Source organism: Ceratotherium simum, chromosome 11 (assembly GCF_057802395.1).
Source record: "Ceratotherium simum simum isolate JZ-2026a chromosome 11, ASM5780239v1, whole genome shotgun sequence".
Taxonomy (NCBI): domain Eukaryota; kingdom Metazoa; phylum Chordata; class Mammalia; order Perissodactyla; family Rhinocerotidae; genus Ceratotherium; species Ceratotherium simum.
The window spans coordinates 40203496-40491853 of NC_141910.1; the positions used below are offsets into that span (position 1 = coordinate 40203496).

At 39.2% G+C, this 288358-nt stretch overlaps 2 protein-coding genes and 1 pseudogene across 9 annotated transcripts; 2 read left to right on the top strand and 1 right to left on the bottom strand.

Annotated features, from left to right (window-relative positions):
• Positions 1-11156: 11156 nt before the first annotated feature.
• Positions 11157-26162, top strand: COX7A2L (cytochrome c oxidase subunit 7A2 like). Its single transcript, XM_004436716.3, has 3 exons — positions 11157-11300; positions 23903-24034; positions 25287-26162. Exons 1-3 carry the CDS (start codon positions 11229-11231, stop codon positions 25425-25427), a joined length of 345 nt encoding a protein of 114 aa, XP_004436773.1. The 5' UTR covers positions 11157-11228; the 3' UTR covers positions 25428-26162.
• Positions 26163-32614: 6452 nt separating this feature from the next.
• LOC106802868 (uncharacterized) lies at positions 32615-39021 on the top strand (annotated as a pseudogene).
• Positions 39022-45386: 6365 nt separating this feature from the next.
• On the bottom strand, positions 45387-205084 carry EML4 (EMAP like 4). 8 transcript variants are annotated; one of them, XM_087436842.1, is made up of 25 exons: positions 204829-205084; positions 202624-202748; positions 135678-135860; positions 118763-118892; positions 115602-115775; positions 113578-113706; positions 113064-113089; positions 112831-112863; positions 98412-98535; positions 97012-97161; positions 94690-94759; positions 93448-93558; positions 91269-91364; positions 86495-86629; positions 86245-86380; positions 77869-78020; positions 76197-76322; positions 75980-76111; positions 75185-75252; positions 63039-63127; positions 61344-61441; positions 50895-50982; positions 50274-50372; positions 48932-49062; positions 45387-48243 (listed from the first exon to the last, which is right to left on the bottom strand). In XM_087436842.1, the coding sequence occupies exons 2-25, from the start codon at positions 202715-202717 to the stop codon at positions 47770-47772; spliced, it is 3048 nt and encodes a 1015-aa protein (XP_087292968.1). In that variant the 5' UTR covers positions 202718-202748; positions 204829-205084; the 3' UTR covers positions 45387-47769. The 8 variants fall into 8 exon arrangements, with proteins under 8 accessions (XP_087292968.1, XP_014647817.1, XP_087292969.1 ...); XM_014792331.2 differs by lacking the exon at positions 202624-202748; XM_087436843.1 differs by lacking the exon at positions 112831-112863.
• Between the last annotated feature and the right edge of the window lie 83274 nt (positions 205085-288358).

The following is a 288358-nucleotide window of genomic DNA, read 5'->3' on the forward strand; positions in this document are numbered from 1 at the left end:
GTTATGCATATTTTAACACACACACACACACACACAGAGCTTTATGAAGAAGTCAGGTGTGGTGTTCTGTCCACAAAGAAGTGCGATTCTTCTGGTAATAAATACCTACCATATTTGAGTCTTAAACATGTGCCAGGCACCTAAGTAAGCAGTTTATATACAGTCTTGTATTTTCTTCTCTCAACTACCCTGAGGGAGATACTATGATTATCTTCATTGTACATAGCAGGCAACTGAGGCACAAAGAGGTTTAAGTGACTTGCTCAAAGTCTCCAGCTAAGAAGGTATAGCCAGGACTGGAACCCAGGGTGGTTGGCCTCAGAGCCCAATTGTTAGCCCTCATGGTGCGCCCTCTTTCTAGTAAAAGACAAATCCATTGGCCAAGCAGGCCGTAACTCTTGGTAAGAGGTTAAATGCAGATTCTGAAGATGTGTGCACCAGTGGAAGCTTGCGTTTGGGGGACTTGGATAAAATCTCATGCGTTTTGACCATTTCTGGGTTCCCAGTCCCTCCACAGAGGTGTTTGGGGGCAGAGATGATGGTGGTTCCCTGAACTTTTCACAGCACACTATGTCACTACTGCTGCCGTCACTTCTCCCCCACGGCCCCCTCCCTTCTCCGAGAACCCACTGCCTTTTGTCATGAAAAATGTACTATAATGAATCTACGGGCTAATTAATTAAAAAGGAAAAAAAATCCCAATCTTCAAATATGAAATGATTAATTACATAAGCATTAACGCCTCTGCACACCCAGAATGGCACGTCTTCGATTTAAAACTTTTCCAGCACATTATTTTCTGCCGACATGTGTGTTTTCTGGCCATACAAGGCCGATTTCTCATACACCCCAGTCCATTTCACAGCAAATGGCCCCAAATGGTGTTTATCCTGCTCGTTAGGAGCCTGTATCAATTAAGCAGGCCTGGCTGAGCTGCTGTCCAGGCCTGCACCTCCTGGGCTGGCATGTCTCTGCTCTTTGCATCTGCGGACTGGCTGGGACATCCCACATCCCTCCCCACCACTTAGGGGCCCAGCTGCTGCAGAGCCATCCTCTGTGCTTTTCCCAGACCAGGGCAGAGCTCTGACATCAGAGAGTGCTGTTGTGCGCTGCTTGCACTTTATGGATTTTTAAAAGCTTATTGTCTGGCTCAGACACACGGCTCCAAGCTGCTGGCTCACTGGATCTCTCAATTGTTCGTTTTTAACCAGAAAAGCCTTCCCCCGCTCCTACTCCCCTGCTTCCCAGCCTATGCCCTGCTTTAGATGCCTTTGTTCCACCTCACTCATGCCTCCTCTGCCTGACCTTTGCCCCTTGCAAGGGGTGAGGCCAGGGCTTCAGGGCGTGTTCTGCAGGGGTTGCTGCGAGCTTGGGCCACGGGTGGGCAGCAGGGAGGCCTGGGTACTGCCCCTTCCCTGGTGTCTGCTGTCTCTGGGCAGAGGCTACTTCATCCTCAGGGGATTCACCCAGGCCCAAGGATGGCGCTCAGATCCGCTGACGAGAGCTGGTTGTGGAACAACCATCAGCAGCATGTGAAACGTTTCTCAGAGGAGTAAGTCGCCACTTCACAAGCAGAAATGCAATGAACTATTGGACGGAGTGGTTGTCGAGGTCAGGGTGGGAAACCTGACCTGTCATTAGCAATAGAAGAACTTGTTTATGCTTCTGGCTATAAAAATCAAAACAAGACGTTAGAAGCCCACAGAGGCGAAGCTCTACGTGGCTCAGAGATGGAGATATTAATGGTGGGCACATGCTGAGAATGACACTTCCATTTTCCAGAAGCATAAAATGGTATTTTTTCCACTGAAATTGTGAAAAAGAGAAGCTATTATGGTTCAACATTTAGACAGGCATTAAAGCACTTTTCAATACAAGTTGAAATTATTTTTTTCCTCCTGCGGCCTGAATTCATTAGCAAATGAGCTGGATTTCCTTATTTCAGGATTTGGACAAACAGGGAGATTGTTCTTATGTCTTCTTTCTCTTTCCCACCGTGATCCCCTTAAACCTGTGCCATTTAATACCTTAGCCACTAGCTGTATGTGGCTATATAAATTAAAATCAAAATGACATAAAATTAGAAATTAAGTTCTTCAGTTGCACTAGCCACTTTTCAAGTGCTCAGCAGCCATGAGGCTGGCACAGACATAGAACGTTACAATCACCACAGAATGTTCTGTTGGTTTGCTAATCTATCTTTATTATCAAAGCTATCTGTGCATTTTTGGGTAATATCTATTGCATAGCATCTTTGTATCCTATAAGTAATTTAAATAACAAGTCAATGAAACACTTCATAGTTTTTTCCCCTTAAATCTCCTTCGCTCCAAACCCCACCACACGAACACTCACCCGACCACCCAATGCCCCAGCTACATGGCTACATGAGGTGGCTCTTTCTTACGTGGCCCTTCTTAGAAATGAAAAGTTCTCCATGATTTTCTAAATCAGAGGTCTGCAAGATTAGGAGAGGGTATAAATGTCCAACAGCAGCAGACGAGCATCTGGTCATCCCTCAGCCAACTGCCTCACTATGTCAAGGCCACTGCTACTGTCCTCCTTTGGACTGCCCCAGGATCTACCCTAGGTCCTTCTCAGCCTGACTCCACCCATTTTCCCTGGGGATGCCCCTTATTGGTGGGGCAGTGTTAAAGTGGCTAAAAGTTGGCCTGAGCAGCAAGCTCAGGCCATAAGAGCAAAGTTCGATTTGTGCCCACAAGGTGCTGCTAAATGGCTGTGGGCCTCCAGTGGCCACCAACTCAGGTTACACGTGGCTTCATCAAGGGAATTTAACGGAAAGTGACTCCTTCACTACAATATTTACAGTCAATATAAAAGTAGGTTTGGTCTTTCTTGCTTTCTTTTTCATTCTGAAGCACAAAATCCTCACGGAGAGTAGTTGTTCTTCCATCATTTAACTTTCGACTCCTACCGAGCTGCTCACCCTGAAGCTTGCTGGATAAATGGCACTTTTACAACCCACCGGAAATCAAGTACTAGTTGACTGACAGCACTACAACTCTCTTGGAAAAGTCTGTGGCCACCGCTCTCAGTTCTCTAATTTGATCAGCTCCTGGAGTGGGCTTAGCTGGGCATGGACAGCCCCCAGAACTCCTAGAGCTTGAAGGAAGTAAGCCTGCTGGCCTGGTTAGCATTCCTGTAATTAAGACCTTGTCCTGGACACTGAATGCTGGTTGGACAGGCTTTCAGATCAAAAGGTAAGTACCTGGGGCTGGCCGGGTGGCGTAGCGGTTAAGTGCGAAAACTTGGCTTCTGCGGCCTGGGGTTTGCAGGTTCGGATCCCGGGCGCACACCAACACACAGCTTGTCAAGCCATGCTGTGGCGGCATCCCATATAAAGTAGAGGAAGATGGGCACAGATGTTAGCCCAGGGCCAGTCTTCCTCAGCAAAAAGAGGAGGATTGGCATCGGATGTTAGCTCGGGGCTAGTCTTGCTCAAAAAAAAAAAAAAAAAAAAAGGTAAGTACCTCTGTGGAGCCTGGTAAGCTGTCCCAGGGAGGGAAGAATTTAGAGGCCCATGACACCCACGGGCCTCCTGGGCCTTTTCCAGGACTGGCCCTGGGCTTGCTGTGCCCTCTTGTTCATTTCTGGACTGAGGACGCTTTCCCGTACCTGTTTGTGCTGTGGGTAAAGTCTGAAAAGCCCTCTGGATGAGAGCCTTCTGGAAATGCAGTCTCATTAGCCTATTGAAAAGCAGTAATACACTATTGTTTCTGAAAGAATCCTTGCAATTAGAGCAGGCAGAGGAGAAATTATTACGGAACTAAGTTATTAGATCCGTTCCAGGGAACATTTTTTAAAAACCAAGCTCGTTTTCCTGAGAGAAAATTTAATGCAATCGCTCCCTCTTTTAAAACACCTGATGCCACCATTCTCTGCCTTCACCAGCAAGCCAGCTGCCAAAAACAAGGGGACGTCGTGCTGATGTGTCACCGAGAACGTGGCTGACGGGGTGTGCCAGGCAGGACAATGCCAAGAAGCCAAAAACAATGAGAGAAAAAACAATAAAATGAGACCCACCCAGATGGTAAACAGCACCAGAGCTCAACAAACACACACACCCCTTCCAGGCTTCCATAGACAGCAGTTCTGCTGGAGGTGGACAGAAACTGCTGGGGGTCCAGGAAGCCTGGGGCACTACCCAGGGTTATCATCACCACAGTAAGTCTGAGAGCCACCATTTGTTGGGTGTCTGCTCTGTGCCAAGGTTGGGGGAGGGACATATCAGAGAAAAGGATTCATAGGATCTGGCAAAAGCCTACTCTATTCTGTCTGTCCAGTTGCTACAACTATTAGAATAACAGTATTAATGACAGTAACAAACAGTTATTAGTAATAACTGCTTCAACTTAATGAGTGCTGACTATGTTCAAGGCACTCAATCCTCACAAAGTAGATAGTATTCCCATTTTATAGATAAAGAAACTGAGGCACAGTGAAGAATCTTGTGGCAGGTACATAAACCACTAATTAAACCCTGCTACTAATTAGCATCACAGAACTTTCAATTCACTGGGTTAACAAGTCTTCATTGCACAATGATGGAAAAAGGAAAGTGATTTTTATTATTTGGGAGCAGTTATGAGCTTTTTAAACAATACACAACGTTCAAATTCAATTGTTACCTGTGTTACTCATTTTACTAAATCATTTGTTTTGACTGAGTAAATGGAATCGATTTAGAGAGACACTTATTGTAACCTATTCTTTAAATTTGTGGAGATTTTGGCAATGCTTTCAATGTTTCTTTTTAGTGGGTGTGGGAGAGCTGGGAACAGGAAGGAAGGTGGGGTGTTAAAAGGCAAACACAGAAAAGATTCTTCATAAGAAAAGAAAACACGCCCAGAAATGATTGCTCCATAAACAAAACATGAGTGCACACAGCAATTTCATGTTCTCCTTCCACCCACTCGGTTGTTCTTAATGATTCAAGAACAGAACTGCCTGGGCAGATTTACAGGCTTCGCGTTCCTGACATCTGTGCGGAAACACGGCTACGTGTGTTCACGGAGTGCTTGCTTCTGCTCAGGGGAGAAAACACAAACACCTTGATTTGATTTTTACCTTTGCCATGATTTAAATGAAAATAGATGCAGTTATTCTCCAATATGCACCCATGGGCTGTTAGGATATAAGAGTGGGTGCTGGGAAAGAGGACAGGGTAGCCTTGAGGTTTGGGGGTTGAATGAGAAGTGAAGATCACACTTAAACACCAACAGTCATATCTTCTTCCAGCTCTCCCCACTGTTGGAAAGCACAGCTTCAACATAGGCCTCTCACCGGAAGACTTTGGGTGGTTTGCATTGGTGCTTTGGCAAATTCCTCTCCTGGGTCAGAGTCAGGAGCACAGGGGTATGGCTGGGGGTTCCAGGCCCAGGGCCACTTGACTTGGGCTTTCCGAGTTTCTCTGCAGTGGTTTTGGGAACGCTAAACTCTCTCCAGTCTCCTTTCATTTAAGGGGGAGATTTGCCTTCTATTAGACACTTTACCCAGATTTATAACTTCCTCCTACTCTTGCTTCTCAGACTACAATGGTGATAGTCACAGGCCTGTCCATTTCTTGGAAGAAGACTCAGGCTGACCTTCCCAGCCCTCCTCCCCACGTCAGCTGTTCCTGGAATCACCTGGCAGGCTGGGCCCAGGTACTAGTGAACACAGACTAGTACCTTTGCTACCTGATAATGCACTGATAATCCTGTGCTTTAGAACCTTCATCTCACCTCTGAGACTCAGAGTGGGGAAGTAATTTTCCCAAGGTAACTGAGCTTGTCAGCAGGGAGAGCTGGGATTCAAACTCAGGCTGGTCTGGTGTTACAGCCTATGGACATGTCATCCTCTTCAGAAGGTGATCTGAAGTGAGGGCTATGACTTTGGGTTTCTGTGTAGCAGAAACTTATTAAATGCCAAATCTCCGCTGTTTAAGAATCTGAGGCAGAAGGGCCGGCAAGTAAAATTATGGATTTGGCATTTGAAAATGATGTGATTTTTTATCTTAATGCAGATGCTGAAAGGCTGGCTATTATTTTAGTGGGACACTCTACTCCTCTCTTTGGCCTTCAAGCTTTAAAGATAGATTCCACGTCTTTGGGGACTGTTTTCATACTGAATTCCACCTGAAAGCTCTGGTCTGGCTGTCCCACGGCCTTAACTAATATTTACTACTACTGGGGAAAGGAAAAAGCCAGGGGAAAGGGAGAAAGGGGTAGGAGTGGAGGAAATGGAAAGATTTTTAGGTTACAATTTTTATTATAACCAGCTAACTTTACACAAACACAAAACCAATGGGCTTAAAATTCTAATGTTCTATATCATACCATATTAATTTTTGGCTTATATCAGTGACTATGGATCCAATTTTACTATTTTTACTCAATATTATTTCCCATATAGACTTCCATATATTTATATTTTTTCTTTTAACTTTTTCAGCATATATCATCTTATTTAATCCTTGCAATCACCCTGTTAAGTTGAAATTTTTATTCCGTGGCTGAGAGAGATTAAGAAACTAGCATAAGGTCATAAATCTAGTGCAGGGCTGGGATCTGGACATATTGACTTTCAACAGCTATGGAGCACCCCATGTTTTTTGGATAGAGTCAGATTTTTTTTTAAGACAAAAAGTTCAAAAAAACCAAAAAGATATTTTAAGACAAAAATCTAGATTGATATGATCTAGATTTCAGGTTTAAAAGAAAACGATCCATCAACCTTCACCTTCTTGAGGCCCAGGTGTATGATTCTTAATCTTCTTTTACACTTGACTACCGATTTTCATGTCATCAGGGCGCTCATGTAAACAACTACCCAGGATAGTTGCTCATTTCTCACAGCAATGTGTGGAGGTGATGTTCATTCATTTATTCCTTCCTTCCTTCATTCATTCATTTCTCAAACAGCCCTGTGAAGAAGAATCACTATAGTGTTAACTCTAATGGGCAGAATGGACCTCAAGTGACACTTCCTATGCTTAACACTTGGAGGCTGTCACTCAGTAGGCTCCTCTCATCTACACAGGGGGCGATTCAAGAATATTCTAAATTAATTGGTAGTTTGGGGTATAATTAAATTAATTTTATAATTAAATTTTTAAAATTCTAATTTTTATGCCTTTTGGGGTTTTGTATTATTTGTGTATGTGTATATGGGCATACAAAAGTCTTACATGCTCATTGTAAAATATTCCAACACTGCAGACATACATGATGCAGAGAGGTAGAATCTCCAGTAATTAGGAACCAGCCTCTGACCCCAAACTGGAGAAGGCCACTGCTAATCCTTTCATTCTATGTATAGGACAACATGATATATACTGTATTTTTATAGATGATGTTAACGTAAAATTGCACGTGTCTTGTTCTGGATCTCAACTTTTTTCCGTGCATAATTAAGTGTATTTAAAATGATTTAAAATAAATTATGAGTCATCCCTCAGCCTTTCTTAACCAGTGAAATGAAATGTGATGTGTCAAAATTGAGTTAAATCCATAATCTCAGTAGATGTGCTTTTGACTTGCACGAAAAGCAGGCAGGCAAAAGTGAGACAGCTCCACACACCATATTGACATTCAACAACGAGAAGGTCAGAGCAGGGAGCTGATGTCAATATGTTCATCCTGGACTGCAATAAAGCTGTCCTGGCAACTGCAGTCCCAGCTGCCACTTCCCCTCCTTTTGGTGAGAAACGCACCATTCAGATCCTCATCTCCTTTGCTATGGAAAGACAACGCTTTAACAAAGGTTTAATTGTTTTTCACTAATATCAATATAGTCTAGATTTCAGGTTTCAAAGACAAATTTAAAATTTCCGCACCAGATAGGGCTTTATTTAACAAAAAGACTACGAGATGACAGCTGAGATTTCTAATTCTGCCGCATGAAAATTACCGAATAATTGTACGACGGGGTCATCATTCTGAGAATCATAAAGTGCATGCAGCTCTCCATTTTATTTTCCAATATTTTCCTGGGGATGCTTTTCTTGGGCATATCAATAGCAGTTTTAAATGTTGGGAAATGTTTTCCCTCTACCTTCTTTTCTGCCAAGAAGAGGGTTGGCACAAGCCACAGTGAAAAAGGTAACACTGCCCTGTAACATGATACTATTACAGTCCATTTTGCATCAGGGAAACTACCTCAGAATGAGCAAAATCCACGTGCACAAACAGGCGTCCCCAGGTTAGAAACGTTTTTCAGTTGGCAGATTTGGCAGCAGAGAAACAGTCAAATGCGGAAAAGCAGGGCTTCCTAGAGGCCTGTCTCCCGGAGATGCCCTCCCCATGGCAAATCAGCCAGAATAAATGCTCATTACTCATATTTCTGCTCCCAACTGGCGACATCAAAGCCAGGTCGTATACGAGCCCTTCTGAAGGTAGAGAAGGATTGAAGGAATCAAAAAGAGGAGCCCACAATGATCTCTACTACTATAGGACCTACACACTTTAACTGTGCCGGACCCACTGAACGTCAATTTTTAAAAAGTCAATTCTCAGAAAGTTGGAGAATTAAAAAAATTAAGAACTATTTCACAAGAAGGCAGTTCCTATCTATATTCAGTACAACCCAATTTAAAATTTATATTGGTCTTCCATCCACTCCCGGGTGCTTTCAGAGAGCGGCCTGCCAGAGGCCATTAGCACACAGTCCTCACAAATGGAGAAGCAGCAGCATTCTGATTCAGCGGGGGGCAGACTGCCATTTGTGCTGACTCAAGTCACTTGGCAGTTGACAAGCTTCCCTGCACTGTGAATTGTGGTCACTTTTCCTCAGAATAGGATCTAGGGAACAACCCGAAAGGATCATGATATAAAGAAAGATCATGCTTTGATGTTGGGTGGGATATGCAAATAGGAATGAGAATAGGGTGCTTTAGTGCTGTCAGAGTGTGCTGCATTTTATTTGGGAAATGAGACAAAATCTTCCTATGATCAGCCACTCCATGTGACATCCCAACCCACACTCTGCTACTGACATTTTATCTCCCACTGAACAGCCCGCCTGTTGTAACATTTTCAGGATTCTTAATTTATGTCTTGCAGGATCTAAAATCAGATGGTAGGAACTTTAAGAAAATAACCAGTGTTGACAGGCACCTTTATACTTCAAGAAGCTGGTACACCTTAGTGCTGCTAAAAGTTGGGGAATGTTCTCTACCTTCTTCCAATACGTGTCCAGAAGAGTGGGATGGAGATAGGGAGCTGTCCTAAATTAATTTCTCTTTTCAATCTAAACTCTATGAAAGACCTTTCCTTCCACCTAATATTAGCTAGCAAGCTCATTCCCCTTTCTTGCTATGAGTGATTTCAGCATTTTAAAAGTTAATTAATTGATTTAATTAATTTAAATTAGAATGACCAAGAAAAATTAACTAAGATTCTTATATTTGGCCAAGAACTATGGAAAAGTAAAATGACTCAAAGGTAAGATCAGTAACTTAACATTTGTGTAAGCTTTATAACTTACTGAACTGTTGATTCTCAGAAAACTAATGAGGGAAGATATGATGATGATGAGGATTCCTACTTTACAGAAGATACAAATGAGGCTCAGAAAATGGAAATGACTAGTTGCAAATCACTCAGCCTTGAAGAAATTGGGACTAAAACCCAAATCGCATGTTCTTTTCATTATATCACAATGCTGCTTTGTAAAAGCAGCAACTTTGGATCAGCTGAACATATGAATATACCGAAACCTTTTCTCTTCACAGTATTGGCAGTGCTGAACACCTGGGGCTCTTGAGCTTACATCTGCCAAAGTCGGGATGGTGGTGTACACAGTAGGTCTGGAGTACTCAGCCTTCAACTTCCTCTTCTCAGAATGGATTTATATCTATTTATCTATAATGTAGTGCTTAAGGGTACTGAGTTTCGAGCCAGTTGACTAGCTCTGCCACTACCTAATAGCTGACCTGGGCAAGTTACTTAACTTTTGTGGGCCTCATTTTCCTGTACTGTAAGATGGAGATGATAATAGCACCTGCTGCATAGGATTGTTGTAAAGATTAAACGAATTTATTGGAAGAAAACGCTATATAAATGTTACTTAGTATCACCTATCAGTTTACCACAGGCTTTTACAAATGCACTATAAATGCACCTATAATATGTTTGCGAAAACCTCTAGTTAGATGATAAAGCTAAGAAAAGCCTTGCTCCATCCCTGGAGGTAGGAAACCAGTATACTTTTATGCAGTACCTTGCACATAGTGGAGGTTTACAAACATCTTTAAATTGAACTGAAATGAATACTACCGGAACTGAAAGTGGTAGTCCCGGATCTCTCAGGCTCAAGGTCCAAATTTTTCAAGTGTTTGTAGTCCACCTCCCTTTCACTCCCCCACCTCATTTATCTCAAAGGGCAGAGGCCAGGAAAAGGATGAGTAACCAGTTCCCATAAAACTCAGGTAAGAGTAAAAAACAGTTCTGAAAAACTGCAAAATTTACGTCCTGGTGCCTGAAGCTTAGGTCAGTATATATTTCTTCTGCCCAAAGCCCATGAGGCTATCTTTATATTACTGGGGCGAAACCCCTAATAGCCCTCCATACCAAACAGCTCTCAGCAGGTGCTTCCAAATTTTATTTGCTTCCCCCTCCCAGGTTGCAGGAGAAACTCTTGGGCCGACTGAGTAAGAGCGGGGCGCTTCACGTGAGCTGACCCAGCTAGGGAAGAAGAGAAATGAGAGTAGCAGCAAGTTAGGTTCGGTAAAGGAGGAGAGACCGCGACCCAATGACGAGACGGCAGACCGGCAGCACTAGATCTCCTCGCCCGTCGAAGAGTTCTCACCCCGCCCCAGCCCCGATCATCCCGCCCAAAGCCCCACCCAGAGTCCGCCCCACTCGACCCCGGCGAGTCCCTCAGCCTCCGGCCTCGTCCGCCAGGCGCTTGCGCATTTCCTAAGGTGTCTTGGCACTGCCCGAATCTAGTTGTAGGGAAAGAGGGAACCTCGTATGTTCTACAGACCCAGATACAGCGGCTTTTCGCGCTCTCCTAGACTATTTTGGCCTTTCTTGGTCCTGAGAACCCGGCTTTTTGTTCTCTTATATGACTTAAGAGAGTATGTTTTAAGTTAGGCGCTCTCCGGGCAGCCCGTCTCCTGGCGCAGGGTCCTTGGACTGAGTCTTGGGGCGACAGCCGGGAAGGCAGGGTCCTTCTTTTGAGCGGTCGCGCAGGCAGCGGCTGCGGGAAGCCGGAGAGCGGGCAACATGTACTACAAGTTCAGTGGTTTCACGCAGAAGTTGGCGGGAGCGTGGGCTTCCGAGGCCTATAGCCCGCAGGTACGGGTAGCGCCGCGCCGGCTCGGACAGGGGAAGTGGTGGCCCGAGCCTCTGCGCCAGGCAGTCTCGGCGCCGGAGCCGGGCGAGGTTTTTCCCCGTGGTGCGGTTTAGTTCGCCCTGCACCTCCGGCGACTCTACGCACCCGCTTGCCGCGGCTGTGGAGGCTCTACATTCTGTAGCTGCTCCCCGGGTGGGGCTGGCCCGGTACGGAAGTTGGGCCTGACACTCAGCAGGGGTCAAGGTGACCTCCGGGGTCGTTGCTTGTGGGTCGTGGGGTGGCTCGTGCGGTCTGTGGGGCCCAGAATGTAACCCGGCGGAGACCGAATTTCGCCCCTGTCTTTTTTAAAGAATTCCGTTTTCGACCTGTTTAGTGTCCCATTGTCATCCCGCTGCCGCAGCCCAAAAGGCAGCTTCATCCAAGCACGAGATTGGAGAGCTGAGATGACGGCACCGAGGGAAAGCCATGGGGGCAGGAGGGGCTGTATGATCAGAATTAGGAAACTTAACGGGTTCTTTGAGATATCCAGATGAGACTGGGCACTTACATGTAACGAGCTTATGCCGTCCCAACTGTAAAATGGTTGACGGCTGCTCATTATTTGAGTGGTCTGAAAAGTATTCTGATTTAGTCTCTAGCTTGTGGTGTAGAGATTAGGTACTTTAGAGTCCCAGACTCTTAATTTGGGCTCAAGTCCTGGCCTTGCTGCTTTTGTTTTATGATCTTGAGCAAGTTAATTTATTGTGAGCTCAATTTCCTCCAGGGCAGTTTTAGTACAGATTAAATGAGGTGTGTGTCAGCTAACTACCAGTCTTCGGCAGGTGGTTGGTACTGGATAAGTGGTATCTGTTCTCCGGAAGATGAGTCTGAGATACAACTATATTCATTCTTTATCTTCATAGAATGGTGTGGGAAGGGTTGAAAGCAGTTGGAAAACTGGATTGGAATAGTAAGGGGCCCAGGTGGGGTGTAAAGAATGCTCCATTATTGTTACCTCCTCCTCTTTTCTGTGGGATGCTGCAACTTTCCCAAGGGGGAGGAGGTTTAAGAATGATTTCAGTATACGATTAGATGTGCTGTTAACTAGGATAGAGAGGGCAAGAAGAAGGGCAAGTTTTTGGGGGTTGTGGGGTTGGGGAGGAAGGGTCCAGGTTTATAAATGTTGAGTCTGAGATGATATGTCGTGTGTGTGGTAGCAGCTGGATTTGTGAATAAAGAGTTTAATAGATCTGGGTGGTTTCAGCCCATAGGTGGTGGTAGAATCTGTGGTGGGGAGGAGATCATCCAGGGAATATATAGGGAAGAAAGGTGGGAATATGATTAGACTCAGAAACACGAAGGCAGGGTAGAGGAGGAAAATTTATCAAAAGAACAATCCAGGATTAGAAGGGAAACCAGCGTGGTGTCACTGAACCAAATTGGTAACAAGGCGTAAAGAAGGAATTTCAACAGTGGTTTCTTTTACAGATTATAGGAAAATAGCCATTTCTATCATATCTGCTTCTACTGTAAAGAAAGTGTATTTTCAGTGCACAGATCTTGAATGTTACAGTTTGGTGAGTTTGACAAATGCGTGTACTCTGTAACCCACACCCCTATTAATATATGCAACATTACGTTACTCCTAAGAAGTTCCCTCTTACACTTGCCCTGTCAATCCCCGTCCACCTTGCTATTCTGACTTTCATCAATATAAGTAGGTAGTTTTGACTATTTTTGGATTTCATATAAATGGAACCACGCAGTGTTCTTTTGTGTAAGGCTTTTTTTCCTCAGTAATTTTTGGTTCATTCATGTTACATGTATTAGTAGTTCTTTTTATTGCTGTGTAGGATTTCATTGTATGAATACATCACAATTGATCTATTCTGTTGGTGGTTGTAGATGTTCTTTTAATAGAGTTTTCGCATAATCTAGGTTTTGTTACCCAGTAAGGAAAAAGGGAAGTTGCAGACTAAAACTAACACATGTTGAAATTAAATTGGCACTCAGAACAGAGATTACCCTGAGATGCCTTGGGTACAAATAGGGCCTTCAGATTTCTAGCACCTCTTGAATTGTGTTTCTCTTGAGAATTTGAACTTCTTAGTACTTAAGGATTTCTTTTTTTTTTTTTTTTTATAATTTTATTTATTTATGTTTCCCCCAAAGCCCCAGTAGATAGTTGTATGTCATAGTTGCACATCCTTCTAGTTGCTGTATGTGGGACGCGGCCTCAGCATGGCCGGAGAAGCGGTGCGTCAGTGCGCGCCCGGGATCCGAACCCGGGCCGCCAGCAGCGGAGCGCGCACACTTAACCGCTAAGCCACGGGGCCGGCCCAAGGATTTCTTAAGTTATGTTGAAAGAGGTGATATTGTGTAGGCTTTATATGAATTGTAGATTTCAGAGTGATTGTGACAGGCATCTACCAAACCAGGTGTTCTGACTTTGGTAATAAGGAGTACTTCAATTTTTTCTTTCTTGGAAACATTAGCACACTGTAAAACGTAGGTGTTTGTAACTTTCCGTATTATGTACAGTGAATAACCTAAGGTGCGTTGAATAACCTGATATGGAAAAGCTCGTTCTTTAATGATAGTACAGGTAGAGGTTTATAAATCAACTTGATGGCAAGTAATTGTGGGGAGAGCATTTTCCTTACCTTTCTGTGTCAAAAATAAATTGAGGCCAGTAAGCACATGTGTATTGTGTGGTTTTTGGATGGAATGTTCTGTTTATATCTACTAAGTCCATCTGGTCTCATGTGTCATTTAAGACCAATGTTTCCTTATTGATCTTTTGCTTGGATGATCTATCCATTGGTGCAAGTGGAGGGTTAAAGTCCTCTATTGTTAATGTGTTACTATTTCTCCTTTTATGTCTGTTAATTGCTTTATATTTTTAGGTGCTCCTATGTTGGGTGCATAGATATTTACAAGTGTTATGTCCTCTTGTTGGATTGTTCCCTTTATCGTTATGTAGTGCCCTTCTTTGTCTCTTGTTACAGTTTTTGTTTTAAAGTCTATTTTTTCTGATGTAAGTATTGCTACCCCAGCTTTCTTTTCATTGCTATTTACATGGAATATCTTTTTCTATCCCTTCACTTTCAGTTTGTGAGTTTCTTTGGGTCTGAAATGTGTCTCTTCTGTACAGCATATATATGGGTCTTGTTTTTGTTGTTGTTGTTGTTGTTGTTGAGGAAGATGAGCCCTGAACTAACATCTGTTGCCAGTCTTCCTCTTTTTGCTGAGGAAGATTGGCCCTGAGCTAAGATCTGTGCCCATCTTCCTCCATTTTGTATAAGGGACACTGCCACAGCATGGCTTGATGAGCGGTGCGTAGGTCTGTGCCCAGGATCTGAACCTGCAAACCCCGGGCCGCTCAAGTGGAGCATGCAAACTTAACCACTATGCCACCTGGCCAGCCCTGGGTCTTGTTTTTTTATCCAATTAGCCACCCTTTGTCTTTTGTTTGGGGCATTTAGTCTGTTGACATTTAAAGTAGCTATTGATAAGTGTGTACTTATTGCCATTTTGTTACTTTTATTCTGGGTGTGTTAGTAGTTCTTTGTTCCTTTCTTTTTTTGCTCTCTTCCCTTGTGGTTTGATGGCTTTCTTTAGTGTTATGTTTGGGTTCCTTTCTCTTAATTTTTTGTGTATTTATTATAGGTTTCTGGTTTGTGATTACCATGAGGTTCGTATATAATAATCTATGTAAATTGCAATGTATATTAAGTTGATGGTCTCGTTAAGCCTGACCTCTTGCTCTACTCTTTTACTCCCCTTCTCTCACATTTTATGTTTTCGGTATCATATTTAACCTCTTTTTTTGTACATGTGTATCCATTACCCTTTTATCATGGAAATAGATAATTTTAGTACTTTTGTTCTTTTGGCCTTCATATTAGCTTCATAGGTGGTTGATCTGCTACCTTTACTGTATATTTGCCTTTACCAGTGATTTTATTGTTTTTTTGTTTTTTTTGTTTTGATAATTTTCTTATTCCTACTTGTGGTCTTTTCTTTTCCACTTAAATAAGTCCCTTTAGCATTTCTTGTAAGGCTGGTTTCTTGGTGAGAAACTCCTTTAGTTTTTGCTTGTGTGGAAAACTCTTTGTCGCTCCTTCCCTTCTGAATGATAACCTTGCCAGGTAGAGTATTCTTGGCTGTAGGTTTTTTTCTTTCAGCACTTTAAAAATATTGTGCCACTCCCTTCTAGCCAGTAAGGTATCTGCTGAGAAGTCAGCTGATAGCCTTATGGGGTTTCCTTTGTATATTATTTGTTGCCTTTCTCTTGCAGCTTTTAGGATTCTTTTTTTTTTTTTTTTTTAAGATTTTATTTATTTTATTTTTTGCCCCCAAAGTCCCAGTATAGTTGTATGTCACAGCTGCACACCCTTCCAGTTGCTGCATGTGGGACTCGGCCTCAGGATGGACAGAGAAGTGGTGCCTCGATGTGCACCCGGGATCCGAACGCGGGCCGCCAGCATCGCAGCGCGCGCACTCAACCACCAAGCCACAGGGCCGGCCCAGGATTCTCTCTTTAATTCTTGACATTTTAATTATAACGTGCCTTTGGCTTTATCTTGTTTGGTGCTCTCTGTGCTTCCTGTACCTGGATGTCTGTTTCCTTCCTTGGGTTAGGAAAGTTTTCAGCTATTATTTCTTCAAATAGGTTCTTTGCCCCTTTGTCTCTCTCTTCTCCTTCTGGGACATCTATAATACGGATGTTGGTGTACTCGATGTTGTCCCAGAGGTCTCTTATACTGTCCTCATTCTTTTAAATTCTTTTTCTTTTATCTGTTCTACTTGGGTGATTTCCTCTAGTCTTTCATCCAGCTCACTCATCCATTCTTCAGTATCATCTAATCTGCTACTGAGTCCCTCTTGAATTTTTCATTTCCATTATTGTAGTCTTCATTTCTGATTGTTTTTTTTTTATATTTTCCAATTCTTTGTTGAAGTTCTCACTGAATTCATCCATTCTTCTCCCAAGATCAGTGAGCATCCTTATGACTATTTGTACTCTTTATCAGGTTGATTGTTTATCTCTGTTTCATTTAGTTCTTTTTCTGAGGATTTGTCCTATTCCCTTGTTTGGAACATATTCCTTTGTCTCCTCATTTTGCCTCTTTCTCTGTGCTTATATTTATGTATTAGGTAGATCAGCTACATCTGATCTTGGAGAGGTGGACTTATGTAAGAGATGCCTTATGAGGCCCAGCAGTGTGTTTCCCTCTCATCACCAGTTCCAAATGTTCCAAGAGTGTCCCTTGTATGGGCTACATGTGTCCTTCTGTTGTGGCAAGGTTGCTTTTGTTGCAGGTACATGGGGAGGCTAGGCTGTCCCCCTGGCCGGCTGGTTGTAGTGCTCAGCTGTGTGTGGCTGCTATTGTTACTGAACCAGGTTCATTTTTGCCTTCTGCCCAGAAAGCCAGACACCAAGATGATGAGATTGCAGCAGAGAGAGGGTTTAAGCACAAGGCAGCCAAGTAAGGAAAACAGGAGAACAAGTCTCAAATCCGCCTCCCTGAAAATAGGGGCTTGGATATTTATGGGGTAGAGGGTGAGGTTGTCTGAAATGTGGAGATAGATGATTGGAGGTGAGGAGAGATGAGATAATTGATGATCTGCGCAAGTGTAGTCAGACTTCATGCCTCTTCATAGGACACATGTTCACAAAAGGGCAGCATTGGCATGACCTAAGGGTGGAGTTTTTCGCCTCTTGACCTCAAAAGGTCGCTTGTTGGACATCTGCACGGGCCCAGTTGATAGGTTGGTGGTCTTAACCGCCTGAAGTGGACAAGGGTCTCTAATTCCTGCAAAACAGCTCCAACATCCATTACCATGGTGACCCAGGCTTCAAGGAGATGTTATCTAGTGGGAGTCAGACAGTTAACAATGGGCGGGGGAACAACTAAAAGCCACAGTCAGTAATTGCAAGAAGGAAAAAAAACCTTTAGTTCCTAGCTACTTAATGAACAGTGGCTAACTGCCCATTTCACTATGGTCCCTTCAGTCACTTTATAGGGTGTAGGGAGCCCCAGCACAGTTGGCTGCGAGGTCTAATAGCACATTCCTGCTGCAGTTTTTCTGTTAAGTGAGTAGGCCCCCAGTGTGGCTGGTTGCTAGGCTCAGGGGCTTACAATTGCTGTAGGCCTTCTGCCTGCAGGGCTGTTGTCAGCTCTCACAGGAGTACAGGTTGGGGTGGGGCTGGCGCCAGGAGTGGCAGCACACAATTGTTTCGGGGTTTGGAAGGTGGGGCCGATCCCCTATGTGGCTGTTTGAGAAGCACAAGTCTGCTGCAGCTGACAAGCCCCCCTGCCTGCAGGTCCACACACCCCGTCAACACAGTCCTGCCCCGACCCACAGAAGCGGACCCACTAGGCCCACTGCAGAGTGGTCCCACACACTCCACCACCACAGGCCTGCCCCTCACGCATGCCCTGCCCTGCAGAAGTGGCCCCAGGACCCACTTGCTTCGCTGCAGAGGTCCCAAACACCTTGCCTCTGCAGGCCCACAAGTTGCCTAAGGGCTTGCTGTTGGCTGGGGCCAGTCCCTAGGGCAGGCTGCCTGCCTTGGCTGAGCTGGATTAAATTGGTGCTCTAGTGCGTGGGGCTAACAGGCCAGGGAAGAATTCCAAAGGCGTCTGCCAGTGTTGGTGTCAGCACGCCTGTACTAGGTCACAAAAATAGCTGCCACCTGGGGAGGTGGTCCCAGCCTGGGCAGGTCTCACCTCTTGCCGAGATGCACCCAGAGCCTGTCAAGTGAGTCTTTTTTCACCAAAGGACTGTGCACCTTTCTTGTGATTTTTAGGTTGCTTTCTGAAATGGGTGAATTTGTGAGTGGGCCCTTTAAGAGCAGGCTTTTCTTTCCCTTATGTCCAATGGCTTTTCTGGGGGTATTCCTCGTTGTTAATAGCCAGAAAAGCCAGATATTATGACACTTGTCTAGGTTGTGCTGAGTCCAAAAGCTGCTTATTGTGGCAAAGCTCTCCTGCTTAGATCCCTCATTCCTCTAGGGAATTCTTACCTTAAGATTGCTCCAGGCCGTGAAGCGCTGCCGCTAGAATGTGGCTTTTTCCTCTCCAGAAAGGAATTTCTGCCTCTTCCACCCCAGTCAGCACTATCCCTTGTTTTGAGGGTTCTTTTTATCCAGTTTTCGGTTCTCTCAGGAGTAATTGTTCCAAGAGTAGTTGTAAATTTGTTGTGTCTGTGGGAGGAGGTGAGTTCAGAGTCCTCCTCCACAGCCATCTTCCCAGCCTCAGATTGTCCAATAAGCACATGAAAAGATTGCTTAACAGCATTAGGTATCAGGGAAATGCAAATCAAAACCACAATGAGATACCACTTCACACCTGCTAAAATCAAAAAGACTACAGGATGTTGGTGAGAATGTGGAGAAATTGGAACCCTACTACATTGCTGGTGGGAATGTAAAATGGTGCAGCCACTTTGGAAGCAGTTTTGCAGTTTTTTAAAAAGTGAAACATTTTTACCATATGACACAGCAATTCCTCTCTTACTTAAGATGGCAGAGTGGTAGTCTAGCTAGGTAAGGGGAAGTATGAGAGTGAAGGAGGGGAGGGGGGCTGCCAGGGAATTGTTGTGTAGGTAGGTTTGGCTGTGGTAGATGGAGGTAGATCTTGAAGGGCTTAGGATGGTAGGACTTAATTTTGTGAGAAAAGAGTAGGAATTTACAAAGCAACTTGATGCACAAAGTTATGGTAGAGTCTAGTCCAGAGGTTAAAACAAGGGCATGCTTCTTACCTTTAGTTTCCTGGAAGGTTTATGATGGAGGAGCAAGTATCGGGACCAGAGCTATGCTTTGAAAACCAAATCTGACTGGGAGAGACCAGTGCCAGGGATGCCTGTTATACCCATAAAGTAGTTCAGGGTCCTCTGAGTAGGAATGGAGAAAGTGTCAGAGGTCTGAGAGATAAGGACTTGACAACTGATGAGGGAGATATTGAGGATGAGGAAGGGCGACTCCAAGATGACTGGGTAATGGGAGGATGGTGGTGCTTTCCACAGAAACAGAGCTCCTGAGTAGGCTTATGAGAGACAGGGTGAATGTTGGACATGCAGAGTGTGAGGTAGCTGGCAGTTAGAAATGAAGAACTTGAGTCACTGTGGATTGAAACTTGTTTCTAGTCCTAAATCAGAGTGAAAGAGTTCATAGGATTCTATGATTTAAAGATTAAAATTTTTTTGTATAATTCTCTTATTTCTCCATCCTCCTTCCTCCTCCCCAAACCTAAAAGATAGAAGAAAAGGAAAATTTTGGGCCAGTCAACTTTGAGGGGGAAAAAGCCTTGTTTACTTTTCTCTTTAAAAATTTGGAGCAATTATAATAGACTAAGAAGAACTCAACTACTAAACGTGGTTATGGTTGAATGGCTCTTAAGCAATTGTAGAGGTAGTGATTGTGTAAACAGCTAAGAGATTCAGTATTAAAAAGCAAAAACCTGTGATTTCTACTTGGTCTACAGTCCACTTAAGAACACTTTTCACTTCTTGTTGCTCTGGGAAATGTGGGAGGCTCTGCCGTCAAGTCCTGATTTACATGAATTTGGTTCTGAAATATTCAAGTCTGTATTTGTGGTGAAGCTATAGATTTCCTTAGCTTATTTATACATTCTGCAAATATTTCCTGAATATGCTCTCTATTCCAGTGGTTTTTCTAAGTCTTGGGAAAGAAGAACAGTGAACAAAACGTGCCAATAATCCTGCCCTCATGGGGCTTCCGTTGCAGTAGGGAGAGACGCAGAAAAAGGAGCAGATGATAGTCTGTTAGATGGTGGTAAGTGCTGTGGAGAAAAATAAAGCACGAAAGGGGGATAGGTTGTTAGTGTAAGGGAGAAGACATGCAGTTTTAAAAAGAGTAGTAAGGGCGGGTCTCACTGAGAAGGTGACATATGGGCAAAGACCTGAAGGAGGTGAGGGTGCCTGCCAGTCATGTGGATACCTGGAGAAGAGCATTGGAGGCAGAGGGAACATGCCTGGTGTCTGGGAGGTTTAAGGGGCTAGTCCAGTGGGCTGGGGTAGAGAAAGGGGATGATGTAAGTGGGGGTTGAGGGGTGCATCTCATAGGGCCCTGGAAGCCATTATAAGAATTTTAGGTTTTGCTCAGTGAGATAGGAGGCGTTTGGGAGGGATTGAGCTGAGTAGTGACATCCTCTGTTTTAACACAGTCACTGGTAGCTGCATTAAGAGTAGACTGCAGGGCAGCAAGGGTGGAAGCAGGATGACCAGTTAGGAGGCTGTTGTAAAAATCCAGGGGTCTAGACCAGAGTGTGGATTGGTGAAGATGGGTGAGAAGTATTCAGATTCTGAATATATTTTGAAGGTAGAGCCAAAAGGGTTTACAAATGCGTGAGCGAGAGGTATTAAGTATAATTCCAAGGTTTTTGGTCTGAGTACCTGGAAGGAAGGTGTTGTCATTTATTGAGATGGGGAGAAACACATTTGAGGCTCATAATTCTTTTAGGTTGGGGCAACCGCAGCCCTGGAAGAGGCATAGGTGAAGGGATTTGCTCTAGATCCTTTCCGGTAAATACAGCTTCCTGATCAAGTCCACTCTTGAGAACCCTAGTGCTAGTGCTGTCTAGCTACCGTGAAACATTGGAAACATTGACTACTCCTAAATTGTTAGGAGATTAAATGATGGGTAGGTGAAGTACCTTACCACCGTATCCATATCTTTTACCTGTGGGGCCAAGACAGCTGAGTTATTGATAGTGTGGTGTAATAAAAATGTGTGGGTTTGAATCTCATCTTCCTCATGGAATTTCTAAGTTTGTTTTAATCATCTGTAAGATGGGCTCATATCTCATTTACAGGGTTGATGTGAAGACTAAATTTAGTTATGAGGATTGTGTAGGAACCTAAAAAAAATGCTTATAAATGAAAAAAGCGGAGTGTAGGATTTTACACCATGACCATAAAGATTAAAATATGCCTATGAAAAAAGATTGGAGGAGAATATACAATTATAACAATCAATGGGATAAAGTAATGGGATTATAGGTAACTTGAAAATCCTGTATTCTAAACTTGTACAATATTATAATGGAAATATGGAATTATTTTAAACTGTTAAGATGGTTGATACTCCTGTTTTCGGATGATATTGTTCAAAAACTTTGCTGTTGTTTTGAATCACTTGATGGGTGAACAAACACAAAGCAATTAGGTGTAATCCTGTCTAAAAATGCTCTCACGTTAGTCCTGTCAAAACATGAATTTAATTTCAAACCATTTTTGGAGATGCTTGGTAGGAAGGGTTTTTAAATTTTTGCATTCAAGGTGAAATGATCATTAAGGGGAAATACAAAGAGCTCACAGAATGATAAGGGAGTGTCTAAAATTTTCCAATTCAGAGAGAGATGCTTTTTAGCATTATCTCAGTGGTTAAGGCCCCTCTTCCCTTTTCTGACTCCTTCTGAATTTCTGAGTGTGTTATATACCAAATGTAGGCTAACAGCTTACTGACCAAACTTTTTCTTTAAATGGATTGTTGTTTTTAAGCAATAGTTGAGGGGCAGTGGGGGGTGGAGCGGGGTGGGCAGGTAGTGGAATACTTAAAAGCCAGGGCTCTGCACTTTAGAGAGGCTAGTTTTGACACGTCGCTCTTTTTGCTGTGTGATCTCAGGGAAGTTACCCTCTCTGATCCAATTTTTCTCCTCTTTACTGTAAAAAGGGAATGGTAACTTCTCCCTAGGGTTGCTGTTAGGATTAAGTGTGATGATGTGTATGAAATGCTTAACATGATGCTGGGCACACTTCATAAAGGCTCAGTAGATATTAGCCTGCTGTTATTCCGTTAACATTAACATCCGTAATGGCAGAGATTGTATCTGTCTTATTCATTATGTATTTTCAGTACAGAGTAAGTGCTCAATAAAATATGTTGACTGAGTGAATGCAGTACAGAAAAAAGGCCATAATTCACTCCCGTTTACGGGACTGCATCAGAAGAAAGGGAAGCCAAGTTTACTTTAATACCTTTTTGTTGCCCTCTTGATCCTAATACCTGCCTAATGGGAGTAACGTTGAGGTTTTCAATATGTGATCTTTAGAATAGTTCTTGTCAATTATAAGTAAATATAGGAACCAGGAGTCTGATGACTGTATTAATTTGGGCAAAGGATTTCTGTTTTCATCTGTAAAATGGAAGAGGCTGGGCTTGAACTCTGCATTATAACTTTAAAATTTTATTCTTCCTAGTTAGAATTTGAGATAAAAGGATATGATTTTATTGTGTAAAATAGGTAATTCTAAGCTCCTTATTTTAATCTGTAGGTTATTTTGGAGAACCATCTATATATCTGCCACTGTAGGTTTACTCCTTCAGATAGAAAACCAGAGTTCCCTTAGGTTCCTTTTTTTTTTAACAGCATTATTGAGATATAATTCACAAACCATACATTCACTCGTTTAAAGTGTTCAATTCAGTGGTTTTTAGTGTATTCACAGATAATGTACAACCATTACCATGTTAATTTGAGCATTTTCATCACCTCAGAAAGAGATCTATACCTTATAGCTGTCACCCCCTGTTCCCCACCCTTCAGCCCTAAGCAACCACTAATCGACTTTCCGTCTCTGTAGATTTCCCTATTCTGGACTTGCATATGAATGGGATCGTATAATGCGTCGTCTTTTGTGACTAGCTTGTTCTCCTCACTGTTAACGTTTTCAAGGTTCATCCATGTTGTGTCATGTATCAGTGCTTCCTTTTTCTCCCCTCTTAGGTTCTTTTTAAGCCTGTGTGTTTGTCCTTCTTTATCCACGTGGCTGAGGGAGCTGCAAGTAGTAAACCTGTGATAACCCCCACATCTCCTTCAGTTTCTATTTATTGAGTACCTGCTGTCTGCCAGACACTGCTTTAGGCGCATATTTATTATTTCATGCAGTCCTTTCAGCGGTAGATATTTTGTGTATGTGGTACATGTGTACTCGCATACACGTGTCACAGATGAGAACGCTGAGGTTTCCTTTTTATTTTTACTGTATATGTTTTTTAATTTATGGGCTTATTAATGCTGGAAAGTTCCGTTACTCTACTATTATTTTTTTGTTTTCTGGTCCTGAAAGACAAGTCTTACCATTTCAGGCTCTTCAGATTGAAATACTTCTTTACTTTGTATCTGGAAAGTTTCTGAAGTTCACTCTTGGGTTAGAGATTCCGTGTTAGGACTTCATCTCACCCAGAAGAGAAAATGGACAACCAGGTCTCTCTTGAAATCTAACCAAAAGTTTGTACAGATTATAGATCTTTTACTGGTTTGATAAGAAGATAGACACAATAGGTATTTCTGGAAGCTCAGATTGGGCCTTTGTTGTTATTTCCTCCTTTCACCCCCTCCCCCCTCCGCCATTGTAATGGCAGGGAGGTCTTGACAGGATTTGCTCTGGGAAAGTGGACTAGGGTGTTTTGTTGAAAGTTTAAGGACTTGAAAACTTAAAATTAAAGGCCTTGTGATACAGAGTTGGAGAGACTTTCCTTCCCTCTTGTGTGGTTGAATGACTGCCTCCACTATTCCAGACAGCCTGCTCCTTGAAAGGTTTGTTCAGATGCCCAGACATACTTTCAACTTGACATTTTCCTTTTTTCCTACAGGGATTAAAGCCTGTAGTTTCCACAGAAGCACCGCCTATCATATTTGCCACACCAACTAAACTGACTTCTGATTCTGCTCCATATGATTATGCTGGGAGAAACAAAGTTCCAGAGCTGCAGAGGCTGTTCCAGGTGAGAGAAGACAGTCTAGAACTGAGAAGCCCGTAAAATAAATAGGCTTTAAAAAACCTTATGAAACTGAGTCTTAGTCTAGTTTACTGCTCACTTTCCCTCTTTTTCCTTGGATAGAATTCTCTTGATTTTAGTTTGAGCCATAAACTAGTAGAAATTTATGTAGGTAGAAAATGATAAAAGGGGGGAGTGATTAATTTCCTCATCCGCATTTAAGGGTATGCAGGTTTTCAAATTGCATGTATAGTTACCTGATCATCCATTGGATGGAGGAAGTAATAGCATGTATAATGAATAATAACACTGTGAATAATCCGGTATATGTTTGGCTTTGTAACACATGTAGTGACTTTTGGCCATGAGTTTTCTTCTAGTTTTTTTTGCTTGCTTGATATTAAAATTCACTGAGCTGCTGCTAGAAGTGGAGGAAGCTCTCTTGGGTTTGCTGATCAACAGAGAGAAGCCAGAACAGGATTTTAAAATAGTATTAACGTTAATCTGCATACAGATAATTGAAAGGTCAGTGACCCGACTACGTACATCTCAGGCGCCGTGGAAGTTGGCAGTGCCTGTTCAACTGCTTTTGCTGGAAGGTAGCTTCCCCCTCCTCAAAAATATGTCCAGAATCAGGCCCAGCTTGGGCACTTTTGATCAGTTTAATCCCTTTTTATCTGATAAGAAAGGCTTGAGCAGGCATTTGGGGTCTTGAGTTGCAGTAGGGAGGGATTTTGGAGACTGTGCAAAATAAAGGAGTCTCATCATTAAACTGGGGTTTAACAGCTTAGTGGAAAGAAGGCAGTTGAATACAAAATGGACTTGAACCTGTTAATTGACCTACTATGCTCAGACTTTTTCCACTAATGATCAGAAGTCAAACTAAATGTAGAACTAAATGTGGAGCATTTCTTCTGCCTATAGTTCTTTGTTTAGCTGCTGATTACCTTTGCCTTGTAAAAAAATTCACCAGTGCTCCTTTCCTAGTTAAGCAATATATGATAAATTCCTTAGAAATTTGGAATTTGTTGCGTGCATGTTCCTGAGGCTGCATTTTGGATGACTTCGGACTTACAAGCTTTAGCGACATTTGTAAGAAAATATACTGGTATTTCAGTTAGCATTCTAATGGATTAGGGCTTTTCCCACTGCAGTGTGTTGATGGATTAGTTATCAAGTAGAGATGTTTGTTCTTGATTAGCCTAAATTGTGAAATCTTTTTCATATCAACCATTCCTTGTTAATTCTTGCTTTCAAGAAATCCGATGGTGTACCCATACACCTGAAACGGGGCCTGCCTGACCAAATGCTGTACCGGACCACCATGGCGCTGACAGTGGGAGGGACCATCTACTGCCTGATCGCGCTCTACATGGCATCACAGCCCAGAAACAAATGAGTTAGGCTGCAGAGGACTGGTTTGCTTTTTGGCATAAACCCTTGGAATTTTCATTTTTCATTGTAAAGTTTTCCTTTTTTACTTGAATGGTCTACTTAACATTTTGCAAGAAAAATAGGAAGATATTAAGACAGTATTTTGGTTTGTTTATGAAATGCACATGGCCTGTCAGAGCTCATTCGACAGTTAAAACTGTTTAAAGAAATGCTTCTGCTCTCTGAGCTTGGCTCCTGATTTCCCTGGAGGTTCTGGACGAAGGTTGCACACAGGCTCATTAAGAGCAGTCTGTGCTTAGGTCCTTGGGGACTTATGGTGGTGTTTTTGAGCAGGGGTGCTGAAGCCTTTCTGGATTTGGATGTGACTGAGGAAGGAAGACCAAAGCCAAGGCCAGGCACATGAAATGAGGGGTTTGAGTTAGTAGTCACCTTGGGGATTTTTCCATCTTGCAGTAAAATGTTAATAGAAATTATCTGCAGCCTGCCTGTATTCATTGGGTAGTTTGTTTCAAAGGGTTATTTGCCTCATCTCAGATCTTTAATGAAATTTTGTCTGTAATTGTTATGTATTTATTCCACCATGGGAACAGAGAACACCTGTTTAGTGTTGCACTTTAGACCAGTATCTGTTTTATTAATGCAGCTGTGACACAAATTCTCCTTTACCTTTTAAAAATGTTATGGCTTTAAATTATGATTTATTTTGATTATGGAATAAATACATGGATAAAAAACTCAAGTTTGAAGTCTTTTTAAATGACCTTTCAGAATAATTTCAGAACACCAGTGGCATCTTAAACCTGAGTTTAATTTCTTTTTTTTTTAATTAGACACCAGATAATCTTTACAAGACATTTCCTCAAAATCAAGTAATAGGAGGCTAATGGCATATTGATGATTACCATATGGTTTCTTATAAGAAACCTGCTTGTTCCTTAGTGAAATGTGCCTGTAACACACAGTTCATTTAGACATAATTTCCTGTGCTGTCACAATTGGTGGACTTCACATACCCTGTATTAAGGCTGAAAAAAGGTGTAATTTTATTATATATAAAGTGGTGGTCTATATCTTGCCATAGCAAAGAACAGTGACCTCTTACTGAGGATAAAGAATGGTGTTTGAAAACACTCGGTAGCATTCTCATAGGATAGGAAGCCCTTATTTGTCTGTGCAAGTCTAAATTTTATTCTCTGTATTTTCCCCAAGTTTTTATTTTGAAAAATTTCAGACCACAGAACAATTATAAGAATAGTACAGTATACACCTATATATCCATCACTTAGATCACCAGGTATCAATATATTGCCATCTTTGCTTTTTTTTGCTCTCTCACAAACACAGGCACACACAATTAATGTATGTACACACATTTGGTTTTTGCTGAATCGTTTAAGATTAAGCTATGGAATTATGTTAATTCATTCATAAATACTTTAGCCAGTATCGCCTAAGAATAAGGACATTTTCCTTTGTAACCATAATACAGTTGTCACACTCAATTTAACATTGATAATACTACTATCTAATATATAGTCTATATTTAAATTTCCCCAGGTATCCCAATAATATATCCTTTATAGTTGTGTTTCTTAAAATATCAGCTTTACTGCAATATAATTCATATACCATATAATTCATCTATTTAAAGTATACACTTCAGTGGTTTTTACTATATTCAGAGCTGTGCAACCATTGCCACAATCAATTTTAAAACATTTTCATTACCCTAAGAGGAAATCCTATGCATATTAACAGTCACTTGTCTTCCCCACCCTACCTTCTAGCCTTAGGCAATACTAATCTATTTTTTGTCTCTATAGATTTGTCTTTTCTGGACGTTTCATATAAATATAATCATACAATATGTGATCTTTTGTCACTGGCTTCTGTCAGTGAAATGATTTTGAGGCTCATCCATGTTGTGGTATGTATTAATACTTCATTCCTTTTTATGGCTGAATAATATTTCATTGTATAGATATACCACATCTTGCTTATCCCTTTATCAGTTGATGGACATTTGGGTTATTTCCACTTTTTGGCTATTACGAATAATGCTTCTATGAACATTGGTGTACAAGTTTTTGTATGGACATATGTTTTCATTTCTCTTGGGTATATACCTAGGAATGGAATTGCTGGGTCATATGATAATTCCATGTTTAACTTTTTGAGGAAATGCCAGACTGTTTTCAAAGCAGCTGTACCATTTTACATTCTGTTCAGCAGTTATAGTTCATTTTTGTTTTTGTTTTGGGTCTCGGATCCGCTCAGGGATCACACATTGAATTTAGTTGTCATGTCCGTTTAGTCTCTTCTCCAGAACAGTCGCCAGTGTCCTTCATGACATTGACCTATTGAAGAGTTCAGGCCAGTGTTTTGCAGAACATCCTTCAACTTGGAGTTGTCTAATTGTCTCCTTATGATTGGATTCAGGTAAAACATTTTTGTCAGGAATTATTCATCTATGATGTGGTATCCTTATTGTATCAGGTGGTACTTGATGCCAGTCTGTCCCATTATTGGCAACTTGAAGTTAGATAATTTAAGATGTTGTCTGCTAGCTTTTTCCTTTGTAAAGATACTTTTTCCCCTTTGTAATGAATAAGTAATCTTTGGGGTGATATTTGAGACTGGAAATATCCTATCCTCAGCAGTTTTGCACCCGGTGTTAGTGTTCATTGTTGATTCTTTGACTGAATCATTAGTTACTAAGGTGGTTGTAAAAAAGTGATTTTCTATTCTATCATTCCTTCTACATTGTTGCCATTTTTCTTTGAAGATGTGTACCATCCTTTTAAGAAGTTTCAGTGTAATTTTCTCATTCCGTGTAATAACTATCTCTGTCGTTATTCATTTCCTTGCTCAAATTCAGCCCAAATTTGGCTTCTGTTTCCTATTGACATGCCTTTGTCAGTCTTTGAGCATTTCTTTACTTTCTGACACACAAGATGCTTACCATGCTTACCTTGTATTTTCTTCACCCCATTTTCCTCTGTTTACTTTCAGGTATGTTCTATTCATATATATACTGTATTTTCGTTCTCTACCTGTTTTATTTTTGCCTAAATGGTACTATACATTCCTACTACACACGCTTAGTTTGGAGATTGTTTTTTTGCCTCATTTTTCTGTATTGTATTTCAATTTATGAATACACCATAGTTTGTTTAACTAGTCTCCTTCTGATGATTAGTCTTAAAGTTTTTGCTTTTACAAACGCTGCTTTAATGTATAATCTTTTTTACATGTCATTTTACATATTGCTGAATGTATTTGTAGGATAATTTCTAGAAGTGAGATTTAGAAGGCAAAGGGAATGTGCGTTTCCAATTTCAATAGGTATTCCTCACTAAAAGAGATGATGCTGATGTACGTTCCTATCTAGCTGTGATGAGGGATGAGGGTACCCATTGCTTCTCCCCTTTGCCAGCAGAATGCATTATCAAACTTTTCATCTTTGCCAATCTGATAAGTGAAAAATTTCTTTTGTTTAACTTGACTTTTTATTGTAATTAGTGATGTTGAATATCTTTCTTTTATTTAAAATTTATTTTTATCTTTAATTTTTTTAATCTTTTCATTTTTTGTGAACTGTCCATGTACTTTGCCCACTTATGTCCAGGTACGTTTTTTTTGTTTTTTGTTTTTTTGTTTTGTTTTGCGGAGATGAGCTAACATCTGTGCCGGTCTTCCTCTACTTTATATGTGGGTCGCCACCACAGCATGGCTGATGAGTGGTGTCCATGCCTGGGGTCCGAACCTGTGAACCTGGGCCCACAGTGGAGCACGCTGAACTTAACCACTAGGCCACGGGGCTAGCCCCCAGGTACTTTTGATAGTGCCATAAATGTCACTGGTCCATCAGGTTTGACTTCCTCAGGAACAGCTTTTTTTTTTTTTTTTTTTTTTTTGGTGAGGAAGATCAGCCCTGAGCTAACATCCATGCTAACCCTCCTCTTTTTGCTGAGGAAGACTGGCTCTGAGCTAACATCCGCTGCCAATCCTCCTCCTTTTTTACCCCACAGCCGCAGTAGATAGTTGTATGTCATAGTTGTACATCCTTCTAGTTGCTGTATGTGGGATGCGGCCTCAGCATGGCCGGAGAAGCGGTGCGTTGGTGTGCGCCGGGGATCCGAACCTGGGCCGCCAGCAGCGGAGCAGGTGCACTCAACTGCTAAGCCAAGGGGCCAGCCCCCAGCCTCAGGAACAGTCTCTACTGACTCCTGTCTGAGCCAAACTTCTTCTGATTGCAGGTCCCAGAAATTCATTAAAACCAGCCAATGCAGAAGAGATTTTCCAGAACCAAGGTGGAGCTGGGCCTCACAAGGACTAGCTTGGGACCAAGACAGTTGTCCTTTCTGTTGGCTGTGCATTGTTTAATTCTCTGTTTCTGGGGACCAGTTTTCTGTGTTTCTTGTTGCACATGGTAGGAAATGGTTGTCCAGCCACCAGAAACCAGTCCCTGATTCTAGGAGAAAGACAATCATTGGGCCGTTTTGGGTCAGGTGACCCCCTACTGGGCCAGTCAGCTGTTTGGTGCCAGGCTGTTGGGGCGGATGCAGAGAAGGAGATTAGGCTGTCCTGTTCTTGGGTCTTAACTGACAGCTCCGAGCCTTTCGCTGTATTCTCAGAGGATTATTCCTTCTAAGCACTTTACTTTGAACCCTTGCCAGGTTGGTTTGTATACTCCTAGGAGGACCATCCTCCTTGTCAGTGCTGACTGGATGAGATGCTAACAACAGAGGGATGTTCACTCTCCTCACCTCCTCCAGGACATGTGGTTGGTCTTTACAACAGGGTCTGGGCTCACACACCCCTGTGGGTAGGAAAACTCCACGGGATACCCAGGCAAGGATAGTTTCAAGGGAATCAATTTTTAGGTCCTCAGCTTTCATTGCACTTCCTAAAATTGAGCTGCCTGAGAATACACCTGCCTCAAGGGGTCCCTTATAATCTTTTTCCACTCTATGAAAAAACCCCTCACGCATTCTAGTCAGACCGTGATATGTTGGTCTAGAGTGTAAAAACCATCTCTAGGGTGCTGTGGGAATAATTCCAAATACTCGTAATGTTGAGACTGACTTTAATGACTGGGTAACAAATCCTTTTACAAGTTACAAGTTTTCTGAGTCTTTGCTTTTAACATAATTGAAAGAGGAACCAATTGAGTTGTCAGTTGATGATTAAAAATAATTTTGTTAATAGATCACTACGTGACTTCTGTTGTATAACTCAGGAGTTCAAAGAATTCAGAGATGTTGCTATTACAAAGCTTCCATTCCCATCTATTTATTTGTGAAAACAAGGTTTCTCAGTGCTTAATATCTGTAAAAATAAAAAACAGGGATGGAATTGGTAGTAAAACTCTTTAACAGTAAACAGGATTCATCCATGGAAACATGAACCAGTTCCCTCCCTCTAATTGGGATGCATTTCTAGTAAAATTTTGCTTGTATTTAATAATTATCAGTATTTGTATTCTGTCGTTTTGATCAAATATGTACTAACAGTAATTGTAATAATCCTGAAGAAAATATTTTTTAACACTTAGAGTTGATGGTCAGAGGAAATTTAACCCAATTTAAATTTTAATATGTTACAGAGAATTATAAGTGTGATCAATAAGAGACTTTCAAGCCTATATTAGGCTAAAATTTTGGGGGTAAAATTCTAGATGGATGAGTGAAAATGTTCAGAATTCTTTTAGGGTGCAGAAGAGCAAGAAAGTTTGGAAATGGCTGTTTTATAAATGGCCAGCTTTCTTTGGTTTATGTGCTTTTCCTCCCCTTTATGTGTGTGGCTCTGCACAGGCTCCTCGGGCTTGTCTGCTATTGAAGTTCCTGATTCCCAAGTCTTCTTTCAGACTTTTCTTGTGGTTGGAAGTGTTCAAACCTCTCACTTTTTGGCCCGTTAATCTTCAGTAGCTAGAGGTTACACCAGGGTCAATAGTGATTGATTGCTTAGAAATTCTGATACTATCTGTTTCCAGTGATTTAATACATTTATTTGATGTGCACATATCCTGAGTTGGATCTCTCTTTTTTTTTTTTTTTTTTTTAATTTTATTTATTTATTTATTTTTCCACCGAAGCCCCAGTAGATAGTTGTATGTCATAGTTGCACATCCTTCCAGCTGCTGCATGTAGGACGCGGCCCCAGCACGGCCGGAGAAGCGGTGCGTCGGTGCGTGCCCGGGATCCGAACCCAGGCCGCCAGCATCGGAGTGCGAGCACTCAACCGCTAAGCCACGGGGCCAGCCCTGGATCTCTCTTTAATCTAGCACAAAGACTGCCGAAGTTGGGTTGGTTGAGAAGTGGGTCTGTCCTTAGTGCTCCTCTTGTCAGGTTCATTAGCCGTCATCCTTGGTTGTCCAGGGCCTCCTCTGATCCACGTTCATCAAAGAGTTCCACAACTTCTCTGCTTCTTCCAGATATTTAATTAGTGTGCAAAAGCACACACTATTAGGTGCCAGGGACCCCGAGATGAATCAGATACCTTTGCCTTTGTAGGCAAGCACAGCGATTATAGTTAACGAAACTCCTTAAGAATTTTTAGGTCTTTTTTGGGATGTATCTCAGTCTCTTAGAGTTGGTAAACCAGATGGCCAAGAAACTCTCTTGTTATGGAGGAATTCCACTGTTATCTCTCACGGTCCTGATCTGGGAGCTCCGTGTGACTGTTGGGGTTTGATTGCTTAAGATAGGCTGCCCCTGGGTGTGTGTGGCTGGAGGAAGCCTGACTGTGGCTTCTGTTCTGGGAAATTTGTTGCACCTTGGCTGTAGGGGGTTGGCCCCCATGATTGTGGGGGCAGCATCAGCTGCCTCTTGCTCTCATTACATGAATAGAGCAACTGGGGCAGCTCAGCCACCTCCAGAGGTAGGACAGGAGTGGGATGGGTCACTTGCAATCTGTGCCGTCAGCAGCTGTCACTTGCATAAGCTTGAATCAGGAATCCTGACCCTTGTATGGCTCCAGCGTGCACGGAGTGCCGTACTGCAGCAGGATGTGTTGGGGTGGGTGGATTGAGACCAGATGCTGCTTGCTCAGGGTCCAGAGTCTGTTAGAGCTCATTTCTAAGGGAGCTGCTACAAAATACTAATGGGAACGGGGCAAACAGAGTGGCTAGGAATAACATTCTTTAGATAATATTTTTATCCTCAAGTTCTGACACAGGTCTCTTGGGACATGGTGTCTTCCCTTGCCTTGACCTTGTCCATGACACTGAGCTTTGTCGTGGTCACCTGGTTGTACCTCGGGGCTGCAGCACAGGCCCTTCACACTGTCCAACATATACTAGCCAGATTGGAATCTTTGCCAGCTCCAAATATCACATGCCAGTGGAAATCGGCTGAGGCTGCCCTAGGCTGTAAGAAATGGTGGGTTTGCCCCCCAGTCGGGGGAAAAAGGGCCTTGGTATGGCTACAGAGTACAACTGACAAAATTAGGGACCAGGGTTTTCTTTTTTTTTTTAATTTTTATTTATTTATTTATTTTTCCCCAAAGCCCCAGTAGATAGCTGTATGTCATAGTTGCACATCCTTCTAGTTGCTGTATGTGGGATGCAGCCTCAGCATGGCCGGAGAAGCGGTGCGGCGGTGCGTGCCCGGGATCCGAACCCCGGGCCGCCAGCAGTGGAGCGCGCGCACTTAACCACTAAGCCACGGGGCTGGCCCGGGACCAGGGTTTTCAAAAGCAGAAAAGGAGAGGTTGAGACTGCAGGCTGGTACCTGAGGCCTGGTGAAGTGCTGGGAAGTTGGCTCAGAAATAGGGGGGTTTCCTGAGGGCACCTAGCTGCAGGAAGGCCATGCCAGGGCTCCTGTACATTTCAGCACGCCAAAGGGGAGAGACAAGTGGGAAGAGGGCAGGAAGGCAAGAGGCGCTTGGGCCGGGGTCTGCTGGCCCCTGGGCCCACTTGAGGGTCTGGCTGTACAGGCTGACACTTAAGTTGTTGAGAGAGTGGAGCCTGAGTCCAGGACTGTGGAAAAAGCCAAGGAAGGAAGCAGCTTGGTTGCTCAGCTCAGCCCGGGCCCCTCTCCTCAGGGAGGCCCTGGCACAGGTTAGAGAAGTGCCTTGCCACTGGTGAGGGTGTGGGAAAGATGTAGGATGTTCCAGAATTGGTGTGTACCTGTCAGGCTCCAAGCCACCGTCCCCTCCCCCACAGTTCTCCTGCTTAGGCCACGAGCCCTCCATGTTAGACAGCAGAGTAATTTGAAAATTGAGTTGCAGCTGGATGAGTTGATGTCCACTTCAAAGTTCAGTGGTGTTTAATTAAAGCCTTCCAGAGACTAAACCTGCTCACAAGAAATTATTCTGACCAAATAATTAAAGAGAATAAAGGTTAGATTTGTATTTCTGGCTAAGTCTCTGTTGCAATTGGCATCTCCAAAACGTGAATTCCATTAACCTTTCATGAACCAACATTAAATTGCTTTCAATGAGTTGTCATTCTAATTAAAGTAGAGTCACATAGAAAAGCCTTTGTTTATACTTGGTGTCTGTTCCCTTTTCTCCTCTGGAATTATGTCCTCGAAGAAACGGTCATTTGGAAAAACGGTTTATAACTTGATGTGTCTGCCCATCCCTCCCTTAGTCGGGACCTGTTTATTGAGTGTCAGAAAGAATTGCACCAGGGGAAGTAGGCCGCGGCTGCAGTGGGAGGGCTGGGGTAAGTAATCACTGCTGGAGGTGGGTTGAGGTGTGTAATTTGCAAAAATGTGTGCAGTGGCGGTGGGAGATAAGGAATAGTTAACGTAGGCTGGGTAGCCCACCAAGGCCAGGGCAGCGTGGGCAGGCCTCAGGACGTTTTGGGGAGATGAGGTGAGGCACCGTCTTCCCAGGGGGGCCTTGTGGGTCAGGAGGGCGTGTGCTGCCCTTTGAAATACGTGATCTAGCTCTCCCTGAGCCATTATGCCTTGGCTGTGGGTGGCCTTGCTTCTGCCGAGTGATGATGAGAGTCCTCATCTGGGCCTGTCTGCAGCCTCAGTCTCCTGCAAGAGCCAGCACTTCCAGGCTTCTGTCTAGTGGCCACAGCAGGAGGGGTGGAGGAGGACGGTGGGATCCAACATTGTGTCCCTGCTGCAGGACTTACCTATACTTTGTCATCCAGCATATTTTTTCTGTTTATTTTCCTGAGTGATTATGGATGTGATGTGTTATAGCCAAGAAAGAGTCTCTAAGCCTACCCAGGAATCCTCAAGGTGGACCATTCCAGGCTCCCAGAACTCAGGAGGGGAGATCTGCTTTCTTCAGCTGCGGGTGGACAGAGGTCAGAGGTGCTAACTGTACCCTTACTTGTGTTGTCTTGGGAATGTGAATGTGTGGTGAGGAGACTTGCTGGTCTTCGCGCAGCTCCACGCTGTGCTCTGGGCCTAGAAGAGCCTCGCTGTGGTCTGGGATCTGGGCCAGATGCCATTGAAAACAGAAGGAGCAGCCTGACTCCACTTGCCAAGACTGTTGGGCCTCAGGAGCAAGAGCAGCTCGGGCCTGGGGTTTCCTAGTGCTGCCAGCCAGCCTGGCCGCTTCTGAGCTGGGTCTTGCAGCCTTGTTGGCTCTTCTCTTTCCTGATTCCCCAGCTCCTGGCCTGTCTCTGGCTCCCCATAAGTTTTACGTTCTTCCCTTCAGGGCCATCAGGTGCCCTGTTGTCCTTTCCCACGGGCTTTTCCATGAGCAGATCTGGGGTTACCTGAGGATAGGCACCCTGTCTCCCTGTCATACTGGGGACTTGCCCCATCTTCACCATCAGTATCCCTTACAGCACAGACCATTCTGTAATCGCTGTGTGCCAGATTCTGTGTTGGGCATTAGAGACCAGAGAGAGGTGACACCGTCTCTGGCCTCTGGAGCTCACAGAATGATGCGCACAACCAAAGTGCAACAGAACTGTCCAGAGGTAGGGCCAGGGCCCAGGAAAGCGAGGGGACGAGTGGCAGAGACATGGTGAAAGAGGGCACTGTTTAAATTGCATAGTGTGTGCATAGGTGGTTTCCAGCAATATACAGCAGGGAAGGACATTTGGCCTGAAGGACAAGCCGTGCTGATGTGTGAGAGCATCTTGGATGTGCGTGAGAGGAGGTGGGAAGAGGGAAATGGCAGAACCTACGACTTGAGAGGGAGGCTCAGGCCAGCTCACAAGGAACCTTCCTGGGGCTGGGCCAGAGAGAGCTTGGACTCTAGTCAGTAAGCAATAAGTGTATGGTGTATATGTGTGATGGCCACAGAATCCAGTGTTCTTTTGCTTCTTTTGAACCCATGGTGCCAGTATGGAGGACAGATTGGAGAGGGACAAGACTGAAGGCATTCCAATAGTTAAGAGTTAAGAGTGTTCAGCTGAGAGAGAACGAGGGCCTGGGGAGCAGTGGCAGTGGGCATAGAGAGAAAGGAATGAATCCCATGATGTTGAGAAGGCAGAATGAGCAGTTTGACAATTAGTTGGACATCGGAGGTAAGGGTGTCGAAGGCTTTTGGGTGCTCCTGGGATGACTCAGCTTGGCTTCTGGGTGAGTGGGGGTGAGAGAGTGGAGATAAACAGGGCAGGGCATGTTTTGTTGGAAAAACGGGATTGCTTGTGAGACCTCTAAGCAAAGAATTCCAGTAGGCAGTTGGGTCTGGAGATGAGGCAAGGAGTCTGGACTGGAGATATAAATTGGAGAGTTAGCAGAATACAGGGGCAGTGGCAACCATAGGTGTCGGTTGCATCGTTAGGGAGGGTGTGTAAGAGTGAGGAAACAGGATGGGGGAAACATGAATATTTCTAGAGTGGGCGGAGAGGAAGAAAGCCTGTGACGGCTCACAGGGGTATAAGAATAGAAGGAACACAGACATAATGTTGCACAAAAGAAGCCAGACACAAAAGAGAACATACTGTATGATTCCATTTATATGAAAGTCAAAACCAGGCAAAAATAATCTATGGTGATCGAGGTCAGAATAGAGTTACCCTTGGCAGGGAGTACTGTGGGAGGAGGGGGCACAGGCAGAGTGCTGGAGATGTTCCATATCTTCATCTGGGCGGGTGTGTTCATATGTATGCGTATACACAGATACACTAAGATTTGTATACTTTACCGTAAGTTAAACCTAAAAAAAAACTTAAAAAGAAAAAGGAAGGAAGATGGAAGTGAAGGGGAGGAAAAATAGAAGTTGAATAACGTGCATACCTCCTGTGTACAGGGGAGATACTTGGAAAAATGAGTCACTCCCTGAGGTGGCTTAGAATTCAGGCTTAAACACCATCTTAATGGGAGAAGGGGAGAGGGATGTAGGCCTCTTAGGGGAGAGTAAATGATTTTTAGGGAAGATGAATGGGCCCTTGGAAGACTAGATGGGAGGTCTAATAGTTTGTGACAAAGTTTGTGTGGGTGTGGTGTTGACTTCTAGTCTCCTCTCCTGTGATAAGTCAGTGTTCCCTGATTGATGAAACTCCCAGGGAGGAGATTTATGACAACTGCGTTCATTTTGGAGGATCTGTTTTTAGGCAGATAAGGGGAGTTCAGAGACAGCCTGCCCCTGCATCGGCTGTTTCTTGCCTACAGCTCAAAATAATCAATATACGAAAGTGGTATATTTTGGGGTGCCATAGTCTGCTACAGGAAGGAAGAAAAGGGAAGGGAGAAGAGAAGGAAGCAAGCTGGAGCCAGTGGTGTCAGGAGAGGATAGGGTTTTCACAAAAGAGGACGATGACCAGTGTCACTCACACTCAGAGGTGAGGCACTGGGCTGGCTCCGTGGAGCGGCATGGATGTATGGGCTGTGTCCTTGGAGGCTGCCCTGCCAGTCCTCCCATGTTCACTAGTGTGTGTCCCTAGTGCTGTTGAATGAGTGGCATAGAACAGACCCTAACATTGAATCAGAATAGAGGAGGAGCGAAGATCCTCAGGTCAAGGGCATACCTGAGAAATTGCCCATGCTTTGTCCATAGCAACCAGCCGTGCAAATGGCCACGTCTCTGGTTTTCTTAGTACCCTCCCAGATGAATCCCTGTGTATAAGTTCAATGATGTTTAATAAAAAATCTAATTACTATAATTTAATTTAAAAGAACTTCCTTCTATTTTAACGTGAGGGTTTCCCCATGGAAACCACTTCAGCTTTGGCGGCTGTGAATGGCAGCTTTATTAAGGGAGCCATCTGCAGGCTTTCCTAACAATCTGTCGCACTGCTCATCACTTCCAATGCAAACATTGCTTATTGTGATGCGGGCCCCAGCCAGTCATCCAGAGGCGACAGCCTTCCCTGTGCCCTGATGTAGGGACAGCTAATCTCTTTCTTTTGTGCTCCTTGAATGCTGGGCCTTCACAGAGCAGGGACAGGCAGAGCCCATGAGCTCAGCAGATGTCTCTCCCCTGTTGATCTGATGCTCTTGGTGGGCAAGGCCCTTATTCTCTTCTTTCAGACTGAGACCAGGGAGATGGGGTCTTAGGGCAGCACAGATAGTATCTAAACTTACCTGAACCCACCATGGAAATGCCTTTTTCATCGCAGCCCTTAGTTTTTCATGTCAAATTCCTCACTTGCCCCTAAGGAAGAGCTGACCCATCAAGTGGGAATGGGGTTGGTGTGCCAGGGTCCTGTGAGGGCTTGAGTCCTAACACATTCTTCCAAGAGAGAGGGGACTCTTGGCTCAGCTCAGAATTAATTCATCTTCTAAATGGAAATGTCAAACCCTGCCAAACATTCCTGCTAATGATTCTGGTGATGAGATATTCATGGGCAGCAAACAGTAGGCCTCATGAAAATGAATTTCGCCGATGAAGCTGGGGGCCTGTCACTCTCAAGGGAGAAAGCCTGATCACCTAATCTCAATTCTGCAGCAGTTTCACGAGGGCCCTGCTAAAGAGTGGAATTTTTATTTTCTTGTCATTTTATTAATTCTGAATAAGGGGAGGTGGTTCAGCCCAAGCACCTGAGGGAAGGCAGCAGCAGGGTGGCTTCAGGAGGGGGTTTCCAAGAAAGGAAGTGAGTACCAGTGACACTCAAATCAGAAGCGAGAAGCAAGGAGGAGCAAGGCGGGGGTACAGAATGTTCCAGAAAAGGGAGAGGACACTGAAAGGCTGTCTGTCTCCTTCCGTCAGTGCTTATACACCAGCCGATCTCATTGGAGGGGTGTGCCAGCAGGTGACTTCTCAGTGCTCCCAGGTTGTTTCTTGCCCCTGCTGTCCCAGATGCGGAGCTTTACAACCACACCTCAGACAGCACCCCTCCCTTGCCTGGGGTTCCCTCATGCTCACCCTAGAGCTAGGGATATTCCCCCAGACCACCGTGGCAGCAAAGCCGTGGATGGAACAGCTGCAGAGAGCACCCACAGAGAGTGCCGAGGTCCACAATCAGAGATGTTTTATTTGACCTGTAGGTGGAGTACCTCAAGTGCACACAGACAGAAATTGTATTAAAATTTTTTTGTTGTATTAAGGCCTGTTTTCCACATTTCCTTCAAAAGCATAAAGGGAAGGTCAAGTTTCTACATCATTATTATTATTTTAAAATTTATTGAGGTGACTTTTTTTTTTTTATAATTTTATTTATTTTTTTTCCCCCAAAGCCCCAGTAGACAGTTGTATGTCATAGCTGCACATCCTTCTAGTTGCTGTATGTGGGACACGGCCTCAGCGTGGCTGGAGAAGTGGTGCGTCGGTGCGCGCCTGGGATCCGAACCCGGGCCGCCAGCAGCGGAGCGCACGCACCTAACTGCTAAGCCACGGAGCCTGCCCATGGTTTTTAACATTATATAAATTTCAGGTGTACATCATTGTATTTTGACTTCTGTATAGACTGCATCATGTTCACCACCAAAAGTCTCGTTTCCATCCGTCATTGTACACATGTGCCCCTTTACCCCTTTTGCCTTCCCCCAACCCCTTCCCCTCTGGTAACCACCAGTCTGTTCTCTCTATCTGTGTGTGTTTGTATGTTTATCTTCCACGTATGAGTGAAGTCATACAGTAATTGTCTTTCTCTGACTTATTTCGCTTAGCATAATGCCCTCAAGGTCCATCCATGTCGTGGCAAATGGCACAATTTTGTCTTTTTTTTTTTTTTGTGAGGAAGATCAGCCCTGTGCTAACATCTGCCAATCCTCCTCTTTCTTTGCTGAGGAAGACTGGCCCTGGGCTAACATCCGTGCCCATCTTCCTCCACTTTATATGGGACACCGCCACAGCATGGCTTGCCAGGTGGTGCGTCGGTGTGTGCCTGGGATCTGAACCGGCGAACCCCGGGCCGCCACAGCGGAGCATGCGCACTTAACCACTTGCACCACCGGGCCAGCCCCACGATTTTGTCTTTTTTTATGGCTGAGTAGCATTCCGTTGTATATATATTTACCACATCTTCTTTATCCATTCATCTGTTGATGGGCACTTGGGTTGTCATTATTTTTTTTTTTTCTTTTTTCTGAGGAGGATTCGCCCTGAGCTAACATCTGTGCCAGTCTTTCTCTATTTTGTATGTGGGTCACTGCCACAGCATGGTGGTGTAGGTCTGTGTCTGGGATCTGAACCCGTGAACCTGGGCCCCCGAAGTGGAGCACGCTGAAGTTAACCACTACACCACGGGGCCAGCCCCTGTCATTATTTTTTAAGCATTTTCTTTTGAAATAAATATGAACTCATATAGAAAATTTCAAAAATAGTACATAGAATTCAATGAACCCTTCCCTCAGCTTCTCCCAATGGTAACATCTTATATAATATGTAATATTAAGACTAGGAATTTGACGACGATACAATGCAGTAATCCAGGCCATAGACCTTATTCAATTTCCACCAGTTTTGCATGCATTCATGTGTGTGCTTGTGTAGTTCTCTGCAATTTAATCCCATGTATAGGTTCACCTCACCATCACCACAGCCAAGAGAGACTGTTCATCACCACAGAGGAACCCCCTTGTGCTACCCTTTCATAGTGACATTCCCTCCCCTCTGTACCTGTCCCCTGGCAATCACTAATCTGTTCTCTATAGTTTTATTATTTCAAGAATGTTTGTTATATAAATGGAAATATACAGTTGGTAAACTTGCAAGATTGGCTTTTTCACTATGTAAAATGCCCTTGAGCTCCACCTAAGTTTGTACATATCAATGCTTTGTTCCTTTTTATTAAGTAGTGTTCCATTGTATTTTCTACATCATTATTTTTTAAATATCAAAATTTAACCTTTTCATGTATCTTATTATAGAATTTAAGCAATGGATGGGTGGTTTCAAGAGATGACCAATCCAAGATTCCTTAGTAGGAATATTTACTTTTCACATATCAAATCATACACTATTTATAGCATGTAGTTAAAATTTTCTAATTTTGAGAGAACCTGACTTTGCGGTATACCAATTCTAAAATATATAAAAGTCTTGTCTTAAAAAGCTTATGCAAGGCAAAGGAAACCATGAATAAAATGAAAAGACAACCCACGAGCTGGGAGAAGATATTTGCAAATCAAATATTTGACACGGGGTTAATTTCCAAAATATATAAAGAACTCATACAACTCAACAACAACAAAATGAACAACCAAACTCTGCCAAAAAATGTGCAGAGGATACGAACAGACATTTTTCTAAAGAAGATATGCAGATGGCCAGCAGGCACATGAAAAGATGCTCAACATCACTAATAGGGAAATGCAAACCAAAACTACAATGAGATATCACCTCTCACCCGTTAGAATGGCTATCATTAACAAGACAAGAAATAAGTGTTGGAGAGGATGTGGAGACGAGGGAACCCTCACACATGGCTGGTGGGAATGCAAACTGGTGCAGCCACTATGGAAAACAGTATGGAGATTCCTCAAAAAATTAAAAATAGAAATACCATATGATCCAGCTATTCTACTACTGGGTATTTATCCAAAGAACATGAAATCAACAATTCAAAAAGATATATGCACCCCTGTGTTCATTGCAGCATTATTCGTAATAGCCAAGACGTGGAAGCAACCCAAGCGCCCATCAATGGATGAATGAATAAAGACGATGTGGAATACTGCTCAGCCATTAAAAAGGAGAAAATTATGCTATTTGCAACAATGCTGATGGACGTTGAGGGTAGTATGCTGTGTGAAATAAGTCAGATAGAGAAAGACAAATACCATACAATTTCACTCATGTATGGATGATAAAACATGGATAAGGAGAGCAGATTAGTGGTTACCAGAGGAGAAGGGGGTGGGAGGAGGGCAAAAGGGGTAAAGAAGCACGTGTATGTGACAGATAAAAACTGGTCTGCTGGTGGTGAACATGATGCAGACTATATAGAAACTGAAATACAGTGATGTACACCTGAAATTGACACAATGTTGTAAGCCAATATGACCTCAATAAAATTATTTTTTAAAAGTTGTAAAACAGTGTATACAAATTATACTATTTATACGAACAACAACATCAACAAAAATGTCTAAGGCTTGTCTTGACAACCTCTTTAAGTTATATGCTCCATGAGGACAGGGGCTATATCTTTCTCATTGTTGGATTCTCTGCTGAGCCCAGCACAGTTGCTTGCATGAGGCAGGTTCATAACATACCTGATGAACTGGTGACTCCTTTGGATCCTGCTCTCACACAAACTCCCCAGGATTTAAACTGGCTACCACTTTGAAGGTGTTGGCAGCACAATACATTTTTTGTTGTAGAGAGACTGAAGTCTGTAGAAGGAAGAGGACCTGCCCTACCTGGACAACCAACTTACACAGTTATGTTAATTGAAATAGAGTTCTACAGTTGACACAGTAAGAGAAAGCCAGCGTCTAGTTTCCCTGCTTCCAATTAGGTTTCCAAGTCAGCCCAACCCAGTGTTGGCTAAATGGGCATCACTGTGTAGAGGTGGCCTCCAAAGTACCCTGTGACCCTTCCCAGGATGCACTCTGGCAATGGTGGCTATGTGAACATCAAGAATGAAATGGGATGACCAGGTACGAGGGCTTTACTTTTTATTAAAAAGTTATTTTTCCTCCCTGAGACCATTTTCTAGCATCCCCTGTGTTTTCAGTTCCTTTAGTGAGTTATGGTGAGAGCAAACTCTGCCAGGAGTTGAAATCTGCCTCTGGAGCCAATTTTGTGTAATCCCACTGAGATGTTTAGTCATCAGCACCAACAGTTACACATATTCATCTCTGTCAATGGATGGCTCCCTAGGAAAATCTATTTGCAGGACTACGTGTTTACATTGCTGAGAGAGAGGAGATGCAAGATCAAAGCCCCGTGGCTGAGCATGGGGCTGGCAGAACCTCCAGGCTTGCCATGGGAAATGTGGGATGGGGAATGAGGACAAAGTGGAAAAAGCACTTGGCCAGCGACAGAAAGTACAGCCACATTTCTTTCTCGGTGAAATGGAAATTGCCCAAAGGTTGGAAAATAAGGGAACAGCATCTCCACCCAAATACATTTAAACTGTGCATTAGGGACTGAAGACACACCTGTCTGACTATGGCTAAAGGAGGCAGGAGGAGCAGGCGGTTGCTGGCGGCGGGTGCCACAGTGCGGTGCAAGAGCCTGGACGCTCCTCTGCCCTGTGCTTCAGTTGTAGGGATGGCAAGACGGGGCTTGTGCATGAGAAGGGTCCCTTCAACTCTGTGACACTGTTCAGGGCCCAAAGCCTCTTTTTTCCAAAGCCTAATCACTTTCTGTAATTTTTCCTTATGCCGTCTTAAATCCTTCCTACCAGAAGTTTAACCTATTTCATTCTTTCTTATTACAGTCATGCTCTGCATAAAGACATTTTGGTCAACGACAGAGCGCATATACAATGGTGGTCCCATAAGATTGATTAGTACCATATGGCCTAGATGTAGGCCATACAATCTAGGTTGGTGTAAGTACACTTTATGACATTCGAACGACGACGAAATTGCCTAACGACGCATTTCTGAGACCGTATCCCCATCATTAAGCAATGCATGACTATTAATAATCACTAAATTATTGTTCTACAGCAAACATCTTCTACAGTGCACTGCAGTACAGCATGGTGGCTAGCCACAGGGACTCTGGAGGCAGGAGGACCTGGCTTCAAATGTTGGCTCAGCCACTTGCTAGTAGTATAACCTGGCTTCTCTGTTCCTCAAGTTTCCTTGTCTGTAAAGTGGAGATAATAGAATTTAGGATTGTTCAAAGGACTGAATGAATTAATACGTATAAGGCACTTAAGTGTTAGCTATTATCATTGAATAGCATTCCGTTTTATGGATGTGCCACATTTTAACCATTGAGCACTTAGGTTGTTTTTTGTTTTCGCCCATTTCTTTATGTTATGTTTCTGTCCTTTGAGATATAGAAGTGGTACCCTTAAGTTTTTCTGCCAGATTTCTGGATTGGTAAATTCCAAAAAAAAAAAAAGTGTTCCATTCAGTTACCTCTGGATACAAAAATGAAAAAGGCTGACATCTCCAGAGGAAACAATGAAACTTTCTTTTTTCCATTTGGGATTCTCTTTCTATTCCCTTGGCTGGGAAGTTTGTCTTCTTTATATCAGAGCATTTAAGGTTATTTATTAATGCGGGTAGAGTAGAAATTCAGGTTTCCTTTGGAAAAGGTGAACCAATTAGCACAAAAGGTATAACATTATCTGAGCCCCTGTGAGGAGAGCAGGAGCTGCCCCTTATAAAGGGTTGCATCTATTTTTTGGGAAAAATGCCTGGAGACCTTTGTGTGGTTCTTGAAGACTCCAGTCCTAGGTGTCCAAGACAAAGGAGGCTTCTCCAGCAGGGCCTGGTTTGTGATGGTGACACATGTGCAGCATCACTGTGGGCAGCGACCTCACCCATCCTGGACTGAGGATTGAGACTGACACAGGCCCCTCTTCTATTTCTCTTACCTCCTTTCCAAAATCTCTGTGAATCTTTACCCTCATCCTTTCCTTCTTCCTCCATGTCTAAAGAATGTCTTTCTCCTAGTGTAAGTGGAAGAAGGGCAACCTTTGACGTTATAAAATATGAAGTCCTGGCATGGGCCTTCTCTAGGGCTGGTGACTAAATCTTCCCGACCCATCTCCTCGCCTATGGGGCGACACTCCCCACATCACTACCTGAGAGCCAGCATGTTTGGGGCATGCTTGGCCACACAGCTGCTCCAGCGGCAGCTCTTCTTGAGACGAGTCCTACATTCCTGCTGTTCAGTCTGTCTGCTTTGTCCTAAAAACATGTTCTTGTCCTTACTCTCATTTCAGGTCCAGCTCTGGGCTGGAAACCTGGTTCCTTCTAGAAGTTACACCAATACCTTAGGGTGTCCAAAATGTAATTCATCATTATTTCCCCATAAACAAGTTCCTTTTTTGGATCTCCTTTTTTAAGAAAAACCACATTGTTTAGTGGGTCTGTTCTAGTGCCCATCAGCTTTTTGTCTCAGAATTGTGAAACAGGAATTCCTATCCCAGGACAGCCTCGCTTGGGTTAGTATATGTGAGTGGCTGTGAACATATATTCATAGTCACCAAAGATGAATGAGGTATTAACGAAAATCCCATAATTTCAATGATGGTAAAACTGAGGGATGTATTGAACACGGAATCTAATTTTTCATAAAGAAAAATTTGTAGCAGCCAATTTATGGTTCTGGTTACAGAGGATCTGTGTCACTAAGCAACATGGGACAGATGGAGAAAGCAGGGAATGCAGGGTCCTACTGAGTTCAAGGACTTCATGCAGGCTGACACCAGGGAGGCAGCAGCAGGCAGTGGAGTTGGGTCAGGCAGGTAACCAGGATCATCAGGATTGTCCAACGTTAAACATTAGAGGAAGGGTAGACATGAAATAAATTAAAGTGAAGCTATTTCCTTATTAAATGGAAGCAGAAATCAGAAGTAATTTCCTTTAAAATTATGAGATGGAGTTTGTTACCACCAGCATGGTTGTATCCACAGCAGCAGCAGTGGTCAACTGATAAATGTGTTCTTCTGAATTGTCGTGTCTTCTGCTAACTGGACAGTCATGGAAACTAGCAGTGTATATGAAGAAAGACTTAAGACACATTTAGAGAGACAAATGAAAGCTTTTGATTATTTTATTTTTTAATCTTCAAAATTTTCTGCCATGAGACAGGAATGCATGATAGAAATGGCTCAACATCTTCACATGAAACGCTTGGATTCATTTTCATTCACAAGTTTTTCTAAAAACATCTACAATTTCATAATCCCACCCATTCCAACCATTATCACAGATTTAATTGACTGTTAAACAGTAGTTGCCAGCAATAGAGCACTGGAACGCTTTCTGCGTATTAGTAGTGTCTTTTTGAAACTACCACCCAAGAGTATCACGATTATAAATCTCATTGTACACAGCAACCCCAAAGGTAACTGATGTCCCCAAATAAACTCCCTGCTTATCATGGAGAGTTGTATCCTCCACTGAAATGTTTTTGTCCTAGAAAAATTTCTTGTTCATCTCATAGTATTTTTCTTGCAGGGAGTAGCATACGCTGACTTGATGATTTAATCACCACTGCTAATAGGCAAATATATACGCCTGATACTTGCTGATGCTCTCTGATAATTATGTACATAACATACTGAAAAAAGATGGGTTGCTTGGAATCTATATCTCTTCTTTTGAAGAGAACTACTTTGAGGTTTTTTTTTTTTTTTGAACAGTTGTAAACAAAAGGAAAGAGAGATACATGGACATATATCTATACACATAGAGATTATACACTGAGTATCTTCAATGTGGCGTATATCTTCTTATATAGAGATACACACAAACACAGAGTAAGGGTCTACACTCACCTCTTCACACATACCCACACCTTTACATACAGCATGTGAATATAAATGTGAGTGTCCTGGGGAGTTCACTGGAGTTTGTATATTACCAAATGATGATGAAATACCTGATTTGTATTACTCCTGAGAAGATACTAGAAGGGAATGACAGTTCTGATGCACTCTGGAATGGCACAATCACGTAAACACTTGCATACTTAAGACTTCTGAACTCATCCAAAGTTTCTAAACATCTAACCAAAAAAAAGGATATCAAAACAATGCAGCAAGTTAAAAAATAAATCAAAAAGTTTTTTTTTATAATCAAAGTATAAACAAATACATAGGAAATGCATATTTGTCAGTAATTATTTTTAAAGTAGGAAACACGTACTTAAAAACATAGTCATCTGACAAAACTTAAAAAAACAACTATCCAATGCATAATAATACATGCATTGCCTAAAATAGGAGAGGATAGCCACATTAGAATTGCAAGGCTTATAGCAACTCCACCAGAGAAAAATTACCATATATAGCAAGTCTATTAAGTATGCAATTTATAAAAAATTACTGTGACTGTTATTCACACTTCTATAAAAAAGAATTTGCAATTTGTTGAGTCTCTTACCCCTCAATAGAATTAATCTGTATAAAAGTTACAACTAAACCATTGAATTTCAAGCACCAATTCAATCATTTAAACTAACTGTATTTATATTTCTCCTATTATTGAAAGAACGAATTATGATGAAGGCTAAGCTAAAATTAGCCAGTAATTATTACAGTTTAGTTTTATAGGCATGCGGTTTTTTCCTTCCATTCACTTGAATGCCAAACATTAGAAAATGTTTAGGCCAGTAAAGGAATCCTTGGAGGAATCCATTATTTCTGAGTATCAATGGTTTAATATACATTAAAAGCTCTTTAACAAACCACTGCTTTCTTAGTTCTAAGATAAAATAGATTTGCACACAAGAAATTATGGGACTGTTCCTCATTATGACTTAGAAAAGGCAGCACCTAGATAGGAGACTAACAAGCACACCTGGACATCTACCGGTAGTGTAGGCAACGGCGTTATTATTCAAGAAGGCAACACCATTGCTCATGGCAATACTGAAATTTTTCCTAACTAAAAAATTTCCATTAGACATTTGGGATGGGAGGATATCTCACTAAGAGAGTTTTTTTTTTTTTTTTTCTGATTTCTTTTTCTGCATCAGGAAAAAAAAATTAGCACAGTCTGAGCCAGTAGATAAGTAACAGTGTTTGTGATGCCTCTGGTCGTTCCTGAAGAAAACATGTTCAGATAACAAGGGGTTTATCGTAAATCTATACAACTGCTGTTTCTGTTTCCAGTATTTACACCATTATCACTTACATACACAGTAATTTCTGAGACAATTAATGTTTCAGTCTTTTCCTACTACTAAGTCTGGTTAATTTTCAACACCCACCAAACTGAACCTTTAGGTCGGCTGCATTTGAGAGATGGAAGATTCAAGACCATTGAAGGAAACAAATCATGTGGAAACCAACATCTCAATCAATAGTGATTCTCTATCACTTCCTGGCCTGTTATCTGAACTATCACAAGATCACATGCAGTTGAAAGAGAAAACAGAGTTGCACTGAAGGCCTGGTGTTAAGGTAGGGGTGAAGGATCTTGCTGGTCCTCAGTAAGAGCGACTTCACTCTGCTCCTCACTTATCGCATTGGATGGCGCTTCATAAATAGGCTCACCAAGGTCTTCACTGCCCCCTTCACTCTGCTCCTCACTGTGGTCCTCACTGGGCTCCACAGTCTGTTCCAGGCTATTCTCCAGAAGCGTGGGAGAATTGCTTATTCTACTTTCTTCTTCAGCTGTCTCATTTAAGGGCTGGGAAGGAGGTGGTGTGGGAGTATCAGATGGCATGACACTTTCAATGGAAGAGATGGGGGCTTTGGTTAGAGTAGTATCTGCTACAATCTCATTCTGAGGCAAAGATAACTTTTCCACAAGTTTCCACTGAATGATGCTCATGTCTTTTCCACCAGTTGAAATGAGGTGACTGTCATTGTGAGTAAAACTGACATTGGTGACATGGCTGCTGTGGGCACTGTACTTGTGACTGGGAGCCTATATGAAATAAATCAGACAGGAAAATTATGCTCATTCTTTATAGCAATGTAGGTGAGGGAGGTCATTCAGCTTATGAAACAGGTAATTCAAATCAAAGCCACAAGTCATCAAATCTGAGGAATAAAGCTAGCAGTAATTTCCTTTTAATATCTATTTATATGGAAGAAACAAAACAGAATAATTAGACATCTATACTTTCAGACTATATGTTTAAAAAAATAACTAAAACTGTCTCTTCTGGATGTCAGGTTAGTATACTTGTGAGAATTTAGTAACCATTTGATTGAGATGGTTAGGGGAGAATTTACTAGGTTGGCAGGATTACAGGTGATTTAGGAAACAGTTCCATGAGTTTTATAATGTTGATGATACGTGTAACAAATAAAATATTTTAATGTTTAGGAGAAATTTAACACTGCCAAAAATGAAAAACAATTGGACAATACATAAAAATGAATACAACATCATCAGCTGCCTTCTGTTACCGTCTTCTCCTTAACCTTAATGAGGAAGCAGAAGATAAGCAATGCCTGCTTGGAGATTTACAGATGGCCCTCCTCTCCCTCTGTGCATTGCAGTATCATGGACAGTAATTAGTAACCTTACAAATATCTTCTCACCACTGACACAAAATTATCCCTAAACAAAAGCCCTATAACACTAATTTTTGTTAAATTGATTTTACCTTTGCTTTAGAGCAGGGATACTGAAACAGATGGACTTTGCAAAAGTCATCAGCAACAGCTATCACCTTTCTATTGTGGGATCGCACCAGTGCATTGATATCTGTCCCATCAGATCCTTCTGGCCAGACACCTTTGATACAGAAACACAGGGGTGTAGAAAAATTAGCCTGAAAGATATAACTGTGATGATACATATGTTTATTTGATTTTAGAATCTTATTAATTTTCATCTGTGTTCAAACTCTTAGCTGCTAACATTTTCCTTACAAATTTCTTAGTGGCTCAATACTGCATTCAAATGATGAAATTTTATCCAAAATCTAACTAATAGTAAAATTAAACCAAAAAAGCCTCAAAATGAAAAATTTAAAGACTCAGAAGTACTCACTGGTAACCAGCAGGTGGTGCTAATAAATAATTTTAGTTTTAGCTTGACTCACCTCAGCAATAAGCTCTTCAATTTTTAAGTTTCTAGCTGGAGGGGAGGTTCTCAGTCACTTGTATAGCAAGGCACAGAAACAAAGCCATAGCACTAATTCTTCAAAGTGGACTCTGGGTAAACTGTAAAATTTATACACTTTTTTTTACTGCTCCCTTTCAGGTAGGCACCTCAAAGAAAACCTCATAGAGATTCTTTCTTAATGGAAATGCATAGGCCATCCGCTAGTCTACCATGCTATCCCATAGAATTTTCCTGGAACTATTATTTATTTCCAAAGATAAGACACAGCAAATTTAATTATTCTGAATCATTATGAGGCACTGGTGATCATGTTCAACATAATTAGCAAAAACCTCTATTAGGCTAGATCACAACTATGGAATATATAAGGGTGGAGATGCTGGCCTCCTGTGGTTCAATACTACTATAGAGAACAAACAAGGTTTCTTTTTGGGGTGATGAAAATGTTCTAAAGGTAGTGATGATGATTGCACAACTCTGAATATGCTAAAACCACCAAACTGTACACTTTAAATAGGTGAATTATATGGTGTGTGAATGATATCTCAATAAAGCTGCTATTTTAAAAATGCCTTTATAAATTTAAAAGCTTTAATTTTCACTTGGAGAAAAAATAGGAAGGCAATCTGTACTATTATGTAACTTCTTTTCTTTTTAATTGTCTTTCTTATTTATTGGGAACCAAAAGTCTGCTGGATTCTGCAAAGAATAAACCTCATATTGGTTCAATCCTAATACACTGAATTTCTCTGAATCTGGCATTAATAGTGATAACACTAAAGAACACATGTAGACTATTTTTCATTTAGAAATTTAAGTAAATATTATATATAAAAATCCCACAAACCGCCTTTTCCCATTAGGTACCATGTCCTTACCAAAGACTTGAAAGCCTAGTACACAGGTGTATGTTGTCCAATCGATGTCCTTACAATCCGATCTATTCCTAATTAGTTTGCAGCCACTTGGAATGTCCCCTTTAAATTTAGAAACAGGAAGTATAATCATACTGCTTGTGTACAAATGCATGTGAAAGTGCATCTTGATTCAAACTAGCCACGTTTACTTGTACTTATAATCCATACACTGAAAAACATTAAGACACATTTAAAAAGGAAAAGAAAATGTTTACTTTAACAGGGTTTATAGAACTACAAATTGTTTCCCACTGAAGTTGTTCTTTTTCTTTAAAAAGCATAAACGCCCATCCATTATACTCCATCCTGCCTCCAGGAAAAATTAAATACAAAACATTCAGAGGACCATCAATCTCCCTGAGTAATTTCTTATGACTACATGTCTACACATTTAAATTAATTCGTTACTTTCTTGGAGAAATGAAACACCTTGAAATTCTCATTCCTTAGCTCAGAGTAACATACGTTTTGTCAGGTTAGAGGGGCCAGCATGCATTCTCTGCACATTTCAAATTCCACGCAGCCTGTGCATTTGCACCCCTGACAGACACATCTCAGCCATACATGATCATTCATACTTACAGTACAATATCTCATAGTCTCCCGAGTTAGACATTATATACTTGTTGTCTGGGGACCAGTCAAGGTGTGTGATATAGCTGGAATGTCCCTAGGAAATAATACATCAACTATTAGAAAGCTTTTAGAGTTCTGAATGATAAACAGTTTAATAGTTAGCCAATACTATTTTCTGAGTAGCCATTCACCTGGAATTCCTAAACCGTAGAGAGCAGGATCACAGCCTCTAGAACTGAACAGGGCTCATAGCAGGTCTTTAGTTCTTTTTAACTCTATCTTGTTGGTAGTCAAAGATGCAGGTGTGTGAAGATGCCAGTGATACATGAAGAGTTCTGACAGAACTTTGGAACTAAAGAACTAAAGAGATCTCACCACAGTGGAAACATTAAGCATGGAATATTCTGCTGGCCTCTCCACCTAGACACCAGCAACAAGCACCTACTGCCTGTGCTAGACACTTCCAAGACAGAGAGTCTCTTAAACTTGTGCCTTAAAGAACACTGCACCAGATACCACAACCTCAGGCCTTATTTCAAGTCAGGGTGTCCCTATTAGAGTGACTTCATTTTTGAGAATGAAGTATTGGTTCCAGGCTGTGCACAAAGAGTACAGTTTTCCTGGGCTGCTTCTTGAGTATCCATGGTACCACCCTGGAGGCTGAGGAATACGGCATACGCACATGGTCGTACGGAGGTCTCCTAGGAAAACTCCTATTTCCACAGAATATTCTGGGGGAAAAGTCACCCAACATTGCACTTCTTCAGAACAGCTAGATCCAGGGCCGGCCCCGTGGCTTAGCGGTTAAGTGCGCGGACTCCGCTGCTGGCGGCCCGGGTTCGGATCCCGGGTGCAGACCGATGCACCGCTTCTCCGGCCATGCTGAGGCCGCGTCCCACATACAGCAACTAGAAGGCTGTGCAACTATGACATACAACTATCTACTGGGGCTTTGGGGGAAAAAAATTAAAAAAAAAAAGAACAGCTAGATCCAATATAATCATCTGATTACTTAAAACATTCCTTAAACAGGAAGACAGTGATCTTTTTCTGCTTAAGTTTTACTAAGATTGGGAATTAAAACAAAAAAACTACTAAATGCTGTATTTTGTTGGCTTCGCATGTAAGCATTTGATGATTTCCAATAAACTATTTCAGCTAAATCACACAGGTCTAATGGTCTACCAAAGTTAATGGAGACTCAAAATCACTTTTATGTCCTACAGTCTGGTAAAACATATTTAATTTCTATTGTAGTTTTTGAATGACTAGCTTACTGCACATGGTTTTATTTTTTAAGTTAAATTCAAAGTATCTTAGGTGTAGTTTTTAATGATTTATGCAGAGTATTCTAATTATTCCAGTGCCCTTCTGAAGTCTAATGACATGTCCTAAAACCTCTCTGGAGCTATGGTCTCCATCACAGTGTTACACGGCAAATACACATATTTATACATTTAAATAAATTTAAATTATGTGAATTTAAGAAATGTGAAGCTTCCTGAAATCACTGAGGATTAGGTGGTATATTGGAAAACAGGTCAGGAATCACTTGCTAGGCACACAGAAGACCTACAAACTTAACAAGAAATCAATTTTCAATGCCAAACAGATGCCATATGTTTCTTGGATATCTTCTGAATACGGCAGGAGGATGGGATTCACACAATTCCTTTTCACAGTGCACATGGGTCTGATGCCTGGCTCTGGAGTCTGGAGAGGCCATGCTTCTAGGATAAGAAAACTGCTGCTACATCAATGAAGGATTTAACCAGATTAATCATGGCAAAGTCCTCCAAGAAGTATTCATCCTAACGTAGAAGTACTTAAAAATATCTGAATCTTTGTGAAAAGCCTTTAATAGCATTACTTAGAAGAGCATCAAAAGCATTGTATGTATGCATAATATTCATGTAACTCACATCTGTGTCGGACACAGAACATATTTAGAAGGTAAATCAATATAAAATATTCTCAAAAAGGACTCGAGTAGGAAAAGTTCCTAAATTTAGAAAAGACCTTGGCAAGTTATCAATTCATACTGGAAAACAAAGAGAATATTTTTTCCCTGGTATGGATTTCAATAAATAAGCAAAGAAAAGATTAAAGGCATCTGTTAGGGGTCTATAATGTTACCTTCCCAGACACCACTTCAGAGTATCCCTGCCCCACCCAGCTCACAGGCCATGGAAGGTACACTGTGCACACAGCGTGGGGGAAAATACCCTCAAATAGCACCCGAAGGGCACAGACACAATTGGGAGCAAAATCTAGGATACCGCCTTGAAAAGAAACAGGAAGGTGTTCTAAGCTGGCACTTTCATTACTGAAATGAATTAGCTGAATGGTATAAACACAACAATCACAAGTGAGAGAGCCCAAGACTACTACTCTGGAAAAATCAGAAATAGTTTAGCTGAATCTTTGTCAATTACATGAAGGGTTGTCATCTACATCAGTAGTTTGCAACCCTGGCTGTATATTAAAATTACCTGGCGAGTTTAAAAAAAAAAGTACCAAGGTCTGGAATTAGGGATCTGTTTTCCTAAGTAGGTATTCAGGTGTCCCCTCACCATCTAGAGCAATGCTGTCCAAGGGAACATTCTGCAGTGATGAAAATGTGTATCTGTGCAGTCCAATGCAGCAGCAACTAGCCATCTGTGCCTTCTGAGTACTCAAGATATGGCCAGTGCTCCCAGGAACTGAATTGTATTTAAGTTCATAAATAGAAAGTTGTGGTTAACATCTGTGTCGCTGGATAATACAGGTAGAGAACAGTTCATTTTTTTCTCTACTGATTTGAAATACCTCTTTTATTATCTAGTAAATTTCCATATAAACAGAGATCTGTTTCTGAACTCTTCTGTTCCATTAGTTTATCTGCCTATTTATTCCCAGCCAACCGTGATAGTTTTGTGGTATGCGGAAAATTTCAGATGAACTTTAGAACCATTTTATCAAGCTCGTAAATATGTTGAAAATGTAAGATTGCATCAAATTTAGAGAATAATTTGTAGAGAAAAGTCATTTTTATCAAGTCTTTTCATCTAGAAGCATGTTATGTCTTTCTTTTTTCAATTCTTAGTTTGTCTTTCAGCCATGTTTCATATAGCTTCCTGTGCTTTTCTTGCTAGGTTTATTCTCAAAGCATCTCAGTTTTCGTTGCTACTGCAAATAGGATTTTTTTTCCCATCACATTTTTGATGTGTTTTGCTGGTGTGAGGGAAAGCTGATCCTTAGAGTATAGACTGCTGGGTGCCTGTCTAATCCACATTCTCCCCTAAGGCCCAGCTAAAACACTGTATTTCCCAACCTCTTTTGTAGCTAGAGGTGGCAGAAGTTATTGAGTGGGGGCTTCCAGGAAAACTTTAAGAGAACTGACTTAGGAGGAAGAGTGTCTTTTTTCCCCTTGCTCTGATCCTGCCTTCCTGGAACTAGGATGTGATAACTGGAGTTCCAGCAGCATCTTATTGGGGCCGGCCAGGTGGCGTAGTGGTTAAGTTTGCACGCTCTGCTTTGGTGGCCTTGGGTCCGCAGGTTTGATCCCGGGCGTGGACCTACGCACTGCTCATCAAGCCATGCTGTGGTGGCATCCCACGTACAAAATAAAGGAAGATTGGCACAGATGTTAGCTCAGGGACAATCTTCCTCACAAAAAAAAAAAAGATCCCAGCAGCATCTTATTGAGGATGATGGAGTAGAAAGAAAGAAGGATCCTGAGTCCTTGATGACTTCTTTTAAATGAGAACATCTCTCTCATTTGTTTAAGTCACCAGATACTGCAATATAATTCCTAACTGTTATAGTAATATTGAATCCTACTGCCTTATTGAAATATTGCATTAGTTTTATGGGTTATTTTCTTGGAGATTTCTACATAGGCAGTTTAGAAGTCTTTTACTATTCTTCTCTTTTTAATATATATTTTCAATTACCATGATCCTGGCAAAAAGAACACTAATTTTTACCAGCACTCTTGCCTATTCTAACAGACTTTGTAATGCTTTTTTGTACATCACTACAACTTCAATATAACATATCTCCTGGGCTAAGATCTTCTGAGTAGCAGTGTTAAAAGGCACACAGGAATTTGAGTCCATCAGAAAGCCATTATGTTGGCACTCAGGTGCAGAATAAAATAATCTTAATTCCACTGCAAGTAGAATAGAACCTTTAGGTCAATCAGAACACTTAAAACTCTTCCAAAGAAAATACACAACTGGGACCGGCCCCGTGGCTTGGCGGTTAAGTGCGCATACTCCGCTGCTGGCGGCCCGGGTTCGGATCCCGGGCGCGCACCAATGCACCGCTTCTCCGGACATGCTGGGGCCGTGTCCCACATACAGCAACTAGAAGGATGTGCAGCTATGACATGCAACTATCTACTGGGGCTTTGGGGGAAAAAATAAAATTATAAAAAAAAAAAAAAGAAAATACACAACTGTCCGTAATTAAAAAAACTGTTTCTGAACTTTCAGAGATTCATGTTGAATGCTGAAATCACCCCTACGTATAACCCAGGGCTCATCTTGTTCCTGAGAATAATGCTGCTGCTCCTGCTAATAACACCTAACATTTACCGAGTACTCTCTATGTATAGAGCATTAAGTTTAAGTGCTTTACATATATTATCAACTCTAAATCTCATAGCTACCTTAATGCAGATGCCCATTTAGTAGGTGAAGAAGTTGAAGAGGCAGAGAGAGGTTAAGTAGCTTTTTTGAAGTCACATAACAAAGAATTGGTGGAGCTAGAGTTCAAACTCAGATCAGATGATTCTGGACCAAATTAAGCACAGCATTTAAATCACGCTTATCTTTTACTCATTTCTGTAACACGGAAGATGAGCAGAAAGTAATTCAAAAGTAGCATTTTAAGAAAAGCAATTTATAAGTAATCAAGGACCTTTTTGGTACATTTTCAGAATAGTACAGGAAAAGCTGAAGTAAAGAAACCAAATTGTACTGAAAGCAAGAAAACTACATAAAACCTCACAACACTCAGGGATATCTGAGATAGCCAACCAGGAGTCTTCAAAGTCTTTTTAACTATAAAATCTTTCTGTCATATTAAATCTTACTTGAGAAGCCCAATATATAAAGCAAATAAAATCAGATCTATAGTAGCCCAGCCCCACTCCCAAATCCTAGGGCGTTGCTGGAGACAAGTTAAAAAGAGCATCTGAATCCAAAGCTGTCTTATAAACTTTTCTATAGCAACAGTTACAAAACTAAACTGCTTACACAGTGAATATATGATACAACTATGAACCCATGAATCCTACAGTTTAGTCAAACCACTTTTTCTAATATTTACTAAACACTAAGAAGATGGCAAGTTCTCATGAGAAGTAGAAGAAAGAAAAAAGGTCGTTCCAAATTATATGATCTAATTAAGAGGCACAAAATACCACCGGTCAGGTCAAGCAGGCTTGGAGTGTATGCTGGAGGGGGACTTGGAGGGCCCAACGTCAGCAGGAAGACTGCTCCGAGGGGCACACATGGGAAGTGAGAGGGTAGAGACAGGCCACAGCAGAGGAAATGAAAGGCTGCCATAGACAGACAGTATATAGGGATGACTCCATTCTACCTCTCTTCCCCTCTAATCCTCAGCCGGCCAGGAGAGGTCAAGCTCACGAAGAGCAAATGATTTCTTGTGCGATCACTGGGGTTCCTTGCAAGAGCTGAGCCAGGACCAGGCATGCGTAGTAAACAAACTTGAGGTGTGTGTTTGTGAGGTGGTATCATTTGCCACGTAAGAGTAAGTACAAAAGCAGCTTCAGCAGAAAATATGTCCACTCACTCTTCTTAATATAGATCTTCGAGGCAGGCACATGTGAGTGCTAATCTATAAGAAGCAAATACTGAGCAGAGCTCTATCATCTTATTATTACTGCTTTCACAGATAACGAGACTTACGCCTTTCTGTGGTATTTGTGATTGTGATATTGCTATTTTACAAGCAATGTCTTAATGGCTATATGCCAGAAATATAATGAGTGACTAGTCTAAAATACAAGCAGACATACTACGCTAGTTAACGTCCATGATAGAGGAAAAAAGGCTTCTTGTTGGCAGACTGGGCTATTTGGAGAAATGAGGCAAATGAAGCATCTTACTCTCCCTTCTGCACTATTCCAAAGTTAAGAAACTCCTTTAAAAGTTGGAATGTACTTATTTCATACTGCACCTATTTTTGCTTTGTTTCTAACGTGACAAAAATTGCACAGCATAAGAACTAAATGCAAGGGTTAGAAATGGGAGAGAAAAGGGAAGTGACAGGGTATGTGAAAAACGATTAAGCCAGAAGTGCTCTGAGTTGGCTCTTCTGGCATATGCTGAGGTTTTCCAGGGTTCTAAGGACTGAACAGAGACACATCAAAGTTTTAACTCAGTCTTTATCACCTTTGGAGACTATCTGGTTTATCCATGTACTTATACTGTAAGAAACTGTATTGAGATTGGCTTGATCAGAGAGGTTAGAACATATAACAAAGGATCATGATAAATGACCTCCTGCTATGGCTGCCTTTTCTTATTCAAGATAGATAATGCTCTCTTCTACCCTTTATATGCTAAACATTTTATGATTCTAAATGAGATCAGACGTAACATCTCTAAAGAACACTTAAAAGAGGGGATATATAATAAATCTCCAAATTTATAATTCATGCTAAGTTTTTTGAAACACTGAAATTTTAAGCAGGTAACAATAAACTTCAGGAAGATGATGAGAGATATTTGGGGTCATTAGAAAATGGAAATAAGTTCCAATGAATGGAAGAGCAAGTTTTGTGTGTTCACGGAAACTACAGTGGATGCTCCCCAGGAACCTCTGTGAGTTGAACTTTAGAATTAACACAAAGCAAATCAAAGCAGAAAAAGGCAAAGAAGTCAGTCATAAAAGCTCCAGGGCCAGCAAGTCTAGAGTACAACCTGACTGCATGTAGGAATCTGTCCAAAGAAAGCGTTATTCAAATGGAGGTGGGGGTACGGTCGTCAGCAAAGAAAAAGGAGTCACCAAGGCAAATGTGGGTAGTACCAATCCGATGTCTAGGATCGAGAGACCTGAACCAAGACCAGTTCCAGTGGCAGCTATTGCCCGACTGTGGATGTAGGTGCTGAGCATGCTCACCTTTGGATTATACTCTGGTTTCACATGCACTTTTTTGCCCAAAGGGAAGTACTGGCTGGAGGGTGCTCATGTCCTGTCCCCTTGGCTTTTATATATCTTACTTTAAATGAATAAACTGGCATGCTGATTATGAGCTGGTTTCCTGAGGCTTGCTTACAGAGAGAAAACTTGGTTGGCCAGAGGAAACCAGGATTCAGTCCCTTTCCAGTTCTTATTGAAAATTGATATTTTATAAACCAGCTTTGGAGAACTTGGATGATGTGAGTCTGTCACTCTAAAATGGATCCTGTCTTGTTTCTTAGCTTATGAGATTGAGAGCAAGGCTTTGGCCTGTAACAACCTTGGCAAGCACACCACTGACTAGGGACTCATGCGTCAGCCAGCTGCCCTCTACCAAGAAGTGCCCTTTTGTGTCCTTGGGTATCAGTCATCTTTTTAATGGGCATCTCCACATAAGGTGACGCCATGAAGAGGGACAGGCTCTGACTGTGTGGTTACAATTTATTAGAGAGACATTTCCTAAAGTTCTAAGCCCAGTATGCTTTTGCAGCTATGGGGTCACTTAAATGTTAACTAGTAACAGGTAAATATTGGAAATAAAACAGAAAACAGCATTTGTATTTGGAACTCTGAGAGTAGTTCCAGTTGCCATACTTTAACAAAGACTTAATCTTCACAACAATCCTATAGAGTAGGAACTATTACAATCTCCAATTTTAAGATAATAAAATTAAGACTCAGAGAAGTTAATTAACTTGCCTAAAGTTGCAAACTAGTAAGCGGCATAGCCAGCACTAGCCTGGTTTTGTCTGTCCTATACCATAGCAGATGACAGATAAAAGCAGTTAATATGTGACTATAAGACCAGCTGGTAGAAGCAGACAGCAAGGAGAAGTGACAGCTGGAAGCAAAGCACAAAACAGAAGATAATTAGAAAAGCAGAGTAGCTGAGCCTTTCATTAGAGCCTCAAATAGTACTATAAACTTTATCAGTTCCTAGGGATATCTCAAAATAATACTTTCAAATACGCTAAAGATAAAGCTGCCTAATTAAAGAAGGCCAAGTCTCAAGCAATTGATAAACCTTCCATTTCTTAACACTTCCAAGTCATTCTCATTATCTAATGTCGCACATTGCTGTTTTCTTTCTGGATCAGCTGTACTGTAAGAGCACAGTACAATAATATACATATTGAAAAATCTGAGGCATTATCGTACATTGGAAAGTTTGCTCTACTAAGAGTTAGGAGAACAGGGTTCAGGTCCCGGATCTGCCACTATGTCAAGAGGCGACCAAGGACAAGTCTTTTATCTTTTCTGAAACTCAGTCTCTTCAGCCATAAAATGAGGGCTGAGCTAAGTAAGCGCCACAGTGATATCTGTAAAATTTTATGATTCTACAAGATTAAATTATATTTGGTATACTCTGTTTATTAAGACATGGACTTTTAAAAAAAATTGAGATAGGGCCGGCCCCGTGGCTTAGCGGTTAGGTGAACGCGCTCCGCTGCTGGCGGCCCTGGTTCATGTCCCGGGCGCGAACCGACGCACCGCTTCTCCGGCCATGCTGAGGCCGAGTCCCACATGCAGCAACTAGAAGGACGTGCAGCTATGACATACAACTATCTACTGGGGCTTTGGGGGAAAAAAATAAATAAATAAAATTAGAAAAAAAAATTGAGATAAAAAATAATTAAGAAAAATTTGGTGTCTGGTAGGATAAACTTCAGTAATCTGAAAATTCCTTTCAGTGGAACATTTCATTTGATCATGTTGTACAATGAGGCACTGTTGTACTATTCGATATCACAAATACTAAGATAATAAATCAATTAAAATAGAGATTTAAATAAATTAATGGATAATGATTCATAATTTTTGCCAAAGTAAATAGAAATATTTTGGATAAATTCTAAAACTTTGAGGTTGCTTATAGACCAGTTTCATAGGCTGATTTTAACATATGGTACAAAATATGCAAAAACCAAAAAAGGCAAATAAACAAGTCTCTTCTTTGAATAGTAAATGGCCTGGATTTTACTAATGTATATGCTTCTAAAAACTAATTCTTTTATTTATTTCCCTAAAACTGTTTGGTGATAAAGACTGTTAAAGGATCTGTGCTACTAATTCATTAAGTGATCTGCTCATCCTATGCTAATTTCCTAACATACACACCCAATAACTTCATTTTCTTAAAAAATCACAGTTAACACACACCGAGTACTTATTATGTGCCAAGCACTATTCCAAGTATTTTATATGCATTAACTTGTTTTAATCCAGTGAAGCAGAAACTACAATTATCCTTAGTTTACAGATAAGAAAATTGAAGTAGAAGGTTTAAGTAACTTGATTGAGGTCACACTAGCCTATAAGTAGTGAAACAAGAATTAAAATCCAGGTAGTCTGCCCCCAAGTCTGGGCTATAACTGCCTGCCTTTCTCATCCTGTCTTCAGCTTGAATGTATCCTCTTCAAAGACAAGGAAAAAATCCTACGTACATTCCTGGTACCTAGAACATTTCTCTAGTTAGCAGAGCACCTGCCATAAGGTAAGTAAGTACTCAGCATGTCTACAGAATTGAACTGAATCTTCATCTTACACTGATAATCTAATCAATCAGAAATGGGCAACTAATTAAAGGAAATATGCTTCTGTTAATTCTCTTAATGCAGACAAATCTCTGTATAAATTATTTTATTTATTTTGGTGAAGAAGATTAGCCCTGGGCTAACATCCATGCCCATCTTCCTCTACTTTATATGTGGGATGCCTGCCACAGCATGGCTTGATAAGCGGTGCGTCGGTGTGCACCTGGGATCCGAACCTGCAGACCCCGGGCTGCCAAAGCAGAGCGTGCAAACTTAACCACTACACCACCAGATCAGCCCCTAAATTATTTTATTTTTAGTGGTAGAGAGGTGATATAGGAAACTGCCGAGTGTCAGAGGTGGGCAGGATCATGGGACACTGAGATTAAAAGTGAAATATCCTTTCATTTCTGACTTGCTCCATTTCAAAAAGTGTTATTTTCTAAGGGTGTCCTATGGAAATATCTTCGATTTAAGAAACTGCCTTAAAACTAGTCAGAGAGAAACAAGTTATTGAACTCCCATCAAAAGGAGAAACCTCCTAGAGTACACAGGGAACTACAATATTCTACTCTCAGGTAATCTCAGTTTCCAAAGAGATTCAAGTTTAAAACAGCTAAGGAGAGAAAACAATGGATACATCAATGGAAATATTTAACTTTCTTTTTAACCGAAGTAAAATTTTCCAACAATTTTACAACTTAATTTATTTTACTTCACTACTTACGGTGCACTTTCCATATCTGCTATATTTTCTTCCATTTTCTGAGACTACATAGAGGTAAATAAAGTTGTCATGAGATCCTACAGCCAGGAAGGTGCCATCTAGAATGAAACAGGAAAAAGTGTTGACTAGAGAAATATATTGATAAGACTTATTTATTGTTATTTTATTGGACCTATACCAAATGATATTTTACAAATGTTGTTAAATCTCATCAATTTAACTCTTATTTGATGTTTGACGAATGAATCCTCCCATCACTAAGCACACTTGAAAAACAAATGGTCCTCTGGTCCAGTACACAAACCCTTTTTGGATTCTAAGAGGGGCCTGGGACTCTCCCCTCACTCGAGCCTCATCTCCTAGTTAGCTACAAACTGGCCCCAGGGAGGTTAACCTGCTTTTACAGGTCTAAGTACACAGTATTCATATGGCAAGCTGAGTGTACAACTGCTCATTTCAGCCGAGCACATATGATCTCTCCAACTACGGGGAAGTTCTCTTGGGAAAGGACCACGTTCTCCTCTTTTATGGTCTCCTCCATTGTACTTACCAAGTAACAGATGGTCAATAAAGTCCATCGGATCTTTGGATTCCTTTTTTTTTGCTGAGGAAGACTCGCCCTGAGCTAACATCCGTGCCAATCTTCCTCTGTTTTGTACGTGGGTTGCCACCACAGCATGGCTGCTGACGAGTGGTGCAGGCCCCCGCCTGGGATCTGAACTCAGGCCGTCAAAGCAGACCATGCCGAACTTAACCACTAGGCCACAGGGCTAGCCCTGATCTTTGGATTTTAACTGCTACATCTGCAGTAGTTATTTGTTACTACAGTACTAAAAAAAGCCAAACTAAAACACTAAGTCTTTTCTGCTTAAGGTAACTCTTGCCAGGCTTATAGTTTGAAACAAACACTTCTCCTTCCTTGTAGAACTCAGAGAATAGTATTGCGTGCTTCCTTTGAAACAACTTAGAAGCAATCAAAAAGATTCTTTGGACCCCACACTAATCCAACAACTAGTGAAATATATTTTCGAATATAAGCAAATGTCACTCACACTAACTCCAGGGAAGAATGATATGAATCAAAACCATACTAATAAGGAGAAAAGAGAATTGGAATATGAGGAGACTTAATTAAAATTTTGAATAAAATACAAAGAACTATTCAAACAAGGCTAAACAAATTTATCAAATTCTTATGAGTTGCTAAGTATTTTACTTAATTAACAAACCAATCATTACTGTGTAATCAGTAACAATGTAACTAGATTTTTAAAAACTTGAAGGGCCTATAAAATTTATGTATTTTGAATATTATTATAATTTCTTTTATATTCTCTTATATACAAAGAAAAGGTTGCTAAATAGATGTAACATTCAGCCTAATATCTAGTCAAAATTCTTAGTTTGTGTAGTTCCAAAAAATGGGATTTGATTGCACTGTATTCTGCTTTCAATTGCAAATGCAGTTGTAACAGTTTGTTCTAAATTTATGTTTGCTTGATGATTTAGAATGTTGTTTAACTTTAACAGATCTTTCACAGTTTCCTGCAGCAGAATTTAATCTGATGTTGGGGGAAAACATATTCAATACTTAACTCTAGAGAGCACAGAAAAAAGTAGTCAGCTTTACTGAATGAAAATATGCAATTACAGAAAAATGTTGTGAATGCCAGGATCAGGGGTAAATCTGCCTACCTACTGAGTAGCGCATCACAGAGAGCTGTTCATTCCCGTCTGTGTGGATAGAAACTAGATCTCTGGTTTCTGCATCCAGAACAAACCACCTGTTAAGAAGCAAAAATCAAAATTTTCTTCAGATATTTTTTAGCATTTATAGAAAAAATGATTGCTTTTTCTCTTTAATTTTAAGAAATTTTAATAATGCCTTTAAGTATGACGTTTCTTTCTTCTAATGAAGGATGAATTCATTTTGCAAAGTGTTCCTAGACACAATATAAATATACTTATATGGGCCTAGGCATGTTCTCATTTCAATTTAGGTATTCACTGAATGCCAACTGTGTCTCTTTGCTAGGCACTGTCTAAAGAGAAAATAAGATTACAGAATCAGTGTTCTTCAAGATTACACTAGAGCTGGGGAAAAGGCAACAAGCCAATTGAAACAGAACAATTGAGTGCCAATCTCAGTGATGGTGACTATGTATAACAGAGGAACTCAGAAAGAAAATGATGGCAGACACAGAAAAACTTTTATTAGAGTGATGTAGGTTATGGGTTGAGCTGAACATTGAGGGAAAGAAGCACAGGCAGTTCAGGCAGGAGGAGTGGCAGCTGCACAGGTATGAAGTGAGAAGGAGCATGAACATTATGAAGGTAGGAGGCAAAGGCAGAGGGCCATTCATTTGGTGTGATTTCAAAGGAACCAGCAGGGGGCACTTTGCTTCTCCAATACCTCCAACACCTGCACACGAAAGCTCTAAATTCTTTGAAAGACAGTTTTTCATTCACATTTATAGGAAAAGTCAAAATGTAAAAGCCTATTGAACGGTAAAACAATGACTTAAATCCAACTACATAATAAATGACTCTTATCAGACCTTTTTCTAAGAGCACTCTGAAGGAAAGGATGGTGCTTCAGAAGAACTTGGTGAGATATGGGGTACAAAGCCAAGACTGGGAACTAAGGCTGGACAACTAAAGGCTGGATAAGTGAGAGGAGGGCAGATTATAGACAGCATGCATAGCTGGTTGGAGGGCTTGAGACTTGAGCACTGCCTGGCTCAGATCAGGCACCAAATAAATATTTGTGGAATGAATAAGTGAACAAATATAAATTAAATCTTGAACATGACAAAAGCAAAGTTTTAGCAAGAATTATTTAACAGTAGTGCAGTATGCAGGAAGAAATGGTTGGGGTGGAGAGAATGGGACAAGACTAGAAAAAAAAATCACTATTTTAATCTCATGTAACTGGATCGGACAACAAAAGTAGCGAGTTTTGTTTTTAATTATTCAGATGGGAAAACTTCCACTACTAAATTAAGTCAGTGACAGGAATCATAATGATAGTTCCTTTTAATTTTGAAGCATTACAACTAACATCTGGAAAGAGACCATTTCCCCTTCAGATTAAAAGAAATATTATTGAAGAGAGAGGAAAGGGCTTGAAAGAATTAAAAAAAAAAAAAAAAAAAGAATGTTTAGTGATGTTGCTTAACATGCATTAATATATTCAAAGTAGAAGATGAAAGACTAAAAGATCCCAACTTTTACCTATCAATGAAATCTCTCTCTAAGTAAACATGTTCATGAATGAATTTTAGTAACTTGTGAGCTATGGGTTGAAACTTCTGGGTAGCTAACCTAATTCATAAATTCTGTTTTCTACTCAGGTAAGAGAAATAGTTTCTATTTGTGAATACTTGAGTTTAAAGTCCAATTAGCAGGAAACTGGCACTCTGAAGCCCTATCTTGCATGTTTATTGATAATTTCCACTTCAAAAGGTTCATAAGAAACATACTTTATTGCAAGTGGACAGTACCCACAGATTATAGGTATCTTCTGAGAACGTAATTCATTAATCAGTTTTTATGGCTACCACTGTGAAACTTCTCTGAGGCAAGAAACGTCAAAACTGATACCAAGAGTAAGGGAACAAAATATTCCAACTCAGACTGAACAGTCACACCTGAAGAACAATGAGACACAGTGCCACTCTGTAGGTATAAGGTTTCAAGTTTTTAATGAGTTCATGGAAACTTTACTATACTTTCTTGGCATTTAAAAAGTATCAATTTTTGGGCCAGCTTGGTGGCGCAAGCAGTTAAGTGGTGCGCTTCACTGCGGCAGCCCAGGGTTCGCTGGTTTGGACCCTGGTTGCACACCGACGCACTGCTTGTTGAGCCATGCTGTGGTGGCGTCCCATATAAAGTAGAGGAAGATGGGCATGGATGTTAGCTCAGGGCCAATCTTCCTCAGAAAAAAGAGGAAGATCAGCATCAGATATCAGCTCAGGGCTGATCTTCCTCACACACAAAAAAATAAAATAAAAAAAATAAAAATAAAAATTATCAATTTTTATTTTGGAGAAGGCCTAACGGATACTGTCTTAAGACTTTCCAAGTCAGTTTAATCTTCCTAGGAAAATTGCAAACAATTTTATCTTTTGGAAACTCCCTTAAAAAGTAATTAAAAAAACAGAATGTCTCTTGGTATAGCATGTAGAAACCTAAAACTGAGTCACTTACTGGTTAGAGATGGTAGCTATCAAAAAAGAAAAAACCAAAACCCTGCCTACTTTTACTATTTAATTACTTATCAGAGATTAATTCTTCTACTTATGGTAATTTTTAGTAATAATTAAATAACTTTGTTATTAAAAGTATACAACTTCCTTATGGACCCCCAGCAATAATTTTAAAGCTCCCATACTTTTCATTGCATGAATTAGGTTCTACCTTCAGAAAAGACTTTTGGCTCAGGACCCATGTCCTTAACAAGGGTAGGGAGAGAACAACAAATCCTCTAGCAAAGGGAATTTTCTAGGAATAAATATTTAAGTTTTCACTGCGCTGAATTGTATTCTTTTTTGTGTGTGTGTGAGGAAGATCAGCCCTGAGCTAACATCCATGCCAATCTTCCTCTTTTTTTTGCTGAGGAAGACTGGCCCTGAGGTAACATCCATGCCGATGTTCCACCACTTTATGTGGGACACCGCCACAGCATGGCCTGACAAGCGGTGCATCGGTGCGCACCCGGGATCCGAACCCGGGCCGCCAGCAGTGGAGCGCACGCACTTAACCACTACACCACAGGGCCAGCCCCTGAATTGTATTCTTATTGTAGTCTTAGAGTATAAACGTTGGAACCAAGCTTCTGCTTTAAGGTAATCTGGAATCATTATGGGGCTCTATAGGCCTAAAAGACCTAATGGATCTTATAAATGTAATTGCTCAGTATCAGAGATGGGAAATCTTTGGCCATATATTTAAAATAATCTAACTTGTAAGTTAAGTATCAAAACATGGTACCATCATTTACCTTGCTGACTTTTTCAAGACACTATATTGATTTCTTTGGTGGCAAAAAATAATCATAAGATTTTAAAGATTTTATTTATTTATTTTTTCCCCCCAAAGCCCCAGTAGATAGTTGTGTGTCACAGCTGCACATCCTTCTAGTTGCTGTATGTGGGACGCAGCCTCAGCATGGCCGGAGAAGCAGCGCGTCGGTGCGAGCCCGGGATCTGAACCCGGGTCGCCAGCAGTGGAGCGCGCTCACTTAACCACCAAGCCACGGGGCCGGCCCTAATCATAAGATTTTAGAGCTGGAAAGTATCATGCTTTAAAGTCCCAAAATGAATATATATTTGTTTATGAGTTTAAAAATATTCATCATAAGATAAAGTGTATCCTCTGGGTGGCAGGTTTGTAACTCCCCCGCCTGCTTATTTATGATCTTCTAACTTATAAGAATAGGAATGTGGCTTTTATAATCAGAAAAACATAAAGTCAAAAACAGGGGGAAGAAAAGCCTAATTCTACCCTCTTACTTTGCAAATAAGAACACTGAAATCCTATGATATCAAAACAACTGACCAGTCATCAACCAACTAGTTAGCGGCAGAACCAGGACAGAGCTTCTGGCCCTTGTGCTTTTCACCAGGGGAAGGCGTGATCCCATGGAAAGTGCTCTCTCCTGGTCTTTGAGATACACTAACATTTAGGGATCCAGAGAAGAAAGGAGTCAGCAAAGGAGGCAGAACAGGAGTTTATAATCTAACTGGGGAGACAGAATGAGTTCATAAAGTGGTAAACAGTTCAAAGTAATATCAATTAGGGGGCTGGCCCAGTGGTGTAGTGGTTAAGTTCGCGTGCTCCACTTTGGCGGCCCAGGGTTCGCAGGTTCAGATCCCGGGCACGGACCAATGCACCCCTTGTCAAGCCACACTGTGGCAGAGTCCCATATAAAGTAGAGGAAGATGGGCACGGATGTTAGCTCAGGGCTAATCTTCCTCAGTAACAACAATAACAAAAAAGTAATATGAATTAAGTAACAAGGATTATGAAGTTTCAGGGCAGCAAGTAATCGCTGAGGATGTGGGTGGTCTAGGATTTCATCACATCAAATATGGCAAAGATAGGTGGACATAAATAGGTGGAGAGGGATAGATAAGAAATTACAAAAAGGGCTGGGGTGTACATAAAGGACAACAACTTGACCATTCTGGCTGGAGAAGTGAGGGACAGATTTTTAATGGGCTTAAAAGCCAGGCTAAACAAGTTTGGATTCCACTGTTTAGGTATCAAGAAGCCTTTAGAAACATTCTAGTCCAGTTAGTTCATATTTCCTACATTTGCTCAATCCATTCCTCCTGCTTGATATGAGCTCCTCACCCTTCACCGCCTCTTCAAGATCCAAGAACTTCTTCAAGGCAGGACCAATTCCACCTCCTCTGTAAAGCATTCTATGACCACTCAGGCTCATAGTAATTTCTCTGTTGATCTCCAAGCATTAGTGCCTGTTTATTCAAGTAATAGTAAACTACTAATATGATATGTTCTTTTTCTTTTTATGTGTATCTAATTAGGTTATAATCTTCTTGGGGTAGGGACCCTCTCTCATAGATCTTTGTGCCACTCACTCCATCTAGTACAGTGCTTTACAAGTTGTAGGAGCTCAATAAACATTTGAAGAGTAACTCAGAACCAGAGTTATAACAAGGCAGAACTCAGGGAGATTCATGCTGATGGAGTTGAAAGACACCGTGCACCCTGGGAAATGAGCTCAGGAGTACTCATGGGCCAAGTTAAGTAACACCACATTACAGAGTGAAAAAGCTATTCTTTTCTAATTAGAACTTTTCTCTTTTAATTATGTCAAAGAAGAATGTCTCAGCTTGTACTAGTATGTCTTTGACATCTCTCTTTTGAGCAGAAGGAGCATTTCTGATGCTCAGAACCTTAACAGTCAACAGTATCTGGCTAGGATTTGTTAACAGTACTTTAGCTACATTGCTGGCTTGCCAAGGCTACAGTCACCATCAAAATTGATGAGTTGAGCTGGATCACTTAAGTCTCTCCAGGTCTAGAGTTCTGTGTTTCCATGCTGAAAAACTAAATTAAATTCTTTTTTTTTTTTTTAATTTTGAGGAAGATTGGCCCTACGCTAACATCTGCTGCCAATCTTCCTCCTCTTCTTTTTTCTCCCCAAAGCCCCAGTACATAGTTGTATATCACAGTTACCGAGTTGTAGCTTTTCTACATGGGACGCCACCTCAGCATGGCTTGATGAACGGTGAGTAGGTCCACGCCCAGGATCCAAACCGCTGAACCCAGGGCCACCGAAAAGGTAATGTGTGAACTTAACTGCTACGCCCCCAGGCCGACCCCTAAATTTCTTTACCCACCCACTCCCCAGGCTCATTTTCCCAGCTTGCTTCCTTGACAAAGCTGTCACTATTACTGTAAAACAGAAACTTTGGGTCTTCTTTGAAGTCACCTCTCTCAGTCTACCCACTGCTCTTTTCAGCCCTATATGCTATATATAGTATATTCTATATACTGACTCAATTCTGTGGATTTGTTTCTTTGAAACAATTTCCAACTTTAACTTTTGCTTTTTATTCTCCCTATCACCACTTCAAGTCTATTGATTTCTCTAATTCTGGGTGTCTCACCTCCATTTACCAGCCTATAAAATGACTATGGCAAAAACTCCTTCCTTAAATACTGTATGTTGGTTTGAACATACAACTGGGTCGGTCCAACCAAGACCAGAGTAAAGTTTTGTGTAAACTGCTTGGAGAATTTTGTCTGAGCAGATAAAGATCTGACACCCCGGTGGGATGGTAAATATATCTGTGGTTTCTCTGAGGTCTGGAAGTGGTATAAAGATTAATTAAGTGCCTTTTGAGAAATTGGTTTAAAAAAACAGGATGAGGAAGGATGATTAATTGGGATCTTGGAAAAATCAAGCAGAATGCATTTTTACCAATAATTCAGAGATTACAAATTTTCAAACTCATAATGGTTCAGGTTCACATGTATTGTGAGCTTGATGAAGAACTGCAAATCCCATCAAGAAACCCAAATTTTAAAAAATGAGAGAATGTTATATTTGAAAATCATGTGTGGGGGCCGGCCCCGTGGCTTAGTGGTTAAGTGCACGCGCTCCGCTACTGGTGGCCCGGGTTCGGATCCCGGGCACGCACCGACGCACCACTTCTCCGGCCATGCTGAGGCCGCGTCCCACATACAGCAACTAGAGGGATGTGCAACTATGATGTACAACTATCTACTGGGGCTTTGGGGAAAAGGCGGAAAAAAAAAAAAAAAAAGAAAATCATGTGTGGTATGCCTAAGTGTAATTTATTAAAGGTTTTATAGTCATTGGTTCAATAAATCTAAGATTTCAGTAACTAATGATTAACAATTACTAATATATACTAATTTGTATCCATTTGTATGCTTTATATCTTCATTTCAGTTTAGGAGGTATCAGTCTTATTAAAGTCCTTCGTGCCAGTATTATCCTGATACCAAAACCACACAAAAGCATCACAAGATAACTACAGACCAACATCCCTTATGAATATAGATGCAAAAATCTTCAACAAAATACTAACAAACTGAATCCAGCAACATATAAAAAGAATTATACACCATGACCAAGTAAGATTTATCTCAGGAAGACAAAGCTGATTTAACATCTGAAAATCAATTAATGTAATACTCCATATTAATAAAGGACAAAAACATTATCTCTATAGATCAGAAAAAGCATTTGATAAAATCCAACACTCTTTCATGATTACAAATTCTCAACAAACTAAGAATAGAAAGAAAATTCTTCAACATGACAAAGGGCATCAATGAAAAACCCACAATAACATTATACTTAATGGTGAAAGGCTGAATGCTTTCTCTGTAAGATAGAGAACAAGACAACAATGACCACTCTCACCACTTCTATTCAATACGGTACTGGAGTCTCTGGTCAGGACAATTAGGCAAGAAAAAGAAAGAAGCATTCAGATTGGAAAAGAAGAAAACTATCTTTATCTGCAGACTGAATGATGTCGTATGTAGAAAATCCTAAGGAATCCACTAAAAAGCTATTAGAACTAAGAAACAAATTCAGCCAAGTTGCAGGATACAAGATCAATACACAAAAAGCAGTTGTATTTATATATACCAGCTAGTAATACTCTGAAAATGAAATTGAGAAAACAATTTCACTTAAAATAGCAGCAAGAGAATGAAATATTTTGGTATAAATTTAATAAATCTGCAAATTTGTATCCTAAAAACTAAAAATATTTTTGAAAGAAACTGAAGAAGATCTAAATAAATAGAAAAACATCTCCTGTTCATAAACTGGAAGACTTAACATTTTTAAGATGGTGACATTCCCCAACTTGATCTATAAAGAAAAGAAAAAAAAAATCCTATCAAAATGCCAGCTGGCTTCTTTGTAGAAATTGATAATATGATCTTAATATTCATGTGGAAATTTGAGGGGTCCTGAATAGCCAAAACAACCTTGAAAAAGAACAAAGTTGGAGGGCTCACATTTCCTGATTTCAAAACTTACTGCAAAGCCACAATTATCAAGACAGTGTGGTACTGGCATAAAGATGGACATACATATCAATGGAATAGAATTGAAAGTCCAGACAGAAACCCATACATTTATGGCCAATTTTTTGACAAGAGTGTCAATACCATTCAATGGGGAAAGAATAGTCTTTTCAACAAACGGTGCAATAACAACTGGATATCCACACGCTCAAGAATGAAGTTGGATATCTACCTCATACCATACACAAAGATTAACTCCAGATGAATCAGAGACCTAAAGGTAAGAGCTAAAACTATAAAATTCTTAGAAGAATACATAGGTGTAAATCCTTATGACCAAGAGACAAGAGAAAGAATAGATAAACTGGACTATATAAAAATTTAAAACTTTTGTGCCACAAATGTTACCACCAAGAAAGCGAAAAGACAACCCTTGGAATGAAAGAAAATATTTGCAAATCATATATTGATAAGGTATTGTATCCAGAATATATAAAGAATTCTTACAACTCAACAATAAAAAGACAAACCAATTCAAAGATGGGCACAGGATTTGAACAGCATTTCTCTAAAGAGGCTGTACAAGTGGCCAATAAGCACATGAGAAAGATACTCAACATCACTAGCCATCAGAGAAATGCAAATCAAACCACAATGAAAAAGCACTTCACACCCACTAGGAATGGCTACTATCAAAATACAGACGATGACAAGTGTTGGTGAGGATATGGAGAAATTGCAACCCTCATACTTGGCTGGTGGAATGTAAAATGGCATAGCTGTTGTGGAAAACAGTTTGGTAGTTCCTCAAAATGTTAAATAGAGAGTTATCATATGATTCAGCAACTTTACTCCTTGGTACATACCCAAGAGAGTTAAAAACGTACGTCCACATAAAAACTCGTGAATGAATGTTCAAAGTGGCATTATTCATAGTAGCCAAAAAGTGGAAATAACTCATATGTCCATCAACTGATGAAGCAGGTATATCTATACAATGGAATCTTATTTGGCCATAAAAGGAATAAAATACTTATATATGCTGTACAACATGGATGAACCTTGAAAACATTAAGTGAAAGAAGCTAGTCACAAAAGATCACATATTGTACGATTCTATTTATATGAAATGTCCGGAATAGGCAAAGCTATAGAAACAGAAAGTAGATCAGTTGCCTAGGGCTGGGAGGAAGTGGCTGGGGTAATGGGGAGTGACTGCTAATGGGTACAGGGTTTCTTTTCGGATTAATGAAAATGTTCGGAAATTAGCTTATGATGATGGTTGCACAACCCTGTGAACTTACTAAAAACTACTGAATTGTACATGTTAAATGGATGAATTATATGTCAATAAAGCTGTTAAAAAGAATCCTTACTATGTGAGGATTAGCATGTTAAGGAAGCACTATAGCCACATGGGGCTATGCATTTAATTTTTTTCCCCTTAGACATTACATTAGTAATACATTCTTTTAAAATGGTAATTTTATTTATCACTGTGATAATTTATTCACACTTGGGCTTACTTCTTGATTACAAGCAGTAGAAGATTTCTAGATATGGACATGATGTTCTTTAAACATTTTGCTAGTCACCTTTTCTGGATCATGCACAATTCAGACATGTGTTGCATATACTAAAAAAAAATTCCTTGCCCTAAGTGTGACTTTTTTCAGGCTTAGGGGCAGTGATAATAATCTGAATGGCTACATTGAGGAATTTCCAGTTTTAGACAGTATAGCCAGGTATTCAGAGACCCGTGTAAAAAATAAATGAGAAAGTTCTCTAAGAATCGATAGAATCTAACCAGATGTGAAACCAAGGACAGGAGTTACATATAGAATGAACACTGATAACTACATCTCCCCTAGATTCTAAATAACCCCCAACTCCACACCAGAAAGGACTGCTAGCACTTCTTATTTAGTTATCACATCACTCTCATTTATATGGTGTTTTCTAGTCACCAGTCCAAGAGGAAACAATTGGCTTAACTTTATTTAGCTTAAGTCACTTAAATTAAGTGAGCGACTTGTCATTTTAAGCTTGCAGCTACATAAATGTTATAAAGTAATTTCAGTGAATTTAAATCAGATCAGTTTTTCCTTAAAAATTGGGACTCCGTATTATGTGTATATATTGTGTACACTCACACACTTCTCCATCCAATCAAGTGGTCTGTCTTAATGATTCAAATCCCTCCAGCCCTTACACTCCATTCAGTGTTTTAATTCCTTTGTATATGCAACAGTAAATGATTTTAAAATACGTCAGCCAGTGGTTTAATCTTCAGAGGTAAACTTTCCTTACAATATTTCTAAGTAATGCTACAAACACCATAAGCACATCTCAAAAACTATCAGTGGAGTAGTGGAAAGAGACAAGCTTTGGAGCCATACAGAACCTGAGTTCAAATCCCAGCTCAATCACAAGTGACTGAAACTCTATAGGTCTTGGTTTCCTGTCTGTGAATTGCAGATAATAAATATTTTGTTGTGCTCTTGTGAAGATTTAAAGTAATATATAAAGAGAATTTTGTACAAGGTCTGTCATCAGATACTGAAAAAATGGTAGCTCTGAACTCTTATTATTTCATTGACTTGAGCATTTGTGCTATCTGTTCAGCTGCCCAAAAAATAGATCCGAAGTGAACTCTTTTGTGGTTTTCTGAAAACCTGTTCAGTACTATAGCTCAGGTTGTTTCTTATGTACTAATTTTTTTAGTAACACAGAAAATAATTTCCTCCAAATCCTACGAAATGACCTGCCATACGCCTGTCTACTTAGTCCAAGTTTTAGTAATAATCTATTACTGACAGGTATTTTGGGGAAATCTGAGATAGTAAAGCCACCTATATTTGCAAGTGATCACTAATTACTCTTCCAAGCAGTCTAATTCTAAAATTCAATTATTTCAGAACCACTCAAATAGTATCTCTAGTTACATATCCACATTTCCAAGTTTATCTTTACTTGAAAGACCTGTTTTTCCATGGAGTCTGAAAGATTTTGTAGCACTATATATGAGAAGGAATTTGAATGTTTTGACTTTCCAGAGGTGTTAATTTGTATTCAACAGCCAAAGGGAAAATTCTGCTACAAAAAAAACCTCTAAATGATTCAATTTAATTAGAAATAAATGACCTGGGGCCGGCCCCGTGGCTTAGCGGTTAAGTGCGTGCGCTCCGCTGCCGGCGGCCCGGGTTCGGATCCCGGGTGCACACCAAGGCACCACTCCTCCAGCCATGCTGAGGCCGCGTCCCACATACAGCAACTAGAAGGATGTGCAGCTATGACAGACAACTATGTACTGGGGCTTTGGGGGAAAAATAAATAAATAAAATCTTTAAAAAAAAAAAAAAAAAAAAAGAAATAAATGACCTGGCTCATTTGAAATATTTGTCCTATAAACAAAAATGTTTACATAAGTGTGTTCACAATAGTTTCACCTTATTAGAAATCAGCATTCCACATTTTCTATGGGTTTAACTTTTGGAAATTGACTTAACATATTTTTCCTGCCTCTTTAAAAAAGAAATTAAGTTATTTGTGATGAGGGCTACTTACTAGTAGAAGAAATAAAAAGGACTCAATTAAAAATATGCAGATAATAAACATGTTACTTAATAATCTTGGGAAGGTACTATACAAGGTCTGCTAAGACAAGTAATTAATAACAATTTCAGGAAATATACCTTTATTATCTACCTGTGTAACATTCAAAAAAGACAGGATGACAAAAGCTATAGCACAAATAACTTATAAAAGCTCAACTGGGTTATTTCAGCTTCAATTCCCTTTCCTAAAAGATAATGAGGAGAGAAATTTTCTGATACCACAGGAAATTTCACAAAGGAGGGTCAAATCTGCTGATTTATTACCTTCTCAATATAGCCTATCCTAACCACCCTATTTATCATTTTGCAACTCCAGCCCCTGCCAATCCCTCTTGCTATGCTCAACCCTCCCTCACCCGCGGCTCTTAACATTTTCTAACTTAATTAGTATGATGTTTATTTTTCATTCCGCCTTCAGCCCCGACACATACTGAAGTGTGGGCTCTACAAGGGCAGGGATTTTGTTCTGCACTCTGATGTAGCCTCTGTGCCCACAACAGTCTGACAAATGGTGCTAAATAAATAACCACTGAATGACTGAATGAGTATACATAACAGAGAAGAGCAACAAGCATATTAGTGTGTCACTTAAAAGATTAACTCTCCAGACCAGAGTGAGAACATTCCTGAATAACGGTTAAACACCCCACCACTTCAGATTACTCAGCTCAAAGACCCTACCTGCCTGAGTGCGTTCCTATGGCCACCACTGTGCCACTTGGATGAAAATCTGCACAGTGTCCTGGTTCCTAGAAGAGAGACAGACAGCTGTTGGGGAGTACATGAGCAAGTCTCCCTAGATCTACAGGAACAGCGGAAAAACATATTTGAAAACAACTTGTTTCATGTAAACATGGAATTCCAATCAACTTTATTGTAGCCAATGGGAAATATCACATGGATATGAGAGGAAAAAGAATTTCAGAGCAGGAAGGGGATATGCTGGCAGAGTGGTGAGGAGAAAGGACAACCAGCTCGTGGCTAGGCAGTGGAACAATAATAAAGATGATAAACATTTGTATAGTCCTTTAGAGTCTGCAAAGAATGTGTATACACCTTTTGGGCTAGAAAAGGTGGATATCTGGGTGGGGTAGGGAGAAAATACAGTAAGAAACCAACTCAAAAAGAAGACAGTAGAGTCTGTTAGTGAGCAGCACTTACTAAATACAACTGCAACACCACCAGAGGCCCAAACATCGCCATAACAAGTAATGCTCCATACATGTGAAATCTTTTTTGATTTCTACTACTGAAACCGACAGAAAAATCAAGCTTTTGCCCTGCTAATTTGCTTCTTTACAGTGGGTTCATGTTACATTTTGTGACTAAACACTGTCCCCTTACCCCTTCCCCTTTACTAAACTATATAAATACAATTGGTTTTAACCAATGCTGAGTCCTTTTTCCTTTGCTGCTCCCAACTGCCAGTGTAGGGAGTTCTGTGGGGGGATTATAATCACATTTTGCTCTACTTACATCTACGAGCCTTGTCCATTCCAGCCTGTGTTCCACCGAGTTCCACATGCACACCTGTCTGTCCTGAGCACATGTTAGGAGCAAATCTTTGAAAGGATGTGTGGCAAGACCCCAAAGCTCATCTGTATGACCCTGAAAATGAAATACAACCATTGTTATAAGAAACAAAGAGTATCATCAAGAATATTCAGTTAATGGTTAAAACCATACAGCTTACCTGTACTTCTATTTGGAAGCCATCATTAAATGTTCCCCGTAAAATAAAGTTCCGTGATGTGCCTACTAAAAATTGATCCGCCTTTCCTTCTGCTACAGCTCTGATTGTTCCATATTGATCAGGAACCTAAAAAATTCAATTTGTAAAGTCATCATACACATACTAACGGACATTAATTATTATCTGAACTGCATTTATAGCTGTAAGCAACTATGGGGTAATAAATGACAGAATTCCAAATTTGAAAGTAATATGGTAATCTTATGCTAATAATAAATTATTTGTTCAGTCAATTATATGTTATTACACAGAAGTTATAACGCCTTATTATCAACGTTCTTTGCTTCAGGCAATTTTAAATTTATATTTTATATGATTTCAAGAGTTAGGGGTTAGGAGTAGGGGAAAAAGGAATAAGTTCCATTAGATCACATGAAGAATGTAATCTGTTTTGTTATTTACTAGTTATGTTATTTTGGGTAAGTCATTTAGCCTAAGACAAATGTCTTTATCTGTAATACATGGATAACAATAATACACACCCTACCTACTACTGATTGTTGTAAGGATCTAAATGTAAGAACAATGCATGTGAAATTTCCTTGTAACTAAAAAGCAATATATTGTAAAGTGTTAACTGTCATTAATAGGACTCCTTGGGAGATCAATCTTATTTAATGTACTACATGGTATACTCTCAGTAAATGTTACATTAATAATATAATAAACCCAAACAATGACTCTTTCTAAAATAATGTAATTCTTTCTTCTTTATGAAGTAGGATCCAAAATGACTCCTAAAAGCACAAAGAACTGAATTCTAAAAGTAATCCAAATTTATGTTAGAAATGGCAAACGGAGGAATGAACTAGATGGTGTAGCTATGAATTACAAAGGATATCAGTTATCTGTGAAGAAAAGAAATGGTAAAGGAAGTGGCATTTCCATTATGAACTTAAGGTTGTGATAAAGCCACTCTTTCTTATCTATCTTCTTGGAAATAAAACCCAAGAGCAGTACTATCAGGGTCCTCTTTTTTTAGGGAAGATTTTGTCTGGAAAGCATGTTACGTGTAGACAACACCAAGCATAAATTCTAAATTTAAGTCACCAAAAACATGGAAGCAATACTAAACTGTGAGATTTGTCCTTGCTTTGAGAATCATTGATCTAAAATACTATTCTAACCATGTCACTTCCTGAGACCTCAATTCAATTAGCAAGCTTTCACTGAGCACATAATACCTGTCAGGTTTTATGGAAACACTTGGTCCATGCCACAAAGCAGACACACACATAGATAATTAGCAATTAACATTAAGCCATTGTTTAAAAGATTATTTTCAAGTTTTAAAATTTTGAAAATATTGTTTACTTTGGATTTTGATACAGTATTTGATGAATGTTGAATTTTAAGTTTGCATGGTTATATTTTTAGATCACTAAAAAATAATCTCAGAAGTAAACAACAAGGAAGTTAATTACTCTGCCTGATGTTTCCTTATTCTTTCAAATTATTTTGTTTAACAAATGGTCCTTTTTTTGAGGGAATGAAACGACAAGAACGTGCACCAATTTCCCAGAAAAGTGTACGTTATCTTAACGTGGGACAAAAGACATGAGTTTAGAGGGTTTAATATTTTTAAATTTTTATGCTCCATTTCCATCCTTACCTCTATTTCTCTTTCAGGATTCAGATCATGATCCCACAGAATTATTTTTCTGTCTTTCCCTCCTCCAGTTAATAACATCCCATTTCTCATCTGACAAAGTGTGAACACACTGCCATCATGAGCTTTGATTTGTTTGCTGATCTGATAAACACCTAATATGATGAGGGAAAAATAAAAACAATAGTGATAACATTTTCCATCAGACTTTAGTGTCTTCTGGAAGAAAACTTTAGCAGAACTACAGAGTGAATAATCAAAAGTTCCTATTACTCAACAATCAAAAACCTATTTTCAGCAAGTCTTCTGCAATGCAGGTAATAAAGCTTAATACAATCTTTTGCATTTACGTCAATATTTACTCTGAAAATATTTCAAAGTAGTGATAATTCCACAAACAACAGAGGATATATTAGCCTCAGAACTTTATCAGCTCTTATAATCATGTTATATGGTAGTTAGGGTAGGTGTTAGTCTTCTGATTATAGAGCTGAGGACACAGAGGTATAGAAGTGGCCTAACCAATACCACATAGCTAATGACAAAGCTGTGACTAGAACTCAAGCCTCTTCACTCAATGTTCCTTTAAGTTTGCAAAAAAGCCTCCATTTTCTGCTGAGGTAACAGTCATAACATTTAACAACCACTGTTAACCTGGAGGCCTTCTGCTCTGCCAAAGATTACTCTCTTTATTTGCTGAGATATGAGGGACTGGGGAAGGTATTGGGGCAGAAGTGGGCACTGGCAGCTTGGAACAGTGGCTTTTGACCAACCAGAGAAGTATTTTAGTACTTTAAAAACTGGTCCAGCTGTACCAATGTGATGGCTGAATGACATCCCAGCTTTCTTGTATGCTCATAGCATTTCACAAGCACCCAGGAAGGGATAAGGCAAGAACATAAAAAATATTTTAAGTAAAGTCCATGTGGAGATTAAAAAAATACATACATACATATATATATATTTAAAAAATCAGATTCTCTTTCTTAATAGTGAGAATAAGATTTTAGTACTCAAACCTTTTTCTTTGGTATTCATGATGCCTTACTCAGAGAAGCTCTTTATCTGCCTAGTGCAAGAGTAAAGCTTTTTGGAAGATGATATCTCATAGAATTAGTTACAAGGTTCAAAATGGGAAGGCAGAACCTTGCTTAAATATGGCCAAAGTAAGTCAATAAATAGACCTTAGATCCCTAGAAAAATGGAAAAAAATTACAAGTTTAAAAATCATTCAGTGGAGGAAATGGGTGAATGTAGTCAAAAAGTATAAACTTCCAGTTATAAGATAAATAAGTTCTGGGAATTTAATGCATAGCACGGTGACTATAGTTAACAATACTGGATTGTATATTTGAAAGTTGCAAAGATAGTACATCTTAAAAGTTCTCATCACAAGAGAAAAATCTATAACTATGTGAAGTGATAGATGTTAACTAATTGTGGTAATCATTTGCAATATATACATATATGTTGTACACCTTAAACTTACACAATCTTATATGTCAATTTAACTCTAAAATTGGAGCTATAATTTCTCAATTTTTTGAAAAAAAATTGTGCATTTTCTGAAATTATTCATCAACTGATGAATGGATAAACCAAATGTGGTATACTCAGAGCATGGAATATTATTCAGCCATAAAAAGGAATGAGGTACTGATACATGCTACAACATGGATGAATTTTGAAAACATTAAGGTTTGAGTGAAAGAGACCAGTCACAAAAGACGACATATTGTATGATTCCATTTATATGAAAAGTCCAAAATAGGCAAATCCATAGAAACCAAAAGTAGACAAACGGTTGCTAGAGGCTGAGGGGAAGGAGGAACGGGAAGTGACCACTAAATGGCACAGTGTTTCTTTTTGGGGTGTTAAAAATGTTGTGAAGTTAGATAGTGGTGATGGTTGCTCAACTCTGTAAATCTTAAAAACCACTGACTTGCACATTTTAAAAGGGTGAGGGGACGGCTTAGTGGTTAAGTGCGAGCACTCCGCTGCTGGTGGCCAGGGTTCGGATCCCGGGCGCGCACCGAGGCACCGCTTGTCGAGCCATGCTGAGGCGGCGTCCCACATAGAGCAACTAGAAGGATGTGCAACTATGACATACAACTATCTACTGGGGCTTTGGGGAGGAAAAAGGGGGGAAAAAAAAGGAGGAAGACTGGCAATAGATGTTAGCTCAGGGCCAGTCTTCCTCAGCAAAAAGAGGAGGACTGGCATGGATATTAGCTCAGGGGTGATCTTTCTCATACACACACACACACAAAAAAGGGTGCATTTAATGGTATGTGAATTATATCTCAATAAAACTGTTATTGAGATTGTTCATTTTTACTCATCTTTCTATTTGAGTTGCCACTATATTTTAAAAATTAACTAAAATTTATAGGGCTTTGGTATCCTAAAAAAAATTATGCTACAGCAGACTCGAAAAATTACTCAGTGTGAGGGTGTTAGTGGCACAAACACTTAAGATGGGTATATTTGGCAGGGAGAAAGGAAAGGGCTAGCCCGATTCAGCAGAGCTGGGAGCAGAACTCCAACAAACTTGCTATTCAGGTCCACTGCCTCAGCTCACATCAACATTCATCACCTAAAAATACTTTAAACATTGAACAACATAATTGTGTCCAGTAGGACAGCAAACCAATTATCTACTATGGCTTTGATGTGACCAAGAGACAAAGGACATTTGAGACATGTGAATTTTCTGGCAAGAATTGTTGGCTTTATTTGGGCACTTAAAAAAAAAAAAAAACACAAAGGGCTTATTTTCTCTTTCATGGTTAAATTAACAAGAATAGACTGAAAGTATTATGTAAGAAATTACAAAAAAACAGATGTGGAGTTTCATAGATCTCCATCAGAATGCAAGAAAATGAAATACAGTTTTTCTATTTTTAATGCAGTCTTCTATACCTCTAAACACGACAAAAACTTTGTTAAATATTTAAGATCTTCCCAGAATGATGGAACATTAGAAAATAAAATTGAAGAACAAATGCTTCATCAAGAATAAAAATACTCTATATAGTGATCAACTCTGTGACATTCCCACTTGCCACTCCCCACCCCAGGGATGTTATTTCCTGAGGAGGACCTAATATTAATTTAGCTAAAAAGATTTCTGTGTTTCAAATTTAAACAAATTACCAAGGCTTCCATTAGATAGTATGTACCTATAAAACAAATTTATAGTCAAAGATTCCTTTCTCATGGGCCTGTATTTGACATTCCAATTTAAGCCAAATAATGTTTAAAATACCTGCCAAGAAAAATAATTATCCTTGAATTTAAAACTTTTTGTACTTCCAGGCATGATCATGGCCAAGTACTATCCAAGATTAATTGCAAACCTCCGCTTTCTTCTCATCTCTAACAGAAACAAAGTTTCCATAAAAAGCAAGTTTACCTTGACTGCCAAATAAAGATCGTTTGGAAGGCATTCTGTGCCTATTTAACTATAGAATCCAATGATAGGGAGACTCTGAAATTTATGTTATATTCCTGGCAACTGGGAAAATGGGCCCATGTTGATTATATGGAGAGCAGGTAAAATGGTGGTTTCTTAGTTCCTTTAAGGAACTTGACAAAGATTTAAGAATAACAAACATTTTAATGGTGCTGCAGATACTTTCAACTTCCCCTCCCCCACTTAAAAAATTATGAATTATTTCATATAAAAATTTTTGAACTATTTCATATATGTTGGAAATAACAAATACCTTGTACCCACATAAGAAAGAGAAAATACTGAAACAACTAGGTGTCCATCAATGAACGAATGGATAAACAAAATGTGGTATATATATACAATGGAATAAAAAAGAAGGAAATCCTGACATTTGTAACAACATGGATGGATCTTGAGAGCATTATGCTAAGTAAAATGAGTCAGATAGAGAAAGACAAATATTGTATTATCTCATTTATACATGAAATCTAAAAACAAGTGAACTCACAGATACAGAACAGACTGGTGGTTGCCAGAGGCGGAAAGGGGTGGGGGAATGGGTAAAGGTGGTCAAAAGGTACCAACCTCCAGTTACAAGATAAATAAGTTCTGAGGATGTAATGCACAGCATGGTGACTATAATTAACAACACTGTATTGTATATTTGAAAGTTGCTAAGAGAGTAGATCATCACAAGAAAAAAAATTGTAATTGTGAGGTGATGGATGTTAACTAAACTTATTGTGGTAATCATTTTGCAATATATACATATATCAAATTATTATGCTGTATACCTTAAACTATACAATCTTATATGTCAATTATAGCTCAATCAAACTGAGGAAAAAAATAAATAGAAAATACTAATTACTTTGAAGAGTCCTATTAATTTACATTTAAGGTAAAGAAAAAATGGTTTGGAAGCAAGAATAAAATATGTAGAGTGCTTATGAGACATAAAATACAGTTTTGGTTTGTCTATTTACTAGACTAAAAGGATTAGCTACGAAATTATACTTCTGCTACCCAAAAATGTCCCTTTATCAGATATAATATCACAATATACTCAAATTTTGGTTGATAAGACTGCCAAGGGTACAGAGATGTCATATTAGGGAATATGCAAATTGGATCAATGTACTGAAATTTTTGGCAAGAATTTAAAAATGGAAACTTCAAGCATCTGCTCTAATCTGGACTTACACATTTATTCACTGCACTCACCAAATCCTTCCCAGCCATACTCACAGAACTGAAAACCCCAAATATAAAAGAAGAAACAAAATTCTTGGCAAGTTTGCCCATAATAGGGTTAGTCATGTAGCAGAGTACAACACAGGCCATTTCATGTGCCCAGCAGTTTACAAGATTAGATTTCCTGTTTCCTGTTTGTGCACATGCAGGTTTTCTTACACAGAGGCCAAGCCCCAAGTTTTTCAGACAAAAACCCAATTAAAAACAACCTCTGAACCTCTCCCTGCCTCGCACGTCAACACACATTAAGGCTAATGAAGGGTACATTTATACCCAAACTCTGTGTCAGAGGATAATATGTCAACCATTTAAATCACTGTTTTGATATACTGTGCTGTTCCTGGCATTTCTGATACTGAACAAATGTGCCCAGGAAAAAGAAGAGAGAGAGAGTGGGAAAGGCAGTTGATAATACTGTTATTCTTTCTTTTTTCTTAAGATTCCTCAACCCACTGCCATCCTTCTCATATGTGAATTCTGAACCTAAACTGAATGAAAGAGTCTGAGAATGCATGGCCAATGATTGAGATCAGGGTTACTGGATACAATTTAAGGATTATTCTTTGAACTTCTGAATATGTCTAATTCAATTCAACTACCAAAACTTGGAAATTCAGGTGAATGGATATGGAAAACACTAATCTAGTATATTGCCTAAAAGATACAGTATGAAAATCTTCACAATCATAAGACATTTACAATGCTAAATTCAAATTCCACATTTCAGTGAAAATTGTGCTTAATCAGTACCACACTCAACTTTTACTCCTACACTTATACCCAAAGGTAAGATTAAAGTCATTTCCTTAATAAAATATTTAACAAGTAATTTTCAAACAGCTAGTACCAAATGCCAAACGCTGTGTTAGTTCTAACATATTGTGTTAGAAAGTCTATGAAGGAAGACAGGCATATAAATTGGGTCTTTCCTTCTGAGCAGGGGGACAAGGATTCTCTTTTTTCATACGCCACTTATGGTGATGCCCATGGTCTGATGCAGACTCCAAGGAAACAAAGGGAAGGAGTTGTTTCAGTGTGTTTGAGGTGAGGCAGATAAATAAGAAATCAGGGCAGGCTGCTCTGCCAACCCTCAGGGGAACTGTCTCAGGAACTTCAGGTTGGTTCCCCCTCACTTCCTTTCTCTCTCTCTCTCTTTTTTTGGTGGAACTCAGACACTGACTGGTCTAGCTGGTTTTCTTTCTACTGCTACCACCTGTTGCTGCTAATAAAGAATCTTTCTCTGCTCCCAGCCAACTGATCTTAGAACAAGGTCACTAATTTTTCTCTCATAACCTTCTACTTTGAAAGAAGTACATGGTACTTGGACATTTGTTCAGTTTTATTATTCTTAAACAGTAAGGAAAAATGGAGTTGAAAAAAGGTTATTTTCAATGCCCTTCCTCTAATTTTTTCATCTACTGTAGAAAAGGGCAAAGTAGATCTGTATATTTGGGTGCAAATGGGATTTAAGAATAAAATATATCTATATTTCTGAGGAAAATCAATTTAAACTAAAACTGAATGAATGCCAAGGTCCACTACTGGGACTGGGAAGAGGGGCTGTAGTGAGAAAAAGAAAAAGGGGATTGAACTATGAGTTTATTCCTTTTTTCTCCCCTCTCCCATTTTATCACATGGCCATGCATACTGCCGTCACACGTACCCACAGACCCAGCCCAGGGGAGAGTGAACCCTGTAGTCTATTGCTATGTTGGCAAAAGGAGATGAGAAAGGTAGGAAATGTGCCACAAATGTAGTAATTGGGACTTTCTATATTATAAATAACTATGTTAATCAACAGCGGATAAGAAAAGGTCCTTGGAAACATGCTTTTGTAAGTTGATAAGGATAATTTTAATCACTAATTGTTTAGAAAATGATACCTCTAAATTTATAGGTTTTAGTATGCATTTATTATAATAATAAATCCAGTATCTATAGACAAGTCAAAAGTTTCAGCTGGATCCCAATTTCAACTAGTAAGAATTCTGAAGTAATAGAGTCTGATTATGTGATGTTTTACTATATTACTATTATTCTTATATTAGCCATTAAAAATAAAAACTTCAATACAAGTTTCTAACAGAGAGCTGTTTTTCCTGAGAGCAATGTCATCCCACATGATCCTCACCATTTACCCACATAAGATATCTCTCAGACTTCTAAAGCTCTGGTCTCAGAATAAAATGTAGGCTATTGCTCTTTTACAAGGATAACCTCTCCTCTTATGCCCAATTCAGCTATTCTCATCTCTCTCTCTCTAAGATTTTTAATCTCCTCCTTTCCACTGGCAATTCCCGTTTTACTTTCAGGTTTTAGGCAACCTTAAAAAGACCAGACTGGGGCCGGCCCCGTGGCTTAGTGGTTAAGTGCACGCGCTCCACTACTGGCAGCCCGGGTTCGGATCCCGGGCACGCACCGACGCACCGCTTCTCTGGCCATACTGAGGCCGCGACCCACACACAGCAACTAGAAGGATGTGCAACTATGACATACAACTAACTACTGGGGCTTTGGGGAAGAAAAGGAGGAGGATTGGCAATAGATGGTAGCTCAGACCCGGTCTTCCTCAGCAAAAAAAAGAGGAGGATTAGCATGGATGTCACCTCAGGGCTGATCTTCCTCACAAAAAAAAAAAAAAAAAAAGACCACACTAACTTCAGTAACTCTTTACTTTCCATTCCATTTTCAACTTGGATTCTCAAAATCCTCCACTTCGAAACTGGCCTATCTATACTTAGCTTTTCCAGGGACTTAATGTTCTGTTGAAATTGTAAACTACTAATGGTCTTTTCTTGGTTCTTATTCTTCTTGACCTCCCTATAGCAGATACTCCTAGAAACTCTCCCCTCCCTTGTTCAGGGGCACTAAAGAGAGAGCTCTTCTTTCTTTCTAAATCTCATGTCTGTAATCCTAGCAAGCTCTTTTCTGGTCATCCAATTGCAGGATAAAGGATAAAGGCCTCATAGCTCTTCTCTCTTCTATGGTGAGCCCAACCAGTTTTAAGGATTCTTATGGATAAATCAGAAAATCTGTATCTTTAATCCCTACTTGAATTTTCAATGGCTTATTATATATTAATTTAACACTGATAAGAGGAATTACAAAACACTACTATTTTTTAAAATCATATTTCCTTCAAGTTGACTATCTCTTGTTTCTGTTAACACTTTTACATGACAAATTTATTCACACAATCCTGAATGCCTCACATTCATATCAATCCTTCTACCTTTGCTTGAACTATTTCCCTAAACTGGGATCAAGGCTCCATATCGTCTGTAGTCTTAGACATTCATTATGACTTAGCTTAAATACCACTTCTTCTGTGAAGACTTCACAAAACACTGAAGAGATGAGGATGATTTCTCTCTTCATCTTTATACTGTTTAAATTAACACATGTATATCATCTCATTCTAATTATTTTGCATTAACCTCTTAGAAGGGAAGGTTCAGTATAGTCAAATATAGGTTATATATGCTTAATAAATAGCTGGGTAAATTAATTAAAAAAGATCATCATGAAGAACCTTAAAAACAAAAGGTATGTTGGTGACTCTCGTATTGTTTCACTGCAGCTCTCTCTCTCCTGGTCTGGGTCAGAGACGACTGCAATAGCAGTATGTGTGAATTAAAAAGAATGACTTGAACATGAGAATACCATACCTTTAGGACCTTTCCCAGGTGTGGGTTCTACAGTAGTTTTGCTCCATATAAGTATGACTCCACCTGAGTCTCCAGTAAGAACATCTCCATTCCCCAAGAATGCTAAACACTGCACAAATTTTGGTTTTTCATATTTCTACAATGAAACAATGAGAATTTTCAGTTTTCCCTTTGGCATGATGATTTTATGCTTACTCAACAACTAAAAAATTAAAGTTTTATAATGAATTTAAAACATTCTGATCCTTACCCCAAAAATTCCCTGTTTTCTTGTTAGTGAATTGCCACTCCAGGTCCAGAATAAAACATGAGATTTACCACATGTTATTATGATGTTTGCATCTGTTGGATGGAACTCCACAGCCAAAACAACTTCATTTGTTGTCTGTGGAAAGAGAAATAAAGCTTTAGATATATATATATATTCTTATCTCCATCAAGTACCAATTACAGCTACTGACAAAGACAGGGAAAAATTTTTGAGGAAATGCCTTTTCTTCCAAGATCTATTTTTCTGAAAAATTTTAATAACAGGTTTTTAGAATGATTTAAATTTGATGTCCTTATACCATTATATCCTTTTATACTATTTATATATAATAACTGCACTAGGAAGACATTTATATGAATTACAGTTTTAGATCATTTTAATTTCTTAACATTCAGGGAAAAGTATACTAAAACTATCAAATGCAAGAGCCATGTACATTCTCTCTTAAAGACACTGCCATTCTGATTAAAAAAATAGTCTTATCTTTCTTTGTACTATAAATATTGACTATTCATTCATTCAAGAAAATATTACTCGTTTCAGAATTCATCCTCAGGGTGAAGGCTTAAAATGTAGATATAGAATGGTCACTACTGATTCCTACAGAAATGAAAAAACAAAGAGCTCTTATGCCCTTTCCTCAAAAAAACCTAGAAAAGACAGGAGTTAAGTTACAAAGAACTGGAGTGAAAAAGGAAGAAAACAGGCATGAGAGTCACAAAAGAATTACAAGTACACTTTTTTCACTAAAATTAGTGAATTGAGGATATTTTAAAAACAGTATATTTCTGTATGTTCAGTAAATCCTAATTGAAGTTTTACTAAATTGATGTTTTACAGTAGAAGCACCTACTCAAACTTAACAGTGAGGTGAAATCTACATATTTGTAAAGCTGTTTATTGTTAGCTGGTGTTTATCTGTAGGGTGATTATCTGTAGGGTCCATTTTTTAAATTAGCAAAGAACTTCAAATGTGTATGGAAGCATTTCCTCACTGCAAACCAACATGGTGAAACTGGTCCTCTTATAAACAAAGTGAGTTAAAAATAATACATTTTATATTCTTATACTAATAAAATGACACTTGGAAGAATTGATCTAAATTTAAAAATTTTCCCATAGCTCCAATATTTCTGCAAATTTTACATTTTTACTACTAACATTTGGGCTCAAGGGTGTTGTATAGGCTCATAAATAACAGCCAAACAACGATACCTAATCTGAATACTTTTTCCCCTTAACTAGAATTCAGGTTATAAGATGAAGGAAAAGGACAGTATCTTTTCTTGTTATATAATTCTCCACAATGATTAGTATGGAACTATACATACCTAGTAGGTCTAAGTAAATTTTAAAAATAATGTGTTAACAACGAAGCAAAAATTAGTCATCTCTCTTCCAGGATGATGTTGTCTTTTAAAAACTGAATGAACAGTCCTGTTTTCACTTGGAGAAAATCAAAACTACTTGACAGTTGAATCTTACACCAAACTGATTAATCAAGGGTTAATATCTGTAACTACAAATATTCCCAGTACACAAAACCCATGGTACTAGTGATATATATTCAGAACATAACTTGAAGTAACCTATGAAATTAAATCGCTTTGGGCATGAGTGTAACCTTATATGATATTTTAACTTTTTATTGATGTATATTCTATGCACAGAAAAGCACCCAAATCCTAAGTACACAGCTCAATAAATTTTCACAAATTGAACACACCTCTGTACAGCATCTGTACAGAGCAGGAAACAGAACATTACTAACATCCTAGAAACACTTTATATCCCTTTTCTAGTCCCTATCCCCTCCCTCTGCTCAAGTAACCGTGATCCTGATTTGTAGCAGCATAGATTATCTTTGTCTGTTTTATTTAAATGGAATCATACAGAATGTACTCCTTTGTGACTGGCTTATTTTTTTGTGTGTGTGAGGAAGATCAGCCCTGAGCTAACATCTGCCAATCCTCCTCTTTTTGCTAAGGAAGACTGGTCCTGGGCTAACATCCGTGCCCATCTTCCTCCACCTCATAGGGGACCCTGCCACAGCATGGCTTGACAGGCAGTGCCTCGGTGCGCGCCCGGGATCCGAACCGGCGAACCCCAGGCCACTGCAGCAGAGCGCGCACTTAACCGCTTGCACCACTGGGCCGTGTGCCTGGCTTATTTTATCAACACTGCATTTGTGAGATGTACTTCATGTTGGTGCATGTACTGTACTGTAATTTGTTCATTCTAACTGCTGTATAGTATTCCTTTGTATGGAATGACTACATTATTGACTTATCCATTCTCCTATTGATGGGCATTTGGGTAGTTTCCTTTTTTTTTTTTTTTGCTACCATCATTTTTGATTACTTGTCTTTTGGTCAACACATGTATATATTTCTGCTGGGTTTACACCTAGGAGTGAAACAGGATGGGTCAGAGGGTATGCATATGTATATGTTCAACTTTAGTAGGTAATGCCAAACAGTTTTCCAAAATGGCTGTACCAATTCATATGCCCAGTGGCAGTGTAGAGTTCCAGTTACTTTACACCCTCATCAACCTTGGTATCTTTGTCTATTCTTACTCCTTCATATTTCCACGTATATTCAGCTTGTAACTTCTATAAAAATCATGCTGGGATTTTGACTATGTTGAACATACAGATCAATATGCAAAGAAGTAACATCTTTACAATACTGTCTTCGATCCATGCCTCTAGTATATTCCTCATTTAGGTGTTCTTTAATTTCTGTCAAAAAGGTTTTAATTCGGTAAGGCAAACCTTACCGAATTTTAAACTTAGATAAATTAACAAGTTATGTATCAGCTCCCCAAACCTATAGTAGAAAAGAATAAGGTCAACACACAAAGAGAAGCTAAGAGCAGAGACAGAGAATCAGTGATCCAGTCCCTCAATCCAGTCATTCCTGGGACAAAATCCCCCTCTGACCTTTACCAGAGGTTTTCTTTTCCTCCCTAAACATGAATCAATAAATTCTCTTTAAGTTAGCTTAGTGTCGTGCAGTCATTTGTGCTAGAAAGAGTTCTAATACAGACATTTGGGATACAGAGTTTAGAGTACTTGCTGACTGACTGGGTGTGAGAAGCGAGGGAAAAGGAGTCATGAATGATGCCCAAGTTTCTCGTTTGGGCACCTAGGTGGAATGTGGGGTATTCACTGAAAGGCAAAATTGGCTGGGGGCTAAGGAAGATGATTAGTACAGATCTGGCTTTCGGGGTAGAACATTCAAGTAAAGATGCCTAGCAGGCAACAAGAAATATAGGTTTAAACCTGTGAGACAGATCTGGGCTGGAGTTAACTGATGTGGGACAGAGCAGAGGGTAACTAAGGGCATGGGAGCAGTATAACGTATCAGCTGAGGTTATGGGATATAACTCTGAGGAACACCAACATTTAAGGTCCTGGAAAGGAGATCAAGGAGTCGCCAGTAGGAGGAAAACCATACAACTTCATCTGGTAGCCTTTACTACAAAGGATAAAAATTCCCATTTCACTTTGGTGTAACTTCCCTACGTTTCAATGTTAAATTATTCTGAATGATGGCTGAAAGATAATCTATATCTTCATTTCTGTTTTTCAAAGTTTGAGATTTCCTGACATGTTACATTCCTTTCAAACACAATTAAATCTACTCCTTTCAAAAAATTAACTTGCACTATTTTAAGATAACCTCTTTCCAACCAACAAACTGAAAGCTTGAAGCTTATACAAAACAAAACTGCTAAGAGAGAGAGAGCAATTGAAGGGGAATGTGATGTTATTTAAGACTACAGCAAATACGTCATAGGCTTTTTTAGTCATCTCTCACCTTGAATCCCTTTGAAAGCCTGTCAGAGGGAGGCCATTTCTGACCCATATGAATGCAGTTGCAATGCTAATTTTACATTCTTCTCTTACAAGTTATAGCCTGATCCACACAAAAGGATCAACACTATTCTACAGCAATTATAAATGTTGTAGCATTTTATGTAATAATCCCACAGACATAATTAAGACCGAAAAACTTATTATTACATACGCTTTTTTGGTTATGTCAGCCATATTCCTAAGGTTGAATTATTCCTTTAGATTTTTAAAGCTTTAAAGATTGAATGAAATAACATATTTTATCAAAGAAGAAGAAGCCAAGTAGAGTACTCAGTCTTAATTTTGATATTAGACATCCACATCTACTTTGGCATTTCAGTAGCACAATGTGTCTGAAATATCACTGAAATTGCTTGACTATTTTATCTTAAGAATACCATAAGAGGGGCCGGCCCCGTGGCTTAGCAGTTAAGTGCGTGCGCTCTGCTACTGGCAGCCCGGGGTTCAGATCCCGGGCGCGCGCTGATGCACTGTTTGTCCGGCCATGCTGAGGCGGCGTCCCACATACAGCAACTAGAAGGATGTGCAACTATGACATACAACTATCTACTGGGGCTTTGGGGAGAAAAAGGGAAAAAAAGGAGGAGGACTGGCAATAGATGTTAGCTCAGGGCCGATCTTCCTCAGCAAAAAGAGGAGGATTGGCATGGATGTTAGCTCAGGGTTGATCTTCCTCACAAAAAAAAAAAAAGAAGACTACCATAAGAATGGTATTCTTAATACCATAAGAATGATGACAAATCAATAAATCTGATGAATCTGGACAGTTGGTGTGCTGTTGCAATTTAAGGATATTCAATATACTTCCAAGGATCTGCAAAACAAATAATATATTCTAAAAAATTATACTCAAAAAATTTTTTGATTTACCTTTATTTCTGCTCCTTTTGATTTTTTCTGCCAATCCCATACAGTAAGCATATGTTCATTGGAGTCATCGACAACACATAAATGAATACCTGAATCCTAAAGAAAAGTCAATTAAAGTCATTTTAAAATTCTCAGATAAGGCTCACTTTCTAAGAAGAAATGCCATATTTTAAAACTGCTAACATTAACTTATTCCAAAATCCTTTAAACTCATGGTTCCTTGAAACATAATGAATACGCTATTTACTATGACTGTATTTTCTTCAGAAATATAATCAAAATTCTTTTTAAAAAATACTTTCTGGGGCCAGCCCCGTGGCGTAGCGGTTAAGCGGGCGCACTCCGCTGCTGGCGGCCAGGGTTCAGATCCCGGGCGCGCACCAAGGCACCGCTTGCCAGGCCATGCTCTGGCACCGTCCCAGATAAAGTGGAGAAAGATCAGCATGGATGTTAGCTCAGGGCCAGTCTTCCTCAGCAAAAAGAGGAGGATTGGCATGGATGTTAGCTCAGGACTGATCTTCCTCACAAAAAAATAAAAAATAAATAAAATAAAAAATACTTTCTATTTTTACTTTTTTCCTTAGGTTGATTTCCACTTGCCATCTAGCCATTTCTATGATTCAGAGATAGCAAATAATTCATTTTGAGGTTACCCTAATCCCTTCTGCATCTTATGCTTCCTTCTTGCTGATTGTATTTAAAGTATTTTCCCTTGAGGTAGACATGAAAGGTACATAATTTCCTAACTTTGCTCCTGTGTTTTGACAGTTTGATAGAACAAGCTAAAATTAATTGCTATTTTCAAATCTGCCAATTTCAGTTTTCCATGATATACTTGATTTACAATAACATGAATAAATAAGATAAATAAAAACATACCTAAATTCCTTTCTATTTTCCAAAAACCATTTTCAGTCACATACTTTAAGTCTCCCAGTTTAAGAAAAAGAACTGCAGATGATATTAAAAAAAATTTTTTTTCTAATAGCATTATGTAGTACATGCCTTATGATGTCTATGGAACAAAAAAATATTGTGGTGAAGAGTGAAGGGTACTGAGGAAGGGCAGACCTTACTCTCTTCTCTTTATCTTTCTCTTAGTCTGTATTGGAATGATTATCTAAACTAGGAAAAGTTAGAGTATGAGGCAATCCAAGACAGTCTTCACATTGTAACAATGGTATCAACAAGACGACAATGCTTCCTGCTATAGAGATGTTGGGGGGGATAAAGGTAGTGAAAGTATTTCCTTTCTGTCCTCTTATCTCTTTTTCTAAATGCCTTTCTCCCAATTCCTGACTCACTGGACCCTTGACATTCAGTGCCTTCAAGCTAGCAGAGTTTCTAAATCCATTCAAATTTATCTTTATGCTCTAAAAATGTTCTCCATGTCCCACAAAACTCCCATAATCCAGAATACAGCTGCTGATAGCCAGGAATTGAAGAGACAATACGAACACATAAATATATTTTAAAGTATGAATGAGGCCCAATAAAACCTAGAGGGATATTTATATTTGAAATTAAAAATTATGGATTCTAAAATGCAGAAGGTCTCTTGTATACTCTATGATAATTACATATACTTCAAGAACAAAGAGAATGTTTAAATGAGTAACATCCTGTTTTATTTTCCCCTCAGAATAAACCCTCAAGGCTTAGATAAGATTGCCAGACACTGAATTTTAAACTCATGTTGTCATCAATTCAGAACCAAGATAATTCATGATTTTAGTGAATACAAAGGTCTATTTCTTTTGCTCCAACATGACACTAAGAAAAGCCAATATTTATGCAGAATCAGCCAAATTTCATGTCTGAATTTTCTAAGTAAAACAGATCTCCACAATTCAAGCTGAAACAAAAGCACATCCTATTGCTTGCTTCAATTGTACAACGCTATGTATGTATTCTTCTAACCATTTCCTGCTTCTACACTGGAATCCTATTTCAGGACAGAACAAAATTAAGTATAATTAAGTGTAATATCCTGGATCCTATCGAAACTAAAGTACTTCAGTACTTAGGATAAAATGCTGGCCGTTGCTAAGCAATAGTTAACATCTCATTTTTCAATTCAGAGTTATCAATTTCTATGAACACATACACACAAAACTGAGCTTAACTTCTTTTCCGCGTCCTAGTGCAACTTCTTACTTCTTTAAAAATTGTAACTTACTGCTTTTGAAAAATCCAGGCATCCTACTCCTCGCTCAAAAGTTCCAAGTCCAATAATTTGCAGTGTGGATAGACTAACTGAATCCCACACTCTGACATGGGGTTGCAGAGGCTGCAAAAACAAGAGGAAAAATACAAGATAGCATGACTAACTGGTATTCAGGTGGATGCAAATAAACACCACTATCATAAAGAACAGTCTGCCATCTTTAAAAAGTAATAAGGATGGATAAATACCTAATTTAAAATAGCTACTACATTTAGACATGCCCTAAAGAATCTTGAGCAGGTATTTTCTTCCCATACCATGAAAATAAGGAAATAACAGTGATAATAATAGTAATGATTTGAGTCTTTACTATGTGCCATATACTATTCTAAGTACATCACATGTATTAATTTATTTAATCCTCATAATACTATGAGCCATGTACTATTATAATTACCATTTAACAGATGAGGAAACTGAGATACAGAGATTTAAATAACTTGCCCAAAGTTATACAGCTATTAAAAGATGGAGCCTAACCCTGGCATTCTAAACCAGGCAAATTTGCTCTGGATACCCTGCTTTTAGCATTACCTCCATTCCTGGGAAAATAATATTTTTTTTTTCAATTATTTTATCAGAGTCCAGTAAATTGCAAAGCAAACAGTCCTTAAACAGAAATTGTAACTGAAAGGGGTTTGAGAAGTCATCCAATATAACCCCTCCAACTCCTTTGCTTTAAAGAAACTGAAGCCAGAGAATGTCAGGAGTACAGTCATACATATCTTAATCAGTCATTATTAACATTCACCGTTGATCCTTACAAATAAGGAACTTGTTAGGTAAGCCAATTTAATAATATTGGACAGTAACTAAAATTTTTTTAAGTGTTATCAGTTCCACTCATATATAAAATCAAGAGGTCCATCAATTTGGGGAAATTGTAGTACCTTCTGGCAAACATCGAAAGTTATTCTATTAAGAAAAAAGTAAGAAGTTTATCAGCCTTCCCATTTCTACAAGTAAATAGTTTCCTTAGGGAGAACACTTACCTTTTAGAAAAAAATATTTAAGCAGTATGATTCTCTTGTTTTTTGTAATGTTCTTATGTTCTAATATTTTCTCCCCTGCTTATACTAGAAATCCCTTAGTAAATTTTTAAAGAACAAAATAAACAAGTGTGGTTAAAATTACCAACAATTCCATTCTAATAGCAATATCACTAGGTACAGAATGCATAAAACTGTTACTCACCCTTCCATCTTTATCCACTCCAGCTATCTGTCCAGTTGCAATCCTAATTTTGTCAGGATGTATAGCAAGGCTAAAAATCAGTATTAACACCAATTTTAAATACAGGAAATGTAAAACAGCAGAAATATGCTTTAGTATCAACTTTTAAACAAATAGTTTTTAATCATAAAAAAATCTCACTGTGACCAATTTGCTTTATTTTCTTCAGCAAAGCAAATAAACATCAATTATTTAAAGGATTTCTTTTCTAAGTTTTCAGCTGTACTTCCTCCTTCTTGGTTAAACTGAACAAATTAAGGGAACACTAAATTTTAAGAAAATATTTATTCACAATTGTGGCATGATAACAAATTAAACAGTTTTCATTTGTTCAAGTTCCTTCCTAGTACTGCACATAGGTATACATATTTACATGGTTTTATTATAGTGAAGATGCAATATTTCATTGTGTAATTTTAATCTGTTAAAATACAAGCATTTTTCCATTTTGCCGTATAATCCTTAATCCTTACGCATATTATTGACTTAGTTCTTCCAGCATTTCTACAAAGGAACAGAGCAATGAACACCTTCACACATAGTGCCTCTAACCTTTCAATTAGTTCTTAATGTTAAACTCTTATAAAGTTAAATTTAGGGCAAGTAACTTTTAAGTACAAACCGAAAACAGTGCAGCATATATGCCCTAATTTCTCATGATAAACATATGAGTGACTAGCAAAATTTTTAAAAAGACGTCTTCACGTCCATATCTAGAATCCTTCTACATCTTGCAACCAAGGGGTAAGCTCAACTGAAAATACAGATTTTTTTTGTTCTTGGCGTGTGCTCATTCCTTTCCAGAAGAATAGTATCAATTTAAATTGTCATAAAAAATAAAAGTTTTAAAAGTTTTACTATAATTTCCCAATATTGAGAATTACATCTTTTAAAATGCCTTGATAATTTGGTATAAATGGTATCTTGCCTTAATTTCTTCTATTACTAAGGAGGCTAGAGTTTATCAATATGTTTCTTTAATTCTATTTCCTCTTAAATAGTTTATGTCTTCTACTGAGGTCAACTACATTAAAAGTAACTGAAAATCTAACATGTTAACATTTTGCCATACTTAATTCAGATCTCTTAAAACACATTTTAAAGAGTACAATTTCTGGATTAGGTAATACATTTGCATGGTTCAAATATCAAAAGCTATAAAAAGACATATTGAGAAAAGTCTCTTTCTACCTTGCCCTATCTGCTCAGATCTCATCTACCTCTACTATCTCCACTCCCTGCAACCCCAATCAGGTAATCACTGTAATCAGTTTCTTTTTATTGATAATTCTAGAAAATTTTTATATATGTGGAAGCCAAGACACACATTTATTTTCCACCTCCTTTTTAAACAAATGGTAGAACACTGTGCATATTTTCCTGTTCTTCAACCTTTGTACCTAGGAGCGTATCTTAGGCATCTTTCCATATTAATACACAAAGAGTTTCCTCATTCTTTCTTTACAGCTGCATGGTAACCTATGGTACACCACAACTTCACTAGTCCCCAGCTAAAGGATATCTAGACTGCTTCCAATCTTTACTATCACAAACAATGTTGTAATAAAGAATTCTGTACATATATTATTCTTCAAGTGTGAAAGGCAATATTTTAATCATCTCTAAAAGTTTAACAATACCTACATAATATTCTAATAGTTATAGCGTAATTTTTTCTAGATAAAGATATAGTTGCCAGAATAGTACAGACATGGAGGAGAGAAGCTTTTAAATGTTGGAAAATAATGCATTTAAGCATTAAACAATTAACTTTAAGTAGCAAAATTGAGTAATTTTAAAATATGTCTAACCACTTAAAAGGAGCTCTCACATTTTTACGGTTTGACATCTTATCAGATACTTATGATCCTTATTCTGCCATGATTTCTTTCTCCCCAAAAGCCTGAAGTTCAAAATTTATCTGCATAGAATAAGTCCTCAATAAATATTCAGTAACCAATAACCACTCTCAGAAATCTGTAGAAATTCAGTGTGCTCACGTATATTTGATACTACAGGCCAGAACAAAAGGATCATAAAGGATCTGAGAAAGCAGAAGAGGTCTCAATCGAGATTTATAGGGAATATGTTTTATTGCTGCTGATAACCATACCAACCATTTGAGGCCTGTAAGTCCTTTTTTCTTTTTAAAATATATTCTACAGAATGCCCATAATATCCTTAAGTTCTGAGCTCTCCACAAGAAATCATTTCCAATAAAAGCCAAATAAAAAAAAAAAGAGCATGAAATCAAAAAAAGAAAAAATGTTAACTGATACCAACCATTTCACACAGTCTGTATGACCCAGGTAGTGTCGTTGAGTTCTCTCCTCATAATTAAATAGTACTACTACTGACGCTATGAAATAAACTATTTCCCCAGTAGGAAGAAGGTAAACATTAGCTCGGCAGTCCTTTCCTCGATAACCATATCTTAAAAGAAAGAGTCAAGGTTTTTAATAAACATAATTTTCAAGGTGTTAAAATTAACAATTTTTTTCACAGATACTTAAGGGAATCAGGAAGGTATAACGAAAAGAGGACTGAATGGAAATAAAGAACTAAAGTCCTGCCATTATCCCGTGGGGAACCCCCGAGTCTTTTATGCGCTTAAATCTTAGTTTCATACATACTGATTTCCTAATATGTCTCAGGCGTAGAGCTGAACACATAGTTCTGAACAAAACAAATGTGGTCCCTTGTGTCCCTGGAGCTTATGCTCTGGCAAAGATGACAAAAATAAACACCAAATGTATCATTAGAAATTGTGGAAAGAAAAATAACAGGACGCTAGGAGAAAGCATAAAAGGACCTAATTTAAATGGAGAGAGAGAGAGAGAAAAAAGAGATTAAAAGAAGGGCGATTTGAGAAAGTGACATGTATGCTTGACCTAAATGATGAGTAAGAGAGAGCCAGGCACAGTTTGGTAGGGAGAGTGTCTGTTAAAAAGTTGTATAGAATTACAGGATTGGTGAGTTTTCCCGATAATTTCTACAGAAAGGAGGAAATGATTCAAGGGGTGGGGGAAGAGAGAATAGGAGAATGGAGATAGAAAGCCAAGTTCAAACTATTAGCTCGCTTCTTCTTCACTAAGAGTTTCTTAGAGGTTCTAAGAGAAGTGAGAATTTCTAAGCGAAATTAGGGAGGCTGTTTTATATGGTCATTTTTTTAAAAGTCTGGCTGTGAAGAAGTTAATTCTGGAATTAGAATCAACCTTGTTAATTTGGGCTCTTGATATAATAAACATTATTTTACAGGTTACAAAATGATTAACCAACGTCTTCTTATTTAATTCTTAAAACAGCCCTGTGTAGTAGGGATTATTAATCTCTTTTTAGAAGTGAACAAAGTAAGATTCTTTGGGAGTAAGTGGCAGAGCCAAGATTCAAACACTAGTCTTCTGATTCCAGTCCGATGCCTCTTCTACCACACCACAAGTACCTGTGTGATGTTCGTAGAATACTGCTTGCCCTATCAGAAGATACTAATTTTGGTGGTTTTAAATTTGCTTTTAATAGGAAAAGGATTAGAGATGACATCTCTTTACTTTCTCAAGTGGTTGTTACGTTTATCATATTTACTTTTTTGGTAGAAAGAGAATTTTGAGAGAGGTTAGGTAAACGAATTTTTTTTAAACTAAAGACAAAGCAAACAAATTTGCTGTCATAGCAGAGAAGGATACACCCACTCCAGTTTGAGCTTCTCAGGAGGCAGTTCTGTTCTGATGTCATCGTAGTTGTCAACATCAGAAGGAATGAACATTGTAATTGGCCGACCTCGCATAAACATTTTAATGTATTCTCCTTCTGTTGAAACACAAGACGAAAATTAAGTCAGACGTATTTTCTGAATAATTATAGAAAAATAGATTATTATGTGATACAACAAAAACAAGACAAAATATTGCTACTTCAGAGCTCTAGTCTCAGTATATATAATTGTTTCCGTATAAAGACCTAGTCCAAAACATTGTGGGAAAAAACTATTGGTCATTTCCTTAAATGAGAACAACTATTTTCATAATTAAAATATAATTTATCTGTTTAAGTTGACACATTTTAACAAGGCCAGGAAAGCTGAGGTAGAAAAATGCAAAAAGAAAATAATTTTGTGACGGAAATTTCTCTGACAGTTGAAAGGAAGGGAGAGATTATCAGGGTAGACAACAACCATGCCCGCCACACTACTTGATCAACCTACTGATGTTTAACGACATACAAAAAACATGGCCTCACCGGCCCAGTGGCGCAAGTGGTTAAGTGCACGCGCTCCGCTGCTGCAGCCCCGGGTTCGCCGGTTCCAATCCCGGGCGCACACGGACGCACTGCTTGGAAAGCCATGCTGTGGCGGCGTCCCATATAAAGTGGAGGAAAATGGGCACGGATGTTAGCCCAGGGCCAGTCTTCCTCAGCAAAACAAGAGGAGGATTGGCAGATGTTAGCACAGAGCTGATCTTCCTCACACACACACACAAAAAAAAAAAAAAAACATGGCCTCAGAATATACCATGAAGAGAGGAGTCAAACACCCTCGTAAGTCAGGACACGGAGAGAGACTAAGAGCTCTGCTACACACGGCAGTGAGTAGAGCTGGGAGGGAAAGAGGACCAACTTCCCTCACTTCACAACTGTGCCTACAAATCAGCATTGGGTCTGAACAATTAAATTCAATAATAATACACTAACATTTTTAAGACAGTGCTGGGAAACAGTTTTCTAATTAGCAGTATAGGTTCTAAAACATCTTTTATTTATATAGAGCAATAGTTGTTTATAAGATCTGCAATAGCTTAAAACTAAAAATGTTAAAAAGACAAGTCTACAATCAATATTTATGGTACACTTTTTATAAATGGAAACAATATTTCACTTAACTAAACAGGTGAGATCGTTTCTTATGCCTTTAAAAAAAAAAACAAACACACCCATTCCTGACCCTAGCATCCCAATGACCTACATATAGACAGGCTTAATAAATGTTGATGTTGATTGTAAAATGATTACAAAAGAACCTAAAGGGGAAGGAGAAAGTAAGAGATTGAGTACAAAAGCACAGGAAATGTCTAGCACTTGCCAACTTGTCTGGCATGATATGAAAACAGCATTAGAAACAGACTGAAAATGTGTTCATCAACTAGAGGCTGATACAACCTTAGGATCTCTAATAATGACCTAAGTCTCTAAGAAGAGTACATAGTAACTCAATAATTTATATAATGCAAACAATGGAAGGAAGAAAGATCAATTACTTGCTGAATATCTGCAAGTATTTCTTCAGAGTCATATTAAAATATTGTGCCTGTTGGGGCTGGCCCGGTTGCGCAAGCAGTTAAGTGCGTGCGCTCCGCTGTGGGGGCCCGGGGTTCGCAGGTTCAGATCCCGGGCACACACCAATGCACCGCTCGTTAAGCCATGCTGTGGCAGCGTCCCATATAAAGCAGAGGAAGATAGCCATGGATGTTAGCTCTGGGTCAATCTTCCTCAAGAAAAAAGGGGAGGATTGGCATCAGATGTTAGCTCAGGGCTAGTCTTCCTCACACACACACAAAAATTGTGCGTGTTAATATGGGTGAGGAGTTCAAGTTATTTTTATATTATTACTCACAGTGTGCTCGGACTCAGGGTTTGATCTAAGAAGAGGCTAAGACCTCCCACGTCTTGGTTTTAACACCACATGATGTATGTCTTTATTACTTCTGAATCTAAGAGTGGGCTCTGCTTCCTGATGATTTTTAACATAGCTGAACTTTGATGATAACTAAATGATTACCAGTTGCAACTATTTCTCTTCTGCAATCATCTTTATCTGTACCTCCTTGTCCGTTTTTATATAGTTTACTTTCTTATAGGTGTCAATCTGTTATATAATTTTCCCTCTAGTTGTTTTTTTTTAAAAAAAAAAAAAATGAATTCTTAAAGGCAGATATACTGTCCTTTGGAATTTCTGCCAGGATCTTTGATCAGAGGTGTGTGACATAAATGCTTTCTGAATGAAAAAATAAAACATTTAGGGGCCGGCCTGGTGGCCTAGTGGTTAAGTTCAGCGTGTTCTGCTTTGGCGGCCTGGGTTTGGTTCCTGGGCATGGACATACACCACGTGTCAGTGGCCACACTGTGGCGGCGATCCACATACAAAATAGAGGAAGACTGTCACAGATGTTAGCTCAGGGTGAATCTTCCTCAGTAAAATTAAAAAAAAACAACAAACAAAAAATAAAAACAAAACATTTAATAGATACTTCTATCACCACTTAGAAGAGACTGTATGTCCAGCAAAGGGAATGGGTCAGGGATAGTATCAAAGAAAAAAAAACGCTCTCCTTTGCCACTAGAGACAGATCAGAATATCATATTGATTCCTTTATCAACTGTCAAGCAGCACAAGCAACTAAGTAAAAGCAAAGGAACTATCTATCTAGCACTTGTCAACTTTTCTAATATAATATAAAAATGGCAACGCATGTTAGGATGGAAATGTTTTCCCTGCCTGTAAACTGGGATTATATGCACTGGAGGCCAAGTATACAACCTAGGCACTGTGAACAATTCCTGGGACTGAGAGGGAGGCAATACCTTACAGTGGAAAGAACAGGAGCTTTGGAAAAAGACTGACTGGGACCTGAATCCAGCTTTACCCCTTACTAGCTGTGTGACTTTGGCCTCATTTTCCTAACACATAAAATGATACTACTACTTACCACTCAGAATTATGATTGGTTAAATAAGACATGACACTGTCAAGTATAATATGAGGTCCTTGACAAATATTTATTCCCTTTCCTTTGAGGATTTGTGAGCATTCTAAACACTGTCTAGGAACTGCTTAAATGCATGATTTAACACACTGTAATATCTCATTAGCTTTAAAATGACTGTCCACAGAACAGCAAGTGTAGGTAAATAAGCTAGAATTCTGCTGATTCTATCATGAACACTTTAAAAAAGGGGTCACAAATTCAAATATCCACAGGCCCAGGCAGGAAATGCAAAATGAGAGCAGTGGGAGAATATAGGATGATTGAGGGTGGGGGCACTGGCATAGTCCACTGCCCCATCTCAGGGAGGCAGCAGCTAGTCAGCTCCATGAAAGATGTGGGCCCAGTGTTATTAGATCTTCTCATTTTTCAAAAGAAATAGGAAATCTATCATTTATTGGGAAATCTCCCAATTTCTAAAGGTTTACTCCTTTGCCAAAAAAGGGAAAATACCATGTGAAAACAGACCTTTGGCATGCATACAGCATACATGTCACTAGTTTTGCAACCTTTTTTTTTTTAAGAAGACAGTCTTTACCTTGGGAATTAGGTAAAACAGATAGATGAAGAAGAGCCTCTTTCCTTCTCAATCATTGTTGAGTCAAAGTCCCACTGCAAACTTCTTCTTGAGACTATCAGTCCTCTGGATCTTACAGTCAAAGGACTTAACAGTCAATTAATTTGTTTTACCCCAAGGCTACTTTCTGGCTCTCCTCACTGTAAACTACCATGGGAGTCAAGGGGAGGGATGCGCCATGGGATTAGTCAAAGAAGAGTATGAAATCAGAAACATTAATACAAAGTTTGATGGTCCAGAAAAAGAATGTGAGGAAAAGAAATTATTAAACTAACTCATGATAATTAGTAAACACAGTATAGGGCTATCAGTATTTAATAATGAAGTTGCTGCTTACTGAAATGTAATTAATCTCAACAGTTCATCTCCTACCTTGGCACTGTGAAAATTCCTGGGGCTGAGAGGGAGGCAATACAGTATAGCAGAGAGAATATAAGCTTTGTGATAAAGGACAGACCTTGGTTTGAATCCCAGCTTTACCACTTACTAGCTTATGCTCAAACAAAATAAAATTCTTAATTGAATCTGAACAATGATAGCTTAATTATAAAAGAAGAAATTCTGGGGGATATTGTTCATAAAAATGCCATAAAGGCCATTAGTTCATTTCTCTAGACACAAATGTTGGAACTGAAAGAAATCTTAGAGCTCACCTAGTCCAACTCCCTACTTTTACAGAAGGGGAAACCAAGACTCAGAGAGGTCAAATGAGTTTTTAGACTGTGTTCCAAAATTTTGTCTTGGGATGGGATGGATGTTGGGAAACATTTTCATTCTAAAACTATGTTCTAGATTTGCACTGCCCAAAACAATAGCCACTGGTTAGTGAACACTTAGAATGTGACTAGTCTGAATTGAGATATGCTATAAGTGTAAAATACACACCAGATTTTGAAGACTTAGTATGGAAAAAAAATATCTCATTAATGACTTTTTATGTTGAGCACACATTGTACTGATATTCTGAATTTACTGGGTTAAATATATTAAATTTCATCTTACTTGTGTCTTTTTACTTTTTAAAATGTGGCTACTGGCACATTTTAAATCACATAATATGTTATATTTCTATTGGACAGTACAGTTCAACACAACAGTGGTGGACCGGGTCCTCAGGCTAGTCCACAGAAGTCCAATTACCTGACAATACAGCTTACTTATAATCCAAATAGTACTAGCTTGAGCTCTGGATCCCAACAGCAGGAAATCAGAGAGCAACAGAAGAGGAAGAAGATGCTTCTGCTCTCTTATCTTTGGGAAGAGTGAATGCTAGGCAAAAATTTGAAATACTGATGTTACACTTTTCTGTGTCCTCCTCACACACCTCCTAGCACTTCCCCTTCAGTCTCCTCAGGTTTTGTTAAATCTTCTACTTTAGCATTTCCCCTAGGCTGTCCTATCACCCAAAGTGCTCCAAATTGCAAAATGATCTTCATATTCCCTAATACAAACTTTTTGGGATAGTTATCTCAGGTGTTCTGAGAAAAGCAGTATCACTGACATGATTCATACTGATGTAAATAACTAGTTGTTAAAGTTATTTATATACATTTTAAGAGATGCTTATCAAAATTTATTAATCTTTCACAGATTTCAACAAAGTGAAAGAAAAATTCAGGCAGAACAGAGGAGAAAGTTAGCACTGGCCCTACTCTGCTCCAAGCTCAGTTCCTCCAGTGCTTTTTTTCACAGCTTCCTCTATTTCTGCACTTAGAGATTAAAAAAAAAAAATGCGCCTTTCAAAGGCAACAGCAGAGCTTCAGAGGTTTGGAATATGACGGGATTTATTTGTGTAATGGGCATTGCCTGTAGAAAGCTGTCTGAACTTCTAGAATGCTTACAGTTTAAAGCATCTTTCTCTCAAAAGTTTCTGCTTTAGGAATTCATTTTTATTTGTATTTTACAATCTTTAGAATTAAAGTGCCCCCGAAAACTGGAATTTGAATTTTATATTTAACTAAAACGTAGCCGAGTATGACGCTACCTAATTCCAGCAAACAAACAAACAGAAAATTAAAGAATCTTTACTTAGTTTGAGCTTTTTTTGCAGATAGATACTATCAGTTCTATTCTCCAAAACCTAAAGCTAAAGTAAACAGTCAAGTAAACAAGATGCCAGAAATACTGACTACAGTTTTACAGCAGAAAGTAACAAAGACCACCTTAGGTAGGCTAAAATCTTTTCTTAAAAACAATTTATTTTCAAACAAAAGATTTCAAGTGCCAGTTAATGACCCAGTTATATCATAATAATAATTTACTATTTTAAAATTCCAATGAAACAATGTAATCTGTAGGGATCTTTGCACTTTGAACAATGAACTTGATTTGTACTATCATAAAGTCTAATTTTCACCCTTTTCAAACGTCTAGCTATAAAAATAGTTAAATCATAAAGTGAAGATCCCCCAATCAAACAAAAAAGGGAGGGTGAACTTGGCTATAATCTAACTCTTATTTCACAGATTTTAAAAATTCTTAGTTGTGGTGTTTGGCAAATATTATGCAGTTAGTTTTACTGGCTAGGACAAGTACTCAGGTCTGAAAAATTTGACTGAATACTAAAAATGCCACCTTTTCTTTGTTCTATAGGCAGAGTTCTGGCTGGTAAATTTTACTGAATTCTTAATTACATGGGGGTAGGGCAAGGGTGGGGTGGACAACGAAGATACAAAAGATGTGAACCTAGCCCCTTAGGAGCTTACAACAGAGACATAATCAAGTCTTATGCTAATCAACTCTTATACTAATTACAGTAACTTGCAGTTAACTACTTTCTTGTATCTAAACCTCCTTTAATTAGATTTCTCTTTGTTGGTTTGTTTACAACTGTGATTCTCACAAAATTACTTGAAAATATCTGATATGAGTGTTTGCGTAAGCATTTTAAATTATTTTTACTGCCTGCAAAAGGCTTTCTTTGGGAAAAGATGGGAAAGAAATCTATTCCAACAATATAACACATAAAACTTCTGAAAGACTTGCTATATTGCTGAAAACTTTTAAGCAAAACATGGTTGATTTAAAAAACTCCCTCAAATTACTCATTTATATCCCCAGGAGAAGGTATTTTAAGCAAATGAAAAAATTTTTCATTTTATCTGGCTATATCAAGTTGAATTTAATTTTTTAAAAATAAGATGCAAAAAAAACTTCACATGTCAAAATATTTATCCCTCTAGCTCTTTCTCAATTAACTATAGTAGGAAGAGAATCAGGAGGACCCAGGAGAACAATAAAAACCTGTATACGAAATTCTAATTTAACAGGATTAAGCAGAAGCTTCAACTTTATCTTTAATGTTTTATTTCTTAAAAAAAAAAATGAGTAAAATAAAGCAAAATGTCAAAAGCTAATAAATCTGAGTAGTCAGCATATGGGTGCTTGCTATATTGTTTGCATACATTTTTAGAAAAATTAAAATATTTCACAGTCTTTAAAAAGTTTAAAAAGCATTATTAAAGGAAACAATCAATAGGATGTGTTTGGTGAAACTGTTCCTTGGAGAATCAGTTATGAGTATAGTTCAGGGATGTGGCATGTAATTTACTATGGCTTTTCTTTCAATTTTGGTATATGTCACTGATCAACTGCCCCGCTTTTCCCCAAAACCTAATCACAAGTTTCAGAATTCTTTTCAAAGTGCTTCAGGGAAACAATAACAATTGATAGAGTGAGCAACACATCATGGAGTCTAACCACCACTTCTGGACAGAATGGGTTTCTAACTATCACTCAGTTAATTGGCATGCTTGAGGAATGGAGATTTTCTGGTTAATTTTGGTTTCTAGTTCAGATTTTTTTTTTCCACCTTATGCCTATGGTTGTGAAACTACAGTATGGGTGAAAAGTCTTTAACCAGAATAAAATAAATATGCACAAGACTAGGATGTTCTCTTGTGACAAGTCATATTCTCCATGTCTAACGGGGTCAGCCAGGCTTCTTTCTTGGCTGAAAATAAGGAAAGAGGAGGTCAAGAACACATCTTAGAAGTTGGGATAGTTTGTGTCAAAAAAAAATTGGACAGCCTTTAAACATAATTTAATCTAGAAGACTGTTAACAACAACAACAACAACAAGAAATCAGATCTTCGCTTCATAGGGCTCAAAAAAAATCTCCAACAGAGAAAAGGTCCCCCTTTTTGGTCTCCTTTTAAAATACAGAGAATACCTGGACAAAGCACAGACCTAGGGATCCAAGCAACACTTATAAAGCCTATTTAAAATGGGCCAATATCTAAATTTTAGAAGTGAGTATATTTTTTTGGAAATGCAGTATTTGGTTTCCTGCCTTCCCTGCTTATTCACACTAAAATAGACTTAAAGCTAGCACCCTTCTTCCTAAATTCTGGAATTGTGAAGTTCTGGATACCACCTCAGTAACAGTAAGGAAAGATTCTATCTATAGCTCAATTAAGGGCTTTTGACTTTTTTGGTTTCAAACTGCATACCCTCTAAGCAGGTGACAATAAACGCCCTCTCAGTAGGTAAGACAATGTACAGTAGGACACTGTTATCCTATATTCTTGTAGGTAAATTTTAGCTATCCTTTCAGATACAATGCTCAGTTTACACAGGTGTGATCAGGTTTTGGGAGAGAACATGCCTGGACCCAACAAGTAAAAGAACAATACAAGGCTCTGAACAAAAGCACCTGCACTCAAATTCTTTAAAAGGTAGTTTAAAAGGAAGTTAGTGAAGGTATGGAGGCTGCCCTCCATTTTCTATTTGTTACAAGAAAGAACTTTCAAAAAGTTATTAAAAGACCTTTAGTGAAGTCTAGTGTAAGCCTACCTATACATGAGGAAATGAGGTCCAAGGTCTCAGAGCCATAGGGAAAATTTATTATCAGATGAACAATGTTTCATTATTTTCATAATTTCCTTTGGCAAATGGAATTTTGAGCTTCTCCCCAACATATGCTGATAATTTTAGTCATTGTAGGATTCCGATTCTTTAAACCTCTATGATATAGGTCATTTCACCCCAGCTAGGCCTCATGCTTACTACTCTTATGCTCTTTCCACTAAACTACTTTGCTTCCCTTTCCTAAGGTGCCTAACGAAGCTTCTGTTGCTTAGAATGAATCTATATTTTACAAATGTAATGGTTAACAAATACAAAATTGTATGCACACTATGATCAATGCCTCCTTGCTGTTCCTTAACACAGAAGAAAGCTCTTGCCTCAGGGCTTATGTTCTTCCAGGTATCTCTGCTCATAAAATTCTTTTCTCCAGTTATCTACATATTTCACTCACTTCTTTCAGCTGGTTCAAATGTCACGTTATCACAAGTGTCTTCTCTAACCACTCTCTATAAAATAGCAATTCTCTACTCTCCATATTCTTTCCTAATATGTACTACCTCCTGACATATTAAATACTTAATATCTGTTTCTTATATATACAATATAAGTTCCACAGAGTTCAGACATTGTAACTGCTGTATCTCGGAGTGCCCGGGACAAGGCCTGACAAAACAAGCACTCAATAAATATTTGTTAAATGAATTAATGTTTAAAATGTGTATGGGATAAAGAACAATATAGAAACATATCAGAACTGTAATAGATGCTAAAATAACAAGGTTATTCAGGATTTTTTTTCTTTCTCCAATTTTGTAAATGAGTTTATATATTTTTAAATTATTTGAACAACTGTTTGACTACAACAAATTACCAAAGGATTTTAGACAGCATGTATTTCAAAATGATTTTTAAAGTAGTTTTCATCTGAAGCCATTTTTAGATAGGTAGCTAGGTAGCTAATAAGAAACAGCCAATTACTTCTCCATTTTCTAAGATATTATAACAACTGTTTTCCATCTAAATACACTTGTAGTTAGGATATTACTGCATTGATTTGGTAGTTAAACAAGAAAGAATCTAATCTTAGAGCAGTGAGGCAGCACTGTAAGAGGAAGTAAGAGTGTGATTTGGTGATTGATGAGTTCCCTTTTCCTCAATTAAGCAGATGTCTCTCCAGTACGCATCTGAGTCATTCAGGTTCTCAACATGACCAGACAATGAATTATATGCTAATTCTAAACAGTACAAGTTTAAGATGCTACAAGAGAAAAATGATTTAAGATTATTCAAACCTGAAAAAACAGTAACATGCAATAATTTGAGGACATTCAGATTCTGCTCTGGAAACGAGGACATGTGACACATCTTCCATATTTAAAAAATGTAACATACTTGATAACTATTATAAGGATGAGCTTACAGTCCCCCAAGTGAACTCAAAAAACTTTCTTATCAGTAACTTATCAAATGAATAGTATTATACTGAAACCTAACTGCTACAATCTAACACTAAATAGTTCTACAGGAAAACCTATTCACAGTTTAACTTGATACACTAAGTCTTTATTTCTCTTGCGATGGGAGCAGAATCCAACAGAACTAGACAGGAGTAATGAAAAGGGGTTTAGGCTTCAGGAATCTGAGTATAGATAAAGATCTAAGTCAGTAAGAGCCTCATTTTAGTGGTATAACCTGTCCTTCCTCCCACATCTAGCCTCAGAGATTGTCCTGTGTACATCCCATTCCACCTCCTAATGCTTTCAGCCATGGCTTCTTTCTGCCTAAGTGCTATTCAGAATACGCAGTTTCACTGCTCTTCTACTCTGCTGTGCCTGAAGGACACAGGCCTTCCAGGTAGTTTTCTCTGCTACCACTCACCTAAACGTACCAAATGTAAATAGGCTGCTTCCCAAATCAAAGCAGATGGCTTGGAGCAAGTCACACTTGTCATTGGCAATAAAGTGCTAAAGAAATTAATAAATCATATTTCTAAAAGACTATCCAAAAATGACAGATATTTTGGATTAATAGCTAAAGTATAAGACAATGTGTTGTCAAAAATTAACTCAAAATGGATCAAAGACTTGAAGGTAAGACCTGAAACTAGAAAACTCCGGGAGGAAAACATAGGCAGTACACTCTTTGACATCAGTCTTAGAGGGATCTTTTAGAATTCCATGTCTACTCAGACAAGGGAAACAAAAGAAAAAAATAAACAAGTGGGACTTCATCAGACAAAAGAGCTTCTGCAAAGCAAATGAAACTAGGATCAAAACGAAAAGACAACCCACCAGCTGGGAGAAAATATTTGCAAATCATATCTGACAAGGGGTTCATCTCCATAATATATAAAGAACTCACACAACTGAACAATAAAAAAACAAATAACCTGATCAAAAAATGGGCAGAGGATATGAACAGACATTTTTCCAAGGAAGATATACAGATGGCCAAGAGGCACATGAAAAGATGTTCAACATCATCAGGGAATGGCAAATCAAAACTACACTAAGCTATCACCTTATGCCTGTGAGAATGGCTATAAACACCAAGACAAAAAATAAAAAATGTTGGAGAGGTTGTGGAGAAACGGGAACCCTCATTCACTGCTGGTGGGAATGCAAACTGGTACAGCCTCTATGGAAAACAGTATGGAGATTCCTCAAAAAATTAAAAGTAGAAAAACTTTATGATCCAGCTATCCCACTACTGGCTATTTATTCAAAGAACCTGAAATCAACAATCCAAAGAGGCTTATGCACCCCTACGTTCATTGCAACATTATTCACTATAGCCAAGAAGTGGAAGCAACCCAAGGGTCCCTCAACTGATGATTGGATAAAGAAGACGTGGTATATATATAAAATGGAATACTACTCAGCCATAAAAAAAGACAAAATGGTCCAATATACAACAACATGGATGGACCTGGAGGGTATTATGTTAAGCGAAATAAGCCAGACAGAGAAAAACAGTGCATGATTTCACTCATATATGAAAGATAAACTAACACACGGACAGAGAGAACCGTTTGGTGGTTACCAGGGGGAAGGAGGTTGGGCGTGGCACAAGGGGTGAAAGGACGCATTTATATGGTGACTGACAATAATGTACAACTAAAATTTCACAATGTTATAAACTATTATGACATCATTTAAGAAAAAGAAAATATACTGTAAATACACTATGGAAAATGAATGCCAAACTTTTAAAATATATCTACAATTTATATCAAATGAAGATCATCTACTTAATGTCATCTTTTCATCTTACTCTACACATTTGAGTGCAAAGTTTTACTGTCACCCTCACATATATTAGTAACTAAAATCTGTTTGGTAGTATGTGCCAAGTACTATGTTTTAACTTTATTATTATCTTTAATTTTTATAATGACCTTTTGAGGGTTTATTATTGTCTCAACTATAGATGAGAAAACAAAGACTTAAAAGGTGAAGTAACCGGCTCAAGGTCACATAGCTAAGTAAAGTGTAAAACCAGTCTCTGGACTCCAAAATACATGTATTTAAACATCTATACTATGTTGCTTGCTCCACATCTGCACAAATATACTGTCTTATACACAAGTCAAGCATAACTGTCCAAAACCAAATTCCTATTCTTTTCCACACATCTGCTCCTCCTCAAATGTTCCTTATTTTAGTAGATGCCTCTTATCTAGTGGCTCAAGCTAGCCTTCACAGATTCCCTCTGTTCCTTAACTCCCATTCTCTAACTGTAATTTCCTAAACCATCTAGAATTCATCTCCTGGGCCGGCCCTGTGGCTTGGTGGTTAAGTGCGCGCGCTGCGATGCTGGTGGCCCGGGTTCGGATCCCGGGTGCGCATCGAGGCACCACTTCTCCGTTCATCCTGAGGCCGAGTCCCACATGCAGCAACTAGAAGGATGTGCAGCTACGACACACAACTATCCACTGGGGCTTTGGGGGGAAAAAATAAAATAAATAAAATCTTTAAAAAAAAAAAAAAAAAGAATTCATCTCCTCTTTTGTGTAGGCTCTGCCTCAATTTCGGTCAGGCCTGAACTATGCAGTAGGCTGAAGCACAAGAGTTCTCCTTGAAGGTACACTTTAGTGATAGAGTCTATACTCCAGATAGGATATAGCTGATTAAAGTGGCAAAGGAATAGACTCAAATTCTAAAAATAAGGCTTAACGCAAACAACATTTGATATTACTCAACTCCAACATCTGGGACAATCTTTTTTGAGTTAAAATACTCGTAACAGATTTGAACTTATTTTTCTGTATCCTTTTCCAGCTTTTCATTTCATCCAGACACTGGCTAAAATTTATTCACTTGCTTACCTGAATGGTTTCGAGAACTATCACCAACACAAACAACTCACTTATTACATACTAATCTTAAGTTAACTTTTTCCTTCCCAAGAGCATACTACAACATGTGAAAGAGGCAGGCAGCTTTTTCTCATTTACCCTACCCTATAAGGATTTTATAAAGTTTGAGCTCTTTAGCAAGACATGTAATAATAACAGCACCTTTTTTATTGTTACAATGTTTTCTATTTTTTTTTTTTTTTTTTAAAGATTTTATTTATTTATTTTTCCCCCCAAAGCCCCAGTAGATAGTTGTGTGTCACAGCTGCACATCCTTCTAGTTGCTGTATGTGGGACGCGGCCTCAGCATGGCCGGAGAAGCAGCGCGTCGGTGCGAGCCCGGGATCCGAACCCGGGTCGCCAGCAGTGGAGCGCGCTCACTTAACCACCAAGCCACGGGGCCGGCCCACAATGTTTTCTATTTTTAAAGTACTTTCATATATATTATTTCATCCTTCAGCACTCATGTGAAGTAAGCTTTATAGTTATTATTCTTAGATTAGAAAACTACTCAGAGACATTGTCATTCTGCCTAGGTCACAAGGTTATTATGCAGAAGAGCCAGGACCACTAAACACAGAGACTCCATTTGCTGCTCTTTTCACTATATATCACTACCTTTATTTTAAAAAATATTTTGATATATAACAGAAATTATCTTTACACATAAAATTTCATTTTTTTCCTTAAAGTATTTCAACTATTACTTAATCTATACTTAATTATAACAGAGAAAGAAAGTAAGACCTAACTAAAGAAGAATGCCAGCAAAAATCAACTTCATTTAGAATTTCTAGGTAAAAACAAAAGATCCAAAGAAGATTACAAATAAATATTTCTTTTCTTATTGGAACCAAAGAAAGTAAAAATTCATAGGAATCAAGTTAAATCTCTAACAAAAATTTTAACCACATTGTAGCTGGTTAATATAATAGCCCAGAAAATAAAGATAACTATGACACACAGAAATGAGCTGTAAAAAGCATGCACAGAAAGGACATGCTTTCACTTAGAACAGCATGCTTCAATTAAATTTGCAGGCAATCTAAGGAGAATGTAAAACTGATGTATAAAACTTACTTACTTTGCAATTAAATTAAATACACATTTACAGAAAATCTGCTGTCCTTTTTTGGTCAGAACAAGCCAACAACAGCAAGTAGCTAGAAATTACAATTAATATAAAAAAATTTAAGAGGAAATGGATTTGCTAGACTCATTATATTTTCAGTCTTAGCTTCAGGAAATGAGTGATTATTTGCAATGAAGTTGGCAAGACAGGAAATTGAGTTAAAATTTATCAATCTTTTAAATGGCTTTTCTAAGGACCACTTTCATTTTTTTAAAAAAAGGGGAAAATTTCCTTTAGTATTTTATAGTGCCTCTTTGTAATGCTATATTTATTTCTACTATTGACCTTGAGTATCTTCAGATCTCACAGAAATAAGATGGACTTTTAGAAAAGTAGTTGGATTCACTAGTTCAAATGACCATATTTCCTTTATTAAGAGGAAAGTCAGGTAGTATAAATAATGAAAAGCCAAATAAGAGATCCAGGAAGAAATTAACTTAGAAGGTGGCTAACTGTGTAGCTTATTCTTACCTTGGCTGTTTTTTTCACGGGTTGACATTTTTGCTGGTTGAGACAAAAATGACATATCTTACAATAAAAATTGGACATTTTCTTAAATGACTATAATAACGCACTTCTCTGATTACTATGAACTAATAAAGTACATTGAACGAAAATAAGTCAATATTCTTATGAATTAGCAAAAATTTAACCGATGTAGAAAAGCAAGATAAATATTTTTTAAAAAAGGATTTTTAATTTACCTTGGTTGATGATGACATCTTTATGCCTACAAAAGGAATTCAAAGACATTTATTTTATAATTTTATTTGGCTGACCATTAGAATCACCTGAAGAAATTGTAAAAGCTTCAATGCCTAGGCCACACCCCAGATAAATCTCTAGAAGTGAAATTCAGGCATCAGTATTTTTAAAAGTTTCTCACTAGTCTCAACTACTAATATATACTGTTTTATAAAACAATGAGTATTCCATAAGATAACCTAAATAGTGAAAACACAGAAAGAACTTATGAAAAATACTCAAATCTTATGGGATTACTGAGATTTATTATTTGAGTTGAGGAGCATTAACAGGAAGACACAGCTCTTTTTTAGAACACTTAAGAGAAAAAATATACTTGGAAGAAACAAAGAGATAAATTATAATATAGATTTTTAAACAAATGATTCAAACCAGGCACATAATTGTACATGCAAACGTGACAGTCACAGAATTATTAATCTTCAGATATAAGTGAGAAAGTGTAATACTTACTTGTCAGTATTTTTTATAACTTTTGATATTAATTTTGATGTTGAAACTGCCCTCAATAATTTATTACGACTATCATCTGAATTTTCCCATGAATTATGTGATTTTTCAGCTGTTGGTGGTCGTTTTATGCTGGAAGAAACATATTAATTTCTTAGAGAAAAATTCTATGAGTAGCAATGACATGTAATTGACAGTTTAAATAGAACACAAAAGCAGCAATTAACATTTCCTTAAAGCTAATCCAGAAAAGAGAAGAAAGGATTAGTTGAAAGGTTCCGCCTGGATGAGTGAAGGAGTTTAACAAGGCAATTACCAAGTCTATTCTACAACTTTCACTATTATTCAGAAGATTCACTAGGAAAAAATATTACTTGATTAAAAAAAAACTCGCTCTTTTTTTGTTAATAGAAAAAACCCATTTGCTTAAATCTCTGAGTAATAATATTTCTCATAATTTGTGAAACTGTTTGAATTTGTGAAAAAACCTGTACTTTTTCAGTCATTACAAGGCTGCTATTTTCATTTTTTATGTCCTCATGTAATTAAATTATATGTGATACAAATGACAATTTTTCAATAAATTGTGGGACTAAAAGTAAAACTCTTGTTTATATCTTTTAGAGACAATTCTACTCATGATCAGAAATAAACACGATTTAACACAAAAATGTTGTATTATCAACACTGATTCCATATATTGATAACTGAAATTTTTTGACTTATAAACGATTTTTGGGCTGCATTGCTAACTATCCTATAACTCATCCAGCCTTCAATACTTCTTGCAATAGTATATCCAAAGAGCAATTTAGAATGGCAAGCACATGTCCAGGAGACCTTAAGAAGCTGAAAAAAAGATCTGGGACAAAGAAGATACCAAGTCAAGTCAGAACCTTAAAGAGACTGGTTATGAAAAAGCAATCTTTAACCACACACAGTCCAAAGTTGCATAACATTAATAAGCTATATCCAAGAAAACTCCACATGAGACCAGGCAGAAGCATTATAAACCATTTAGACAGCATAAGAATCTGCGTGAGACACACGAAGCCTTTTAAAAATGTTAAACATGCATCAATCGAGTGAAGGATGTTTTGTTTTCCCAAATTTCTATTAGAGATTTGAGGCAAAATATTAAACTGATCAAATAAAAATATGTTATAAATCTTTTAGGAATGGTTGTCATTTATTTCACTAAAATCCTAGCAAGTTCTGGGAATGGTTTATTATTTTCCTAAGATTTCCAAGCAGCAGTATGATGATAAAAGCTATCTATACCTAATCATAAAGCTTGAATCAGCATTTCTGAAGCAGGCAAATCTCATGAAGTTGGTCTAAATATCTGATCACAAGGCAGCTGTAGCTCTGAACTCCCAGCATGCAGGTTTAGATCCCCAATTTAGGCTCACACACATTGTTAGAATGTTTCTCCCTTCTCCCTCTCTCATAACTTTAAAATATTAATTGTTACAGACACAGAGAGAAGCCCTCAAGCAAGCCTTTAGCATAGAAAAGACCAGGTGAAATGGATTCATTTCTCTAGTCAAGCAAGAACTTATCCTTCCAAAACCCAAAACTGAAACTGAGATGCAGTCACAATGACCAGCCATTTGCTGAGAAGGGCCCTTGCAAGTTGAAGGTTGTAATGATGCCAAAATATGGTGAGGATAATTACATATGGCCATTTTCTATCCATGGCTATAAATTTATGCATAGTTATATACAAATTTAAAAATATTCTATAATTTTATTATAAAAATATTGTTTTGGTTTTAGAGTAGGTTTTCTGCCTTCCTTTCATCAAATTGTTTATAACACTTTTTTTCCAGTTTTAACTGAGAAATTTTGACCTTAAATCTTCATTCCCCAATGTGCTAAAATACATATCATAGCAACAAAGAAGGAAAAAAAAGCCACCAGGCTTTTCTCTTGGAATCCATGAATAGTCAACCGTTTTCTCAAGTCACAGAATTTAGGTATCATTACAACCATTCCCTAGCTCTGTACTAGGGGACAGTTAAAACCTTTTGGTGGGAGTAGAATTCTTGCTTTCTTGAGTTTGTCTGTGTATTTGGAGAGGCTGTGAAGAGGGCTGGGGAGAAGGTGATGCTCGTATTTGTGGACTTTGATCATTAGAATGAGAATCCTCTTTTTTTTCTCTCTGTCCTTGTGGTTTTTCTTTCTTTTTTTCTGTACCACTGTAAAATAAAGTATAACATGGAACAACACATATTTAAACAAATAAAAAAGATAATATCAAACGATGGAAAAAGTGATTATTATATAATTCAAAATCCTAAATCATATAGCTAATACAATTTACACTGTTTTCATTCAATAATAAAAATATTTCTTTGAAAAATTTGGAAGCTATTAAAACCTTCAGTGAAGAATTTATAAGGATTCTAAGACAATATATCCTATGAACTTTGTCCCTTTGGACCAAAACGGCCTCCAATGCATTTTGGCATTTTGGAGGACTGTTCTGTTGAAGCTCTCTTAATGGACTTCAACTTAACCAAATCAGAGCACTGGCGACACCTTCCATTACCTCTGTAAAACATACTGACTGACACTCAAGGCACACTAAATGCTCGTGTTTAGTAGGTTATTCTCTAATTTCCATTTCTTGTGTGTACTTCTGCTCCCACCAGCTGAGTTTTAAACTTACCAAGAATCGATTGTTTTTTCCCAAACCTGTTTATACCCATTGTGCTTGTTATTTTAATTATGTAAGTTAATTAAATACAAAGAAAATTGACAAAATATACATAGAAAAGAGAACTGTAATTTTTATGAAAACTAAATTGAATGGTCTGGAAAGACTCCATAAAAATGAGTTACTAAAAAAAAAATTGCTGTTAAATTTTGTGTAGGGTGAGACAATTATAGAAGGTTGAGGAAAAAATCATAGAAAAAGAGAGGAGTTCTAATTCATATTGTTTTGCAAGAGTTTTAAATTCCTTAGTCTTAAAAAGTGAAACTAAAAATTATAAAAAATTATTTATGAGTGTATTTTATGCAACAGTGTCAACAAAGAATCTAATCAGAGATGCATAACTTAGAAAGAAAGGGTATGGGAGGCTTGGCCTTTCATAACAAAATTGACAAATGAATATATGTGAATATATTTTAAATTAAAATAAAATATTTAAGATACTTGTGTATAAATTCTTGTGATTCCACACTTTGACTTGCTAACATCCGTTGCCAATTTTCCTCTTTTTGCTGAGGAAGATCAGCCCTGAGCTAACATCTGTGCCCATCTTCCTCTATTTTGTAGATGGGATGCCGCCACAGCATGGCTTGATGAGCAGTGTGTAAGTCCGTGCCCCGGATCCGAACCCGTGAACCCCGGGCCGCCAAAGCAGAGCACACAAACTTAACCACTACGCCACTGGGCAGGCCCCCACACTTTCATTTTTGATTAATGAAGCACCTGCCATTCCCAATCACATTGGATAAGAGTCCCTACATTGCACAAACACTTCTGACAATATTACAAAGCAGATGGAACTGAATTCCAGGGTTGAAAAGATAGAAAACTATCAACTGTCTACACTTCTTGATCAAAGGACATTCTGTAATTTGACTATACGGTGCATAATCTACAAGGAAATATGTTTAAGAACATTTGAAACAAATATACATAGTATATACCATTTGTCACATTATAATGGTTAATAATGTTAAAATGTAATCTTGATGGTGACATTTCTTAATCTGATTCAATTCTGATACCGACTTCAGACTGGCCCTTGACTGTCTCCTTCATGTTCAATTTTTAAAGTATGTGCTAAGAAACATATTTCTACCTCAAAAATATCAAATATTAACTTTGAAATTTAAAACTGAGTTAGAAATTCCTTCCTTCTTATTGGTCTTCAAACTATCCTGAATGCATAAGCCACTAGGCTTATGTGGGCCCAGTACAACCTAAAAGAGATTTTCCTCCTGGGTTATTTAAAAGCAAAATACAGAGCCCCTGAATCATAAAGTTAACAAACTCAGCTGATCTTAGATTGCTGAGTCACTGTCATGCATAATACTGATCACTGCACAGACCTATAGCTATGTAAGAAAATGGGCTAAATCTAAACTATTACTGGATACAACAAGGAAGATTATTAAAAATTGCATTAAAAAATTCTACTATGCATTTGTTTTCTTATATTTTGTCCTTTTCTCCTGAAAGTGGAGCACAGGTAACAAATTTTGGTATGCTTTGGAGGAGAAAGTCTAGATTCTATAATGACAATGACTTCAAAGACTGAATTCCAGAAGGGGCTTTTAAAAGGCCTAAAGATCTTGTCATCTCTTCACCATTCCTATAGCCAAATGTCTAGTTAACATCTATAAATCTAAACTGATGAATATTTCAGTCACTAGCATTAGTTTACTGAGGCAACCATTTTCCATCAGTACATTTTAATATTATTCTATTACTTAAGGTACTCAATCATTCCTTGAAGAAAACAATTGTAAGATTATGTAGTACATCTCTTATTGTCTCTCCAAACTCTATACGGAATAATTTGCTGGGAATTACACAAAAGTGGAAAAATCTTCTAAGTAATTTTATTGGAAGAATAATTGATGAAAACATAATGTACATCTATAATCCACTGAAACTTTCATATTGCAGTATTTCTGCTGCCCTCCTGCCCATCATCCCCTAACACACACACAACACAGTACTAGAATATTTCGAATTAAGCTTTAATTTTATAGTCCTGGTTAAAGAATAAAAGTTATAATAGTGTTTAATCTCTCACTAACGTAGATATATATCAAAGATTCTATTTCTCCTTTAAAAATCCTGTACCAAGTGTATCACTTGCTATGGAAAATTCACTTATATAATTACATTAAATACAATAATGCTCATCTCATCAACAAATGCTTGTTAAAAAAATAAAATTAAAAAGAAACAAAACAAAACCAAAACAGATGATGAAACTGCTTTCTTTCTTTAGTAAGAACCAAAAGCTTCCTCACACAACTCGATAGGTATGATGAACATAAAGTGAGTGAGTATAGGCTGGATGTCTCTACATTCACAGTTAAAGAATTCAAAGGACACGCTCACTTTAATTCCATTCAGCTCTATTTCACATTCTTTTCAAAAGCAGACTGACTTATCACATTCAGACAATTTTGCAATGTTAGCTTTGCAAATAGATACCTTTTAGCAGCAGACGAAAGAGTTTCTTTTCTTGCAATTGAGACAGAGCTGGTGTGACTTGGTTTTCTGTTTGCACCACTCCCATTGGTTATAGAGGACATGGAAATAGCTTCTCGAAGGCCTGGCTGGCCTAAAGGTGGTTAAGAAAAAATTTTTTACATCAAATTCAAAATGTTCCTCCAAGATCACAGTTTAAAAAATTAAGTCCATTAGTGTTTAGAACTAGTAAGCAGATTGCTCCCTCTGGTATACAGCATACAATATTATTGTCTCAAGATTTAATCTCATCAAAACACACCTACAGGAAAGCAATGCTCAACTGCTAAACTGCAGCTAGATTCATTCTCTAGCTAAATGGTTTGCTCTCCACACACAGCAGCTATAAAGCACATGATTCAAAGTTGTGCCTCAAGTAAACCACAAATCCTCACATCACTGATTTTCAGAAATAGCTCAGGATCTGCTGAAATTAATTAGAAATCCTAGAAACCACAAATGTTAAATCTTAGAATGTTATTCCATATGAATAAAGTAGATAAAGTAACCTCTACTTCCTTAATTTATACAGTAGAAGGATTGGAATAAATGTGTGATGGGTATGTTGGTATGGTCAGGAAGACTCAAAGTCACAAGATGAAAACAGCCATATCCACTAAGAGGCAAGTTTATTTAAAGACTTGGGAATAGAGAATAGTTTTGAATTTTTGAACTCACAAGCACACAAGAAAATTTAACTTTTAGATTTGGCCAATCTCATGTTTCTTTGCATACTTCTCTTCATAAAAGCACAGGAAGAAAAAAACTTTTATGTATAGAGCTAAAATATTTGGCACACCCTATGTGTATTCCATACATGATAGTATAACACTGCATTTTTGACAAGAATAAGATGCTGGGGACCACTTGTATCGTCATTATCTAATGTGCTTCCTTATATAGATTCCTAGACCATACCTCAGACTGAATGATTCAGAAGATAGAAAGGGGGAGACCTAATATATTTATTTTTTTAAACTTCATAGGAAAAATTTCACATATAATAACCTCCAAATTATGCTAATATCACTGGTCATCAGATCTAGGGCTAATCTGCCAAATAGGTGACTTCCTGTTGTATGGACAGCTTTTCTTTTTTAATTGTGGTAAAATATTAATAACATAAAATTTACCATTGTAACCATTTCAAAACGTACAACTCAGTGGCATTTAGTATATTCACAATGTTGTGCAACCTTCACCACTATTTAGTTCCACAACATTTTCATCACCCCAACAGAAATCCTGTACTCATTAAGCAGTCACTCCCCATTCCCTCCTTCTTCTCCCAAGCCCTTGTCAACGATTATTCTTGATTATCCCTATAGATCTGCCTATTCTAAACATTTCATATACATGGAATCACACAATAGGTGCTCTCTTGTGTCTGGCTTCCTTCACTTAGCACAGTGTTTTCAGGGTTCACCCATGTGGCAGCATGTATGAGTACTTTACTCTTTTTTATGGCTGAATAATAGCCACTGTATGAATATGCCACATTTTGTTTATTCTTCCATTGATGGACATCTGGGTTGTTTCCACCCTTTGGCTATTGTGAATAGTGCTGCCATAAACATTTGTGTACAATTTTTCACTTGAACATCTGTTTTCAATTCTTTTGGGTATATAACTATGAGTAGAATTGCTGGGTCACATGGTGATTTTATGTTTAACTTACTGAGGAATCACCAAACACAGCAGCTGCACCATTTTACAATCCCAACAGCAATGTATGAGGATTCCAATTTCACCACATCCTTGCCAACACTTATTTTCAGTTTTTTAAAAAAATTATAGCCATCTCAGTAGGTATTAAGTGCTACCTCATCATGGTTCTGATTTGCATTTCTCTAATGATGAGAATCTTTTGCTGGGCTTATTGGCCATTTGTATATCTTCTTTGGAGAAATAGCTATTTAAGTCCTTTGTGCCCATTTTTCAATAGCACTATAAGATGTCAACTGTTCACAGTGCTCTCTTACAATCCTTTTATTTCTGTAAGGTCGGTAGTAATGTCCCCACTTTCATTTCTGATTTTAGCAATTTAAGTCTTCCTTCTTTCTTTCTTAGTCAATCTAGCTGAAGGTTTGTCAAGTCTGTTGATCTTTTCAAAAAAACTAACTTCTGGTTTTGTTGATTTTACCATTTTTCTATTCTCTACTTCATTTATCTCTAATCCTTATTATTTCCTTTCCTCTGCTAGCTTTGGGTTTAGGTTTTTATTCTTTTCCTATTTCCTTAAGATTAAAGTTAGGTTACTGATTTGAGATCTTTCTTCTTCTTCTTCTTCTTTTTTTTTTTTTTTGCTGAGGAAGATTCCCTTGAGCTAACATCTGTTGTCAATCTTCGGCTTTTTTTGCTTGAGGAAGATTAGCCCTGAGCTAACACCTGTGCCAATCTTCCTCTACTTTATATGTGGGACACTGCCACAACATGGCTGGCGAGGGGAGTAGATCCACACCGGGATCCGAATCCACGAAGAGATCAGTCACACCCATTAGGATGGTTACTATCAAAAAAAAAAAAAAAAAGTGTAGGGCCGGCCCCGTGGCTTAGCGGTTAAGTGTGCGCGCTCCCCTACTGGTGGCCCAGGTTCAGATCCCAGGCGCGCACCAATGCACCACTTCTCCGGCCATGCTGAGGCTGCATCCCACATACAGCAACTACAAGGATGTGCAACTATGACATACAACTATCTACTGGGGCTTTGGGGAAAAAAAGGAGGAGGACTGGCAATAGATGTTAGCTCAGAGCCGGTCTTCCTCAGCAAAAAGAAGAGGAGAATTATCATGGATGTTAGCTCAGGGCTGATCTTCCTCACACACACACACAAAAAAGTGTAGGCAAGGATGTGGAGAAATTGAAATCCTTGTGTATTTCTGGTAAGAATGTAAAATGGTGCAGCTACTGTGAAAAACAGTATTGGCTGTTCCTTAAAAAATTAAACATGGAATTACCATATGATCCAGCAACTCCACTTCTAGGTATATATACCCAAAAGAATTGAAAGCAGGGAGTCAAGCAAATACTTGCATACTCATGTTCATAGCAGCATTATTCACAATAGCCAAAAGGTGGAAACCACCCCAGTGTTCATTGACAGATGAATGGGTAACCAAATGTGGCATATACATACAATGGAATATTCAGCCTAAAAAAGGAATGAAATTGTGAGAAACAGGCTATAACATGGGTGGACCCTGAAGACATTACTCTAAGTGAAATAAGCCAGACACAAAAGGACAAATATTATATTATTTCAATTAAAAGAAGTCCCTAGACTAGTCAAATTCATAGAAATAGAAAATAGAATGGTAGTTGTTAGGGACAGGGGGCATGTAAGAATGTGGAGTTACTGTTCAATGGGTACTGAGTTTCAGTTTGGGAAGATGAAAAAGTTCTGGAGATAGACGGTGGTGATGGCTGTACAACGAGAATGTATTTAATGCCACTGAACTGTACACCTAAAAATGTAAAGTGATGAATTTTATGTTATGTATATTTTAACACAATAAAAAAATGTTAAAAAGAAAACTCAACACATCACCAATGTTTCTAAGTCCTACAGTTTACTGTTCAGTTCTTCAAATGCTTTCAAGGTATCCTGTGGAATTATCATTCATCTTCACATGATTAGATGGCAGTGTACGCCTCATAGTTTTTATCAGTCTCAGTAGGCAATCTATTCCCATTCTAGATACTTATTCCAAAAAGAGAAGACATTTTTTGATGTCCTGGCCATTTTGAGACCTGTATATAATGGCGTCCTTCTTATTATTCAACATAAAGGTTTCCAACTACTGAGCTGGTTATGACGTTTACTCCATAGAGTGGTAACAATAAAAAAATACACACACAGAAATGTTTGTACAATTATTTGAATATTTTATTACCTTTATTATGTAAAAGAATGGAAAATTAGAAAAATGAAGGTGCTGATGTGAGTGAAAAAGTAGGTCTCAAAAACATATGATTGAAAATGATCAAGAACTATATATTAAAAACGACAACTCTTTAGCCTAAACTGAATTCTCATTGGACTTGGTTAATTGTATAGTCACTAGTGAAAGAAAACAAAATTTAAAAAAAATTGGAGAAATTATGGAGCCACACTCAAGATTAAAGTAAAAGTGAAAATTCTGTTTTTCATTTCTTTATCAGAACCTCCCCCAACCAACATATTATACACACGATGTAAGCCTTTCAGGAATGAATTACATATGAATGTTCTATTTCTGAAGAACTGGAGTACAGCAGTGAGACAGGTCATGGATCAATAGTTACTTCTGGATTTCCTGTTTTAAATTATGTCAGATCCTCTCTTATAAACAAATACAAAAACAGAGACAAGTTTCTTCAGGTTCTTTTACCTCAAGGAGAAAAAAGAGCTTGTATTTCATACACACCAACGTAGCAATTGTCTCCAACAGGAAAACAAACGTTATTATACTCCTAGTTACTAAAAATGGGATAACCTCTTCAGTTTCTAAATATCCTGATTAGGGTCACAATTTGCACGAGAAATAACAAGTCCTCTGTAACTTATTTGGAATTTAATAACCTGTGGGTCTTCTATTTGCTCAACACCAACAAATTACTGGCATTGTTCAAAACACATATACATAATCCTATATACATGTATAATTCATAAATATATAATCTCTACTTTTCACATATAATGGAATTGTTGCAGTTGTGTTTGAATTTTTTACACTCTCTTGAATGTCATTTAAAAAAATGATTACCATCCTTTTATTAAGACTCAATCAACCTCAATTTAGTATTTCTAGAAATTACTAACCTAAACTGACATTTCACATTAATACTGATGTGGCTGTTGTGATTTCTTCCTCAGCAATTTCAACGTCATGGTGAAAATTCAGTTACTGATTATAAAATATACTCTTTCGAACACTAATATATTTATAAGACTGAGTCAGCCTATAACTCAACTGAACATTACTTAAAACGCTATTGTGCAGAAAATATTAAAAACTGACCAAATAAAACTTTGCAGAAGTCATCCAATCCTATTCAAATTATCCCATGCTGTAAGAACTGCTGTTAAGTTTATAGTTAAAGGAATATAAAGGAGCTTATTCAGCCATTATCAGAAGCAAAACCTTGGTTTTGACTTTTGAATGTAAATGTAAATATATTACCATTAGAGCTGAAGTCTCTGTGTACCCCTCCCTGAACACATCCCCACTTCCTCCCTCCTAGAGGTTACCACTTAGTTCAGGTGCTTCTGATCTGCTATAGTAAAACCACCTAACATAGGAGAATAACTTTCTGAGCACTTGGCTACAGCAAGCAGACAGTTACAGCCATCAAAGAGGGAGAATCTGACAACCCACCAGCTGGGAGAGAATATTTGCAAAACATACATCTGACAAGGGGTTGATCTCCATAATATATAAAGAACTCACACAGCTGAACAACAGAAAAACAAACAACCTGATCAAAAAATGGGCAGAGGAAATGAACAGACACTTCCCAAAGTCCCCAACTCCAGATACCATCACATCAGGGATTAGGGTTTTAAACATACGAATTTTGGACTCCACAGCACAACCCCTTTTCAAACTTTCCTTCTTTGATGCCTATTTCCCCTTGGCATATAAGAAAACATATGCTTAAATATCTGCCTTATACAGTACAAGTATACTCAAAAATAACTCCTTGATCCTCTATTCCTTCTAATCTCACCCTCCCCAGACACACATGCACCCACCCACCTCCATTCCAAGTCTAAAATTTGAAAATGAGCCAGTAGTCTACACTTTCCTATCCGCACCTCTACCTTCTGCAATCTGGCTATCATCTAACCACTTCACAGAAACTTCTCTTGCCAAGATCATCAATGGCTTCTGTGTCACTGAAATCAATGGATACTTTTCAGTCCTTATCTTGCTCAACTTTTCTTCAGCATCTAATAATGCCTATAATTCAGGCAAGAACATTCTTCTTACTCTCATTTCCTGGATCTTCTTTTCTTGCTCCGATTTTATATCTGGACTCTTCAGATCTCGTCACCATCATATCCTTCTCATAATTTTCTATACCTAACTGCTATTGAACATCTCCCCATGAACTTATGTGCCCCTCCTCTCACCAAACAATTCAACTGCTACTCTATGATATACTTTTTTCATGGAGAAACACATTACCACCCATTCATTGTACAAACTGGAAAACAGGAAATCAGCTTCAATTCCTCCATTTCTTTACTGCCAACATTCAACGTGTGACTAAGTTCTTTGTTGCTTCTATAACTCTGTTTTTTTCCCCCCAGTTTTATTGAGATAAAATTGACATACAATAAGTTGCACATAAAGTGTACAGTTTACCAAGTTTTGACATACATATATGCCTGTGAAACAATCACCACAATCAAGATAGTGAACATAGCCATCATCCTCAAAAGTTTCCTTGTGTCCCTCTGTAATCCATCTCTTCCTCACTCATTCTTGTTCCCAGGCAACTACCAATCTACCTCCTATCACTACAGATTAGTTTGCATTTTCTAGAATTTTATATAAATGGAATCATACAATATATATTTTTTTGCCTGGCTTTTTAATTCAGTTTAATTATTTTGAAATTCATCTGAGTTTCTAAGTGTATCAATAGATTATTCCCTTTCATAGCCCAATACTATCCCATTATATGGATATACCACAATGTTTTTATTCATTTACCTGTTGACATTTGGGCTTTTCCTGTTTTTTACTATTACAAATAAAGCTACAGTGAACTTAAGTGTACAAGTCTTTGTGTGGACATAAGCTTTCATTTCTTAAAGATAAATACCTGGGGCGTGTGGCAGGTGAATGTTTAACTTTTTAAGTAACTGCCAAGTTGTTTTCCAAAGTGGCTATACCACTTTACATTCCCACCCACACCGTGTAAGAGTTCTAGTTACTCCATATTCTTCCAAATACTCGGAATGACCAGTCTTTTTAATGTTAGCCATACTGGTGAACACGTAGTGGCATCTCATTGAGGTTTTAATTCACATTTCCTTAATGTCTAAAGGTGTTAAATATCTTTTCATGTGTTTACTTTACATCCATATATCTTTTTTGGTGTTGTGTCTGTTCAAACCTTTTGTCTATTTTTAAAATGGGCTGTATTCTTATTTATTGAGTTGTATGAATTCTTCATATATTCTAAATAAAAATCTTCTGACAAATAGATGTTTTGAAAATATTTTCTCCTGTTCTGTAGCTTGCCTTTTTATTTTCAAAACAGTCTTTGGAAGAATAAGATTTTTAAATTTTGATGAAGTTCAATTAAATTAATTTTTCTCTTATTTGTACTTGTTTTTATTCTATTAAGACATCTTTGCCAAACCCAAGGTCACTAAGATTTTGTCCTATATATTCTTATAGAGGTTTTATGGGTTTAGCCCTTACACTGAGGTCTACAATCCATTTTGACTTAAGTTTTGTATATAGCATAAGATAATAGTCAAGATGGGATTGTTTGTTTCTTTGGCATATGACCCAAATCTTGAATTCGATTTTTCCTCTCTTTTCTTCCACCCAAGCTTTTGCATTTGCTCTTCTACTTGGAACGTTCTTCAACTAGAAGGCTCATCCTCATCTTTCAAATTTCAGCTCAATACTACTTCTTCAAAGAAGGCTTTTATGATCACCTTATCTAAAGGGCCTCTCCTATTTTATTCTCTCACTATCCCCTTATTTCCTTCACAGTTCTTCTCACCAACTATCTGTAATTCCATGTAGAAACCTTACTTGCTTTGTGATTCTTGTATACATCCCCATGCTTAGCACTGTGCTTGCACACAGAAAGCACTTAACCAATATCTGAATGACTAAATGAATGCATCTTTTCCACTACTGCCTCAAATTTCTCTTCTGGATTATGTTCAGTTTATCTCTATTCTCGCCTCTTGCAGTATTACCTTGCTCTTAAGGTATTCTCTACACTGTGCCAGAATGATCTTTCTAAAACACGCTGTACGTCTTTGAATTTAATATACCATCAATTGTAATATGCACCATTATCTTGAATACCACCAGAAAGAAATAAGTGTTGCCTATGAGAACTATAAAACACAATCAATTGTAGGATGCACTGCAATTTCAGGGATGTTGAAATGCAAGAAATATAGGCATCTTAGAATTAATGGATTACTGTAAATCTATTTGTCACTCCTCAATTTAAAATCCTTTAATAGCTCTCCAGTGACCCTAGGATAGAAACTAAATTCCTTAGCAAGGCATAAGAAAACCTTTCACGATGGGTCCTATCTACCAAGCTCACACCTTATGCTTCAGTTTATGTGGAACTCCTAAATTAAGTACTTTTACTCCTCTGAGCTTCTGCACCTGGATGGTCCTTCTCTCTGGCATACACTAGTCATCTCTGCTTGCCTAAATTACCACTTATTCATCATCCATCTACCCATAAAATATTTACCCAGGGCCTGTTATGATCCTAGCCTTGTGTTTACAACAGTACAAAGCAGCCGCTGGCATCAGGAAGTTCAAAATCTTCCAAGAGATTCACACTGCAATGAAAACATGTGGTAAGTACAGTTAACAGAGTGATATGAACAGAGGAGTATCATGGAAGTACAAAGAAAAGACAGATAATTCTGTAAGGATGATTAGGGACATAGAGCCCAAGAAAGGCTTCCTAAAGAAATGCAGAACAAAGTCTTAAAGGATAAGCAAGAGATAGCCAGGTAAAAGAGAGGTGATAAGATACCGGGATCTTACTTGAGTATGTGTAAAGGAACAGAAAGAATGTAACAGCTAAGTGGGGTGTGCATGTGTGTGTGTGGCATGGGAGGGAGATCATAGACAAAAAGCTCTTTATATGTTGAGAATGTAGAACAAGAGAGGGCAGAGTCCAGATGGGAGAGGTGAGTCCAGACGGGAGAAGTAAGCAGGAGTTAGATTATGAAGACTTTATCTCTAGAGGATAGAGACCACTAAAGGATTTTAAGCTGAAAAGGGACTTAGTTCAATCTACATTTTAGAGAAAACCCTCAAGTGGCTATGTGAAGAGCAGATTTCAGGGCAGTGGTCTAATCCTAAGATGATGGAGACCTGAAACAAGAGGTAGGTAGCATGAATGGAAAGGACGAGGCAGTTTTAAGAAATGTTTAGACTTAAAAAGATGAGTTCAGTTTGGGGACATTTTACATTTATGAATTCTAAGTACATACAAGCAGAACAATCTAGTAAGTAGACAGATAATTCTGAAGTGCTGAAGTCTGGAATATAGATAACAATTTGGGAACTGGCACCAATAAGTGGCTAAGACCATGAAGGTAGATGAGAGCTGATGTCACCTCCTGCAAAAAAGCTTCAACTCCAGTTGGAGTTAGGTATTTACCCTAGGTGCTCCCACAGCACCCTAAATTTACCTCTTTAATACCAATTATCATATAATTTTGTAACTATTGACTTATCTGTTTTCTCACTTTACCTGAGGTCCTTTGGAGACAAAGGCAGTGTCTTTTATTTCTTTAATCTCCACTACCTAAAACAGTGCCTACTACATTGAAAAAATGAAGGAAACAGACAACTGTTAATACAGTAAGTGGTGTGGAATAATATTAATTATCAAGCACTTGCTATATGCTAGGCATTATCATAAGTATTTTATAACTGTTATATCTTTTTGTGTGTGTGTATGTGAGGAAGATCAACCCTGAGCTAACATCTGATGCCAATCCTCCTCTTTTTTCGCTGAGGAAGATTGGCCCTGAGCTAACATCCATGCCCATCTTCCTCCACTTATATGGGACGCCACCACAGCATGGCCCGACAAGCAGTGCGTCAATGCGCGCCCAGGATCCAAACCTGTGAATCACGGGCTGCTGAAGCGGAGTGCGCGCACTTAACCACTTGCACCACCGGGTGGCCCCTGTTACATCTTTTAATCTTCCCCATCATCCTAAAAAGAATTGACTATTTTCATTCCAATTTTGCTGATGAAGAAACTGAAACCTAGAGAGATTATTAACTTGCTCAAGGTTATATTATAATAGGCAGTGAAATCAAGATTTGAGTCCAGGCGGAAGGAATGGTAAGTAAGTAGAAAGGAATATTTCTGCCTAGTAGAGAGTGACATTTAGAGCTGTGCCAGGATAACAGATAGGAATTTACCAAATGGAATAGGAGGAAAGAAAATCCTAAGCAGATAATAGTACTAAATCATCAAGGTCCCCAAACACTTACATAAATAGCAATAAAAGACCAAAAGAAGATTTTCATGGTCACTTTCAATCCTACAGTTTAATTTGAGATAATTCTCAGTACTGGGAATCCTTAGTATTTGAATAAAAGACTAATCTCCCAAGGTAGAGGCAATGAGTTAAGTAAAGTAGAGGCAGAAAACAAAAAGGAACTGTGGGCAAATGCTTGTTTTTCAGTTGGGAAGTCTAAAGTGTATTCTTTGAAATTTAGAATATCAGGAACTTAACTGGAAGAAAGGAACATAAAAATGATTATTGCAGTTACACAAATTCATGACTGGAATGCATCGTTAGCTATATATATATATATACGTGTATGTATCTATGTATGTATGTATGTGTATATACACATCCCTCTCACCTAGGGCCTGGGCATTATAAAGTCTGAGCTTTATAACTCTCTCAAAGATCAGCCTGCAAGACTGGAAGCAACAATGACTCTAGTAACCAAAGGTACAAAAGTATTTCTATTTCTGAGCAGCAATCCAGCTGAAATATGAGAAATTTAGGCCTAAAGTCTATAAACCAGGAAGGCACTCATTTAGTTTTTATCACAGTAGAAACTATCATAATGCCAGGGTTGAAGGCCAATGATAATTTTTATACTTTATCATGACATGAGGATACTAATCACATGGTTTATATTCCTTGATGATAGACCCAAGCAGATGACCTTTCTGATACCCTAGCCTGACAGTTCCTAAATACTAATGAACTTCTAGGAACTATTGCGTATGCAAAATATCAAATCTGAAATTCGTTTATATCCTCAAATCCTTATATACCTCATCCATAATATCCTCTAATTCCTGCACCTATCCCAAACCCTCCCTCTAAAGCAGTAATTTCTTTTTAACCACAACTTGTTGTTTCTATAAACTTTCTTCTTCTTCTTCCCACATTCCATTTATTAAGTATTTACTGAGTCATCATAGGGCTAGCTATGTCAGTAAGAAACTGTCCCTGCCTTCAAATAGTTTATAATCTAGCAAGAACAACAAATACATATACCAAGAGACACACACAAAAATTTTTAAACAATTCTAAGAAACAAAAAATGGAAAGATCATTTTCAGGAAATAACTTGAGATCTTAAAGGATGGAGAAAATTTTGATCAGGAGAAGGGCAAAGATATTTATGGAGGAAGAACTCTAGTTGATACGCAAAATCTTTTATCTCAGATTTCCTATCATATGTCCCATAGTTCCAACAGCAGACCTCTTCCACTCTCTCCATATTTTCAAGCTCCCTTTTTTTTTTTCAACCTCTGTCAATTACTTTGCTTCACTCTTTGAGATGATTGAGGACTTATGTGTACTCCATCAAATTTTGTCTTTTCCATTTGGAATTTTATCTGTACACTTCTCCTTTCCTGTAGTCTCACAAAGGTGTACTTTAGTCCTTTTAACTCTTAGCTATTAATTTTTAAAAGTATATTTTGAGTAGAAATGACTAAAGAAGGATTTGACTCTCATAGAGAAAGGGAACTCTGTAAATGGTAATTGCTGCCTGGTCTGAGGCAATATCCACTCATGTATTTCTATATACAAAGAGCAGCTTAGAAGTCTTTGATCTATTGTCAAAATAATAAGACACTCTCCCACCTCCTACAACAATTATGAGTCATTTTAGCCCAAGGGCCCCACCAAGGAAATTCACGCCTTCCACTCTGTTTAACGTAATTTACTTATCAGTAACGTTTACTGCAAACCTATGACAATCCCTGTGTTCTCCCAAATGTTATTTGCAGTAAGAGCCAAATGACAGAGATCTGTGCCTGTACACTATCCCAGATTCTACACAATTAGGAATGTTTCTTGTGGAGAACCGACATCCTCTACATTTCAATTTTGCCTCTGCGTTCTCTCATTTCTCAAGTAGCAGTTACAATGCCTGATACTTTTGGTTTACCAGCAGTTTCCTGGCTTAAAATGACTGATTCCCACTTTCAGATAAATTTGACTCCTTTGCTTTTATACCATTGTGTACTAACAGCTTGTCTTCACATAATGCCACTGGGCTGTATTCTCAAATTACGTTCATTTGGTCACCCGAAGTGGTCTTAATGGGTTTCCCAGGCACCAGCTGTGATATAATTTGTCTTCCTGGCAGTTAAAACTGCCAAAGTGTTCCATGGGCCTTCCCTTTTGCTCCAAAGTACAGGTAATTTTTTTTTCTTTTGGCAGGGATTCAGTTGCAACTGGTGCATATATTATGAACATATGCCGTCAAACGGAAAGAATTCTCCGACAGAAGAGAAGGTATACAAGAAATTTAAATGACTGGCCACCTTAAAAACTAGTGGGAAAACTTTCTATCTCAGTTAAGTGTCTGGCATAACATACTCAAGAAAAAGTGGGTCTTAGCTTCTAATACTGCTGGCACACCAAAGAGGATAAACTAAAAGAAGAGAACTAAAAATACTGAAATGACTAGTTAGGTGTGTTTCTGATTTTGGCATTTACTGAATGGCAATACCACTATGAAGTGACATAGTAAAATGCCATTAAGTCAGTAGCATACACATACATAGCAAAACTATGTAATAGTTGTCTTCGTCAATAAGGAAGTTGGCCTACACTTTTCACCACAGCTTCATAAAAGGATTCCACTCTATTTATCCATGGGGCTTTAGTCTTATCTCTAAGAAAAATCTAGAAAATGTAAATATCTTAAGAAGATGATAGTGATTATTGTCCTGTCAGTACAATGTGAAAGTGAATACTATAAATTCTAATTTCACAGGGGACTAAAAAAATTCACATATAAGATAAAATTTACCAGTTACCAGAAATGACTTCAATTTTAATTGAAGAAAAAAATACAAAATCCCTACAAAATAATGTTTCCTAAAAAAAGTATTTTACGAAAAACTTCATTAGAAAATATTTTGCTTAAAATGTTTACTCCAAATATTCATACCATTAATATATTAATCCTGTTTAATGCCAAAACTGATAGCTGATCTTTATTAGGCTATATACAAATGCCAACAGTGAAGAATCACTTAATATTTTTTCCAGTTACTTCTATAGTATACTATATATAAACTCCAAGATAAAGCTATTTAGAATTGCCAATAAAAAAAAAAAAATCAATGAAACTTTAAATATTTATTTCTCGTGATATTTTAATATCAATATTGGAAACATAATTGGGCAGTCAGGCAAACTTTTCCACTAAAATTTTCCACTAAAGGGAAATAGAGTAATTAAATCTTAACAATAAATTATGCTTATCTCTAAAATAATATTTCCCTAAATTATTAAATAATCCATCCCCTCATCAATCCATTTTACAGACAGCAATTCAAAGCCTGTGTCTAAGGTAACAAAATAACAAAGAATAATCACTAGTGGATCCTATTTCAGAATGTAACTATGTTAGCATATTATAAGAATAGCAGTCAAAAAAAAACTTATGAGGTAGAATCAATGGAGAGGAACTTATTATCTCTCTAATTAACAGGTTATTAATAAGAATTATGAGTCAGTACTATGTGGAAACAAAAGTATCAATGTAGTAGCTGCAGGTGGCTCTGTGACTCCAGAACTGGGTGAGTCTTCACTAAAGAGCCTGTAACAAAACTGATCCGAAATTCACTTTAGACACAAAGGAATTGTGAATACGGACAACTAGAAAAAGACTAGAAAGGACACTGTACAAAAAGTATGTTCCTGGGAAATAGGAACTAGGGCTATTTAATTGTATTTGTATTTTATGACACTGAAACAGGTAGGTGCTAAGTAACTGATGTGTCATACAAAATATCGTCTATCTACCAAATTTTAAAAAAGCAGTCTTTAAATTTCCCTATAAATATTTCTTTACAGAAATACCTTGGTAAATAAAAAATGAGAGAAAACATTGTTTAAATTTTTCTCCACAAGAGATCACAAGATACTGTTGTTTTAGCATAAAAAATTTTTTAATTTTTTTAGACTAATATGAACTACTTAAAATAAGCTTTTAAAAATGTGGATAATAATCAAACACTATCATTTTCCCTTACAGGATTTAAAATACTTATACAGAGTCAGAAGCTGAGGGTATATATATACCAATTATAGAGGAGAAACTTGTTCTTTCTCTATGCCAAGTTTACCTCCCCTGTAAAGCCCGCATATATGAACTGATCCGGCTCCTCATTCTACTCTAACGACCCCAGAATCCTATTATAACAGTCAGTTTATAACCAAATAAATGTTTGCCTGGCTTGATCTTGGCAGTCCTCAAAGTTGGTTCTCAAAAAATACATTATTAGCCCAAGTGGTTTCTATCAAGTCTTTTGCCAAACTCTCAAGTCTCATCCTTTGTCATTAACACATTTACCTTACCAACCACTAATGGAAAAGATCCTGCCATCTCTCTGACTCGCCACTATTAACACATAGGTCCAGCATGCTTGATGGTGGGGGGTATAAGAATGGGAATCACAAACCCAGGCAGAATGAATGTCCCTCCCCCAGTTTCCCAACTCAATACTCTCAAGGTCACTCAGCATTTCTTTCATATGTCTATGGTCTTCCATTCTCTACTTTAACCACTCCAAACATTTACAACCTCTTTTCACCTCCTAGGAACTATCTTCCTTTCTTAATGGGCATCACTGTCTCCTGAGGACAAAGGGATAAGGAATGAAAGTTTCAGCCTTGACAACTATGAATATATAGCGGCCTCCACTCAGTTTTATCTCTTTCCATTCTATCTCAAAGGAAGTAGTCTTCTTTCTGTCTAAGACTAATAGTTTCTTACCTGCTCTAAGAACCTTTCTCAAACTCTCAGGAGGGCCGGCCCTGTGGCTTAGCAGTTAAGTGCACGTGCTTAGCTACTGGCGGCCTGGGTTTGGATCCGGGGCACCAACGCACTGCTTCTCCAGCCATGCTGAGGCCGCGTCCCACATACAGCAACTAGAAGGATGTGCAACTATGACATACAACTATCTACTGGGGCTTTGGGGAAAAAAAGGAGGAGGACTGGCAATAGATGTTAGCTCAGAGCCGGTCTTCCTCAGCAAAAAAAAAAAAAAAAAAAAAAAGGAGGATTAGCATGGATGTTAGCTCAGGGCTGATCTTCCTCACACACAAAAAAAAACTCTCAGGAAACCTGCTTCAATTACTACTACCCCTCCCCCACCAATATCATCATTTTTTCTGCTGCGTTTTTGTCCTCAACATATGTTTGTGCTCAAGTCTACAATTTAAAAAATTAAAACTGGCCTTCATTTTACCATCTTTTTCTAGCTACTACCTTCTTCCCCCATCTCAGGCAAATTTTTTGAAAGAGTGGCTATAGTTGCTGCTCCCAATTCCACAATTCTCCTCAATTGCTGCTTCTCAAAATACTGCAGTTAGATCTGCAATTCTATCCCTCCACTAAAATTGTTTTTGGAGAGGTTTCTAATAATCTCATAAATGCCAAATCCAATGGTCATCTCTCAGTCTTTGTTTTATTTGACCTCTCTGTAGCAGCTGGCAACGTGAATCACTCTTTGCTATGCTGAAATATTGGAACTCCCAATAGAACTACCCTGAGCCTTGTTCTCATGTTACATCCTTTTTCTATGGCTTCAACTATTATCCATAAGCTAAACAGTCCCAAATTCTTATTGCTAGCCAAGACCAGCACGGGAACTAGACCTGTAATTCAACTACCTATATGTATCTATCTATACACCATATATACCTCAAACTCAACATTCAGACACCAAATTTATAATCTTTCTCCCAAATCTGCTCTTCATATCCTGGTTAACTATCTTCTATCTAGCTAGAATATAAGAGTTATCTAAGACTCTTCCTTAGGTTAATAATTTGCACTGACATTGCAGTAGAGAGGTATGCCAATGAATATTCTCAATGTTTCCATTGCCAAAATGGGATAATCATCCCCATGTCCATTTACTCTACCAAGAAATCACAAAGATATATGAAATATGTTCAATTGCTTGATTAATGTGAAAGAATTTTAAATTCTTTCTGGGTGGTTGGAAAAAAGGAAAGGCCACACTACATCTGCTTCAAACTCAAGAGTTTAACAGGGTCTTGATGACTGTTTCTCTCACATGTGAAAACTCTCAATATCTGAAAGTTAAAATTCCCATCGTACTGGGTTGGCAATAAACTCTAGAGCTTAAATTCTTCAGGATTCTGCTGACTAATGACCACAAAAGGCTTAGAATGAAGCTATTTGAACTATAATGATTTTAACCATTTCTGTAATGATAAGAGGATTGATTCAAAAAGTAAATATGAGGGCCTATCTGCTGTGTTCAAGAAACAACACTAATGACTATCAGAGACACAAAAAAGAAGATTCAGTTCCTGCCCTCAGTAAATTTTTTATCTAGTTGGAAGATACTAAATTCACACAAGTATTGTGATATAAAAGCCTATAAGTAAAATCCATGATACTATACAAAAATTCCCAATTTAAAATATTAAATAATAAACTTTCAGAATTTCTTGGGAATAAAGAAAAAGGAAATGGAAAACAAACTATAATCACAAGTAATCCAAAAGAGAAACTATAGTTTTATATTCCCAATTTTAATGTCACTGATAAAATACACAAGTTTTATATATTATTGCAAAGTGTTGCAAAAAGCAAGACTCTTCCTGCTTTACAATGCACTTAATTACCTTTACTTGGGACTGATTTTTTCACTGAGGCTACATGATCTTCAGAGATTGCAAGACGCCTCAAAACATCAGCCAAAGCTGCCTTTAGCACAGTGATTTCATCTTCTTGTTGTTGAACTCGTAACTCAAGAGCTGAGAGGCGATCTTGAACATCAGAAGTACTTGCAGCAGAAATACTATCATCTATAAAATAAAGAAAATATGGAATATCTTTAAAGTAAATTGCTTAAGAATCTAATGACAAATAAAAACTATACCAGATAAGTCTTTTAAAAGATGGGAAAAATTGAAAAAAAAAAATCATTTTTACACAGATTAACTTCTATAACGATTTTCATAGCTGTTGAACTAATTTAAAATAGTATAAGTTACTATATCTGAAATATAATTAAAATTATGAAAATTTTCCCTATGGTCAAATTTTTGCATTATTATACCATCACCCTAATTGGTTTTTTTTACCAAAATGTTCTTTAAATACATCACTTTGTAGACTTCTGGAAACTTGCGAGAGAGTGAACGATTCAAAGCACTCCTTTCAATTACATCACTATCATACTTCTTATGAAAATAAAAAAGGAGTACAAATCACTTCCGTTTTGCTTTATGTATCAGATGGGGAACCACTCAACCCTTGGCAACAATGATTAGAAATCACTCTTTAGGGCCGGCCCCATGGCGTAGCGGTTAAGTGCTTATGCTCCAATGCTGGCGGCCCAGGTTCGGATCCTGGGCGTGCCCTGATGCACCGCTTATCAGGCCACGCTGTGGTGGCGTCCAATATAAAGTTTAGGAAGATCGGCACAGATGTTAGCTCAGGGCCAGTCTTCCTCAGCAAAAAGAGGAGGATTGGCATGGATGTTAGCTCAGGGCTGATCTTCCTTACAAAAAAAAAAATTAAAAAGAGAAAGCACTCTTTACTTCAGTCTTTACTATTATACTTCCCAAACCCCACAAAATACTGCTATGTGATTAGCAAAAGACTTTTTGCTTTTCCTTCTTTTCCCTTAATTCCTCAACCTCTTGAAAAAAAGGTACAGGCTCTCTAAAACATGTAGCTAATATTTGCCTTAGGCATGTAACAACAACAAGACTATTTAAATCAAGTTTAGCTATAACATAGCAATTACAAACTACTTCCAAAGCTATGTAACTTTAGAGTGAACTGTTTGTTGGGTCAATCAGAATCCAAATGTATAGAAATATCAAGTGCTATTGGCTAATTCACTATAAGTATGAAAATCCAGGAGGGAACTTAGATTCTTACATAAGAATGAATAGTCTGGACTGGAGTGATACAAACTGAGTCAGTCATTCACACAATAAGGCATAGTGTGCCATTTTTCTCAAACTGAGATAATGTGTCATACATCTTCTTAAAAAAACAATTTAACTTGGAAGTTTGAGTTAAAAAACACCCTCAGCATCTAAAAAGCAAAGCTATCACCATTTATTATGGAGCAGTAAACAATATTCATATTTAAGATCATATATTCCTATAGACGCTCTCAGGCAAAAATAAGTACTCTCTCCTGCCCTCAGAGGTATTTCAATGACAATATTTGAGAAGTACTGGTATGGAAGGAAAAGTTGGGTTTTATCTTCAATTTAGACTTCAAATTCTGGTTCCATATTAATTAGTTGTATAATCTTAGGTAAATTATTTTACCTCTTTGAACTACAATTTCTTGAACTTTTTTTTTTTTTTAAGATTTTATTTATTTATTTTTTTCCCCTCAAAGCCCCAGTAGATAGTTGTATGTCATAGCTGCACATCCTTCTAGTTGCTGTATGTGGGACGCGGCCTCAGCATGGCCGGACAAGTGGTGTGCGTCAGTGCGCGCCCGGGATCCGAACCTGGGCCGCCAGCAGCGGAGCACGCGCGCTTAACCACTAAGCCACGGGGCCGGCCCTCTTCAACTTTAAATAGGATTGTTATGAGGTAGGTGCCTAGGACATGTCTGACATTCAAAAAATGTTTATCATACAACAGCAAAGTACAAAAGGTATAATTTGAGAGCTTTGGACACATTTGTTACATAAAAAGGTAGATCGTCAAACTCAGAGATGCTTAAGAAAAGGACTAGTAAGAACAATTCAGTCTCTCATTTTTAGAATTGCTTATATTTGAGGTCTTCTTCATTTCCATAGTGGTCGAACTGAATTCTAGCTAATCCATACTCTTTGTAAGTGTGTTATACTATGGTCACTATGATTTCTGTCTGCCCAGAATGCTTTCCTATTTTCCTTCTTCTGGTAGGAAGAACAGCAGCTCTTCTCTTCTGTGGAACTCCACCATTTTTTGAGGATACATTAGGGCTATCAGTCTATGATGTTTCATTCTCCCCTCTACCACCCTGTACTATTAATAGGTTGAATCATATGAAATGGCCTTTTCAGTTGATAAAAATACGATTGACTATTAGCATTTTCATACGGTTTCATATGGTTCAATCTAATACTACCACAGGGTTGATTGTGAGATATGGACCGGCCAAATGGAGTCCTCCCAAATTTCCCAGAGAGGGAGGTGTAGCCTATCCTGTTTCCTGGCTTGACAGCTATAAGGACAGAGACCAAAGGCTGTCAGCGATCAAGACAGTCTTGACTGCCCCTAGTTCAGTTCTAGTCTCTGAAGCCCCAGACCTTCAATTCTGAGAGCTGCTTTAATATTCCTCCCAGCTAATTATGTAACCTAATAAATTCCCTTTTTGCAAGCCATCACTTGTAAGCCAGAGGTCCTGATTAAGTCAGTAAATTATACAGACATGCCTTTCCAAACTGTTTTCAATTTACGAAGGATGAGTTATATATTTAAATTATAATCACAGATAAAATATTTGTGTGATTTTTATAAACACATAATTATTTTGAGAAGGCAGCAGAGCCTGGTAGAAAGATTATCAGACTATCATGCCAAGGTTATAGTCCTGGGTTTTAGTACCAATACGGTAACTAGCTTTTACTTTTGGCAAGTCACTTACCTTTTATGGACTTTGATTTTTTTTAAATGACTAAGGTTTTTATTTTGTGAAACTTGGATAGTCCCATGAAAGGTGGTTCAGCTTGTAAAAATCTTACCATGACCTGCTAGATACTGTGATAAGACACAAGAGCATAATTTTTCAAAGGGCATAACAAGCACAAAGTTAACTATTAACAATGTCCTGCATTTATATGGTACCTTTCATATTTATTACCTCATCTCCCTCCTCACACTATCTATATTTTATATTTGAGAAAACAGCTTGAGAAGCTAAATAGCTTGCCCAAGGTCACCAAACCAGTCTTGATATCTGAGACTCAAATACAAGGACTCTTGACTCACAATTTAAGTGCCCTTTACGCTATTTCACGCTGCATTCTAATAATAATCACAGGAGAGCTGGATAAATACATTTTTTCCACAAAGCCACTGAAGGCGTTTAAATTAATGAGTGATAAAATCAGGTTTTTATTTTAAAAAGGTCATTTGGCTACTGTGTGAGAATGGACTGGAATAGGATAAGAGTAAATGCAAGGAGACCAGGCAGGAGATACTGCAGTAGCCCAGGTGAAAGGCGATGGTGGCATAGCCTAGGGTTAAGGTGTCCATGTGTCTCAATTTGTCCAGGACAAATGTGTCTGTTATCTCAGTATAAATATTATGATAACACTCCTTCTTTACCTCTCAGGTTTCCCAGTTTGATGATCAATTATAGGGTCAGCAGCAATGGAGATGCAAAAGAGCACAGTAGTTGATCTCTACAGCTTCTTACAGCTCTAGAATTCTATAACCCCCTCCTGTCTAAAATCTTGGCTCTTCACCTTTTCAGGGGCAGGAATCTCTTTGGGAATCCAATAAAAGCTGTGGTAGAATAGCACACGAGCTCTGGTGTTACAGTGCTTGAGCAAATCTGTTTGCTACTTAGCAGCTCTGTGACTAGTTTCCTCATGTGTAATTTCTTCATGCTAATTAGTACTTATCCCAGGTTTAGGATTGTTAGATGAAACAATGCACAGCATTGCCAGATGGTGTGAGTTAAATAAGTTACTATTCTGTATAGTGATGTTCTTTACTATACTGTTTATTATTGCCACAAAATTAAAAATGACCTAAAGTCCATGGATGGGATTAATGAACGACAATATACCATGCAACAATTAAAAACAATGAGGTAGATGTACAAACTAAAAATTTGAAAGATCTACAAGACAACTTAAGTGGAAAAAGCAAATTGCAAAACTGTATTACTGAATGATTTATTAAAATATACACACACACCAAAAACATACTTCTAAAAAATAAAATTAAAAACTTCATATTTATATATGTATATAATGTACACACAGAAAAAAGTCTAGAAGCGTACACATTAAACTGGTGACTGGGTTACCCCTGACTAGGAGAATGCGATTACAAGGATGGGGTAAAGGGAAACTTTTGTTTTTTAGTATAAGTATTTCTGTATTATTTGAATTTCATAATAAAAACGTATCATATGTTACTTGAAGTTTAAGCTAAAATGCATTGCTTTTGAAGCTTGTTTTCGTTCAAGTTAAGTCTTCTCCAGGCATAGTGTTCCAATTTTATAAAGGAACATATTAGAGTATAAGGCAATAAATTTAACATTTGCACTTATGGATTACTACAGCTAGAAAAGAGACTATCTGAAAGACCAACAACTCCTCCTATCATTTTACAGATAAGTAAACTAGGACTCTGGGAAATTAGGTGAGTTACTCATGGTCACACAGCAAACTGGGGTTAGAATTCCTCCCTCAGATGACTCTAAAGAATCCATTGCTCTCTTTCCATTTTGAAAACTTTGTTCTTATTTTTTTCTCTCCCAATCTCTAACGCACCATACTCTCACTCACAATAAACTTTTTAGGAATATATCTGTTCAGTAAATAGAATATACCTATCTTCTGGGAGCTTTTTATACTCCCTTTTCTTAATCCAAGTATATTACTTCCTTTTCCTTATATCATGGTAGTCTCTTATTTCTTTGATCCTTCTCAAAATAGTTTCTAGCCTTGAGGATTAAAATATGGAGGAATACAAATGAATTCTCAAGGGTTCTTAAACTCATTAAGGGCCGGGGGGAGGCGTGGAGGGAGAAGAGAAAGGAGGTCCACAAACCTCTTATCCATCAGTATAATCTATTTATTGGCGTAAGTAAGTTTGTCTTATTAGAGGTGCAAGCAAATTTCTATGTAACTAGTAAACCTTAATATTCAATATTATAGTTTTTAAACTATAATGATAGCTGTTCATTATGCTTTTACTACAGTGAATCATAGTTAATTTGTTTTCTGAATTGTCAAGAAATATGTTCCCTTTGCAGAGACAAATATATTGCATTCTATTCTAAAGATCCAAAAGTTGACACTCCAGCATCATTTCAGAATGATATATATTCTAGCATCTTTTGAATGTAATGGTTTTATGTAAATCTTTCTAAAATGGAATACTTACTTTCTTGTCTTCCTAACAAGGGAATACAATTATAATGTAGCCACTTCTAGATGACTCAGTCTTCACTGAGAATATTAGTTAGTTTGTGCTGCAATCACTGTGATAAAATGATGCCCTAGAGGCTATTATATTTCTAATTAAATACAGTGATGCAAGGGGCTATATTCAGAGAAATGCATCGTTAGGCGATTTCATCATTGTACAAATACCATAGTGTGTATTGAAGGGGAACAAAATTGGACACCCCAAAATGTGTCTCTTTAACATGAAGATTATTTCAGGCTGATTATTTTTAAGAAACAAAAGACTCAGTAAGTTTTTCTTGTTACCTCCCCCTTAACTGCTTAAAAATAAATTCAGATAAAAAAACCTGTCTCAGGAAGCAAGCTATCACCTCAGCATAACATGAACTAGGTGGTGGACAGGGAGGAACCTAGAAAAGCCTGTTTGTTGAGCTCCCCTCTGTGTTCTTCTGTTTCTGTGTGGCCAAACATTTGTTTTTCAAATGTGTTTGCTCCTTTTCACCTACCTGTAAATTGCCTTCCTTCCCTGTGAAGTCCCTGACTCTCCCCACCCCCAATATCTTCTTTTGTCTTTAGCTGAAGATGGTATTTAAGGTGAGGGCTTTGGCCATTTTGGCAAGTTACTTGATTTTCCTGAGTTTCTCCCACATATACATGTCATTAAACTTTTGTTCGTTTTTCTCCTGTTAATCTGTCTCATGTCAATTTAATTCTCAGACCAGACAGAAGAACCTAGAAAGATAGAGGAAAATTTCTTCTTCCCCTACAGTACTTACACAAACCTCGCCAGTATAGCCCACTACATACCTAGGCTATAAGGTACTAATCTTACGGGAGCGCCGTCATATACTTGGTCCATTGCTGACTGAAACGTCATTATGCAGTGCATGACTGTAGTTGAAAGCACCACATTTTCAAACTTCTAATCTTTCTTGATACCTTTTCTGCTTTCCCTCTTTGCAGTTAGGATTAACTATGCCTGTCTATAGCAACAAGCCTCTCCAATCTAATTTCCTACATTATGGGATATTGAATAACCAAGATTTTTGAACTGTTTATAAGAAGAGACAATAAACTCTGAAATTAAGACCTCTTCTATTTAGAAAATTATATATGTATATTATATGCACATACATTATATATACGATGTATACAATCTAAACAGAGAGGGGGAAAAAAATGAACACAGCCTCAGGCCTAATATTGTGTCATTGGAGTCCCAGAGCAAGAGGAGAAAAAGATTCTAGCTGAAAAAAATATGTGAAGAAATAAATGCTGAACTTCCCAAGTTAAGTTAAATTAAAATTTACAAATTCATTAAAATTAAGTATACACTGAAGTTCCTATCTCCACCACACACAAAAATCAAATCCAAGTAGATTAAAAAATCAAAGGCAAAATTATAAAACCTTTAGAAAATAATGGAGAATATCTTCATATCCTGCAAGTAGAGAGGAGGTTCCTAAATAAGATACAGAAAGTACTACTCCTGAAAGTAAAGACTGATAGTTAACTACATTAGAATTCAGAACCTATGCTCACTAAAAAACACAATAAAGAGAAAAAGCAATTCATAAACTGAGAAAAGGTAGTTGTAACACCTATAACTGGTAAAGGATTAGTTTCCTGAATAAAGAATTCCTATAAATTGATGAGAAAGACAAACAACTCTCCAGAAAAAATGGCAAAAGTCTTTTTGTGTGTGTGTGAGAAAGATCAGCCCTGAACTAACATCTATGCTAATCCTCCTCTTTTTGCTGAGGAAGACCAGCTCTGAGCTAACATCTATTGCCAATCCTCCTCCTTTTTTTTTTTTTTCCCCAAAGCCCCAGTAGATAGTATGTCATAGTTGCACATCCTTCTAGTTGCTGTATGTGGGACGCGGCCTCAGCATGGCCGGACAAGCGGTGCATCGGTGTGCGCCTGGGATCCTAACCCGGGCTGCCAGTAGCGGAGCGCACGCACTTAACCGCTAAGCCACGGGGCTGGCCCGCAAAAGTCTTGACTAAACACCTCATGGAAAAGAAAACATTAATGGCCAATGACCATACGAAATGAGGCTCAAGCAACTCATTAATAATTTTGAAAAGGAAAATTAAAACCACATGAAATACTATTTTATGCTCACTGAACTGGCAAAAAATTCAAAGTGTGACAATATCAAAGTGTTCCCAAGGATATACAGTAACGTGAACTCTCATATCACTGGTAGGAGGTAAACTATTCCAATGACTTTGGGGGAAAAAAACAACAACTTTGGCATCATCTGGTAAAACTGAAGATGCACACATTCTATGACCCAGTAATTCCACTCCTAGGTGTATATACCCTGACCTACTGGGGGGGGGGGGGGCAACTTTTTCTGTAAATGGCCAGATAGTAAATATTTTAGGCTTTGCAGACCATATAATCTCTGTAGCAACTACTCAAATCCGCCTTTGTAACACAAAAACAGCTATAGATAAATATGTAAATGACTGGGTTGTTATAAAACTTTATTTATAAAACAGGTGGCCTGCCAGGCATAATTTCCCAATCTCTGCTCTTGTACACATACACCAAGAGACATGTTCAAGAATGTTCACAACAGCATAGTTTGTAATAGAAACAAACTGGAAAGAACCTAAATGTTCATCAACTTATAAAATGGGTAAATAAATTGTGATATAAACATTCAACAGAATACTAGAGTGGTAAAAATAAACTATGGCTACATACAACATCCTGTGTGAATCTCAGGAATATAATGATGAGTGTAAGAAGCAAGTCAGATTAACTTTATATAAAGTTCAAAAAATACAAAAGTAAATTATATTGTTTAGAATAAAACTATAAAGTAAGGGAATGATATACAGAAAATTTCTGACAATAGTTACTTCTGACGGTATAGGGCAGGGGATATTACAGGGAGGAATCCACAGATAACAGAACATCTATGTCATAAAAACAATTAAAACATATATTGTATTATACTTTTTTGGGGGGAGGGAAGTTGAGTGATTCTCCTCTGTGAAAGAGGTTGGGGGATGAGGAAGACTAGACTACGTAATTGATTTACTCACTTTAGTTTCTGGAGAACAATGAAACCATCTTTGCAAATTAAATTCCCAAACAGATAAAAATGGAGCTGCACTTCCAAAGAACCCTGCGGTTCTGTGTCATAAAAACAACTAAAACAGATGGTTTTTACGATAGTTTTGAGGGCTAATGGTCTGACCCTAAGATTAGTTGTTACTTATGAACCTTTGAAAAAAAAAAAAATAGTCCTTCATTTCAAAAAAGTATATGATACGATACACAATACGATCCACAAAGAACAAATATTACAAAAAAAAAGTTAGAAACGGCCTCTGATCTCCCCTTCCTAAAGCACTTATGTTAAGACATTTGGCAGAATGGAAATGGCAGAAGATTAGAGGAGCTAATATGGGTGAGGGACCATGAGAAAACAGTAACAATACACGGTTTATAGTTAAAAAAAAAAAAACCGCACTAGCCTAAAGGACTGTCAACAGGCAACTTATCAAATAAATGGTTGTACTATGGCATACTATGTAGCTCTTAAAAAGGATGATATATATTTATAAACAGACAAGTAAGTTTAGTAGGAGTGACAACACACCACAGAGAGAGAAAAATTTGCAGGGCAACTATAAATTTATAGTGTATTCTATCTGTAGAACTGTATACGCACAGGCATACATACACAGATATAGACAGAGACTGGAGATTCTCTGGGAAGTGGGATTTCAGAGGATTTTTGCTTCCTTATACTCTTTTTGATGAATTTTCAACAACAAAAAAATTCTTTGTGTAAACAAAATTTAAATTATTTTCTCATTAAAAAAAGTGAAGCTAATTCAGGCTGTGATGTAAACCTATTTAGTAACACACCCACATTTTCAATATAAGTTTGGTTAATTTGCAGATTTTTGTGAATTTGTGAATGAGAGCATTTCTGTAAAAGTATAAATATAAGTATCATGATGTTCAACAGGAATATTCTCAGGCTAACAAAAGAGACAAAAATCAATACAATACAGCCAAAGGAAGATCTGGCCTGTAAACATTATTTCTTCAAAACACAAAACAAAATTACAGCTGATGTGTCACATTAGTAAATTCTTATCAGAAAGCATTTAGCACCTTAAATGATTTTCTTATTTTGTTCTAATATGGAATTGGTCGTCTTCAAATATGGTCACATAAAGACAGAAATATTTAAGTATTATATCAAGAAGTCATGGACGATGTATTCTACAACAGTTAAAATTTATTTTTGGAAATAAACCATAAGAAAATATACTCATAAAAACACAGCAGCTCATATGAAGATATATTTATATTTATACAGAAATTAATGTTTCCTATTTATCTTAATAGTCTACTTCCAAAAATCAAATTTTTCTCTCAAAGAAGTTTTACTTAAATAAGGTATTTTAACTGTTAAAGTTTGGATATTTTATTTCTTTAGTAAATGACAACATTACTTACCTCCAGTTAGCAATATGATTATATAAAAATAAGACTATCTCACTTCTGGAGTCAATGAAATGATACAAATAACGCTGTTGACTTACTTTCTATTTTTAAAAACTGTTTTTTCCCTGTAAGATAGTTTACTAAAAATTCATCTACTAGCATGAATTAAAAGCGAAATCGTGTTAAGTAAAAAACCAAAAAACTATTTTTGCTAGAGTACTCTGAGCATGATGGCTGGTTCCCAGGAGGGACTTTACCTCCTCCTATCACCAGGATTCACTCACAATTAAAATGGTCTTTTTTCAGTCTTTCTTAATTTAACACAGAATTAAAAACAGATATTCAGATAATTCTGATTTTGATGAAGTTTTTTGGTTAGACTTCACAGAAGCAAATGTCAAACTTAATTACACAATTTCTGATTTGCTATTATTTAAGAGGCACTTTTTGATTGTTTTCCATTAAAAGCCGCTGTTTTAATTGTTTTCTCTCAAGAATAATATAATGACCATCTTTTTGAGGGGGGGAGGGCAGGGAAAGAACAAGTTGAGCAAAGCCCACTCCGCCCTCACAACAGGAATATATTTGTTTATACAGTGAGTACAGCCTTAAATACTTTATAAAAGTATATAGGCAAATCTTTATGCCATTATTGACACATAAAGGGAGGAGAAAATAAAAAAAAAGGAAAGAATCTAGATTCATTCCCAAATCCTCAGACTTCTTTTGTCACAAGCAGTCAAGTTTGTGCGACAGGTTTGAATTTCTAGGAAAGGAAAGATACGTTACCAGTGCAGTTGTTCATAAGTGTGGAGGAACCACACGCTGAAGCGAGACCAGGCAAGCTGTCTTCCATTCTTGCCACCTACGTTACAAGCAATACAAACCAGTTCTGTCTACATTTCCTGCTGCCTTCCCAGATAGTTCCAGAGCAAATCCCAGCTCTCTAAATCTCACAACATACTTCACATTCTGAGGAAATCCTCCCGGTCCAGATGGCCTACCACAAAGCTCTTCTATGTTGGCACAAATAAAATCTTCCTAAGATAGCTCTTCTCCTGCCCCTTTGCTCTCTGAACTAAAGAAAAGTTTTCTACTTATTTATAAAAAGAGACAAAGAAACTGAAGGAGAGCAAGCAAACAGAGCACGCAGGCAAAAGGGGTAGGATACAGACAAAAAACTTGGGCTGCTTTGGGGAGTGGCTAAACTCCAGGCATAGGCAGAAACACATGAATTAACGCAGCATGTGAATATTCACTACAATAATTTGGTTGCCCTTGGGCACTATTTTTCTGATCTTTTAATTGGTTAAGAGTAAAGTACAATTGCTTCAAATACAAAACACAATTTTTGCCTTCTGAAACTGAAACACAAAACATACTATATAGCTTGTATAAATAACAGAGTTAAAGCCCCCAAGGTCAGTATTTTTTCTACTAGGAAATAAAATAAACAATGTGTGTGCAAAGTGGCAAGTCACATTTCCTTTTTCCTTTTGCTTTTGTTTAAAATGAAATCCACATGAACTGTAAAGAAACTAAAAGAATTATCACTTTTCATTGGTTTTTAAAACCTAAGCGTTAGACTAACATGGCTGGCTTATTATAATCATTTCACTAAAGTAAGATAATGAACATAATTAACGATGAGAATAGTCATTTTTCTTAATTTTCCAAATTATTTAAAAATAATACAACTGCACTAGAAAGTAACCTACAATAATAGTAAACAATCTACAACTGGTCAGATATTCCAATTTTAAACCATTCATGCTTACAATAACGTAAATGTATGAGGGAACTGAAATTATAAATATCTTTAGTCTGTCTTACAAAACCATATAAAACCAGGTGAAAGTTAATGAATGTACCACATATTTATTCTTTTGATAACTACTTCTAAAGCTAATCAAAGAACAAATTCACAGATAAGTGTCAAAACAAAGCTATTGGTGGGTTATCTCATCGATTTGTTGCTTTTAAGCGTTATATTTATAATTGAGAATAGCAGATTTAAACCAACCCAAAGTAAAACAGAAACAACATGACTGATATAAACACACACGTACCAAAAAAATATTGTTGAAATGGATGAAACCTAAACCAAACTGAACATTAAGAGCTGCACTACAAAGATTGAGATAAGAATAAACTAATAGCAAAGCTGATAAAAGACAGATGAATGAAGCAAAATGATCCAGATGAATATTTACAAAAAGAAGCCTTCATGGAAAAAAGGGGGAACCATTAAAAGAGTGTTTCCTCAAGTGAGACTCAGGAAAGTACTTCTCTTTTGCTTAATACCTGGTACAGACTCATCAAAGTATACGAGCTGCTTAAAAGATTAACAGGAGCTAAGTAAGCTGGGGAGTGTGCAATGTGTTTGAAACAAAGGACATTTAGGAAAGACCACATAGGTAGAATAAAAGCAGACAGAATGGGAAATATAATAATACAAAAGAAATGTGGCATGCCAGGCACAGATGAGGAAGGAGTTCAAATTCTTGCTATTGACTGGAGGCTCTGAAGCAGATTATATGTTATTATATTTCTCTTCAATTACGAGACAAATGTAAGACTGTAGCTTTATAATTCAAGTGTCAACTACTCTTCTCTACAATAAATGTAGCCCAATTAAATGATTGCTCACAGCTTCCTAAGGTTAGAAGGGCTGTTAAGTTCTGTAATCAAGTGCTTTCTAACTAGTACATAACAAAACCTTTCTCTTATACATCACAATATATGGGGCTTCTTTTCACCACCTTCCATTTGTAGATTGTAGATTACTAATTTGTAGATTATACACCTTGGGCATTCCTTTCTTCTCCAATCAAAATCTTATTTCAGGCCAGAAAGTGTATAGTTCCTGATCTCAACTTAGTTTCTATGCTCAAGAATCATCTTCTCTCTTTACTATTACAGTCAAGTATCTTTTCCAAAAGGCCTATTCATTCATTCAAGCATTTGAGTACTACTATACAGTCATGCGCCACATAACGATGTTTCACTCAACAATGGACCACATATACAACAGTTGTCCCGTAAGATTAGTACCAGGTAGCCTAGGTGGGTTTAGTAAGCTATACCATCTAGGTTTATGTAAGTACACTCTAAGATGTTTGCACAACAATGAAATTGCCTAACAGTACATTTCTCAGAAAGTATCCCCATTGTTATGTGAAGCATGGCCATATAGAGAAATCTTTCAAGATGCTGATGAGATTCAGAAACAATTTTATACCAGAAGTTTACTTACTAGAAATCAGAAATGAAAGGACAGATTTAAGAGATGCTACTCAAGACACAGAATTGATGGAACATGGTCACTGATTAGATGAGGGGAAGAAAAGTAGGAGGATCCCTATGTTTCTATTTGAATGACTGAGTAAACGGTTAGGTAACATTTACTGACACAGGGAATAAAGGAAAAGAAACAAGGTGGAGAATACGGAAGTAGAATGATGAGCAGTTTTGCACCTGCTGAGTTTGAGGTCACTGTAACAAAAGTATAACTAGGTCTTGGGCTTAAGATAGAGGCCTTAACTAGAGAAGTACAGTTGGAAACTGTAGGATATAATTGACAGCTGAGGCTATAATTGACAGCTGAGACATGTGAATTGATGATTCAGAGTGAGAAGAGAATAGGGCCAAGGTTATTTTAAGGGCAGCCAGAAGAAAAGGAACCTGCAGAGAATACAGAATAAAAACTGTCAGAAAGGTAGTCACAGACTCAGGCAAAGAGACATAATTTCAAAGACTGTACAGATATCAAAAGATAAGAACTGAAAATGGTCCAGTGGATTTGGCAATTCCTAGAGAACCGTTACCAGAGAAGTTTCAGTGGAGTAATGGGGACAGAAACATGCCTGCAACGCCCTGAACTGCGACTGGGAGGTAAAGAAGTCTTTTAGGGAATTGGGTTGAAGATGGAATGGGTGAATAAACGGGATGAGAGATGGGGAGTGGGTTGTGCAAGGCTGATGATGTTTCTGTTCAAGATGGAAGAGTAGTGTATTTACAGAGTTCGGGGAAGGAACCAATGACAAAGTATTTGTATTAACATGAGAAGGCATGCAGCCCTTTTTTTAATGCATGAATGTTCCTAGCAGTTTTATTCAAAACAGCACAAAACCGGAAACAATCCAAATGAATAAACTGTGGCACATCTCTATATTGGAACATTACTCAGTAACAAAAAGGAATAAGCTACTGATACATGCAACAACACAGATAAATCTTAAAAGCATCATGATAAGTAAAAGAAACCATACACAGATAGTCACATACTTCATGATTCAATTCTTTGACATTCTAGAAAAAGCAAAACGATAAGGACAGAAAATAGATCAATGGTTATCAGGGCTTGGGAGGTTGGGGGGAAAGCGGCTGCAATGGGCATGAAGGAACTTTTTTGGGTGATATTAACGTTCAATATCTTAATTGTGGTGGTTACACGACTACATGCATTTTCAAAATTCATAAAACTCTACAATTAAAACAGGTGAATTTTACTGTATGTAAATTATATCTCAAACTCAACTAAAAAAAAATAAGCTCCCATATTTTAAAAAAAAAATCAATGAAAATGGCCTTCTCTAGTGTTAGAGAACATGTGAAGAGTTAAAATAGAAAACACAGCCCAAAGAACAAGCCTTGAAAAGGGACAATGGTTTTATCTAAGAATGAAGGGGAGATGATGAAAGCAGGCACAAATGTTTGTTTTTATATCTAAATTTCTATCTGTGAGGCAGGAAACAAGGCCACCTGCTGAGAGAAGCTGGTTAAAGAGCTTGAGCCAAGTGGTAAGTGTGGAATTGTCTATACCATCTGACTCATCACATTACAGAATACTGTTAATCTTTTAATAAAGTCACATTTTAAATTCCTAACTAGATTGTGAAGTCCTCTAAAGGAGAAGTTATTTCTTTTTTTATTTTCCTCTACACCTGGAAAGCACCACATATAGCAGTAATTCTCCAAACAGTGGTTGATTTATTGTGGCCGTACTTTAGAATCAGCAGCAAAGACAGGATAAAACAAGGGGTGAGACAGAGACTCCTATTATCTTAGCGACATGCAAAGGACTGGGGTTGCTTTAGAAGAACAGAATCTCCGCATTAAAAGTTTCATGCAGCTGGGAGGAGGATCTGGCGGAAACAATTTTAGCCATTGACTGTATAATAGAAAAGACAGGTATCTCTTCCCTACATCCCTCACTGCTCTAAATATTTCTTCCTTTTTTGGCTGCTTCCTTCTATGAATATCCCCCTTTCCTCTCTTGTACCTCAACTTCAAAATTATCTATCTATCTATTCCCTGCCTTTCTTCCTCCTCCTCCCCTCTCTGCCACAATACGCCCAAAACAAGGTATATTTTTCTTATTGCTGTCACAGTTTGAGAGATTCAGCCCAACCAAAACGTTAGATATTTTTGCACTACTGGGCCTCAACCCAGGACTCTGAACAGACTTATTTATTTCACTAGACTTTTCTTTCTCTTATTTTTACAAGTCAATGAGCTAAAATGCTTATATTTCTAATTTAAAAAATCCTCTTTTTTCCCCTCCCTGCTTTCTCTGACAAACTCATTGCTTTCTACATGTATTTAGTCCTAAAATCATTCACTCAACATTCTCTCTCTCTCTCTCTCACTCACACACACTTCTGGTGAATCATCAGCCCTTGGTAGAAAATATAGCATCTATCTTGCTTTAAGAGGAATACTCTACCATATAAGTTTTCGTTAACAAAGTTGTTCATAGAATACCAAGTTCATGTGTAACTGAAAACTCATTTAATACGCGTACAGTGGTTAAGAATATAGTGCTGAATTTAGACTACCTGGCTTCATCATTTACTAACTGTATAACCCTGGGCAAGTTTCTTAACTTCTCCATGCCTCAGTTTCTCCATCTTTAAAATGAGGCTAAGAGCACCTAACATATAAAATTATAGAAAATTTAATTAGACAAATCATTAAAGAACATTTAAAAAATGAGAGTAAAATAGTGCAAGTCTTATAAATGTTAGCTATTATTAAAATAATTATTAAGGTTCTAAAATAAAGGCCTGGCAGGGCGGGCCCGGTGGCACAGCGGTTAAGTGCACGTGCTCCGCTTTGGCTGCCCAGGGTTCGCAGGTTCAGATCCCAGGCGTGCACCGACGCACCACTTGTCAAGCCATGCTGTGGCAGCGTCCCACATAAACCAGAGGAAAAGGGCATGGATGTTAGCCCAGGGCCAATCTGCCTCAGCAAAACAAAAAAAAAGAGAATTTGGCATTGGATGTTAGCTCAGGGCTAATCTTCCTCACAAAAAATAAAATATAAAATAAAATAAAGGCCTGGTAAACCCACACTTAGATTGCTTTAATTCCTAATCATCAGAAAGATTTGTAGGGCCAGGTCCCTAATCAATTGGTCAAAGATTTACTGAAACAGTCTCTGAAATATCAGCAGAAAGAGATGCTACATTATTTTACCAATTACTTATTCACTAAACTCCATTGCATCATCAGAAAGTTAAAAAGACTAAATTGGAATTAGCAGGAAAGAGTCAAAAGAAAACAAAGATACATATTACTTATTTGATAATTACTTTTAACATTTAGTGAACTTCTAATTATATGCCACTCGTTGTTAGGGTTTGAATAAGATGATCTCCAAGCCTAAGAAACATGGATGAGTGGGGGAGAGAGAAATGTAAAAAAAAAACACAATAAAGTATAACACACAGTTGCCCTGATAGATATATACAGAAAACAGTGGGACCCAAAGAATGAAGTTAGTCAAATTTTTTTTTTTTGGTGAGGAAGATTGGCCCTGAGCTAACAACTGTGCCCATCCTCCTCTATTTTCTATGTGGCACGCCGCCACAGCATGGTTTGATGGCGGTGTGTCAGTCTGTACCCAGGGTCTCACACCTGCGAACCCCAGGCCGTCAAAGTGGAGCGCACAAACTTAACCACTACACCACCGGGCTAGCCCCAAGTTAGTCAATTTTTAATGGGAGGAAAGAATGAAAGTCTGGTCTCTGGAACAAGTTAGTTTTCTGTTAAAAGAAAAATATTGACGAGAATTTTTTAAAGCAATGCAATTGGAGAGCCCACCCTATAAAACATAAGACAAAAACATAACTTCTAAATAAGACTACAGATATAACCCAAATGATATGATTATAAATATTAAATTTTAAATTTTAAATGATAAGCTTTAAGTTCATGATACATTAGCCTATATAAAAAACAAAAGGAGGAGGCAGAGAGAGGAAGAGACTCAGAGAAAATATATTGACAACCACAAGGTGTATCTAAAAAACTCATCAATTTCATTCCTAAAGTATGTAATTAAAGGGCATATGTACTGCAATATGTCACACAAACTGAGTTCTTGGACTATGAGCAAGTTTAGGGTTTTTCTTTGTCAGAGAGGGGTAGTAAAAGGAATAGCCTTAACAGGCCCACATACTTTTTTTTTTTTTTTTTTGGCAAGGAAGATCAGCCCTGAGCTAACATCCAATGCCAGTCCTCCTCTTTTTTGCTGAGGAAGACTGGCCCTGGGCTAACATCTGTGCCCATCTTCCTCTACTTTATATGGGACACTGCCACAGCACAGCTTGACAAGCAGTACATCGGTGCATGGCCGGGATCTGAACCTGTGAACCCTGGGCCACCGAAGCCAAGCACATGCACTTAACCGCTGCGCCACTGGGCCGGCCCTCCACATACATTTTGAAAGCAGGCAGGATATAATTCTTTAAAAAATAAGACAGGACACTATTTTATATGTATGTAAAACTGAAAGTGGAAAAAGACTGGATACAAGTACAGTGTAAGGCCCAGGAAATCCTGTTTTCTCTTTGAGGGGATTCCCTTTGTTGAACTTCAGAGAAATTTTGTGGGATCCTGCTACCACAAACCAAAATTGTATATTTATACAACTGCCATCTATCATAGGCCACATGTTCTGGCTGACAATTATGTGCGTACGTGCATCTTTATCTCAGAATTGAAGTGTATCTAGAAGATCTAATAGATTAACTCTTTAAATGACTTTCAGACCAAGCCCAAACCAGCAAGAGCTATCTTTCTAATCCACCTGCAAATGTGCCTAGAGGATTCTAACAATGGGAGATCCAATACACTATTAGATAACCATAAAGGTACAATTCACACATAACTGTGCAAATCATTAGCACTCATTTGTCATTTAATTTAGGTAGCATTATTTCTTTAAAAATAAAATAAATTTTTATACTTCCACAAAATATTTATTCATTTTACTGAGTGACTAATTTGTCAGGCACCACGTTAAATCCCAAGGACACAAATTCAAAATCAGTTCTTCCCACTTCAAAAAGTAAAAACTTCTAAAGGCACAAAAGTTGGAAAAAAGACATTATTACACATATGAGAAATTTGTAAAGACTGCCTATAGATCAGTAAGAAAAGGTATCAACCTAAAAGAAAAATGTGAAAAAGATACAAATAGGCAAAATTCTATCTGTAGGGAAGGAGGGAGGATGGATCAACCTCACTATTAATTAGGGACATAGAAATTAAAATCACAAGCTACTTTTTCATATCCATTAAATAAAAAAAAAAACCTATAAATTCTGGCAACACCAAATGTTGACATATGATTTTCATACATTTTGAAGGGAAGCATACATTGATAAACTCCTTGGGAGAATAATCCATTGATATTTACTAAATTTGAAGGTATAATTACTCTATAATCCAGCAACCTCACTCTCACAAATAGGTCAAGGACTTGAATAGACATTTCTCCAAGGAAGATATGCAAATCGCCAATAAGTACATGAAAGAATGTGGAGAAATTAGAACCCTTGTGCACTGCTGGTGGAAATGCAAAATCATGCAGCCACTGTGCAAAACATCCTGGTGGCTCCTGAAAAAGTTAAACATATGATCCAGCAATTCCACTTCTAGGAATTGAAAGCAGGGACTCAAACAGATACTGGTACATCAATGTTCATAGCAACATTATTCACAATAGCCAAAAGATGGAAACCACCTAAACTTCTATCCACGGATGAGTGGATAAACAAAATGTGGTATACACACACACAATGGAATATTATTCAACTTTAAAAAGGAATAAAATTCTAATACATGCTACAACTGGGGTGAACCTTGGAAATATTATGCTAAGTAAAATAAGCCAGACACAGAAAGACAAATATTGTATGATTCCACTTATATATATGAGGTATCTAGAACAGGCAAATTCATCGAGACACAAAGTAGAACAGAGGTTACTAGGGGCTGGGAAGAGAGGGGTATGTGGTTACTTTTTAACGAGCAGAGTTTTTATTTGGAATGATAAAAACTTTTGGAAAATGAATAGTGGTGATGGTTGCACAACACTGTGAATTGTACCCATAAAAATGGTTAAAACAGTTAATTTTATTTTATATATATTTTATCACAATAAAAAAAACACAAAAAAATTCATAGTAAGATGCCATTAGGATGGCTATAATCAAAATGACAATAAGGGTTGGTGAGGCTGTGGAGAAACAACCCTCATACACTGCTGTTAGGAAGGTAAATGGTGCAGCCACTTTGGAAAAAAGTCTGGCAGTTCCTCAACAAGTTAAACATAGAGTTACCATATTACTCAGCAATTCCCTCCTAGATATACTCAAGAGAAATGAAAACATATGTCCACACAAAAACTTGCATATGAATGTTCATAGCAGCATTATTCATAAGAGCCAAAAAGTGGAAATAACCCAAATGTCCATCGAATGATGAATGGATATTCATTCATGTGGTATATCCTTACAATGGAATATTATTCAGCCATAAAAAGGAATGAAGTACTGATAAATGCTATAACGTGGATGAATCTTGAAAACATGCTAAGTTCAAGAAGCCAGTCACAAAAGACCACATATTGTATGATTCTTCCATTTATATAAAATATCCAGAACAGGCCAATGTGTAATAGAAAACAGATTAATGGTTGCCTAGGGAGATAGAAGAAATGGGAAGTGACTGCTCAAGGATTCAAAATTTCTTCTTAGAGTGATGAAAATGGTCTAAAATTGATTATAGTAAAGGTTGTACAATTCTGCGAATACACTAAAACACACTGAATTGTATATTTTAAACGGGTGAATTGTATGGTATATGAATTATATCTCAAAAAGGCTGTTGCCAAAAAACAACAACAAACCTCCTGTTCAATAAGCAACAGAAACTTTCATTTCATAATTTAAATTGTAAATTCCGTAGAAGGTATATTTTCTCAAAAGTATAAATGACTGGCAGAAGAGCTCACTGGGGCATTATCGAGTACTTGAAAAGGGCACAAGAATCATCTAAATACGGATACAAAAGAGGGAGAGAAAACAGAGAAGTTGGACTTGTAAGGACAACTTCAACTTTCTTTATAATATAGCCTAGAGCCAGCACTGCTTAAGAGACTATTATCTATATTTACTCAAATTGTCCAAAGATTAATGAAAATGCAATGGCCTTTGTAAACAAAGATGTTACTCACTGTTTTTTACACACCATGAGAGATCTAGGCTAAGTAGGTCAACACCTCTCATACAGTACTCTTGTAATAGGGATAGGCTAAAAAATGGTTACTTCCTGTAAGCAAGGAAAGGAAAGATGACTGGCTAGAGCAAAATTTGCAATTTGTGGCTTCTGACATTTACAACCTCTTCAAAATCAAAAAGAAAACAGAATGTTGAGATAATGATTAAACTTCAGCCCCTTTAAAGCATGTCTTGACCAAAGTACAAATGGCTTAGCCTCATTAGTCAGCAGGAGACTGAAAATTAAAAGTAATTTTTACTGATCTTATGGGCAAAATAAAAAAATGAGAGCATATAGTGTGGGCAAAATAAAAAAAAAATGAAAGCAAATAGTGTCCAGCATGTTAGGACATAGGCAGTTGTACTGGTGCATTTGTGAATTGCTACAAACTTTCTGAAAAGTAATCTGGTAATAGCTATTTAAATTAAAATTACACACAACTCTTTGACCCAACAATGTATGTAGAAGGGAGAGAAGAGATTATAAACAGACCTAAAGGGCTATCAAAATGAGATCAGGTGAATGAAATATGCTATCTAAATATGGAATATTGTGCACTATTAAAAGAATATATTATATCTGTATATAACAACGTGGTGTGGAAGGCTATTCATGAGCAGTGGATAAGTGAAAAAAGCTAGCTGCCAGTAAGCAAAAGATAATGCATATCCATTGCATACCCAGGGTATTTTATGTCCTGTTTTTGAAATGAACAAGCACACAATAAACCTGTTCATGTAGAATAGGGGTCAGCAAATTTTCTGTAAAAGACCAGAGAGTAAATATTTTAGGTTTTGCAGGTCAAATGATCTCTGTCCCAACTACTGCACTCTGCTGTTGTAACACGAATGCAGCCATACACAATATCTCTACAAATGAGCATGGCTATGTTCCCAAAAAACTTCATTTATGGACACTGAAATTAGAATTTCATGTGACTTTCACATATCATGAAATATTATCCTTTTGATTTCTTTCAACCATTTAAAATCATAAAAAACATTCTTGGCTCACAGGATGTACAAAAACAGGGCATTTGGCACAAGGGCCATAGTTTGTCGATCCCTAATGTAGAAGGATGCAAACTAAACTGTTAACAAGGGTTACTTTGTGCAAAGTTTGATTTGGTAAAATGAGCAAATACATATTTACAATTTAAAAATATATAATTTTTAAATATTTCTTCTCAAAGGACAGGAATCAGTTTTATTGACAAAGTAATTTTTATTAATAAGGCTGAGAAACTGTCTTCTCCATAACCAGAGTAGGTGGTGTATTAATTTTATGACTATTTCTCCATGGCTACAGAGAGAAGAATAAGAAGAAAATAAGGAAGATAATTTTAAAATTTTATTTAGCCCCAAATTAGAGAATCTGGCATCTCCTGGTACTTCTTGCTTCAGAGAGTAAAATCTTTGCTTATTTATAGTGAGGGTTCTCAAGCTGGTAGAAATGATAAAGACCTACAAGAAAGAATAGAAACACAACACTTCTGAGGAAAAATACGAAAACTACTCAATCAGAATCCTATGAGAGGTTAGATTTGTTTACATTTTCAGAAAACCTTTCCTAAGCTTTCCACGATAAAGCATATTTTAAAAAAATCACCCACACATAGTAGGCAAAGGATTTGATATTGTGGATAAGAAATGACTGAAGACCAAAAAAAGGTTATTTTCTAAGCATCTACCATATGCCCAACACTATATCAGGTCTATGATAGGATATAAAAGTGATGTAAGAGATGGTCCTTACCCCCAAGGAGCTTTCAAAGATGCAAAAATCCTGAAGAAAATATTAGCAAACCAAATGCAATAATATATAAAAAAGATAATAAATCACAGTCACGTTGAATTTACTGCAATAATCTATGAAATTTATCACATTAACAGAAAATAAAATCATGTTTATTTCAACAGAGAAAAAGCATTTCATAAAATTTAATATTTATTTAAAATAAAAACGTTAAATACTATGAATAGAAGGGAACATTCTTAATCTGATAAAAAGGCACTGTAGCAGATTGTATTTTCTTGCTTCTCTCTCTCTCTAGCTAGACATGATTCTAAATATGTATGTGTAAGTATGTATGTATGCCATCCCAATTGCTCTTCTTACAATGTGACTTACAAACACTCCTTTCACCAAAAAGCAGGGTCTATGTTCCCTCCTCTTCTATCTGACTGGGGGCTTGTGACTGCTCCAAGCAGAGTATGGCAAAAGTGATGTTTATATGACTTCTGAGGCTAGGCTATAAAAAGGATACAGCTTCTACCTGGCTTTCTCTCTCTTTGGGAATGCCTGCTTTAGGAGAAACCAGCCACCATGCTGTGAAGAAGCTCACACTAGCACACACGGAGAGACCACATGGAAGGACTCAGGTAGAGAGGAAATGAGGCTCCCTGCCAAGAGCCAGCATCCACAACCATATATGAGTAAATGAGCCTTCAGATGATTCCTTCCCTCTGCCTTTACATCTTGCAGCCAAGGCCTCAGACAACACAAAGCAAAGACAAGCATTCCATGGTGTGCCCTATCTAAATTCCTAATCCACAGAATCCATGATCATGATAAATGGTTGCTTTATGACACTCAATTTTTAATGGGTTTATGTAGCCATAGTAACTGGAATGGGCATATACCAAAAAAAAAAAAAAAAAAGAAAAAAGGAAAAAAAACTACAGCATCATATTTAATGTTGAAATATTGAAAGCTTTCCTTTTGAGACAGGGAACAAAAAAAACAAGGGTGCCTACCTCTCACCACTTCTATTTTGTACTGCAATCCTACTCGGTTCAATAAGATGAGAAATAAATTAAAGATTAGAAAAGAAGAAACAAAACTATCATTCATAGACAATATGATTATGTATGTAAAAATCCCAAAAATATATAGATAGCTTGTTAGAATTAACAGTGAGTTTAGCAAGGTTGATGGATATAGGTCAATACAGAAAATCAACTGTATTACCACATCCTAGCAGCAAACAGAAAAAGAAAAAATTTTAAAGATTTTTACAGTAGTACTAAAAAATAAATCCATAGTAATAAAAATAATAAACAACGTTCAAGACCTCTACACATAAAACTAGTAAATGTTGTTAAGAGAAATTAAAAACCTAAATCATTAGATAAATATACCATGTTCATGGATTGCAGACTCAATGAAAATATGCCACTTTTACCCAAACTGATCTGGAAATTTAATGTAATATGAAAAAATCCTGACAGTTTGTGTGTGTACATGTATGTGTGTATGTACACACATGTGCACGAGATTTGATAAGCTCACTCTAAAGTTTATATAAAAATGCAAAGGGTCAAGAGTAACTAAACCCTCTTGGAGAAAGGGAAAAAAGTAACAGCCCTTATTCTACTAGATATCAAGACTTATTATGAAACTATAGTAATTAAGAAAAAAGAATCCAAAAATAAACATACTCATATGCAGGGCAAAGGTGGCACTTTAGAGATCTGGGGAATAAGAGTCATGCCAATAAATAATGCTGGGTCAAGTGGATCTCTATATGGAGAAAAAAAAAAGAAACTTGACCCTTTCCTCACAGCATATACAAAAATCAATTCCGGGTAGATTGTAAATCAAAATGTGAAAGAGAAAATAAAGCTTTTACAAGATACATAAACAAGACACAGAAATCACTATTGATAAAGGAAAAGATTGATAGTGAGACCAATCTTAAAATTGAGAATGTCTATTCATAAAAAGGTACCATTAAGAGCGAAAAGGCAAGCCAGAGTAGGAGAAAGTAGTTGGAACATATAACTGACAAAGGGCTCATATCCTAAATATACAAAGAATACATACAAATCAATTAGAAAAAGATACCCAGTTCAATAGAAAGATATGCAAGAGATTGAATAGGAACTTTACAAAAGAGGACATCCAAATGGCCAAGAAATACATAAAAAAGTGAACTTTATTAGTAATCAAGAAAATACAATTTGAAGCCACAATAAAATACCACTACACACTCACCAAATGACTTAAATTAAAAAGACTAACAATATTTAGTGCTGGTGAAGATGTAGACCAACAGGAACTCTTGGAACTGCTGATGGGATTATATAATGGTACAACCACTATGGAAAACAATTGGGCATTATCTATTAAAGTGGAATAAACACATTCCCTATGTCCCAGAAATTCTAGTCCTATGATTGTCCTCAACAAAAATGTGTACACACGTGCACCAAGAGATATGTACAGGAATTAGAGCAGCATTGTCTGTAACAGTCAAACACTGGAAACAAACCAAATATCCATCCATAATTAGAATGGACAAGTAAATGGTGGCATATTCATATAATTAAATACGATTCAGCAATGATAATGAACTATAGCTACATACAACAGGGATGAATCTCACAAACATAATATGGAGCAAAGGAAACCAGACATAAAAGAATATATGCTTTATGATTCCACTCTTATAAAGTACAAACACAGGCAAAACTATATACTTTACTGTCAGAAATCAAGATAGCATTTATTTCGGGAGATGTGAGACGGGTAGTAATTGGGAGAAGCATAAGGGCAAGGTCTTCTGGAGTGTTGGGTATGTTCTCTTTCCTGACCTGGATTATGACTACATGTGTTACATAGCAATAAAAAGGTTTTAAAATGTTGAGCTTACACTCCCAATATATGTTTATTTTTTATACATGTACTACTGTGCTAATGTTATGCTCATTATAAAACATATTTAAAAAGAGAAATCTGAAAAGTATGGAAGAAAATAAGTATCAACTTTAGATGTCTTGCTAATATCGATAGCTTCATATTTACATTAGTTTGTTGTGTGTGTGTGTGTGTGTGTGTGTATGTGCTGGAAAATAGCATACTTACTTCTTCCAAGTGAAGAAAATATTTAATCTTGTGGTTGTAATTTTTTATTACTTTCACACACTCCCATTTATTGCCTTATTTTCCAAATAGGACTTAATCCCCAAGATGGTTATAATATTTAAATTTTATGCAGACTTGGAGTGGTGAATAATATTGAAACATAATATTGAAACAAATAAATAAACTAATTCTTGGTTTTTCAATCATTAGTTAACATTTTAAGGCATTATATATATATTTATGGTAAGGTTCATCCATATTTCAAACAAGTCTTCTCAATAATTTGACTTTGGGAAGATGATTTCTTTTCAGATCTGATTAGATGACTGATTTTAAACCTGTAATGTGGCTCACAAAGAGCTTGAACTAAGAATAGAAGGATCAGCTGTGCCATTTTCTTATTGTTCTCCTGTGATTGACTTATTAATATTATCTTAAATCTATGGTTTCTTCGAAGGAATCTTCTTAAGTCATGTATCTATTTTGTAAGAATGGAGACAACATAACAAATAAAATTACTTAACAGAGCACAGATAAATGGCAATATGCTGCAGTGCATGAAGAGTGAATGAAAAAGAGCTCCACTGTCAATCCCTCTGAGGTGTGGAACTCCCACTCCTCCTTAGGTGATGACTATCTGACAGACTGAAGGAGCGAGCAAGTTAATCATTCTATTCAATATTGGTAAGGCATAATGTCTTTCTTTTATTTTAGGTTTAAAAAGTAAATTTTACAATTCTAATATTTTCTTCCTGCACCACCAATAAGTCATCTTACACACCTCACTCTGAAGACCATTGTTTTGGAGGACAGCAGGAGAGTGGCCAGATCAAATTTGCAAAATAACTCATCCCCTGGTGGCCAAATGGAGGATAAATTTAAGACAAAGGATAGGTTTGAGAGAGATGAGACTAGAAGCCAGGCAATAGATAAAAAGCTGTTAGAACTGTGCAGGTTAGAGGTAACAGTAGCCTAAATAAAGCAGTGGCAACATAAATAAAGGGGCAAAATAGATTACTGCCAGTGGTGGCGCTAATAAGTGGCTTTACCTTCCCCCTTCTCTTTATATTTACCAGCCTCTCTTCAAAGATACCCAAAGAGCTGACCCTGTGGCTTAGCGGTTAAGTGCACGCGCTCCGCTGCTGGCGGCCTGGGTTCGGATCCTGGGCGCGCACAGACACACCGCTTCTCGGGCCATGCTAAGGCCGCGTCCCACATACAGCAACTAGAAGGATGTGCAGCTATGACATACAACTATCTACTGGGGCTTTGGGGGGGAAAAAAAATAAAATAAAAAAAGTTAAAAAAAAAAAAGATACCCAAAGAGTAACTTTTTTCAACTAACAAAGTATATATTTGATATGGATAATTGGTATTTTTTCAATCATATGTGTCATGTATGCATTATATGTAAAAAGATTTTTAGAGAACTTTGCTACTTTGAATGATCTATAACATACAGTATAAGTGAAAATAATGTGCTTATTCAAAAGCAGTTTCAAAACAAATCTTCAAGACACCCCTCCCCTCAACACACACACACACAAATCGCCACCCCTAAGCCCTTCTTATGCAGAAATTTCAAAGTAGCTACTCTTGGCTGCAAAGGGGTTTCAAATGCTCCCGCACCAAAACAAAACAAAAATCCAAAAACATAAACAAAATTTTGATTTTTAAAATGCAATGTCATTTTTTAATTTATGAAAAACCAAACGTAAAAACTAAAGCGAGCTAAAGATTTGGAGAACTTGGAAATTTTTAAGGTAGACCTTTTTCAAGGACATCTATTTCTTTATGAATTCATAAAGGGGCTCTTCCTCAATTGACACTGTTTCTGCTATAATTAATCAATTCAAGGTTTACAACTAAACATATTCTTGGCTTCAGAATTCACTTGTTTCTGTGTTCCCTGTGAGTTCCTCATTGCCAAGAGTCATCATTGCTTAAATGATGTCACTGATGAACTAGGCAAATGCATCTCAGTTAAATTTTTAGGAAAATGCATAACAAACATTACTCAACTGCTTTGTACTTATATTTTCATTGACTTTGAAAAAAACAAAGGAGAAGGTACTACCATACTAGTGGCTGAAATCTAAAATTCAAATATTCTTATGGTCAAAGTACAGCATCTTCAAAATTTGAAAAAGCACCCTTGTCCTCCTAGTACAGAATTTTACTGTGCCGTTTGGATAGGAACCAAGCATAGAATGCTGACAGCAAAGTAAATATGAGGGGACAAATTTAATTCTTCTTCCCTCCACCCTTCTATTCTCTTCAGACAGGCTCAGGAGGATCTATATAAATGAGAGCTCCAAGTAGTAATTCTCAAGCGTAGAATACACGGGATGTCCGAGAGCCCCCTTTGTAGAGGACAATGCAATCTTCGGGGATCATCCCAGATCTGACTCAGACCCATAAATTAATCCCAGGATCAATCTAACATTCTAGGAATTTTCCAAAAGTGAGATGATCAGAGCTCAGATCAAATTCCCCATGTCTTCCCCAAAGTAAATCTACATATTCAAAAGCCAGATCAAATCCAGACCATTGTCTCTAGTGAGGCAATTTGGTACAATATTTGTTGATAGATCCAATACTTGGGTGTATGTTCTAAAGACAGTCCCAGCAATCAAACAATGCAGTTCAAATTACCTAACTGCTCATTAAGACAATGAATATATGCACACACAAACATGACCAAATGTATCCAGAAGCATATTTTAAGAATCCCCAGAGAGCAACTTTTTCACGGGCAGAATGCTCTCTTTAGGTCAATTGGGTCTATCTGTATTACGCAAATAACTTAATTCAAGCACAGTGAAGCCGAAAACACAAATGTTAGGTTTCAAGTATCAAAAGTTACCATATGAAAAATAGTAACCATCTGTTTCCACAGAGGGCCAAACAAGATGAAATACACTCAATATATAACATGAAGAAATGTAGGTTAGACAAGAATTTTTTCTCCACAGTAAAGGTTAATTCTAGGAAGAATGAATCTTAATAAAAAACTTTCTCTGAAAAACCTTTTAATAAAAGACTCAATTGCCTTGAGGGGTTAAGTATAATCCTGTATCACTATAGGAGGACTCAATCTTGTATAAGACTATATCTCTAAGATTATAATTCAATTTGAATCTCTCTCTCTAATTAGCTAATTACATTCAAGCTAGGAGAAAAATCTGAAACTACCGCTTATCGTAACTGTACACTAGCAAGTGGTAGTGAACTGGTTACTGCTTCTCAGAGTTCATAGACAAGTTCCACAACAAATATGAATAAAATTCACTGGAAATATAACATACATACCTAGTTCTTGTACTTGACACCAAAGGCTTCTAATATGCTTAAACTTCCAGGTCAAACTAAACGGGAAATGTATTCAGCCCAACTCTGAGAATAACTGTCAGAATACTGGTAAAAATTAAAATTTACTTAAGTGACAAAAACGTTTCATCAAAGTTGAAAGTATAATTTTTTTTCTAACTTCCTTATTTGCTCCTGATGCAGTTTCAAAGTCAACCAGGACTTAAGTCCATCTTTACTCCTTCCAACTTCTTTCTCTGCCTTTGCCTCTCTTCATCAGTTTCAACTCTTAAGGTTGTGTGAGTCAGAGCAATGAAATAAACTTTGCATGTAACCAATTTCAGACAATAAGCAGTAACATTTCATTGGGTCCAGTAGCTTTTCTCAATTGGAAAGCAACTTAATTATCCAACAGTGCATGGTTAAAAACGGTGTTCAGCCATTCAATGAAATATCCAACACTCATTAATTATTAGGCTATAATAATCTAAAAACTTCACATATTTTTTAAAAAGATGTTTGAACTATATACACACTAGCAATAACTATAAAAATACATGACATGGAAAAAGAACAGGGAACATATTAAAGAGAGTAGTTGTGCTTATGCTGGGATTGTGGATGATTGTTTTTACAATAAAAAAAAAAAAAAACAATTTATTCTTTTCCTCCAAAGATGTTAGTGAGACTATCAGGAGTATGAGTTGTGAAAAACTAAACCAAATTTTGGCTGGACATGTGACGAATAAGGCATACTGAAAAGTTCCTAACAGCTAAATTCTCAAAGAGAGAAGATAGAGCAATAGAGATTCTTTAGACTTTTTGACCATCCTCCAAGGTAAAAGGATCAGAAAGAAAAAGTAATTTAAATCTATATCTGAATATCTGTAACTTACTTGTAAATTCATCAGAAAGTAAGACAGATTGATGATGGATAGACATGTGATAACCCAAGTACAGCAGAAAATTAATTATGGATTCTAAGTGGTGGATAAATAGGTGTTCACTGTAAATTCTTTCATCTTTTCTGTATATTAAAAATTTTCAATAAAACCGGAAAAAACTATATCTGAGATATGCACACTTCTAGAGGAAAATATAAACAAACTGCTGAGTACTGTGGAAGCTTTTACAGGGAAATAAAAATATTAAGGTAGCCAATTTTATGAAAATCAGTTTCGATTATATGATTTGAATATTATTCTGTTAAAAAACTAAGTTTTATATATACTGTGCCGACTTATAGACTCTTAGATTCTGTAGTGTAGCTAGTTTATAAAGATGACCTCCCCCTCCAGTAAACCATGCCTCACGGTTTTCATGCCCTTGTGTAGTGCTCTCCTTTGAATCTGGGCTGGTCCTGTGACTTGTGTTTTGACCAACAGAGGTTGCATAAATTTCAAGACTAGATATTAGTAAGTCTTGTAGATTCTAAGACTGGTTTCTTTCTTCAAGGAGTAAGTGAGCTGCCATTTAAAACGTCTAACTACTCTGAACCACCATGTCAGAAAGGCCACATATATGCGTCAGTTTGACAGTCTCAGCTAAGCCCAGCCTGCCAGTCACCCAGACACGTACCAGACACGTAAATGAAACCGTCTGACCTTCTAGTCAAATAGCACCAACTGACCTTAATGAAGAATTGCCTAGTTAAGCTCTGCCCAAAATTATAACCCACGATAATGTGAGACATAACAACATGGTTGTTGTTTTAGGCCACTAAGTTTTGGGTGCTTTTTAAAAACCAGAATAGATACATAAGGCACCTTAAACAGTAAACATTTAGTCCAAATCCTTTATTTTATAAACTGATCCATTCTCAATGAACTGAAAAATAAAAAAGAATCCTATAACCTCTAGGCTAAGCAGGTGAGAATAAAAACATTAAAAAAAAGGTTAAATCGTTGGGAATTTCTTTGCCTAGCCTATTCAAACGTACAAACCCCACTGAATATTAAAAACTCAGCCAAGTAACAAACAACAGGCCATTTCTTAAACCATTAAATTTTTACTTTTCGGGTGATATTTATAGAAGAGTAAATATGTTAGATATAATTTTTGCTATTTAAGTACATACTGAATCCACTGTATGACATTTTGTCAGTGATCTATGACTCCCACCCAAGTTGCTGCCTTAATAAAGAGTTAACAGAGAATGAACTGAATCTAAAATGATACAATGTCTTAAGTCTCTACAATTTGGTTTTCCTTGACTTACTGGGAAAAATTTCAGGGATCATATACTTGTTTGTGTTATCCACCATTTACATAGCACTCGATATAGGCAATAAAAGTTCTATGACTATACACATAAGCGCTTGATAAATGCTGATGGAATGAATATAAAAATCCTACACATTCACTTAATAAATTATAATTGTGTGAGAGAACTTGAAGTTAATTTATCTAACTAACAAAATAGTCACCAATAGCCTTAATTTTATACTAGTTTACAGAAAACACAAAAGTACCTTCTAACTAGTTGTAAAATACGAATTAAAACTGCAATTCTTGTATCTGTTCTAGAACTGAAAATTTAGGAGGTAGTAAATTGTTGCCCTTATTAATCTTTTATTTATTTTGTATATATGCTTCTAGAATTTTTTCATGCTATTAAAACAATGATCAAGCTATTCCCTTCTTCCAAGAAGGGCAGCAAGGCAAGATTCATATGGCTGCTAGGAAAAAGAAAAAAGGAAGACATGAGGCTAATTTAACTAAGTTGAAGCACCCATTTGTAATTTGAAGCCTCACTTAAACAGTATATAAAAGTATAAATTGAATGGATTCAATCCCTGAAGATTAAAAAACAACCAGAAGTTCTTAATTTTAATGTAGTTCGATTTATCTTCTTTTTCCTTATGACAGTCCAACAGGAGACTGGATAAATCAATTGCATGTTTATACACAGGAACTCCACACAGCAATGAAAATGAACAAACTACAACTCTACATATCTTGCAAATATAATGCTGAGCAAAAGAAGCCAGACATAGGAAGCCATACTGCATGATTTCAAAAACAGCCAAAATTATTCTGTAGTGTTAGAAGTCAAGATAGCGGTTACACTTCAACAGGGGACAAAGAGGAGTGACTAGGAGTCACCAGGGTGCTTTTGGGATTCAAGTAATGTTTTGTGATCCATGTTCGTGTTATGATCTGTGTACTTCTGCTGTATGTATGCTATACTTCAATTAAAAGTTTACGTGGGGGGGCCAAAGCTATAAGATTTTAACATTTTTAGACCTGAAGCAGAGGTATTCCAACACTTGATTATTGATAAGTTACACTAATATGCTCATTTGTTTGCAGAACCATGGCACAAGATGATATAACTATAGAAGGTGGCTTGGAGATCACATAAGCCAAACAAGAATGCAGAAACTGACTTCCAAGGTTACATAACACAGGGTAGAGCCAGGACTAGAACACAGGCCTCCAAACTCCTACTCCAGTGCTTTACTACTACACAATTTTGCCAACTCCTCTTTCTTTAGCAGCTACTTTTAAAATATCTGCAGATTTGCTTTCCTATTCCCAAGTCCTGAACAATACAATGGTACAATGCTGCCCTGGAAGAAACACTGATAAATTCTATGAAGATACAGAAACGCATGAAAGGGATAATAATCTACCTTACTATGGTACTGAATAATGTACACATACAGTAAATGCATCTGTCAATGCCATGTCAATACAGCAGAAAAAAGTTCTGAGAAGAAAATTAAGATAGAATTTTAGCAGTGACTTTTTGGGGAAGAGAAGCTTTCTAAAAATGAGCCCCCAAAATAGTCTCAATTATTTATAAAATATCCTGAATTGTGATAAAATATATATAGCTAAAAACATATACTTCCCTTCCTTCTCTTTAAAATGCCAAAGCAGTTAAATAAAAATTTTAAATGGTCACTGGAAGATAAACCTGGAAGTCTAATATTTAATTAATTAAAGGACTTTAAATATACATTAGTTCAAATTTCAAACACCACATATTAAATTTTTCACTAAGAAATTAAACCCAACAAAAAACATTACCATCTTAACAGATGATCAAAAATGACCCAAAGTAGTCAAGTACCACGATGACCAAAGAAAGCCACCATATATGTTTACATACCATTTTTAAGTTGGATTATTGCATGTGTGGGAAGAAAACATTACTGTTTGCTGCCAGCCTAAGTACCCACCAAGTCAAAGGGTAAATCCTACCCTAGTCAGAACGCTGGCAACACATTATGCAGTAACAGGAGCAAAGTCACACAACTTAAATTTCATTATTTCAATGAGAAAGTATATAACCTTCCTGGAAGGATAAATATTTCAATGTCTCTAATAACATTTCACTTGCATATTTTAAATATCCAAGCCCTTTAACAGTTAGAACTGACCTCTTTAGGCATGTCATACTTTAAAGCAGTGACTTTAAACCTTATTACAAAAGACAGGAATTAACCCATTGGTTCAGATACTTTCAAACTACTCGAGTTTATATCAACATAAAACTCCATCCAAGCCAATTTCCTCATTTTTCTGCAGATAATGCTCACTCACTTCACTTTCCTGTCAAACGACTTTGCCCACCTCCCCATATCCCACCTTCAGAATCCACTATAGGTGTCACCTCCAAGTTCTTCCTTTTATTCTATTCAACATTGAACCCTTCCTTTCCTAAATTCTTATTAGCCACAGCTCTATCGTTCAGTACTTAATATCCAGCAGTATATGATTGATTTTTTTTCAACTGTGCTTACAGATTTTCAACCAAATCCAACTGTAAGCCTCTTCATGATAGGAGACCATATTTCATACTTTTTAATCTTCCACAGTATCTACTACGGCAGGTACACCAAGCACATTATAGGCATTTCAATAAATGCTGAAGCAAATACAAAAGAGAGTTATAGTTGCAAAGGAAGCAGCATGCTCCAGTGAAGTGTATGAGACAGTATGAGAGACAGAAGTTTATGCAGCCTTCCTTCTGATTACTTCAAGGAAAAAGTCTCAGTTTTTAATACCTCTCTAACACTTCCTATACTTAAACATAACTGACTTTCAAGAAAAACATAAGAATTTTCCATAACACGATTTTCCATCTATTGAGCAATATACAATTTTACTTTAAAATAAACTTGTCTAAAAACTAAGTCAATTTATGGTACTAGAAAGTGAAGAAGTTCTCAAAAAAAAAAAAAAAATGATGGGGGTATGTCAAAGGGACACAAAAGCCAACTGAAAGAGCTCCCAATGGTCAAAGATGGAACAATCTAAGCAACAAAATAAAGTAATACTGGACTATAACACAAAGTATAAAATAAATATCCATGAGTCCATACCAACATAAATCAATGAATAAATTAACTAATGGGGGAGAAGAGACAAATCGCCTGTGTAGAAGAATTCCAAATAAATTATGTAGATAAACTGCATTCAAGGAGGTAGAGCATAACTCCCCATTCCTTAAGTGTGGGTTGTGCATAACGACTTCCTTCCAAAGAGTACAGTAAGTGTGGGTTGTGCATAACGACTTCCTTCCAAAGAGTACAGTATGGGGCAGGGGGATAACTTTACAGCAGAGAAATCTGACAAACACTACCTCAGTCAGGTGATCGAGGTCAATATCAGCACTCATAAATCATGTTGCTACTTTGTACCTTTATATGATGTGATGAGAAGGGTACTTTACCTCTGTGGTCTTCCTCCCCAAAACCCAAAACCCCAGTCTAATCATGAGATACACAGACAAATTCCAGTAGAGGGACATCCTACAATATACCTACCCAATACTCCTCGAAATTGTCAAGGTCATCAAAAACAAAGAAAATTTAAGAAACTGTCACAGAAAAGCCTAAGTAGACATGACAAATTGGTGGGATCCTGGAACAGAAAAAGGACCTCAGGTAAAAACTAAGGAAATCTGAATAAACTATGGACTTTGGTTAACAATAATGTATCAAGATTGGTTTGTTAATTGTTAGAAATGTATTATACAAGATGTTAATAATAGAGGAAGCTTTGTATGTGTAGGGGAGATAATGTGGGAGCTCTATGGACTATCCAATTTTTCTGTAAACTTAAAACTGTTCTAAATAGTCTATTAATAAAAAAGGTCATTCTAAATAAAATTATTAAATAAAATAGTACCAAGTGTAAGAGACTGGGAAAAATCATGAAGGTAGTACTCAGATGACTATGGTCTGGAAAATACTTAAGAGGAAAGCCTTTTTGATCACAAGGTCCAATCACAGCTCCACCACATACTAGTTATATCATTTCCTCACCTATAAAATGGAAAGAAGAATATGCCTATACCAAAAGACTGTTGTGAGGATTAAATCAGATAAATAATATCTGCTTTATAAACTGTAAAGCCCTGTATGGATGTTAATCAATGTAATAAAAAATATAACATGTTCTCCTTGAAAAAAGATGGATGTTGAAGGAAAGTTAAAAGTACTATTCTGCTTTGTGGTATTTGCATAAAAGAAAAAAGCCACAGAAAAAGTAAATATAAGCATCTAAAAATTACTACATGTTTTGAAATGGTGTTTTTAGCTATGTGGAGCCTCGAGTTTCCAAATAACTGCTTTTAGTACCATCATAACATTAGTGATTATATTTTTTATTACTGTAATTTCTCATTCCTTTTACAAACAGATCATAAAGATGCATCTTAAGTACTAAAAAAAAAAGCAATAAGACTAAACTTTAGTGCCTAGGGATGAACACTTAGGGGATAAAAATCACGAAGAAAAAAAGAAAGGAATGATTACTACAAAAGTCAGGATCGGAGATAATTTTGGAGAGAAGAGACTGTGATTGAAATGGGCATATGTAGGAGCTTCCGGAGTGTCTGACAAAGTTCTCTTTCTTGTTCTGGATTGTGGTTACGAGGATGTTCACATCATAATAATTTACAAAACTATACATTTGATTTGTGTGGTTTTCTGAATCCGCTTTAGTTTTACAATAAAAAGGTAAAAGAAGAGAAAGGGAATATGCTTCCAAAATAAATATATTATAAAGAAAACAACATTTAACCATTGCAAATACAAAACCTCAAATACAAATCTTAGTTGTTTGATTATAAACATATTTACAAAATCAGTACCTTAAAAAATTCTGGTTCTTGATGTGAGGCAAAACTACATAAATTTCAAAATAGGTATGAGAATGAAAGTTTATCTCAAAATCTGAATACTCACTCTACCTTTATTAACCTGATATTCTTAAATCACTAACCTCTCTACTCAGAAGATAAAATAAGACCTCCCTCCTAGGGTGAGTGGGAAGAATACATGGAATAAATACACAAACATGGGTTGAAAACCAAAGTGGTAGACAAATGTAATTTGTATCTGTCCACTGAAGAAGAAGAGATGAAACAGAAAATCTGAGTTGCCATCACAAAGCAGGCTCTCACATACTGACTTCATGTGGTGTCAATACAATAGCATGTTCATCTTCAAATACTGCCATTTTCAGAGGACTCTCCATTACAAATCTGTACTGCAACATTTAAGTTAGGGGAAAACTTCCTACAAATAAGGAATAACTGCAGATCGAATATGATTGTCTAAAACATAGAACAATTAGGAAATTAATGACTCAGCAGGAAAGCAAAGGTAAATTAGCATTTTATTTTATATTACGCCAAATTCAGAGAGAAATCATTTATTTTCCAACTTTAACCAACCAAAAGTGAGCCAAGAACCAGAAAATGACCAAAAAAGGAGCCTGAAACAGTCAAATCCGAAACCATAAAGTTAAAGTACTAAGTATGAAAACCACTTCACTTATTCTCAGGAGGGTTCCTCTGCCCTCATAAGTTACCTCTTAACTAGTTTATTAGAACTGTGTACAAACCAAAGTAATCTGGTTTTCCAATTCACAGAAAATGAAAAGTAATAAATTAAAAAGTGGTTCAGGTGAAGCTGCTAAGGTAAGTAAGAACAACTTACCAAGAAAACAACTATTTTTAAAAAGACACAAGAAGTCAAACAGCATAGGGTCCAAGATCATTCAGTGTGGAGGCAAACCATTCTAAGATTTCAATCACTCTTGCAGTACTGTATTTTTTAAATCACTTATATGAAAATTAGTTATATCTGATATTACTATATTACTATATATTTGGAGGTTGTGCATATACATATATATATTTAGTTATATATACTTATTAAAATTTTGGTTATGTCTGAAAATTACTTATGTAAAACTACAAATGAACATATCAAATAGAGGAGGTGTTATATATATCCAACTCAAAACTAATGACTTCATTTTAGAATGTAATCAATAACCATGCTGACAGTTTTACACTATTTTTATAGAACTATACTGAAAAATAACAATAAATATATTGCTAATGTGTATTGAACATTTATTTGGTGCTGCATGTACTGTCTCATTTAATCTTCACAAATCTAGAAATATTAGATAGAACCATATCAAACTGCCAATGTGCAACAGTTTTTGACCTACAAAAAGGTATTTAAATTATCTGCATATAACAGATGTAGAAATTAACCAGAGAGGTTAAGCCAAAGGTACATAACACCGACAAATGGTAGGTCCGGAATCTGAACCCAGGCCTGTCTTTTTTTTTTTTTTTAATTCCTGGAAATACAGCCTACAGTCTATTTTTTTCATTCTTTTTTTTTTTCCTTTGGTGAGGAAGACTGGCCCTGAGCTAACATCCATTGCCAATCTTCCTCTTTTTGCTGAGGAAGATTAGCCCTGAGCTAACATCTGTGCCAATCTTCCTCTATTTTGTATATGATATGCCACCACAGTGTGGCTTGATGAGAGGTGTGTAGCTCCACGCCTGGGATCTGAACCCTCGAACCCCGGGCGCCAAAGCAGAGCACGCGAACTTAAACACTACGCCACCAGGCCGGTCCCTTTTTCAGTCTTCTTAAAGATTCGGTAAGCCATTTAGTACCATGGAATAAATTCCTTTCTCCTCAAACTAGCTAGAGAAGATTCTGGGTTTTTGCAGCTGAATATGATAGATATATAATGGTTCTATTTTTCCCAAATACAATTCATTAACTAATCCATCCTCTTCCCACTAATTTGAAATGTAACCTTCATCATATACTTTATATATTTGAGTCTGGTTTTTAAAAAATTTTTTTTCCTGTTTATTCAACTACCAACACCACACTTTCTTAATTACTACAGCTTTACAGTAATATTTAATATATGTTTGGATAAATGCCCAGGCCTGTCTTGATCACTGTGCTATTCAAACGCACCAGTGACTATTATAATTCACTGTGATGATTCAAATTTTATTATTTACCAAATGAAACAGAAGTTGATATCTCGCAACTAAATGCAGGTAATGCCCTCAAATATTACTTGTATTAAATAGTTCCACTATAGAAGAGCCCTTAGGCTCTGTTAAGAAGAAAAAGAACCACTTTAACCAAGTGATCAAAGAAAACATCACAAATAATGGAACAAACATCTATCATGTGCCCCCTTATATGATGTGCTCTAAGGACACAACATCATTTATAAAGCATATGTGCCAAAAATGCATATTGTAAATCTAATCATGATGAAACATCAGACAAACCCAAAGTGAGAGAGATCCTACAAAAAAAAGGATAGTAATCTTCAAAGATGTTAATGCCATAAAAGAAAAAAAATTAAAAAAGACTCAGGAATGGTTCAGTTCCAGATTAAAGAAAGCAAGATGACTAAAGAAACATAAAAACTAAATGCAATGCATGATCCTGGACTGGAAGAGGAAAAAAAATGCTATATGGAACAAATCAGTGGAATTTAAATAATGTCTACAGATTTAAAAATAGCACTGTCCAATGTTTATTTCCTGACTTTGATTACTATAATTGTATAAGTGAATGCCCTTATTCTTAGGAAATGTACATTGAGGTATTTAGGTATAAAGAGGCATTATATTTGCAACTTACTCTCCAATGGTACAGTAGGAAAAAAATGTATGTCGAGAAAGAATAATAAAGCGTATGTAGCAAAATGTTAACAATTGTGAATCTGATTTAAGAATATTCAAAAGTTCTTTGTACTATTCTTATAACTTTTCTATATATTTGAAATTATTTCAAAATAGAAGAAGAAAATGGAAGGAGAAATAATGCATTTTAGGAAAAAATTACCATACATACAAACATGAATTCATAAAGTTTTTACTTTTCTCCCAAGTTCTACAGTATATCAAAACAAGTATAAGATATGGTCTCTATTCTCAAGGAGTTTTCCATCTAGCTGGGGTGACAAAAGCAAATATACCATATTTTTATAAGAAATGTCACAAGGCAGTACAAGAGTTAACTGTCAAATGAGTAACGAAAGCAATAAGAGCTAGGAATTTAGAGGGGAAAAAAAAGAGATTTGATTCGATTCTTGAAGTCTAAGCAAAACCTGGCTAGGCAGAAAAGAGAAAGAAGAAAATTCCAAAGTGGGAGAAAATTTATGGATAAATGAGTAATAGAGATTGACTACACAGTCTTTAACATCAGAGAATGAAAATCTCTTTAACACTGGAGAATGAAAATCAAGTCCAGAAAGCAAGGCTGGGGCCAAATTATGGAGGGCTTTGAATCCTACCCCAAAGAAAACTGGATTTCATACTACAGGCACTAGCCAACCACTAAATGATTCTGACATAGTATTATTAATACAAATAATTTTTCCATTTCTGTCTAGAATCTGACTGATTCACTCAACTGGACAATTCCTAAAAAGAACCCTTCCTTTCATGCTAACAGATCTTTTGATTCCCCCATTGGAGTGCATGCTGATTCAGGCCACACCACACAGAATTTAATACCAAACATTTATTAAGTACTTATTGTGGGTTAGGTAAGCCAGGGAAGCTGACTCAGCACCAACCACACAGTCCCTCTAAAAGACCATTTAATTTAATGCCATCTATACCTATAATTGTTATTGGTCAAACTGAAATTAATTTAGTTTTAGTGTATCTCTTTTCCTTACCAAATATAAAAATGTAAATTTTTGCTGATAAACTTCACTATGTGTAGGGACAGATTTTTATTAGTGTTCATTTGTCAACATCAAAAGTTTTTATTAAGCATTTTAATTCAGAATCATATATCAGTGATCACATATGGAAGTATTTTTTGTTGCACATAAGCCAAAATTATACTAAATTCACTCTACAAGGTCAAGTTTACAAATGACAAATTGTAATCTAAGACACCAATTTTGTAAATTCTGCATGAATCATCTTTTTTAAGAACCCTTCGTTATATTTCCAACACCCTTGTCCCTTAACAGAAGAATCAAATTACCTCAGCACCTAACATACAAAAAGACAAGGCCTAAACCAAAATTTTTTTGATGATTACAGAACAAAAATGGCAATTTAATAAGAATGACTAAGTTGAATATTTATGATTTCTAAAAGCATATGGTGAGCTTATGGGAAGAATTATAATCTTAAAAAGTCTCATAATCTTAACATTTCATGAATATCTGTTCAAAAGAACATTTACCTAGACTCATTTCTAAGTTGTACCTGTACCTAACAATTCGCGTTTATTCTAAGGAACTGTTAGAAGAATTCTCCATTTCTGTTGTCCTTGATGGGCGAAAGAATAACAAATTACAGCAAGCCATTCGGCAAGGGTCAGCAGACTACAGCCCACAAGCCAAATCTGATCTCACCACCTGTTTTTGTAGGGCCAGCAAACTAAGAATGATTTTTTACATTTTTAAATAGCTGAAAAACAAATTCAAAGAACAGCATTTCAGGACCCACTATAATTATATGAAATTCAGTGTTCATAAATAAAGTTTTATCAGAACATAGCCCCACCCATTCTTCTAGGTAGTGTCTATGGCTGTTTTACAAAAACAGCATTGTTGAGTAATTCTGCCAGAGATCATACGGCCCAGAAAGCCTAAAACGTTTCCTATCTGGCCACTTACAGAAATAAGTTTGCCAATCTCTGCCATATAGCAGAGAAGACGAGATTAAGCCTTAGGCATTGAAATTAGACCAACCTGGGTTCAAAACCTGTCTATGCCACTAGTTACATAGTTTGTCCAGTCATTTAATAGCTCTAAAACTTCAGATTCCAAAATTTTTTTAAAAGCAGACAATAATAGTATCTATCTCATAAGACTGTTGTGAGGATTAAAAAGGATAAATACATGTAAAGTGCTTAGCACTATACATAACACAGAGTAAGCACTAAATAAACATTAGATGATGTTATTATATTTTTATTATTATTACCATCATCATATAGTTACAGGGGAATCTTTCCTTATCAAATTTTTGGGGTCCAGGCCCTCTTCTTACTATATACGTGGAACAAAAGTATAGTACCTATCTCTGTTCTGATTTTTTCCCTTTTTACTTCTAGACTAACTAAAACTCACTAACTAAAACATGTAGAAAAGGCCTCTACAAAATAGAGGTTGGCTATAAAGTCTGAAAACATAGATAAATATAAATAAAAATGGTTTATAATATTAATCCGTGATTCCAGACTTTATAGCCATCCTGTACAATTGCTTCCATAGGTAATGACCATTGTACTACAAATAAAATCTATATAATGTTCAAGTGAATTTTATTATATTAACTTTAATTATAGCCATGTCAAGAATTTGGTTTGCTTAATGACAAACCAAATTCATTCAAGTTCAGAAAAACTATACTATATATAATACAAATTCAAAATGTTTTTATTTCAGATCCTATGATAACCAAAAAAGGGCTACCATAAATGGAAAGATAAATTATGTGTATTGGACTATGAAGAAAAAAATATAAACTTACCTTTAAATGACATTTATGGGAAGTGTTATTATATCATACTTATAACTTGTATTTTAAGTTTTTAAAGTTTAATTATCTTAAGCTCAACTTCATAAACCAAGTTAAAAAGTGACACAGACTGAGCCTAGCTGTGTGATCTTGGGGAAGTTACTTAACCCAAGCCTTAGTTTCCTCATCTATAAAATGGGGATAATAATACTAATTTCTTCATAAGCTTATTGTGAGGATTAAATGAGTCAATACATGTAAAGAACTTGAAACAGAACTTGATACAGAGTAGTGCTCAATAAATGTCAGTTTTATAAATACATATTCATTTAATTAAATAGCTAGATTTTGATGGGAATGCTTTCATCGTTATAATTCCTAACATGCAGCCAAGAAAAACATTCTGAAAATCAGCACAGTTCACAAAATCTTCAGAAATTCAACTCTATTGACGGAAATTAGAGTACCCTTCGCTTAAAAGGAATTTATTTACATGGACTTCAAACTTCAAACTAAGTCAAAAATCTAAAGACTGTCATCTGCCAAACCTGGGAACTTTGGGAAGACTATGCCACTGCCATGGGTCTGCTGCAGTCAACAGAGGATGCAATCCACTCATTTATCTGGGTCATCCCCAGGAGAATACAGGCAATCCATGGAGAATATGGGAAGTGGCAAAGACCGGGAATAAACTACACTGTGGTAATTTGTGGGTGGGCCCTCATTTCCTGCCTGTTTCCCCCACTCTCCCCTGCAAAGCACTGGAAATTTCAGTCCTTTGCTTTATGTGCTATTTTCTCTCACCAAAGATTCAACAAAAGTCGTGCCAATATTATCATACGAGTGTCTGCAAAAACTCTAAAAACGCCAAAAGAAATTTAAAACATTCCTTTAGGTATGAATATAGAATTGTTATGATTATTAGAGCCAAATGGCTGAACTTAAGGATTATTGCTTCTACAAAGAAAGTTTATGAGTCTGAATTAATGCCACAATTTCTGAAACTCTTTTCAACTAGAGAGAGTTCAAGTAAAAAAGACAGCTTTTGATCCCAATGATCAGCAAATAAGAATCAATATATATTTGTCCAATGAACGAGTTAAATTTGCCTGACAACCACAAATTAACATTTATCCATATAAGCATTTACACTGAATTCACAAAAGATTGCCGCCTGTAACCACACGTATAGCAAATGCTGTAAGAAATTACCACTGAAATTCTTACTTCTTTACTCATATCTACACAGTACTGATATTTCTTTTCTAAATCTTAGCAACCTTATTTACCCAGCCATTGTTCATCTCATTAAGGAACAATGCCATATCAAAACTGTTTTTTGAGACTGGCAGAAATGATGTTCCATGCATCACCACCTCATAGCAAATGGTCTCCTTCCATGCTTCTGCAATAACACACAGATCACTTTTGTTTCGCTAACACATTTACCATCTGATTAATAAATGACAGGCCTTGGATTTCTGTAAAGCTTGGTTCCTTCTCTTGCCTACTCATCCTCTCTCCTGATAGGTTACTTTCCTTTCCAACACTTTTCACCATGCCCTTTGCAATCCTGCTTCTTTTATAAACTTCCCTAGACTCTTTACAGAACCCCACTCTATCTTTCTCTAACCTCTCACACAACAGACTAGGAGATATCAGTATTTTCTTCTCTTCTTCCTATTGTGGCACATGTGATTACTCCAAAAGTCTCCTGTTACACCTTTCTCCTTTACTTGCAATTAGGCTCTACCTAACCTTCATCATTATCATCAACCAACTTCCCAGTCACTCACTCCCCAACTTACCTGGTAGTTTTAATGCCTGTCTTACTATCTCACTTGTCTTTTCAGTTACCATCAATCTGGGTGACTTCAAGATCCATGTGAACATCCTAGCTGCCCTCCTCCTTAAGGAGTGAGGAGATATCCAACTACAATGGTCTTTTCCTCCAATATTCAATCAAACAATCAACCTCTAGGACCACTCTAGATCTTATTACCCAGAACAGTTACTCATCTGAAAGCTTAAAATTCATTATTTTGGCCTATAACCACCAGTTCTTATCCTGGCTCTTTCACACTTTTTCCCCATCTCACTTTACTCTTTAGCCTCATAGAAACTTCTGGTGCTATGCTCCTCCATTTTCTCCCTACCTATCAGCCTTGTCTTGTCTTCAATTCATTCCTATGGACCTGAGACACCCCTCACCCCACCCCAATATATCCTTTTAACCACTCTGACAATACCTTCAACTTTTGGTCCCTGGTTCTTCTCACACCGTTCTCCTTCCTTCTCAAGTCTTGTCCCCCCAGTACCAGAGTTCTGCAGAGAGACAGGGGTGGGGGGAATACATACCACAGAGGCCACCACAAAATCCAGGGCCACCAAACTCATCTGAATCTCTATACATTTCCCAAGTAAACTCCCACTCTCATTAGCCTCAGTAATTATTTCAAATCTTCACAACTCTTTCAGCTTTCAACTCTACTACTTTTATCTCATACTTAACTCTCAGAGAGTGTCCTCACCTCCTCTCTCAAAGAGAAAAATAGCAGACTTCGGGTAGAAACACGCTCCCCAAACTAGCATCCTTACTTCCTTTTCTCCAAACTCAGTGAAACAGTGGTCTTTGGTTTAATACTAATCCTTCCCCCAGTGCTCTGTAGTGCATCTCCTACTACATCCCCTACTACAATCTGTGGAGACCTTATGTCCATCATACATGGCCCCCCTCTCTCACATCTGACCTATTCACTGGTCATCTGCCCTCAGCATATAAGTACATTCACATCTCTATCACCTCAAAAAAATTCACGCTCAATTTTAAGTCAGACTCCCTCTAGCTCCCATAAGAAAGCTCTAGCAGGAATAAGCTATAGTTGTTTTTTTGACATTTTCCTTTTCCATTCACCACCTACCCTGCAGCAAACTGGTCTCCGTAGTTCCACTAAAGTCACTAATAACCTAATTTAGTCCTCACAACAACCCTATGAACTGGATACCTCCATTATCCCTATTCTACAAATGAGGCACAGAAAGATTAATTAACTTGCCTGAGGACATAAACTAGTAATTGTGGGATCCAGGATTTACACCTAGACACTGAATCTCTAGAGCCCAGATTCTTAACCATTATCCTATTACAAGTACATATATTCAAATTACAAGCATGTATATTATTCCTCTAATTCTATCTTATAACTCCTGGCTAGAGGAGTGGGAGTGGGCTAGGCACATCTTGAATTATTTCCAGAACTATACCTGTCAATAGCTAATGTTACACTTAACAGCTTAACTGACATTTATTCACTATTCTGATACATGTTCATTAGTTTCTTCTGAAATGCAAGTAATGATTACTTTTAAATTTTGTTTTGTTAAGATAAAACATTCACTACTAAAATGTATTTCCTAGATATTTAAAATTATTCATATATTGAATAGATTTACAATTTATGCTGAGTTTACACTACTCACCTTCCTCTCTTTCTAAAGACTACTATTTCTGATTTACTGATGGGAATTATCGTTTTTTAAAAAACATTATAGTACATGGTTAAGTAGATGTCTTAAATATATCTTTGCAAACAGAACTCTTATCACCTGCTGGCAATAGATGACATGCGATTTTATTGCCTATGTTTATCTATTTGGGCTTTTCTTCACCATCAATAATCTTTCTATTAATAAGTTAAAAAGACACAATTTACTTCCTTAAGCCAACACTTAGATTCTTCTAGCATGGCTGCTTTTCATTTTCACATAACTCTTGTATGTATTTATTCTACAGCCTACAAAAACACTGTACATAAATAAGTAAAATTTATTTTTTCAAAGTAGGAAGGCAGTCATACTAACCTCACATTATAAAGATAAGAATGGGACTTCCCTTTCCCACAGGGGGAGGGGTGGGGTAGCTGGCAAGGGGGTTATTGTATTAGGTACTACAGAAAACTTTTGCAGTCTCTCTCTACTCCACAAACTTATGCTTCCTCCTGGGGAGAAGAGGAGTAGGAACTACTAATTTGATGGGTCAGAGTCCAAAGCTTTCCTTGGATCTCATTTTTAACAACAGGGAATAAGTTTACTGCATAGAAAACAGGGCCATCTTTCCCTTTCTCACTTTCACTCTTGCTCAAGCTCTCCATTAGGCTGATAAATAGGTGTGTAAGGCAGGCCTGTAATCTTCCAGCTAGCTGCCAGATAAATGTTTTCAGAGTAGGCAAACAGAGTGAACTCTCCCCACAGGTGAGTCCCATAGTCTAGGATTTGTTAGGGACCACAGATCCATTATGTGTTCTCAAATTCCAGTATTATCAGAGTCTCTATTTTAGAAAAAGATGGGCATCTGTCTTATGCTATGTCCATTATTTATCTGTTAGAACCTGGAGAGAGAAAGGCTAAATGATGGCAACCCTAACCTCAATGTTATTAAGCTAGTGTCAGCAGGTGATGATCATCATAATAACACTACACTGAATTAAGCACATATTAAGTGCTAAATATTCTTTTATACGTCATTTTAATCCTGATCTTGCAAGGTAAACATTTTTATCCAAATTCATTAATGAGAAAACTAAGGCTCAGAGTAGTTAAGTAATTTGCCCAAGCTTCCAAAGCTGGTAAATTTTAGAAGCAAGGTTCAATCTCAAATCTCTATGATTTTAAAATTCTCAATTACAATACTCAACTTAATGAAACGAAAATATTCCATTTAAATGTAATCAAAGTATGGTATGAAGTATGACCAATATTTAAACAATCATCAAAGATACATTTGTCTGCCATGAAAAAGGAATAAGTGATCCTGTAACATCTGGTTAATGAAATACTAGGTTCTAGAGAATTCGGTTATTGAAAAATATTAACTTTAATAAGACTTGGTGCAATAAAGATTGGAGGAAAAAAATCTCCAATGACCTGCTGCTCCATTTCCATCCAGGTTTCCTGCAGTAAATATGTAATGTTGCAATAAAGGTCCTTAAAAAATGAGTCATCTTGAACCAAACATAATCAACAAGATAATGATTAACCAAAGGCTGGCACAAATCCTACCAGAGTAATATAATTCAAATCCAGCCTCTTAAAAGATAACTCATGTTTAATGCTGATGTCTCAGAAATGTAAGCCAATGATTGGGTCTGTGTAATATGTCTATATATTGACAGAAGCATATGTAGACCTCCATTTAAAATCTTCATGTCTTAAATTTTTATAATGACCATCATTTAACCCGCAAAACCTAAAAACAAATGGACTTCACAATACAGTGTCATCTGCATTTCCCACTCTACACAAAACTCTGGAAAATTATTTCCTAAGTTTACTAGAATTAATATATTTCTACTTATTTTAGTAGGGCATAAAAACTGAGCATGCCACATTAGGCACTATATTACTATGAATACTGTATCCTTAAAAAAATGTAATAATGTACTGCCTTTAAAACAAAGTTAGTGAATTATCATGTAAGGCATATGCTCTAATGTTGTATCTGGTAGTACAATGGAGTTATGCTATACCCTCTTCAGAACAACAATACGTTACAAAACTACCAAATGGCTAAAGCAAAGCAGGTTAGGAATATATTCTATGGCTGCAAAACAAAGCCAAGTTAACTGGATCCTGAAGGAGTGAACCTATAATTCTGACCTCAGAAGCACAGTTTCTATAACCAATGAGCTAGCTAACCATGTAACTACTTGGAGTACTAATTAGTTTATAATATAATATTCAAAACTTAATCGGGAAGTAAAGCACAGTCTTTAACAGTGTTGTCTGTTATTGTTCATAAGGAAAAAAATGAACTTTAATCACTATCTCATACCTCGTACAGAAATTAACTTGAAATAGATCATAGACCTAAAAGTACTAGCCATCAGGAACAAATGATAAATTGGACTTCATCAAAACTTAAAAATTCCTACTCATCAAAAGATACCATTAAGAAAATAACTAGGCAAGCCACAACATGGAGGAAAATATTATTGGCACATACAGCTGACAAAGGATTTGTATTCACAGTAAATAAATTCAACAAATCAACAATAAAGATATAAATAATCCAATAGAGAAAATGTGAAGTAAAAAATAATTGAAAAATATACAAATATACTTTGTCTAATATTATTTAAAAGGACTTGATTTTCTTCACCAAATATCGCAGGATATTCCAGTTTTAAATAAACCATTAACATTAGAAAAGTTTATGACGACTGTCTTTTTGTGTGTATTTATATAGGCTATAAAAAATAATGTACTGTAAATATGATTTAACGTGAGCAGAACATGAACTGTCCTAAAAATGGTAAAAGGAAAATCTGACAACCAAAGTAAGATCAACATATTTAAAAATAAGAGTACATATAATGACCCAACAGATAAATAACTAAAGTGAAAAAACTAAACAAAGATTATCAACAATGTCCCTTTAAGAAATCTCAGAGATGAAAAAAGACCAAACCTTAAAAGAATTTAAATCATCTTAGTACTCATTATAGCATTAGATTGGGTTTGGCCCTAAGAAATAAAATTGCAACAGCAATTTCTTTCCTAAGAAATTTTTCCACTGTCAGTCTAAACAATTACACAACAGACATAACTCTAAATACTTTTCCTCTATTTATTCTTCATCCCCAAACCACGTTTTATTAATTTTTCTTTTAGTAGAATAAAGTGTGTGCACATTATGGAGTATTTACTATGAAGCATGCTGTGATGTACCTCAAGACTAACGTTGAGGGCTGGCTCTGTGGCTTGGCGGTTGAGTGCGCGCGCTCTGATGCTGGCGGCCCGGGTTCGGATCCTGGGAGCGCCCGGAGGCACCACTTCTCCGTCCAACGCGAGGCCGAGTCCCGCGTACAGCAACTAGAAGGATGTGAACCTATGACATACAACTGTCTACTGGGGCTTTGGGGGGAAAAAGCTGAATAAATAAAATCTTTAAAAAAAAAAAAAAAAAAAAAGACTAACGTTGAGCTAATGGCTCCAACCAGCCAAACACGTCAATTCCCATAGCCTCCCAGCCATGCTCTCCTCCATCTCAGAGCCTGCAAAGCAATTTTACTACTCCTAGGTTTCACCTATCACTCTTCTAGATTAGCAAAACCCTGAATGATTTTTACAGATATACCAGGAATCTCAGGGTCTCTAGATAAGGACTGGAGAAAACTGAAAATGATGATAGTGGAATCAATTATTCTGAAAAGTCTGAGACAGCAGCAACTGCTTTCTGAGCTTTTGAATTCTAGTGGAAGCCAGTTATTCTAGCAGAATATACTGATAATTTAACGCCTGCGATTTCCAAATGACCCTCACTTATTTCTCATCTAGCCCTTCGCGTTGTTAAAAAAGTGAGAGGAGAGGACTGAGATGTGTGCCATTAAAGCATTTTAGTATTTGAGGGACTGGAGTGGTCAGGAAAAAAATAGAAAGTATAGACTTTTTAAAAGAAAAGAGCAACTTTTACCGAGGTAGAAGACCTAGGCTCTTGGGAAAGAGACATTCAAAACTAAGGATTTTTTAAATTCGAGATGAAACAATTAAGTGGCAATGAAAACGAGAGTGAAGGAAAGCGAACTAGAGTGTGATACAAATAGGTAAATGAAAATAAAATTAAATTAAATTAATAAATTAAACAATGATAGTAAATAGACACAATTTGGCATGGCTGTCCAATTCATAATTCCCCAAGTGGCCATGTGTGTGCTACCCTTTCCCTTCATTTGAGAAACTACTCAATCCCTCTCCTATTATTCTAAAAATTGGTTCCAAATGAGAACTGTTATCATCCTACATGACAATGTTGCCTTTCTTACACACAATGATTAGTAGTGGTATAAAAATTTGATGTAAACAGGACCAAAGTCCTGTCCTTGCATTTTTCAAACTAGTGCTAAGGGAAGGAAACTTTGAGAATGCAGTTCCAGAGCTACTAGGATGACCCCTGCTGCTGGAGAAAGCTTATTTCACAGAACAAAGCCAATATGTATAGGGAAATAGAGATAAGAGACAACAAATTCCAGTGATAATGTACATCCAGCCCTCAATTACATATATAATGTGTATTTTATTTTAAGCACGGTAAATACTTCCCACAGTTATTGTAAGAAATAATGAATACAAACGCACTTTCTAAACTCTAAGTTTATCAAGGCTTATTCAGCAAATGTAATTATTTTGATTTTCAATAAAACTAATTGTGCATATTTATACATATATTAAGTAGAAAAAATAGGCAATGAAATTCAATATAAGATACGATTGCAACCACAAAACAAATGCATAAGACCAGGGGTCAGCAAACTATGGCTAGACAGCCAAATCTGGTCTGCTAACAGTTTTTCTATCGCCTGTGAGCTAAGAATAGTTTTGTTTTTTGTTTTTGTTTTTGCTGAGGGAGATTCTCCCTGAGCTAACATCTGTTGCCAATCCTCCTCTTTTTTTTAATGTGAGCCACCACCACAGCATGGCCACTAACAGATGAAAGGTGTGGTTCTGTGCCCGGGAACCGAACCTGGGCCACCAAAGCAGAGCGCACTGAATTTTAACCACTAGGGCATTGGGGCTGGTCTTGAAAAGTTTTTACATTTTTAAATGTGTGGGGAAAAAAAAATCAGTGAAAGCATATTTTGCAATATGTGAAAAATTAAATGAAATTCAAGTTTCAGTGTCCATAAATAAAGTTTCACTAGAACACAAGCACATTCATTTATTACATATTGTTTATGACTGCTTTCATGCTATAACAGAGTTGAATAGCTGCCTTTACAGAAAGTTTGCCAACCCCTATACAAGACTATAAACATACACACCAAACACTTAAAATAATTATGTTAGGAAGGTAGGATCATAAGCAATTTCATCTTGTCCTTATCTTCCCAGCCTGAGATGTGATATCACTGTTTATAAAAGCAAAACTTTAAATTGAAAAAAAAACAACAACAACAACTTAAAAAAGGCTATAATAAGGGCCAGCCCAGTGGTGTAGCGGTTAAAGAGCACGCACTCCACTTTGGCAGCCCGGGGTTGGCAGGTTTGGATCCCAGGCGCGCACCGATGCACTGCTTGTCAAGCCATGCTGTGGCGGCGTCCCATACAAAAAACTAGAGGAAGATGGGCATGGATGCTAGCCCAGGGCCAATCTTCCTCAGAAAAAAGAGGAGGATGGGCATCGGATGTTAGCTCAGGGCTAACCTTCCTCACACACACACACACACAAAGGCTATAATAGCTTCTATCTGACTTCCCTTCCTCCACTGTGTAGCTCTTCCAATTCATCTAAGTCTTTCCCATACCAAGTGAATAGCACTGCCAAGTTGATCAGGCTAAAAAATTAGGAGTTATCCATGATTCATTCCTTTTCTTCATCCCTTACATCCATCCATCAGCACACCCACAGGCTCTCCAAAATATATTTCAAATGCTACCACTTCCTTCACCACTACTATCCAAACTCCAGTTGTCACCACCTTTCACCAGTACTCCTGTAAGAACCTCCTAACCATGATCTGAGGTTGTGGGGGTATGGGGAGGAAGGGACTTAAGGCAGTAAGCTTTGGCAACAGAAGATAATATAGATAATTCACACACACACAAATAGTCGAAAATTTAAGTTTTATTATTCTTGTTTTCATTTGGGCAAGAAATCCTCAATTCTTAAGAGTTTTTTTAAAAGGAATGTTTCAGCTTTCATTTAACAAATCTTGCTGCTTCTTTCCTGCATTTCTAAATTTAAAATGAAACTATGAATTTCTATTCTGGTTGTAAAACACACCACCGAAAAAAATGAAGCCCAATTTTGACTTCTTAAGGTGTTTAGTGATATTGGTGATCAAGAAAATGGATTAACTGTTCTCCTATATCTCTATGCTTTAATTAAATAAAATTTAGTGATTGATTTTCATAAAACACTCATTCTCCAATATTCAACATAACAGAACAGTAGTGAATGAAAGCAGTGTGGTGTAGTGAAAACATACTGGATTTTCGAAGGCATAACACTCGGGCTTTAGTTCTTGCTTCATCACACTAATTGTATGATCTCAAACTAGCCCTCTCAAATCTTATAGCTTCCTTATTTATAAAATATGGATATTAATTCCTGCTCTTTCTAACTCCTAAGATGGTTAGTGAATCAAGGGAGACCATGTTTCTGAAAGTAATTTTAAAAAGTAAACTCCAAAATATAAATATAAAATGTTAATGACAATCATTAAAATACATCATTTTCTCTATCAGTCTACAAAGTTTTAAAGTTAAATTTATTTCCTCTCAATTATTTTTCAAATATAAAAAAAATTTAATTGAAATCTTTACTGTACAGCTATAGTAATCAAGACAGTTGGTACTTGCTTAGTGATAAACATAGCAATCTACGGAACAGAATAGAGTCCAGAAATAGACCGACACATATGTTGTCTATTGATTTTCAGCAAAGGTGCCAAGGCAGTTCAGTGGAGAAAAACTAATCTTTTCAATAAATGGTACTAGAACAAAGGGGTATCACTGTGCAAATAAATGAACCTTGATTCTTACCTGATAGCATACACAAAAATTAACTCTAAAGGGATCAAAGATCTAAAAATAAGAGCTAAAACTATAAACTTCTAGAAGAAAATAATAGGAGAGAAACTGTGACATAAGAAATATACATTTGGTTTCTGCCCCCAGTTCCTGTCAGAGAACTCCTAAAGTCCTTGGAATTTTCTGAGTAAGAAGGGTGAGTGAGAGGAGTCCCTTTCAACCATACCTGAGTTTATGCTAATGAAGGGACTTTTGGAGCAGGGGGGGTGGTTACCAGACGAACCAACCATGTGATTAGAGAGTTAGAATTTTCAGCCCCACTCCTCGACTTCTGGCGAGGGGAGAGAGATTGGAGATTGAATTCAATCACCACTGGCCAATGTTTTAATCAATCATTCCTATGTAATGGAACCTTCACAAGAATCCTAAGTAAGGGGGTTCAGAGAGCTTCCAGGTTGATGAACACATAAAGTTGCTGGGAAGGTGACACACCCAGAAAGGGCATGGAAGCTCCATGCCCCCTCCCATATACCTTGTCCAATGCATCTCTTTCATTTGGGTATTTCTGAGTTGTATCCTTTATAATAAACCAGTAATAGTACGTAAAGTGTTTTCCTGAGTTCAGTGAGCCATTCTAGCAAATTATCAAACTTCCAAGGAGGGAACCGTGGGAATCTCCCATTTATAACTGGTCAGTGAGAAGGCCTTGAGGCCTGGACTGGCAATTGGCATCTGAAATGGGGGGCAGTCTTGTGGGACCGAACCCTTAACCTGTAGGATCTGCACTAACACCAGGTAGTTAGTGTCAGAATTGACTGAAAACCCTCACATTTGCTGTCAGAAGTGTTGCGAGTGTTCCGAGTACAGGAAACAGAGTTTTCTTTTAGAATCTTTGAGACCTTGGGTTAGGCAAAAATTTCTTAAATAGGACACAAAAAGTAAGTACTATAAAAGAAACAAATGATAAATTGAACTTCATCAAAATAAACTGATACACTGGATTTCATCAAAATAAAAAACTTTCACTCTTCAAAAGACACTGTTAAGTAAATGAAAAGTTAAGTGACAGACTGGAAGAACATATAACCAATAAAGGACTTGTATTAAGAGTATATGAAGAACTCTCAAAACTTAATAATAAGACAAACAATCCAATTTTTTAAAAATGAGCACCAGACAGGCAAATCCATACAGTCGGAAAGTAGATTAGAGGTTGCAGGGGCCATGGGGAGACATGTATTTGAATGTTCATAGCAAATTTATTCATAATAGCCAAAAACTGGTAACAACTGAAATGTCTATCATCTGATGAGTGGAGAAACTAACTGTGGTATATTTATACAATAAAATGTTACTCACCAATAAAAAGGAACAAACTACTGACACACACAACTGGATGAATCTCAAGCGTTATGCTTAGTGAAAAGCACAAAAGTTCACAGATGGTAAGATTACAGTTATATGAAATTCTAGGAAAGCCAAAATACAGTGATAGAAAGTAGATCAGTGGTTGCCAGTAACTAGGGGCTAGAGGGAAGGGATTGACTGCAAAGAGGTACAAGGGAACTTTTTGGAGTAACTGAAATGTTCTATATCTTGACTCTGGTAGTGGATATAAAATTACGTAAATTTTTCAAGATCCATTATACACTTAAAATTGGCATATTTTATCGTAAGTAAAGCATAGCTCAATAAAGCTGATTATAAAAATCTGAAATCTCAAACTACTCTGTAGGTTCTATTCTTTTTCACTAAAATCAAAATATGATAATGAGGTGTCCTGTGATGTTTTAAAACAAATGGCTGTGAGAATTTGCTATCAAGAATGCATTTGAGGGGGCCGGCCCCGTGGCGTAGCGGTTAAGTGCGCGCGCTCTGCTGCTGGCGATCCGGGTTTGGATCCCGGCCATGTACCGACGCACCGCTTGTCAGGCCATGCTGTGGCGGAGTCCCACATAAAGCAGAGGAGGATTGGCACCGATGTTAGCTCAGCGCCAGTCTTCCTCAGCGAAAAGAGGATTGGCATGGATGTTAGCTCAGGGCTGACCTTCCTCACAAAAAAAAAAAAAGGATGAAGAATGCATCTGATAACAAAAATGCCAGACAAATTCCCAAAGGAACAGAGTACATTAAGTTTTAAAGAAGTCCAATGTAGTCTAACAAAATAGCAGATTGGCTTATCCAAGTTACACAAAATGTCAATGATGAGAGGCAGGAACAGATTAACAAGCAGGCAAGAAAACAATTCTCAAAGCCTTGCTCTAAAGACACTTTCTCATACAACTTTTAGGAATGTGCCTTTATCTTATCTGTTGGTTTTCAAATTCCCTAATTTTTCCTAAGGTATATGGCAATTCTATCAATATCTTATATATATGTAATATATAAAATAATAAATAATGGTTTAAGAAGACACAAGGTAGCAAGAAATGAGGCAAGAAAAGGGATACTGAGGGGATCCACATAAGATTCTCCCAAAAAAGGGAAATGGTAAGGGGTGAGACTGAAAAGGTAAGCTGAAACCAGGTGGTAGGGAAGCTTGGCTACCAAGCTAAGAGTTTGTCTCACAGAAACCGGAAATGATAAAAGTTTTTACGCTAAGGAGAGACAATGAAATGCTGTTGTATTGAAAGAATAATCTAGTGACCATATACAGGTTAAGTGAGAGTAGGAAAAGATCAAATGCTAAGATATTAATTTCTAGATATTAAAACAATTGCCTAAAGTGGGTCAGAACACTTAAAACTACAGCAAAGGTTTTCAAACTACCTCAACAACTTCTTTGTTGTTGCTGTGACATGGCCACACCCCTGTGAGCCTCATCCACAAAACATCCAGCATCATCTTATAGGTGCTACTACTAAACAACTGTTCAGAGCACAGCAAATAGCCCAAACAGCTTTAAGTATCAAAATAGGTGGTAAAGTCCGGAAAGAAAAAGGGCCAGAAGGTCAAAGAGGTGACCTCATCCTGGTCACACAACCCACTGTTTGCCTCTACCATCACCACCACCCACAAACAGCTGTCTGGAGATCTCCACAGCATCCTGGGAATTCTCCTTAGTAACTGAATGGGGGTCCTGAATCCAGGTTGATAAACAGTTAATAAAATCAGTTAATTACCGATAAACAGTAATTAACCTGAAAAAAAAAAAAAAGATTTTACAGAAGTACAATCAAAATCTTCCATAAGAAAAAATATTGCAACTGAAAGGAATACATGCCCAAACATATAAAAGTACTAAACAATAAAACCTTAAATATGAATGATGAAACAAAAAGACAAATTAAGAATCTGAAAATGGACATCTAAGAAAGTACATATATTCCAAAACCCTATCATAAGATCAGATACAGTGACTAAGAGGTATGATAACAAAGTAGCCTTAGCACAGTTGTCAATGTTGCACCTACCTGATTTTGCATCTCCAAGATTACTTTTCTCTAAGCTTATCTGACACAACCAAACCCCACTCAGGTTATATCACCATCTATCTACAAAAAAAGGATAGCATGTTTATAATTGACAATGCAGACATCAATGTTTATACAGGAGTCACTGATGTCCTAAGAGTCAATAATTTAATGGAAACTGTTTATTTGTCTATCTCCCCTCACTATAAAATAAGCTTCAGTAGAGCAAAGATTTTTGTTTCTTTTGTTCACTGATATATTCCCAATATGAAAACAATTCCTGATGTGTAGCAGTTGCTGAATAAATATTTACTATTAGATTTCATTCTGGGAGCTACAGTTAATTTCAGTTACCAAAAAGTTGTCACAGATATTACTATAATCATCGTCCCCACATGAAGGGCTGTAATAACAGGTTCAGTCTGATTCAATCTACTTAACAATTACCCTTCAGGGTATTTTTTTTTAAGCTGAAATTAAGACGTTTTTGGCCCTTTTATAGAGTTATTACAGTTAATTTATGTCAAGTGTCTGACACAGTTCCTGAAATCACAGCTGAATGAATGTTAATGCCTTTGCCTTTCTATCTATCCTTTCAAAAAGTTATCCATGTGAACCAAATTTAGTGAAATTTATTGAAATAATCTACAGCATCAATGATTATTTCCTAAACAAGTATACTGCAGATCACAGACTTAATCACAGGACTCGTACTCCATCAAAGACATAGAAAAAGCAAATATCTTAGAAAACTACCACTTACATAGGTAACTGAGAGAGGATATCAAGTTATTGAATTCACTGCCTTAAATTAGGATGACACCAGGAGGGCACAGCTGACAATGGCCCCCACATAGGTTGAAAACTGCAACCAAAGTGAGTTCTACTGGTAGTTTGTCATTTTCTCAGATGTACGGAGTAGTAAAAAAACACATTCCTTTATGCTGCTTCCAAGAGCCACTGTGACCCGACCTCTACTTTTCCGCTTATACCCTAAACAAAGACATGCATTTGAAAAAATGTGTAAAAGGCTGGATAGGGGAGGCTTAAGGTAGCCCTCCATGTTTCTAATGCTTCCTACACTTCACCATCACAATTCTTATTACCCTGTATTTTAAAAGCCTACATTATAAGTTTCATAAGGGCTTTGTTTATAGCTGGAAGGGCGCTGAGCACATACCACGCATTCAATAAATATTTCCTAAATAAATATTGCCTGAATCCCCCACAAAATTATAAGCTTCATGAGAGCAGGGATTTCGAGTGTCTCATTCACCAATTTTCCACTGCACTTAGCAAAGAGTGTGATCCAAAGAGGCTAAGCAAAACCTATTTACTTAATAAATGTGTTTATGACCAAGAAACAGAAAAAAATAAGTGGCCTATATGAGACTCAAATCCATAACCTCAGCCCCATTGTGGTATGTACTAATAACCAAAATAAGGACTTGCACAGTGAGCAAGTTTCAGTGTGCATACAATCATTAAATCTCATTCACAAATATTCACAAATAAAAATTTCAAGAAACAAAGTCAAATACTGATTACTTTGCCAATCGTCTCTTTTTATTCTAAACTTTGTTTCCCAGTCCTTTATCTCAAATAATCCATAATACTAGATCCCAAAAATTGAGAAATCGTTGTTTGTGCCAAAAACACATCCACACTAATCATAATCCACATTTAATCAGGATTAAAGAAATAAGATGAATGCCAACAAGTACTCAAAGCAGTCAAAGAAAATCAAAGGCTATGCCCCAACTAAACTGAAAACAGGATATCCTTCAAAGTTAAAAAAACCAAAAAAGAAAAAAAACCTCCTGCTCACTCATCAACAGAAGTCAGTTATGACACTTTTCTGAAACAAACGGCTCAAAGAAAAATGCAAACAAATTCTGTCATTCACTCTGCTGTGTCACTTAAAGATCAGCATACTATTGTCACCTAAAGACCAGTACGCAAGAGTAAAAAATGACTTAAGGAAAAATGTCAAGTATCAACACTAAATAGTTATGTTTCAAAACAGGAAGTCATCTCAACTTTAGGAAGTCATCAATTTCAGAAAGTCAGGAAAAGTACATGCTCTGGAAAAAAATTTTTAAAAGGAAAAAGAAGTACATTCTTATTATGGAATATGATAAATATAATACAGCATAATTTAATTCTCTAATATTCTAACATCTCACTGATCCAGAGATTTATCTTAACAACAACTACAAAAAGAATAAAAGAAAGATAATAAGATAATCTTAACAAAAGAAAATATAAGGGAGCATAAATGGTCTATAACTTAAAACACATAATTTAAAACATACATATCATCTAGTTTGTGAACTAAAAGCTCATGCATTTTATTAAAAGCCTCATTCAGAAGTCTATTATTTTACTCTGGGGAACATCTGATATCCTGTTATTCACATACCACCAACATTAGCAATATTTATTAGATATGACCCTGTCTCTGTAGGTACTACACCATACAATTTAAACAGGCATAGGCCTTGACTGTCTTCTTTTTTGAGGTTCAAAACAATCCTTATACAAGTCAAACCAGCTTTGTTATCTGGGTTCCCAGCCCACAGTAGATTTAAAACTGGAAATCAAAAGAAAGGCTAGACTAGAAACAATAACCAACCCAATAACAATGAGCACCTCTAGAGCCTAGAATACCATTTCATGCCAAAAGGAACCACAACTTCTTAAGAGAAATAGCCAATTGCAGAATTGGAGCAGAAAGTGTAAAGAAAAATCTGAACATCTTGTCATATCAGAAAGCAAGGAAGCTAGCAAAGATCACTAGGATCAGGACTACAGGCGAGTTTTTTTAAATAATAAAATAGAAAGAGAGGAACAGGGCCAGGCCAGTGGCATAGTGGTTAAGTTTGGCACAGATCTTAGCTCAGGGCCACTCTTCCTCAAGCAAAAAGAGGAAGACTGGCGACAGATGTTAGCTCAGGGCTGATCTTCCACACCAAAAAAAAGAAGAAAGGGTAAAGCACACTGACACTGAGTGACAAGCAACAGCAAGTAAGACAGTTATAACTGTCTAGAGTCATTTAGCGTATGGAGCAAACAGCCCTACACAAGTAGCTCTTGAAGGCACCACTGTATTACAGCACAGAACAGAACCATGTTTAATGCTCGTAATCACCACCATCAGTCATCAAGAATAAGTTAAATTATGTTCTATATACACAGCTTAGGAAGACCAGATGTCCAAATAATTGAATACAATGCATTAAAGTTTATATTTATACTTGCTGAGAAGGAAAGATGATTACAATATTTTAAGTGGAAAAAAACATGGTTGATTTTGCTGCTTAAATATGTTTTCTTTTACCCAACCCCACTCACACATAACCATCTAACAGTACCTTGCTCTGAGACAATTGCCGATTGTTTAAATATAGAAACAGGATAATAAGAAATACAATCCTGAATGACTTCCCATTGACAACAAATACCTTCAAACTAATCTCCATTAATGTTCTAGTCCGTGTATTTAACACAATTTTTAATTGTAAGAGAAAATATTATGCAGTTACAAAATTACTAAAGAACCATAAACAATGTTTGCTAACTTAAAATGACTTAATTCAAAGCTGAACCCTACTTAAAATTATATAAATTATATACACATGATACTACAGGCTGACTTGTGCCCAACAATTGTGCCCAAATCATCTCATTGTGTCAAAAAGCAAGAAAGACCTCAAAGAATGATGGGAACATGTCAAAAGAATGCAGAAGCCAGCATGAATGGGCACCCACTAGCAAAAGTGTGGCCAATTTGAGCATCAAAATAAAGAGTAATAGATTATAACCCATTGAAAAAAATAGGATACCTGAGTCCAGATATAAATAAACCAATAAATTGAAGGTCTGATGAGGAACAGAATACTTACAAAGTTTCAAAGCACCTCCTACAACATACTTATTAATTACAAACTTAAAAAAAGTAATTTTACAGTGGATAAGCCTGGCAGACACTATCTTAATAAAATGATCAAAATAGACATCACCAGTAACGGGACAAATCAAATTTGTGTGCCACCTGACAGGATACAATGAGACAAAACACTGCTTCACTTCTGTCGCATTTGTGCCCAAGATACATAACTTGAATCTAATCAGCAGAAAACATCAAATTTAGGGACATTCTACAAAACAACTGGTCTGTAATCTTGCAAAGTATCAAGGTCATGAAACCTAAAGAACTATTCCAGATTGAAGGAGACTAAAGAGATATGACAACTAAATGCAACATTTGATTCTGAATTGGATCCTTTTGCTATAAAACACATTATTAAGACAATCAGCAAAACTTGAATGGGTCTGAGAATTAGATAGTAATGTATCAAAATTAATTTCCTGATTTGCTTGGATTTATTAGTTTCCATACTTTCACATAGTATGGTTATATAGGAGAATGTCCTTATTTGTAGGATATACACACTCAAATGTTAGCAGGTGATAGGGCATCAGTTCAGCAACTTAATTCTCAAATCGTCATGAGCATAAAGACAGACACCCCCACCACCTCTTGGGCTAGGTAAAGGCTGCAAACACAGTCCTATAGAGGCCAGATAATAGAGTAAATACCTGAAACAAGCTAGGTGTAAGGTAGGGACTGAGGCTGCTTAAACACCACTTAGTGGGTATATAGATCACCTAGAATGCAAGCCTAGAGTGGCAAGATCATTCCACTTTTCAAGAGAAACCAAAGATCCAGATTTTTATGTGAAATTTCCCAATTTGTTTTTTTTCTGGTGAGGAAGATTAGCCCTGAGCTAACTCTGTTGCCAATCCTCCTCTTTTTGCTGAAGAAGACTGGCCCTGAGAGAACATCTGTGCCCATCTTCCTCTACTTTATATGTGGGACGCCTGCCACAGCATGGCTTGATAAGCAGTGCACAGGTTCGCACCTGGGATCTGAACCTGCAAACCCAGGGCCACCAAAGTGGAGCATGCGAACCTAACCACTACGCCACTGGGTCGGCCTCAAAATTTCCCAATTTTTAAAACACTCAAAAGGGCCAAACCAAACATGTCTGTCGGCTAAATTCGAACCACAGCTGCCTCTGGTCCAGAGACATGATTGTCAAAATGAGGCCTAGGGATAAAAGGAAACCACATGATATACATGGAACATATTCTTGGAGACAGAGTTTATCCCAAGAGTTTGCCTGGAATTTTCTGGGAGAGAAGATGTTTCTATATTTTTAAAATGCTATATTATGGAGCAGAATGCAAAGTTCATATGATTTTTTAAAACTTTTCATTTGAAAATAATTTCAAGCTTACAGAAAAGCTGTAAGAACAAGAATAGCACAAAGACCGTCTGTACGGCTTTTACCAAATTCACCTATTAACATTTTACTCATTTGCTTTATTTGCACACGAGCATAACCTCATCCTCCTTCCCTCCTTCTCTGTATACACACATACACATATATATAGACACAGAGATATGGCTATGTATATATACATATAAAACATATACATATTACATAATTTTTTCTGAACCATTTGAGAGTAAGTTACATACATTATGGCCCTTTATCCCTAAAAATTTCAATGTGTATTTCCTAAGAATAAAAATATTCTCTTATGCAACCTTAGGATAGTTATCAACCTCAGTAAATTTAACACTGACACAATACTTTTATCTAATCTTCCATCCATATTGCAATTTTGCCAAGTGATCCAATAACATCCTTTATAGCATTTTCCCCTCTAATACAAGATCCAATCTAGGACCAGGTATTACAAATAGCTGTCATGTCTCTTTAGTCTCCTTTAGTCTGGAACATTTCCACAGCTTTTCTTTGTCTTTATAATATTAATATTGAAAAAAAAAAAAGTACAGTCTCCCCACCTTTTTAAAAAATAAGATGTTCCCCATTTGGAGTTCAGTGTTTCCTCATGATTAGATTCAGGTTATGCACTCCTGGCTGGAGAACTACATAAGTGATGTGTTCTAAGGGCATCACATTCAGAGGCACACAATGTCCACTGGTGTTATTTATTTTGATCATGCACTCAAGGTGTTGTCTGATCTCACCACTGTGTAGAGTTACTATTTTTCCCCCTTGCAACTAAGAAGCAATATATAGGGAGATATTAAGTCCATGCAAACATCCTGCTCCTCATCAAAATATCCCCCTAGATTTAGCATCTATCAATGATTCCTATCTGAACCAATTCTTATTACAATGGTTGCAAAATAATCATATTATAACAGTTGCAAAAGTTAAATAGACTCCAACTTTTGGCTATACTCCCAGATCCCTTAGGTATAAGTGCTCAGTCTTCTCCACTTGAGAAGCACTATAGTGCAATGGGAGTGCAAGACGAGAATAGTAAGGTGAAGCTTCCGGAAAATAAAATGTACTTGAGCCATGCGTTAAAGACTGGATAGATCTCAAAGGAGTTAATGAGGTGCAGAACCAGTCAAGACAGACAACTTCATCAGGAAAGCTAAAAAAATATGGTGACTCCTTTAGCAAAAATAATCCTTTTGCAAAGTAAATAACATACTCTAGCCCATCAGTTTTATAAAACCACATTTCTACATATTGAGTTTGCCTGAAATACACTAATTCTAGAACTATAGATATGTTTTTGCTGCTATTAACTATATTCTAATCATTATATCCAGATTCTAAAAACTTTTTGAAAAGAGAGCACATAATTCATTATCACTACTTCTACCTTTCCATTCATGTCAGCCCTCCCACCTAGTCTCTCAAAGATTGGAATTAGCCACTAAAAGTGTATCTTTCATCTGATTGTGACCCATAGTAAGAAATAAATTTTACACTGCAATCTAAGGCAAATATATAAAACTAAAATTAAAAGCTTCTAGGGGCTGGCCCTATGGTCTAGCAGTTAAGTTCGGTGTGCTCCGCTTCAGTGGCCTGGGTTCATGGGTTTTGATCTATACCACTCATCAGCCATGCTGTGGCAGCGACCCACATATAAAGTGGAGGAAGACTGGCACAGATGTCAGCTCAGGGCTAATCTTCCTCAAGCAAAAAAAAAAAAAAAAAAAAGAGGAAGATTGGCAACAGATGTTAGCTCAGGGCTAATCTTCCTCAAGCAAAAAAAAAAAGTTTCTTGATGCAGTATCATGTGAAGCACTGATCTTTTAGCCAGCTGTGGTGGTCTAGTGGTTAAGATTCAGCACTCTCACGGCCATGGCCCAGGTTGTTTCCTGGTCAGGGAACCACACCACCCATCTGTGGGTTGTCATACTATGGCAGCTGCGTGTTGCTGTGATGCTAAAAGCTATGACACCAGTATTTCAAATACCAGCAGGGTCACCCATGGTGGACAGGTTTCAGCGAGCTTCCAGACTAAGACAGACTAGGAAAAAAGACCTGGCCACCCACTTCCGGAAAACTGGCCAGAAACACCCTATGAATAGTAGAGGAGCACTATCTGTTATAGCGCTGGAAGATGAGAGGATGTCACAAAAAGACCAGGCACAAGGTCACTAGGAGTCGGAATGGACTCCAGAGCACTAACAAACTGATATTTTATAATCTCTCCTCCTTTCCTCCTCCTCCTTATTCTCTTTAATGTTGGTCTTGACCCCAAATAAATTGATTTCTAAATCCATAATAGGTCATGCATAACACCTGCAATTGAAAAATACTACCCTAGAACCTGGCACCTAGTTCTTGATCAGATTCCCAACAAAGTCTGGAGCAGAGTTTTCACTCATTTCAGGTGAAATGAGAAAAATAAGAACAGCATAATGAGTTATTTAATTTTTTAAAAGACTCTATTCTGAGATGGTGTATGATAATTTTTTGGTCTTCAAAAGTTTTTTTTTTTTATTTAACGATGGTTAAAGTGAAGGTTGTAAGTTGCCAATTATACACTGGTCCCCTAATTTTTCCCCCCAAATTTTACTGGATCATGAAATCTCCACTACTCTGCTGCGAGATTTCAAAGACATGAGAGTGTCAGCATTCTACAAGTTGATAATTTGGCTGGCGAAATAAGGCATAACAATTTTAGGACTTGTAATAATTACTTCTATCTTATAAGAAAAGGTATTCTCTGATAAATGCTCTAACAACACTCCTATGTTAAAAGTTCAGGGGTGAATACTTCTGGCTGGGAATGAAAGGGAACAAATAAGGAAGGGTGTTCAGAAAGGAAACAATATTTGAGTTGGGCCTTGAAGGGTACTGAGAATTAATCACAGGGATGGAAAAGTGCCAACTAAATTTGGGAAACAAGAAATAGTCATTTTGGCCAGAACATGTTAAGACAGTAGAAGGAGATAATGCAGGACCCTGAGAACAGGCTACGGTGTTTGAATTTAGTCATTAAGGCAATGAAGTGATGAGACAGTGAATGGCACAAAGCATTGCTTCAGGGAGATTAATCTGAAGGCCCCTTCCTTACAAAGTAAATTGGACAAGTGGAGGGTCTTGAGGCTATGTAATAATCCAAAGAGAGAATAACAAGTGTTTGAACTGTGATGGTGGAAAAGGAAAGTAAAGGATGAGAAAAGGTGACAAGAATTGACAAGTTTTAGAAGAGATTTTAATGTGGCAAGCAAAAATGGCAAGGAATCAAACATGGTTCTGAGATTTCAAGACTGGAAAATAAGGAAAAGACAATGGGAAAAAAAGGAAAAGAAGCTGATTTAGAGGAAGAGTACTTCATATTCAACTATGTTAGATTTGAGGTTCCAGAGGGTTATGAAGAATCAGCAATGGGGCAGGGAAAAGAATATTGGACTCTATCAGAAAAAATCTGAGTTCAAGTGAAAAAAAAATGGTTAGGATCCAATGAAAAAACCAGAATGCAAAATTATATCTATAGTATGATTTTAACAATGTAAAAAACTAGGCATAGGAAAAGACTAAAAACAAATGCATCAACATGTTAACATCAGTTGCATAAAGATGAGCTAGAGAAAAGATAATTTATCTCCTTTTGTATTGTATTTTTATTATTTAAAATAATAGGGATAGAAACTTGACAAGTTAGGCCCCCCACCAAAAAAAAAAAAAGGGGGATCTGGATTCAAATAGTTTTTCAAAAATAATAGCCAACTCTTGGAACCTCAGTTTCCTCATCTATAGAAGTGAAATAATTTTGTCTCTCCCCAGGTTAGTATGCAGATTAAATAAGATAAAGCTTTTTGTAAACTACACAGTAATATGCAAAGTTAAGGTATTATAATACTCTGAGACAACTAAAACTGTAGGACAAGAAGTCACACACGGATGTAGAAATATACTATAGATTTGGGAATCTTCCACACTGAGGTAATACTTGAAGTAGATTATTTCCTTAGACCTGTTTAAAGTCTTAGAATCCATCTATTTTAAAATCAAAATGTTCTTCTCAAATTTCTTATGAACACTGAAGTTTTCATGTTATAGAAATGGACTCATATATGCAAAATTTATAGTACTTTTCCTACATGTTATTCAACTTAAACATAAGGCAGAAAAAGACCTAGTAATATTATTCCCTAATATTTGGACTGCTAAGTAAATTATTTCATTGTTTTAAACAGCCAGGCTCTATAAAGATAAATTTAGCAATCTCCAAATGTTCTCTCTCAGAAGTTATATGCCTGATACATAGCACTGCATTCTACATGGTGCTTCCCTCCACTCCCACTTCTGGTACTTTACTTACGCCTCAAAATCTCTAGATATCTATTTAAAACCAGATAGTAAGCTCCTAAAGGGCAAGAAGCACATCTTATATTTGTCTTTCCCATGAGAACAATCAAGCACAGAACTGGTCACAAAACACTTGTTAATCCACATAACTGTTAAGAAATACTCTAGCTAACTCATGTTACAGGTGCTGTAGTAACCATTTAAGAGTTACTCCTCATGTCATTTAATGTAACTTAAGCCTATCTTAAGCCCTTCAAAGAAATCTGAAGTTAAGAAATTAAAAGTTAAGAAAAAATTACCCAAATGTTATTACATGAGAAACATTTTTATGTGAATATATAAAGAATTAGACTAGAGTAATCTTTAAAAATCATATACCACACTGTTCCTTTAAAAAAGCAAGCGTATATACGAGATGAGAAATCAGTTTTAATATTGTGATGTTAAAAAGATTTTCTTAAAATATTTCATAAATTGAAGCATACTGCTACTATTGGTTCATACACCCTGCACCCGAAATGTTATGTGTCTTATAGATACTAACCCTACAATTTCATTCATTACAATGTTTCTTTAAAAAGAAGTTTTTGAGTTTTGTTTTGGTATTTTTTTAATCTCCAGAGCAGAAAAAGTTAAAACTGACACGGTTAACTATATGCTTAAATGTAAACACTGACTAACCTCTAGGCTAATTCTAAGATAAAAGTCTTCAAAATTAAAACCTCTTTTATGAAAAAGAGATGCTAAAAAGACTAAGCATGAAAGGCATTTAACCTCTGCCTTATGAAAATCAATAAGAAAAGCTGTGTCAATAGTTTCCCTCTTCTGCACGTAGACCTGAGGTTTAAAATATATACTGTATATACACTTTGTACGTGTGTGTATGTGTATACGTAGATGGTGCTTTGGAGGCAGGGCAACAAGACAGATTGTTTAGGGTATTTTCCCCCAACTAAGCTTCAAAAAAATTGTTTCCAAAGTGCTGCCATTTTTAATTACCGTAATTCGTGAACTAAAAGATACTATGCCTGAGGGAAATTCCAGAGTACAAGCACCTGCCAGCCAAGTTGCCTGAAATTCATCAGCTGCAGAGATTAAAAGCATCCTTTAGCTGTTTTTACGTAAAACAAAAGCAATACAACAGGTATATAATTTCAATGTGACACATGTAACACGGCCAATCACTTAACATTCCTTGCAATGATTTCAAAAACCACTACACACACAGTTTTAAACGCCATTAGACATCTTATAAAATGCACATAATAAGAGTGTTTTCCTTATCTAAACACTCAACAATCAAGGGTACAGTTTGAATTTTAAAAGCTTTTCACTTTACAAAATGATTCACCATAAAATTCCCTTAAATAATCAGCTTCTCTAGAATCATTCTGTTTATAAAGGACTCAACTTTTCTTCTTATAAAAATGTAGTTTTCTCACATTTTTTTCAAGAACTCATCTAGCATATAAAAGGAGATACACACATACACTTCCTTGAGAATAAATGCTTTCAATATTTGTGACCCCAGAAGAACTTCACATGTTTTGAAGCCTTGTTTGGTTAAAAAAAAGCTTTTAAACACCTACTAGAATACAAGTGCTTGCCTTTACTTTCATGATGATAAAATAAAGATCAATGTAATGCTAAGCTCTAGACTGATGAACTGCAGGGGACAGAAACAAGCAATTTGACAAGAGCTGAGCAAACCTCTGCTTAAAGGCTACCAGTAAAATATACCAGCACTACTCCTCCTCCATCCCCAACCCTTTAAGGTTTCAATTAAGATGGGGCCTAGTTTTACTCTTACAAGGGGGACAAAAAGAGAAAGCACAGAGCTCCTACTGCGAAGTATCTTCATCAGGATCAGCTCCAGAAATACTGCCAGGAACCATTTCTTTCCCTCTCTGCTGACATAGGTTCCTTTCTTTAGAGACATGCATCTCCCCTGTTCCTGATCAACACCATATCTAAAGAAAGGAAAAGTCTCATCAACATACCACCCAAAGGATAGCATCAAATGAATAAAAAAAAAATCCAACATTACGGTCAGCTATAACACTCTTTACGAAAAGTGGGAGCCCCAACTGCAATTCAGACTGAAATTCATCTTCAGACTGAAAGATGAAGAGGCAACTCTCCTATCAGTTGCCTCATGAATTAGATAAGAAGGGATAAAGTTATTTAACAAGGCGTATCCACTGTTTGAAAATAAACTTAACTGCCTCTAATTGGTGAGAAAGACTCCCTCAAAACACTTACAGAGGATGAAGCTTCGCCAAGCCTTCTAGAAGTCCTCAGAACCAACAGAAGAGAAGTAGAACAGCTGATTCCACCATTCCTACAGACTGAGAAGCCAACAGTGCAGATATCTCAGCCCCACAACATCTCCCAAGACACTCAATTTTCACACTAGGATATGATCACCCCTCTGTGAACATACAGGACAAATCTTTCAGTCCAATATGATTGGTGAATAAATCCAGGCATGAAGCTAAAAAAAAAGCAATGAAAAGTTGAGGCCTCTTTAAAAGGAGCCCCAGAATGAAACAACCTCACTATGTAAGGAATCAGAATACATCAAAGGTTAGATAATGGACAACAGGTGCCTTTGGGGAGGAAAGAGTAACACTCAGTTGCCTCCTATTTTAGGATTTCCACTCTCAAAGCACTCTTATGTGTGGTTTTTTCCTCCTAAAGAAAGTCAGGGCCAGAATTATGGTTTTTACTGTTTAATACCTATAATGAGTCCACTGCTCTTCGACTTACATTTTTACTTTAGACTTTAAAAAACCCATCTAATCCCAACACGTCTGAATAAAGTATGGCCTATGGCCAGATCATGCACTGATCCATGAACATTAACCAACTAGGGATTTATGATCAACAAGTGCAAAAGAAAGGCGTATGAATACAAGCTACCTCCACATAAAATACTCAAAATAAAAATCCAGCAACAGGTATCACATAACTGCAGTATTAGCCAAAGTAGAAACTGTTTCTCTCACCATCATAACAGTTGAGCTCAATCTTTACAGTAACCAGATTCCAACAGCCTCAAAGAATAGTAATTCCAGACACAGGTTATGGATCACTGAGTACCAGCCTCAATTTCTGATTCCCTTAGCTAGTTACAAAATTTACTACCTTTATTCGGGTGAAAGGGAACACTGAAAGGATACTTCAGCCTACTTAATAACCTCTTCCCTTTCTCCATTCCACAAAGACAACATATTCCAAAAATGGAGAATCCTTTCTTTCCCTGACAGAGGCCCCCTTTCCTATGGATTCACTGGGCAGGATTACTTCTCCCCAGCATGCTTTTGCGGAGCCAGAAAATACTTCTGCTTTCACTCTTCTCTTAGAGAGGGTCCCCCAACACAGATGCACCTCTTCCTTTCCTGTATTAAGCAAATGATGCTTCAGTGCTTCTAGTTCTCTCCACCACTGCAAAATGTTCAGAGAAGTGGAGGGAGTGAAGGGAAGTTGTCACTTACTCTGAGAAATACTTAAAAGAAGTCTCCGAATTTAAAGTGAAGACTGGGAGGGTGCCCCCTTCCTGCAGAAGGAATGAGGGTCCCTACACGAAAACAAAGGCTTCTGCGTGGGTAAGGGGTGTCCCCGCCCTGAGAGAGAGCTCGGTATGTGGAAAGGGGGAGGAATGCTGTACCCTGAAGAGGGGTCAGGGTTTGAAAAGGGGTGTCCCCACCCTGAAGGTGGGTCTGTGGGGGGAGCCGTGAGTGTATGGGGAGGGGTGTACCAGCTATTCGGGGCCTCTCTGAGAGAAGGAGTTCCCGCTTTGGGAGAAGGAGGGCCCCGCACTGAAGGGGGCGCCGGGAGGAAGGGAGGGTCTTGCTAAGGAGGGCTGGGCATGGGGGAGGGGTTGAGTCCACCGGAGCCTGCAGAGGGGCGGCAGCCTCGAGGGGCACATGTGCAGTGGAACTACTGCCATCCCGAGGGGCAGGGTGGAGAGCAGGGCCTGGGCTGTATGTGGAGGGAACCAGGCTTCCACCCTGCACAAGAGAGGGAGGACTCCCCAGACGCACTCACCGAGGCTGCCGGCGAAACCGTCCATCTTGCGGGGAAAGCTCCGGGCTCGGGGCTCAGCGGGGCGGGCACTTCATTCAGCAGACCGACAGAGTGGCCGACGCGGAGCCTGACCCCCTCGCTGTTTCGGTCGCCCGGCTTGGCTTCCAGCCCCCGCCTCCGTCGTCTGTTCGTCCGCCCCGGAGCAGTCAGCCGCGGCCACCCGGGCCACTTCCCCGTCAGGTTGAGAGCCGCGCCGCTCCGCCGCCTGCCCGGCCTCCCTCCCAGCCAGGAGCCGCGAGCGCCGCGCCGCGCCGCGCCGCGCCCCGCCCCCGCGCCCGCGCGCAGCGGTAGCCCCGCCCCCGCGCACGCCGTCACGCTTCCGACTCCGCCTCCCGCGTGACGACACGGAGGCGGAGTCTTGCCGACCCTTCCCTCTCACCTTGTCTGGGCCTCGGATTCCGCCCGCCTCACGCTGGGCTAGTAGCTGCGCTTGCGCAGTGGGGCTGCTGAGGTCTTGGGACTTGGGTCTTGAAGCTGGTTCGGTGTGGGTGGGATTAAGGGGTGGCCTATGGCCTGGGATCCTCAGGAGTGTAGACGGATTCTCTTTCTTCGCAGCGCCTAGGAAGCCCGCGGAGGCCCATTAGAGCCCAAGTCTGGAGACCCACCTAACAGGAGATGGTCACCGTGTGTGTCCTACAAGGACGTCAAAGAGGCAACCAAGTGCAGGGAAGAATCCCTTCTTCCCCGGCTTCTCCCTCTGCCCCTGTCGGGTGTGGGACAAATGGGGGCAAGTCTTCTTGACTAGCTCAAGGCCACCACTGCCACAGCCACAAGGCCCAAGACAGACCAGAAGCAAAGAACGTTAGTGCTGGGCAGGACCCAAGAACTCATCTTGCCTCCCCTTCGGGGAGGACACTGAGCTTTAGAAAGCCCGAGGTCAGGGAGCCTGGTAGAAGCAGAGCTAGAACTGGGGCTTCTTGGGTGTTCTCACCACCAGGGAAGCAAAGCCACCCCTTATAGGGCAGATCATAGGATTGCCTACTGGGGAACTATAACAGGGTTGAAATGAGGTAAGCTTGAGTTCTAGGGCCAACTCCATGTGACTCAATAGGTGAGTGTTAAGTCAGTAAACTTATTTGGGCCTCACTTTATTCATTTGCAAATGGGAGGACTGGACTTGTAACCAAAACGTATAAGTATACACAGACTTCATCTTTCTCCTCCCTTCCCCACCCACCCCTATTCTTCATCCTTCTAAAGACCTTCCTGTGGTTTCCAAAGTCCCTGCTGGGACTTAGTTGTGTGGATCAGAGTAATAGTTAAAGAGAACTATAAAGTGCTCAGGAACTAAGTTGATCTATACAATAATAACGAGCTGAATTAGGAAAGAATAAGAGTTATTCTAGAGAGAGTTGCAGGAGAGAGGGACAGACTGAAGAAGGAAGATGAGAAGTATGAGGTAGCAGCTGTCATAATGAGAGAGATTTAGAGGAATTAGATGGTTGAAAGGATTGTTAAACATTTTGTTGCTGTCTTGCAATATTCTTCTCTGCTTTGGTGCCTCTTTAAAAATCTTCCCTAAAAATCTAAATTACTTTTCACTTCTTTGTTAGATATCAGACCTATGTGTCTTCTGAATACCATACTATGTGGAAATGGGCCACAAAGCAGCCAAGATAAATTCAGGTTATAGACTAAATGGTGTCTAAAGTTCCCTCCTTCTTCAAAATTAAATTATTTACCCAAAGTTTCCTTTGTTATGGGCATTCTTATATCTGTAAGTTTCTGTTAAGTCTAACCACTTAATGTTTGAGAAGGCCTCAGTTTTGACAGCTGCTCTTCTGCTCTGTTCTGCATGCAACACTCTGCCTTAGGTCAATTAAAGGAATAGTAACTTGCATTGATATGTTACTATACATATATGCATATGTGTACTTTTAATTCAGAGAAGGATCCACATTTTGTGAGGCCTGAAGCTTTTACTATTTGTGGGGCTCTTTTGAGAAAAATGAATACAAAAATTACAAATACAAAATTAGATTAAACAGAGTGTTTAGACTGAGAAAAGAAATCACAACAGATTATACATTTTAAGAAGTCTGCAAATACTACAAATATAACAAAATTGAGAAATATAACATTTAATTAACTGCCCAACATACCTCCAATACTTTTTTCCTAAATTTCTTTTCCTAAATTTACTCCTGCTATATGACAGGTTTTGTACCCAGGTGCTTTATATTGTTGCCTCACAAAGGGTGCAATCTGCTCGCCATGAGATAAAAGCCGATCGTCAAGAGGCAAGATGGTGGAAAAGAAATGGCAGTTTATTACAGCTTGTTGGCAAGAGGGAAGATGGCTGACTAATGTCTGAAAGAACCATCTTAAGGGGGCTCAAAATCTTACAGCAGTTATATAGGCCAGTGGGTTACAGGGGAGCGGGTTAGGAACGTTGACCTTCTGGTGTTACAGCATGGGAGTGCCACACCAGATCTTTCAGTTTTCATTGATGATGGCTATCAGCATAGACTCTCTGTTTGGGGGTCATCACATTCCTAAGGAAGTCAAAAGAATAAAGTTATCATCTTATCGCAGCTGGGAGGTACATGCACAAGCAAGGGTTGTAAAATCTACAGAGCCGTTAGATCTCCTGGAGGGTGCATATCCAGCTGGGTTAGATTGTCAGAGGTCATTCAAAGTTACAATAAGGTTTTTCTTTTCTACAATATGGCTTCCCTTATGTCAACCTTGTCTTGAGCGGGTATCAATATCCTTAATCCAATGTCACAACAAGCCTGTGAGATCAGTGTTGTGAATATGACAGTGATTTTTAAATAACTTTTCAATAGAAAGGATAAAAAGATAATTTAGTTTTTCCTCTAGCAAGGGTGATCAAATTTGTCTTTATTATTGATAGTTGGGATGCATAAAAAACCACTTCACACATACAGGTTTTTTGTAGTGTTGCTGCAGGAATTTTGATTCATTCTATTTCACATGATTCCCATTTAAAAAAAAAAAGAAATAAAATGTATGGTGAATTTTAAATTATACACACTGCATTATTGAGTATGTTCCTGACAGGAGAGAACTTCCATTTTGGTTTGACATCAATGAGAACCAAATTCTCCACTTACATCAACTATATATATCTGATGATTAGAAGAATTTTCTCTAGACTAGCTTCTGGCTCTTTATGTTTCAAACCTTGTTTCTCCCACACTGCCCACACACTTCCAGTGCCAGCCAGGTGTTCATATCACATTATTACCTCTAGCCCTGCACTTCCATGACAGGATGCCAGGTGAATCAGTGCAGTGGACCATAGGAGTATTCCTGGAATCTATTGCTAAATAAAGACAGCCAGCAATAACTTCATTAAATGTAAGTGACTGTAACCCATGTAAGTATGTCCCATTAAGCCTAAAATTAAATGTATCCCCAACTCAACTTTTTTTTGCCAGATACCCAAAATACCCAGGGCCACTCCAACACCACCTGTCATAAAGGTGACAAAGGGGAGATTGTAATGGAAAGACACACTTTCTTAAGTACCTTGGAAGAGACCCCGGGAGCTTAAGTTTCATTAACTTCATGATAAATTTGCTTCAGTTTTTTTTGTTTTTTTTTTAAATTTTTTGTTTATTGCAGTAACATTAGTTTATAACATTGTATAAATTTCAGATGTACATCATTATACTTCTATTTCTGCATAGATTACATCATGTTCACCACCCAAATACTAATTACAACCCATCACCACACATCTGTGCCAAATTATCCCTTTCGCCCTCCTCCCTCCCCCTTTCCCCTCTGGTAACCACCAATCCAATGCTTCAGTTTTAGTTGCTCTTATTTTTGTAAAAGTAATCCATGCTCATCCTAACTAATGAAGTCAACTAAAAGTTAAAAAAAAACAGGTGGGCCAGCCCCGGTGGCCTAGTGGTTAAGTTCAGCGCACTCCACTTCTGTTCCCGGGCATGGACCTACACTACTTATCAGTGGCCATGCTGTGGCAGTGGCTCACATACAAAACAGAGGAAGATTGGCAACTGATGTTAGCTCAGGATGAATCTTCCTCAGCAAAAAAAGGAAGATTGGCAACAGATGTTAGCTCAGGGCAAATCTTCCTCAGCAAAAACAAAACAGAAAACACCACAAGGACAGGAAAATGAAATAAATGCTCATTCAGAAAAAGGACAAATAGAAGGAGAGATACAGCAGTCGCTTATCCACAGCAATTCCAGAATCCTGCTGGGACAGGTATTGTGAAAGGTAAGGAAAGTTCTTTGCTTAAATCTTACTCTTCTTTCCAAGGAATTCGCTTGTCCATTGTACTCTATGGCTCCTGGCTTTCCTATTCTACAAGAGGGTGTTGGAGAATATACCTTTTTTATAGGATGCTCTGCTCACTTCCTACTGGTGCAAATATGAGATCTAAAGGTTACTTTCCAACTCAAATAATCCAGGATTACTTTCAGAACATTATTCTCTCAAAAACTTGGTAGACTTCTGATCTATATGCTTCCAGTCAGCAACATGGGCCAATAACCACACCCAAAGTTCTTTCCTACACATCGTTCTCGAGCATGATTTACGTCTGCTTTCTTTCCCCAGTTCCTTTCTCTCTCAATCTAATGAGGGCTATCTTCAGGCCATCAAACTTGGAGGAGAAGACTACACTCTTAATCAAATCTTTGCTGTGAGTCTGGGTCTAAATGGACCTTTGGTACTCAAAGGTTTTTAATATTTTCTTTCCTCTCCGGGTGTCTAGAAGTCATCAGCTTTCTAACCTTTTAGCCCTCAAATTTCTGGACTTCCTCTAATTCTCTTTTATTTCTGCTTGCAAACTAGCCAGTTCTTGCTTGAGCTTTTCTCTTTCTTATAATGAGAAGGAAGTGAGCAAATAGTGGCCAACACACACACTCTAATTCTTACTCTCAAGTAATCCAACCTCCGATATCTGTTTCCACACCATCCTGACCCAAGCACAAAGTCAAGGTCACATGTTTTAGTTCTTTTTTCCTTATAACAGCATTCAACTTCAAGGTTTCATTTTCTGTATTAATGAAGATAGGTTGACTGCTATTATAAACAATCCCAAAATTTCAGTTGGCTTAATATAATAAAATTTTTTCACTCTTATCAGTATCCAATGCAGGTCTTCAGGGGACTCTGCTCCATGAAGTTATTCAAGGATCCAGGCTGCTTCTATCTTGGACTCCACTCTTTTCAGCCAGTGAATAGGGGTGGTGTTGGAAGGACATAAAGGATCAACCAGGAAACTTTTATAGTCCAGGCATGGAAGTGTGTACCTCACTTTTATCCACATCCCATGGGCCAGAACTTAATTGTATGACCACACTTAACTGCTAGAGGGAAAGAGAAACATTTTCGTGACAACAACACAAATAATTTTTGCCATACTCCTCTTCATAGCACTTATCAGAGTAATAATTTTTCATTTACTTGAACGAGTATTCAGTTAGTGTCTCACCCATTAGATTGTAAGCTACAAGGAGAGCTTTTAGAATACAGGAGAGGTAGTACATCCTAGTGGTTAAGAATGCACACTCTAGGATCATACTGCCTAGATTCAAATCCCAACTCCACTACTTACTATGTAACATTGGACAAATTGCCTAATCTTTCTGTGCCTTAGTTTTTTCATCTGTAAAGTAGAGATGATACCATTTCTACTTCCTAGAGTTATTGAGGGAATGCAATGAGATGGTATACATAAAGCCCTGAGAACAGGGCCCATCATGTAGTAAATACTCAGTAGGTATTAGCTGCTGTTATTGTTATATGTGGGCTTGCATTTTGTCTATTTTTGCTCACCATTATATACTCAGTGCCTATTACAGAGTAGCTGTTCAATAAATATTTATTGAGGGGCCAACCTGCTGGCACAGCGATTAAGTTCACACGCTCTGCTTTGGCAGCCTGGGGTTCGCCGGTAGGATCCTGGGTGCAGACCTACGCATAGCTGTTCAAGCCATGCTGAGGCAGCGTTCCACATAGAGCAACTAGAGGGATGTACAACTATGACATACAACTATCTACTGGGGCTTTGGGGAGAAATGGGGGAAAAAAAAAGGAAAAAAGGAGGAAGATTAGTTCAGGGTCACTCTTCCTCACACACACACACACAAAATTTTAAAAATTTAAAAATAAATAAATAAATATTTATTGAATATTGAATAGAAGAACTCCAAAAACTCATCAATCTGAATATTGACTACAATATTCAGTTGAAACATTGTTTAAACAACCAGTGCCCAAATGTTTTAAAGCAGCCAGTATTAATTTTTCTGTTTTATATTTATCAAATTAGATCTTACAAAGTCTAATAACACCATAACAAAATGGAAGATTTAACACAAATTCCTCAAAATGAAAATATAGCTGTATATTATCATCAAATACACACATATAAAAAAATCCAAATATACTAAATAGTCACCAATTACTGGGTAGTTATTTAGATTCTTCGCTCTAACCAAGGATTTATCTTTAGATTGTTTTCAATACAGAGCTCCTCACTTTGAGCCCTTTACATGCAAATTAATTCAGGCAAATGTAAAACATGCACCATTTTTCAGGAGCCCAATTATTGCAAAAGACAAAATATGGCTATATTGTCAACCTACAAAAACAGAAAACCAGTTTAAGAGGCAAAATGTTTACTTGGGATCAAAGAATTGCAATTTGGGGAGCATAGATTCAGGTAGAAACCCAAATAGTGTCCCGATTACAGAAGAGGGGCTCAGGGGTTTTATGGGAGAAAGGGAGGAAGATGAGGTAAGTTGTATTAAAGAAGAATTCAGTGGTGCTAGATGAGGTAAGGCTAGGTTTGTACTTCATAGATTGGCTTGAGATTTGGTCATCAGGCAAAAGGCTAGATTTTTATGTTATTGATTGGTTAACAATTCAGTCATCAGCAAGGTCCAATTTCATCAGCCCTCACAAACAGGATATTCTTGTCCTTACTGACTTCTTGGAATGGTGGCAGTTTGGTCCAGTTTGGAAGATAAAGAAAACAAGACGTGCAAGGCAATTCCTCTGAAATGGCTGCTCCGGCTCTATTTTAATATGGCTCCACTCATGTCATCTTTCACAATCTCAAATAATACAAATTCAGAACATTCTCTTCATACACAGAATCTTGACTCTGCACATAGTTACCTTCCCCTCTATGTCAAAATGAGTTTATTGCGGGAGGTGTTTCAGAATACTTATGAAGACACACAACACTTATTGTCAAAGACTTGACCTATGATTTGAAGAAAAATAAAAGATTCCTGTAAGGATTTCTTTGTTTCACTCTCATTAACCAGATAACCTTGAAAGGAAACTATAAACTCTTTCTGGCTTCTTGACTCTCTCCCTCAGACATTTTAAAAGGGTTGTCAAGAGTAATTAAGTTTTTTTTAAAGTATGCTGGGCTTTCCACTCCTTTTATTTCATTGTCTTAATGTTATTTTTAAAACTAAGCCCTATGCTCATGGAATTATGTAGATTGTATAAACCTGTAGTCCACATAAGCATAAGTATGACAGAGAAAAAAAATTTTTAAAGTTTTTCTTTGGCCTTCAAAACCAGAAATTAATAATATCTGAGAGGAAAAAAAGGGTTCTTTGTTTTTATAATATGTTTAACATAAGCAGTGTACGAAAGAGTTCCAAAATCTGTAAGAGGCTAAACAGCAATGTTGTTCAAGCTTCTAACCATAAAAAATGCCTAGAGATAATTTCACAATTATTGCAAGAGGGAAAAAAAAAGCGTGTGGGAGAACGTACCCCAAAGTCTTAAAAAGTACTTGCCTCTGGGAAATGAAATTGAGTGGGGAAAGGAAAAGGTGGGGAGAGATACAGGGGATTTCACTTTTATATTATTTTAATAGTATCATTAACGTGTTAATTTTTAGAAACCGTTGAAGATGCAAAAAACAAAAAATATGTTGCAGTACATATTAATTCACACTCTTACCCACAAACTGTATCTGTAGAGACTGGTTTAAAATATCGTGCTCATCAAATAAGTGTTTTACCAATCTTGGCATGATTGTTATCTTTCAACTAAGACTTTCCAGACTTACTGACCTCAGAAAAGAATCAAGCAATTAGCAGTGCTGTACATTCCTGGCAAGAGCTTATGAAACTGAAATCTATCCTGTGGGGATCACCAAACACACCTCACTTAGGGGGATTGGCTGCGTGGATGCATGAAAAGGTGAATAAACACCAACCGAGGTTAATTTTGGTAGCTCTGATGGTGCCGTTCATGACTAGCAGAGAGAAGAGACCCTGCCTGGGCTCCAGAGCTAAGTTTTCCTGATGCTGACACAGAATTTATACCATGAAGTGGGATTTAAACTTGTTGAGATTGTGGAACCAGCTTGAAAATTTCCTTCTATGTGCTAGAGCTTTACCACATTTACTGGACTTTGGGCAAGCCTTAGAAATAATAGCTAATAATTTTCATCTGTCCACCGTAACTGTATACTTTTTCCCCACAAGGAATTCATAGCAGCCTCTCACAAAATTGAAATTCTGCAGGGAAATTTTAAATAGCAATGTTATAGTGGAAAGCAGCCAATCAGGGAAATTCGACTCTCAAAATTAATAACACAGGAAGTTCTTTACTTGCAAATTTCCAAAAGGTCATTTGTAAGTCAGTTATTTGAAATTAGGAACAATGCTATAAATGGTGGTTAAATTGCCACTTAGCCCCCAAAACATGTAGCATGCTGATCCCAACCTGCCTATGTTAAAACCACACTGATGACAACGTTACTTAAGGTTTTGAACCAGACAGGTCTGTGATTGAATATTGTCCATTATAAACATCAGTGAGTTGTTGTTGCAACCTAAATACAACTTATAACACTATTCTGACTTTCAAAGACCTGACTTAAAAATGCCCTAGGAGGTAGGTTTTATTATTCCAATTTTTCAGACCAGGAAAATGAGTCTCAAGAGTAAATGATTAGAAAGTGAGAAAATCAGGGTTTGAACCCATATCAGTCTGCATCTGAAGGTCAAGCTCTTTTCACTGCACCAGTTTGCCTCTTAGTCTCATTGGAATTCTATTGTGGGGATCCTTGAATGCCAGGCTAAGGCATCTATCAACAATGTAGTTTTAGCAGCAAGTGATACGATCAAAGTGTTGCTACAAGAAAATTAATCTGTGGGTGGATAAATTGGAGGAGGCACTGGAAGTGAGGAATGCGATTAGGAGGCTCTTGCAATGGATGGGTAGCTGCAGAAAGTTCCAAGAAGAAAAGAGTGTGAAGGAAAACAATGAATGAATGTACAACAAACAAAACCCTAGCAGACCTGGATGATTGGCTGCCTCAGAAGCTGAGGGAGAAGGAGGAAAAGAGGTTATCCAGGTGCTGCTCTCAGTGATGGAGAGAATGATGGGGGTGTTAAATGCAAATGGGAACTTAGAGAAATGAGGTGATTAGAGAAAGGAAAATATAGTGGTTAATTGTTATTTTTTGGTTGGCTTGAATCAGAAACCCTTCCCTTTTGTGGGAAGCTAAAGGGAATCAGAGGTCATCTTTGGCACCTGTGGCCCAGGCACATGACCTAGACCAATTGAATGCTCCAGCCTAGGTCTTTTATCTGAGGGGAATAACACAAAAACTAGCAGTTAGCGACCATGCTGGAAGGTGGTTGAGAAATTGAAAAACAGCATTGATCATGTGTCGGGGAAGAAAGAGGGGACAGCCAGCTCCAGGGCAGCATCCTCAACAGACTCCTCCTATGGGGTGAACTTGGCCGTGCTCTCTATGCCCTGGACTGCCTGGGATCCTGCCCATTTTCCATGCTTGTTCCTCTGGCTTCCCTGTTGACCCAGTGAGCCACCTGATATCCTCCCAGTGAATTCATTTTCGGCTTGAGTTAGCCAGAGTGGGTTTCTGTTGTTCACAGTTGAGAACTGTACAAACACTACCTTCAGTTTTAAACAGATTGTGCTTGGCTTCGTGACCAGATGCCCAGATGGAAACCTCCAGCACACAGTTCAAAATGTGGGATTAGAGTTTAGGAGAGAGTTGATTCTGGGAATATATTTAGGATACTTCTAAATAGAGCCAGTGGTTTAAGCCATGAGAAATCATCAAGGGAAAAGATTTGAGAGAGAGAAAATGGAGGAGAGCTGAGTATAGAACTTGAGAGACCACCAGTATTTAGGAGGCAAGAGAACAAGTCAGGAAAGAAGCAATAACAGTCAGAGGAGGCAAATCACACTAGTGTCATATCACAGAACCCAAAGGAGCCAAGACCTAAAAAATGGTGGAAATCGAATGTTATTAAATGCTACAGAATCCAAGGAAGATGAGAACTGAGCAAGGGGCACTGGATATAGTGATTAGGAGGTCACTGGTCTTTAGAGAGCTGTTTTATCACGATAGTGGGTAAAGAAAGCAGGTTGCAGGGAGGTCAAGACTTAGAGGGTGGTATGAAAGTGGAAGGAGAAATGCAGGCTACAGTTTAAAGAAGTTTGGCAGGATTTTGTCTGTCTTGTTCACTGCTGTATTCCCAGCTCCTAGAAAAGTACCTGGCATATGGCAAGTGCTCAATAAATATTTGTTAAATGAATGAATAAAGAAGAGCAGAAGCAGAAAATTAACTTGAGCTGAAGTATGGTAAAGGGGAAAATTTTTAGAATTGGGGGTACCTGAGTATGCTTGCAAGTCAGGGTTACCAAGTCTTCTCCCCCACTTTCTTTTTGGGCTGAAGAACCTGATTTCCTAGACTCTCCACTAGTTACCTGCTAGATGCTTCTGCTCCACCCCACACTACTATTCTCCTTACTCCACTATTCAGTTTGTTTGTACTACAAGCTGATATAATTACCATTCCTTAGATATCAATTTCTCATCCTTATTAATTTCTTATTCTCCTCAGAAAATTCTATTTCTTCTACGAATTTTTGTCCCACATAGAGATAAGTCAAATATTCCTCATCTATATTTATTTTGTCCCATTCCACAGTAGAACCTCAGTGACCTGCTGTAGATTATCTGATAAAACTAAATCTGATTAACTAGAAACTTAATTTCAGGTGTACCATTAGATGATATCTCAATTCCACATTTTTAGAAATTCATCACTTTATGATCCTTTAAAACACCAAATTTTAAATCCAACAACCAACTAACCAAATACAGTATCAAAACATTGTAAAGAAATCTCATAAAAGCATAAAGTGAAAATGGCTTCTGACTTAAATAATAATAAACATAAAATGTAAGATTTATTTTATTTCATTTTCAGTCTTTCTGTCCCCAAATGTCAGAGTCTATGAGTAGAGAACAGCCATTTAAACAATAAATTGTAACTAGAAATGTAAGAAGTCATAAGTGGTTCTCAAGTGCAATGAAACACTTTGACTATAATAATAAGATTAAAGACCTGGAAGTTTCCCACCCCTAGTTTATGGTTTGTCATGGATGTAATTAAAGCATGTAAAGCCTTTCCAATGGATTTAAGAAGCAGTTTCCTTGTTGACTGCAGACTTTAGGGAAGCAGTCTTCGAGTGCCTGTCAAGATTCATCAGAGGAGTAAGCTGTACGGGTGTTATTGTATTAATTTGCCTTTAGGCAATCTGAAATTATTTTTGGAAAAAAACAGAAAGAAATATAAAATTAATAATTTGATCTGGATCATGTCATTCTCTTTAGTTTCTTTTCTTAATCATTTTATGTGCATGTACATGCAAACAGAATGCATGTATGTGCGTGTATGTGTGTGTGTCTCCAGATAGGTGGTCAAGAGGCTTTTTGCATCATTCCTCACCCTCCTCCTAGTCTAAAACTTGGCTTTGCTCACACTGAGTGCTTGATCAAGGTGTGAATGGTCTTCAATAGCAGAGCATTTCCAGTTGGATAGGCCAGTGATGCTCATCATCAAAGTCCTCCCGGTCACAAGAGGGGTTTTTCATTCTTATGTACCTGGGGACTTGAACTTAACTGAATCATCATTTCCAAATAAGGACTCCCTGGCCACTTCCCTTCAATTTAAATTGTGATGGTTGAAGTTTTGAGATCTATGAATCTGTTAATCTACAAACTAAAATGATACGAGATTACCTCAGATCTGAAACTTTCATTCCAAAATGGCGGCATTATTGCACCAGCCTGTGTGGTGAGACTTGACCCAGGTACGGACAGTCCACTGTGTGAGATGGGCCATTCTCACCCAAAATGAGAAGCCAGGCCTGTGCCAGAGCCCCAGGGGTCTCACAGGGGCAAAGGTGTGGAAAAGGCATCTTTGTGTCAATGCCGAAAAATTGCCAGTCTCAGCCATCCGGTGTTTGTACAAAACCAGGCTCACCAAGTTGGCCTGACTGCAGGGCAAGAAATGTAGGCACGACAAAGGACATGAGTGGGCATTTCACAAAGGAAGATACACAAATCACCAATAATTCTGTAGAAGAACAAGAATATTTAAAAAGCAGTGCAGGGGCCGGCTCCATGGCTTAGCGGTTAAGTGCACGCGCTCCGCTACTGGCGGCCCGGGTTCGGATCCCAGGCGCAAACTGAGGCACCGCTTCTCTGGCCATGCTGAGGCCACGTCCCACATAGAGCAACTAGAAGGATGTGCAACTGTGACATACAACTGTCTACTGGGGCTTTGGGGGGGGGGGGAAAGGAGGAGGATTGGCAATAGATGTTAGCTCAGAGCCAATCTTCCTCAGCAAAAAGAGGAGGATTAGCACAGATGTTAGCTCAGGGCTGATCTTCCTCACCAAAAAAAAAAAAAAAAAAAAAAGGGTGCAAATTAAAATGAGGAGACACCATTTGCCAAAAAAATCAAATTGGGAAAGTTTTTTCTTAAAAATAACAGTATTTAGTGTAGATGAGGAGGCAGGTAAACAGGTACTCTTATATGCTGCTAATACATAATGTAAAGTGATCAATATTTCTGTTCATACTATTATAATACAGTAATAATATAATAGCATGTTAGTACTATTTATCAAAAGCCCTAAAATGTGACTACCTTTAACTCAGTAATTTCACATTGAGGAATTAGTCCAAAGAAAATAGTCAGAGCTTTGTACAAAGATTTATCTACCAAGAATTCTCATCACAATATTATTTTTTAATAGTACAAAATCAGAAACATCCTACACATGAAACAAGAGGATCATGGTTAAATAAATTTACTACATCCATAGGTTAGAATACTATGCAGCTATAAAAATCATATTATAAAAAAATATTTAGGGGCCAGCCCCATGGCATAGTGGTTAAGTTTGGGGCGCTCCACTACGGCAGCCTGGGTTCATGGGTTTGGATCCCGGGCACGGGATCTGCACACCACTCGTCAGCCACACTGTGGTGGCAACCTACATGCAAAATAGAGGACGATTGGCACAGACGTCAGCTCAGGGCTAATATTCCTCAAGCAAAAAATAGAGGAAGATTGGCAATAGATGTTAGCTCAGGGCGAATCTTCCTCAGCAAAACAAAAACAAAAACGTTTAATGATGTGGGATAATGTTGATGACATTTTATTAAATGAAAAAAGGAGATTACAAAATAAGACTACTTATATTCTCGGGATTACAAAAGAGATGAGTGTGTGTGTACAGATCTATGCATAAAAGAGTGAAAGAAATATCTACCAAAAGGTTAATAGTGGTAATCTTTGGGTTCTGGGATTACGGGTGGTTTTTATTTTATACTTTGCACTTTTTTCTGTCTCCACAATGCACACGTATTACTTTGGTAGTCAGCAATAGTGTTGTTAAAAACAAATAAAAGGACGCGTACAGCACTAGCCCAGGTTTCCTTCATGATTTAGTTACGATTCAGCAGATGCAACTAAACATTTTGCTTAGCTTTCATACCTGCTCAGTGGAGGATTTGTGATGTCAAGTATTTAAAGTGCAGCGTGGACTTCTAGAGAACAACTTCCCACGATTTAATGAAGTCAGAGAAATTGAACAGCTTGCATAGATGTCTTCCCTGACCCACACTTCCCGTTTGGGAGCAGGTCAGCAACAGGGTAGATGTTTCCGAGCGGATTGTGCCCTACAGGTTCCTGCCCACCTGGGGTGCTGGGGACTCTGAGCTGCTCATGGTTATCCTTGAACTGAGGGGTACACATAAGGGAGAGCTAGGACAGCTGGTGTGAGCACATCGTTTGTAATGTTCCTTTCCTGGGTATGACATTAAATCCACACTCAAACTCTTCATGTTCTAGTGGACAACCCTAGATAAGTCAGTCTGGTCCTGTAACTGGTCTCCACGCCCCGGTCACATTTTCCCATCAGTATTCCCCGTAATGATATTTAAAGTCATGGGCATTGTAAGTATGTTATGTAAGACCTAGTAGGCATTTACCTAGAGCCAGGATACCTACTTATAGGGGTAAAATTGAGAGAGTTGGAGACAAGGTTTTCCCTCAGTCATGCCACCGGAAGATGGATTATTTCACCTCGCCTTCAAAGTAGAAAGCGGTGAATTAAGAGTAAGTTCCCTTTGAGGGAAGCTAGAGAGTTCTCTCTGTAGGGAATATTGATGTTTCCTCACAGCCAAACCTGCTATAGAAAGACTATTGTGGAAGTAAAGAAAGGCAATTCTTTTGACATGGAAATTGAGATATATCTTTTTCTCTTGGTGAGAAATCCCTCGGTGACAAGCAAATGCCTTCCTGTGTCTGTCACATTCAGCCTCCTTAAATGAGCACAGCTCATCCCTCAAATGTGTAAGTTACCCCACGAAGATGGGGTAAAAGGGACACCCATACAATTTTGGAGTGATAGGGGCACAGTGGTTATGGAACCCTGGGTATGATCTTTCCGGGGGGCAAATTGTCAATCTATGTTAAAAGCCTCAAACTGTTCATACTATTTGCCACAGAAAATACACTTCAGAGAAACTATCTTGAGAAATAATTGTTTTTAATATGCAAAGAAGAATATGTAAAAATGTTCACTACAGTGTTATTTACAAAAGTGAAAAATTTTTTAAAAGTCTAATGATTAGAATCGGTTCAATAAATCATAGCATAATCATATCATATGGCACTAAGAGGCCATTATTCATTATATACTCATTATGTACTTGAATAATATTTAAGGATACTAAGAAGGGCTCATGATATAAAGTTAAGTGAAAAAGTATATACTATAAACCCAATGTTGACATATATTCTACACACATTTGTATATATATAGATATATATATCTATTAGAGATACATAAAGAGATATATATCTATATATTATCTATATCTAGAGAGAGAGAGACAGAGATTTTCCAGATTTCCAAGCCGTATTGGATTCCCTTCCCTTCTTCTACTATAACTCTACTCTCCACCTTGTAAGACCACAAGAAGTCCAGTCCTCTCTCCAGGTATTTCTGAGAATCTCCAGCAAGTGTTTACATATTCCCCAATCCATGCTGGTTACCACTGGTCACCATACACTCAGCATCCCTGTTCTAGGACTCTTCCCTAATCACCTGTGGCCATCTCATAATGGCTTTTCCGGCTGGCTGTCATTCTCTAATAACCATCTTACAATGCAATGTGAAAACCTTCTATTTCCCAAGACGCAGCTAACATAAGGCTGCAATTTTAACAAACTTTATGAAGTCTTGAGGATTACATAAGGGAATTACAGTGCAGAAAAAGAAAACTTAAAAGTAGATATGGAATATCGCTGCTCTGAAAGTTCTGCTGCAAGGCTCTTTCCAGGGGCTTCTGCCTGCCAGTCCCTCTCCTTAGCTTCTCAGCCTGCCACTGTGATGCTGGAGCTTGCCCCACCCTCCTGGATAGGAATCTCCTCTTCTGACCATCCTGGAGCCCCAACTTATTATTTCTGACCATCAACAGAGGAAACGAGACATTGTAATAGTGTGGACCGATGTAAACCTGCCCTCAATAAAAATAGCTCATTGCATTATTAAACAGAGACCTCAACATTTCTGTCTAAAATATCTGCGTTTGGATTACTCCACTGGTTCAGGGCTTCCCCCAAAACAACTGGTTGCCACTTATTTCGGATCCTCAAGAACATAAAAATAGTTGTCACTAAAGACAAGTCCACCTTCCATCCTTATAACATTCAAGAAAAAATTTAAAAATTTTGGAATGCACTTTCAGATACATAATAACAAAAAGCAGTAAATAAGTTCTCACTATGTAGCAGGCACTGTACTAAGCACTGAACACATATTAACTCATTAATCTTCATGAGACTCCTCTATAGTAAGAGCTATCATCAATATCCCCATACGGATGAGGAAATTAAGACACAGAGTAGTTAAATAAATTGCCCAAAGTCACAGAGTCTGGAAGTGGTGAAGCAAGGCTATAGCCAGTAGTCTCATTCTAGAGATTTAACCACTCTTAGCTACTATATTATTCTGCCTTGCAGGATGGGAGGAAGGGAAGAAAAGAAAAGTAAAGGAGGGAAGGAGGTACTGCAAAATGGTGATGATTTTTTTCTGTGTTTTTCAAATTGTGTAAAGGGAACTTTCAAATTGCCTAAAAGGAACTTTACCTTCAGAATTAGGAACTAGAATATATCTATATTGATATCATCTATGTCCATATCCATATCTATATCATCTATGTCTATATTTATGAATTTGTTGGAGAGAGAAACAAAAAGCCACTCTAGGCATTGCACTTTCATCTCCCTAATCCACACTGACCCCTCCCACTTAACCACAATAGTAGACATCTTTTCTCTAAGAAACACTGCTCACTTACATGAGTAGGCCCCAGGGGACTATATTTACGCTCTATGACCTCTGCCCTGGCTTTAGTTGACTGAACCAGGAGACCACCTGACTCACTTCGGGCCAATACAATTTTCTTACCTGAAGATTTCAAATTGGTGTTGAGAGCCATCCAGTCAATCTGGGTTAGTCTCTTGTACAGAGGACACATGTGGTCAGAGTAGGTTAACTGCTATAACAACCAATCCCCAAATTTCAGTAGCTCAAGTTTATTTCCCAATCATATCACAGTTCAATGTGGTCAGTGGAGATGGGGAAATGCTTTGCTCCACAGATTTTATCAAGTACCCAAGCTCCTTCCATCTAGTGGCTCAACTATCCTCTAAGGCCTTAGTCAAAGGAAGAGAGAGAGGATGGAGGAGTGCAGAGTAGACTTGTTTAATTGGTCAGGCCTGGAAATAGTATGCATCACGTCTGCCCACATTCTACTGGCCATAACTCATCGCATGACCCCACCTAAGTGCAAAGGATGCTGGGAAATGTAGTTCAGTTGTCTGCCCAGAAAGAAGAGAAAATGGGTAGGTGGCCATCTGTCATAACATATGAGTTTTGAACCATGGAGTTCATAGTCAGTCTACTATGTGCATGAGAAAGCTAAGAATGCTAATTTGTAGAGAGACAAGAATGAAGCAGAGGTCTGCAGGGAGGCAGAGTGGAGAGCCTGAGAGAGGAGAGAATTGTATAGTTTCTTCCTGGCTTTCCACTTTGTGGCACTACTTTTTTTTTGTTTTGCTTCGTTCTGTTTTCATATATATATATAATTTTTGCAATAACAGCTTTATTGTGATATAATTCACATGCCATAAAATGCAACCTTTTAAAGAATACAGTTGAGTGGTTTTTAGTATATTCGGAGTATTGCAACCATTATCACTATCTAATTCCAGAACATTTTTATCCCCCCCAGAAGAAACTCCAGGCCCATTAGCATTCACTCTCCATTCCCCATTCTGCCTATCCTCGAGCAACCACTAATCTACTTTCTGTCTCTATGGATTTACCTATTCTAGACATTTCATGTAAATGGAATACAATATATGTTCTTTTGTGTCTAGGTTCTTTCACTTATTCAAGGTTCATCTATGTTGTAGTATGTATCAGAACTTCATTTCTTTTCATGACCAAATAATATTCCATTGTGTAGACATACCAGTTGGTTTATCCATTCATCAGCTGATGGACATTTGAGTTGTTTCCATTCTTTGCCTACTATGAATAATGCTGCTGTGAACATTGGTATACAAGTTTTTGTGTGCACATATATTTTCACAGAAGCGGAATTGCTGGATCATATGATAACTCTATGATTAACATTTTGAGGAACTGATGCCAGTTTTTAAGAGTCCTGGCTGCCCTTGAGGTGCTTTAGCATCCTGCACATGAATACTTGAATTTCCCTTTTTTTTCTTCTTTAATCAACTTGAGTTAGTTTCAGTCATACTATTTGCAACCTCAAGAGCCTTAACAAAGTCACTTACTCCTGTTGCTCCTGTAAGCTTTCCTCATTCCTCGCCCCCTTTATTTTGGCTCTATTTTTGCCTGACTATTTGATAATGCTTTAGTTTGGCTTTTCTTGGCCACAAGTATCAGGCATTCATTCCAGTTAACTCAAGTGTAAGAACTTTAAGAAAAGTTCATAAGATAATGGAAGCTTTCAGAAACCCAAAAACAGGACCCATAATGGGCTGGCTTCAGAGAAACTAGTGTGAAAAGCTAGTTCTCAATTTGAGGTGGCTGTATAGACCTCACCAATAGAAATTCATAGGTGTTCATGCTATTTCATCATTATAAATATGGTTCAGCCGTACTCCTCCTTTTTGTCCTGCTACTAACTGGTAACTTCTCTCTTTGCTTTCATGCCACCTCTCTGAGAGAGAGACTCTGATTGGCCCAGCATCTCTTTTCATACATGGCTATAGGTCATGGGAATCATGCCAATCTATGGATTGAGTGCCCTTGAAGCAAGTGCCCACCTCTTGACCAATCAGCCATGAGAACAGAGAGCTGGATCACATGGTACAAAACATGGCTCTTGGACCTACTTCTTCAGTAGGGACCAGGGATTAAAGCAGTTTCCAATAGATGATACTGGGGCAGGAGGGCATGGTGATTGATTTTTTGTGTGTGATTGATATTTTCAATGAAAAATGGATCACTTCTTTTTAAATCAACTTTTTGTCTTTGGTCTTAGCAGTTCTGCCAGGATATAGTTTCCTGTATTCAATCTCCAACTTTACGCATCGTAATTAAGGGGATGACAAGCCCATGGTCCCATCTCAACGCAGTCTATGCTTGCTCAACTACTTCCTTGTGAGAGGAGTTGGGTTAGACATATGTGATGGAGGCAGTTTGTCCCCTTGGATGGTGAGAAGTGTAAAGGATTAGAAAAAAGTCCCTAAGAAGACTCTATTTCCCGTTCCCATCAGAGCTCACCCCATTCTCTCCCTATCTTCCACCTTATTTCCTGAAACGTAAAGGGCTAGAGCTACAGCAAAGTCTTAAAGAGCACAGCAAGTTGTCCAGAATTGCCAAGTCTACTTTCAACATGTCACAGCTGGAACAGGACAGGAAGCTCCTTGAGCCAAAACTTAAGCTTTGGGATGGGTAGAAAACTGGCCTTAAGTACTTTCTTTCCATAAGGACTGAACCCAGAGGTAGAAGTTTATTTATAAAAGGAAAAATGCAGGTTTTAGTACGTTAGAATGAGCACTCACTTTTGAAATGAAAACTTAAACTCTTATCATTAATATAAAAACTTTCCAGAATATTAAATTACGTACATATGTATACATATTTTTTCCATTAACAAAGCAAAAAATTTTTAAAACCTATTCAATTTTATAAAATCTTCCATTTGGAAAGATATTCTGATTTCTAAAGAGGGTAGGCCCATAGTCTGCCCTAATTTTATTTCTTGTTCCTCTGCTTTTTTTTGAAATATGCTTCCCTGTGGCTAATGTCAAGTATGGATTTGCCAGATTGTCTGGACATACTCCAAAATAAATATCTCACCCATATCTTTAAAGAAAAAGGCATTTAGTATACACATGTCTAAAAGCTAAAGTAGCTTGAGGGTAGGGATGGGGGCAGTGGTGGGGGACAGAGGAGGCAGGGTTTCATATTTTACTGGCAAACTTTTGACCAGACTTGCTGAACCTGAGCATTTTAGGAATTTGAGTTGGCCAAGTCAGTTGTGGAAGACTCATATGCAGCATGAATTGGAAAAAGAAAAGATTATTTGCATGAGTTTTGCACTACCTAATTGGATATGCACTGTTCCATAACCTGGCACAACACAAACATATTTGTTTGTTTTAAGGCTGTCTGCTGATCTGCATTGTGAGGTTGCTCAGCAGGCCAGTGTGGCACAGAGAGTCAGTGTTGAGAGCCCAGACCCTGGGCCTCTGAAGGCAAGTGGTGGTACCATCACTTGAAGGGCTTTCTTCATGCTGGCTGGCTGTTGTCAGGAGCAGTCCTTAGAAAGGTTGGCTCTTGGTAGTTTCAGGAGTCAGGCTGATTTAGCAATCTTGTGGCCCTTTAGATTACTTGTATATTCTTAAGTGTATTCCAAAGAGGCTGAATTCCCAGTCATAATATTGGTGTAAAATGTGACAAGATGAGGCTCAGGGTCTTAATGAAGTGATGCTACACATTTAGAACAGAGAAGAGAGGTGCAGAGTGTGGATAGAGGTTAAGAGTATTGGGAGTCAGACTGCCAGGGTTGGAATCCCAGCCCTCTTTTTCCTAGCCCTGCGATCCTGAGTAAGTTACTTAACCTCTCTGTACCTCAGTTTCCAATCTGTAATATGGGGTTTAAATAGCCCTACTTCAATAGCATCATTATGAGTATTAAATGACTTGCCATTTTTAAGGTGATTAGGACATTGTGTGATAGGTAGTAAATGATACACATGTTCGTTAAATAGATAAAGTGACATATACTGATGGCTGGTGAAGCTTGTGTTGGTTGACTCCAGAACTCTGTATCCTCAGATGAGAAAGGGCTGAATGCTAGAAACAACCCCAATTGAGGCATATCTAAATAAACTACATGTGGTTGTACAATGAAACACCATACTAAGCACTTTTAAAATGAGATATATCTATATATATTGCTGTGGAATAATCCCTAAGATATATTGTTGAAGGAGAGAGCAAGTCCCAGTACAACATATGTAGGAATAATGATGAGAACTAGCACTTATTGAGTATTTTCTATGCATCGGGCACTGTTTTAAGAGCTGTACATATATTCTTTCTTTTTTCTTTTTGCTTGAGGAAGATTAACCCTGAGCTAACATCTGCGCCAATCTTCCTCTACTTTATATGTGGATTGCAACCACAGCATGGCTGATGAGTGGTGTAAGTCCGCGCCTGGGATCTGAACCCGCCAACCCAGGCCACCAAAGTGGAACACGACTTTGGAAAACTTTTAACCACTACACCAGGGGTCCGGCCCCAGCTTTACATATATTAACTCATCTTTTTTGTTTTAATTATGAGGAAGATCGGCCCTGAGCTAATATCTGCCAATCCTCCTCTTTTTTGCTGAGGAATACCGGCACTGGGCCAACATCCATGCCCATCCTCCTCTACTTTATATGGGATGCCACCACAGCATGGCTTGACAAGCGGTGCGTTGGTGCACCCGGGATCCGAACCGGTGAACCCCAGGCCGCTGCAGCAGAGTGTGCACACCCAACCACCTGTGCCACCGGGCCGGCCCCATGTATTAACTCATGTTATCTTCATACAAGGAAGGTACTAGTTTTTTCCTCACTGTGGAAATTACGAGAAAACTGAATCTCAGAGAGGTTAGGTAATTTGTCTGAGGTCACCTAGCTGGTAGGTAGATGAGCTGGGACTTGAATTCAGATGGTCTTGTTCCAGGGTCCATTTATTAATCACTACAAGAAACTACTCTCCCAATGGTATAATCCGAGTTGTGTATAAATAAAGCCATATACATATAGAGATAAATACACAGTAAAAAAAAAAAAAAAAAAAAAGAAAAAACAGGGGCCGGCCTGGTGGCGCAAGTGGTTAAGTGTGCGTGCTCTGCTGCGGCTGCCCGGAGTTTCCCCGGTTCTGAGATCCCTGGCGTGCAGTTTTGCTGAGGAAGATCCCAGTCTTCCTCAGCAAAAAAGAGGAGGATTTGCATCAGATGTTAGCTCAGGGCTGGTCTTCCTCACACACACACAAGAAGTAATAAAATAAAATAAAATAAAAGTAAACAAACAAACAAACAAACACAAGGTCTGGAAGCATAGACACTAACCATTAATCCCTAAGGAGAGGAGTGGGATTGAATGGGGTCAGGTGGAGGCAGGTGCTTAAGGAGAAGGGAGACTTCCACTTTTTATTACATATATTTGTATTTTATTTGAATTATTTAGTGTAATACAAGAATGAATACATATATTGCTTTTGGAAATAATTATAAAATAAACGGATTTATTTTAGTTAACAAACAATTGTGAAGGACTTACTCTATGCCAGGCAATTTCTTAGTGCTCTACAAATATTAAATAACTTAATTATCTCAAAAAATCTCCATTTTGCAGATGAGGAAACTGAAGTACATATCACACAGTTGGTAGGAGGTCAAGCTGGGATTTGACCCAATAGAATCTGGCTACAGAGTCTATGCTCTTAGTCACTATAGTATGCATGGATACATGTATGAGCTGAGCCCTGAACCAATGGTCCTCGCACATTTTCAAATGCTAGACTAGGCTACCACCTACTCTGTGTCATGGGGAACACCCTTCAGTCAGGGGGTCAGAAGTACAGGCTCTGGAATCATGCAAACATGGACTTGAATTCCATCTCTGCTAGCTCTGGTGTGTGACCTTGGGCTAGTTACGTAACAATTTTGATCTCAGTATCTTCAACTGTAAAATAGGGGTAATAAGAGTTACTATATATATCATAAGGTTGTTATGAGGATTAAGAAACATTAATATTCATAAAGTGCTTAGCACAGAATCTGGCACACAACAAGAAATAAATCAATGTTAATTATTGCCAATGTAATTATTAGTTTATTATCTGGGCACTCCCTTCCCAACTCCCTTCCCAACAGCCCATTGATGTGCTGGCAAAAAGTACATCCAGGTGTACCTATAAAGATGTTCACTGAGGTGTTGTTTGTTCAAGCAATGAACTGGAACCACCTAAACATCCATCATTAGAAAACTGATTAGATAAATTTTGATATATCCAAATAAGGAACAAAATTTGGGGACCCTGGGTCGGCACAATAAATATCAGCCTTCTTCCCTGCTTATGGGAAATAAAACAAAGGATTGGCAGATGAAGGCCTAAATTTCTGGATGTGGTACCATATACCGTCTCATACTAAGTGAGAGACAGATAGGTTTCTTACTCTCGAAACCCAGAATCGGGCAGACAGTCACCCAGTTCTGCCCAGTTCTGGGGGAGCAGAAGGCACACTCCATAAAGGCAATTCAATCCCAAGAAGAAAGGGCTGAGTTGAACCCAGCATGTCTAGGCTATTCTTCCAAACTTGTTAGTCAGAAAAGTCACTCTGGACTCAGGGAGCAGAGGAAGTAAAGGAACAGAAAGGGACCAGGAATGATATTAATTGAATGTCTCTCATTTGGAAGGCACATTCTCTTCTAACAAAGACTATGCAGACATTAAAAGTAGGGAGTATAAGTGCAGCGCACATGTGGAAAAGACTCTAAGATAGCATTTTAGGTGAAAAAAGTAAAATGCAGAATGATAAGTACAGTAAGATCTCTTTTATGTAAAATTTTGTTAAAGGATATATACAAACATGTAACAACAAGGAACCACAAAAAAATAGTAATAGTGGTTATATTTTAGGGAAGGACTCAGGGGCAGAAGAGGGAGCTTTTATTTTTCCTTTTATATCTTTTTTTAATTGTTTTAATTTTCTTCCCATGTACACATTACTTTTATTTTTAAAAAATATTGTTAGAGATTATCTGGACTGTGGAATTAATAACCATTATGGTTTTCATCTTTATATTTCCCTGCAAAATAAGTCATAATACATGTTATTTAAAAAAATAAAAACAAGGCGGCGTAAAAAAAAAGTGCCTTCCAGCCTCAGGCGTCTTAATGAGCTATAATCATAGAGACGCCAGACTAGTCAAAATTGGAAGAAAGAGCTATAATCACAGGAAAAGAACTCTCTCCACAGCTTGAAGTATCCCAGAAAAAGCAGCAGTAATGACAGCAGGGTTGACTTCAGGAAAAGCAGACACAAGAGGAGCCAGGGCAGGGCCTGCCGCGGCTGGCGTGGTTGATAACGCCAAATGAAATTAGAAAACAAAAACTGCCACACAGGACAGGAGGACCCCAAGAAAGAGAGAGACTGAAGGGTCTAAGGTGTAAAATAAACAAGAGGAAACTTAGGGGTGAATGCTAAAGTGATTATAGCTCATGGTCTGATGGTCCTCAAGACTTGAGTGGCCTTGGAGAAACCGTGTCATCGTGTAACCAAGGCGCTGTGCTGGAGAAACACGATGGATGGTTGAGTTTCTTCCTGCAGCCCCAGGTAATCAAAATGAGGTCAGTGTGACAGACCCTGCAGTGCGGCAAGATAGGTGCCTCATCTCTCCACCTTCTGCCTGCCAAAGCTCTGGCAGAGAGGAGCATCATTACAGGAAAGCATGCATGTGGCCTACTTACCTGTCACACTCCTCTGTCACTAGATTAGACCCTGCAAAAGAATTCCAAAGAACCGATTTTCGTGAGAACAAAATACAGTAATTCATGTTGCAATCCTGCCCAAATCACTGAACAGATACCTTAGGACTCAAATTCCTTAAAATAGCTTTGATTTACTACATACTACACGTTCCAACTAGAGTTTGAAGTGAGTGCAGCTGCCCACGTGAAGCCATTTCACACTGTTCTCTGGCAGTTAAGTGCTCAAGAGGAAAGATATTTCTTAAACTTCCTTTGGTTCTCACAAAATGAAAGCTGCCGTTACACAATACAGCATGTAAAAAGCTCCATGGGTTAAGAAGTCTCCGACGTTTTTCCTGCCTTCAGTCATTTTCTTTGTTTAAAGTATTCAGAAACACTGCGAGTTCATGAAGAAAAAACCTCTCCAGCAGGAAAATGAGGGTGATAGTTAGTCAGCAGCTAGACCCACTCATACGTCCATGAGGTTGTAACTTAATCTTGACAACATAGTCTTTCCTGGAAGAGATTTGAGCAGCAATTTATCATTTTATAATTTGTGGTTTAAATTTGAGCCATAAACCAAGCAGCTGTATTGGTATGAGGCACTTTTGAATCTTTTTAAAGCCCCAGAAGGCAGGAAGACAGCTTCAGACTTGAGGCCCCCAACTCTTGGGGTTTAACTGAGAGAGCACAAAGGACCAGGTTTCTGTAGTCATTCTCTTTTCTTAGGAAATGTATGGAATGCACGCCTTTGTTTGTTTTAGACTTGGGAAAAAAGCAGACTTTGATAGCTGGAGCCATGAGCTGGCCCCCTCATATCTTATGACGGCGGGTTTTCATATGTTCCAGGGTCCCCTGGGAAATGAGAAGCTGGAAGCTGAGAGGGGGGAAATGGGTGGAGAAAGGGGAAGCAAGGGGGAAGGGAGGAGTGCCAGAGATAACTCTGCTGACTTCACGGTTTTCCACTGGGGCCTGCCCTGCCTACCTCTGTTGACATCAAAGCTCTATGTGCTTGCTCAGTCAGCCCTGCCGGCCGCCAGTGGGAGAAGGAATTGGCTATCAGCCTTGAACAAAATTGAGAACAAAATTTCTGAAATTAACTTTGCCTTAAAAAAAGAGATTTTCAGGTCTGTGTGGCAGCTCTGGGTCACCCTGCGCTGGGGTTCAAGCATCCGCCAGGGAGAAAGGCAGCTTTTACAGAGATGTCTCCAGAAACATGGGCAGCTTCCCAAGGTGTCTCACTGGTTCTGCAGCAGTGTTGGCTGTTTGTGGGCCGATGGGTGTGGCTTTTGCAATCATGTTGGGGCGCCTGGTTTTGGGAAGACTTGCCTCCTCCCTGAGGAGCAATGCAGGGCATCAGATTTTTGCTGGCAGCTGAGCTCCCATGTCTGTTGCCATGCTCTCTCCTCCCTGCTCCTCGTGCTGGGATTTACTTGTTTTCCTTCCCATCTCTCTTTTCTCTGGAGTCCTCTCGCCTCTCCCCAGGGAGGAAGTAGAGGAAATAAGATGAACATCCTGTCTGCTGTCACTTATGACCTTCAAATCGGCTTATTATTCTAAGCCCAGGACAGAAAGAGTCGCAGCACCCTCATTGAGCAAAAACAGTTGCCATAGCTTCCACATGTTGAAACCAAGTTGCACAGCACAGGTTTAGAATATGTATACATATGTATGATATTTCACAACTCTCGCCTCCACTAGCCCCACATAGTATTGGAAGTGTTAGCTTTAACCATCTTTTACTATTTAATGCAAATTTAAATATAAGCCTGGGCTAGAAGTAGGTGCCTTGGAAATCCAGCTCCAGCAGCAAACCTAAGCACTACAAGCAGTTTAGAAGGTTCTATAACTGGTTACAGATTGTAGTTACAGGTCAAAGGATGCCAGAGTTCTCCCTCTTCTAACTCTATCACCGCTAGCCCTAGGTCCTGGCTCAAGAAAGTTCTTAGAGGAATCTTGCATAATAGGCTTTTCTGGAACACACTGTGGGCTGTCTGTGCCTGCTGTCTCCATCTTTGTACTTGGATGGAAGGGCTTATTGAAGAAGAACATATAATTCTAGTCTTTAAGAAAAATGCTAGAAACGTCACATTTTAGATAGGAAATTGGTGAGCGAGATAGTCCAAACTCTCTATTTTTAAAACCAGGGATTTTAAAATTGGAAATGAAAGCTTAGACGAGTTCGTTAAGAGACTTGCCTAAGGTAAGGTTTCATTGGTTAATCCCACAACAAGAATTAGAACCAGAGTCAGTTTGTAGTAAATGAGTCCTGTGTCCCCAAATCCAAATACAGGTGTTACTCAAAATTAGGCTTGCTACACAGATGCACTGCAGTTCTTTTATGGTTAATGTAGCTGATGGGGAAACCTGCCCTTGGTTTTCTAGATTCAAACTAACTCCGCTCACCACCCCCCCCACCCCAGCTCTGGGGTTTCAACCAAGTACTGTCAACGCATTTGAAATTGATTCAAAATGCTTTTTGGAGAGCCATCTCAGTTCAGCTTGCAGGCACTCTTGGGGCCCCCTTCCAAGAAGAAATGGACCAGCATTCTGTCTGGGCTAGACCCAAGTCAGGCTCTGTCTGTCTGGGAGTGTGTCGTCTCTATGTTTGACAGTCTGGTGGCGAAAGCTCCAGGCTCTTGCTCTTCAGTCAACACACCAAATATCTGCAGTTGGCTCGATTCACAGGCCTTAATCTTCAGCTCCCACATAGTTTAGACAATTCTTTTTTTAAAGAGACATTAAGGATAAACATATTAAGCTGCTCTTCCTCGAATCCTCTTTCTCAAACTCCCATCATCACCCCTTTACTACTATTTACTGAGTATCCAGTATGACCTAAGTATTGGGGAAAACAAGACAGACTTGGTCTCATGGGATCTTTAAATGCCATGGGTAATCATTGTATAACCAAGTCAGAGATTAAAAAATAAAATATGATGGACAGCCCACAGCCGTCTGTCTCATTAATCCTGCATCCACCTCACCTAACAAAGTGAAGGATCTAATATTCAAGTTCTTCAGAGTTCTCTTGGCTCACTTCCCAGTTGTGGTCAAATTCTCTGCATGCTCATTCCTCCTTTTCTGGATTACTTGTGGAATTGCCAGGAGGGCAGAGGCATGAAGAATGCAGGCAGTGAAAAAAAAAAAAAGCATCTGCAAACGATTGACTGAAACCAGTTGTAGTTGGACAGAGTCAGGGTTCTCAGTTGCAAGCAACAGAAACCAACTTTGACTGATTTAAGCAGAAAAGGAATTTGTTGAAAGGCTATCAAGTAACTCATAGGATCACTGAGAAGACTGGAGAAACAGGCTCAGAAAACACAGGAACCAGGAACTCAGGATCACATGCAAGGCCACAGGCACAATTACAGTATAGAAAGGGTGAGATGAGGATACCACTGCAGCCACTGCCACAGCTTGCACTGTCACCATCTTCAGCCTTGGACACTGGATACCACCACAATCACCGCTGCCCTGGGAGCCTGGATATTTTTGTTGCCCTGCAGCCTCCCCCAGAAAAGATTTTCCACTGTCCCTGTTTGTTGGTGCTGGTAACTTCTGATTCCACCTGGAGCAGGTGCATCTGATTGGCCAAGTCTTGGTTGTGTGTCCATGTCCTAGCTGCAAAGGAGAGTAGAGAGACTTTGGGGCTCTTTCTTAGGGCACCAAGATTCATAAAGTGGTAAACGTCCTAAACATGAGAAAGGAGTTCAGATGCTGGGTAGCCAAAAATGACCCTGACTAAACTGCCTTCCTCTAATCCCATGAGAAGAGGAGGGCCTGAGTCAACATTGCTGGCCTGCCAGAGAACTGGAAATGAGTCCAGTATACAACTCCAGCATAAGGCCAGTAACCGTTGACCTGAGAAGCAAGCCCCCTAGGCAAGCAAGGCCAGCACACCAGATTGACCTCCCCTCAGGGAAGGAGGGAAACACTTCTCCCTGGCTGTCCCCCTCCCTCCTCCAGGCAGTGAGGAGAGGATAGCGGGCAGTGGGGAGGCTCTCTGGGAGTGAGAAGAGCAGTCACTCCTGCTCAAGCAGCCTCTCCACCTGCACCTGGATTAGCTCTGCCTACTCCAGCATCCTTGTCACACCAGCGGAAAGGAAATTGATGCTGCCACCATCTAAAAACAAAAGACCAAAGCCGGTGTCAGAGATTTTTACTTTTGGGCTTGATCTCTCCTTCCAGACCTGCTGCTTAGACTTTGATCATCTATGGATCCTGACATACGGTGACTCATCTTGGTTTGTCACTGCTAGCCACCAAGCACAAGGGCTGGCATCTGAGATGTGGGTGGGTGGATAGGGAGAGGGGACATGTGTACTAATCAGCAACCCCTCAAAGTCCGAGGCCACAGTTTCCTCTGACTGATGTCGTCCAGCCCAGGGAGGGAATGGGGTGGGGGTGGATGGGTGTTAATCTTCGGTTTATTTTGTGTTTGTTTTAGTCTTCCACCCATTTAGAGAGTTGGGTTTTTTAAAAAAAAATAAAAGAAGCCCCAAACAAAACCAAAAAAAGGAAACTCTTTATCGAGTCATCTAATTATTTGTTCCTCGTCTTTAGAAAACAAGCAAACTACCCCAAAGTATAGCACTCATTAAAGGATGATACACAGGGTCAGGCAGTCCCTCAAGCCATTCTCAGGATCCTACCCTGTGATGGGCCCTTGGTGACACACTGTTTTCCTTTATCCCTTTCCTGGAGATGTGTCTGGGAAGTGCCTTCTAGGCAGGGTGGGTAATTCCAACTGCCTGATTGTAGCTTGGGGAGAGGAAGGTAGGGTGGGAAGTGGAATGTGGCTATTCCCAGCCTCTTTCCTCTACCCCTCACCACAAATGTAGTGGTGGTGCCCCCACATTCTCCTGAACGCTGTCAGAAGCTCCTACGGGAGCCTCACATGAAGTCTTCATAAAAGCTCTGGGCAGTCGAAAACTGCTCAGTGCCCCTTTATTAATCAGATCACTAGAAACCAACAAATTTAGAATATACTAGCTTAGCTCCTTATAAAAATACTTTAACTGAGCCAAAGTTCAATCCTACACAGTAGTTTCCCCTTATCCACAGTTTTACTTTCCGCAGTTTCAGTTACCTGCGGTCAATTGCAATCTGAAAATATTAAATGGAAAATTCCAGAAATAAAGAATTTATAAGTTTTGGGGCCAGCCTGGTGGCGCAAGTGGCTAAGTGCGTGTGCTCCGCTGCGGCGGCCCGAGTTCGGATCCCGGGTGCACACCAACGCACGGCTTGACAAGTCATGCTGTGGCGGCGTCCCATATAAAGTGGAGGAAGATGGGCATAGATGCTAGCCCAGGGCCAGTCTTCCTCAGCAAAAAAAAGAGGAAGATTGGCAGATGTTAGCTCAGTGCTGATCTTCCTCACACACGCACAAAAATAATAATAATGTGTAAGTTTTAAATTGTGCCTCATTCTGAGTAGCGTGATGAAATCCTGCACCATTCCACTCTATCCCACCCGGGACATGAATCATCTCTTTGTCCAGCATATCCACTTCCATGCTGTATATGCTACCCGCCTGTTAGTTACTTAGTAGCCATCATGGCAGTATCACAGTGCTTGTGTTCAAGCACTTTACTTTTACTTAATATTTTACTTAATAATGGCCCCAAAGCACAAGAGAAGTAATGCTGGCAACTCAGACACGCCAAAGAGAACTTATTGTTGTTAACCTCTTACTGTGCCTAATTTATAGACTAAACTTTATCATAGGTATGTGTGTATAGAGGATAACATAGTATATATAGGGTTCGGTACTATCCATGGTTCCAGGCATCCACTGGGGGGTCTTGGAACATATCCACCATGGGTAAGGGGGGACTACTCTAGTAGTTTCAAATTTCTTATGTGGGGAGGGGAAAATTCCACCCTTCCTCTTCTGGTTCTTATGGCTGATCAAATAATTAAAATGAGATAAGGCAGGTTAACAGGAGAAAATCAAACAAAGTTTAATACCTGGGCATAGAGAATTCACACAAGCATGAAAAGTTTCAAAGACAGTCAGGCAAAATGAGGTATATGTGTTATTCTAGACTAAGGAGAAGGGGGCCGGGGGTCCGGGCCTTCAAAGGGAAAGGAGGCAATTTACAGGAAGGTGAAAAGAGTTAATATTTGGTAAACAAATATTTGTTGGGCCATCTAGAGAAAACAGGACACAGAGAGGACTTGGATCAAATGGGCCCGAGGTTCCTCCCTGTCTACCACACCTAGTTTATATTATACTGTAGTTATCTATGGTGATAGCTCCTTCATGGAACAGACCTTCTATTTGAAATTCTTTTAGGCAGTTAGGGGGAAGTTTAAAGTTTCTTCCTGAGTCTTTTGTTCTTAAAAATAATCAGCCCAAAATAATCCTCAAGCTAAAGAGATATATTTTGGGGTGGAAAATTCTGTTCCTCTACACTTACAAGGTAAACATAAAAATAGAAAAAAAACCTCACATTTTCTGTGTCTTCTGAAAACTCATTTGAAGGCATTATCCATTATGTTTCTCAGAGTCCTGTCTTTTAGGATCTATATGATAAATTTCACTTAGAATTTAGCATGAGGAAAAAGATGATGTTTCCTCATGAGCTGACATTGCTTCCCTTTTTTCAGACAATAAGAGTGATGTGACCAATTGTGTTTCCCTTTTTGCTTTGATTGTCAAGGAGCCCAGACTTAAAATTAATATCCATTTACAAAATTATCTTATCTCTGGTTCCTGATCTTCTCCTTGCTCTATGTGGTTTCTCATCTCCCCTTTCATCTTTACCTTAACTGCCTCACCTATTTGTACATTTAATTTCAGCTACACCAGAGTTTTCAAAGAGGTAGGCAAAGTATAACAAAGAGAAAAACCAACTAACAAATCAATAACACGACCAGGGTCACCCAGAACTTGATCTCACTTCCCTGATGTCCCAGGCTAGCTGGAGAGACTAACTCACAAGCCAGCATACATGCAACTATTAGAAGAATATATTCAAGTATTCAACTAGAAAAGTAAGGGTTTTAGGGATTGGAAGACAGATCAGTCAAGACTGGAGCAGTCAAGGAAGGCTTTCTGAAGGAGGTAGTACTTATTGTAAGCTTTGACAGCTTGGAGTTAGTTTCAGGGGTTCTTTCATTGGACAAGCTGTCTGGTTTGGTTGGACTATAGGAGGCATTGGCACAACTACCTGGGATTTTTTCTGGCTAGCTCTTTCCTGGGGGCAATTTCTGAAGTTCTCTGAGTGGCCAGTGCATTGCTTTCTAGGGAGCAACTATGGGAATGTGATAAGGTCAGTCCTCAGTAAAACGGCTAAGTAGGTGGGACTGGTCTGGGCACTATGGCATTTTAGATGAGACAATTCTTCATTGGAACTATTCCACCTACTGCAGTATGTCTGGCATCCTGGTTCACACCCACTAAATGCCAGCAATAATCTCCAGTCATTGGGATTTCCCCAAATGCCTACACATTTTCCCCAACGCCCCCTGGAGGGCAGTAACCACTCAGGTGAGCCGTACCACTCCCTCAAATACCCAAGATTCTCCTCTCTAGCCTGCGATCCACAACTAGTATTTCCATATTTAGCAAAGAAAATATAGAACACCCAGTTACATTTGAATTTTAAATAAACAATGAATAATTTTTTAGTATAGGTGTGTCTCAAATGTTGCATTATTCATTGTTTATCTGAAATTCAAATTTAAGTTGTGATCCTTATTTTACCCACAATACATCACCACCACACACAAACCTGCCTCCCAGAAATTCCCACTGGGTTGGTCGTTGTTCTGTGAGCTGAACGATCCCCTACTTCTTCCCTGTGAGACCCATCTACTCTGTATTTTCAGTTCCTCACATTCATTCTCTGTGCTAAGTCTCAGTGGAATGATAAATACTTTTAATCAGCTGAACAAATTCTTCTTAATATGTAGGCTAGTCATCCCATCTAGATAACATCTTACCTTAGCCTGGTTAAAGTACACACCAGTCTCTAGAAGGCCATCAAAGTGAACGGTGGTGAGGAGGACAGATAGGGAAATGGGAACCAATCTTAGCGCTAACAGCTGATGCCATGGGACCCTAAAATTTCAGTGATTCCCAATTTTGCCTGCACAATGTAGAACTTTAAACACTGTTCATGTTGGGTCTCACCTGCAGAGACCCTGAGTGAATTATTCTGGGGTGCAACCTGGGATTTTTTTAAAGCCCCCTCCTCCATAGGGTCATTCTAACATGCTGCCAATGTTGAGAATCACTCTTCTACTTCCTGAGAAAAGTGAGAGAAAGGAGAGAGCAAGATAGGGAACGAGAGGGAAAGAGAGAGAGAATGAGACCTGGTTTCAGGTGCTCTGCTTGGCATTAGTCATTGAGGGGATTTGGAAGAATCAAGAGGCAAACACATTCCACTCAAGCAGGGAAAAAAAGTTCAAGAACGTAATATACTACAAATGTGTTCCATTTCAAGCAAAACAGATGTGAAAAAGAACTTCTGAAGAACCCAGAGAGTGCTTCATTTTGTGCCAGACATTTCCTTAGAGATGCCCTGGCTTACAAAAAAAAAAAAAAAAAAAAAAAGTCCCCTAGAGAGAGTCTCGTTTTTCTTACTATCCAGTGATTCTAATCAACACCAGCCTGAGGTTCAGAACCCAGGCTGCTCACATGCATGGCCTTGCTGGTATTGGCTGAGGCGCAATCCTCTGATGTCACCATGGGCACCTCTGTGAAAGAGGCTCCCCTCTTGGCTCTGCATGGGCTGTGAGCCCAGGGTGTCAGTCCCTGTGCCATCAACAGACTCCGGCCTCGCCTCTGACAAGTAGGTCAGCATAGACATGGCACCAACCTCCAGCAAGAGGTGCTTGCCCCTGGCAGGAAGCTGCTTCTGCAGAATTAAAAACCATCAGAGTTGATCAAAGGAAGTGCAGGGTAGGCTGGCGGGCGGGCCAGATCCTAATCTCTGCTCGCTGGCCTCACACATCACTGCACATGAGTCACCCCGCTGAGCTCAGCGGACATGCTGTTTGGATTAGGCTTTTACAGGCGAGGTTTGCCAAGCTCGCCTTTGCCGGCTCGCTGCACAGAGCAGCCGAGAGGCGAGGGAGGAAGGTGGGGATGTGGGTTAGATGTGGTTGCCCAGGTGCCAGGGAGAAGGCAGTTGGCTCCCCAGGTACACATGACTGTGGCACCAGGGAGTGGCTGTGCATCATGCTGTCCCCAGCCCTTCTTCTCAGCTCAGCTCGAAGAACCCCATCAGGAACAACGGAGCTCATACCAGGCCCACACGTCCTTCCTCTCTTGCCAGCTCTCCAATTAAGATGTACTGTTATGGGACACACATCTTGCCTTCACTCAACCATTTGCCTCTCAACGAGCAGGAATTCCTTTTCTCAAAAGCAGGCAACACTTCACCACTCAGGCATCTTGCTCAAAAGTAGTGGAGTCCAGCAAAATAGGGAGGGAAGTCAGAAAATAAAAATTCCTAAATTAAGAGCCAACCCATAAAAGCAGGGCTTCCCCTAGTGCCTGGCTGGTGTGACATCATCATGAATTACTCAATGAAAATGGTGTCAGAATAGCAGCTCGATTATACGTGGAAAATTTCCTCAAGAAACAGAATTCTGCAGAAAATAAGTAGGTGTAGAAAAATCCTGCCCTGCCCTTAGATCTTTTTGAGTTGCTTCCAGAGGGGCTGATTTCCCTGGGCAGAGAGCAGGGTGGGGTTCTCTTCCGAGCAGCGCCTAGCAGAGTCTTGATGCTCAGGAGCAGTAGTAGACAGAACCCAGCGGTTTGTTTTGCTTCCTTCTGTGGAAGCAAGGGTAGGAACAAGACCGAAATCCTTTGTTTCAGATTCTGCCAAGTTTTGCTTCTGTGCATGGTAACTTGGGAAGAAGCAGCCCCCATTATTTTGTAAGCCAAAGATTCTTGGCTTGTAGTCTCTGCTGGGATTCTCTTCAGAGTATTTTAGATTCTCATTTATTAAAGGCATCTAAATGGAGGTGGCAGTCCCAGACACTTTCAAAATAAATGTTGCCACCAGCTCCAACACCGCTTTTGACTCTAAACCACAAATTTCCAAACTTACCATTGCTCAATTAGCTGTAATTTAAAAAGTATTTTTTGTTCCTGGCTTCAGGTTTCTTCTCATCTATTTATAATTCTCAGGGTGGTCAAATTTGCTCATAAAACCCGTCTTTTCCTTCTTTTTTTCCATTATTATTTTCACTTTAAAATGGAAATGGAGATGGAAGGTACCACCCTGGATAGCCTTCTAGTTACTAAAGCACAGTACAGCAGTATAGCAGAGGGTTACGATCTAATCGTCAGGCAAACCTGTTTGAACTCTGGCTCTGCCACCAACTCTCTGTGTGACCTTGGAACAACTTTCTTAACCCCCCACAGCCTCAATTTTCTCATCTGTAAAATGTGGATAAAAATAGTCCTAACCTCATTGGTGAGGACTAAATGAGCTAATGCAAGAAAAACATTTAGTAAAGTCCCTGGCACCCAGTAAAAAAATAATCAATGTTTATATTACAATATACAATGTTTATATTACAATAATTACTATGCAACTAGCATCATACAGCTAATGGTGGTTAAGTGTAATTGGAATCTACAGCTAACAATTCTTCCTTCTGGAATTGCTCAGTGCCCAGAGGGTTAACACTCACTTTCATCAAAAGTATTTGTCGGGCTGGCCCGGTGGTGTAGTGGTTAAGTGCGTGCGCTCTGCTTTGGTGGCCCGGGGTCTGCAGGTTCGGATCCCGGGCCCACACCAACGCACTGCTTGTCAAGCCATGCTGTGGTGGCGTCCCATATAAAGTAGGGGAAGATGGGCACAGATGATAAAGTAGGGGGAGATGGGTACAGATGTTAGCCCAGGGCCAATCTTCCTCGGCAAAAAGAGGAGGATTGGCAACAGATGTTAGCTCAGGGCTGATCTTCCTCACACACACACACACAAAGTATTTGCTTGATGGTGCCTGTGCATTCTTTGTTAGGAGGAGACCATAAAGGAAGAGGAGGTGAGGATCATTTCTAAGTGATTAAAAGGAGGTACTTACCCTTGGGGGTTCCTTACTACAACTAGAAGAAGAAGAATCCCATAACTCTTGAGGGCTTGCTGTGGATGGGGGACAGAGGGTGCAGATTCACTTCCTAGTGGAGTCTGTTAGTAGAAGCAGCCCTGGGTAGGAATTTGATGTAGCTCAATGTATCAAAAAAGCACATCTACCAAACTTCTACCAGTTCTCTGGGTAGCAGGGGATGATGATAATAAGTGGAGGTCTTTCCACTTAGAAAGGCATAGTGATGGTTGGCATTTCTGGTGCACAGGTAGGCTCTGAGCATAGTCTAGAGGTGGGGGCTAAGAAAAGGGGGAATTAGAGCTGCTCTGCAAACAAAAGTAAAGGCATGTCCTTATTTAGTTCGGCAGAATACGCTGCCTTTAGGAAGATTCTCCCCTCCCTTCCTTAATATGGATTTAGACTGAGACAGACGGTTTGTCTTTGTGTGTGTGTGTGTGTATGTAAGAACTAACAGTTACAGGAGATCAGAAGACCATAGGAAGAATGAGGAGGGGTATCTTGACTTCATGCTGGCAGAGGGACCCTGAAGAGAACAAGAACTGGAGAAATGAAGCCTACCATGGATTATTCTGGGAATCATCTAGCAACATGGCATGATTCCTAACTGAGTAACTCAGACTTTGAAAAATGTATTGCTATGGATTAGCTGTATCTTACAGATTATCCTATTTGGGGTAGCAGGTAAGGGTTGGGTGGACCTCGTTGGGTGGGGATATCATGAAGGTGATTGCATTAAAATGTAAGCACTGTGATAGCTTGTATTATTTGTCTTCTGTGTTCACTGCTCTATTCCCAGCATCTAGAACAGTGCCTGGGACATAGTGCACACTCAGAAGATACTTGTTGAATGAATGAATTTTTCCACGGAGAAGAGAAAAGTGGGCTCACAGAGGAAAAGAAGAAAAAGAGGGTGGGCCTTGGGGCTGGTCAGCATGGCGAGGACACGGGGTATGCCCATGAAGAGACCTTGCTAGGGGTTTTCCTTCTTCCCTTGGGCTCTGGGAACCATCATATTTAATATCCAGCCTTTTTTTTTTCCTTCTCTTTATCCTCAAGCTTTCAACGATGTGCCTCACACATATGTGTTAGAGATGTAGAATTAAGGGGTGAGACACAAAAAGCAAATGTGACTTCCCTGCATCATGTAGTGTATTAGTTTCCTGTTGTTGGTGTAACAAATTACCACAAACTTAGTGGCTTAAAAACACCACAGATTTATTATCTTCCTGATCTGGAGGTCAGAAGACCTAAAATCAAGGCGTTGGCAGGACTGCATTCCTTTTGGAGGCTCTAGACAAGAATCTGTTTTCTTGCCCTTTTCAGCTTCTAAAGACTGTTTGCATTCCTTGGTCCTTTCCTCATGTCCCTCTGACCTCTGCTCCCATTGTCACATCTCCTTCTCTGACTCAATCTTCTGCCTCCCTCTTTCCCTTATAAGGATCCTTGTGATTACATCATAATCACCCAGGTATCCAGGATAATCTCTCCATCTTAAGGTCCTTAACTTAATCATATCTGCAAAGTCTTTTTGCCATGTAAGGTAACATATTCACAGGTTCCACGATGTGGACATTTTTGGGGCCCATTATTCTGCCTACATCTCCCCTGAGGCCACCATCAGTGTCAGACGGAGGGAAGATGGCAGCCCCAAAGCATAGGCTAGGACCCACTTTACGGTGAGCAGAGACCCTGGCTGAGTGCGGGGTTTAGGAGCGGATGAAAGCAGAGGAACAGGCTGCAGCCTGGACTGGCTCTGGAGATGAGAGACCAACTCCCTTTCTACAAATATATTGGAGGAAAGTCATTCTTGGTGACAGAGGCAGAAAGATAGATTTTGTTATTATGGATACACGGGCTGTCCAGGCAGCAGGCACTCTGCTTACAGCTCTTTTCCAGTTTTGGGGTGAAGAATCGGAGACAGTTTGTAAGGCGCAGAGCCTGGTTTATGGCAGGTGTGCAATTCAATAAGAGCCATCTATTATTAACACCAGAAGGTGAGGAGCCAGGGGGTTCCAGAACCCCGGCTGCCTGGGGAGGCAGGTCGCACACAGCTCTATGTTCCTGACCCCGGAAGAAGACCTGTCAGAAGGGAATAAGGTACGAGGCAGGTGTGCGGAGGTCGAGTTTCAAATGCTCTTGACCTTCATTTCTTACCACACAAGCTAGGAGGAAGCATCTGGCTGGTTCTTTAATGAAACTTGGAACTCTCTGCTGCAGTCAAGAAGGAAATATTTTTGTGGTTTCTCTGTGGGGGAAGAAAGTAATAAATCTTTCTGTTGTTGAAGGGACACCTTTCAGTGGTGTAGCTCTGAGAGGAATATATTATTCTTAAAGCGTACGTGCTTGAAAGTTTGTTCGAGTTGGGCCATTAGGAAGCTTCACGTAGACCCTGCAGAGCAAGAACCAAGTATGAGCTGGTGGTCACAAGCTCTACAGTAGTCACAGGGGACACAGGCTTAAGAAATAGACATTCCTATTAGAACAGCTAGGTTTTCAAGGTGAGTGTTGGCTCTGGAAAGCTCATCTGTATCTCCTCATGGATTTCCTACGGATCCCCTCATCAGCAAAGAAGCACTCACTCTGATCAGTCCTCTGTGGCAGAAGAAAAGGACAAGATCTTCTTCTTAAAAAGATCATTCATTCTGCACACGTATTGAACCCCTGTCGTATGCCCGGCACTGTCCTAGGTTCAGGGGAATACCATAGTGACCAAAACAGACAACAAATAATAAACACGTGTCAGGTTGTGATAAGGGGTATAGAGACAAACAAGGCAGAATAAAGGGCTTGAGAGTGGCAGTGTGTGTTATTTGAGGTAGGGGGTTGGGGGAGGCCTCCCTGGTAATAGGGTACTTGGGCAGAGACCTGAAAGAAGTGAAGGTGGCAGAGGGGGAAGCCACACAGACATCCGAAGGGTCCAGGTGGAGAACATCTATCAAAACATATGACTGCTCATTGTTTAGTGGGCACTATGTATGGTGCTGGCCTGGGTTACAAAATCTGTCCCTCTCCCTACACGTAGCCCTCACCCACAACTGGGCCTCCTGGCAGCTCCTTTGTATAACATGTCCCAATCTCCAGCCACAGTTGACTGGACCTGAGGAGGGCATCCCACCCAAACTAGGCGGAGTCTAAGACAGACACCACAGTAGCAGTCTTGCACAAAGTGATGAGAACATGGAGGAGGACAATAACAAGGGAAAATCAGCAGTATGCTGTGGTGGCTGTCTATGGGGGCTGACCTGGGGTTTGGAGTATAGGAGACTGGAGTTAGGCCTGGCCGCAAGCAGAAGCCCAAAGCCTGTGAGGGATCTTCGTGACTGAGAGCAGGTTTATCAGCCTGTCCTTGAGGCCAAGACTCACCCCAAGGCTACACTTATGCAATTGTCACCTTTACTGGGGAAAGTTAACCCAAGGTATCTATCTACTCTGCCTAAATCTTCTGAGTGCAGATATATGGATTAGGTGCAGAGATTGCAAAGAAAGCATGCACAGCAAACAGAAATACTTACACTGAGATTACTTTTGTGTGAAGCAACAGTCCCTTCTGCTCCCTATGCATACACACCTGATGAATAGAAATGTAAACTGCATTTTTCAAAATTCTTTTGCTTACTGGTGTCTTTTAAAAGGCACTACCTTTTCAAGAAGCCTGTGTTTCTGCCTTGCAAATGTAACTTCAAGTGGTACATGTAAGGAAGCTTTTTGTTTTTTTTTTGTAAAGGCAGTTTTCAGATGAGGAAGCAATGCCCTTTTAATACCTGAATATCCAGGGCGGATGGAGCGAGTCAGGCTCTGACACGCCTCTTGTTCCAAGCTCTGCTGTCTCCTGGACCGCAGCCCTTCCACAGCTTACCTTGAGTTGGCTGAGCAGTCTTCCTCATGAGTAAAATGCAAATAGCAATGTTCTCAAGGCCAGAGAATTTCCTTCTCCTGGGGAGTTTGTGAATTTCCAAGGTGATTCTCTGCTGAGCTGAGATTTCACGAAATAAACTGTGTCAAGAGGCTTACTGTAATACCTTGCACTAAATACTAAATGCTAAATAAATACCAGCAGTTACTAAACAAATACTAATGACTACAGACGTTACGTTAAAAAAGAAAGTCCTTATTAGTTAGAGATGCATGCTGAAGTATTTATGAGCGAAATGACACTGTGTCTGGGACTTGCTTTAAAAGTTCCAGTTAAAAGAGAAAAGTGTGCATATTTGTGGGGGGATGGGAGTGGCGTGGGGATGATGGATGAAACCAGATTGGCACATACGGAGATTGTTCAAGCTGGGTGGGGGAGATATGGGGCTACATTATTCCATTCTCTCTCACTTTGCATGTGTTTGAAAAATTTCATGATTAAAAAGTTAAAAGAGAGAGAGAAAGAAAAAAAGAAAGATGTCAGTGTCTGACCCACTCTTTTCCCTCCTGACTCTATTGTTACATAATATCAGCACGGATTCTAACGTGGGGAATTTGATTATGGGAGTTTTTGCAGTATGACTTCAACAAAGAGAAAAGTTTGATGGATTATTTCTGGAGAGTGGAGCAGTCAGGGTTTCCAAGAAAAGTGATGTTGAAATGAATAATGAAGATTCCCTGCTCAGTGATGCAGCCTGTGGGGCTCTTGTCAAACGTTCTGGGAAACTGTTGAAGGGATGGCGTCGCCCATGTGGCTCAGCACTTCCTTGTGCAATGTAGGAAAGACCCACATCATGCTCCTTGCAGTTTCCCTCAGTATCTCGAGGACAACAGCAATGGGATTTACTTGGACTTAATACCCAGGACTATAGCTGGACAAGCAACAGTCTCAGGTCAGTCCTACATCCTGGCTCTCTGGACCTGGCATTCTCAGAAGCTTTGGCGTCTTCCAGGGGGACACTGTTGAGGAAGGTGTGTGCAATGCAATCAGGCAGCTTACAGCCAGTCTCTAGCATTCTCATAGACATTCCCACTAAGCCCAGAAAGGAGGACTGGAACGCAACACGGGAAATACTCCTTTCTCAGTCCCCGTCACTGGGCCTGTAGGGTGGGGTGGAAAGTGGCCTCTGGGTGACCACACCCAGCTCCCTATCCACTCTGGCCAGAGACTTTACATCCTCAACAGCTGCTGTCTGTGTTTGGCTTTCAACTCGGCTGCCTTGACCCAGCTCCCAGAGACCAGTTTGCAGGGGACAACTGTAACACTGGCGTTCCAATCATATCTGATCTGCACCCCCTCCCCACCGCCCTCCTGCCACACATATTGTATGTCTTCATTTGATTTCCAAGGCAAGATTTAACTCAGGAGATGTGTCTTTGATTTGCCCCACGGTTTTGTTCTGGAGTTTCTTCAGACTTATTCCAAAAGCTCATCTCTTAAAATGTGGGAGGAATTGGTCCATTTTTTTTAGTGGGCTTCAGGGGAGTAAAGAATAAGCTGATGGAGATACATTGATCTTGTATTGCTTGGACCACTCTGTGGGAGAAGACTGGACAGCGAGTGATGCTTTAGGAACTATCTTGGCCCTTCCGTGCCATAATTAATTTTACAAATCAAGACATGACATGGGCTATAAGCTTTGTGGTACTGCCTTTTTAAGGGCTCCTCATCCCTTGAAATCATTCAAACCCTTCAACACGGCAATAAGCACTCCTGAAAATTTTTACAAAGAAAATAATTTAAAAGAAGGGGGGAAATCTTTATATTTACTTAGATGTTTATGGGAAAATCACTTATAATAGTGAAAACTGGAAACAACTTGATGTACAGCACCACAGAAATGGTTACACAAATTATGGTCTATTTATGGAAAACCATGCAGTCACAAAAAGAGATAATTAGGAAAACTATGCAAGGACAATGAAAAGTGTTTATTAAATGATGTTAAATAAGAAAGTGGAATACAAAAATTATAGGAAATTTATAATTATGTAAAATATTTCTATTGCTGACTGAAGACTGGAAGGAAATTTGGGAGAAGATAAAGTGGTTGTGTTAAGTGGTGGAAAAATGAGTACTGTTTTTCTTTTTAAATATCTTCAATGTTGATGTAGACTTGTTTTAGTAACAAATAATTCCTTTTTTTTTTTTTTTTTTGGTGAGGAAGATCAGCCCTGAGCTAACATCCATGCCAATCCTCCTCTTTTTGCTGAGGGAGACTGGCCCTTGGCTAACATCCGTGCCCATCTTCCTCCATTTTATGTGGGATGCCGCCACAGCATGGCCTGACAAGTGGTGCGTTGGTGTGCGCCGGGGATCCAAACTCGGGCTGCCAGCAGCGGAGCACGCACACTTAACTGCTACACCATGGGGCCGGCCCCCAATAATTCCTTTCTTAAGAAAGAATATCCAAGCCCCCTAACTTGGTGTGGTCATTTTTCATTTTGGGCAACAGTTGAGACAACATTGAGACAAGAGGGAGTCACATCAGCAACTATCAAGTCTTGAGCTCAGAGTGTGACTTACTGATAATGAGAGGAGTCAGGTGAGGGGATCTGAAGACAACATATATAGAAAATAGGTCCAAGAAGGCAATTATGGGGAAAGGATTTGCATAGTTGAATATTTATGAAAAGGAACAAACTCACATTGATTCTTAGTCTATATTGAAGCTGATGATACCTGTGAACAACAACAACAACAAAGAGAAAGAGACAGAGAGAGTACCAAAGAGGCACCTCATTAGTCTTTCTCTTTCTTGGGAATGCACATTGTCTCTAAAACATTAACAGTCCATTTTTTTTTGACTGATCCTTTCCCTGGAGGCAGCCGATAAACTCACACGGAGGAATGACTCAAATCATTCCTGATTTTTAAATATTAATCTTTGGCCAACTTAATTAATCATAGCGTACAGCACTTGGAAGCTCTCAGACAAAACAGCTTTTACACATAGGAGATGTATCCGCCCCGAGCTGCTCTTCCCTCATAATCATGCCCCGAAATTGTATGGGTAGCTTGGGGTAAAATCTGGTCCCCAGCTGCCAATGTTGTGTATTAATGGAGTGAAGCAGGCTGAGAGTCTGCAGCCTGAGAAGGTTTTTGGAGAAAAGGATGTGTGTTAGGGTTAATTACAGCCTGATTTAAACCTTAGGTTGTGCATGGACCATCAAAAAGGCAGATTGATGACTACTATGTGGTCAGACGAACCCAGCTACTTAGATCTTTCAAGAGGAAAAAGAAAAACCTTAGAATTATCTCTAGGGTACAGATACTGTGGTAGGTCCAGTGAAAATTATAAGTTTTGGGTTAGACATGGCTTCTACCCACAACCCAAAAGAGTATATTAGGGGGATATGATAGAAATATAGATAGAATTCAAGACAATAAACATACTTCACAGAACAAAATATAACTAGCTCAAAGCACTACACTTTGAGTTAGGAAACCTGGGTTTAAATCCCAGGTAGGCTCTCTGATCAACTGTGTGATCCTGGACAAGTGTCCAAGACTCAATTTCATTTTCTGTAAAATGGTAATGTATAATGCCTACCTCAAAGTCAAGTATGAAGATTAAATAAGATAATACATTTGAGAATCTGTTGAATCCATAACTGGACTGCATAAGGCAGTGGTTCTCAAACTTGGCTGCACAATGGGATTACTCAAGGAATTAAAAAAAAAAAATACTGATGCTTGGGTCATGCCTCCAGAGAGTCTGAATTAATTGATATTATGTGTGGCCTTGGCAGTGGCATGTTTAGAAGTATAAAGGAGAAAGAAACAAAACCCACAATTATAGTTGGAGATTTCAATACCCATCTCTCAATAATTGATAGAACAAGTTGATAGAAAATCAGTAAGGATATAGAAGACTTGAACAATACTATCAACCAGTTTGACTTAATCGACATTTTAAGTACATTCCACTTAATGTCGGGGTACGTATTCTTTTCAAATGCAAACAGAAAATTTTCCAAGATAGACCATATTCTAGACTATAAAATAAGCTTTAAGAATTTTTTTTTGTGTGTGTGTGTGAGGAAGATTAGCCCTGAGCTAACATCCGATGCCAATCCTCCTCTTCCTTGCTGAGGACGACCAGCCCTGGGCCAACATCCGCGCCCATTCTCCTCCACCCTACATGGGACCCCACCACAGCATGGCTTGACAAGCGGCGCGTCGGTGCGCACCTGGGTCCCAAACCCACAAACCCTGGGCCGCCGAAGCGGAGTGCACGTACCCAACTGCTGAGCCACCGGGCCGGCCTCAAGAAATTTTAAAATATTCAAATCAGACAAAGTGTGTTCTTTGACCACAGTGGAATTGAGCTAGATATTAATAACAGAAAGACATCTGGGAAACATCCAATTATTTGAGAACAAATTTACACACTTCTACATAACCCACAGGTCAAAGAAAAATTCAAAAGGGAAATTAGGAAATATTTGGAACTAAATGAAAAAACAACATATCAAAATCTGTGAGATTCTGCCAAAACATATTTACAAGGAAATTTATAGCACTAAATGCTTATAGTAGAAAAGGAGAAAGGTCTCAAACCAATGACCTTAGATTCCACCTTAAGCAACTAGAAAAAGAGCAAATTAAACCTAAACTAAGCAGAAGAATGTAAATAATAAAGATGAAGAAATCAGTGAAAGAGAAAACAGAAAAACAATAGAGAAAAATCGATGAAACCAAAAGCTGGTTCTTTGAGAAGATCAATAAAATTGATAGACCACTAGCCAGACTGATCAGGAAAAGATGAGAGAGAAGATACAAATTATTAATATCAAGAATGAGAGATGTGATATCATTATAGATTCTACAGATATTAAAAGTATCATAAGGTAATATATTTTTTTTAATTTTATTTATTTTTTCCCTCAAAGCCCCAGTAGATAGTTGTACGTCATAGCTGCACATCCTTCTAGTTACTGTATGTGGGATGCGACCTCAGCATGGCCAGAGAAGCGGTGCGTCAGTGTGTGCCCGGGATCCAAACCAGGGCCACCAGCAGTGGAGCATGCGCACCTAACCGCTAAGCCACGGGGCCAGCCCTATAAGGTAATATTAAGAACAACTTTATGCCAAAAATTTTATCAACTTTGAGGAAATGGAAAAATTCTTTGATAGACACAATTACCAAAGCTTATACAACAAGAAACAGATTACCTGCACAGCTCTACATTTATTAAATAAATTGAACCACTGGTTAAAAATCTTCCCACAAAGACAACTTCAGTCCCACATGGTGAATTCTATCAAATATTTAAGGAAGAAATAATACTGATTCTACACACAAACACTTGAAGTAAATTGAAGAGGAGGGAATATATCCTATGATATGGGATATATATCCAACTCATTCTATGAGACCAATATTACTCTGATATCAAAACCAGACAAAGACATTACAAGAAAAGAAAACTAGAGACCAATATTCCTCATGAATATAGATGCAAAGATTCTTAAGCAAATTTTAAGAAATAGAATCTAACAATATATAAAAAAGATAATACATAATAATAAAGTGGGGTTTACTTCAGGAATGCAAGGTTGGTTTAATATTTGAAAATCAACTAATGTAATTCACTATATTAACATATGAATATCTCATAGTCTCATATAATTAAAAGAAAAACCATATGAATATCTTAATTAAAACCAGAAAAAGGATTTGACAGAATCCAAGATCCATTTCTGATTTTAAAAAAAGCAACTCTCAGCAAAGTAGGAAACTGCTCAATTTGAGAAAGGGCATCTATGAAAAACAGAAAGCTAATATCATACTTAATGGGAAAGACTGACTGCTTTTCCTCTAAAAGCAGGAACACAGTAAGGTTGTCCATTGTCATTACCTCTATTCAACATTGTACTGCTTCTAGCTAGTGCAATAAGGCAAGAAAAAATATTTAAAAAATACAGATTTGACAAGAAGTAAACTGTCTTTATTCTCAGAAAACATAATTATCTATGTAGAAAATTCTATGGAATCTACAAAAAAGGTACAGAACTAATAAGTGAGGTTAGTGAGGCTGCAGGATACAAGATCAATATTAAAAACCATTTGTATTTCTAAATAGTTTCAAAAAACAGTTGGAAACTGAAATTATATAAATTAGCATTTACCAGAGCATAAAAATATCAAATACTGAAAGATAAGATCTGTACTTTGAAAAAAACATTGCTGAGAGAAATAAAAGAAGACCTAACTATATGGAGAGATATACTGCCTTCATGAATTGGAAGATTCAGTACTGTTAAGATGTCAGTTATCCCCAAATAGATCTATAGATTCAATGCAATGCCAATCAAAATCCCACTAGGCTTTTTTAACCCAGAAATTGAAAAACTTATTCTAGAATTCAAGCTTATTCTAAAATTCTTCTTTTTCTTTTTTTAGAAAAAGAATAAAATTGGATTTCAAAACTAATAATAAAGCTACAATAATCAAGACAACGTGATATTAGTATAAAGATAGACAAATAGGTCAATGGAACAGGATAGAGAATTTAGAATAGACCCACAAATATATGGTCAATTGACTTTCAACACAGGTGCAAAGAGAATTCAGTAGGGAAACGCCAGTCTTTTCAATAAATGGTTGGATTAAGTAAATTGGATATCCATATGCAAAAAAAGTAAACATCATTCCAAACTTTGTACCATATATAAAAATTAACTCAAAATGAATCACAGACCTAAATATAAAATCTAAAACTATAAAACTCTAGAAGAAAACATACGAGAAAATCTTTGTGACCTTGGGTTTGGTAAAGACTTCTCAGATATATCACCAAAAGCATAATAAAAGAAAATTAATAAATTAGACTTCAAAAATAAGTTCTGCTCTTTGAAAGACATTGTTAAGGGAATAAAAAGATTGGGAGAAAATATATGCAAATCATATATCTGACAAAGGACTTGTATCCAGAAAAAAATAGAACTCTTAAAACTCAACAGTTAAGAAAACAAAACCAAACCCAATTTAAAAAACAAGCAAAAGATTTGAAAGACTCTTCAACAAAGAAGATATAAGGATGGGAAATATACACATGAAAAGATTCTCAATGTCAGTAGTCATTAGGGAAATGTAAGTTAATACCATAATGGAGATACCATTACACATCTATTAGAATGGCTAAAATAGGAAATACTAACAATGCTAACTGCTGGAGAGGATGTGGAGCAGTACATTTCTGCTGGGCAAGAAAAATGGCACAACCACTTTGGGAGACAGTCTGGCAGTTTCTTTTAAAGTTAAATGTACACATACCACACTGACTTCTAGGTATTTACCTAGAGAAATGAATACCTGTACATACCTGTACATGAATGTTTATAGCAGTGTTATTCGTAATTGCTTAAAACTGGAAACAACCCAATGTCCTTCAACTGTGAATGGTTAGACAAACTGTGGTACATCCATACAATGGAATATTACTCAGCAATAAAAAGGACAAACTATTAATACATGCAGCAACATGGATGAATCTGAGAATAGTTACAGTGAGTGAAAGAAGTCAGACCAAAAAAAACCAGAGTATGATTCCATTTACATGAAATTCTAGAAAATGCAAACTAATCTATAGTGGCAGAAAGCAGACAAGTTGTTGCAGGATAGGGGGGAGGGATTACCAAGGGGCATGAGGAAAATTTGGGGGTGATTAGCTTGATTGTGGTGATAGTTGCACAGGTATATAACATATATCAAAACTCTTCCAATTATAAACTTTTGCGTGTGTGTGTGAGGAAGATTATTGCTGAGCTAACATCTATGCCAATCTTCCTCTATTTTGTACATGGGACACTGCCACAGCATGGCTTGATGAGCCATGTGTAGGTCTGCACCCAGGATCTGAACCTGCGAACCCCGGGCCACTGAAGCAGAGCAAGCCAACTTAACCACTACGCCACCAGGCTGGCCCTGCAATTATACACTTTAAATATGTGCCGCTTACTGTATGTCAATCATACCTCAAGAAAGCTGTTTAAAAAAATGTTACCCAGGGGCTGGCCTGGTGGCGCAAGCAGTTGGGTGCGCGCGCTCTGCTGCGGCGGCCCAGGGTTTGCCAGTTCGGATCCCGGGCGCGCACCAACGCACTGCTTGGTAGGCCATGCTGCGGCGGCGTCCCATATAAAGTTGGAGGAGGATGGGCACGGATGTTAGCCCAGGGCCAGTCTTCCTCAGCAAAAAAAGAGAACGATTGGCAGATGTGAGCACAGGGCTGATCTCCTCACACACACACACACAAAAATGTTATCCAGGTGACTCTAATGTGCAGTGAAGTGTGAGGAGCACTGGAACACATATTTACCTATCCTAAGTCTTTCAGTCTTTGGCTTAGAGGTTGGGCTGCTATTAACCCACAGAGAGTTTTCTATTGTTCAGTTTCCAGACCTGTTACAAATCTGAAATGTACAGGATAACTACAGAATGAACATACAAATCACCAGATAAGTTCATTGTAGTAGTTCCAGGGCCTTCATTTTAAGCTGCAGGGAAGTACTAGATAAAAATTATTAACCTGAAATGAAACACAGCAAGAGACTCAAGGCTTTAAGCTTCCAGGGCTATAAATCACCCACACCGCAGAGACAATTTTGGAACTGGTAATTTGGTGAAATTGCCCATCCTCATAGACACAGCTTCTGTACTACTCTTACTTTATTAGAGTTTGTTGTTTGAACCCACTCCATTTTCTGCTTCTCTTTCCTTTGACCTAATCTGCAAGGCTTCCAAGAATAGGTACTAGAACATATTGAAGAAGTTGCTAACTTCGTTATGCTACGCAAGACTTCCTTAAACGAGTATATTTCTGCTTTTCTCTCAATGACTCAAACAGGACAAACTAAAAAGGACCTGAAATTGGCTGAATAAGGCTGGTCTATTCATTGTACCCAGTTTTGCTCAGAGGCAGGGGAATGACCTAGCGTGGCATATTTTAACCATCAATGTGCATATGAATAACCTGGGGATACTGTCAAAATGCAGATTCTCAGTCAGTAAGACTGGACCCAAGATTCTGCATTTCTAACCAGCTTCTCCCCGGTAACGCCAGTGCTGCTAGGTGGGTTGTAAGGCAAATGACCTTTCAAAGTCCTCTCATCCTTGGGACACTATGAAGCAATAATGACCCTAATAGGGAAGAGGTCATTCAAGTCAAAGGGAGAAACACTGTGTTAGCAATGCCTGTGACGACACTCTCCAAGTTATGAAAACCCTGCATTACATAAATGTTTATACATCTGGTAACGGTAAGGATTCATTTGTTGTGAATAGTTCAGAAGGTTTAAAAAACGTTGCTGATTAATTTTTCTTACCTTTTCTGAAAAGGATTTGTGATAGACAGAACGGTTGTAGGTTATAGTTGGTTAACCCAACTTACACTGCTTTATCACTGTTGCATCCAATCACCTCTTGTGTGTGCTCATTTTTTTTCCATGAAAGATATATAATATTGAGGTATGAAACTCTAATGTTTAATATACTACATAGCTGATGTTTTCAGTTCTTATGACAAATGAGCTGGCTTCTCTCTTAGATAGTGAGAGGATTATACTGCATGTCCTCAGTTTTCCTCTTTTTGAGGCACAGATAGCTCTGGTAACAGCAGCAGTTGCTTCTAACGATTTAGAGTTATAGTAAAATCCACTGGAAAGAATTGCAGGACAGTCTTGACGCCTGGTCATGAATCTTCTTAGTGAAGCTGGCTGCAGCCCTTGGCTGGGTCCTTCTCACCCACTACTTACTTTCTTCCCCCTCTGCTTTGTACATCAAACTGCATGATTTTTTCCCAAAGCAAATTCTTGATTTTTGGAAAGGGACAGAGTAGTTTAGTTTTGCCTAAAACTGACACATTTAAACAATCACATTTTGAATATATGCGAATTTGCAATTTAAACAAAGTGTCCTTGATGTGCTTAAAACCAGGCCAGTCTATATTTTCATCAAAATTCTTACTACGGGTAATTTTCCATCTCAGTTTACCTTGTTATTTAAATTAGTTCATCGTGATTTTCAATGAAAATAACTGAGAAAAATGCATCCATAAAAGCCAGGAGTAAATCCATATTCCCGGGTCGGTATTCCTTGTCCAGGATTCCTTATTAAGTGATTACAAGAGCAATTTTCTGTCTTTCAAGTCCATTTATGCAGAAGAATTTGAATCACCACTGGAATGAATGTGGTAACGAGAGTAGTTCTGTCAACAATATGTGACACGAGGGAGGGGAGCGTAGAAGCTGGGCTGTCTGGACGATGGTTTTGGATGGGGTTTGGGATTTTTGTTGTTGCCAGAAAACTCAGAGTTCAAAGAGAGTAGAAAAGCATATTGATTAGCTCTGGACTGGTCAAAGACTAGATTTATATCTGAATTTAACTAATGTTTTACATATGGCCTCCTTTGTGTTTAAGAGATGTTGTATCATGGGTTAGTTAAAGACTAGGGCCAGCTGAAAGCAATTCTTCTTCCTGTCTTCTCTCCACCAAATCATGACCATTTAATAGGTAGGTAGATATTAAATCTCTAGGAACAAAAGGCAGTGTGACTGGCCCAAATGACTTGTGATCTCTGAAGTCCTCGCTAGCACCACAATAAATCACAAATCGTCACTTATTTTTTTCCCCAAACCTCCTATTCCAGGGGCCATGTTTGTGGGGATATTGGGAGACTAAGCTGACAACTTGTCCATCTGCCAATCCATCTTTCTTTTGCCCAGTTTATGAAAGATATTTGGATCTGCTGATGTAAATCTCAGCCCCATCAGTTAATTTTCATTAAAAAATTATGTTGCCAACATTATTAAGTGCATTGTGCCAAGCACTCAACACGTATTATCTTATTTAATCTTATTGATACCCATTTTACAGGTGAGAAACCTGAGGTTCAGGCATGTTACACAACTTGCTCAAGTCCTCAAGGCCAGGATCCAAAATTCAGACAATTTAACCCCAGGCATGTGCTCTTAACCACTGTGTATCCTGCTTCCCTCATCTGTAGATTCTTCCAGGACTTGGGAACTAAAGGAGTTTTGGAAAAGGACAAGGAGATGAACTCTAATGAAGTTGCTTTAAAGCTTCATAGTCATCCATTCATTCAATAGTAGTCTGCTTCCACTCAACTCTTCCAGAAGCATACTTTCAATTAAAGGTCATAGTATCACTCTATACTAGACACCTTTTCCTGGTAAGTGGTCCCCACACTAATTCTCAAGATAAGTCTTCTGCAGCCATGTTTGTATTTTATTTCTTTTCAATTATTTTATTGAGTTCATAATGGTTTATAACATTGTGTAATTTCAGGTGTACATGATTGTTTATCAGGCCATGTTTGTATTTTAAAACCTGTCCCCCTAGTCAACCTGGGTCAACAAGATTCTTTCCACTGGAAATCTGAAATTGGGAAGAAGAGATGGAGAGATAGTTTCTGATATGGCTGGAACTGTGACATGCAAACTTAGCGTAACGTGCAAAATCAGGAACGGTAGGGAAGCCATTTTCTTCCACAGATGAGACTGGAGAGAGGGGAGGGGAGGTGAGGAGAGAAATAGAATAAGAAGAATATAAAGCAGACACACAGAGAAGCTGAGACCAGATAGACAGGGGAGTTTTTGCCAGCTTTCCAATACATGGATCCAGTTCGTCGTGAAGCATCCTTATTTCCTTAAAAACACTCTCTTTTAGCTTAAGCTGGCCCAAGTTGATTTCTGTCCCTTGCAATCAAAATCCTGATTAGTGCTCATGCGAACTCCTACAAGACACAGGAACTCTGACACTTCTGTATCTCTCCAAAGTCCAACAGAAGACTCTGCATTCAGTCAATGCTTTGCTCTCCATTCTCTGCTCCAGTGTGCTCCAATTCCCCCCACTAACCTTGAGTCTTGATTCAATCATCTAATTGTATTGACTGAATCTAGGCTCTTTTCTCTCTTGTTCACCTTACCTTCTACCATGAGATCAATCTTCCAAAACTTTGTTTTCTCACGTGTTGCTTTCCAGCTCAAAAGTCTTTAGTGGCTCACTAGCCCTAATTGTGTCCCATGGAAAACCAGAGGAGATGTTCCATGATAAAAAGAGTTCTGCGGTCAAAGAGTCTTGGGAAATTCAATTTCTCCCTCTCAACTTTGCCACATACATAAGCATATTAAAGGCTCTGAGAAGTTCTGCTTATAAATCATCCGCACCACTACCAAAAAACAAAACCAAAAACTCAGCTTGAATTTGTTTGATTTGACGTTTCTTTGCTTGGTGTAATACCAACAGTCCAACGGGAAATATCTACAGAATTAGGGCCAAACATCTTTTTGACCCTCTGCCCATGTGCCCCATATGAGTTACCTGATTTGATTGACCATTTCTCCCTCAGCTGCAGCCAGATGAGCCTCCTTCTTGCTTCCTATGCTTTCTCACCTCTGTGACTTTGCTACAGGGTCCCCTCCACATGGAATGCTCCTTGCCCAGCTGCCTCCAGGCTTCACCTCCTCTATGGAGTCTTCTCATACCACCCAATTCCACACTGTGCTTATACTTTTCTCACCTCCTAAAGCCCTTATGATTTGAACCACAGCTAGCATTTAGTCATATATAGTCCCATGTTTCTACCTAACTCTTTCATAATTACATGTTTGTCAACACAGGAAGGCTGCAAGTTTCTGAAAGGTAGAAACATACCTTTTCTTCTGTAATATCTACCTCAAGATTAGCGCAAAAAATTTTCGAAAATGATGCATTAAATGAATTGGGCCAACTCCCTGACTTAGAACGACAAATGTTTTCTCTCCATCTGCTCAAGAATGGCCTGGCCTTGGCATTTAGAGGTAAGGATGCTCAAGGCCTAATGCCAGCCTTTCTCTGAAGAACACAAAGGCAGCTGAACCCTTGTGAAGATTTACTTCTGCCAGGTCAGGGTTCTCTGGGGTACAGAATTTTAAACGGATCCTTATCTGCTTGTAGGGGATGGAGGTTCACATATCTGAGAACAGAGGTCGTGCAGACAACCTTGCCACAGTTAAAATTCCATGCTCAGAAACAGCCTCAATGCTCCTCCATATAAGACTGGTTAATCTATGACAGCGTAATCACAGAACAAATCATAAACAGCTTTCACAAATCATATTATAGAAGAATATTTAATGACTTGGGAAAACATTTTGATGTATTGTTAAGTGAGAAAAAATGTCTGAGAGCATATATACTGTTTATAATTTGATTTAAAAGAGAATATTTATGCATTGAAACAACATTGGAAAGGTAAACTAACATGACATTGGTTATATAACATGGAGGAAAGGCATAGGATCACACAACATCTCCACATGAGTATGGAAAGCTTTACCTGACTACTGCCCAAGGAAGATTCCAGTTCAGCTGGTCTGCTGTTGCACGGACAGTAATAACCAGGAAGAGCTAAGACGTGGAAAGAGCCTGAGCAGGCCAGGAATAGTTATGTTTGAAATGGAGAAAAGAAAAGGTTCAGGGAGGCAGGGAGAGAGGAAAGGCATCAAGAGCCATTGTGTGTGTGCGTGTTTGTGTGTGTGTGTGTGTGTGTGTGTGTGTGTGTGTGTGTGTGTGTAGCAGATGGAGGTGCAGAAGGTGGGGGAGGGATGAGTTTTGGGAGAGTGAAGAGGAACAAAATGGGGCAGCTGTGAGTGGAAGAGATGTTAGATTGTGTGTTGAGAACATAATTACCCCCATTGACTTTTTCTCATATATATATTTTTTATTGAGGTAACAATGGTTTATAACATTACATAAATTTCAAGTGTACATCATTATATTTTGATTTCTGTGTAGATTACATCATGTTCAGCAGTCTGGGTAAATATTTTAACTGCTTTAACTTATATCTTTAAACAAGAGTGCTGTTTCTTCTACTGTGTTTTGTGCTTACTCTGAACCACATAGGTTATTCCTACTCATGTCAAACATGAATGTGTTCCTTATGAATAAACTTCTCCATTCTATGGAGAAAATGACACAAGCTTACCCTATTTCAATGCCTATTGGCCGCTCTCTTAGCACTAGGTGATCTCCATCAATGCACATATATTCCTTATGATGAGAGATGCAGCTCAGCATGCCCCTGTTTTGGAAAAAGGCACTGTAATTCGGTTTGAGTATCTCCTATGAATTGAGGTCTTGTCATCACGTCTGGTCAAAAGGGATCTTCTGGAGCTTCTGCCCAGAGCCCTCAGGAAACGAAGAAATATCTGGAGTTGTTTAGGCATGTTGTGAGGTGAGGCCTCAAGACTGTAAAGGCTTCTGGGATTCTACTTCTCCTCAGGACAGGTAAAGCCTCCTGTCCCATACCCTACTCTGGCCTCAAGCTCCAGAGGCAGCAACAAGACTCACATTGCAGAGTCTCTAACCCAAATGTCTGGAGGGCTTAGGAGCCTCTTTTAACTAGGTTTATCCTGGGTGCAGAGGCTCCTTGCGTAACATTGGTATCTTTCGAGAACGAATATGCTGACAGTCAGCCTCAAGGCTGTAATTCCTTTGGGAAAGGAAGGCATGGCCTCCAGAAGGCCTCTGTTAACAGTGGACCTGGTGCGGGCCAGGCATGCAGAACTGGTAACCCACCTGCATCCAATGATTGCAGAAATCTGATGAAATGGGCCCGAAGACTGGTCAAAACATCTGGTACTGCAATAGCCTCTACTGAGGAGGCACTCAGACGAACAGGAGAAGAGACAGGCGTTTCTTTTTCCAAGATCTCACTCTAGGATCCTGTCCTTTTGTCTTCATTCTCTCTGGTGCCTCGCTGTCAAACCGCGTGATTGGCTCATGCAGGGCTGGGAGAGCAGCTAAAAAGCAACCGTCTATGATGGGAATTGGGTAAGTTAGTGTCATTGGTCCAGGCCTTTGTTTACTCTGTATGTGGTAAATAAAGTCACTTTATTACCTAACCTGTGGGAGATCTTATCTATCTGTCTATCTATTTGTTAATTATAAGCACACAGTATGACTGTTCATTTCAACTTGACCTGACTTCGCTCATGAATCATGTGGTCATAGGCATCTCCGGTTGCTCTTTCTAGCTCTATTCTCCCCTTTGCTCTTGGCCCAACCATTTCTGATGGCAAAGGAAGTAAGTCCCTCTCTGTCTGGATTCTTTTCATTCATTCATTAAAAAAAAAAAATCTGTATTATCTCCCCACCATGTGCCAGGCACTGTCCTGGGCATTTAGGATATATTTGTGAACAAAACAGACAAAGATCCCTGTGGGGGCAAGGGAAGATAGACAATAAGCAACAAACAAGACAAATACATAAATTACATAGTATGTTAGAAGGTGAGTGCCACGGGGACAAAAAAGAACAAGATCCTGCAAGTTAAGGGTGATCAGGAGTGCTGGGGTGTAGGGGAAAGGGCAAGTTTCAGTATTAAACAGGGTGGTTAGGGTGGGCCTCAGTGAAAAGGTGAGATCTAAAGATTGAAGGAGTGAAAAAGTTTGTCGAGTAGATTTCTGGGATAAGAGTGTTCAGGTATAGGGTAGAGCTAGAGCAGAGACAGCAATGTGGGAACATGCCTCATGTGTCTGAGGGCCAGCAAGGAGGGTGGACTTCCAGAATGAGTGAGGAAAAGAGTATCAAAGGGAAAGACACAGAAGTGAGGGGTGGGTGGAGTGGGCGGATAACGCAGGACCTTTTTGGCAGCTGTAAAGACTTTGGTTATTACACTAGGGGAGGGAGGCTACCGAAGGGTTTTGAATAGACAAGTGATATTACCTAAGGTACATGTTTAAAGGATCACTCTGACTGCTGTGTTGAAGGCAAGAGTAGAAGCAGGGAGACCCGACAGGAGGCTATAGCAGGTGAGAGATGATGGTGGCTTCGACTAGGATGGCAGCAATGAGGGAGGTGAGAAGTGGTTGGATTCTGGATGTATTCTGAAGGCAGAGTTAATTCCTGCCAGATTTAATGTGCGTGGGAGAGGAAGACAGGAGTCAGAGATGACTCAGTTTTTTGGCCTGAGCAACTGGAAGAATAGAGTTGCCATTGACTGTGATGGGAAAGGCTGGAGGTAGGTCAAGTTTGGGGGAGCATACCAAGAGTTCAGTTTTGGATATCTTGAGTTTGGAGATATGGAGCAGACAGTTGATATATGAGTCTACAGTTCAGGGAAGAGGTCTGGGCTAGAGATAGAAATGTGGGTCATGGGCATATTGATGGTATTTAAAACCATATATCTGTATGAGATCATCAAAAGAGGTAGATAAAGAAGAGTAGAGGACTGGGGTCTGAGCCCTGGGCACTTCAACATGCAGAGGTCAGGGAAAAGAAGAGGAACCAGGAAAAGAGATCAAGAAGGTGGGAGCAGTGAGGTAGGAGGAAAACCAAGAGAGTGAGACGTCCTGGTAGCCCAGTGAAGAAAGTATATCAAGGAGGAGGATGTGGTTAATTACATCAGACACTATTAATCAACAAGATGAGAGCTGAGAATTGACCATTGGATTTAGCAACACATAAGTCAGGGTAATTTTGACGAGAACAATTTCTGTGGAGTGATGGGGATATAAGCTTGATTTGGGATTGGTTTAAGAGAGAAGTGGAGGAGACGAACTGGACATAGCAAGTACAGATAAGTCTTTTGAGAAGTTTCCTCTAAAGGGGAGCAAACAAATTGGACAGAGGCTGCCAAGGGAAGTACAGTCATTAAAAGGCTTTGTTGGGGCTGGCCCGGTGGCGCAAGTGGTTAAGTGCACGCGCTCCGCTGCGGTGGCCTGGGGCTCACCGGTTCGGATCCCGGGCGTGCACCGATGCACCGCTTGGCAAGCGATTCTGTGGCGGTGTCCCATATAAAGTGGAGGAAGATGGGCATGGATGTTAGCCCAGGGCCAGTATTCCTCAGCAAAAAAAAAAAATAGGAGGATTGACAGATGTTAGCACAGGGCTGATCTCCTCACAAAAAAACACACAAACAAAAAAAATAAAAGGCTTTGTTGTTTTTTAAGATGTGAGAAATAATAGCATGTGTGTGTGCAGACGGAAATGGTCCAGTAGACAGTGACAATTTGGTGTAGGAGAGAAAAGGAAGAATTGTTGGAGTAAGGTCCTTGAGTAGGTGAGAAGGATTGGACTGAGTGCACAAGTGGAGGAATTGGCTTTTGATGACTAGGTCATGTCTGGTAATAGGTGGAAAGGCAAAGAATGAAGATACAGTTAACTGCTGGACAGGGGACAAATGTGATGGTGGGAATATGCAGAGTTCTCTTCTGATTGCTTCTATTTTCCCAGTGAAAAAAGAATCCGATGAGCAGCTGAGGATGGGAAGGAAGTGTTAAGAGTTTGAGAAGAAAAAAGAAGGTATGAAACTGTCTCAGGGTTTGGGGAGGGTGGGAGAAGGCCACAGAATAGGGGAAAGACAGGGCCTCATGGGGATTAGAGGGCTGGAGATGAGGTGACCCTGGAACCAGGGAGATCTTAGGACTGACATAAACAGGGATAAGGACATGGCGAGATTAGTCCCATTGGATGTAAAGCAGATGATGGTGGCAAGACTAAGTGTCGGGGTTCAGGAGGGGTTTCAGGTGCTCCTTCCCACCTGATGATGGGAGGGAGGAGGTTAGGGGAGGCTCTCTTAATTGAATGTGCCCTGACCCAGCCCAGCCACTCCCCAGAGGGGCCTCGCCTCCCCCTCTCCTTCCTGCTCTCTAATTTTTCACCCTTTCCAAAGGCTGCACCCAGCAGTTACAACAATTCTGACTCTACCATATTATCTACTGGCTTTAAAAGAGGTCAGATAGATTTTTCTGTCTCTGATTACTGAACTTCCTGTTTCTCTAAAAGTCCTAAAAGTACTTCATCACATCTACCCCTGTCCCCACCCCAGAGTACACATCCGGGGCTCTGCTGACACACTTGTCACATGGGCTACTGCCAAACAAAAGTCTGAGTTCAAACATTCACGGAGCTGAAACCCTCCCAGATGGGCATTTTGGGAAGGCTGAGGCAGACCTGGGGGATATCATATAGTCTGTCTGAGGCCATCTCATCCATTCCCACATCTTCATACAAAACCTCTTCCCCTCTCTGCCTGCACAATAAACTGCTTTGGCAAGAAGAGGTTCCAAATTTGGGGAAGATAGTTTTCCCTCATGTGGTCCACGTTTCAGAAAACACAGCTGCTCACCATCTTGGTGAATGAGATCGTGCTTCAGTTCCTGGCTGCCCAGACCCCAGTTAATCACTTGGTCCTCGTCTTCATTCAGCTCCTCTTCTGGGCTTAGCTCTGTCCTGGTCGAAAGCCAGACCCATTCCTTTGGGCTTGCTCATAGCCTGAGTCGGCAGCCCTCTAATCACCTCCAGGGTTTGCTTCTGGACATTACCCAAGGCACTTCCAGAAGGAGGTTTGGGGAAGGGAGCCCAGGATGCTAATAAAAGCTTGGTGTTTGCTAAGTTAAATGAAAGGATGAGCTTCTGGGAAACAGGTGATGTTTCTGTTGCACATACATGGCAGCTGTTTGAACACCAATCTCTCATCTTATGGTCTTCTAAGACCCTAGAAATCTTCTCTGGTCTGGTATTGCCTGATGTCTTGTCTGGAGGAGGGCTACTTTCTCTCCTACTCTCACCTTAACTTACTTCCATTAATCTCCCTTAACCAGCTCTCAGGAAAAGATATCCACACTGGAATGTGACTAGTTAGACTCAATAGTTACCTCTTTAGTGAATATTTGCATTTTAGTGAGGGAGATGGGGGTCAGCAAATTCAAATGCCAATGGGCCAAGCACCCACCAGGTGCGAGTAAAAGACCGGATGGGATGGCAGGAACTGTGGCGGACTGCAGAGCACATGTCAGTGCAGCCAGATCTTCAGATCCAGGTAGTTTGTAATCTTCAATTTTAAACGTTAACTCAACTTTTAAAAAACGCTAGGAAAGTGAGACAAAATATATCTTTGGGTCTCCCTGGCTCATGGCCCAAGGTGAGATATCAGTGACTTTGTAAATTGAAGCACACATCTGGCTCTGTGTTAAGCACAATGGTTTTTTTATGGTTGATTTTTAATAAAAAGGCCACTTGGGGCTCCTTGTGGTCCTGAAATCACACAGGAAGGGCTGGTCCAGGGCTGACTCTGACCGTGGTGACTTACATCCAGTCCCTTTGGGATCCTGCTTCTATGGACAGTTTGTTTCTCTGTACACTGGGGTCTTCGAGTAGGTTCTCCAGGTCCTGCAGGAAAGCCATCAAGTTCAATGAGGCTGCAATCACTCAGGTCTGCTAGACGCAGGTGAGAGTTACAGGACGGTCTTCCTCACTGTGAAAGGCAGCTGAAGACTAGAAGAGTCATTTCCATGTCTGGTCAGAGAGACCAGGAGTTGACTATCCCACAGCAGAGGTTCAACATGTGACCAGTGGAGTCAGATCCCTGGGTTTAAACCTCTCCTGTACTAGCTGGGTGTCCTTGGGCTAGTTAATTAGCCTCTCTGACTTCAGTTTTCTCATCTGTAAAATGGGGAATTAATAGTACATTCTAAGTAGGATTTGTTGAGATTGCAAAGTGCTTCCTTAGCACAGTGACTGAAGAGTAAACTCTCACATTGAAAGAGGGAGGTGACTTCACTTTTAGAAGGATTACCTACTATGTTTTAAAACAGGGATTTATTCATTTTGTTAAAGCTTATTTTTACAGCCACATTTGAAAATTGGTAACTCAGATCTGTTTCACTCATCATCTTCAAACCTGCCTTACCCGTGCTCTCCCCAAACCATCAGGTCTCTGAGTTTCCTGGGGACAATGTTTGTGTCTGAGTCCCTTAGCCCTAGGTGGTAGAACTTCACTAATCTTTTTCCCAGTGGAGTCTCCTGCTGCCCAACAGGCTCCTTTTCAACGAGCTGCACCCCACCAAGTCCCAGACCCAGGAAATTGGCTCCAAAAGTTCCACTAAGCCCCTGGGAACCTCCCTGCTGGGAAAGCAACCCTCTTTTCTAGTGAGGCTTTATGTCCTCTTTGCATTTACTCCCAGCTTCTTCCTTCCCCTGTTTTAAATCTACTCTGCCTCCAGCCAGTGTTCTTTCTTTCCCCCAGACGAAAAGTGCTACCAAAAATTTATAATCAAATTTTAAACTGTAAAATCTGATTTAGGTTGTTTCCTTCCAACCCAAGTCAGCATCCCTCATCCATCTCAAAAGAGGAGTCAGCTTTTCTCGAAGACTGACCACAGCTAGGGGTCTCTGGGAGAAGCGTTCTAAAAATACCAGGGGAGGGAGGGAGGTAGCGGTATGAGACTGGGAGTTAGGGAGGTGTATCCTGAGTAGAGGGAAAACCCTCAAGTTGGGCAGTCAGGAGGTCTCGAGAGAGGAAGGGGAAGCCAGGCCTCTGATACAGACGGAGCCCGCCCCTCCCACTGCAGGGACCCGCCTGCTGCTCCGCAATGGCCGGAAGTGCCGGGCTCAGAGGAGGGTGGCGTGAGGGGGCTGCCTGAGAGCCCAGCCTCCCCGCTGGCCTGGGATATTTATAGCACCTGTGTTTCTGGACCTGTCTCCACCTGGATTTATGCGGTCTGTGGCTGTAGCGCGTGTGGAGAATGAGGGGGGGCACATCTTGCTGCAGGGGCTGATTCTTGGCCTTGGGACTCCGGCTGGAATGGAAGTTACAAAATCAGAACAAGGGGCCATCTGGGGGAACACCGAGGCAGAGCGGCTCTTCCGTGCTGCCTCTGCAGAGCAGTCCGTGGTTAGGCCTGGTGAAACCCGGGGCTTTCCAACCCCACCTAGAGTTCCATTTACGGCAGCCGTGGGCGTGGGAGAGGCAGGTGCGGGCGGTGGGGGAAGCGGAGCCCACCCTCCCAGTCGCCTGGGGCTCTGGCTCTCGGTCTCCTCGCTGCTCCCCCAAAGGGTTAAAAGCTGAAAGAATGTTCCCTCTCCCGGGGGATCTGCACTTTGAAAGAGGAGCTCAGAGAGCACGTGGTGGCGCATCCTCCGTTCAGACCAGCGAAACTAGAGTCCACGTTTGCGGACCCATCATCCGGAAACGCACCCTCAACTTTCCTTAATCAGTACGTGTCTGGCGGCTCTCAGGCTGCGATGACATCATAAAAAAAAAATGTAAATAACTGCCCTTTAGGCTTTTCAAGAACCTAGAGGGCAAATAATCCCGAGGAGGACTCTACCATCGGACCTTCCTGAGCAGGCCCGGCGGGGAGGCAGGCATCTACTGCGCCAACCCGTAAACACGGCCCTGAATGTGCCACCGCAAATTCGACTGGAGAAGAGGCCGTGGGCAGGGTGGGCGGGAAGATCTAGGAAAGCTAAGGACAGCGATACCTACAGAAACGAAAACATCGTTGCCATTTGTCCAGCACGTTCCTTTTCTCATTTAACCTCAGGGCAGCACAAATGAGGTAGCACTATGGTGAGGGTCACCATTTCACAGATGGAGAAACTGAGGCTTAGAAAGGTTAAGGGACTTGCCTCAAAGTGACGTAGCAAGTACCAACTTCAGTTTCAAACTCAGATCCTGGGGACTCCCGGAGGCACCCCCAGGGGTCCGCGGCGGCCGGGGAAGGGGCGCGGCGGGGACACGGGGGCCGGAGTGCGGGCGCGCGGGGCGGGGAGCGGTTCCGGCGGCGGCCGCAGGGGGAGGGGCCGGAGCCGGGGGCGCAGCACAGGCCCGGGGCTGCTGGAAAAGCCGGTGTGGTCGCCCGGGACGAGGGGCGGCCCGCCGGGAATCCCGAGCAGGACCGCGAGGCCTGGGCGGCTGCCAGACGCGGCTGGGGACTGGCCCGCGCCGCCCGGCCCCCGCTCCCGGCCGCGCTGCGGTCGGGCAGCGAGCAGGCCACATACCGCGCGGCGCAGAGGAAATGGCTGGAATTCCTCCCGCGGCGCCTCGCTCCGGCCTGGGGCGGGCGGGGCGGGGCGGGGAGAGAGCGTCCGAGGGACCGCGCGCAGGCGCTGCGGGGCGCTGGCGAGGCTGCCGCGCTCCCAGCCCCGGGCACAAGCAGGGCACCTCTCCCCTGGGCGCGCTCCCGCCGCTCACTGCCAGCATCTGGGCTCCCAGAGCACGTGAAGGGGCACAGGCTCGGCCGGGCCCCGCAGGGATTCCCCACCCCAGCTCAGCCTCCTGCCCCCTTCACCTGTCTCTGGGTGAGGGAGGTTGCCTGGGTCGGCCATCTGGAGAGCAGTCCCGCACCCCTGCTGCTCAGGCCTCCGACCCTCAGCCTCTGGGATGGCGCACCGCACGCACCACGCGCGCAACAAACGCGCCTGGGCCCCGGCGGAGGAGGGTGCTGAGGCCTCTGCAAGTCCCAGCCTACGCTTTTGGGAAAGCCCTGGTCACTGATGTCTCCAAATGTTCTAGGCCTGGCTTTCGTGGCTTGATGCGCAGGGCTTGCTTTACTACAGGCGTTGAGAGCAAGGCGGAGAGTTGACCTGGAGGAAGAGACTGACCCCTCGGGGGAATGTGGGCCGCCTAGGGGTACAGTCTGAGAGGCTGGGGGCGGAGGGGCAGGGTAGTAGAGAGAGTCTGAGCAGTGACTTGGCGTGAGTAATGAGGCCGGCTCAGACTGTTCCAGAGTGTGGAGGCCTGAGGAGGGGATAGAAAACCTTCTTGGATTCAGCCTAGCCCAGGAAAGCTCCCCACTTCCCTTGGACAGGACCAAAACATAGTTTGGGGGAGGGGGGAATGTGGGGAAGGTGGATGGAGGACCCTGGGTTGGGGCCCATATAACCTTTGCTGGGATGGTGGTCCCTGGGGCTTGAACAGGGGCTAGTTGACTCAGGATCTCTCTCCTCATTCAGTCTCCACTTCGTGGGGCATTGGGGTGCCTGGTGTAATCAAGAAGAGCATTTGGAGGGGCTTTTACCTTCTGCCCGGTACCCCCAAACTCTCACCGTGAGGACTTCTGTACTTATACTCTCCAGCCTGTTTTTCATCACCCTGCAAGGTCCTTCCTTTCTCTGGCTGCTGAGTCCCACCTAGGCTTTCAGCTCAAATATCTTCTATTCTCTGAATTCTTCCTTGACCCCCACTATCTTCCACTCCCTCCATCTGCTTCCATGACATACAGTATTTCACCCTTCACACTGGATTGTGAATATTTGCTTATAAATTTATCTCCCCAGTTATTGCTCCACAAGGTCAAAGACTGATCGAATCTTATGTATCCTTGTGGACTCACTGTCTAGTATGGTGCTTGCCTTACAGTAAAGATTTAAATGTTGGTTGAATGAATGAATCAATGAGAGAAAGAGGAAGGAACTGGGCGGGCACGGTACAAACAGAAGCAGAGACCGAAAGATAGGCAGGCCAGACCTGGAACCCGCTAGAAAGCTCTAATCTTTGCTTCCTGCATACACAGAGGGCCTAGGGAGCAGGTTCCCTCTCTCACCTGCTGCCCCAAGGTGGGCCCAGTCCTGAGAGTCTGGCACCATTACTCCCCCAAAACCAATCTGACCTTTACACCTTGATCCTAACCTTAATCCCAAGGCCCGTTCCCACTCTCTTACTTGGGCTTTAGCCTCTGGGTTTGGCTTAGTTGATACGTACCTGTTTCCCTCTCCTGCCCTCCCCCGCCTACACCTCCAGAACTTCCTCTGCTGCCCCTCCTTTCTCCACCCAAGGCTCAGGAGGGTCTGATTCCACATGAAGTGGTGCCATTCCAAATGGGTCTGGGGCACAGAAGGTGGTGCCCTGGCGCAAGGCAGGGAGCAGGGATGGTGGTGGCTGTGTCTGCTGGCCCCCAGAGTGGGATGGCTTCAAGCATGGAGGCAGGGTGGGGACAGAGTTTCCCAAACTGATCTACATCACTTCTGAGTCCAAGTTACCAGCTCAAATTTCCACCCTCTCCAGAGGCTTTCGAGTAGCCAGGCCTAGGTGTGGGGAGGGACTCTTCTGCAAGGCCCTGGGAGGAAATAGGAGGCCAGAGGCAGGCCTGTCCTAATGCACTTGCCCTTCCTCAGACAGGCCTGGTGGGTGGTGGTGGAACTGGGGAGGGGCAGGAGATGAGGTGGCACTTCCAAGGCTGCCCCTGGACACTCACCCATGAGGAGCAGGCCCAGGAAGCCTTGGCAGACCCTTCATACAGACACAGATAGACAGAAACACAGACAGCTCACAGTGACAGTATTGATTCTGGGAATTTTGGAAGTCAAAACCTCTGCATTTTTCACAAGAAAAAGGAACAGATTTTGGCATCTTTGCTCCAGAAACAGGAACTGACCAAGACAGTGACCTCTGATAATTACTTCTTCATCTCAATACTCAGAAAGGGGTGGATTCCCTTAGCCCTTCTACTTTCTCTTCAGGGTTCTGTGGGCAGGAGCCCCAGGGTTTTATGGAACAGTAGGGGAGAGAAGGGAAGGGAAAGGGAGAAAGGCACAGCAGAGGGGAGGGAGGGAAGAAGGGGAGATATTTTTAAAGTGGTGTGTCCTTGAGGATTGAGGAGGCTGGGAGCCTGATTGGGATGGGGTCGGGCCAGAAGGCACCGGATAGGTGCTCAGTGTCATCTTCATCCCCTCATGGAAACAGCATCCATGTTGTGTGTCCCTTAGAGCTCACGGTTCCTTGGACCTGTGTCTCATAGCGTTGAAGTACAGCAAAAACCCTGAGCTGTATGGCCTCCTCTGCATTTACTGAGCACCGACTACACGTCAAACAATTTGCTAGGTGCTGGGTGAATAAGAGACAGAGTTTTCCCTTGCAGAACTGAGTCGAATAGAGGGAATTGGCATTCAAATAATAAGATAATGAAGCTGACAGAAAAAATTGCCAGGAGAGGAGAGAGTGGCCACATCAGGTTGGGGTGGAGTAACGAAAACCTTAGGAAGAAGGTAGCATTTGAAGTGGGCCTTGAAAGGCAGATGCAGATGGGTTTGCCAGGTGGAGATGGGGGAGGAGGTCCTTCCAGGGCAAAGGAACTGCATCAGCAAAGGTGCAAGGGAGGGAAAGTGTGAGCACATCCAGGGCGCTGAGAATGTAGGGTGCACGTGGGTTCAAAGAGTAATGGGAGAAACGGCAGGAGGGTCTACTCTGTAGAGGGTCCTGAGTGCCAGGCTGAGGTATGTGGGATTCCTCAGAGGGCCGTGAGGAGGCCTTGACGGGCAATGGCATGACATCAGCACCATGTGCTGCTGGCAGCTCAGGGAAAGGAGGGAGGCAATGCGGAGGACTGGGGAGAAAATGGGAAGCAGCCAGACCCACCTATGGTAGCTCAACCAGACCATTAAAGTGGTTTATATTCCCAGGCCCGCATATGTGCTGCTGACCTGAAATTGGTCCCATTGGGTAGATCTCTGTTGGTCAAAGGTTTTTGCTGCAAAATTTTGGGCCTTGGTTCCTCTATGGGAGCAAAGTGAGTATTGAAAGTGGTCTCTGTGTTCGTGTGTGAATGACCAGAGTGGTAGTCTCTGTGGGCAATCAGGCCTTCCTCCTCCTGGACAGGCTAATGTGGGGCGCCTGCACTGGCAGGGAGAGGTGAGTGAGAGAGATCACAGGTTTGGGCTCTGAAAAGGGGGAGACCTTGGGGTAGCCCAGATGGGGGGAGAGAGAGACAGGTTCCTAAAGCAGCCGGGGTGGGGAGGGGTCTGGGAGGACGTGCCAGGGGCCAGAGGGGCACTGGGCAGACTTCTCTGGGTCAAAAGGTCCCTGAGTAGACCCAGCTGGACCCTCCTCTGGCTCTGAGGTTCTGTCCTTAACAGAGAACACTTCTCATGTGGGGCGGGAGGGAACTTTCTCAGCAATAGGCAGAGAGAGAATTGTATTGGTTGTTATTTTTTAAAAAAATAAACTTTACTTATCTTCCTAGACTGTAAGTTCTTAGAGAGCAGAGGTGGTGTTTCCCACAGGTCCTAGTACGCACTGGGCACTAAAAAAGCTGAAGGAAAGGATCAGGGTCAGATGCCACATTATAAGGAGGGGAAGTCTCAGGAGTGACAGCAAGGGCTGAGGTTAGTATTTTATCACACACTCCCTTGGACCCCTCTGAGACTTCTACGAGTGTGACTGAAATCCCACTTCCTGTGGGGTCCTTACTGGTGGGCCACCTTCTCTGTACGATTCTTTCCTTCCGCTGGCTCTCCCCATCTCTCACTTCTCCCATGGGGCATGTTAGCATTTCATCAATTCATTCTATACATATTTGTTGAGTATTTCAATTTGTCAGATTCTGTGCTAGGCATGGGAATACAATGGTGAATAATGCTAATGATGGAAATAGATAAACTAATCCCCAGCCCCTGCAAGGGCCTGGGGATCTCTCCCTGGCCTGATAGGGTCTGAGGTGCTACTTGGCCAGAAGAGACAACTGTCCTTGCTAGTAACGATTTTGTGGCGCCATCTGCTGGCCACATGCAGACACAGACAGAGTTACAGGTAGACATATACGCAAAGAAATTGACTATTAAAACATGGAGAGAGCCACAGACAGCTATGTACCCACAGTGAAACATACACGTGTTCCAAAGCACGTATATGGAAACATATACACACAATCACATGTAGAAGTTCAGGATCTAGCACAGTACCTCACCCTTGGTAGGAGTCCAATAAATACTTGTTAGTCTACAAAATAAAATCCAAATTCTTTAGATCAGCTTTCTTTCAGGCTTATTTTTTACCACCCATTCTAACCAATTAGCGAAGAATGCTCCATTGATGTTTGTCCCCTGCCTATATGTTCCTTCCCCCATCCTATTAATTCTTTATTTTTTTATTTTTTAATTTTTAAAATTTTTTGTTTATTGCAGTAACATTGGTTTATAACATTGTAAAAATTTCAGGTGTACATCATTGTACTTCTATTTCTGCATAGATTACATCATGTTCACCACCAAAATACTAATTACAACCCATCACCACACACATGTACCGAATTATCCCTTTCACCCTCCTCCCTCCCCCCTTTCCCTCTGGTAACCACCAATCCAATCTCTGTCCCTATGTGTTTGTTTATTGTTGTTATTATCTACTACTTAATGAAGGAAATCATACGGTATTTGACCTTCTCCCTCTGACTTATTTCACTTTGCGTTATACCCTCAATGTTCATCCATGTTGTCACAAATGGCTGGATTTCATTGTTTCTTATGGCTGAGTAGTATTCCATTGTGTATATATACCACATCTTCTTTATCCATTCGTCCCTTGATGGGCACTTAGGTTGCTTCCAAGTCTTGGCTATTGTGAATAACGCTGCAATGAACACAGGGGTGCATGTACCTTTACAAATTGGTGTTTTCAAGTTCTTTGGATAAATACCCAACAGTGGAATAGCTGGATCATATGGTAGTTCTATCCTTGATTTTTTTGAGGAATCTCCATACTGTTTTCCATAGTGGCTGCACCAGTTTGCACTCCCACCAGCAGTGTATGAGAGTTCCCTTCTCTCCACATCCTCTCCAACACATGTTGTTTCCTGTCTTGTTAATTATAGCCATTCTGACGGGCGTGAGGTGATATCTCATTGTAGTTTTGATTTGCATTTCCCTGATAGTTAGTGATTTTGAACATCTTTTCATGTGTCTATTGGCCATCTGTATATCTTCTTTGGAGAAATGTCTGTTCAGGTCTTTTGCCCATTTTTTAATTGGGTTGGTAGTTTTTTTGTTGTTGAGATGCATGAGTTCTTTATATATTTTGGAGATTAAGCCCTTATCAGATGTATGGTTTGCAAATATCTTCTCCCAATTGTTAGGTTGTCTTTTCGTTTTGTTGATGGTTTCCTTTGCTGTGCAGAAGCTTTTTAGTTTGATGTAGTCCCATTTGTTTATTTTTTCTATTGTTTCCCTTGCCCGGTCGGACATGGTGTTTGAAAAGATTTTGCTAAGACTGATGTCGAAGAGCGTACTGCCTATGTTTTCTTCTAGAAGTTTCACAGTTTCAGGTCTTACATTCAAGTCTTTAATCCATTTGGAGTTAATTTTTGTGTATGGTGTAAGATAAGGGTCTACTTTCATTTTTTTGCATGTGGCTATCCAGTTTTCCCAACACCATTTGTTGAAGAGACTTTCTTTTCCCCATCTATTAATTCTTTAAGACCAGTTCAAATGCCACTTTTTCCTTATCTCTCCAGCTGAGGTAATGACTCCTCTTCTGAACTTTTGTAACTTTATGGTGTTATCACTTTACTAACTTGCATTTTAGCTATTAGGGGACATGTGTTTTCTCCCTTTCTAGTCTGTAAGCTCCTTGAGGGTAGGATTTGTGCTTGATTCACGTTCATGTTCCCCCATAGTGTGCACATTGCCTTGCACAAAGTTGGGGCTCAGTAAGGATTTGCCGAATGAATGAATAAATGACACAGTCACAGACACAGAGAAGCTCAGAGACAATACACAGAGATGCACACCTATTTACATCACTTTCTCTATCCTTGCAAAATCGATACACATTTACATGAGAGGACAGAAACACACATATGTGTGCCTATAGCTGTGGGTAGACATGCCCCTTAAATTATTATTTAATGCCCTTTATTATTCCTGCTGTCTTCATGCTAATCCAGATCTTCATCCCACTGACTCAGAGCAATAGCCTCATAACTCATCTCCATTTCTAGTTCTTCCCTTTCCACTTTCCACTGCCCCAAGGCTGCACTTTCCTAAAACATCTCTGTGATGATATTGTTCCCTAGCTCAGGAACTCCATCAGTTCTTGCTGCCTTGCAAGGGGAAGTCTGGAAAAAGCCAAATCCTCTTTTTCCTACTCTCCCTTTAGGGAAGGGAGTCACGGTTAAAACCAGTGAAAGATGAGTGGAAGTGGTTTCTGGGAAAGTTTTTCATTGACTGTTAAAAGAGACAGTCGTGGCTGGTGCCATCTGTTCTCCTTCCTTACTGCCTTGAATGTGATTACAAAGAGCTGTGGCAGCCATTTTGCAACCATGAGGGAAAGACCAAGCAGTTGCTCCTGAGCTCGCTGAGCAACTGAACACATGCTACTGCTTCCAGATTCCTTGTTTATGTGAGAAAAATAAACCGCTGTTTGTTTAAGCCACTGGAAGTCATGTTTTTTGTTGTGTGCATCTGGACGTAATCCTAACTCATGATTCTTAAATATCCCGCTTCCTCCAATACCCAGGGGATGAAGTCTAATTTCCTTAACCTGGCACTTTAAAAACTGAGACTGAGGGATGAGAAACAGCAGACATATGACAAGCAAAGGAAAGAGTTTTCCAGGCAGAAGAGCAGCATCTACAAAGGTCCTGAGGCAGAGCACTCATGATCTGGCCCCACTCTACTTATTCAGCTGTGGTTCCCAGTATGTGCAATATTTTTTTCATGGTCACACCCTAGCCCAAGCCTCCATCGTCTCTTACCTAGACAGTTTCAACAACTTCCCAATATATGTCCAATTTATCTTGCTCCCAATACTGACTCTAATCCATTCTTCTCACAGCAGCCAGAGAGATCCTTTTAAAAATAAATCAAATCAAGTGTCTTTTCTATGCTTAAATCTCTTCAATAGCTTTTTATTACACTTTGACTGAAACCCAAACTCCTCAGTAAAACCCAAGCTTCTACAAGGATCTGCAAAGTCAAGATCAGTGGTCCTCAACCCTGGCCTTGCATTAGAATTACCTAGGAATAGTTTAAAAAGTGATCAGTGGCTGAGCTCCTCTCTTAAGCATTCTGATTTACTTGGTCTGAGATGGAGCCTGGGGCACTGATAATTTCCTGGAGCAGATGCGAAAGTACAGCCAGAGTTGAGAACCTCTGATTTAGACTTTCTCTAGTTTTCTGTCCTCACCTAGCACCATGCCTCTGGCTCACTATGCTTTAACTGTGTTGATCTCCTTTCAGTTCTTCAAACATGCCAAGCTCTCTTCTGCCTCAGGACCTTTGTAGATGCTGTTCCTTCTGCCTGGAAAGCTCTTTCCCTTGCTCATCCTGTGTCTTTTTTTTCTCATCCTTCAGGCTCAGTTTAAATGTCTCCCATTCAGACCAGGCCTCCCCTAACCACTTAATTTAAAATTGTCCCTCTTGTTTTTCTCTTGTTGCAGTTTCCTTTTTCTTTTTTTAATACTTGTTGCCATTTAAAAATTATACATTTGTCTTTTAAAATCTTTGTCTCTCCCACTAGACTGTAGACTGCAGAAGGGCAGATTATGTCCTCTTTTGGTGTGCGGTTCACTTCTTGTTGTCGGAGCCTAGCATGGTGCCTAGTACATAACAGGTGTGTCAGGAACTGTGGGGGCCGGCCCGGTGGCATAGCGGTTAAGTTTGTGTGCTCTGCTTCGTTGGCCTGGGGGGTTCGCCGGTTCGGATCCTGGGCGCAGACCTGTGCACCGCTCATCAAGCCATGCTGAGGCTGTGTCCCACGTAGAGCAACTAGAAAGATGTACAACTATGACATACAACTATCTACTGGGGCTTTGGGGAAGGAAAAAAAAAGGAAAAAGGAGGAAGATTGGCAATGGATGTTAGCTCAGGGCCAATCTTCCTCAAAAAAAAAAAAAGAACTGTGAAGGAGGCTGAAATTCTACTTACAAGTTAACAAGTTAGCTTGCTACTATTTCATGGATGCTGGCGTAAGACACAAGACTCCTAGGTCAGAGACAAAGGACTTTATTACTCACAGTAATAGCAGTGGCCAGAGCATTGGTATTTGCCCTGGTTCCTTGAGTCCCAGTTTCCACAGGTTGATGTGAAGAGGTCCAGGTGACACATGCACAGGTAGTGGGTTGCAGTACTGAAGAGGAATCCTCAGCTTAGGGACCCAGAATCATTTATAATGGGTAGGAAGCCTACTTGATCTTTGCGCTGCAGGGAGACATTATCTTTATAACTCTGAACTGTACACAAACCTGCCCTTTGCTCCACAGGGAGACACTATCTCTGTCTTTCAAGGCTGTTCACTGTACCAACATCCTTGAGAAGATAGTCAGGAACAAAGGCAATTAGTGCCTTGGCTTGCAAGACGTGCAGACATGGGAGAGACACGTGGAGAACGTGTTACTCATCCAGGCTTTGTGCCTGGAGGCTCTTTCCAGACCAAGAAAGGGGAAGGGACAACCCAGACAGAGCCTGGAGGTCTCATTTAGTTGAAATGTCAGAGGTTAGAGGTCAGGGAGGCTGAGGCTACTGGAATTTATGGGACAGTCCTGGAGAGGAGAAAGCTATGTAGAGAAAGAGCTCCAGTGATTTGCATGGGGTTCCCTTGAGTTCTGCTAAATACTAACCTAGTAAGACACTACTAAGCCACGCAAAGAACAACTACTGGAAAATAACTACCGGGAAGCTGTAAGCTGAACAATGTCCAGAGGTCGCCTCAGGTTGGGAGATGTTCAAGTTCCAACTAGCCAGACTGGAGAGCAGAGAGACGTTGTTGAATATCTGGGGCATTCAGTAGATATCTTAGTAGTTGGGTGACGCTGGCCCTAGAGTAAACGTACTCTAGATTGGGGTTTTCAACCTTGGCACTATAGATATTTTTTGGGAAGGATAATTCTTGTTTTGGAAGGCTGTGCTGTGCATTGTAGGATATTGAGCAGCACTCCTGGCCTCTATCTGCTAGCTGCCAGTAGGACCCTTCTGGTTATGGCGACCAAAAATGTTTCCAGACATTTCCAATATCCGTGGGGTGGGGGTGGGGGAGAAATTATACCTGATTTAGAGCCACTGATCTAGACCTACCCGAACAAAGCACAATTGAATGCATTTAGATTATCTGGAACTCAACTATCTGACCCACCCCATCTCAACACTCTTCAAAGAAAGGCAATAAAATTCAGACCCTTGGTGCCGGCCCAGTGGTGTAGGCCTTAAGTTCGCGTGCTCTGCTTCGGCGGCCCCGGGTTCACAGTTTCGGATCCCAGGCACGCACCGATGAACCGCTTATCCAAGCCATGCTGTGGCAGTGTCTCATATAAAGTAGAGGAAGATGGGCACAATGTAACATTCACAATGTCCGGCAGCATGCAATCAAAAATTACTAGGCATGCTAGAAACAGGAAAACATGACTCATCACCAGGAGAAAAATCAATTATAAGAACCAAATCCATAAATGTCAGAGATTATTGAATTAGCATATAAAGACTTTAAAAGAGCTATTATAAAGATGTTCAGGGATTTAAAGGAAAACATGATCATAATGAGAAGAGAAATCTAAAATCTAAAAAAGAACATGAGTATTATATTTATCTAGAACTGAAATATACAATATCCAGCATGAACAATGCACTGAATAGGCCCAGCAGCACATTGATTAGACGTTGCAGAAGAAAACAGCTATGAACGTGCAAACATAGCAACTGAAGCCCCTAGAAACTCAGTGACCTGTGGGATAATATCAGCAATCTAATAAACATGTAATTAGAGTTCCAGAAAGAGAGAAAAGCAGATGTGGCATAAACATATTGGAAAAAATAACGTCTGAAAAATTTCCAGATTTGATGGAAGCTATAAACTCAAATATTCAAGAATCTCAACAAACTCCAAGCTGGGTAAACACAAAGAAAACCCTACCAAGACACATCATATCAAATTACTATAATCTAAGAATGACGAGAAAAATCGTAACAGCAGCCAGAAAAAAAGACACAGTCCATACAGAAAACAAAGAATAAACACTGACCTCATCAGAAGCAATGAAAGCCAGAAGATAGGAAAATGATACCTTTAAAGTTCTATAGAAAAAAGAATGTCAACATATAATTCTATATCCAGCAAAAAAAAAAAAAAAAAATATCCTTCAAAATGAAAGTGAGGGCCACCCCGTGGCTTAGCGGTTAAGTGCGCACACTCTGCTGCTGGCAGCCTAGGTTTGGATCCCGGGGGCGCATCCACGCACCACTTGTCCAGCCATGCTGAGGCCACTCCCACATACAGCAACTAGAAGGATGTGCAGCTATGACATACAACTATCTACTGGGGCTTTGGGGGAAAAAATAAAATAAATAAAAATCAAAATGAAAGTGAAATAAAGACATTTTCAAAAAAACAAAAGCTGAGAGAACTCAACACTGGCAAAACGCACTACATGAAATGTTAAAGAAAATCCTTGTAATTGAAGGCAAATGATGCCAAATGGAAACTTTGATTAACACAAAGGGATGAATTACCAGAGCTGACAAAAGAAGAAATAAAAATCCCAATAGCTCTATATCTATTAAAGAAATTGCATTTATAATTTAAAAACCTTCCCACAAAGAAAACCCCAAACACTAGGCTTCTTTGGTGAACATTTAAAGAAAAAAATAATACCATTGTGTCACAAACCTTTTCAGAAAATAGAGGAGGAAACACTTCCCAATTCATTTTATAAGATTAAAGGAGGAATTGGCAAATATTTCAGGCTGCTTTGGGTTGCTGCTCTCATCTTCCTCGTCCTCCTTCACAATCCTTTACAACTGTAAAAACCACCTTAGCTGGCAGGCCAGGCGAAAACTGGCCAAGGGCCAGATTTGTCCTGTGGGTCAGAGTTTGCCACCCCCTGGGCTAAAGCATTAGAAAGCTACACAGATTTTACTAAGGATTTTTGTGAGGTGGTAGAGAAGAGGAATATATCGCACACCAAACAGCAACAACCTACTAAATACTCCCATCAGACATTTAATTTCCAAATATTTGGGAATTTTCTGGGTATCTTAGCTTACCTCCATTTTGGTCAGAGAACATACGTTGTATATTTTCGAGTCTTTTAAAATCGTTGAGATTTGTTTTATGTCCTCCAAAATGGTCTGTGCTAGTAACTGTTTCACACACAGTTGAAAAGAATGTGAATTCTGCCGTTGTTGGGTGGAGTGTTCTATAAATTCAGTGAGGTCAAGTTCATTGAGAGTGATGTTTAGTTCTTTTGTATCCTTACTGATTTTCTGTCTACTTATTTTATGACTTAATTATAGCCTCCAACTGTAATTGTGGATTTATCTACTTCTCCTTTCAGTTCTATCATTTTTTGCCTCATGTATTTGGAAGCTCTCATGTATTTGTTATTTGCAAATACATTGTTCTCATGTATTTGCTTAAAAATTTGGGATTATTATATCTTCTTGGTGAATTGACCTCTTTACCCGCAAGTAACATCCTTCTTTATCTTTGGTGCTTTTTATTGTATTGAAGTCTACTTTGCCTGATATTAACGTAGCCACTACACCTTTTTTGATTAGTGTTTATGGTATATCCTTTGCCATCTTTTTTCTTTTAACCTATGTATATCTTTATATTTAAAGTGGGTTTCTTGTAGACAGCGTATAGTTGGATGGTGCTATTTTATCCACTATGACAATCTCTGTCTTTTAATCTGGTTGCTTAGACCATTCACATGGATCAAAATCTACCATCTTGCTAGTTATTTTCTATTTGTTTTATCTGTTCTTTGTTCAGTTTTTTCCTCTTTTTCTGCCTGCTTTTGGATAGAGAATTTGTTATCATTTGTTTTTGTCTCCACTATTGTATTATTGTTTATTGTTGTTAGTGCTGTGGAGTTGATTCCTCCTAGCAGTCCTGTGGACAGCAGAGCGGAACCCTGCCTGGTTCTTTGGTGCCATCCTCTCATCTTCTGGTGCTATGTCAGATAGTGCTCTGCGGCTATATATGGGGTTTCATGGCCAACTTTTTCGGAAGTGGGTGGCCGGGTCCTTCTTCCTAGTCAGTCTAGTTTGAAAGCTCTGCTGAAACCTGCCCACCATGGGTGAGCCTGCTGATATTCGAAATACTGGTGGCACAGCTTTCAGAATCTCAGCAACACACAGCTGCCACGATAAGACAACTGACAGACGAGTGGTGTGGTTCCCTGACCCGGAAACGAACTTGGGCTGAGTTAGTGAGAGCACCCAGTCTTAACCACTAGATCATCAGGGCTGGCTATTATTTCTTTATGCCTTAAAAATGTTCGTGTTGCCCTAGGGTTTAAAATATACATATTTAATTAATCGTAGCCTATCTCTAAATAATATTATACTGTTTCATCTATAGTGTAAGAACCTTACAACAGTAGAATCCCAATTCTTTCCTTCCAACTTTCAGGCTCTTGTCATCCATTTTACTATAACCCACAATACTTTGCTACTGTTTTTGGTTTAGATAGTCAATTATCTTTTAGAATGATTAAAAACAAGAAAAAGTCTTTTGTATTTACTTTTTTTTTTTTTGGTGAGGAAGATCAGCCCTGAGCTAACATCCATGCCAATCCTCCTCTTTTTTTTTTTTTTTTTTGCTGCGGAAGACCGGCCCTGAGCTAACATCTATTGCCAATCCTCCTCCTTTCTTTTTTTTCCCCTTTTCTCTCCAGAGCCCCAGTAGATAGTTGTATGTCATAGTTGCACATCCTTCTAGTTGCTGTATGTGGGACGCCGCCTCAGCATGGCCGGACAAGTGGTGCGTTGGTGCGTGCCTGGGATCCGAACCCTGGGCCGCCAGTAGTGGAGCACGCGCAGGTAACCGCTAAGCCATGGGGCCGGCCCCAAGATAGTCAATTATCTTTTAGAATGATTAAAAGCAAGAAAAAAATCTTTTGTATTTACTTTGATTTTAGCCTTTTCTGGAGATCTTAATTTTTTGTGTGTAGATGCCAATTTCTGTTTGGTATCATATTCCTTCTCTCTGGAGAACTTGCTTTAACATTTCTTATAAGAGGGACCTACGGATATTTTATTCTCTCAGTTTTTGTCTGAAAAATTTTTATTTCGCCTCACTTTTGAAAAATATTGCACTATGTATAGAATTCTGGAATGACAGTTTTTTTCCTTTCAACATTTTAAAATATGTCACTCCTGTCTGTTCTGGCTTGCATGGTCTCTGACGAGAAATTCTGCTGTAATTCTTACTTTTGTTCCTCTGTTTATAAAGCTGCCTTCAAGATTTCCTCTTTATCTTTGGTTTTCAGTAGTTCAAATATAATGTGTCTTGGTGTATTTTTCTTTTTTTGTCCTGCCTGGAGCTCTCTGAGATTCTTGGATCTGTGATTTGATAGCTTTTATTGTTTTAGAAAATTCTCAGCCATTACCTTCTCAAATATTTCTTATTTCTTGTTCTTTCTCTTTTCTCCTTCTAGGATTCCAATGACAAATATATTAAACCATTTGATGTTGTCCTACAGCTCTTGGATGCTGTATTCTTTTAAAATTTTTCAGCCTTTTTTCTTTTTGTGTTTCAGTTTGGGTAATTTCTATTCACTATCTTCAAGTTCAATGCTTTTTTTCTTGGCCATGACAAATCTACTGATAAGCCCATCAAACACATTCTTCATCTATCTTTCTTTCTTTCTTTTTTTTTCGCTGAGGAAGATTGACCCTGAGCTAACGTCTGCTGCCAGTGTTCCCCTTTTCGTGTGTAAGCCACCACTGCAGCATGGCCACTGACAGATGAGTGGTGTAGGTCCGCATCTGGGAACCAAACCTGGGCTGCCAAATTGGAGCGTGCCGAACTTAACCACCAGGCCACCGGGGCTGGCCCTCTTCATCTTCCTTACTGTGGTTTAATGTCTAGCATTTCCATTTCACAATTTCTTGTAGTTTCCATCTCTCTGCTGGAATTTTCCACCTGGTCATGCATGCCGTCCACCTTTCCCACTAGGGCATTGAATATCTTAATCATATTTATTTCAAATTCCCTATCTGATGATTCCAACATCTGGGTGATCTCTGAGTCTGGTTCTGTAGATTGCTTCATCTCTTTAGAGTGAGTTGTTTGTTTATTCTTTTTGGGGGAGGATTATGTGTCATAATTTTTTAGATCAGCAGAAACTGAGGTAAGTCCTTTTTATGCCTTTTAATGGGCATGTCTCTCCTGCTGCTTCAATTTCCTTCAGTGTTACCTTGTGCTTAGGGTGGGTACTGGGGTGTTGCAAACTTTTTTTCAAAGTTCCTACGCCGCTCTCAGCTTTCAGGCTTCCCTACTGGTCTTTGCCTCAGAAGGGATCTCTCCATGCTTGTCCTCCACCAGTGGTGGACGTCTGTCGTTTCTTACGCCCTGTTGTCCTGGTCCAGCCCCTCTCAGGCAGGCCTTGTGTCCCTGGATCTCACTGATCCTGCCCCTCTCCCAGCTGGGAAAGACCTCCAATATCTGGGTCCAGGGTGGTTTCCTGCCCCCATCCCAGGGGTAGATGCTTGTTTTCTTTTTCTTTGCCCCGGCAGCATGAGTCTTTACGTGTGTCCAAAAATGAGAGTTTCCTGCTCTTTCCCAGTGGCTTATGGCTTTTTTTCCCATGGAGATCGAGGGTTTTGGTGGAATCTGTGCCTTTCCTGAAGCACCGTGTTCCCCTCCTTGGGGCCTGTACCCTTAAGGACAGATTTCTCACATCTCCCAGCCTACCCCCCATCTACCCCCCATCCTCCCTGGGAGGGATGGACGTTCACGGGGAGGGGCCTGTGAACAGGCACACACTGCTCTTCTCTGTGCATCTTCCGGGGTCCTCTACTCTCCCACTCTCCCACACTCAGCCTCAGTAATTCGCTAACAATTTTATTTGAATTCTTACCGGCTGGTGTGGTGCTTGATGTCTTGCCCTCGTCTGCTCTGCTGCAGGTGACCCGTGCTTGCACCCATCTCTCCCAGGAGGCTCCTGTCTTTCCTTAGACTGCAGGCTCCTCAGTTGCACTGTGACCTCAGCTCTCTGTTGGGTTCAAGAAAAGTCAGGAATTTTGTAGATAGTCCATTTTTCTATTCTTATTAAGGTTGGAGCAATGCTCTTTCCAGCTTGCTACATCCTAGGTAGAAGAGCCGATCCCCATTAGACGTTTATACTCTCCTTTAAAATCTCTCTCCCGGCCAGACCCTAGGCCTTTCTCCTTATCTCCTGAACTCCCATTCGTGGCTTGTCCTTGCAGTCTCAGCCTCGCCTCCACTGTCCTGGGCAATTGTACACATCCCGCCAGTTAAACAAAAGCCTGTCTCCTTAGAGTGTAGTTGGACCCCCATCCTTTGTCACTTGAGCATCTGTTGTTGCCCTTAGTGAGTGTCTCCCACAACTCCCTGCTTACACTTCCACCTAAGCAGCTTCTAGAGTGTTCTTTCTGATCATATCCAGTACTCTTCCTGAGAAGAGTTCTGAGAAATGCAGTTTTCTCCATTCTGTTACATACACATGTGATAATGTGCCTGTGGCCGGAGGTGGACCTGGTGATGGGATCTGAAGGTTCGTTGCTCACCATGCTCTAGTCAGTATTGTTTGATGGAGTTCTTACCTTCTATTTTAGTCCTTAAAGTGCCTTCCCTGTACAAGATCCTAGCTTTGTCACCCTTGAACACACCTAGGACATTAACGTTTATGTTTTGAGTTGTTTTTATTAGAGACTAGGCTGTGAGTATGTGTATGTTTCAACCTGGCAGAATTATTTTATCAATCCACCCATTTTCCTTTTACTGTGAGTTATTTTATTTATTTGTATTAATAACTTAATTTAAGATACTCTCCACCTATCTAGCCTATCTATTTACAGTGTGTTCCCTGGGGAGGCTGACTCTATACAGCTGTGGTAAGAATTGTGGGACACATGGATGGAATAACATGGGCCTCCTGGGAGGAACGGTGTAGAAAATTTGGGACCAATGGTCAGGACCAAATTGAATGAAGAAGGTGGGGGGCAAGGCTGTGGGGAGTCTATCTTGGTATTGACTGCTCCTGGGGGGCTGAGGACTAATCCTGAGGTTGGGAAGGATTGAGGTGCAGGGCACCAATTCAGGGTTGCTCCACAAGGATGCTCCGAGGTGGCGTTAGTGGGTAGTATTCTATGTTCTTCAACTTTGTCCTGGGGAACATTTAAAAAGTATTGAAGAGATGGGACTGTAGTGAAATGGAAAGAATCAGGCCACCCTTTGGAAAATTAACACAAAGAGCCGTACATGCTGGGGCAGACTGTTTCCCCACTTGGCGAGAACTGCAGCGTTGGAAGCAGTGCTGACGTGGGTCCCCTGGGTGCCAGCAGAGAGTGGTGTGAATTGGGGGAACAGAAGGAAATCTTTCATTACTGTGAGCTTCCCGGGATGCTACCTGTCCACTAGGTGTGCAGCATTCTGATGGAGGACACTCAGACGTGCTTCCACGTCCTTAGGGACACCCCTGGCCATGACAGCTTCAGAATTCCCACATAGAATGGGTTAGGGGCCTGCGGGGAGTGGCAAGGGGACACGCATCTGGGTTTGCTTCGCGAATGCACTGTTTTACTCAGCTTTTATGGGATGGTTTTGGGGGCATTGCCACTGTCCCTCATCCAGCTGCAATAGTGAAAATAAAACATGTTACATGGAATTGTAAAAAGACAAGTGTAAAACACACACAAGTATTATTAACTCGATTTACAGGGCAGCTGTGTTCCTGTGAACCAATCCTTTCAACATTCGGTTCTCTTGTTAATATGTCATACGCATATGGCTCTGTGAAGTACCAAGGAGGATGTCGTCACCCAGTTTACAGCTGAGGATGAGGAGCTCCATGGTGAAAGCTGTGTAATTAAAAGATGCTCCACTAGAATGTAAGCTCCCTGGGGCAGGGGCTTGTGCCTCCTTTATCCATTGCTGATTCTCTAGTGCCTAGAATAGTACCTGGCACCAGTAGGTGTGCAGCAAATATTTGTTGAATGAGTAAAGCTGTAGTGACCCACACTACGAGGCAAGTAATCCGTTTATATTGCAGGTAAAACTCCATTTTCTCTATTTTATAAGCTAAGTTTGAATGCTGGACTTAAAAAAAGTCTGGGCCCAGTTGTAATGTGAGCCCAGGGATGTTTGGTTTCAAAGGAAGGAGAGAGGCGAGGAAGAGGAAGAGGGAAGTGCTGAGGAATGTGATCATCTGTTAATGAGAGGACATAGAAATAATCCTGTATCCCCAAACAGCCCCACTAGCATCCATTGTCCAGAGTGGATTAATCCACCTTCACAAAAAAAATGGCAGCGTCTTTGCTCTACATAATGGCAAGCGAGTCCTAATTAAAATTACCCCCCTCCATCGTATTTCTGTCCATATTTGGTCCAAGTCCCCAGTGAAACCTCAGATGATGAGAAATTTCTCATATGGAAGCCACTGAACCAAAGCTTTGCTTGCCCCCCTCCCCGTACCCACCCCTTCCCCAGGAGGAAGGGTTGCGATCAAAGTTAGGGAGAAGTGGAGTTGAGCCTAGCTGGAGGTGAACGGTGCTGCGTGTCCATAAGGCGCAGGCACCTGAGAGCTGATGGAAGGATCGATGAAGGGGCAGTCCAGCACAAGGCCTGCAAGATCTCCGTTTTCTAGCCTCTTCTCGCTCCACTTCTGAGGCAGTGGGGAAAGCTGGCTCTGATTTCTACGTGGCTGGCGGCTGGGCTGCAAGCTGAGGGGTGTCTCTTGGCTGCTGGCCCGTTGGGCAGTGGTGGCTAGAACCGGAGCAGGATGTGAGCCTCCTCTCGGTGTAGCTCTTCACTTTGGCCACCAGATGGCAACACTTCTCCTCAAACAGAACTGAAGTCACCAGACTCTGGGTAACTCAAAATTGTCACTTATTCTGAGGACACCCAGCTGCCCTGCAGGATTTGGGGAGGGACTTGGCCACCCTGACTATCACGGAGCTATGTGTTCGTTCAACAATTATTGAGAGCTTACCGTGTGCCTAGCTCTGGGCTGTGTGTTGGGGTGGGGTGGAGGGTGGGGGTACAACAGTGAACAAGATCTGACAAGATCGTACAAGGCTACTCCTTCCACGGCTCTTACAGCCTAGTAAGGAAGATGGGAATTAAGTAAATAATTACAAAACAATGAACTCATTTTGATTGTGGTAAGTGTTATAAATGATAAGTATAAAGTGCTACTGAGATCCTATTAAAAAGAAGAGTTTGATCTTGTCTGGGCTGTCAGGGAAGGCCGCTCTGTTAAGGAACCATCACATATCCTATCAACTCTCACTCTTCACGTACCTTGTTATACCTTCCATCACACACCCCACTGTATTCCCATTTTATAGCTGATGGACCCGTGAAAACATCCCATCACACCCTCCATCATACAATCCCATCACAGACTCCACTTCAGACCTTGATTACAGACCCTGTTCCACCCCTTACACTTCCTTCACATAACCATTGACAAATCCCTTTACAATTCTTTCCCAATCTCCCCCAAATCCTTGTTGTAAATCCCATCGCTCATCTCTTTGGAATATCCCATCATAAACTCTCAAAGAACCCTGGTCTTATTCATCTTTGCATTCCCAAAGCCTTCCATGGTACCTGACAGGTAATATGTTCTTGAAAATATTTGGCAAACCAATGACCAGACAGCTCAATACCCCACATCACACACTCTATCATAGGCCTGTCATGGCTCTTATCACAGAACCAGGGTTACAGCCCCCAGACTGGAAAGGCTTAGACCTCTGCTGCCTTCTTCCTTTAAGAAAGGGCTGAGAAGAAAGTTGCTCATATCTGGATGCTCCCCACCCCCCATCAGCCTCCATCAGCCCAGACAGGCTCCCTCCCTCCCTCCATCCCTCCATCCCTTCTTCTCTCCTAGAAAGCTGGGTACGGCTTGGGCACAGGTCCCAGTCCTGTGGTCTGACTTGGTCCATGTCACCCACACCCATCAGTGGTCACTGTTTTACCTTCTTCTCAGAGCACAAGTCTCCTGATTGTGGGTCTGCCAACTATGCCCTAAGTCAGTGGCTTCCCCTTTCTCCTCTGAAGGGCCAGAGAGCACAGAAGGGAGCATTCCAGGGCTGGAAGGGACCTCAGGGAATCCCAGAGTCCACAGCCTCCCCTCCCCGCTCCCTCTCCTCTCCCTGCCCCTCCTGTTTATCCAGCCTTTCTTTTGGGAATGTAAGTGCACAGGTACCTTCCTTAGCAGGCAAGAGCTAGAAGAAAACATGAAGAGCAAGTCAAACTCCCTCATGTAACAAATGAGGAAACCGAGGCCCAGAGAGTGGAAGTCGTCCGCTCTGCGCAGCAGTCAAGGCAGAGCCAGATCTCCCATGCTCCACCAGTGTCCTTCCTGAGACCACCCTTTAAGCAGCCTCTTTGTGCACATTAGCCAAGAAATGCTACTTCCATTAGGAAGGCACGTCCAATGCAAACCACTCCAGAGATTGCATTTCAAAGATTGATAGACATGGCTTTTGCATTATCTGCTGTTTCAGATTAGCTATGCTGTGGCTTCATTCTTTAGTGCTGATATGGGGGGTGGGAGGGATGGGGAGGGGGGTGGGGAGCTAATGTTGAGATCCTCTTGCAGGCCCCAGGCTCCAGCCTGCAAGACTAGGCCCGAAAAGGACAGGGTGATCTATCCTGTATTTTCAGTCCATCAGGAGATTTCATTGTTTAAACAAACATTTCAGCGAAGCCATCCAGCTGGGCAGTGATTTATGGCTCTGGCTGCAGTTTTTCCCCAACAAAGATAAACAATCCTACAACTCTTGGGACTGGTGCTGGGACTCCTGGTTCTAATAACTTGGAGCCGGCTGGACCACACCAGCCATCGCCCGGTCTGGGGTTTGGTTAGGATCTGTTCGCACTGGTCCTGTGGCTTAGCCACAAACCTTGGGGGACCGTGTTGTGTTTGGAAGCTAGAGCCATTGCCTCCAGGGCAAGGGAGAGTGGCAGGCAGGAGAGAAATAGCTCAGAGTTGGGGCTTCAGGCCCATCCCCCTCTTCCAGGAGGGCAGCAGTGTTCTGCATTCTGTGCCGTGAATATTTGGTGGTTTTGGTCAACAACGTCTGTTCTTCCTTCTTTTGGTAACGGTATGTCAGTTTCCTTCTGTGGCATGATTTCAGGTTGTATACTGCGCCCATGTGTTCATAGAATCCACTCAGTCCTTGGTTCTGAGAGTGGATGTGTTCTCAGGCCTTATCAATCAGAGCAACACATTCCCATGGTCATAGTGATTGGCTCAAGGGCAGACATCTAACCCAATAAGAGATAGAGAAAGCCAATGAGAACTTTGTTGGCGCTGTTAGGAGGGAGGCAGACGCCCTTTCCCTCTGGACTTGAATTCGAGATGATATGGGTGTGTGATTGATCACCAGAGCTGTTGCCACCATCTTGCCTCCACACAGGACAGCCTATCTGACGATGGAACCAATACACAGGAAATGAGGCTGAGAGCTGGAGAGAGGGAAAAGAGAGACCTGCTCCTCTGCCCAACAAGTCTCTTTTTTGTTTAAAGTTTGGTATTCATTCACTTTCAACTGAAAGAAGGTTAACCAATATTCACTGTCTGACACAGCGGGAGAAGGCAGCTCCTGCAGCCTCCAGCCCAGCTGTTTGGATGTGATGGTTTAGCCAGAGAACAGTGACTCCCTCGTAATCCCCCCACCCCCATCAATCTGATTACTTGTGTCTACAATTTATTTCAACAGAAGGTTAAGGAACCGTGGCAGATGTAGAGATGTATGAAACACAGCTCACATTTTTCCTAGAGTTCCTAGTTTATTGAAGGCAGACTGAGATGCATGTCTCAAGGAAAGGACAAACAAGATGTGTTGAGTGTGCAAGGGAAGAAGAGCTCACATCTGATTTTTGGGGACCAGTGGAGACTTCATGGAGAAGGGGTGTTTGGGATGAGTCTTGAAAGGCTGAGATGGGCAGAAGGCTTTACAAGTAGATGAAATAGTGTGATGAAAATACAGGAGGAGAGAAAGACTATTTAGGGAAAAGAAGAGGTGGACTGCAGTATAGGAGACATTTGGAGGAATCACCAGCTGGCAAAGTAAGTTGGTGTCACCTAGGCAGATGCCGCTAATGAGAAGCTTGCTCTTAGTTCAGGAGGCGATGGGCAGTTATTGAACTGTCTTGAGCAGGAAAGTGTCCTGATTGGAGTTCCTCTTGAGGGACTTTAGATGGGAGCAGGGAGAGACTGATTGTGGAAAAGCCACTGAAGAGGTATTAGGAGATAACCTTGACTCATTCACAGGACTGAGAGAGAGTGAGTGGAGGAAAGGCAGGGAGTGAAAACAGGAAGGAGTTGAGGTCTCTATTCATTCATACTTCAAGAAGCGTGAGGTTTCTGGAGCATAGCATAATGTCCAAAAGTCATAAAAGGAAAGGGTGATATATTTAACTATATAAAAATATAAAATTTCTACTTGGCAAAAATGCCATGAATAAAGTCAAAAGACAAGGACAACCTGGGGAAAATATTTGCTACACAAATGACAGAGGATTAATTTCCTAAATATAAATAAAGAGCTTTTATATTTCAGAAAGAAAAAATAACAAACAATGGAAAAATGGGCAAAGGACATGAATAGATAGCTCACAGGAGAAA

Coding starts and splice junctions, on each gene's coding strand:
- EML4 (XM_087436842.1), bottom strand. CDS start 202,717: ATGTCTCTAAAGAAAGGAACCTATGTCAGCAGAGAGGGAAAGAAATGG. Junction 115,776..118,762: donor CTTTCGTCTGCTGCTAAAAG/GTATCTATTTGC, acceptor TTTATTTTACAG/TGGTACAGAAAAAAAGAAAG. Junction 61,442..63,038: donor TGTGATGCGCTACTCAGTAG/GTAGGCAGATTT, acceptor GTTTCATTCTAG/ATGGCACCTTCCTGGCTGTA.
- COX7A2L (XM_004436716.3), top strand. CDS start 11,229: ATGTACTACAAGTTCAGTGGTTTCACGCAGAAGTTGGCGGGAGCGTGG. Junction 11,301..23,902: donor CCGAGGCCTATAGCCCGCAG/GTACGGGTAGCG, acceptor TTTTTCCTACAG/GGATTAAAGCCTGTAGTTTC. Junction 24,035..25,286: donor AGCTGCAGAGGCTGTTCCAG/GTGAGAGAAGAC, acceptor CTTGCTTTCAAG/AAATCCGATGGTGTACCCAT.